The sequence below is a fragment of the Schistocerca americana genome, chromosome 1, assembly GCF_021461395.2.
Source record: "Schistocerca americana isolate TAMUIC-IGC-003095 chromosome 1, iqSchAmer2.1, whole genome shotgun sequence".
NCBI lineage: Eukaryota > Metazoa > Arthropoda > Insecta > Orthoptera > Acrididae > Schistocerca > Schistocerca americana.
In genome coordinates, this window is record NC_060119.1 from 1,113,043,704 (window position 1) to 1,113,287,496 (window position 243,793).

The following is a 243,793-nucleotide window of genomic DNA, read 5'->3' on the forward strand; positions in this document are numbered from 1 at the left end:
AAAACCTTAAATTTGTAATAACAAATCGAAATTTCGCACCATTATCCTGTAAGTTGGTAAGCGTGCTACAAACAGCGTGCACAATGGCCTGTAGGTGGCAGCATAGTGCAGATGCACACATACCGTCGCAGTATCAGTAGAAAAATGGCGGCCCCACTTGCGACTTGCGCCACGGAAGAACATCGTTCTGTTATTCGGTTTTTGCATAATGAAGGTGTGAAACCTATTGAAAATCATCGACGAATGAAGGTTCAGTACGGTGATGCATGTTTGTCACAGCAGCAAGTCTACGAATGGAGTAGGAAGTTCGCAAATCGTGTGACTTCAGTGGAAGATGCTCCTCGTCCAGGTCAGGCGTAACGAGTGGTGACTCCACAGAACATTGCAGCAGTTGAAGCCATAGTGAAGGAAAACCGCCGAGTGACACTGAATGACATTGCAGCATGCATACAGATTAGTCATGGTTCAGCACACCACATTGTGCATGATGTGCTCCAGTTTTACAAAGTGTCTGCAAGATGGGTGCCACGGCAGCTGACTCCTGAAAGTGAGAGAACGACTTGTTGATGCTTGTGAAGAACTTCTTCGGCGCTTTGAACGAGAAGGTGATACTTCCTTGCAAGAATCTTTACTGGGGACGAAACCTGGGTTCACTTCCACCAACTGGAAACGAAGAGAGCGAGCAAGGAATGGCGCCATTCCTCATCGCCAAAACCAAAGAAGTTTCGAACAGAACCATCGGCAGGGAAGGTTATGCTGAATCTCTTTTGGGACGAAAAAGGCGTCATTTTGGAGCATTACATGCCTAGAAGGACCACTGTCAACAGTGTATCATACACAGATCTCCTTAAAAATCATCTGTGGCCTGCAATGAAATCGAAGGGACGTGGATTGCTGTCAGCAGGTGTCCTTTTGCAACATGACAATGGGAGGCCCCACACTGCCCGTACAACAGACCTGCATTTTGAGTGTCTTCCTCATCCACCATACTCACCAGGCCTTGCCCCAAGTGATTTCCATGTTTGGATCACTCAAAGACGCCATGGGAGGAAAGAAGTTCCGTTATGATGAAGAGATACGCCACGCGCTGCATGAGTGGTTGCAGGGACTAGCAAAAAAAAATTTTTCTAAAGGAATTTATGCACTTTGTAAGCGCTGGAGGACTTACATTAAGCGTGGGGGAGATTATGTTGAAAAGTGATACAGCTTTGTACCACTTCTGCACAATAAATAATATTTAAAAAAATATTTAAGGTTTTCACTTGACTCACCCTCGTATTACGCAAATGCGTCCGCTGCCTTCCGAAGACAACTCCTAGCTGCAACGTGAATTTCATGCCAGTTTCATCTCTCAATACCAGATTCCGCAACAAACTCATGGCTCGATAGTATGCACACTTGTCAGAATCTTTCTTTTTTCGAATTACATTATTTTCGAAGTCTGAGGGTATTTCGTCTCTGTCATACATCGTATACACCAAAAGGTGGAATACTTTGGTTATGGCTGGGTCTCCCAGGGATCTTCATAATGGCGAGATAATGCCGTCTACTCAAGAGGCTTTGTATCGACTTAGGTCTTTCAGTGCTCTGTCAAATTCTTCTCGCCTCCCATCTCATCTTAATTTACTTCCTCTTTTCTTCCCATAATAATGGTTTAAAGTTCATTTACTTTGCACCGTCCGTTTGGTGAGTGTAATTCATTCGTCTTTCAGCGTTCTGTTTCTTACTGGCTTTTCGTCTGAGCTCTTGACGTTAATACACCTGCTTCTCTTCTCTCCATAGATCTGTCTAATTTTCCTATAGGCGGCATCTATCTGTCCTCTTATCATGCAGGCTTCTACGACCTTGAATTATTCCTGTAGTCATTCTTGCTTGGTCTATGTGCACTTTCTGTCAATCTCAACGGCGGCCGTCTGTATCGCCTCTCTCCTGCCTCATTTCTTGCATTTTTATATTTTTTTCTTTCGTCTGTTAAATTCAGTACCTCCATTTTTATTCAAAGATTTGTACTCCTGCTCGTCTTTTTGCCTATTCGAATCTCTGTTGTCTTCACAACTTCATCTTTAAAATTATCCAATTGTCTTCTGTTGCTTTCCTACTCCGTGTTTCAGTTGATTGTTATCCACTGTTTCACAACCTTTCGTTCCTTCAATTAATCGAGGTCTCATTTCTTTAATTTCCTAGCTTTGTTGGAGTCTCTTCAGTTGTATTCTATATTTCATAACCAATAAATTATGGCAGAGCCTACATCCGCCTCTGGAAATGAATTGTTTCTAAATCTCTCTCTTACTATTATGTAATCAGAACGAAACATTCCACTTGCCCTAGGTGTCTTTCACGTAAATATCCTTCCTACACGATTGTTAATACAAGTAATGATTGAATTATGTTGCCGGCCTTGTGGCCGAGCGGTTCTAGGGGCTTCAGTCCGGAACCGTGCTGCTGCTACGGTCGCAGGTTCGAATCCTGCCTCGGTCATGGATGTGTGAGTGTCCATAGGTTAGTTAGGCTTCAGCAGTCCTAATTCTATGGGACTGATGACCTCCGATGTTAAGTCCCATAGTACTCAGAGCAATTTGAACCATTTTCTTTAAATTATGTTCATTTTGTAAATAAAACCTCTTTTTCCTTGCTGTAGTGTATTTTATTTGTTGCGGACGTGTTTCGCCCCTTTACTTTAACGCATCTTCAGTGGAACCTAGATTGATACAGTCTTCTTTTGATATGCCATATTTCTTGTATTTTTATAATTCTTTCTTTCCTCTATTAAATTCAATACCTTCATTGTTATCCAAAGATTTGTACTTCTCTTCGTCTTTTTGCCTATTCGAATCTATGTTCGCTTCACAATTTCATCTTTAAAAGTATCCAATCGTTTTCTGTTGTTTTCCTACCCTGTGTTTCAGTTGATTGTTATCCACTGTTTCACTGCCTCTGGTTCCTTCAATTAATCAAGGTCTCATCTCTTTAATTTCCTAACTTTTTTGCAGTCTCTTCAGTTGTTTTCTGCATTTCATAACCAATAAATTATGACAGAGCCCACATCCAACTCTGTAAATGAATTGTTTCTAAATCTCTCTCTTACTATTATGTAATCAGAACGAAACATTCCACTTGCCCTAGGTGTCTTCCACGTAAATATCCTTCCTACACGATTGTTAATACAAGTACTGATTGAATTATGTTGCCGGCCGTTGTGGCCGAGCGGTTGTAGGCGCTTCAGTCCGGAACCGCGCTGTTGCTACTGTCGTAGGTTCGACTCCTGCCTCTGGCATGGATGTGTGTGATGTCCTTAGGTTAGTTAGGTTTAAGTAGTTCTAAGCCTAGGGGACTGATGACCTCAGATGTTAAGTCCCATAGTGCTTAGAGCCATTTGAACCATTTTTTGAACTAGTTTCGGCGACACGTTAGCGCCATCCTCAGGCCCCACATCTGCCAAAAGAGTATTATATTTCCCTGGCGCATTTAGTGGGGAGTCCTTGTTACTAGTACACGTGGGCTAGCTTTCCTCAGGAGTCTCTGCCCATCACCGTGTTGTCTCCAACGCATATGTAAGAACTAGCAGCACCCGGACGAAGTTATTACGATTAACACCAATGCACAGACGGCTGAGTTAGGAGCGGTGCCGAGGACGGGAAGCATGGGCTAGTGATAAATGGCGTCGCATTTTGTTTAGCGATGAATCGCCGTGTTGAACTACATCGGATGACCATTGTCGAAGAGTATGGCGGCGACCAGGTAAAAGATCCCAGTCTTCCAAAACAGTTGTGTTAACCCTGGCGGCATGGTGTCATCCACAACAGATCAGTGAACACATTATCGAAGCCAAGAAAGACACGAAACCGGCAAATTCCCGACTGCCTATGAGATGCCAACTAGCTCCGTAGATGATGAAGGAATTTAAAGAATGTATGGTGAGTTAAAAGAAATTACACAGGTATTTAAGGAAGAAAAATTTAATTGTGATAGTGGATTGGAATTCGACAATAGGCAGAAGAAAAGAAAGAAACGTGGCAGGGGAACATGGACTGGGGGGGGGGGGGGTTGTAGAATTAAAGAGGAAGCCACGTGGTATAATGTTGCACAAAACATTATTTAATCAAGGTTGTTTGCGTGGCAATTATACGCAGCAAGCACAGAAATAATCGTTTTGTAAATAAAATCCGCCTTCTACATGGATACTCCATAAATCACACTTACGAGAGGCGTTTGAAAAGTCCGTGCAAAAATAAAAACTACATACGTGTTTGGGGATAAACCTTTTTTATTTTCGACATAGTCTCCTTTTAGGCTTATACACTTCGTACAACGCTGTTCTAATTTGTTGATCCCTTCCGAATGATAGGAATTGTCCAAGTCTGCAAAATAGCTATTAATTGCTGCAATCACCTCCTCGTTTGAATTAAACCTTTGTACCACCAGTGGGGAACAAATAGTCTGAGTGAGCCAAGCCTGGAGACTATGGGGGATGTGAAACGAGCTGGAATCCTATTTCCATTAATTTTGCGACCACAACTGCTGAGGTGTGTGCTGGTCCATTGTCGTGACGGAAAAGGACTTTTTGCCGTCCTATCGCCGGCGTTTTTCTTGCAGTTCGTTTTTCAAACGGTCCAATAACAATGAATAATATGCACCTGTAATAGTTGTACCCTTTTCCAGATAGTCGATGATGATTATCCCTTGTGAATCCCAAAAGACAGTCGCCATAGCCTTTCCGGCCGAAGGAATGGTCTTCGTCTTTTTTGGTGCAGATTCTCACATACAATTGGAAGGAGAAACAGCATTGGTCGTATTTTTTTTTGTTTTGTTTCGGTCACTTAGTGACCATCCTCAGTGCTATAATATACAATTAAAATTGGTAGGCTCTGGAATCAACAAGCTTAGAGCGATCACATAAAACAGCTGTTATATGTGATCGCTCTAACCTTGTTGATACCAGTGCCTACCAATTTTAATTGTATATTACAGTGCTGAGGATGGTTACTAAGTGACCGAAAATCGATTTTGCGGATACTAAAACCAAAAAAAAAATTACCAATGCTGTTTTTCCTTCCAATTGTATCCATTATCTGGTCGTGGTGCACAGAACACTCCATGGAGTCGCCAATCAATAGATACTCACTTGGTAACCCACTGTATAGATTGTTGTTTGCTCTCAAGAGTATAGTCACGTATCCATTTTTCATTCACAGAGACGAAACGACGCTTTAAGTCCTGCAGAGTCTTCCTAGAGTCTTCCTGAACAGCTGCAAATAATCCTTGCAACACTTCACACGATTCCGTTTTTGGTCAAGCGTGAGCAATCGTGGAACCCATCTTGCGGATAGCTTTCTCATGTCCAAATGTTTCTGCAAAATATTATGTAACCGTTCATTCGAGATACCCAAAGCACTAGAAATCTCACGCACCTTAACTCTTCCGTCATCCATCACCATATCATGGATTTTTATCGATGATTTCTAGAGCCGTAACCTCCACAGGGCGTCCGATACGTTCAGCATCACTTGTGCGCATATGGCCACTACAAAAAATTTGAAACCACTTAGAAACTGTTCTAATCGGAAGTGCAGTCACCGTGATGTTTATCAAGCTCCTCTTTAGTCTCCTGAGGCGTTTTGCCTTTCATAAAGTAATGTTTAATCACCACACTAAATTCTTTTTTGTCCATTTTTTGACAATCACTCGACTTCCTTGATTCACATTATTGCCAAACACAAAGAAACAGACCAATATGGCTGATACTTGGTGTGAGTTCTTTCCAAAGATGCTACTAATTACAAGTGACCTCGATACCCGCTAGTGGTGCCACCTCTCGTACTTTGCACGGACTTTTCAAACGCCCCTCGTAACTATCCGACAGAGGGTTCACAATAATTCTCTATTATTCCAATCTCGAACAGTGCGCTGGAAAAACGAACCCCCATATCTTTCCGTGCGAGCTCTGAGTTCCCTTATTTTATTATTATGATCGTTTCTTCCTATGTAGGTCGGCGTCAACAAACTATTTTCGCATCCAGAGGAGAAAGTTGATGATTGAAATTTCTTGAGAAGATTCTGCCGCAACGAAAAATGATGTCCACTCCAAATCTTGTATCATGTCCGTGACACTCCCTACCCTATTTCGTGTTAACACGAAACATGCTGCTCTTCTTTGTACTCTCTCGATGTACTCTGTTAATCTTATCTGGTAAGGATTCGAGACCGAGCAGCAGTATTCCAGGAGAGGACAGACAGGTAGCCAGTCTCCTTAGTAAATCTGTTACATTAAGTGTCCTGTTACATTTCCTAAACGATCTTCCAATAACACGGTCTTCAGTTTGCCTTCCCTACAACATTTTCTATGTGTTCTTCTCAATTTAAGTTGTTCGTAGTTGTAATTCCGAGTATTTAGTAGAATTTACGGGCTTTATATTTGAATGATTTATCCTGTAACCGAGGTTTAACGGATTCCTTTTAGCACTCGTGTGGATGACCTCACACTTTTCGTTATTTAGGGTCAATTGCCAGTTCTCGCATCATACAGATATATTTACTAAATCGTTTTGAAATTTTTTTTATCTTCTGGTGATTTTACTAGACGATTAACAACAGCATCATCTGCAAACAACCTCAGACGGCTCTCAGATTGTCTCCTAAACCGTTTATATAGATAAGGAACAACAGAGGGCCTATAACAATATGTTGGGGAACGCCAGAAATCACTTCTGTTTTACTCGATGGTTTTACGTCAATTACTACGAACTGTGACCTCTCCGACAGGAAATCACGAATCCAGGCACATAACTGAGACGATATTCCATAAGCAAGCAATTTCCCTACAAGCCACTTGTGTGGTACAATCTCAAAAGGCTTCTTAAAATCTAGAAATATGGAATCAATTTGAAATGCCTTGTCAACAGCAGTCAATACGTCGTGTGTGTAAAGAGCTAGTTGTGTTTCATAACAACGATGTTTTCTAAATCCGTGTTGATTGTGCTTCAATAGACCGTTCTGTTCAAAGTAGTTCATAGTGTTCGGACGCAATATACGCTCTAAAATCCTGCTGCATATCGACGTTTACGAATTTAGCCTGTAATTTAGAGGATTACTCCTACTAACTTTCTTGAATATTGGTGTGACCTGTGCAACTTTCCAGTCTTTGCGTACGGATCTTTTGTCGAACGAGCGGTTCTATATGACTGTCAAGTATGGAGCTATTGCATCAGCATACTATGAAAGGAAATTAATTGGTATACAATCTGGACGGAAACGCTTGCTTTTATTAAGTGATTTAAATTGCTTCACTATTCCGAGGATATCTACTTCTACGTTAGTCATGTTGGCAATTGCTCTTGATTTGAATTCTGGAACATTTATTCCGTCTTCTTTGGTGAAAGATTTTCGGAAGGTTTTGTTTATTAATTTTGCTTTGGCAGCGCTGACGTCGATAGTATTTCATTGCTATCGCGCAGGGTAGGCATCGAGTGCGTCTTGCCGTTAGCATACTTTAAATACGACCAGAAGCCCTTTGGATTTTCTGCCAGGTTTCGAGACAAAGTTGCGTTGTGGAACTGCTATAAGCATCTCGCATTGAAGTCGGCGCTAAATTTCGATCCTCTGTAAAAGATTACCAATATTGGAGATTCGGCGTTCGTTTAAATTTGGCATGTTTTTTTTCGTTGTTTCTGCAATAGTGTTCTGACCCATTTTGTGTACCATGGGAGATCAGTTCAGTCGTTTGTTAATTCATTTGGTATAAACCTCTCAGCTGCTGTCGATCCTACTTCCTTGAATTCAAGTCACATCTGGTCTACACTTATATTATTAATTTGGAACGAATGGAGATTGTCTCTCAGAGAGGCGTCAAGTGAGTTTTTACATGCTTTTTTGAATAGGTATTTTTTCGTTTATTTTTGGAGTATTCGGGGGTTACAATACTCAGTCCGGCTACGACAAGCCTGAGTTCACTAATCCCTGTATCTTTTTTGATGCTCGTTATTAGCTCAGGATTATTTGTTGCTAAGAGGTCAAGTGGGTTGTCACAACCGTTTACTATTGGCTTGGGCTATTGAAACAACTGCTCAAAATTATTTTCAGAGAAGACGTTTAGCACAATTTCGGACGATGTTTCATACGTGCGTCAGGATTTAAACATGTATTTTCGCCAACATATCGAGAATAAATTAAAGTCACCACCAACTGTAACTGTATGAGTCGGGTGCGTATTTGAAATTAAACTCAAATTTTCTTTGAACCTTTCAGCAATTGTATCATCTGAGTTGGGAGGTCTGTAAATGGATCCAATTGCTATTATTTTCTCTGCCAATAGTAACTCACAGGAACTATCCACTTCAATTTCAAATGGCTCTGAGCACTACGGGACTTAACTTCTTAGGTCATCAGTCCCCTAGAACTTAGAACTACTTAAACCGAACCAACCTAAGGACATCACACACATCCATGCCCGAGGCAGGATTCGAACCTGCGACCGTAGCGGTCACGCAGTTCCAGACTGTAGCGCCACTTCAATTTCGCCAAAAGATAAACTACTTCTAACAGCAACAAACACGCCACCACCAAAACACGCCACCACCAACTGTGTTTAGCCCATCCTTTCGGAACACCGTCAGGTACTTCGCAAAAATTTCGTTTGAACGTATCTCCGACTTTAGCCAGTTTCCAGTGCCTATAATGATTTGAGCATCAATGCTATTAGCGCTTGGAGCTCTGGTACTTTCCCAGCGCTCCTTTTTCTTCCTAGAATGTGTTTGATTTGTTCCAGACGCCTTTCGCTTTTTACTTTAAGTCGTCTGCAGTGGAACCTAGAATCACACACACACACACACACAACGTGAAAATTTGATTATATTTCATAACTGAATTTATACTGTGACCTCCAACATATGACCAAATGAGGGGAAATGCAGATGCCAGCCAAAAACTCGAATAACTACAAATAATCGCTTAATTTATGGATGTCCTATTGCATGGACGTGTTTCTTCAGCTGATGATATGTATGAGACAACCACAGCTGTATGTTGAGGTAGACGGAATGTTGCAGGGAGTACATTACTTGTTCCCGGACGGCAGGCACAGACGTGAAGCGGTTGCGATGTGTTTGCTGCGTAATACGGCTATCCATCCTTATAGTTGTTAGAAGTGATCGACCAGAACTTTGATAACGAGTACCCCTGCCGTCACGTTCCCATGCGTTTTAACAGATGGCCACTGGAACATCCGAAGGCCGCTCCCCTCACCCCCCCCCCCCCCCTCCGCACCCCCAAAAAATTTGACTATTTGACTATTGCAAGAGTCGACCACCTGGCCTAATGGAGACCCACCAGACCCCATTCACACTGCCAAAGGCTGATAACGCTACCTTACTCGAGTAAGCGGCATATCTGTGTCCTTCCCATTGGAACTACTGGCGGCCGTGGGAGAGCCAGTCCTGACAAAACTCTACCATCTGGTGAGCAAGATGTATGAAACAGGCGAAATACCCTCAGACTTCAAGAAGAATATAATAATTCCAATCCCAAAGAAAGCAGGTGTTGACAGATGTGAAAATTACCGAACTATCAGCTTAATAAGTCACAGCTGCAAAATACTAACACGAATTCTTTACAGACGAATGGAAAAACTAGTAGCAGCCAACCTCGGGGAAGATCAGTTTGGATTCCGTAGAAACACTGGAACACGTGAGGCAATACTGACCTTACGACTTATCTTAGAAGAAAGATTAAGGAAAGGCAAACCTACGTTTCTAGCATTTGTAGACTTAGAGAAAGCTTTTGACAATGTTGACTGGAATACTCTCTTTCAAATTCTGAAGGTGGCAGGGGTAAAATACAGGGAGCGAAAGGCTATTTACAATTTGTACAGAAACCAGATGGCAGTTGAGTCGAGGGGCATGAAAGGGAAGCAGTGGTTGGGAAGAAAGTGAGACAGGGTTGTAGCCTATCCCTGATGTTGTTCAATCTGTATATTGAGCAAGCAGTAAAGGAAACAAAAGAAAAATTCAGGGTAGGTATTAAAATTCATGGAGAAGAAATAAAAACTTTGAGGTTCGCCGATGACATTGTAATTCTGTCAGAGACAGCAAAGGACTTGGAAGAGCAGTTGAATGGAATGGACAGTGTCTTGAAAGGAAGATATAAGATGAACATCAACAAAAGCAAAACAAGGATAATGGAATGTAGTCTAATTAAGTCGGGTGATGCTGAGGGAATTAGATTAGGAAATGAGGCACTTAAAGTAGTAAAGGAGTTTTGCTATTTGGGGAGCAAAATAACTGATGATGGTCGAAGTAGAGAGGATATAAAATGTAGGCTGGCAATGGCAAGGAAAGCGTTTCTGAAGAAGAGAAATTTGTTAACATCCAGTATTGATTTAAGTGTCAGGAAGTCATCTCTGAAAGCATTCGTATGGAGTGCAGCCATGTATGGAAGTGAAACATGGACGATAAATAGTTTGGACAAGAAGAGAATAGAAGCTTTCGAAATGTGGTGCTACAGAAGAATGCTGAAGATTAGATGGGTAGATCACATAACTAATGAGGAAGTATTGAATAGGATTGGGGAGAAGAGAAGTTTGTGGCACAACTTGACCAGAAGAAGGGATCGGTTGGTAGGACATGTTCTGAGGCATCAAGGGATCACCAATTTAGTATTGGAGGGCAGCGTGGAGGGTAAAAATCGTAGAGGGAGACCAACAGATGAATACACTAAGCAGATTCAGAAGGATGTAGGTTGCAGTAGGTACTGGGAGATGAAAAAGCTTGCACAGGATAGAGTAGCATGGAGAGCTGCATCAAACCAGTCTCAGGACTGAAGACCACAACAACAACAACAACACAGTTATCACGTCTAACAACCCTACCACAACAAAGGTCAAAATTTAACGATTGTGGTGTTGCTCACGCTGCTAAATACTGCATTTTCGGGCAAAAACAAAGTTATTATGTGGCAGGTGTCATTAGAGCACAGTTAATAAAGTCGTTTCATGTAATAATGAATAAACTAGGCACTCATCTTTTCGTGTTTCCCACGCTGGTCTCGTTGTAAAATCATGGCTCAATCGTCGAAAATCTAGGTGGTGATAATTCCAAGCTCGGATGCAAAGAGACCTAGGTTTTATTTTGCTATATTCAAAAGTTTTGTAGATGCGCTTCACAAACCATTCGTGAAGATTAAACCTTTCAAAGTTAGCACAATAGTGATGTAAAAAAAAAATAATCAGCACTCCAATTTAAGTTACACTTCCTTTTAATTGCTTTTATTGCAATATCACGTAACACACAAAACATCACTTCACAATACAAAACATACTTGAAAACATCTTTCTCACAGTCACTGTTAGAGGTCACATTTTATAAGCTGACTACGTTATGCGTCTTTCCAACATGACGTCCAAGACTTGACTTTTTCAAGGTCAGACTCTCTAACAACTAACTAATAATCGCTTACGCGCCCAAAAATCAGAGTTACAAGTACGACAAAGATCATAGTGGCAAAAGAAAGAATACACATAAGAATAATATCATTGCAATATAAACATATCGATGTATCACAAATGAAATCAAATCTGAATGTTGTCTCAGAAATATGTTAAGTAGTTAACTGAAACACAGTAGAATATTACTGGTATCGAGAGGTTCAGGTGAGGTGCCGTAATGGTTACGTAATTCAAGTACCATTACACACGCAACATCTGAATCTGTTCACTCCCATTTATACCTTGCCTGCTAAGATCTCTAGATAGAAACAATGCTCCAGTAATGCATTCTGGTGGCTATTCTACCTGTCGAAAGGAAATGCAACTCTAATTGTTTAGATATACGCCGATGTGTGTGTGTGTGTGTGTGTGTGTGCGCGCGGTGTGTGTGTACTAAGTTTCATTCATATCAAACTATGTCTGCTGGATGTTTCACTTCTTTTTTGTCAGGCAGTGAGGATAAATATTTTTGGGGGGGCTGCGCCACATCACAGCGTTAAATTACTGTCCGGGGCCAGTCAGATGTGATGCTTTCGTGTAGTATGAACACAGTTCAGCTCTTCCGTTATGACCTGCTGAGACTCAGACACACGAGGCCACGCCCTCACGCGTGACGGGCGGTCACGCACTGCCGGCGGCACGCACCATTTCGACACGCACAGGGTTCTCTGGCGCCGTCCGGGTGACTCCCGTTTAGACCTGGCCCGCATTTCCAAAACAGTCGCAAAATCCTCGGCTTTCCCTCTCCGCTCATTACACGGGCAGCCTGCGTGATGCCAGAGAGCTTGCCTCATCCCACGCAGTACGTGCTCTCAATGCTGAACACCCTGGGAAAACTGAATCAGCCGCTCCGGCTTTCGTGAAGTAACGTCTAAATTTATGCGCACTTGTTAGTCACTCTTTATGCGCTGCTCTAGAACAGAATCGCGGTAGGAGCCCTGTGTCCTCCGAGGCATATTTGTTTCGTAAGCTTGTAACCTCCCCCTCACTTATCGACCTTAATGACAGTGAAAAATTAAACCACGTGTACCTAATGGAAATTTGGGAAAAGCAATCGTCACCGAAGTTAATCTGTCGGTAAAGAGGGAGGAAGGGTTACATCTAAATGAAAGGAAAAATGCAAATGAAATTGGTGGAAATTAATTTTGAAAAGGGGTAAAGTTAATAAAGAAAGTAAATGTGAGGTCGTTGCGTTAACAATTAATTGGCGTTAATTAGATATTTGAGATTTGGGGAAAATTACGGTCGCCAGTCCTATGGACAACTACTATAATAACTGAAAATGAAAGATTAATGCACATATAATTACCACTAAAAGCGTGGCAACTGAAGGTTGACACGTGTTGTGTGAAAACTGAACGTTTGTCAGAAGTAATAAATTTCGCTACACTCTGACTTAACCTACCAAAAGAATTAATAAAACCGGAAAATTGAAAGTTAATTTATTGACTGAAACTAATAGTGAACTTTGTTTCTGAAGCACTACGAAATTCGATAAAATAAGGTTAGTCTTGGGCTACCTCAACAATCATTTCAAAAGCTACTTGAATCTACGCAATTTAGAAATAAGAGATTTAACTTTGAACCTGAATTAAATGATTCTGGACAATTAACAATAGCAAAATTTAGTACGTACCAAGCTGAGCTGCAGTCACAGGTAAGCTACAATATGGTAACAAAACTCACACTATTAATTTGTGCTTGTGTAATCTAAATATTGTAGCCAGCTATGAATACTTTAACTGAACTTTGAAATTAAAGCAGTGAAATCGAATGATATTACTTTAATGCTGGCGTTTGAATTTCAACGACACTCGGGTTCATTCCGGAAAAGGAAGGGACCCTGCTTGGTAATGCAATTGGGACAATGAGCAACAAAGGTTCATGCTACGTTGCTGTAATTTAAAGAGGCAAATGGAACAATTTTAAAAGCTGATGTCTGCCATACAGTTCTAAAACTTTACGTGCTTCCAGTTTTCCTTGCTGGTTGATTGAAGTTTTCAAGTCGTCGATCGAGGAGGTAGCGACAGTCACTCATTGTCGGCCGTTGCTGTTGCAGAAGCTGGATGTTGGCGCGCCTTCTTCTCGACACGGTCTCCAGCCGAAACGGGCTCTTGATGTGTGCCAGCCAATGCTTCCCGTCCGCGACACCGTGTCAGAAACTGTCTTAGCAAGTCGAGCGCAATTACATGCTGCCAAACCCCGAAAGCGCGGCAACTCGCGGGAGCGTCACTCAACACACCTGCTCCACCGCCCTACTCCAGCCAGACTCTCCTCTGCACGCGCTCCATCGGCAGAGTTAACACTACCAAAGATCATAAACACTTTGGTTCTCCACATGACCTATCGATGTAGTCGTGCGATAGCATAGTTTTCCCTAGGTCAGACCCAGCGTAAAAATACAAATAATATTTACAAAACAAACCAATTATACATCGACATATATATATATATATATATATATATATATATATATAGTATAACAATTGCAATATATAAAGACACAGAATTATCATTTCTTCAGGTAACAAATAAAGGAAAAGAATTTATGGTACAATAGGTGGAAATAGGAGGATATGCATTTCCGGTGTTACAAGCAGACAGGCAGTCGTTGGCTATTGTAGTGGTTTATCCTCGTGTGCGCGTAGAATTCCACATTGAACAGCACTCGATTCGAAATGGGAGAGTAACGTAGGCGATGTGTAAACCTTGGGAAACTTGGTAAAATCAAGAATATTAGTTACTAATAAATACGAAGGATTTCGTAAGGAGTTGTTAAAAAAATGAGATTCTGATTAAAAGTGTGGGTAGAATTGGCAAACACGTATGAATGTCAATGGTAGTGGTCATTTATAAGGTTTCGATTAAGTTTTCGTAGTTTTTGTGGTTAACAATGGAGAATAATACTAAACATTATGAAACTGGTACTGAAACAGAAGTGAAAATGCGAACCAGGAGGATTCTGAAAACGTCTCTCATGATAACCCGACTTTCGCACTTACCACCTGGCATACTGAAAGCAATGAATCAAGACAGTCACGTATACGGAGTGTTTCTTCAGTTCCAAAAAGCATTTGCCTCGGTAACACACTAGCGATAATTACGGAAAGTACGATCATATGTTGATTTTTATTTGTTTTTGTGGGGGGTGGCGGGAGGAGGGGGGATGTGAATCAATGTTCTGGCTGGTTTGCTGCAAACGTGACACGACGTCCTTCGTACAAAACACTGTGTTCCAGACAGAACTCTCGGAAAATTTTTCCTCACATTAAGGCTAATATTTTATACCAGCAGCCTTCTTTTGCCCATAAATGCCCTCTTTCTCTGAAAAATTTTCCTCACATTAAGGCTAATATTTTATACTAGTAGCCTTCTTTTGCCCATAAATGCCCTCTTTGCTAGTCGTTTTTTGTCCTTCATGCTTTGATATTCACTATTTTTCGTGATCCCTAATTTTCTACTATTTATCATTTTCGTATTTTTCGATTTTCCCTCAATCCTGACACCCTGAACCTTAATCTCATCCTTGAACCTTTCCTTTGTTTCCTTCTAACATCCTTTTAATTTGAGCCCTTCGTACTTAATCTTCCATTCATATTGTATATTACCCGTCTTTCCCTGCACCTTTGTCAGAGAATTTTGAACACCTTGCACCAACTTACATTGTAGAACACGTTCGCAAGATCGATAAATCCTGTGAATGAGTCTTGATTTTTCTTTAGCCTTCCTTTCAAGCAACCTCAGACCTGCTTCTCTAGTGCCTTTACCTTTCCTAAACCAAAACTGAACGTCACGTAAGGGATCCTCAATCTCGTTTCCATTCCTCTGTATATTATTCTTGACAACAATTTCGATGCATGAACTGTTAAGAAGATTGTGCGATAATTCTCGCTATCTTTGTGACTGCGTGGATGATATTTTTCCGAAAGTCTCTTTGCCACATACCCAAGTGATTTATAATGCTGTATTCCCCTCTTTTTGTGAACATTTTGTAATTGATTATTTCGTTGTCCAATTGAAAAATTTCTTCCATTTGCCTATTCCCAGTTACCTTCCTTCTCTCTCTGTCCAATTTCTATGGTTGTTCTTTTTAGAAATGCCCATTCCTCTTCAACTGAACTTCCTAAAGTGATACTCAGTTTCACTGTATCTACAGCCTTAAACAACTCTGAACACTCTTCATTATTCTGAAGAATTTCAGAATCTCAGTTCTCTCTTTCAGTCAGATTTTCATTCCCACCAGGTTGCGACCTGAAGCTGTATTTGTTCCTGGGCACGCTTTACAATCCACTTTCGGAGTTTCTGTCTCATTATGCTGTAATCCATCCCCTTTCCAAGTACATCTTCTCCTCTAGATACGTTTTAACATTACTAACTGAAATCAGCGTTTCTCATTTGTAGTACCGAACCCATATTCTCCCCTAAATGTGTTCTTAAGACCCACTCCTGCTACAGCCTTCCAGTCAACTATAATTATTGGATTTTCTTCTTTATTTACATGCATTATTATCCGCTCAGTGTCCTCATATACTTTATCTCTTCATATTCTGATTGTAGGGCCAGCAAGTATACGTGAACCATTGTTGTTGGCTTTGGTTTGCTATCGATTCTAACGAGAATAATCCTCCTATTGATTGGCGACTCCATGGACAAAGCTTTTATACTTTAAAGAAAACACTATTTCCTTATACCCAAGTTCTGTTTGTATCATTTTTCTATAATTTTGTATTATTTTTCTATAAATAATAGGTGTGATATTGGAGGTATCTACTAAGCTAGCGTATTTCGTACACTTGCCTCTAGCCAACATATAATTAATTCTTTGCAATTTGTAACAGTAGTATTCATTCACGAGTGCGCTAAAAGATCTCTGCATCCAAAATGTGCTTTTAAAACATTCTGCTTTCATAATTACGATGATTTTTGTAATTCAGCCTCAGAAATACGATAAAAAATTATTAGTCTGCACCCTAAAAAACTTTTATAACACGTAATGTGTTCCATGGGATTTTGATCTGTTATATCGTTGACATATATTGCATAATTACCACTATTTATGTATTTGACTTCTTGGTTTCAACGCAATATTTTACTTAAATTAAGAACTTTGTATCTTTGACTTCCTACGCCAGATGGCCGTTACTGTGCTATAACAAATTCTGTTATATTTGATGTCATGTTATTTGTATATTTTTCTTCTTTACTAGTCCTGTAATCTGACATCATATAATTTTACCTGTTGATTTTCATTCTTACATGTTTTTAAGTTGTTTGAAAATAACACGCCAGTGTATGTTGACAAGATGTGCATTTCCGTCTTTTCTTTTTGCTATGCGTTTTTAATGTTACAATTTTAAATTTTAAATATTCAATTAATAATTTGCACGTCCACTTTGGTATTTTGTGGTAATCTCTTGCCAAATAAAGTATTGTTAAGTCTTCATGAGACACACGCCACATAGAGGGCGTTCCAAGATCCTGTCACACCGAGGTCTGCTGTATAGGTGAATGTAAACAGCGGCTTCAGTTATTGTGATCGTTTCTTAGTTTTGGTTACTGATAATAACTTGATACCACCGCCTAAGAGTTTAATTTGTACCCCACAGGTATGTTCTTTCCAACAGTTCGTTTATACTCAGGTGTATTTGTGGTCTTTTGTTTTTTTCACTGATCGCTATGTGAAACTTTTAACTTCCAGCACTGATGATGATCACTATGTGATTGAAAATCGATTTTCCTATCAATAAACCAACAATATTACTGCCAACGCTGACCTTCCTCCTAATTTCGAGAATAATCCTGTCACTGAAGAGCTCGCAATGCGTTACTCTCTGTCATACCTTCCTTTTTACGACAAATCCCACTTTTAGATCACTTTGTTCTGCTGTTGATATTACTCTGTATTTGTCTGACCAGATTCTTTCCATTTCACTTTACTGACCCACTTTATATCTAAACTGAGCCTTTAAATTTCCCTTTTCAATTTTCTACCCTCCCTGAAACATTCAGACTTCTTGGCATTCCAGACTCCGACTCGTATAATGTTACCCATTCACTGGTTATTCATTTTTTTCTCATATTCACCTCACTCTTGGCCTCCTCAGAGATCCGAATGGGGCACTATTTCGGACCTATAGCTATTGGTGGTCATTGGATGTGCGTGTATGAGACTTTTGATATTCAAAAGATGTGCTCAAGATGGGAACCACAAACGTTCAAAACAGACCACAAGATCCAAAGAAAAGCCATTTCATCTGAACGGTTGGAGCAGTTTGGGCCAATGGAAAGGTCTTTCTGTCACGGTTCGCAACAGCTGACGAAACTCAGGTGCACCACTTCGAGCTAGAAACAAACAGTCTCTGTAGTGACCCTACATTATTGGAAATCACCAGAAGAGAAGAAATTGGAGGTAGTTCCCTCTACTGGCACAGTCATGATGACAATCTTTTGAGAGAGTGGCGGTGTCATTCTCGTGGATGTGTAGCCAGAAAGGTCAACCATTAATTCAGAGACATATGCGAAGACTCTGAACAGGCTTAATAATGTGTTTGGTCTGATAAGAATGCAAAAGGAATCTTGCTCCAACATCACAATGCAGGCCGACACACAAGTCCCATTCAGTCCAGAACAGCGTTGCTGCTACGGTCGCAGGTTCGAATCCTGCCTTGGGCATGGATGTGTGTGATGTCCTTAGGTTAGTTAGGTTTAAGTAGTTCTGAGTTCTAGGGGACTGATGACCTAAGATGTTAAGTCCCATAGTGCTCAGAGCAATTTGAACCATTTGATACAGAGAGACAGGGACTGTCGATGACATGCCTCGCTCAGGCCACCGAAGGAATACTACTGCAGTGGATGACTGCTACCTACGGATTATGGCTCAGAGGAACCCTGACAGCAACACCACCATGTTGAATAATACTTTTCGTGCAGCCACAGGACGCCGTGTTACGTCTCAAACTGTGCACAATAGGCTGCATGATGCGCAATTTCACTCCCGACGTCCATGGCGAGGTCCATCTTTGCAGCCACGACACCATGCAGTGCGGTACAGATGGGCCCAACAACATGCCGAATAGACCGCTCAGGATTGGCATCACGTTCTCTTCACCGATGAGTGTCGCATATGCCTTCAACCAGACAATCGTCAGATATACCGTCGAGCGAGTGCCGTTTTGGGGTGCCATTATGTGGGGCGGACGTACGCCGCTGGTGGTCATGGAAGGTGGCGTAACGGCTGTACGATACGTGAATGCCACCCTCCGACTGATAGTGCAACCATATCGGTAGCGTATTGGCGAGGCATTCGTCTTCATGGACGACAATTCGCGCCCCCATCGTGCACATCTTGTGAATGACTTCCTTCAGGATAACCACATGGCTCGACTAGAGTGACCAGCATGTTCTACAGAGATGAACCCTATCGAACATGCCTGGGATAGATTGAAAAAAGCTGTTTATGGACGACGTGACCCACCAACCACCCTGAGGGATCTAGACCGAATCGCCGTTGAGGAGTGGGACAATCTGGACCAACAGTGCCTCGATGAGCTTGTGGATAGTATGCCACGACGAATACAGGCATGCATCAATGCAAGAGGACGTGCCACAGGGTATTAGAGGTACCGATATGTACCACACCACCTCTGAAGGTCTCGCTTATGGTGGTACAACATTCTATTTGTGGTTTTCACGAGCAGTAATAAAAGCGGAAATAATGTCTATGTTGACCTCTATTCCAAATTTCTGTACAGGTTCCGGAACTCTTGGAGCAGAGGTGATGCAAAACTTTTTTTGATGTGTGTAGATGTCGTTAAAAATGCGTTTATATTACACATCTCCTCCTGTCCTCTCTCTGCCTCCACGTCTTATTCCTTCAGTCTCTGTCCACCTCATCCATCTCTGCTGTCCATCTCCTCCTACCCCCTCTCTTTGTCCATCCCCTCCACTACCTGTATCTGACCACATCTTCCTCCTCCCTCATACTGTTCATATCTCCTCCCCTTTCTCTGGTCATCTCCTCCTCACCTCTCTTCCTTTTCCACCTACCTACCACTCCTTTGCTCCTTCCACCTGCCTCTTGCATTTCCCCCCTTTATGCCCATCTCCTCTTCCACTGTCTCTGTCCATCTCCTCCTCCTACCCTCTCTGCCCATCTACTCCTCCTCCCTCTCCCTGTCCATCAATTCCTCTCCCTCCTTCTCTCTCTCTCTCTCTCTCTCTCTCTCTCGCTGCCCTCATTTCCCCTTCCATCTCCTCTTGCCCCCTCTTGCCTATCCATATCCACCTCACCTTTCCCCTCTCTTTATCCCTCCCCTTCTCCCCTCCCCTTTGTCCCTATCCATCCTCTCCTGCCAAGTCTCTCCTTATTCACCGCCTCTCTGTCCATCCACTTCTTTGTCAATATCAGCCTTTCCCCAGCGCACATTTAGCTTCTGCAAAAGGAATTGATAAAGCAGGAATTTCATTTCAACTCAATACGCAACCGGGTTATAGGCATGGTTTTGGCAGAGATGGCAGCTCGGTGTCGTAAATTTCGCAGCCTGCATACTCCCAAATCACCTACTAATTTGATTACTTATGCCTTCCATTATACACACCTCTGTAGCTGATGTCACTAATATACTGCTGTGCAATGGCGCACAGATCGGAGATCAGCTAGTTCGAATCCTTATTGCTGGAAAAATTTTATTGCCAGTGTTTGGCCGGCAAGGGGAGGAGAGGTAGTGGCGTGAAGTTCCTGATCACCACTCTTTGCGCTAACGTCCTGGTTTAAAATCCAACATGCATACAAAGTCCCACGAAGTGACTGCGTGTGACACTGTTGATGGTAATCCGTCCGTGGGTTAGGGCCGTTAAGCTCAGCGGCCACCTTGAAGCTTATCGAGAGGAGTAGTCTTGGTGCCAGGCACTGGGTTTCATCTTCCCCTTCCCTTCATCCATAACAACAAAAACCCAACATTATTCTGTACAAATGGTTCAAATGGCTCTGAGCACTATGGGACTTAACATCTGAGGTCATCAGTCCCCTAGAACTAACCTAAGGACATCACACACATCCATGCCCGAGGCAGGATTTGAACCTGCGACCGTAGCGGTTCCAGACTGAAGCGCCTAGAACCACTCGGCCACACTGGCCAGCTATTCTCTACAAGCATCAATCACAGGCAGCCTCCCCCGACACAGATATAAGAACTTTTTTTTTCCTTCGTTATTTTCCCAAGGTCAGACAGGCCGCGAAATTAAGACCACAGCTAAAATCCGATGAAACTGTTCAAATATATTCCACAGTATTCTCTAGTACGCCCGTCGATCGCGTCACGTCGCCCTTCTCAGTTCTAAGCGCACAGTGAGCATGTGAAGATGCCTGGAATATACTGTCTCCTGCCAGGTGTTAAGACCTGCTGAAGGGTTTGCTGGTTTCATGCGGTCCACGTAATGTACCTGTCATGCGTTTCCTTCTTACAAGGGAACCTCCCCATCGCACCCCCCCCCCCCCACCCCCCCTCAGATTTAGTTATAAGTTGGCACAGTGGATATGCCTTGAAGAACTGAACACAGATCAATCGAGAAAACAGGAAGAAGTTGTGTGGAACTATAAAAAAATTAACAAAATGTACAAACTAAGTAGTCCATCCGCAAGACAGGCAACATCAAGATTAGTGTACGCTTAGGAACGCCGTGGTCCCGTGGTTAGCGTGAGCAGCTCTGGTAGGAAAGGTCGTTGGTTCAAGTCTCCTCTCGAGTGAAAAGTTTAATTTTTTATTTTCCGTCCGATGCGAGGTAACTGCGCCGTAGTATGGGGACGCCACACCTATACGGAAAAATTTGAAAACGTTAAAAACATATGCATTGACAGAGCACAGGAAAACTGAGCGACTGTGAAACTGTTGCAATCATTTGTTGCAGTTTATGTGACAAACCCTTATGTTTTCATCACTTTTTTGGGAGTGATTATCACATCCACAAGAAAACCTAAATCGGGCAAGGTAGAAGAATCCCTTTACCCAAGTGCACAAGTTAGGTGGGTCGACAACATATTCCTGTCATGTGACGCACATGCCATCACCAGTGTCGTATAGAATATGTCAGACGTGTTTTCCGGTGGAGGAATCGGTTGACCTATGACCTTGCGATCAAATGTTTTCGGTTCCCATTGGAGAGGCACATCCTTTCTTCTACTAATCGCACTGTTTTACGGTGCGGTCGCAAAACACAGACACTAAACTTATTACAGTGAACAGAGACGTCAATGAACGAACGGACAGATCATAACTTTGCGAAAATGAAGAAAATAAATTTTTCACTCCAGGGAAGATTTGAACCAAGGACCTTTCGTTTCGCAGTTGCTCGCGCTAACCACGGGACCACGGCGCTGCTGAGCTCAGATGTACCTTAATGTTGCCTGTCTTGCACATGGACAACTCAGTTTGTATATTTTGCTTCTATTTTTTTTCATAGTTACACACAACTTCTTCCTGTTTTCTCGATTGATCTGTGTTCAGTTTTTCAAGGCCTATCCACTGTGCCAACTTATAACTAAATCTGATGGGGGTGCGATGGGGAGGTTCCCTTGTTAGTGGCAACTGTCGGCCGCGCACTGCAGGGGCAACGAAGATTCTCCCGCAGCGTTTTCGGAGTGAAGTGTTTGTTCACCCACCATTCGGCCCGGGCTTGGCTCTGTGAGTTAACGAGCATTGCGCTCTCATTTAAATATATGGCCGAAAGAGTCAGCCTATAGGAATTGTGAAATGAACCCTGTCGTGCAGGACCGCGAGCCTCAAAGGGCGCAGATTCACCACGAGATGGGGAAACTCAGAGGCGTCTATTGTCTATCGAGACCTAAGCGCTGTAGTGTGCGAATGAGACAGACGAGAACGTACGTCATAGGGAAACCGAGTAGAAGGTTTTTGTGCCCAGGAAGACTTAGCAGTGTTAAATACGGCTGACCTAAGATCGGCCATAAAGGGAAACATTTATAGAAACTATTTAATTCTGTAGTAATCCAGCTACAGTAATTTTAATCTCCCATCCTCCATAAATGTTCATGCTGATCCCAATAAAACTTGAATATTGATCATATCTACACTCCTGGAAATGGAAAAAAGAACACATTGACACCGGTGTGTCAGACCCACCATACTTGCTCCGGACACTGCGAGAGGGCTGTACAAGCAATGATCACACGCACGCCACAGCGGACACTCCAGGAACCGCGGTGTTGGCCGTCGAATGGCGCTAGCTGCGCAGCATTTGTGCACCGCCGCCGTCAGTGTCAGCCAGTTTGCCGTGGCATACGGAGCTCCATCGCAGTCTTTAACACTGGTAGCATGCCGCGACAGCGTGGACGTGAACCGTATGTGCAGTTGACGGACTTTGGGCGAGGGCATATAGTGGGCATGCGGGAGGCCGGGTGGACGTACCGCCGAATTGCTCAACACGTGGGGCGTGAGGTCTCCACAGTACATCGATGTTCTCGCCGGTGGTCGGCGGAAGGTGCACGGGCCCGTCGACCTGGGACCGGACCGCAGCGACGCACGGATGCACGCCAAGACCGTAGGATCCTACGCAGTGCCGTAGGGAACCGCACCGTCACTTCCCAGCAAATTAGGGACACTGTTGCTCCTGGGGTATCGGCGAGGACCATTCGCAACCGTCTCCATGAAGCTGGGCTACGGTCCCGCACACCGTTAGGCCGTCTTCCGCTCACGCCCCAACATCGTGCAGCCCGCCTCCAGTGGTGTCGCGACAGGCGTGAATGGAGGGACGAATGGAGACGTGTCGTCTTCAGCGATGAGAGTCGCTTCTGCCTTGGTGCCAATGATGCTCGTATGCGTGTTTGGCGCCGTGCAGGTGAGCGCCACAATCAGGACTGCATACGACCGAGGCACACAGGGCCAACACCCGGCATCATGGTGTGGGGAGCGATCTCCTACACTGGCCGTACACCACTGGTGATCGTCGAGGGGACACTGAATAGTGCACGGTACATCCAAACCGTCATCGAACCCATCGTTCTACCATTCCTAGACCGGCAAGGGAACTTGCTGTTCCAACAGGACAATGCACGTCCGCATGTATCCCGTGCCACCCAACGTGCTCTAGAAGGTGTAAGTCAACTACCCTGGCCAGCAAGATCTCCGGATCTGTCCCCCATTGAGCATGTTTGGGACTGGATGAAGCGTCGTCTCACGCGGTCTGCACGTCCAGCACGAACGCTGGTCCAACTGAGGCGCCAGGTGGAAATGGCATGGCAAGCCGTTCCACAGGACTACATCCAGCATCTCTACGATCGTCTCCATGGGAGAATAGCAGCCTGCATTGCTGCGAAAGGTGGATATACACTGTACTAGTGCCGACATTGTGCATGCTCTGTTGCCTGTGTCTATGTGCCTGTGGTTCTGTCAGTGTGATCATGTGATGTATCTGACCCCAGGAATGTGTCAATAAAGTTTCCCCTTCCTGGGACAATGAATTCACGGTGTTCTTATTTCAATTTCCAGGAGTGTATAATAGTTCAGGATTTACTGTTAAAATGAAATTAACAAGTTTTGTAACAAAGACATGAATGCTAAAATCTGAACGCTTTGCTCGATCATAACGATCGACATTTCACATAGAAGCGCATCATAAAATGACAAATGTTGTAAATATGAGCTCTCTAACTTTATTTGTTTAAAAGATATAGTAAATTTAAATTATCAGGATTTTCACTTAAGCATCAAATCATCATTTCCTCCACAGAAAAAACACTGAACGATGACAGCAGGACACCTTATTGAATCATTGGGTAACAGAATATTTGTTGTAAAGTTTAGTGCAAAATAGTTACTTTTGTTCTTTATTTATTTGTCAGAAAGCACATCGGTGCAAGGCTACTGACCGTGACATTCAAATCTAAGAAGGAAATTGTATTGGTTTTATGTAAAAGAATTTAACGTTTATTATGTAATGGATATTATTGTTACTTTATTTAGAACGTGAAAGTGCTCAAGCTTTGATTATTTAAACATGTTAAAATGTAAAACAATGTAGAATAAGCTGTAGCCAATCAGATGGACGGCTTCAGGATAGGGAACTGCCCTCGTCAGTTGAGCGAGGATATTCGGCACACGGGAAATGCGGCCGCGGACGGGCAGAGGGACAGTGCTGGTGCAGTCGCGAAAGCGACAGTTCTGGTCTAGACACCAAAGGGTACAGTTTGGATTGAGACGCGAAAGCGAACAGTCGGTCTTTAGGCAGCTAGGAAGTGAAACGACTTGGAAAATTTCGCGTTGTGTGGTATCGCGGGACTTAATCTCTGAGCGGTGAGCAGCTGCGCGCCTGGTGTAAAAACTTTTCGTGTAAATATCGAAGTGGAGTATTGGACTTGTGTTTCGCGATGAGACTGTGAATAATCGAACTGTGTCAAATGGATATGCGCTCGAGTGTAATAGTTATTCTAAATACGACCACTTTCGCTTTTAGTTTTCTTTGTGAATAACCATTATTCTAACCAAATAGCAACTGTGTGGCCTACATCATTTATGAGTCGTTACTTTAGTTCCCGATATTATTGTTACTGTTATCATATGTTATATTAGCTTTGTATTTCGCAAACTTGCCACCAGCCAGACAATTTAACTAAAGGGTCACAAGTGTCTAATTTATGGCGCGTAATGCGACACGTGCAGTTCAACCCCTAGACGAGTTTGAGCCGAGACATTTCGACGAAGAGGAACCACATGTGAGCCCGAACATCTTTGGGATGTTAGCTCGCAGCTCCCTCTGATTTTCGTTTCTTTGCTCATATGAACTGCTGCCTGTGGCAGTATTTTGGCGCAGACGACGAACTGCAGACCAGTGTAGGGAATTGACGGAAAACACAGGCGTTTGCCTTCAGTGACGAGGGCATTGGGAACTTCGTACAGCACTATGAGAAATGTCTAAGTCGGACAAGATGAATATGTAGAGAAATAGCCGGAAGGTGTAGCTAACTGAAGCACATAAAACAGCTTTCATTTTTTTCATTTTCACAGTGGTTTCCATTTTGCGACCAATAGGATCTTGATAGAAAGGCAGCCTTCTCACACGATCCACATTTCGTGACAAGTCGCAGGAAGCCAACGGCAAACCATCTCCAATACCACCTCGCCTAGAACGGTGATGTATGATTCCTGCATCCGCTCCCCTACGCTCAGTCCATGAGTGTGAGATTAGGCTTACTTTTTTTAGCTGCCTATGCAGACTTATTTCCCGCTTGTAGCGATCAGCATTAAAGCATTTTTTTCCGTACACTGTTATTCCTAAAGCCGATCTGTCACTGATTACTCGCTATTGTGTTATATTATTATTTATTCTATGGGCATCACTGACATTTATATGATATTTTATCTTCATCGTACCACGTTCCGTTGGTCTTGATCAACCACAATAGGGGCTCTCCTGTAATGTAAAATAATTTTATATGGCCCGATAAGTTAACTGAAACTCATTGTACTAGCTTCTGTATTTACAAAATAGATAGCTGCACAACGGATAACGCTCCTTATGGCAGTGGCATTCCATGTAAATCAGGCCAAAAGTGTGTGTGAGGGGGGGGGGGGGGGGGGGGAGGGGGGGTTGGTTGCGTGATGCCGACGTTCAATTAACTTTGCTTCCGTGCTATCTGTGAGATCATTTATTTTCTTTCTTAATAATTTTTAATTGTTCTATTATTCTTTCCTTACTTTTATTGCTGGACGATAGAGGCTGAGATTTTTCAATTGTGTATACTACTATTGTGAATTCAAACAAAAATTTAATACATTTATTGATACGAGTAATGTTTTCTATGATTTTTGTGACGGATTTCCGTTTATGTTGTGTTTTGGTACCTTTTCACAGAGGCAGAATACATAATAAAGCAAGAAGAAAAGTTGGAGAACCCAAATTTCAGTGCCAACTTGACAAGGGAACAAGACCCACATCACCTCAAAAATGAAAACAACAGAGCAAAATATATCCTTAAAACTAAACAAAAAACTCCAAAAACACAATGCAGTCATCACCAGAGCAGACAAAGGGAATACACTTGTATTTATGAGTGAGGCAGAGAACATAAAGGAAACAGAAGAACTTATAGAACAGAACATCATCAAATTAATCAATGATCCTACCCTGAGGGACCAAAGAAACATACAAAAAATCTAGAAGACTCTCAAAGTGACTGTCACTGAAATTCGAGACAAATACATGACACAAAAGAATCCCAAAGCACCCTGCCTCAAAAGTTTACCAAATATGCATAAAAATAACTGTCCTATCAGGTCCGTAATCAGTTTCAAAAATGCACCATCTTACCACCTAGCTAGACACCTACATACATTACTACAGAAATTATACACTTTCATAAACAACAGCAGCGTAAAAAATACCAGTGAACTGATAGAAAAGATAAAAGACACAAACATACAATCAATAGCAACCCTGGTATCTTTTGACATCACATCCATGTACACAAATGGGCCAGTAGAAAAACAATCAGCATTGTTAAAAAAAGAGCTGCAGTATCAAGGGGACATAATAACTGCACACATGGATGAAATAGAAGCCATCCTACAGATTATAACAGAACAGAACTACATCACTTTCAAGAAGGTGTTCTATCTACAAAAAGATGCCCTACCAATGAGCTCACCCATCTGTGGTCTACTTGCAAACATATTTCTAAATCACAATGAAAACAAAATATTCAATGAAATCATACATCCAAAATAATACAAGATTATGTACTGGTAGCGTTATGTAGATGACATCATTTGTTTGATTGATGAAACAGATATCTGAATAAAACAATTACACAGTGACATAAATACATTCCACCCAAACATAAAATTCATCATTGATACAGAAGAGGAAATGAAAATTAATTTCTTAAACATCACCATATGTAGGCTCAACAACAAACATAATTTTGAAATTTTCAGGAAACCTACAGCCACAAGTACAACCATTCACATTACCTCCAACCATCCAGAAGCACATAAACTCTCAAATTTCAGACACATGCTACACAGGCTCAACATAACTCCACTCGACAAACTCAACTACACACAGGAACTAAACACAATACACCAAATAGCCAAAAAGAATGGGCAGGACACACAAACGATAAACAAACTGAACAACAAAATTAAAAAACAAATTAAAAAAGAACAAACCATGAACAAATCACCAGCCATGATAGAGAACTAAGAACATAAACTACAGACCAACACAGGATAACAGTAGCACCCTACAAAGATTACAGCACTGCACATACTAACATACAGTAACAAAAACGTCCACAGGGTGGGAAACATACTGAAGAAACAAGGGTTACAAATATCATATCGCGCAAATAACACAGTACAGAAAAATCTAAGCACTAAGAGCACCTCAGCAGACAAATTCACCAAAGCCGGAAATATCAGCAAACCTGTAGTTCATGCCAGTTGGTCTACATAGGCCAAACATGCAGAAGTTTCAAAACGAGGTACCTCGAACACCCCAGAGCCCTAAGAAGTGATAGTACACACTCCACTTTTGCAGATAACCTAATACAAGAAAACCACCACACAAATAACATGGAAACTAACCTTAAGACCCTCAGAGAAAGCCACAGTCTCTATCAAACACTGACAATAGAGGAGAACTACTACATACAAAAAGAAACAATACAAGGAAAGAGAGTCCTGAATGAAAATTCAACACTGTGCAACGAAACACTGTCTGGAACACTCACTGAACTATATAAAGGCACCTCCACACATAAAACATAACACTGAAACAGCCTAAAAAAATTACTAAATAAAAAAAGAACTTCTGTTCTCTGGGCTCCCTCCCGAACCCTCTTTCCAGCTCTCTCTCCCTCCCTCTCTCTCTCTCTCTCTCTCTCTCTTATTACACACACACACACACACACACACACACACGCACACACACACACACACACACATACATACATATTACATACATTCGGCCCTCTCCCAGCGGCCACACCATACCTGTTACCAGTTCTGAAATTTTTCCCACAGAAGATGACACATAGGTGACGAAACACGTCTGGGTAAATACGAAAACAACTAATTGTGTGTGCATAAGGCTGATTTTCAAAACTACCCAATATTCAGTATTTGTATTTTTCCCGCAGACCTTATACCCGTTCAGCAGTGGTGAATCAAACTACGATAGATTTGGAAAAATCTGCATCTAACTCACTAGAAATACAACCACTAAACGAAACCATAATTTATGAAGAAAAATCCGAGATGCACAAAAATTTATCACTTTGGATCAAATATTACTTCTGTTCACACTTATTCTGGCAAGATCAGCTTTCCTTCTCCCCACTACGTCAGCCAGAACACACAGGACCATGCACATGGTATCAAAACCTGTGACAAATAAAGTACACTCCTGGAAATGGAAAAAAGAACACATTGACACCGGTGTGTCAGACCCACCACACTTGCTCTGGACACTGCGAGAGGGCTGTACAAGCAATGATCACACGCACGGCACAGCGGACACACCAGGAACCGCGGTGTTGGCCGTCGAATGGCGCTAGCTGCGCAGCATTTGTGCACCGCCGCCGTCAGTGTCAGCCAGTTTGCCGTGGCATACGGAGCTCCATCGCAGTCTTTAACACTGGTAGCATGCCGCGACAGCGTGGACGTGAACCGTATGTGCAGTTGACGGACTTTGAGCGAGGGCGTATAGTGGGCATGCGGGAGGCCGGGTGGACGTACCGCCGAATTGCTCAATACGTGGGGCGTGAGGTCTCCACAGTACATCGATGTTGTCGCCAGTGGTCGGCGGAAGGTGCACGTGCCCGTCGACCTGGGACCGGACCGCAGCGACGCACGGATGCACGCCAAGACCGTAGGATCCTACGCAGTGCCGTAGGGGACCGCACCGCCACTTCCCAGCAAATTAGGGACACTGTTGCTCCTGGGGTATCGGCGAGGACCATTCGCCACCGTCTCCATGAAGCTGGGCTACGGTCCCGCACACCGTTAGGCCATCTTCCGCTCACGCCCCAACATCATGCAGCCCGCCTCCAGTGGTGTCGCGACAGGCGTGAATGGAGGGACGAATGGAGACGTGTCGTCTTCAGCGATGAGAGTCGCTTCTGCCTTGGTGCCAATGATGGTCGTATGCGTGTTTGGCGCCGTGCAGGTGAGCGCCACAATCAGGACTGCATACGACCGAGGCACACAGGGCCAACACCCGGCATCATGGTGTGGGGAGCGATCTCCTACACTGGCCGTACACCACTGGTGATCGTCGAGGGGACACTGAATAGTGCACGGTACATCCAAACCGTCATCGAACCCATCGTTCTACCATTCCTAGACCGGCAAGGGAACTTGCTGTTCCAACAGGACAATGCACGTCCGCATGTATCCCGTGCCACCCAACGTGCTCTAGAAGGTGTAAGTCAACTACCCTGGCCAGCAAGATCTCCGGATCTGTCCCCCATTGAGCATGTTTGGGACTGGATGAAGCGTCGTCTCACGCGGTCTGCACGTCCAGCACGAACGCTGGTCCAACTGAGGCGCCAGGTGGAAATGGCATGGCAAGCCGTTCCACGGACTACATCCAGCATCTCTACGATCGTCTCCATGGGAGAATAGCAGCCTGCATTGCTGCGAAAGGTGGATATACACTGTACGAGTGCCGACATTGTGCATGCTCTGTTGCCTGTGTCTATGTGCCTGTGGTTCTGTCAGTGTGATCATGTAATGTATCTGACCCCAGGAATGTGTCAATAAAGTTTCCCCTTCCTGGGACAATGAATTCACGGTGTTCTTATTTCAATTTCCAGGAGTGTATATCTAAAAACACACAAAATTCCAAAATCACTTTCATTAGGCATCTTCTTCCTGATACACACTACACTGTAGCCAACAATCATTTTATGCGCACCAATTACAGCGAACCGTGTCTACCGCATTTCGAGCGAAATGTACAAGTCTCGCTCCACAAAGAAAACTACCTCTAAATCAAATAAAATTCCGTCAGAATTATTCCACATAACTCTGAGTTCAGATAAACACTTAATATAGCGGGTAATTCAGCTTTCTCTCTAATAATACCAGAGTTCAATGTATGCTACAACCACGTGCTGCGGTACGTTGAACAACTCCACAGTGCAAAAATTTGAAAATTTATCCTGAATCGCTACTTTGACAAAGTTTCTACACGTTTGATGCACATTTGAAGCTGGTAACTAAGAAATTCCACATTTTAAGCCATGAACACAAAAAAAGGGAAAAAAATTATTTCTGTTCGTGCCAAAAACATGTGCAAATACCACAGAAAAAATATTGTTATTTTTCATTTAAAAAAAATAAAACCAATTTACGCCCGCTTTTTCTTATTGACCATTCAGCTTAACTTTACCCATGTACAAAGCTGCCAAGCTGAAGGCCTGCACCACATAAAGTTACAAATCCATAATTACTTAACGATCGAAATTATGAAAATTACTTCTTCTAATATTTCCCTGTCAACGTTTACTTTAATAATCACGTTTCTAGCCTGATCGACGATGAAGTAGCCATTCTGCTACGGAATTGTCTTACAATAACGACATCTGGCGTGGAGACGACTGCACACATCAGCTCCTCCCCACCAAATTACCTCTTGTTCAGAAACTGAGGGCGAAGGATAGCCCTCATTGGCTGACCAGCCTACCTCCCTCTAGACTATCGACACAGCCCAAAGCGTCTGTTAGCCTCTTTACACACCCTCTCTTCTGCTCTACCTTTGAAAACCACCACCTTCTGGAAATCTTTGAGTGGCCGTCTACTAGTTGTCGGCCCACATACTTTCTCTCATTTTGAAACATCCCCTTAGAAAAATTTTAAATAATGACAGTTATTTGATTTTCAAACAGCTGAGCAAAACTGGACGTACTCAGACATCCACTAAACTGATACACAATATTTTTAGCGCAACGCAATCTGACTTCCATAATCCCTACAAAAGCATGGCCCTGACTAACGATAACCTATACCTTTCATGAATCACTTACCTCACAAAAATCTTCGTTACTCAAATTACTGCAATACAGCGAGCGCCAATACTGCCAGCTAAACAAAAGATTCTAACTACTGAAGGCACTAACTACTGATCGGCATAGTTGGTAAATGAAAGATTTTGATAGAGAACAAACAATGTATTTACCTTAATAATATTCAAAAGTCATCATATATATATATATATATATATATATATATATATATATATATATATATATATTATTGGTGTTTTGCCCTTAAAGAGCGCATTTGGACTAAACTACATGGCCAGTTCCTTTTGCTGCCTTCCTTGCTGCCCAAACTTCCCTCATTCGCGCGCTGTGTTTCTGTTTCCGGTCCTCTGTCCATGCTTTTTGTCGGCTTTGTGTCTTCGGCTTCATCTTCATTGCCTTTTTGGTTGCCCATATTTCTTTCATCTTCTGGCTGTGATCTTGCTTGCGTTCTTCGGTCCATTTTATGCCTGTTCGTTTGTCACATTGTATCTCATGTAGTTTACTTTTCTTAATGATGTTTCTGAATTTTATTCTGTCGTTTATTGTGTCTGCTGTTATGTTGAGTTGGTTCAGGTCGTTTTCTACCTCTGCCACCCATTTGTTGTTTCTAGTGGTTACCCAGTCAAAGATCTGTTTGGTCAGCCTGTGTGATGGCATTCTGTATAGGTGTCCATAGAATTGTAGTCTGCGTTTTCTAATCTTTTCTGTGATTGTCTCCGTATGTTTGTACAGTTCCTCTGTAGGTTTCTTTATCCATATTCCATTGTTGTTAGTTGCGCCAAATATTTTCCTAAGTATTTTCCGTTCTACTTTTTCTAATTGTCTGATACGTGTATGCCCTATGATTAGTGTGGTCTCTGCTGCATATAGTGCCTCGGGGTGCACCACCGTGTCGTAATGGCGTAATTTGGCTTTTTGTGAGACAGACTTCTTGATGTAATGATTCCACACTACTTTGTATACCTTGTCCAGTTTAGTCTTTCTTTCTTCGTTTGAGTCTCTGTTATGTCCACTCATTTGTAGTGTTTCACCGAGGTATTTGAAGTTTGCCGTTTTGTAAAGCGTGCCATACTTTGTGTCCAGAGATGAGCGTTTCTTTGTGCTCATAAACTGTGTCTTTTCGTAAGAGATCTGTAGTCCAGTTTTGGAAGCGATTTCGTGCAGTTTTTCAATAGCGTCTTTTGTTTCCTTTATACCTTTCGTGACAATCGCCAAATCGTCTGCAAAAGCCAGGCATTTAATCTGTAGGTTTCCTAAGGTTATCCCCTGTTGTGCTGTTTCCCATTCTTTTATGACCTTATCTAACAACAGATTGAAAGGGAGAGGTGAGAGGCCATCGCCTTGTCGGACACCTGTGCGAATTTCAAAGGGCTCTGATAGTTCCCCAAAGAACTTTACTTTGAAGGTTGTGTTGGTTAAAGTTTGCTCTATGATAGCCCGTGTTCTGTTGTCTACTTTGTATTCTGCTAGAATTTTGAAGAGAGTTTTCCGGTCGATAGAGTCGTACGCCTTTTTGAAGTCAACAAAGGTAATGATCAGGTTCTGTTTGTGTTGTAAAATCATTTTCAGGTTCCAAGTTTGTTCCGCACAAGACCGCCCTTTACGGAAGCCTGCTTGGTATTCCCCAATCAAGTGGTCGGTCTGGCATTCTAGTCTGTTCAGTAAAGCTTTAGAGAGGATCTTGTATGTGGCCGGTAGTAGGGATATTCCTCTGTAGTTGTTCGGGTTAGTCTTGTCACCTTTTTTGTGTAGTGGGTGTATCAGGGCAGTTTTCCAGTCGTCAGGAATTGTCATGGTCTTCCAGATGTCTTCCAAGATCCTGGGGATGTCTTTGGTGAGTTATGGGTCTTGTAACTTCCAGATTTCCGCGATGATGCCATCTTCTCCTGGTGCTCTACGATTCTTGAGTGACTTGATTATTTCTTTAACTTCTTCTAGAGTTGGAGGTTCACCATCTGGATTGTATGTGCTCGTTTCTGTCATCATTTCTTCCATAGGGGGGTCCGTGTTGAGCAGTTTTTCAAAGTACTTTGCCAGAATGTCACAATTGTTTTTGGTATTGGTTTCTAGGGTTCCATCCGGTCTTCTGAAGCACAAGTTTGGTGGTTGATATCCAGTCATATTTTCTCTGAACGTTCTGTAGAAGTTTCTTGTATTGTTCTTCATGAAGTCCGATTCGATCTCTGTCAGTCGCCATTTGTCATACTGTCGTTTTTCACTGCGAATGATTTTGCTTGATTGCTTCTGTGTTTTCAAGAAGTTCATCCAATTCTCCTGGGATTTATGGCTACTAAATTTTTTCCATGCACTGATTCGTTGGTCAATAGCTTGGTCACATGTGTGGTTCCACCAACAGTGTTTCCGTGTGCGTGGTGCTTGTGCTAGTTTCATGGCCTCTCGGATTCTTCATGAAAGTTGTGTCCAGTCTGTCGTTTTCTCCATTTTAATTTTGTGTAATTTTTGTGTCTGGTTTAAAGTAACGTATTCTGGATCTGGTCTAACAATTTTGTTCTTATGGAGATTTTTCTTGGGCAAAAGTCGAATCCTGATCGGTAGGAGGTGGTGGTCTGAGTCGAAGTAGCCTTTACGGCTGTCTATGTTCAAAATTTCTTTTTGTGAGTCTTTCTGGACTATTACGTGGTCGATTTGTAGTTCTTGCTTTCCGCTGGGGAATTTCCATGTGGTAAGTTTTCGTGTTGGTTTCTTGAATTTTGTTGACATAATGGCGAGGTCGTGGCTTTTGCAAAAGTCTATCAGATGTTTTCCGTTTTTGTTGGTGTCCTTGTGTGGAGAATGTTTTCCTGTGATATGTCTGTATATCTTTTCTATTCCGAGTTTAGCGTTGAAGTCTCCCAGTATTATTTTGACTCTACGTGCAGGAATTTTTCTGATAGTTTCTTCCATTGTCGTCCAGAAGTCATCAATTTCGTCCGGGTTTTTCCTGTTGTAGTCATTGTCGGTGCATGTGCGTTGATTATTGTGTAGGATTTATTGGCTGATTTCACTGTGATGGTGCTGATTCTTTCGTTTGGTGACGAAAAGTCGATTATGCTGTCCGTGATGGACCTGTGTACTGCAAATCCTGTGCCAAAAAGCCTTAGGTTTTTCAGTTGTCTCGATGGTTTTCCTTTGTATATTCTGAAATTCTCCGTGTTGAAATGGTCTTCGTCTGTGAATCGTGTTTCTTGCAGTGCACATATTTTGATTTGAAATTTTTCGAGAGTCTCTGTCAGCTGTTTCAGCTTTCCTGTCTTCATCAGTGTGTTCACGTTGAGTGTGCCGATGTAGTGTTTGCGTTTGGTCTTGAGGGAGTTTGAGGAGCTCCGATTCTTCTCATGATGTCCGTGAGCCCCCGGAATCCGATGCTCACGACGATCCCAGTCTATGGACTGGGGCCCGGGGTAATGAGAAGTTTCTCGTTGTACCATCATGATGTTTAGTAGTTGGATGTATGGCATGCTGCCGACTACAACCTGACTTTCCAGATCAGGAGGTTGATTGAGGCCGCCACTGACATGTGGAGCAGACGCCTTTTGTAGCCGCCCACTGTGGGAACAGACGCTACTAGTAGTTTATATATATATATATATATATATATATATATATATATATATATATATATATATATATATATATCCGTTCATGATATCTAGTATTACAAATTTACTGTCTCTGATGGACACACGTCCAGATCATCCGCCCTCAAAACTCCGCCATCTCTCTCCCCACATCCACCACTGCTGGCGGCTCACCTCCAACTGCGCAACGCTACGCGCTGTTCACATCCAACTGCCCAACACTACAATAGCGAATATTCCAACAATGCAAACCAGCCACAGACTGCACACAGCACAGCTAGTAATGTTCATACAGAGCGCTACGTGGCGTTACCAACATAAAAACCTAAACAGCCTACTTACAGTTTATACGCCTGTCATGAAGGGGAGGACGGAATGAAGGAAGTGTGACAATAGAGAAAAAAATAAAACACTGTCTGCAGACATTTTCTCATTTGCCACCCATAGTGTAATGAAGCATTGCTTTGTAGCTTGCCATTATGCTACCAAAATTATTATCATACAAAAGTGCTTGCAGATATCTAAATCGAGCGTAGTTCCAGTACCGCTTCACCTAGTATACTTCAATCGCACAATAAGTTAATTTTCATTGTTCGCTAACCATCCTAGTGTTGGAATATTAATAATCAACAGAGTAGAAACGCATGATGCAACACTTTATTACATCTCCACTTTACCGTACAGCGATCTGCTGAGGACAGATGAAGATGAAGCTTCACGTGTTCAAACACGCGCCGGGTCGTGTGCCATATAGGATTGGCTCTTCGGGTCCGCCGGTGGGCAGAAAGTGAAGGGGAGTTTACCGAGTGGCGGAGGCATAAGAGACGACCCTCGCGACCCCGGGACTTTCTAAGAGATACACGACGGGTGATGTAACGCGCTGCAGATGCGACCGGACACGGCGGTCAGCTTGCGGTGGCCATCCAGCAGCGTGAGGTAACGAGGTCCTGATGATGGGACAGTTAAGCTCTCAAATATCTCAACAGCTCTCGTCTCGTCTAGAGTAAATCGCTAGGCGGCTATCTCTCCTAAAATCCTATAGGGGAACTGTGGGTGTAACTAGCTGACGTCACCCGGCTCTAAAATTATAGAGCATGTTCTACGTTTACGTATTTTGACGTTTTTGGAGAAGTGATGACTCCAACATGGATTTTTTTTTTCACTTGTTGCTCTTATTTTTGACCCACCCTCTGATTTCTTATGGTGGGTCGTTGAAAGCCACTTGGCCGCTGTGACTGGATTCGGGGATCAGAGCGGCTAGTGATACACCATCCCGACTCCCGACCCCACTCACACCGTTGCCCGTATCCCGCCACGTGGAGGCGGGCTCTATTTGTTTTGTTTCTACAAATCGTGTAATGTGCAGCATCTGATAACTTCAGAATGTAATGGTAAGAGGATGATTATACAAAATAAAGTTTTGATATACAGGGTCTATCAGTTTAATAAGTCACAGCTGCAAAATACTAACACGAATTCTTTACAGACGAATGGAAAAACTAGTAGAAGCCAACCTCGGGGAAGATCAGTTTGGATTCCGTAGAAACACTGGAACACGTGAGGCAATACTGACCTTACGACTTATCTTAGAAGAAAGATTAAGGAAAGGCAAACCTACGTTTCTAGCATTTGTAGACTTAGAGAAAGCTTTTGACAATGTTGACTGGAATACTCTCTTTCAAATTCTAAAGGTGGCAGGGGTAAAATACAGGGAGCGAAAGGCTATTTACAATTTGTACAGAAACCAGATGGCAGTTATAAGAGTCGAGGGACATGAAAGGGAAGCAGTGGTTGGGAAGGGAGTAAGACAGGGTTGTAGCCTCTCCCCGATGTTGTTCAATCTGTATATTGAGCAAGCAGTAAAGGAAACAAAAGAAAAATTCGGAGTAGGTATTAAAATTCATGGAGAAGAAATAAAAACTTTGAGGTTCGCCGATGACATTGTAATTCTGTCAGAGACAGCAAAGGACTTGGAAGAGCAGTTGAATGGAATGGACAGTGTCTTGAAAGGAGGATATAAGATGAACATCAACAAAAGCAAAACAAGGATAATGGAATGTAGTCTAATTAAGTCGGGTGATGCTGAGGGAATTAGATTAGGAAATAAGGCACTTAAAGTAGTAAAGGAGATTTGCTATTTAGGGAGCAAAATAACTGATGATGCTCGAAGTAGAGAGGATATAAAATGTAAGCTGGCAATGGCAAGGAAAGCGTTTCTGAAGAAGAGAAATTTGTTAACATCCAGTATTGATTTAAGTGTCAGGAAGTCATTTCTGAAAGTATTCGTATGGAGTGTAGCCATGTATGGAAGTGAAACATGGACGATAAATAGTTTGGACAAGAAGAGAATAGAAGCTTTCGAAATGTGGTGCTACAGAAGAATGCTGAAGATTAGATGGGTAGAACACATAACTAATGAGGAAGTATTGAATAGGATTGGGGAGAAGAGAAGTTTGTGGCACAACTTGACCAGAAGAAGGGATCGGTTGGTAGGACATGTTCTGAGGCATCAAGGGATCACCAATATAGTATTGGAGGGCAGCGTGGAGGGTAAAAATCATAGAGGGAGACTAAGAGATGAATACACTAAACAGATTCAGAAGGATGTAGGTTGCAGTAGGTACTGGGAGATGAAAAAGCTTGCACAGGATAGAGTAGTATGGAGAGCTGTATCAAACCAGTCTCAGGACTGAAGTCCACAACAACAACAACAACATAGAGGGTGTTACAAAAAGGTACGGCCAAACTTTCAGGAAACATTCCTCACACACAAAGAAAGAAAATATGTTATGTGGACATGTGTCTGGAAACGCTTACTTTCCATGCTAGAGCTCATTTTATTACTTCTCTTCAAATCACATTAATCATAGAATGGAAACACACAGCAACAGAACGTACCAGCGTGACTTCAAACACTTTGTTACAGGAAATGTTCAAAATGTCCTCCGTTAGCGAGGATACATGCATCCACCCTCCGTCGTATGGAATCCCTGATGCGCTGATGCAGCCCTGGAGAATGGTGTATTGTATCACAGCCGTCCACAATACGAGCACGAAGAGTCTCTACACTTGGTACCGGGGTTGCGTAGACAAGAGCTTTCAAATGCCCCCATAAATGAAAGTCAAGAGGGTTGAGGTCAGGAGAGCGTGGAGGCCATGGAATTGGTCCGCCTCTACCAATCCATCGGTCACCGAATCTGTTGTTGAGAAGCGTACGAACACTTCGACTGAAATGTGCAGGAGCTCCATCGTGCATGAACCACGTGTTGTGTCGTACTTGTAAAGGCACATGTTCTAGAAGCACAGGTAGAGTATCCCGTATGAGATCATGATAACGTGCTCCATTGAGCGTAGGTGGAAAAACATGGGGCCCAATCAAGACATCACCAACAATGCCTCCCCAAACGTTCAAAGAAAATCTGTGTTGATGATGTGATTGCACATTTGCGGATTCTCGTCAGCCCACACATGTTGATTGTGAAAATTTACAATCTGATCACGTTGGAATGAAGTCTCATCCGTAAAGAGAACATTTGCACTGACATGAGGATTGACATATTGTTAGATGAACCATTCGCAGAAGTGTACCCGTGGAGCCCAATCAGTTGCTGATAGTGCCTGCACACGCTGTACATCGTACGGAAACAACTGGTTCTCCCGTAACACTCTCCATAGAGTGACGTGGTCAACGTTACCTTGTGCAGCAGCAACTTCTCTTACGCTGACATTAGGGTTATCGTCAACTGCACGAAGAATTGCCTCGTCCATTGCAGGTGTCCTCGTCGTTCTAGGTCTTCCCCAGTCATACGTTAGAATGTTCCGTGCTCCCCAAGACGCCGATCACTTGCTTCGAACGTCTTCCTGTCGGGACACCTTCGTTCCGGAAATCTGTCTCTATACAAACGTACCGCGTCACGGCTATTGCCCCGTGCTAATCCATACATCAAATGGGCATCTGCCAACTCCGCATTTGTAAATATTGCACTGACTGCAAAACCACGTTCGTGATGAAGACTAACCTGTTGATGCTACGTACTGATGTGCTTGATGCTAGTACTGTAGAGCAATGAGTCGCATGTCAACACAAGCACCGAAGTCAACATTACCTTCCTTCAATTGGGTCAACTGGCGAAACTAAAATGAGCCGCAACATGGAAATTAAGCGTTTCCGGACACATGTCCACATAACATCTATTCTTTATTTGTGTGTGAGGAATGTTTCCTGAAAGTTTGGCCGTACCTTTTTGTAACACCCTGTATAAGAAGAGTTGAAAAAAGAAGATAGGAAAGAGCATAGGAGGAGAGGTTCCCGTCACCTGATTGTGGGTGGCGGCTAGGGTCTTGGAATGGACTTCAAGCTGCTGGACGCCACTCACAATTCCTTTACTGTATCTACCATTTTAAGCCAACATTAGTATAAAATAAAGAAAGAGAATACAAAATGGCACTTCATGTCTATCCTACGTTTTTGACTTTGGACAACTGATCTGCAAGTGGCACCTCCCGGCTGCACAAACTACCCGGCCTACATCACTGTATTCGTCGGGTTGGGCTCTGGAACGAGGAACCACAATTAATATCCTTCCATCCAGGCCGTGCATCGTTGCTAACCATGAGGCATAGGCACCTTAAAGAGGTACCTGTCTTTAAGCCCCTCCTAGGTCACTAAACGCCGCTCGCTAGACATGATGGTGCCACTACATATGTACGTATTTACAGGTGTGGTGCTTAATGATTTTATACGGGTTTGTTGAGTCATAAGCACCTAGCATCGGCTTTCCTGGCCTGTTTAACGTCACACAGGTTGCCACTATGGGTCATCGACGTCGTTGTTTAGGTCCGAATCTGTGTCTTCTTCTTGTCTAGAGATATCAGTGGTGTCATCCAACCCATGGGCACTCTGCTGTCTTTGTAAACCGACTTGCCTTCTGTATGGTCTGTTGAATAGGTATTCTGTGTATGTAATTTTAGAGATTTCGTCAGTCAGTGTATTTAGTTCTGTCCACTGGTATGGGTCACGCAATATGGCATGTAATTCGGTCTGTGTGTTCTGGTGGTTGACGTGTAGTGTGTGTCTTATGTTTGTGTGCTGCCCGCAGAAAAAGACAATGTGTTCTGGGGAACCTTCTTCCCCGGATGTGCATCTACTAGTCTGTTGCAGACTCACGCGGCTCAGGTGCGTGGGATAAGGGCCATGTCCTGTGAGAAAATGTACCATACCGCGGCTGGGATCGTTATGTTTTAGTCTTTCCCTGATATCAAGGAACAAGTTGTAGACTCGGCGGCCGTTATCACTTGGTCCCGCTCGCTCTGCCAGGTATCCACTCACCATGCTCTGAGTTGGCGTGTTGTCTCAAGTGGTGCACCAGTGATCTGTCGAACCTGGTCTAGTCTCTCCATCCTAAGCCAGTACATTGCCGCGCGATACCTGACGGTTATATCTATTGCGAAGATTCCCATCACGACGCATAGTGCATCAGCTAACGTTGTGCTGAATGTCCACGTCAATCGAAGTAAGACACTTTTTTGTCCATGATGCACAGCAGTTCTCTTTGTAGATAGACTCAGTCTGAAGGCCCACGTAGTTGCAGCAAAGGATAGTACTGACTCGAAGAGAGCACAATGGTATGTCCGTGTGACAGGGGAAGTCTGAATTGTTCCGAGTTTAGCCTTGCCAGTTTATGGAGTATTTTTTCTGCTTTGTCTGTGCACATTCTTATGTGTTCAAGAAAGTTCAATCTCTCGTCTATATATACTCCAAGGGAGCGTGTAACTGCTGATCTTTTTGTGTTTGTGTCCCGAATTTTGATTGTTAGGTTCCTGTGAAGGATGCTCTTTAGCAATGTGTAGGTTGTTTTATTCTCGCCTACCTTCAGTTTGTTATTTGTACACCATTGCGGAATTGTACGTAGTGTTCCATTGGCTCTGTTTTCTAGCTGGGCACGGTTGTTTGTTGACACTGCTACCAGCAGGTCGTCAGCATAGGCGACAACTCCCTCTGTCAAATTGTGCTCCTCTAATCCAACATGAATTCCGCTAACAGTGATCTTCTGAAACTCAGCTAGCTCTTCTCTTCTATGAGACCTAGAGTGACGTAGATAATGGCACTCAGGTTGATGCCGTGGCCCTTGGCCTCAGGGAGGCATTCGATTCAATTCATCGCCCGTGTTTAGATGTTGTTGTTGTTGTGGTCTTCAGTCCTGAGACTGGTTTGATGCAGCTCTCCATGCTACTCTATCCCGAGCAAGCTTCTTCATCTCCCAGTACCTAATGCAACCTACGTCCTTCTGAATCTGCTTAGTGTATTCATCTCTTGCTCTCCCTCTACGGTTTTTACCCTCCACGCTGCCCTACAATACTAAATTGGTGATCCCTTGATGCCTCAGAACATGTCCTACCAACCGATCCCTTCTTCTAGTCAAGTTGTGCCACAAACTTCTATTCTCCCCAATCCTATTCAATACCTCGTCATTAGTTATGTGATCTACCCATCTAATCTTCTGCATTCTTCTGTAGCACCACATTTCGAAAGCTTCTATTCTCTTCTTGTCCAAATTATTTATCGTCCATGTTTCACTTCCATACATGGCTACACTCCATACAAATACTTTCAGAAACGACTTCCTGACACTTAAATCTATACTCGATGTTAACAAATTTCTCTTCAGAAACGCTTTCCTTGGCATTGCCAGCCTACATTTTATATCATCTCTACTTCGACCATCATCAGTTACTTTGCTTCCCAAATAGCAAATCTCCTTTACTACTTTAAGTGTCTCATTTCCTAATCTAATTCCTTCAGCATCGCCCGACTTAATTCGACTACATTCCATTATCCTCGTTTTGCTTTTGTTTATGTTCATCTTATGTCCTCATTTCAAGACTGTCCATTCCGTTCCACTGCTCTTCCAAGTCCTTTGCTGTCTCTGATAGAATTACAATGTCATCGGCGAACCGCAAAGTTTTTATTTCCTCTCCATGGATTTTAATACCTACTCCGAATTTTTCTTTTGTTTCCTTTACTGCTTGCTCAATATACAGATTGAATAACATCGGGGACAGGCTACAACCCTGTCTCACTCCCTTCCCAACTGCTGCTCCCCTTTCATGTCCCTCGACTCTTATAACTGCCATCTGCTTTCTGTACAAATTGTAAATAGCCTTTCGCTCCCTATATTTTACCCCTTCCACTTTTAGAATTTGAAAGAGTGTATGCCAGTCAACATTGTCAAAAGCTTCCTCTAAGTCTAAAAGTGCTAGAAACGCAGATTTGCCTTTCCATAATCTATTTTCTAAGATAAGTCGTAGGGTCAGTATTGCCTCACGTGTTCCAACATTTCTACGGAATCCAAACTGATCTTCCTCGAGGTCGGCTTGTACCAGTTTTTCTATTCGTCTGTAAAGAATTCGTGTTAGTATTTTGCAGCCGTGGCTTATTAAACTGATAGCTCAGTAATTTTCACATCTGTCAACACCTGCTTTCTTTGGGATTGGAATTATTATATTCTTCTTGAAGTCTTCGGGTATTTCGCATGTCTCATACATCTTGCTCACTAGATGGTAGAGTTTTGTTAGGTCTAGCTCTCCCAAGGCTGTCAGTAGTTCTAATGGAATGTTGTCTACTCCCGGGGCCTTGTTTCGACTCAGGTCTTTCAGTGCTCTGTCAAACTCTTCACGTAGTATTGTATCTCCCATTTCATCTTCATCTACATTCTCTTCCATTTCCAGAATATTGTCCTCAAGTACGTCACCCTTGTATAGACCCTCTATATACTCCTTCCACCTTTTTGCTTTCCCTTCTTTGCGTAGAACTGGGTTTCCATCTGAGCTCTAGATATTCATACAAGTGGTTCGCTTTTCTCCAAAGGTCTCTTTCATTTTCCTGTAGGGATTATCTATCGTACCCCTAGTAAGATGAGCCTCTACATCCTTACATTTGTCCTCTAGCCATCCCTGCTTAGCCATTTTGCACTTCCTGTCGATCCCATTTTTGAGACGTTTGTATTCTTTTTTGCCTGCTTCATTTACTGCATTTTTATATTTTCTCCTTTCATCAATTAAATTCAATATTTCTTCTGTTACCCAAGGATTTCTACTAGCCCTCGTCTTTTTACTTACTTGATCCTCTGCTGCCTCACTACTTCATCCCTCAGAGCTACCCATTCTTCATCTACTGTATTTCTTTCCTCCATTTGTGACAATTGTTCCCTTATGATCTCCCTCAAACTCTGTACAACCTCTGGTTTAATCAGTTTGTCCAGATCCCATCTCCTTAAATTCCCACCTTTTTGCAGTTTCTTCAGTTTTAATCTACAGTTCATAACCAATAGATTGTGGTCAGAGTCCACATCTGCCCTTGGAAATGTCTTACAATTTAATACCTGGTTCCTAAATCTCTGTCTCACCATTATATAAGCTATCTGATACCTTCTAGTATTTGCAGGATTCTTCCATGTGTACAACCTTCTTTTATGATTCTTTAACCAAGTGTTAGCTATGATTAAGTTATGCTCTGTGCAAAATTCTACCAGACGGCTTCCTCTTTCGTTTCTTTCCCCCAATCCATATTCACCTACTATGTTTCCTTCTCTCCCTTTTCCTACTGTCGAATTCCAGTCACCCATGACTATTAAATTTTCGTCTCCCTTCACTACCTGAATAATTTCTTTTATCTCATCATACATTTCATCAATTTCTTCATCATCTGCAGAGCTAGTTGGCATGTAAACTTGTACTATTGTAGTAGGTGTGGGCTTTATGTCTATCTTGGCCACAATAATGCGTTCACTATGCTGTTCGTAGTAGCTTACCTGCACTCCTATTTTTTTATTCATTATTAAACCTACTCCTACATTACCCCTATCTGATCTTGTATTTATAACCCTGTATTCACCTGACCAAAAGTCTTGTTCCCCTGCCACCGAGCTTCACTAATTCCCACTATATCTAACTTTAACCTATCCATTTCCCTTTTTAAGTTTTCCATCCTACCTGCCCGATTAAGGAATCTGACATTCCACGCTCCGATCTGCAGAACGCCAGTTTTCTTTCTCCTGATAACAAGGTCCTCTTGAGTAGTCCCTGTGGTGTCACCACCACACACCACACTTGCTAGGTGGTAGCCTTTAAATCGGCCGCGGTCCGTTAGTATACGTCGGACCCGCGTATCGCCACTATCAGTGATTGCAGACCGAGCGCCGCCACACGGCAGGACTAGAGAGACTTCCTAGCACTCGCCCCAGTTGTACAACCGACTTTGCTAGCAATGGTTCACTGACAAAATACGCTCTCATTTTCCGAGACGATAGTTTAACATAGCCTTCAGCCACGTCATTTGCTACGACCTAGCAAGGCGCCATTACCTGTTACCATTGATAGTGTGAATCATGTACCAGCAAGACCGACGTTCTTCATTAATGTATTAAAGTTAAGTGTTCCACCAGCTACGTCCGTTTTTCTAAATTCTAATTCCTTGTCCTGTTCCAGACCTCATGCCAGCCTGAGTGAGCTAAAACGCGTGCCTTTTGGTCTCATTCTAGTAACACGCTGTTGGCTCTCCTGCCAACCAAAACATTGGCGACGAGGCACAACCGCGTTCTCATCGATATTGCCCTGATTTACTTGTGTAATGGCTTCGCCACAATCTCCAGATGTACTGTCCGAATTTTATCGCTTACAGAATCAGCAGACGCAGGCCTTACTGGATGCCCTTGGACAGCTCGTCCAGGGTCAACGGGCAATGCAAAACGATGCGGCAGCCGCCGCTCCACCGCTAACACAGCCACAACACGCTGTTGCACCAACTTTTCGTCCTTTTGATGCTGCACTGGAAAGCTGGACGGAGTGGTCACGCCAATTTGGATTCCATCTCGCCGCCTACAGAATTCAAGGTAACGAGCGGCAGCCTTTTTTATTGTCCTCAGTAGGGGTGAACACATACCATGTGATAATCAAATTATTTCCCCGATGCGACGTAGCAACTCTGTCCTACGACGAAATTTTGTCTGCATTAGATGCATATTTCAAAGAATCAGTCAGTGTAGTTGCGAAAAGGTATACCTTCTTTCGTACAAAACGTACGGCAGGTCAGACTAATCGGGAGTGGGTTGCAACCTTGCAAGGCCTTGCTAGGGATTGTGCTTTAGAGTGTCAATGTGGACTCCCTTATTCAGATTCTATGGTACGTGATGCAATTGCACAGAATGTTTCTGATGTTCGTATACGGGAACAGATTTTGAACTAGTCAATCCCTCCCTTCAACAAGTGATGGACATATTGGATCGGCAGGACACACTTGACTTTGCTCAGGAATCATTTGAAACTTCACCAGCTGTGTGTCAGGTTAACTGGCCCGCCAGGCGAGCTGCACGGAGCAGTAAACACCCCTTGCGCCCGGCCGCGCCGCTGCCGCCAGGCTCTCAGCCACGTGTGCCACGCAGGCAAGCAAATGCAGTGCTAAAATCATGCCCGCGGTGTGCTACTAGACATTCGCGTGAGAATTGCCCGTCACGCCAGGCTATTTGCTTTTTCTGTCATAAAAAAGGACATGTTCAGAGTGTTTTCCAGGAAAAGCTCAGATCGGAAACTCACAACCATTCTAGGCCCTTTGCTTCGCGCCGGATTCGAACAAAGGATACTCATGCTCGTGAAATTCCCCCATGGAAATTCATGTACACTCCTGGAAATTGAAATAAGAACACCGTGAATTCATTGTCCCAGGAAGGGGACACATTCCTGGGGTCAGATACATCACATGATCACACTGACAGAACCACAGGCACATAGACACAGGCAACAGAGCATGCACAATGTCGGCACTAGAACAGTGTATATCCACCTTTCGCAGCAATGCAGGCTGCTATTCTCCCATGGAGACGATCGTAGAGATGCTGGATGTAGTCCTGTGGAACGGCTTGCCATACCATTTCCACCTGGCGCCTCAGTTGGACCAGCATTCGTACTGGACGTGCAGACCGCGTGAGACGACGCTTCATCCAGTCCCAAACATGCTCAATGGGGGACAGATCAGGAGATCTTGCTGGCCAGGGTAGTTGACTTACACCTTCTAGAGCACGTTGGGTGGCACGGGATACATGCGGACGTGCATTGTCCTGTTGGAACAGCAAGTTCCCTTGCCGGTCTAGGAATGGTAGAACGATGGGTTCGATAACGGTTTGGATGTACCGTGCACTATTCAGTGTCCCCTCGACGATCACCAGTGGTGTACGGCCAGTGTAGGAGATCGCTCCCCACACCATGATGCCGGGTGTTGGCCCTGTGTGCCTCGGTCGTATGCAGTCCTGATTGTGGCGCTCACCTGCACGGCGCCAAACACGCATACGACCATCATTGGCACCAAGGCAGAAGCGACTCTCATCGCTGAAGACGACACGTCTCCATTCGTCCCTCCATTCACGCCTGTCGCGACACCACTGGAGGCGGGCTGCACGATGTTGGGGCGTGAGCGGAAGACGGCCTAACGGCGTGTGGGACCGTATCCCAGCTGCATGGAGACGGTTGCGAATGGTCCTCGCCGATACCCCAGGAGCAACAGTGTCCCTAATTTGCTGGGAGGTGGCGGTGCGGTCCCCTACGGCACTGCGTAGGATCCTACGGTCTTGGCGTGCATCCGTGCGTCGCTGCGGTCTGGTCCCATGTAGACGGGCACGTGCACCTTCCGCCGACCACTGGCGACAACATCGATGTACTGTGGAGACCTCACGCCCCACGTGTTGAGCAATTCGGCGGTACGTCCACCTGGCCTCCCGCATGCCCACTATACGCCCCCGCTCAAAGTCCGTCAACTGCACATACGGTTCACGTCCACGCTGTCGCGGCATGCTACCAGTGTTAAAGACTGCGATGGAGCTCCGTATGCCACGGCAAACTGGCTGACACTGACGGTGGCGGTGCACAAATGCTGCGCAGCTAGCGCCATTCGACGGCCAACACCGCGGTTCCTGGTGTGTCCACTGTGCCGTGCGTGTGATCATTGCTTGTACAGCCCTCTCGCAGTGTCCGGAGCAAGTATGGTGGGTCTGACACACCGGTGTCAATGTGTTCTTTTTTCCATTTCCAGGAGTGTAGTTCATTCCACTCCGCCCAGTGCCACTCTCTCTAACAGTGATTGTGTTCGTCCCAGAAATAGTGTGCGTCGACATGGCTGGAAATTCCGTCAAGTCGCAAGTGATTATGTGCCAGTGTCAGTTCACGTTGCAGGAGACAGTCGCCCTTGTTGTCAGCAGGACAATAAACTTTTTGTAGACTCGGACATTAACGGCAAAGTGATACCATTCCAGCTCGATACCAGAGCTGCAGTTTCACTGATCAATCAAGACACGTACAAACAGCCGGGCACACCTCCGTTGTGTGCCGCAAATGTTAAGTTAACTAGTTATTCAGGACAAGATATCCCTGTGTTAGGACAGTGCAGCCTTCTTGCAACATACAAAGGACAAACAAAACTTGTGTCATTTTATGTCCTTCGTTCTTCTTCTGCAGTGAACTTGTTTAGTTTCGATTTATTTCAGTTGTTTAACTTGTCTATAGTAAATCAGGTCCTATCAGTGAACCAGACTGTGCCTTCAGACAGTGTTTCTCGTCTATGTGAAGAATTTGCAGACATTTTTGCACCGGGCCTTGGTTGCACTAAGAAATATAAAGCACATTTGGAACTGAAAGTAACCGCGCAACCGAAATTTTTCAGAGCGCGAAATGTTCCCCACGCATTGCATGATGAGGTCGCAAAAACATTACACGATTTGGAATCACAAGGTGTAATTGAATGTGTGCAGGCTTCTCTCTGGGCATCACCCTTAGTAATTTTGCCAAAACCTTCAGGAAAATTGAGACTTTGTGTGGACTTCAAGGCAACAGTGAATCCACAACTAGTGATTGCAGCTTTTCCTTTACCCTGCCCGGAAGGTCTTTTTGACAAACTGTGCCTGGGTAAATATTTTTCGAAGTTGGACCTAGCAGATGCGTACTTGCAAATACCGGTGGACGAGGAATCCCAGCGCGTTTTGGTGGTTAACACGCATCTTGGTTTGTATCGATTCAAACGACTGCCATTCGGGTGTGCATCCCCCCGTGCTTTGTTTCAGCAATATCTACAAACTGTTTGTGCATCGGTCCCTACTGCAGCAAACTATCTGGACGATATTGTGATCTCCAGAAAGGCGGAAGAAGAACATTTAGCCAATCTCAGAACATTATTTCAGGTCTTGTGACAAAATGGTCTTCGCTTGCGGAAGGACAAGTGTGTGTTTTTTGCTTGTGACTTGCCCTACCTGGGACATGTACTCAATGCCCAAGGCATACATCCTAGTCCCGAGCACCTCCGGGCCATACAAGACTTGCCTTCGCCGCAGAATTTGGAGCAGCTACAGAGTGTACGGGGAAAAATTAATTATTATCACCATTATATCCCACACGCCTCTTCCATTTCAGCTCCGCTTCATTGCTTACGCCGTAAAGGTGTTCCGTTCGTCTGGACGACGGAATGCGAACGCGCCTTTCGCCACTTGAAATCGGCATTGCTTTCCAATACTTGCCTTACGCCATTCAATCCCCAGAAGCTCCTTTTGTTGATGGTGGATGCATCGGATTTCGGGATCGGTGTTGTGCTTGCGCACAGAGATGGATCGCACGATCGCCCTATTGCCTTTGCGTCCAAATTGCTCTCGTCTGCGCAAAGAAATTATTCACAGATCGAGAAAGAAGCATTGGCTCTCGTATTTGGTGTTACAAAGTTTCATGATTTCTTGTATGGTCATCACTTTACCATCATCACAGACCACAAACCTTTGACATCGCTTTTTCATCCGACCAAGCCTGTACCTTCACGTACAGTGCAGGACTTCATTCGCTGGTCTATTTTCCTCTCGCAATACCGCTACGATATCTTGTATCGGTCCACAGCTAAGCACAGAAACGCCGATGCGTTGTCCCGTTTGCCTGTTGCTGCGGATAGCCGAACTTGCATGCATGTTCATTGATGCGGAAACCGATGATGTGGTCGAATCGTTTCCGATTGATTTTCGTCGTGTAGCTACAGCCACAGCTGCCGATCCTGTCCTTGCTACCGTTCTGCATTTTGTTGCTACGCAATGGCCCTTGTCAAAGTCACGGATCGGGGATCCGCTGGTTCGCCGATTTTTTGCTCACAAGGAGAGACTTTTTGTTCGACGTGGTGTTTTGCTGTTGCGTTCTGATGATGATCAGTCCAGGGTCGTGGTCCCACGTTCGTTACAGTCCTCTGTCTTACAGCTTCTCCACCAAGGACATTGGGGTATAGTGAGAACGAAACAACTTGCTCGTCAGCACTGTACTTGGTTCGGAATCGATGCCGCGATTACGAATATGTGCTCTTCTTGCATGTTGTGTGCCGAACAACAATCAGCACCACCACGGAAATTCTTTGCATGGCCAAAAGCCACTTCCCCTTGGCAACGCTTACACATCGATTTTGCTGGTCCATTCTTCATTCAGTAATTTTCCTTTGCTGTCCGGATGTCTTCCACGTCATCATCTGCCACCATCCAAGCGTTATCTGCTATCTTTTGCATTGAAGGTCTTCCACAGACTATTGTTTCCGACAATGGCCCCACAATTCATGTCCGCAGAATTTCAGTCATTCTGCAAGGCCAATGGTATTCAACATCTGACGTCCGCGCCGTTTTCGCCACAGTCAAACGGTGCCGCTGAACGATTGGTCAGGACTTTCAAGTCACAGATGTTGAAGTTAAGAGTCGCATTCTCGGGAGGACGCGTTATTGCTCTTTTTGTCCTCGTATCGCTCTCAGCCCCGAGATGGTCGCTCGCCGGCAGAGTTGCTCCACGGTCGTCATCATCGAACCTTGATGTCTTTTCTTTGCTACATCCGCCACATCAGGTTCCTGTGCAGCGGCAGACACCTGCTTTTGCTCCAGGCGACGTTGTCTACTATCGTCGCTACCGAGGTTCACGCCGTTGTCTCGAAGGGCGCATTCTTCGCTGCCTCGGACGCGCTATGTATCTGGTTTTGGGGGCCTCTGGTGAGGTGCGCCGGCATCTCAGCCAGCTGCGCCTCTGTCGTCGCCTGGGATCTGCCGCTTTCAGCGACGGTGCCGTCCGGTCAGCGCCCTGGGGACCCATCTACTGGCTCGCCTCAGCCCCAGGTGTTACCGACGCTGCCTTCCATTTCGCCCCATGGCGACGCGCCGCCGCCGCCGCCGCCGCCGCCGCCGCCGCCGCCGCCTGTTCTCCCGCCGGCGACGCCCGCAGTGGACGCGTCGCTGCAACCGCCGGGCGCCTCCCTGGGTCACACGCTGCCGATCGCTTCCCGTGACCGGATGTCCTCCGACATGGAACTCTTGCCCGCTCCCGACCATATGTCGTCTTCGCCCGTCGGGTGCCCCGACCCGATGGAGGTCGACCCTTCGGCCCCTCCTGTCTCTCTGCGGGCGCATACACCGCATGTTGGCGTGCACCCTGGAGCAGGTTTTCAGGCGTTTCCTAGCTCCCCGCGGTCCGAATGGCAGGGTGGGGGTGGCACAGCATCGCCTGTTGTTAGGCTTCACACCTCGTCGCATACGTCAACATGGGGTCCTCCCCACGGCGGGCGGAGGCCTTATGCCACAACCATACGCCGATTTGCGGGGGAGGAATGTGGTGTCACCGCCAGACACCACACTTGCTAGGTGGTAGCCTTTAAATCGGCCGCGGTCCGTTAGTATACGTCGGACCCGTGTGTCGCCACTATCAGTGATTGCAGACCGAGCGCCGCCACACGGCAGGTCTAGAGAGACTTCCTAGCACTCGCCCCAGTTGTACAACCGACTTTGCTAGCGATGGTTCACTGACAAAATACGCTCTCATTTGCCGAGACGCTAGTTTAACATAGCCTTCAGCTACATCATTTGCTACGACCTAGCAAGGCGCCATTATCAGTTACCATTGATAGTGTGAATCATGTACCGGCAAGACCGACGTTCTTCATTAACGGATTAAAGTTAAGTGTTCCACCAGCTACGTCCGTTTTTCTAAATTCTAATTTCCTTGTCCTGTTCCAGACCTCACGCCAGCCTGCATGAGCTAAAACGCGTGCCTTTCGGACTCGTTCTAGTAACACGATGTTGGCTCTCCTGCCAACCAAAATAGTCCCCACCCGCAGATCCGAATGGGGGACTATTTTACCTCCGGAATATTTTACCCAAGAGGACGCCATCATCATTTAACCATACAGTAAAGCTGCATGCCCTCGGGAAAAATTACAGCTGTAATTTCCCCTAGCTTTCAGCCGTTTGCATTACCAGCACAACAAGGCCGTTTTGGTTAATGTTACAAGGCCAGATCAGTCAATCATCGAGTCTGTTGCCCCTGCAACTACTGAAAAGGCTGCTGCCCCTCTTCAAGAACCACACGTTTGTCTGGCCTCTCAACAGATACCCCTCCGTTGTGGTTGCGCCTATGGTACGGCCATCTGTGTCACTGAGGCACGCAAGCCTCCCCACCAACGGCAAGGTCCATGGTTCATGGGGGAGGGGGGGGGCGTGTTTAGATAGCGCCCTGTAAGTCCAACAAGTTTTGAGACTGAACAACAAAATATACAGCAAAGATAATACGGTGTTTTTAATGCTTCAGATGTTTTACGTAGTCTCCCCGCACATGATTACAACGCACCGAACATTCATTCATCCATATGAAACTGTCAGAGAAACCCTTCTTTTGGATGTTGTTTAACTCGTGCATTACAATGACTTGAAAGTTCGGTTATGTCGTCAAAGTGTTGACCCTTTACGCGAATTTCTGCACTTCGTCGTTTTGTGGTATGCTCGTATTGAACATCTACAGCTACATCTACATGGTTACTCTGCAATTCACACTTAAGTGCCTGTCAAGAGAGTTCATCGAACCATTTTCATACTACTTTACCATTCCACTTGAAACGTCCCCTTTGAAAAATTATACAGGACTGTGCTTAACCTGACACACAATATTTTTAGCGCAACGCAATCTGACTTTCAAAAATCCCTACAAAAAAATGGCCCTGACTAACATTAACCTATGCATTTCACAAATCGCTTACCTCACCAAAATCTTGGTTACTCGACTGCTGCAATACAGCGAGCGCCACTACTGCCAGCTAAATAAGAGATTCAAACTACGGAAGGCACTAACTACTGATAGGGACAGTTAGCAAATGAAAGATATTAATAGAGAACAAACAATGTATTTACCTTAATAGTCATAATATATATAGCAGTTCATGACAAATTACAATACTCCGCCATCTTTCTCCCCACATCCACCACCGCTGGCGGCTCACCTCCAACTGTGCAACGCTACGCGCTGTTCACATCCAGCTGCCGCTGCCCAACACTACAATGGCCGACAACAATGCAAACTAGCCACAGACTGCACACAGCACACCCAGTGATTTTCATACAGAGCGCTATGCCAATAAGAAAACATAAACAGCCTACTTACATAGCCCCCATGCTCCCCACAAAAAATTTTACAAATTGTTTTGGGCACTGGCCAATAATGATTTGATAAAATTTTTCATGATTACAATAACAAAGATATCAAATGCACACACTTATTGATACAATGTTGGTCAAAAGCTAAAATTTTCTCACAGTCTATAAAGACAGTCCTGATCATTCATCATAATAGTAATTACAGTTGTTTTTCACAAAGTCTCATTAGTAAAAGAAATTGCACACAGAAGTAGTGGATTTCCATGCAGTCTTGAAGAAGTAGTGTTGTCCTTCCAACGGAAAGACCATGCTGACTCTCGACATGCAGACAGGTAATGGGTCACAACAGAGCAAACCCACAACAGAGTCATTCGAAGTTTTGAAGAATATTGGTAGGTAGGTCATCACAGAGCAGACCCACTGTAGTCCTGGTAGAGATTACGGTATTGGTGGGCCACCAGAGGTGCAGACCCGCTGCAGTCCTTGTAGAAATAATGGTACTGGTGAGTCAGCAAAGGTGTAGACCCACTGTAGTCCTTGTAATATGAAACGTCCCCTTTGAAAAATTATACAGGACTGTGCTTAACCTGACACACAATATTTTTAGCGCAACGCAATCTGACTTTCAGAAATCCCTACAAAAGAATGGCCCTGACTAACATTAACCTATGCATTTCACAAACCGCTTACCTCACCAAAATCTTGGTTACTCGAACTGCTGCAATACAGCGAGCGCCACTACTGCCAGCTAAATAAAAGATTCAAACTACGGAAGGCACTAACTACTGACAGGCATAGTTAGCAAATGAAAGATATTAATAGAGAACAAACAATGCATTTACCTTAATAGTCATGATATATATTGCAGTTGATGACAAATTACAAAACTCCGCCATCTCTCTCCCCACATCCACCATCGCTGGCGGCTCACCTCCAACTGCGCAACGCTACGCGCTGTTCACATCCAGCTGCCGCTGTCCAACACTACAATGGCAGACAACAATGCAAACTAGCCACAGACTGCACACAGCACACCCAGTGATTTTCATACAGAGCGCTATGCCAATAAGAAAACATAAACAGCCTACTTACACACTCTCGAATGGCGCGTGGGAAAAGGAACACCTAAATCTTTCCGTTCGAGCTCTGATTTCTCTTATTTTGTTATGATGATCATTTATCCCTACATAGGTGGGTGCCAACAAAATATTTACGGATTCCGAAGAGAAAGTTGGTGATTGAATTTCGTAAACAGATCTCGCCGCAAAGAAAACCGCCTTTGTTTCAGTGACTGCCACCCAACTCGCGTGTCATATCAGTGACACTCTCACCCCTATTGCGCGATAACACGAAACGAGCTGCCCTTCTTTGCATTTTTACGATTTCCTCCGTCAACAACAAGTCTCGTCACCCATGGTGATTTTTCCCAAGAAAAGAATACTTGTCCACGTTTCGCATTTCAAGCAAGTCATCAAGCAGGCGTCCACGCGTCGTTGGTTTTGTTTCGGAGACAAGGTGTACAGGAAAAACTTTGCACACACATTTCTCTTCATCAAAATATTCTGAAGAATGTCTTGAACACTCGATGCAGATGTGTTGCTCCATTGCGATTTGTGGCACATCAACGTTGGCACACTGCAGCCCCACCTACATTATTTAACACTGCCTGCTCACAATTGATTCGTCCAACGCATATCTGTTGTATACAGTTGTTAGTTCACGCTGTCACGGTAGTTACTGCGGGTATATCGCTTGTACGACAGGAACAAAATCAGTTTCAGACTACTCTGGACGGACAGTGTATCTACGACGGCTTGCTGAAAAGTAATGCCTCCGAATTTTTTATATGAAAACTCTTACAGATTTTTAAATAAAACAAGCGTTATTAACATTCTACATCTTCATTGTTCATGTCCACATACGAGGAGAAGTCAATTATTATCCGCAAAGTAGTTATAAAATTTTATTGTAATCAAATAAGAAACCTAAAAGAACATCATTTTTCGACATGGTCTCCTTGCGTTTCAACGCACTTGGTCCATCGTTGTACAAGCTTCCTGATGCTCTCATAAAAGAAGGTTCTCGGTTGAGCTGCGAGCTAGGAATGCACCGCTTCTTTGACTGCTTCGTCCGACGCAATTCGACGGCCCCTTAATGCCTGTTTGAGTGGACCAAACGAGTGATAGAAAGGGCAAGATCGGAACTATATGGAGGATGAACCCGTACTTCAAATTTGAGTTTCTGGAGCGTTTCAGCACTGTAGACAGCAGTACGCGGACGGGCATTTTCGTGCGAGAATACAACACCTTTCGACAGCATTCCTCGGCGTTTGCTTTGAATTGCAGGCTATAGCCTGGCAGTAAGCATTTCAATGTAACGTTCACTGTCTATTGTTGTGCCCCTTTCCCCATAATGTTCCAGTACTGGACCTTGCGCGTCCCAAAAAAAACCGTAAGCATCAGTTTTCCTGCGGACGGTTGGGTCTTGAACTTTTTCTTGCACGACGTATTTGGATGTTTCCATTCCAAACTCTGCCGTTTGCTCTCCGGCTCGTAATGATGGATCCATGTTTCGTCACCAGTAATGATCCTGTCTAGGAAGTTGTCCCCTTCGTTACCATACCGATCCAAATGTTTTTTGCAGATGTTCAAGCGCGTTTGTTTATGCAACTGTGTGAGTTGCTTTTGTATCCACAAACTTTATGAACCCCAAGTCTGTTGTGGATAATTTCGTAGGCAGAACCGTGGCTAATTTGTAGATGATGCCCTACTTCGTCAATAGTCAATCGTTTGTCCAAGAGAATCAGTTCACGTGAACGCTGAATGGTTTCTTCATTTGTGGCGGTAAACGATCGCCCGGCTCCTTCATCGTGCGTAACACTTGTGCGACCATTTCGGAATTTATCAGCCCATTCGTAGACACTCATTTGTGGCAAAACACTGTTCCCGTACTGTACCGAAAGTCTTCGATGAATTTCGGCCCTTGATACACCTTTCGACCACAAAAAACGGATCACTGAACGTTGCTCTTCTTCGGTGCAAATAGACAGCGGAGCAGCCACGATTAACAGCACGGCAGCGATAACGAAACTAACCTAGCAGCTTGAAAATTGCAAAGATACAACAACAAATAAACAAAGCATGCGTCATTAACGTAAAACGACAGTACTACCACAATAAAGAAAAATATAACTACATTGCGGATAATAATTGACTCACACTCGTATTTGCAGCTCCCTGCCGCTAGACGGCTCCGAATTGTAGAGTGTAACATTGCTGTGTGTAACGTAACTATGATGGTGCTTGAGAAATAGCGTGCTGTAATCGAGTACCGAATTCCAAAAGATCGTCTATACACGCAGCGCCCTCTCCTTCAGCATGCTAATGCCAGACCGCGCGACCGATGACGTCGCAGTTTGGTCTCTTCCCACAAACAACCCAACCCAGACCGCGCTGCGACATCTGCAACAACCCGACGCCTTGATTTCGCTCTCATCGATCATCCTCCATACAGTTCTAACTTGGCTCCGTCGGATTTTCATTGGTTTCCGAAACTTAAAGAACACCATCGAGGATTTCACTTTGATAGCGATGAAGCGGTGCAAGCAGGGGCAAGGTTGTGGCTCCGTCCAAAAAAGTCAAACGTTCTACAGTGACGGTACTAACAAACTGATCTCTCATTCAAAGAAATGGGTTCGTCACCAGGGTGACAATGTTTCGAAATATATATGTACACACGAAGAAGAAAGAATGTTAATAAAGTTTGAACAATTTTAATAAACATTTTTGGAACAGTGATTAAAAAAACTTTTTTTTTAATTCAGTCTTAACCACACCACGTATGTTATAAGAACATAGGTGACCGGTTTCGGTCATATCACATGACCATCATCAGACCTGTAATTTAATTTAGAAAGTAATACAAACCTTACTAGATTTACAATAAAATAAGACAAATTTCTTATAAGGATAAAATACAATAAGACGTGTTATACCCATCGCATCCTTCGAAGATGGTAGGTGGATCTCAAATGGTTCAAATGGCTCTGAGCACTATGGGACTTAACATCTATGGTCATCAGTCCACTAGAACTTAGAACTACTTAAACCTAACTAACCTAAGGACATCACAGAACACCCAGTCATCAGGGTGGATCTCAATGAACAGTTAGATTTTCGTCAAAAATATTTTTATGATCTCTTTGACGAAATTCTATGAACACATATGTACTCTTTTGTTCAGAAAATCATAGAACCCAGTTGTATCCATGGCAGAAATGTGCCTTAGGACAGTATGTAAATTTTTATATCACAATTTTAAACTTGCAAATAGAAATATTACGAAATATGACTCCACTTTTAATAAATCAGTTTCATGAAATTTTAATAAAGGACAGACAGACTGAATCTAGCACAGATATATACTTGCAGTCGAGTCACAACTCACATATCGATATGATGCCGCAATGCCAAAGACCTCCACAACATTGTTGACTTTGAACCCATTTTTATACTGATTGGTTGATGTGAAATGGAGGGAGAAGAGATAGGCGCAGAATCTTCGTACTTACGCGTATGCTCGTCGCTAGCTGGCACCAGTTGACATCACAGCAGCTGAGAAGAGTGCTCCACCTACCATCTTCGAAGGATGCCATGGATATAACACGTCTTATTGTATTTTATCCTTATAAGCATTTTGTCTTATTTTATTGTAAATCTAGTTAGGTTTCTATTACTTTCTAAATTAAATTACAGGTCTGATGATGGACATGTGATATGACCGAAACCGGTCACCTATGTTCTTGTTAACATACGTGGTGTGATTAAGACTGAATTTTTAAAACAAAAAGCAAGCAAAAAACTAATAAAGTTTGTTTTCTGGAAAACAGCATGACTCTGCAGGAGACTGTGCGTTAAGGTGAGTCCCTGGCAGATTAAAACATGTGCCGGACCGAGACTCGAACTCGGGACCTTTGCCTTTCGCGGGAAAGTGCTCTTCCAACATATTTTTCCCCCAGGCATTCGCGTTATCGCTTTCTTTCCTAGACCTGTTCCACATCAGGCATTTGCTCTTAACACCCATACAACCCCCAAAAACCTATCTAACCTACAAGCGAAAACAATATCTAGTGCCACTGCCACTTTTACCCTAAACGCTAACTAGGGCGGATGTTTGCTACCACTTTCAGGCTGCGCCGGCAAACAAAAATGAAATGCGCCTCTGATCGTTTTGTAAATAAAGGATAGAGTACAACGCTTTATTTTTTTTTAATCATATTCCTGGGTGTCCACAGCAGCCAGACGGTGGGTTGTCCAGGTCGTCTTCTCATTCAGCGAAGGTTAAACACCCTAAAATTACCCTTGATGCTTCTGCACAGTCCAACCTGTTTTATACACTCCTGGAAATTGAAATAAGAACACCGTGAATTCATTGTCCCAGGAAGAGGAAACTTTATTGACACATTCCTGGGGTCAGATATATCACATGATCACACTGACAGAACCACAGGCACATAGACACAGGCAACAGAGCATGCACAATGTCGGCACTCGTACAGTGTATATCCACCTTTCGCAGCAATGCAGGCTGCTATTCTCCCATGGAGACGATCGTAGAGATGCTGGATGTAGTCCGTGGAACGGCTTGCCATGCCATTTCCACCTGGCACCTCAGTTGGACCAGCGTTCGTGCTGGACGTGCAGACCGCGTGAGACGACGCTTCATCCAGTCCCAAACATGCTCAATGGGGGACAGATCCGGAGATCTTGCTGGCCAGGGTAGTTGACTTACACCTTCTAGAGCACGTTGGGTGGCACGGGATACATGCGGACGTGCATTGTCCTGTTGGAACAGCAAGTTCCCTTGCCGGTCTAGCAATGGTAGAACGATGGGTTCGATGACGGTTTGGATGTACCGTGCACTATTCAGTGTCCCCTCGACGATCACCAGTGGTGTACGGCCAGTGTAGGAGATCGCTCCCCACACCATGATGCCGGGTGTTGGCCCTGTGTGCCTCGGTCGTATGCAGTCCTGATTGTGGCGCTCACCTGCACGGCGCCAAACACGCATACGACCATCATTGGCACCAAGGCAGAAGCGACTCTCATCGCTGAAGACGACACGTCTCCATTCGTCCCTCCATTCACGCCTGTCGCGACACCACTGGAGGCGGGCTGCACGATGTTGGGGCGTGAGCGGAAGACGGCCTAACGGTGTGCGGGACCGTAGCCCAGCTTCATGGAGACGGTTGCGAATGGTCCTCGCCGATACCCCAGGAGCAACAGTGTCCGTAATTTGCTGGGAAGTGGCGGTGCGGTCCCCTACGGCACTGCGTAGGATCCTACGGTCTTGGCGTGCATCCGTGCGTCGCTGCGGTCCGGTCCCAGGTCGACGGGCACGTGCACCTTCCGCCGACCACTGGCGACAACATCGATGTATTGTGGAGACCTCACGCTTCACGTGTTGAGCAATTCGGCGGTACGTCCACCCGGCCTCCCGCATGCCCACTATACGCCCTCGCTCAAAGTCCGTCAACTGCACATACGGTTCACGTCCACGCTGTCGCGGCATGCTACCAGTGTTAAAGACTGCGATGGAGCTCCGTATGCCACGGCAAACTGGCTGACACTGACGGCGGCGGTGCACAAATGCTGCGCAGCTAGCGCCATTCGACGGCCAACACCGCGGTTCCTGGTGTGTCCGCTGTGCCGTGTTTGTAATCATTGCTTGTACAGCCCTCTCGCAGTGTCCGGAGCAAGTATGGTGGGTCTGACACACCGGTGTCAATGTGTTCTTTTTTCCATTTCCAGGAGTGTATCTTCATTCCCTTCTCACACCCGATAAACCCCAATATTCTAGAGGGTGCATAAACAACGATGCCAGGCAGTTCGCAAGGAGCGAACCATACGACGACTTGTGCCGTAGAGCTGTGTAGTTGCTTGTTAAATAGTGGCAAAAATCTAACAATCCTGCAAGATCCTCACTAAAAAAAGTATGACAACGCCATACCTTTAGCCCACACCCTGGCCTTATGACGATTAGCAGAAAAGTAAGTGACTTCAGGATGGATCAGATCGGCGAATTCTGCGGAATGAAGCGTCTGTCGCAGCAACAAAGTCACATGTGACGTGTGGGAGCCGACAGTCGGCAGCAGTATCACATACGAAACCGTGCATGTCGGTGGGCGTCGGCAGCAGCGCATTTGGGGCAAAGAGGGTCCTCGGAAAGATGTATGGTGTATAAAAGTTGTCGGGTGGGGAATTTTTCAGTCGTTATCACATACCATAGCGCACTCACCGCTGTGGGAAGGAAAGGCGAGTTTATGTTACTCCACACCCGCTTCCAGCCAGCCGCCAGATGTCGGGGTTCAATCATATTATCAGGCAGTATCCGTAAAAGTAGCGGCAGAAGTCCTTCGTTCTGGGCACCGGCGTGGTCGTAGGACATCCAACAGATAATTCATGTCGACCAGATAGTTGCGAATGCGACTTAGTGGCGGCGCGATGTGTCCAACACGAATCGACGCCTGGAGTGACTGAGGCACCACGTCTTCAAAAAAAATGGTTCAAATGGCTCTGAGCACTATGGGACTTAACATCTGAGGTCATCAGTCCCCTAGAACTTAGAACTACTTAAATCTAACTAACCGAAGGACATTACACACATCCATGCCCGAGGCAGGATTCGAACCTGCGACCGTAGCGGTCGCGCGGTTCCAGACTGAAGCCCCTAGAACCGCTCGGCCACACCGGCCGGCGCCACGTCCTCAGTCAGTGTACCAGTGAGGGAATCCTTGTCCGAAGCGCGTCTCCAGAAAGAGAGCGCACGCCTTATTTTCCAAGTTGACCATTCCAATGCCATCCACATGTGTAGGTAACGTCAGTGTGTCATACCGGGTCTTGAACACCTTATCATCGCTGAGGAAATTATCAAAGGCCGCCCAGCACTTGGCAGCCACCGTAGTTGGCAGTGGGAGAACGTATGTGTACTGATTAAGTTTCGGGACGAGGTAGACGTTCACAAAATGTAGCCGAATGATCAAGACAAGTGCTCGAAAGGTATGGAGACGAACTTGCGTGCGGATCATACTAAGTAATCTGCGATACGTAGCTGCTACTGTACGCTGCACGTTTCCACGGAAGGTCACTCCCAAGCATTTTATCGCCCGGACCTTGGTAATGGGCACTGACGTATTGATAGTCAGTCCCCTGCCGATATCCATGTAGTGCGATTTCCGCAGGTTGATAAGGCTCCCGGCCACCTCGCCGGCCAGCCTCTGTGACCGAGCGGTTCTAGGCGCTGCAGTCCGGAACCGCGCTGGTGCTGCTGCGGTCGCAGGTTCGATTCCTGCCTCGGGTATGGATGTGTGTGGTGTCCTTAGGTTAGTTAGATTTAAGTACACACCTGGAAATGGAAAAAAGAACACATTGACACCGGTGTGTCAGACCCACCATACTTGCTCCGGACACTGCGAGAGGGCTGTACAAGCAATGATCACACGCACGGCACAGCGGACACACCAGGAACCGCGGTGTTGGCCGTCGAATGGCGCTAGCTGCGCAGCATTTGTGCACCGCCGCCGTCAGTGTCAGCCAGTTTGCCGTGGCATACGGAGCTCCATCGCAGTCTTTAACACTGGTAGCATGCCGCGACAGCGTGGACGTGAACCGTATGTGCAGTTGACGGACTTTGAGCGAGGGCGTATAGTGGGCATGCGGGAGGCCGGGTGGACGTACCGCCGAATTGCTCAACACGTGGGGCGTGAGGTCTCCACAGTACATCGATGTTGTCGCCAGTGGTCGGCGGAAGGTGCACGTGCCCGTTGACCTGGGACCGGACCGCAGCGACGCACGGATGCACGCCAAGACCATAGGATCCTACGCAGTGCCGTAGGGGACCGCACCGCCACTTCCCAGCAAATTACGGACACTGTTGCTCCTGGGGTATCGGCGAGGACCGTTCGCAACCGTCTCCATGAAGCTGGGCTACGGTCCCGCACACCGTTAGGCCATCTTCCGCTCACGCCCCAACATCGTGCAGCCCGCCTCCAGTGGTGTCGCGACAGGCGTGAATGGAGGGACGAATGGAGACGTGTCGTCTTCAGCGATGAGAGTCGCTTCTGCCTTGGTGCCAATGATGGTCGTATGCGTGTTTGGCGCCGTGCAGGTGAGCGCCACAATCAGGACTGCATACGACCGAGGCACACAGGGCCAACACCCGGCATCATGGTGTGGGGAGCGATCTCCTACACTGGCCGTACACCACTGGTGATCGTCGAGGGGACACTGAATAGTGCACGGTACATCCAAACCGTCATCGAACCCATCGTTCTACCATTCCTAGACCGGCAAGGGAACTTGCTGTTCCAACAGGACAATGCACGTCCGCATGTATCCCGTGCCACCCAACGTGCTCTAGAAGGTGTAAGTCAACTACCCTGGCCAGCAAGATCTCCGGATCTGTCCCCCATTGAGCATGTTTGGGACTGGATGAAGCGTCGTCTCACGCGGTCTGCACGTCCAGCACGAACGCTGGTCCAACTGAGGTGCCAGGTGGAAATGGCATGGCAAGCCGTTCCACGGACTACATCCAGCATCTCTACGATCGTCTCCATGGGAGAATAGCAGCCTGCATTGCTGCGAAAGGTGGATATACACTGTACTAGTGCCGACATTGTGCATGCTCTGTTGCCTGTGTCTATGTGCCTGTGGTTCTGTCAGTGTGATCATGTGATGTATCTGACCCCAGGAATGTGTCAATAAAGTTTCCCCTTCCTGGGACAATGAATTCACGGTGTTCTTATTTCAATTTCCAGGAGTGTAGTTCTAATTCTAGGGGACTGATGACCTCGGATAGTGCTTAGAGCCATTTGAAGCATTTGAACCACCTCGCCGTAGCGCTGAATCCACGGATATGTATGTTCTGCCGACCTCGTCTAGAGAACTACATTGTCCGCATAGGCATAACATTTAAAACGCACATTTTGGAGGCGTACGCCCTCTAAACGCTGACGTAGACTATGAAGTGCAGGCTCGAGGGCGACGGCGAACAGTGAACGGTGGCGAGCGGTAGTCATTTATGACTGGGACAGTGGAAAGGGCCCCGTGAATGAGACGGAGAATCACATCAGCCGATACCGGGGACATACTCATCCTCTCTAAGACAGCCTGAAAGAAATCGTGCTCTAGTCGATCAAATGCGTTGTCCAGGTCAACCGCCATGAGCATGCCTTTTAAGCGACGTACCGACATGAGTGCCACCACACATCTGTTGCAAGTACGCTGTTTAGGTTTTTATGTTTGTAACGCCACTATGTAAGTAGGCTGTTCAGGTTTTAATGTTGGTAACGTCACGTAGCGCTCTGTATGAAAATCACTGACTGTGCTGTGTGCAGTCTGCGGCTGGTTGGCATTGTTGGAATATTTGCCAGTGTAGTGTTGGGCAGTTGGATGTGACCAGCGCGTAGCGTCGCGCAGTTGGAGGTGAGCCGCCAGCAGTGGTGGATGTGGGGTGAGAGATGGCAGAATTTTAAGAGCGGACGATCTGGACGTGTGTCCGACAGAAAGAGTAAATTTGTAATACTGGATTTCATAAACTGATATATATATTATGACTTTTGAACGCTATTAAGGTAAATACTGTGGTGTCACCGCCAGACACCACACTTGCTAGGTGGTAGCTTAAATCGGCCGCGGTCCATTTAGTACATGTCGGACCCGCGTGTCGCCACTGTGAGATCGCAGACCTAGCGCCACCACAAGGCAGGTCTCGATATACGATAGAGCACTCGCCCCAGTTGTACGGACGACATTGCTAGCGACAATACGGACGAAGCCTTCCTCTCATTTGCCGAGAGACAGTTAGAATAGCCTTCTGCTAAGTCCATGGCTACGACCTAGCAAGGCGCCAATTGTAACAGTGCATGTATCTTACGAGTCTCATTTGTATAGTCCAGAGAGATGTATCACAAGGAGTAAATAAAGTTAAGTATATTCCAAAGCTACGTATTTTCTTGATAGCAGTCATAACGTATCTTGTTCCAGACTTGACGCCAGTCGGCGTGTGTGTACGCGTGCCTTTCTTTCGGCTACTTCAGCGTGGCGTAACAGTCTTGTTACGTCACAACAGATTGGCGACGCGGATTAACGGATAGAGTTCTTTCTAATTGCTTACATTTACTTGTCATGGCTTCGCCACAATCTCCAGATGTACTGTCCGAATTTTATCGCTTGCAGAATCAGCAGACGCAGGCGTTATTGGATGCCCTTGGACAGCTCGTCCAGGGTCAACGTGCTATTCAAACCGATGCGGCAGCCGCCGCTTCACCGCTCCCGCAGCCACCCCATGCCGTTGCACCGCCGTTTCGCAGTTTTAACGCGGCGCACGGATCGTGGACAGAATGGTCCCGACAGTTCGCCTTCCATCTAGCCGCCTACGGAATTCAAGGTAATGAGCGGCAGCCGTTTTTGCTTTCTTGTGTCGGTGTGTCCACCTACCGTGTGATAGTGAAATTGTTTCCCCGACGCGACGTAGCAACTCTGTCCTACGATGAGATTTTGTCTGCTTTAGATGCCTATTTCAAAGAAACAGTTAATGTGGTTGCAAAAAGGTATACGTTCTTTCGTACAAAACGTACGGCCGGTCAAACTAATAGGGAGTGGGTAGCAACATTGCAAGGACTTACTAGGGAGTGTTCTTTTGACTGTGACTGTGGTCTTTCTTATTCAGATACAATGGTACGTGATGCAATTGCACAGAACGTTTCTGATGTTCGCATACGGGAGCAAATTTTGAAACTAGTAAATCCCTCCCTTCAACAAGTGATAGACATATTGGATAGACAGGACACACTTGACTGTGCTCAGGAATCTTTTGAAACTTCGCCAGCCGTGTGTAACATTAACCGGCCCGCTGAACGCGCTGCGCGGCCCGGTCACCGGGCCTCGCGCAATTCGACTCAGCTGCCGCCGCGCTCTCAGCCAGGTGTGCCGCGCCAGCACACAAATGCAGTGAAATCATGCCCGCGGTGTGCTACTCGACATTCGCGTGAACACTGCCCGTCACGCCAAGCTATTTGCTTTTTCTGCAATAGGAAATGACATGTTCAAAGTGTTTGCCAGAAAAAGCTCAGATCAGACAATCACAATCATTCCAGGCCCTTTGCTTCGCGCCGGAATCGAACCACGGACACTCAGGCTTGTGGACCTTCGCCCATGGACATTCATGTCGTTAATTCCACTTCGTCCGGTGACACTTTCTCTAACAGTGACTGTGTTCGTCCCACAAAAAGTGTGCGTCGACGTCGCCGGAAATCACGTCAATTAGCAAGTGATTCTGTACCAGTGTCTGTTCAAATTGCACGAGACAGTCGCTCTTGTCGTCAGCAGGACAATAAACTTTTTGTAGATTTGGACTTTAATGGCAAGGTCATACCGTTCCAGCTCGATACCGGAGCTGCAGTTTCATTGCTCAATCACGACACGTACAAACAACTGGGCAAACCTCCGTTGCGTGCCGCAAATGTTAAGCTAACCACATATTCAGGACAGAAAATTCCTGTGTTAGGACAGTGCAGCCTTCTTGCAACATACAAGGGACAAACAAAACTTGTGTCATTTTACGTTCTTCGTTCTTCTACTGCAGTGAACTTGTTTGGTTTAGATTTATTTCAGTTGTTTAACATGTCTATTGTAAATCAGGTCCTATCAGTGAATCAAACTGTGCCTTCAGACAGTGTTTCTCGTCTGTGACGAATTTGCAGACATTTTTGCACCGGGCTTAGGTTGCGCTAAAAACTATGAAGCACATTTGGAACTGAAAGTCAACGCGCAACCGAAATTTTTCAGAGCGCGCAATGTTCCTCACGCATTGCGTGTTGCGGTCGCAAGAACATTACACGATTTAGCATCACAAGGTGTGAGTGAATGTGCGCAATGCCTCTTTCATTTCAGCTCCGCTTCATCGCTTACGCCGTAAAGGTGTTCCGTTCGTCTGGATGACGGAATGCGAACGCGCCTTTCGCCAGTTGAAATCGGCGTTGCTTTCTAATACTTGCCTTATGCCATTCGATCCCCAGAAACCCCTTTTGTTGATGGTAGATGCATCGGATTTCGGGATCGGTGCTGTGCTTGCGCACAAAGTTGGCTCCCATGATCGCCCTATTGTCTTTGCGTCCAAATTGCTCTCGTCTGCGCAAAGAAATTATTCCCAGATAGAGAAAGAAGCTTTGGCTCTCGTGTTTGGTGTTACTAAGTTCCATGATTTCTTGTATGGTCGTCACTTCACCATCATCACAGACCACGAACCTTTGACATCGCTTTTTCATCCGACCAAGCCTGTACCTCCACGTACAGCGCAGAAATTCATTCGCTGGTCTATTTTCCTCTCGCAGTACCGCTACGATATCTTGTATCGGTCCACTGCTAAGCACGGAAACGCCGATGCGTTGTCCCGTTTGCCTGTTGCTGAGGATAAAGCATTCGACTCTTCCGAACTTGCTTGCATGTTCATTGATTCGGAAACCGATGAAGTGGTCGAATCGTTTCCGATTGATTTTCGTCGTGTCGCTACAGCCACAGCTGCTGACCCAGTCCTTGCTACCGTTTTGCGTTTTGTTGCTACGCAATGGCCTTTGTCAAAGTCTCGGATCGAGGATCCGTTGGTTCGCCGATTTTTTGCTCACAAGGAGAGACTTTTTGTTCGACGTGGTGTTTTGTTGTTGCGTTCTGATAATGATCAGTCCCGAGTCGTGGTCCCACGCTCGTTACAGTCCTCTGTCTTACGGCTTCTTCACCAAGGACATTGGGGTATAGTGCGAACGAAACAACTTGCTCGTCAGCACTGTACTTGGTTCGGAATAGATGCTGCGATTACGAATATGTGTTCTTCTTGCATGACGTGTGCCGAACAACAATCCGCGCCGCCGCGGAAAGTCTTTGCATGGCCAAAAGCCGCTTCCCCTTGGCAACGCTTGCACATTGATTTTGCTGGTCCATTCTGGAATGCTCGATGGTTGGTTCTGGTCGATGCCTTCAGTAATTTTCCTTTTGTTGTCCGGATGTCTTCCACGACGTCCTCCGCCACCATCCAAGCGTTGTCTGCTATCTTTTGCATTGAAGGTCTTCCGCAGACTATTGTTTCCGACAATGGCCCACAATTCCTGTCCGCAGAATTTCAGTCATTCTGCCAGGCCAATGGTATTCAACATCTGACATCCGCGCCGTTTTCGCCTCAGTCAAACGGTGCCGCTGAACGATTGGTCCGGACTTTCAAGTCACAGATGTTGAAATTGAAAGAGTCGCATTCTCGGGAGGACGCGTTGTTGATCTTTTTGTCTTCGTATCGCTCTCAGCTCCGAGATGGTCGCTCGCCGGCTGAGTTGCTCCACGGTCGTCCTCATCGTACCTTGATGTCTTTGCTGCATCCGCCGCATCAGGTTCCTGTGCAGCGGCAGACTCCTGCTTTTGCTCCAGGCGACGTTGTATTGTATCGCAACTATCGAGGTTCACGGCGTTGGCTCGCAGGGCGCATTCTTCGCTGCCTCGGCCGCGCGATGTATTTGGTTTTGGGGGCCTCTGGTGAGGTGCGTCGGCATCTCAATCAGCTGCGCCTCTGTCGTCGCACGGGTTCTGCCGCTCCCCGTCTGCTTTCAGCGACGGTGCCGTCCGGTCAGCGCCCTGGGGACCCATCTACTGGCTCGCCTCATCCCCAGGTGTTACCGACGATGCCTTCCATTTTGCCCCATGGCGACGCGCCGCCGCCGCCGCCGCCGCCGCCGCCTGTTCTCCCGCCGGCGCCGCCCGCATTCGACGCTTCGCTGCAGCAGCCAAGCGCCTCCCTGGGTCACGCGCCGCCGATCGCTTCCCGTGACCAGCCGTCCTCCGCCATGGAACTCTTGCCCGCTCCGGACCACATGACGTCATCGCGCGTCGGGTACCCCGACGCAATGGAGGTCGACCCTTCGGCCCCTCCTGTCTCATTACGGGCGCATACACCGCATGTTGACGTGCACCCTGGACTAGGTTTTCAGGCGTTTCCTAGATCCCCTCGGACCGAATGGCCGGGTGCGGGTGGCACAGCCTAGCCTGTTGTTAGGCTCCCCACCTCATCGCATACGTCAACATGGGGTCCTCCCCACGGCGGGCGGAAGCCTTATCACACGACCGTTCGCCGATTTGCGGGGGAGGAATGTGGGGTCACCGCCAGACACCACACTTGCTAGGTGGTAGCTTAAATCGGCCGCGGTCCATTTAGTACATGTCGGACCCGCGTGTCGCCACTGTGAGATCGCAGACCTAGCGCCACCACAAGGCAGGTCTCGATATACGATAGAGCACTCGCCCCAGTTGTACGGACGACATTGCTAGCGACAATACGGACGAAGCCTTCCTCTCATTTGCCGAGAGACAGTTAGAATAGCCTTCTGCTAAGTCCATGGCTACGACCTAGCAAGGCGCCAATTGTAACAGTGCATGTATCTTACGAGTCTCATTTGTATAGTCCAGAGAGATGTATCACAAGGAGTAAATAAAGTTAAGTATATTCCAAAGCTACGTATTTTCTTGATAGCAGTCATAACGTATCTTGTTCCAGACTTGACGCCAGTCGGCGTGTGTGTACGCGTGCCTTTCTTTCGGCTACTTCAGTGTGGCGTAACAGTCTTGTTACGTCACAACAAATACATTGTTTGTTCTCTATCAAAATCTTTCATTTGCTAACTATGCCTATCAGTAGTTAGTGACTTCAGTAGTTAGAATCTTTTATTTAGCTCGCAGTATTGGCGCTCGCTGTATTGCAGTAGTTCGAGTAACGAAGATTTTTGTGAGGTAAGTGATTCATGAAAGGTATAAGTTATTGTTAGTCAGGGCCATTCTTTTGTAGGGATTATTGAGTCAGATTGCGTTGCACTAAAAATATTGTATGTCACTTTAGTGTTGATCAGAATAACTAAAGAGAGAAATGTCTGTGCACGTCCAGTTTTGCTCAGCTGTTTGAAAATCAAATAACGTAAGAGGTTTATCAGCGCAGTAATTCATAAATTTTTCTAAGGGGACGTTTCACTGTAACAGCTGAACGCCGTGTGTATATTATTGCCACATCTCAAACATGTTTGGTCGACGTGAGTGGCATCACTGACAGTAGCAAGGAAGCGAGCAAAAAGTATGCGTGCGATCAACTTGTAATCAGAATTCACTAATGTCAGCGGCCGGAAGATTTGAGGTCTGCACCCTCCGTTGGGTTTTGGCACAGGAATTACCTTGGGAAAAAAAAGGGGAGGGGAGCAAGAACGTCTGGATCCAGGGATCCAAGAGCTCGCAGCACATCTGCCACCAAACTTGCCCCATCAGGTTAGAGAAGGTGCATTAAAATTCAGTCCATTAGGCCTTGGAGATTTGTTTCTCGAGCCCATGCGCATTTCTTTCAGCGTGATTTGTGTCGTCTCCTTGTGCCTTACCTGAAGGCGGCAGGCCGTGCAGGACGTCCTCAACGTCATTTTCAGGCATTTAGCCTGCCAGATACAGAGTACGGTAATAATCTATGATGACACTGGAAAATGGTTCAAATGGCTCTGAGCACTATGGGACTTACCATCTGAGGTCATCAGTCCCCTATAACTTAGAATTACTTAAACCTAACTAACCTAAGGACATCACACACATCCAAGCCCGAGGCAGGATTCGAACCTGCGACCGTAGCGGTCGTTCGGCTCCAGACTGTAGCGCCTAGAACCGCACGGCCACTCCGGCCGGCGATGACACTGGAGATGGCTGTGTGTGCCTCTGCACGTTACCCGTCCGCTGCAATAACTGCCGTGATGAGTAGCCTCTTTCGTTGTCTGACGATGTGGTGGAAAGAAACACGTTCTTCTGGGATGGAATCTTGTAGTCTCGCTCGAAGCCGCGTGTCTTCCAATTTGGCAGCCGTGATCTGCAGGAGCCGTGCGCCTGTCCGGTGGACGGTCCTTTGGCGCTCTGGTGAAGCTTGTTGCGACGCTAGTTCCCTCGAGACCATGTGGGAAAACACAGAAGTCAATCGTTGCCAAAGCACCCTGCCTCGTACATACGCCATGAGCGTGCGGCGAATAACTGGTTTAGTGCAGTATATCATAGGTGTGACGTCGTTCACATTTGTGCCAGGTATCAGTGACGGCTGGACGCCAAGTCTCTTTCGCAGGATGTTGACGTTAACGGTCCATAGTCCTCTACTACGGCTCGTCTGTTGCGTGGCAGGGTGACGGCGCAAATGATCTAGGAATCGTTGGAATGAGGTCCACAGCCCGGGCCGCAGAGCGTTTGTCCTCGTCTTCCTGCAACGCGTAACCGTCTTGCGAACCGTTTCCTGCAGACACACTCTTCTTCTTTTGTCATTTGGGAGACTTCTGCTTGCGGGAAAGCGTGTCTTATTCATGATGGGTAACACGACGAACAGCAGCCGCCTCCCGTATCTCCGTGTCCAATCTTGAATCTAAATTCTGGTGATCTCCTTCCTCATGCGGATGAAATGCAGACGGAGTCGCTGTTGTGGAGCACGTCGACGGTTCCGAAGCAGCCCGTGGCGTCGTAGGCGCGGAAACGGCCAGCGGGGGTCAGTAACTGGAACGGAAAAACGTCGGCGTCCGTCATGTTCCTCGCTGCCTCAACGTTTGTAACAAACAGCGTTGTCGCCTGCGACGTAGGCGTCGTGTCTGCACGAGGGATGTGGTCGAGGCGACTCTGCAGGCATTCACAGCGAACATGCCCTTCCTGCCCGCACTCCGACCAAGTCCACCGACCCGGGTGGCCGAGCGGTTCTAGGCGCCACAGTCTGGAACCGTGCGACCGCTACGGTCGCAGGTTCGAATACTGCCTCGGGGATGGATTTCGGATGACCTTAGGTTAGTTAGGTTTAAGTAGTTCTAAGTTCTAGGGGACTGATGACCTCAGAAGTTCAGTCCCATAGTGCTCAGAGCCATTTAAACCATTTGAAACATTTGAACCGACCAAGACCGCGGTTGACCGTCATAAATGAGGATCGCTCTATAGCCACCAACAGTCATGTACGGCGGGATATGTTTGCGCAGTTCGATTCGCACCTGACGCACTCCATTCAGAACAGGACACGTCTCGAACGTGTGCCACTTTTCTCCCACGTGACTTAATACCTTCCCGCAAGGCCGCAGCGCGTCTACGACAAGCGTGGCTGAAGCTTCAAACGGCAGCTCGAAGATTCTACATCTGCATCTACATGGATACTCTGAAAATCACATTTAAGTGCCCGGCAGAGGATTCATAGAACCACCTTCACAATTCTCTATTATTCCAATCTCGTATAGCGGGCGGAAAGGATCAACACCTATATCTTTCCGTACGAGCTCTGATTTACCTTATTTTATCGTGGTGATCGTTCCTCCCTATGTAGGTGGGTGTCAACAAAATATTTTCGCATTCCGAGGAGAAAATTGGTGATTGGAATTTCGTGAGAAGGTTCCGCCTCAACGAAAAACGCCTTTGTTTTAATGATATATATCCCAAATCCTGTATCATTTCAGATAATACAAAACGCGCTGCCTTTCTTTGAACTTTTCCGGTGTACTCCGTCAGTCCTATCTGGTAAGGATCCCACACCACTCAGCAGTATTCTAAAATAGAACGGACAAGCGTAGTGTAGGCAGTCTCCTTAGCAGGTCTGTTACATTTTCTAAGTGTCCTGCCAATAACATGCAGTCTTTGGTTAGCCTTCCCCACTACATTATCTATGTGTTTCTTCGAATTTAAGTTGTTCGTAATTGTAACACTTAGGTATTTAGTTGAATTTACGGCTTTTAGAGTAGACTGATTTATCGTGTAAGCGAAGTTTAACGGGTTCCTTTTAGCACTCATGTGGATGCCTTCGCACTTTTCGTTATTTAGGGTCAACTGCCACTTTTCGCACCATTCAGATATCTTTTCTAAATCGTTTTGCAGTTTGTTTCTATTCTCTGATGACTTTATTAGTCGATAAACGACAGCGTCATCTGCAAACAACCTAAGACGGCTGCTCAGATTTCTCCCAAATCGTTTATATAGATACGGAACAGCAAAGGGCCTATAACACTACCTTGGGGAACGCCAGAAATCACTTCTGTTTTACTCCATGACTTTCCGTCAATTACTACGAACTGTGACCTCTCTGACAGGAAATCACAAATCCAGTCACATAACTGAGACGATATTCCATAAACACGCAATTTCACTACAAGCCGCTTGTGTGGTACAGTGTCGAAACCTTCCGGAAATCCAGAATTACGGAATCGATCTGAAATCTCTTGTCAATAGCACTCAACATTTCATTCGAATAAACAGCTAGTTGTGTTTCACAGGAACGATGTTTTCTAAAGCCATGTTGACTGTGTGTCAATAGACCGCTTTCATCGAGGTAATTCATAATGTTCGAACACAATATATGTTCCAAAATCCTGCTGCATATCGACGTTAACGATATGAGCCTGTAATTTAGTGGATAATTCCTTCTACCTTTCGTGAATATTGGTGTGACCTGTGCAACGTTTCCATCTTTGGGTACGGATCTTTCGTCGAGCGAACGGTTGTATATGATTAAGTATGGAGCTAATGCATCAGTATACTCCGAAAGGAACCTAATTGGTATACAGTCTGGACCTGAAGACTCGTATGTCCGAGTCCCGAGTCCTGCGTGGTCAATAGTTACTATTCCCACATTGCTGTCCGAGAGATGGAAAATAATCCATTCGCCCAACGGCGAATACGCCGGTCGCACGCTGCTTCACCGACAAATTTCACGTAACCCGTGGTGGAGGCGATCGAAAGATGAATACCGAGGAGTGTCTGCGGATCGACGTGCATTACTTCACAAGGGATACGCTCTACTTAGCATGCCTTAGGTCGCGCCGGCCAGAGTGGCCGCACGGTTCTAGGCGCTTCAGTCTGGAACGGCGCGACCACTACGGTCGCAGGTTCGAATCCTGCCTCGGGCATAGACGTGTGTGATGTCCTTAGGTTAGTTAGGTTTAAGTAGTTCTAAGTTCTGGGGCCTGATGATCTCAGAAGTTAAGTCCCATAGCGCTCAGAGCCATTTGAACCATTTGAACCTTAGGTCGCGCGAACTGGGCATAGGCGTTAATGTCTTAGTGGCTTTTCTGTACGAAAGCGCCATCGCCGTTCGAGGTGATCTGCTTACACTACAATGCCACGAACCGCGCCAGTAAACATCGCATCGGCCCGCTCGCAGAGCGCTGCTCCGGACGGACTGGCCCCACTGTTTAGAGGCGCCATGTCACGATTCGCGCGGCCCCTACCGCCGGAGGTTCGAGTCCTCCCTCGGGCATGGGTGTGTGTGTGTGTGTGTGTGTGTGTGTGTGTGTGTGTGTGTGTGTGTGTGTGTGTGTGTGTGTTGTCCTTAGCGTAAGTTAGTTTAAGTAGTGTGTAAGTCTAGGGACCGATGACCTCAGCAGTTTGGTCCCTTAGGAATTCACACACATTTAAACATTTGCAGAGCGCCGCACAGAGCTCCACTCACTTCCGTTTCGCAGCACGGCTGAGAGCTGACTGCCAACTTGAGCTTCACAAGCACAACTCAGGATCAGTCCTCGCAGCTGCGAAAATTGCTGGGCTCCTATCTACCAGGCGTGCTGGTCCCAGAGAAATTCTGTGAAGTGTGGATGGTAGGAGACGAGGCACTGGCGGAAGTAAAACTGAGAGGTAGGGTCGTGAGTCCATCTTGGGTAGTTCAGCTGTTAGAGCACCTGCCCGCGAGAGACAAAGGTCCCGAGTTCGATCCTCTGACCGGCACACAGTTCGAATATGCCACGTTTGAGATGTGCTGCCATAGAAGAATTCGGAGGCATCACTTTTCAGCACGCCCTCGTATAGTCATTAAACAATGGTGAGTGTAAGAACACGTCTCGTGGACATCTGTTTGATTTGATGCAACTGTAAAACTCGTAGAAAGCGTCTTATGCCCAAGCTTACGTTAGATACAAGACGGGGTAGTATAGAGTTTGGTATAACTTGCGGCAAAGTAAGTCAGATCGAAAAGATAATATTCCTTCCAAATTTCAAATAGCATTTGGGGAAGTGGTTTCAAAATGGTTCAAATGACTCGGAGCACTATGGGTTTTAACATATGAGGTCATCAGTGCCCTAGAACTTAGAATTACTTAAACCTAACGAACCAAGGACTTCTCACATGCCCATGCCCGAGGCAGGATTCGAACCTGCGACCATAGCGGTCGCACGGTTTCAGACTTAAGCACCTAGAACCGCTAGGCCACACCGGCCGGCGTGGAAGTGGCAACCAAACGAATATTGAAGTCGGTGTGTAGAATTACGAGACTGGAGATGTACCATCAGACTTCCTGGAAAAATGCCATCCACACAATCGTGATGGCAGCGTATGCAGCTTAACAAATGGATCAGAGTTGCTGACAAGAATAACACACACAAGATTAGGAAATATAGTTGAGGCTCTGTTAGATAACGACCAGTTTGACTTCAGGAAAGGTAAAGGCACAAGCTTTCGCCCCTGCTGTTCAGTCTATATGTCGATGATGGAAATAAAGGAAAAGTTCAAGAGTGGGATTGACATTCAGTTTGAAAGGACATCAGCGGTAAGATTCTCTGATGACGTTACTATCCCCGGAGAAAGGGAAGAAGAGTTACAAGACATTTGAATGCAATGATCTGCTTAAAGGGTACATAATGTGGATTAAGAGTAAACCGATGAAAGACGAAAGTAAAGACGAGCATCAGAAATGAGAGTAATGATAAACTTAACATTAAAATCGTGACTACAAAGTTAAACAATTCTGCTACCTTGGAAGCAAAATAACACATGACGGACGAAAAGGACTCAAAAGGCCGACTTGCACAGACGAAGAGGAAATTCGTAGCCAAAAGAAGTCTACTAGTATCAAACATTGACCTTAATCTGAGAAGGAGATTTCTCAGAAAATGCTTTTGGAGCACAACATTCCATGATAGTGAATCATGGATTGCGAGAAATCCGGAAAAGAGGAGAATCGAAGCGTTTGAGATGTGGCGCTGTGGAAGGATATTCAAAATTAAGCGGACTAGTAAGGGATGCAGAAGTTCTCCGGAGAATCTGCATAGAAAGAAACATATATAGAACACTGAAAAGAAGAAATGACAGGATGGAAGGACACCTGTTAAGACATCTGGGAATTACTTCCATGGTAGTAGAGGGAGATGTAGAGGGCAAAAACTATAGGAGAAGACAGAGATGGAAATATAGCCAACAAATAATTAAGGACGCTCGCTGCGTGCTAGTGCTACTCTGAGATGGAGAGGTCGACGCAGGAATTCGTGACGGGCAGCATCAGGTTAGTCAGAGGACTGAAGACTCAAAAAAACATGGATTGAGGCATGGTTAACATTACGAACGTAGCCTGGCGTAGATTGTGTCATTCCTGTTCTATTTGTACAAAGTAGCGTTTGATATTGGGGCTAAGGGCCGGGAATTAGTAACGGAGTAAGAAATTTACAGATAAAGTCCACTTGTGAAGCTGTCATTTCGAGTAAAGTACTTTGTTAGCTATGGACCTACATATAAAATTCTCGTTATGAAGTAATGAACAAGAACAGGGAAAAGCTAGTGCTTACATGGAATACCAATTTACCCGATATGTCTGCCCTCTAATTATAACATCCTTCGGCTTAGACTGAAGCAGCAAGAGACACGACGACCGGTTTGTCAAGAGGAGTAAGCTGGGAGCGGTGGCGACAAGCAAAAGGGATAACGTTGCATCTCTTCCAATGTCTCGAGGATGCAGCACTTAAAATATTCGGCGGGGCAATACGTGGGCAGCTGAAAAGCCGTTCTTGGTTGATTTGTTACCTCCATATTCTATACAGATCATGCAGTTAGTCAGTTCCCGCATGATTTAGTTGCAGTGTGTCTCAGCTAACTGTAATTAGCGATTTACGGTTACTGTCGCCATATAAAAAAGAAGTAATTTATTTGCATCGGAATAAAGTCGGGGTGATAGGAGTACTGTTATCTTTGCTAATATGACGTAGTAAATCCTGTTCTTATTCGTCGCTGGCTTCTTCGAAGCTGAAAGCATATTTTCCCTTGCGGAGCATTTTCTTGCTATTTAGCGTCAACAATGCCCAAGTGCTCCTGGTCATACTTCTGCATGTAAGCGAGAAGTCGTCGTTTGGGTTCTGAATGAAGCGGTCTATTGCAGTCACTACATGCATAATTGTCTGAAGAATTTGCTAAAGAGTTTACTATGAGTTAGAAAATATTACATCGGTCCGTGGGGTAAAATTACTTTCTTATTCCGTTTATTCGTGGAATGCCACGTTGGCTATTTATGAAATTTTTGAATGAAACAGCATCGTCATTGTTGGTCAATCAGCGGAATATACTCGTATTTGAACAGATACTAAATACCAATCCTGACATTGCGCTCAATAACTAAAGTAACACTGAAGAAAAATCAGAACACCGTCATGGATTTGTAAGCCCGGAAAAAGCGCGCGACAATATAAATTTGTGCAAGATGTTCGATTTATGAGAAAATCAGCAGTAACTAATAGGGGAAAACGAGTAATATACAACTCTTGCAAGAACCAAAAGGGAACGTGAAGACTGGAAAACAAAGACCGAAGCGCTCGAATTAAAAAGGGGTAAGACAGCGATGCAATCTTTCTCCCTTACTGTTCAGGTAAAAAACTGAAGACTAAGTGACGGAAATAAAAGAAATATTCAAGAGTGCGGGCTAAATTTCAGTGTGAAAGGATATTAAAGGTAAGATTCGCTGACGACATTGTTATCCTTAGTGAAGGCGAAGAAGAATTACTTGATCTGTTATCTGTTGAACGGAATGAACAATCTGGTGAGAAGAGAAAGTGGATTGACAGTAAACTGAAGAAAGTAATGAGAAGTAACAGAAATTAGGACAGCGGGAAACTTAAACCAGAACTGATGCTCACGAAGTAGATGAAGTTAAGAAATTCTTCTACCTTGGAAGCAAAGTAACCCATGATGGACAAAGCAAGAACGACAGAAAATGCAGCTTAGCACATGCAAAGAGGGCATTCCCGGCCAAAAGAAGTCTGCTAGTATCAAACATAGACCTAAGTTTGTAGAAGAAAATCCTGAGAAAGTATGTTCGGAGCAGTATGGCAGTAAATGACGGACTGTACGAAAACCGGAACAGAAGAAAATCGAAGTTTTTGAGATGTGGTGTTACAGAAGAATGTTGAAAATTAGGTGAACTGATAAGAAGTGAGAAAGTTCTCCTCAGAACTGGCGAGGAAAGGAACGTGTGAAAGACATTGAAAAGAAGAAGGGACAGGATGATAGAGCACCTGTTAAGATCTCAGGGAACAACTCTCGTGATACTAGAGGGAGCAGTTGAGGGTAAAAACTGTGGCGGAAGACAGAGATTGGACTATATCCAACAAATAATTGAGACTGTGGAGTGTAAGTGTTACTCTGAGATGAAGAGGTTGGCAAATGAGAGGAATTTGTGGCAGGCTGCGTCAAAACAATAAAAAAAAAAAGAAAGAAAACGAAATGGTTCCCATGTACTAAGATAACCTGTTACATCAACGAATAAATGCAATGCAGAAATGGTTGCTTGAGCATGAATGTGAAATGAGCTTAACTATTGTTACAAGAATTGATGAGCCTAAATATTGAAGAGAACAGCATCAAACATCTTTACCAAAGGAAATTGAGTAAAGAGCCAGCAAACTCGCAAACTAAGGGTAAAATAGAAGAAGAATGACAAACATCTAAAGCATGTGATACACAGAGAAGCAGGAGAAGCTCTCGGTAAAAAGAACAAAATAAGAAAAGAGAAGGCCTGAAAATTTGGAATGAGGAGATACTAAAAGCTATTAAAGAAAAACAGGATACATTTATAAAATGCTTAAGCAATCCCACAGGTGAAAACAAGCAGTCCTATGAGGAGGGAAATATATTACTAAATGTGTAGTAAGAAAAACATACCAAGAACGTAGGTACAGATTTATTTCTAATATCGAGAGTGATGTTGAAGGGAGACAGCAAATGGCGTATGAGGTCTTAAAAACATCATAAAACAAGGTTTTCATCGCAACAGTTACGCTTTTTTTTTATTTTTACGGTTAGTCAAGATTTTTATAGATCCCAGGTTCTGCAAACATAAGGTTTAATTTACAGGTAAGTACTTAACTTAGTAACCAAATACTGTTCTACTGTGGTTCTTAGTTGAAGAGCAAGCCCATTATTTTGGACGACACTAACTTTTCATGTATGTAAATAACCGATTCAAGGCCTATGTAGACGAACGAACAAGAGCAGGATGAGAGCAGGACCATCTAGCGGCAGTTTCTGACGCTCATAGGCGATGATGGGGAAAGCGACGTCATGTAAGGAAGTTAAACGACTTTTAAACTTCCGTAACTTACGCGTAAGCTGTCGTGATAGTGTACAAGCAGGCTGTTTCCACATGTAAGTTGACTCTTGTAGTGGAGGGATGCATGTGTAAGGAAATCATTCCTGTAGAACCCTGGCTTACAGTGCCTACCACAGACTAAGGCACATCTTGAAAACCACCCTTTAATTGCTGTGAGTATTTTGTGTGAGTATACTTACGTTGAAGAAGTGTGGAAATGCTAGTAGAAGCCTACCTCGTGGAAGATCCGTTTTATCCCGGAAAAATGTACTAACAAGAGAGGCAGTGCTGGCCTTATAACACAGCTTAGAAGATAATGGAACATGGCTGTTAGACTCTTTTCATCAATCCGATAAAACTGAACCATGCACGCATTTACTAGCAAACGGTATCTGTAAAGCTATGCGCCAAACCCGTTACCTAGTCCACGATGTACACAGATTTCTACGTCGACTCTCAGGCGGGGGACAACAATATCGTCAGAAGTTCTTTCCCCCATCATTGAGAAGGCGCTCGTAGTGAGAGGGAAAAACATGGTTCAGTTGAGAGACTGTTCCGGTGACAACTCGGGTGGGAGAATGTGGACCTTGATGACCTGGCATGCGATATTCCTTTCGGAAACCGATTGACATGGACTTTTATTCACTGACAGCAGCGTTGCCTCTTTTCTTTCTTTCTTTCTTTCCTTCCTTTTCTTTCCTCACTCTTCTGACAGGATTGATACAGCCCGCCACGAATTTCTCTTTTGTCCCAAGCTCTTCATCTCAAAGTATCACTTGCAATCTTTTCTCAGTTATTACAGTCTTTGTCTTCCCCTACAGCTCATTCTAGAACCATGGAAGTCATTTCTTAACATATGTCCTACCATCCCGTCCCTTCTCCTTGTCAGTGTTCTCCACATATTCCTTTCGTCTCCGATTATGTGCAGAACCCTTCATTCCTTTCCCTATCAGTCCATCCAATTTTCAACATTCGTCTGTAGCACTACATCCCAAATGCTTCAATTCTCTTCCGTTCGTCGGCCGGTGTGGCCGAGAGGTTCTAGGCGCTACAGTCTGGAACCGCGCGACCGCTACGGTCGCAGGTTCGAATCCCGCCTCGGGCATGGACGTGTGTGATGTCCTTAGGTTATTTAGGTTTAAGTAGTTCTAAGTTCTAGGGGACTGATGACCTCAGCTGTTAAGTCCCACAGTGCTCACAGCGATTTGAACCATTTTCTCTTCCGTTCCTGTTTTCCCACAGTCCATGTTTCACTACAATACAATGCCGTGCTCGAAACGTACATTCTCAGAAATTTCTTCCTCAAATTAAGGCCTATTTTTTATTCCAATAGCCTTCTCTTGGCCAGGAATGCCCTTCTTGCCAGTGCTAGTCTGCTTTTGATGTCTCCCTTATTCTGTCCGTCATGGGTTATTTTGCTGCCTAGATAGTAGAATTCCTTAAAATCATCTACTTCGTGACCGTCAGTCTTGATGTTAGTTTCTCGCTGTTCTCGTTTCTGCTACTTTTCATTACTTTCGTTTTCTTCGATTTATTCTCAATCCATATTCTTTACTCATTCTCCTGTCGCGTTTGAAACCGAATGCCGTTGAATTAAGCGTGATACTGTTCTTCGGCTGTTGTCGGTTAGGATAGTTTTGCGACCACTGTTGTTATGCATTGTTACGGGAGACTTCAAGCAACAAGTATCTCGTTATTACAACAGGCCGAGTAACTTTCATTGAATGCTGCACTACACTTCGAAGTGACACAGATACATGACTCTATTTTTCAACAGTCACCAATTAGCTGTAAACAACGGCGGGGATGTTGTAATAATCGTTTAATTCATCAACGACAGATATCCACTCCTTGGTCACTGAGTCATTCAAGAACTGCTGCGTGAACGTCATCATACTTGCTATTTCAGTTTGCCGAAAAGCATCGTGCCAAATCTGGACTTGCCGATCAGCATCACACAGTCCCTGCGGCCTTGGTCGAATTGCCGGCACCACTCCAGTACAGCTGGACGTGACATCACATCTAATCATGTGTTGCCAGAATTCACTATTAATCTTTATGGAATATAGACGTTTTGCCCACAAGACTCGTATTACTCCGTTTACTTCGACTTTGGAGTACGCACCATTTAAGTCGCATACTGAGACGCACCTGCTGTCTGTCCCTGCAGAGCACACGGAATATTTATTCTCTTCTGACAATGTGCTACTCTGGTTGCGCAGTGGTTTTAGCGTGGGACGACATGTTTACCTTACTTTCTGGAGTCCTTATGAACATGACTGCGAGTGTTACACTATTCCTTGTAAACTAGTTGGACAGTCTGCACTGATACACGAACAAATCGGATAACTTTACTCACGGTGTGGCCATGAGAACGTTCAAAGACGATAGCTCCTTTCTGCCATTCTGTTTCGACGCCGTATGGACCACTCTTATCGTGCTGATTCCGTACAACCGGCCAACACATCCATCACTGCCGTGATTTACGTCAGCGATGGAGGATCACGTGACGGCCTAGCGCTCTAAAGGCGGTGACTAGCATTCTGTCCTAGGTGCTTATGTTGGATGCGCGAAAGCATGGACGCCTGCTGAGCAGTTTGTGTGCCAGGAGAAAAGAGCTCTTCCGCACGGTACCATCAGTGCCCCTGGAGTGACCTGACGGTTACTCTGCTGACATTTCTCACTGCCAGCGGCGTGACTTGACAAAAGGACGCCGTGCGCTGTTCGTCCTGCAACGGGTGGAGAGCTGACGGTGCAGGTTAACGGTCGCATTTAGTGCCTAACGGCTTATTGGTCTGAATATCTATCCTACTTTCATGGAACGCGTGTTTCACTCAGGTTTTGACCATTTTCCATTGTAAGCATAAAAAAGGAGCATTATGATATAGCTTCGCGGCGACGATACGGTCATTAGACATAGAACACAACTTGAGTTGTGTAGGATGATGGCCGGCCGGGGTGGCCAAGCGGTTCTAGGCGCTACAGTCTAGAGCCGCGCGACCGCTACGGTCGCAGGTTTGAATCCTGCCTCGGGCATGGGTGTGTGTGATGTCCTTAGGTTAGTTAGGTTTGAGTAGTTATAAGTTCTAGGGGACTGATGACCTCAGAAGTTAAGTCCCATAGTGCTCCGAGCCATTTGAACCATTTTGTAGAATGATGAAGGAAATCGGAGGTGTCCTTTGAAACGAACCATCCTGTTATTCGCATCAAGAGACTTAATAAAATCCAAAATCTGCGTGAGTGGATGGGAATTACCATTGCATCACTTCCCTCTGTTTTGCTTATTTATGTTTTTTTTTTTGTTCTTCTAGAAGCAGCAAAACAGTAGCTATTTAAGTGACCCTAACCAGTACGACAGCTTCATCACACAGTTATCAAGAGCAGGTAGATTATTTTACGCATTTGTTGATTACGAAAGACATCTCACCTAAAAAAAAGCTCACGTGCAAACAAATGAAGCATTACCAAATCCAAAACCGGTCGTTTTAGTCAATGTAAGCAAAACTGGTTTGCAATACTTAAGGAAAAACTAGATGAAATGTTATAACGTACTGACTATTCAGTGGAAATGTGGAAATGAGTTAAAGTGGGGAACATGATGCCAGAGGTCTCCCAGTCACGCGCAGAAGGCTGGACATCACATGGCGTGACTACAGGGTGGTCCATTGATCGTGACCGGGCCAAATATCTCACGAAATAAGCGTCAAACGAAAAAACAACAAAGAACCAAACTTGTCTAGCTTGAAGGAGGAAACCAGATGGCGCTATGGTTGGCCCGCTAGATGGCGCTGCCATAGGTCAAACGGATATCAACTACGCTTTTTTAAATACGAACCCCTATTTTTATTACATATTCGTGTAGTACGTAAAGAAATATGAATGTTTTAGTTGGACACTAGCTCAGTCTCAACCTTACCTTCCTATTCATAACGAATCATACTCTCGTTATACCATTTTCTGCTGCTGTTGATATTAACCCTATACTCGTCTGACCATAAATCCTTGTCTTCTTTTCACTTCACTTCACTAGCCGCCACAATATCTAGATTGAGCTTTAGAATTTTTCTTTTCACATTTTCTAACTTCCCTACCACGTTCAAACTTCTGAAATTCCACGCCCCGACTCGTAGAACGTTAACCTGTCGTTGGCTATTCAGTCTTCTCTGGTTTTCACCTCTCCCTTGGTAGGCCCCTCTCGGAGATCCGACTTGGGGACAATTCCGGCATCTTTTGTCAATAGAGAGGTTATCACGACATTTTTTTCAATTACATGCCACATGTCCTATGAATATACATTATGTGTCTTTAATGCAGTGGTTTACATTGCCTTCTGCATCCTCATGCCGTTGACCACTGCTGATTCTTCCACCTTTTACGAGCACTTTACCGTCCCAAGGGCAAGAGAGTGCCCTGAACCTCTTTCCGCTCCTCCACCTAATTTGACAAGGCCGTTGACAGAATAAGGGGACTTCCTATGTCACAGATCTTCGTCCGCTATTACTGATGAGTTTTATTCAAAATTTAAGCAGTGGCGAGGTTCGAACTGGAGACCCACAACGTTCTCATTATCGGTCGAAGATGCTAAGCTTCCTTCTCTCCCTTTTCATTCTGTTCGTCATTGTTCTGGTCATTTGATCTGATTGCATGACACCCCTTCAAGTTCATCGTTAAACATTTCACTCAGTTTTTTATTACAGTGGGTAGCCGGTGCTCTCTAGAATGAAAATGACTAAGACTGGACAATCAGAGAAATTGGAGCTCATGCGGAACATTAGCGACAGCAGTTCTCACACAGCATTCGCGAATAGTAGGGGAAACGGGAGAAGTGACCGTGGTACATGTAGTACCCTCTATCGCTCACTGTAAGCTGACTTGCGGAGTATAGCTGTACATTTAATTTGCACAAGGAAATCACAGAAAACTGTCTATGTATTCTGTTCAGAAGAACACTCAGATATTATCAAAAAGGGAATGAAATAATTCAATTATGTATATAGCATATTGTACCATGTCACTTATAATTGAAACACAGGCTGTAATTCTTATACATATTATACGGACAGTAATTTTTTCCTGCACATCGGCAAGTAATAATGTAATACGTGTTATTATATCCAACACAAGACTGCTTTTCATCACCATAAATATTTCTACTATTGATAAAAATGACACCTACTTCAAAAACTATGTTACCACTATTCAGGGACTAAGAAAATCACAGAAAACTTACGGCCGTACGAGACTTTAAACCAGCGTCCTCCTGAATGTGAGTGCAGTGCCTCATTCACTGCACCATCTCTTACTGTCTTAATATCGAGCGTGATGTCACCTACTTTAAACTTCAACAACTTCAAAAAATACTACATAACAGTAATGCTGGATTAAAAACAGAAAGTTAACTTATTGAACGAAATGTTAAACATTAATGAGACATTAGCCGGTGCAAAAATTTCTTTAAATTTGTCTGCAAGCCACCGTACTAAATGTCTGCTTTCACTGTCACAGCAATTTTACGCGAAGTACCAGGTGATCAAAAAGTCAGTATAAATTTGAAAACAATAAATCATGGAATAATGTAGATAGAGAGGTACAAATTGACACACATGCTTGGAATGACATGGGGTTTTATTAGAACCAAAAAAATACAAAAGTTCAAAAAATGTCCGACAGATGGCGCTTCATCTAATCAGAATAGCAATAATTAGCATAACAAAGTAAGACAAAGCAAAGATGATGTTCTTTACAGGAAATGCTCAATATGTCCACCATCATTCCTCAAAAATAGCTGTAGTCGAGGAATAATGTTGTGAACAGCACTGTAAAGCATGTCCGGAGCTATGGTGAGGCATTGGCGTCGGATGTTGTCTTTCAGCATCCCTAGAGATGTCGGTCGATCACGATACACTTGCAACTTCAGGTAGCCCCAAAGCCAATAATCGCACGGACTGAGGTCTGGGGACCTGGGAGCCCAAGCATGACGAAAGTGGCGGCCGAGCACACGATCATCACCAAACGACGCGCACAAGAAACCTTTCACGCGTCTAGCAATATGGGGTGGAGCGCCATCCTGCATAAACATTGTACGTTCCAGCAGGTGTTTATCAGCCAGGCTGGGGATGATGCGATTCTGTAACATGTCGGCGTACCTCTCAACCGTCACGGTAGCAGTTACCTGCTGTCCAGCGCCATCTGTTGGACATTTTGTGAACTTTGGTTTTTTTTTTTTTTTGTTCTATGAAAACCCCACGTCATTCCAAGCATGTGTGTCAAATTTTACCTCTCTCTCTACATCATTCCGTGGTTTATTAAGTTTTCAAATTTATACTGACTTTTTGAACACCCTGTACGTACGGAAGTAACAGAAAATGTAATATGCAGCTACTGTTTGTATTTATTTTCCAAACAGGATTTAAAGCATTCAGTTCGACACAGAAAGTGTATGAGAATGCGGATTGAAGCAGTGCGTATGTACACAATTTTCTATGCTGATCATCAGGTCGTTGCAGCAAACGTCGAAGAGGATATACCTTACATTCTTAGGAAGCTGCTGGAAGAGAGTAAAAACTAGGGTTTGGAAATTAATTTTGACAAGACAGGATATCTATGTTGCAGAGAGGAGGAAAGTAACTTGGACTTTGGCGGACATCATATTAAAGTGCGTAAAATGTTTAATCATCTGGGTAGTGTCCTATCACGTGATGGGAGAAGGGACAGAGATGTCCAACAACAAATCAGACATGGAAGGGCGGCTATTCAGTAATTAAATCGTGTACTTTGGTTCTCAAAAATTAGTGTAAAGGCCGAGAAGCATTTATATAAATCCACCGTGAAACCAGTAACAAGTGTGGGACTGAGTGCAAGGAACTCACTGAAAGAAATAAAAAGAGACTTGGAGTTTTAGAAATGGACCATTTTAGAAAAGTGTGTAGAATTTCCAAACATGACCACGAAATAAGAAAATGGATGCAGTATCATTATGATATTACGATTAGAATAGAAAAAACAGAGCTAGTATGAGTTAAATGATGATCAGTTTGGCTTTAGGAAAGGTAAAGGCACCAGAGAGGCAATTCTAATATTGCGGTTGATAATGAAAGCAAGACTAAAGAACAATCAAGACACGTTCATAGGATTTGTCGACCTGCAAAAAGCGTCCGACAATGTAAAATGGTGCAAGATGCTCTAAATTCTGAGAAAAATAGTGATAAGCTTTAGGAGAGACGGGTAATATACAATATGCACAAAGTCAAGAGGGAGTAATGAGAGTGGACGACCAAGGAAGAAATGTTCAGATTAAAAACGGTGCAAGACAAGTATTTAGTCTTTCGCCTCTACTGTTCAATCTGTACATTGAAGAAGCAATAACAATACAAAAAAAAGGTGAAAGGATGTCAACGATACAATTCGCTGATGACATTGCTATCCTCAGTGAAAATGAAGAAGAATTACATGATCTGCTGAACGGAATGGACAGTCTAATGAGTACAGAATATGGACTTCAGAGTAAATCGAAGAGTGACGAAAGTAATGAGAAGTAGCAGAAATGAGAACAGCGGGAAACTTAACATCAGGATTGATGGTCACAAAGTAGACGAAGTTAAGGAATTCTACTACCCAGGCAGCAAAATAATCAATAACGGACACAGCCAGGAGGACATCAAAAGCAGACTAGCTCTGGCAGAAAGGGCATTCCTGGCCAAGAGAAGTCTTCTAGTATCAAACATCAGAAAATTCTGATAATGTATATCTGGAGCACAGGATTGTATGGCAGTGAAACATAGACTGTGGGAAAACCGTAACAGAAAAGAATTGAAGCTTTTGAGATGTGGTGCTATAGACAAAAATTATATGGAATGATAAGGTAAAGAATGAGTAGGTTCTGTGCAGAATAGGAGAGGAAAGGAATATATGGATAACACTTACAAAGAGATGGGATAGGATGATAGGACATCTGTTAAGAAATGAGGAAATTAATTCCGTCGTATTAGAGGGAACTGCAGGGGGCAAAAACTGAAGGGGAAGCCGAGATTGGAATCTATACTTCAAATAATTGAGGACGTAGGTTGCAAGTGCTACGACAAGATGAAGAGGTTGGCACAGGAGAGGAATTCGTGGCGGGCCGCATCACACCGGCCAGAAGACTGACTACTTAAAAACAAGAAAAGTGTGGTTGGGGCATGTCAAAAGAATAGAAGAAAACAGATGGCCCAAGATAGAGCTTCCATAGCAACCTTATAGGAGGAGACGAAGAGGAAGACCATGGAAACGTTAGCTAACGGGTATAAAAGAAGTGAAGGACAGAAAAGGAATATAAGAGAATGAGGAAGAAAGGCGACATCGAGGAGTTTGGCGACAGAGATGTGGGTTGTGGTGACAGCTTAGGACCTCCACAAGAAGAAAAAAAATGGTTCAAATGGCTCGGAGCACTATGAAACTCAACTGCTGAGGTCATAAGTCCCCTAGATCTTAGAACTACTTAAACCTAACTAACCTAAGGACATCACACATATCCATGCCCGAGGCAGGATTCGAACCTGCGACCGTAGCGGTCGCGCGGTTCCGGACTGTAGCGCCTAGAACCGCTTGGCCACTACGGTCGGCCACAAGAAGAAGAAGAGAAGTATTCGTTATAGTATTTCCAATAATAATACCTTTTTTTACGTTTCGGAATAGCCTTTCTGTTGGTTTTGAATATCGCTCTTTCGTCGCCTAACGGCGTTGGATATCAATCGACAGGGTAGAGCGTAGCATGTGTCGTTCATAGTTGCTTCGAGTCCAAGCAGCGAGCAAAGAAGTCATTGCTCTGCACGCGAATAAGATAACTGGAGAAGTTAGAAGAAGGGGAAGACAAAATTTGTCAAGAAAGAAAGAAAAATCATTGTCTGCTTCTTTAACAAGAAACAATCATAGTGACGTTCAGCAACAACTACGAAAACACAACAAGGTGTTTCTTCTGCCATTAACGAAATCACAGTTCCGACGATAGAGCAGGCTAGACCAAGTATACAGTCACTGATTATGCAAAGGGCCTATGTAGGGACATCAAGCGCTCCTAAAGCGTTCCTTTCAGCTAGGCGCTGGTCAGTCCACAGATGGCGCCGGGGAAGCAGGCTACACTCCGAGCACGGCTGGTCAGCTGGCAGTGTGCCATTCCGGCGGTAGTTACATTTCATTTAGGAGGACCGAAGTCAAAAAGTAAGAGAAACCTGACCTGTTGTGAGCACCCAGTCATAAGTGACCATCTCTTTAACGCTTGGAAAGTAGTGCTCATTCGAAGAAAGTCTTCGCTCAGTAACAAAGAAATGTCCAGACCATTCAGTATTAGCTGGAGGCGACTTTAACCTGCGAAGTATAGACTGGGACGTCTATGAATTCATTCCAGATAGTACGGACAGACAGTCTTATGAAGTATTTTTGAACACTTTTTCCAGAAAATGGCCTTAACAGCTACTTAGACAATCCACAGGCAATAGAAATATTTTAGACCTTTTAGCTACAAACAGAGTTGACATTTCCGATAGTGTCAGGAAAGTGACAGTACGACTATGTTTACAAAAGTTAATAAATCCATCAAGAACGATTGGAGAGTATTTATGCTAGAAAAAGCAGATGAGCAGTTGTTGGCATCCCCCTTAGACAATGAATGAACATCATTTAGTTCCATTATTATGGACGAAGAGAAATTCTGGGCAAAATTTGTGATTATAGGTTGGGTGGTTGTTTGGGGAAGAGACCAAACAGCGAGGGCATCGGTCTCATTGGATTAGGGAAGGATGAAGAAGGAAGTCGGCCGTGCCCTTTCAAAGGTACCATTCCGGCATTTGCCTGAAGCGATTTAGGCAAATCACGGAAAACCTAAATCAGGATGGCCGGACACGGGACTGAACCGTCGTCCTCCCGAATGCGAGTCCAGTGTGCTAACCACTGTGCCACCTCGCTCCGTTTGTGATTATGAATCGCGCTCTGAAGAAGTAATCGAATTAAAGATGAGAAAGACGCACCGTCGTTTAATAACAAAATTCGGAAAATGCTGAGAAAGCAGAGACTGTTGCACTCTCGGTTCAAAATAGAACACCCCAAAGGTCTACTGACAGAAGTTAATACGAGGGTTGTCCAGAAAGTAAGTTCCGATCGGTCGCGGACACCACAGTGAAAACCGGATCAAGTTTTGCACAGATGTGTTGGGTAGTGTCCCTAGTATGACCGTCGATCGCATGAAGATGCTCTTTTCAGTTGTGAGCGCACTGTGAGCGAGTAAATGTGCCTAGAACAACGATGTCTCCCGCCAAGTAGGAGGGCCCGCCGAGAGACTTCGCCTTGATGAATGCAGCCCACCTAACACAATTGCCACTCACTTCCTTCTTTATGGCCATTCTCAGCCGCACTCTGCAGGGGCAGTGAAGACGCTCCTGCAGCCTTTTCGATGGCAAGTGTTCGATCACCCACAACAAAGCCCTAATTGTCTCGTCCTGAGTGTCATCTCTGTTCACATGAAACGCTGGATACGAAGACAATACTTGGTCGCAGGCTACGCGCTATAGACAAGCATAGAAAATTATCGGAAAGCACAGGCGGCTCCCTTCTATGACGATGGTGTTGGAAATTTGGTACAACGCTCCGACAAATGTCTAAGTCGGAGAGGAGACTATGTAGAGACGTATCTGGAAAGTGTAGCTAACTCTTGCAAATAAAATGTTTCTGATTTTCACTGTGGTTTCTATTTAGCGACCGATCGGAACTTACTTTCTGGACAACCCTCGTAGAAATTCTTGCAACCGTAACAAGATCAGTGCACGAAGCACGCAAGAACTTCTATTGTAATATGTTAACTAAAGCTCTTGCCAACGAGCCTAGAACATTTTGGTCATGCCCAAAATTGTTAAGCGGATCGAAGGCTGCTATCCAGTCAGTCTGGTGTGGCAACAAAAGACAATGGAAGGAAGGCTGACGTTTTAAATTACACGATTTAGAAACAATCCACGCAGAACGATGGTACACACATAGCGTCGCTTCCCGTCGCTCAGACTCCCGCATGGAGGACAAAGACATAGGCGTCCCTGGCGTAGAGAAACAACTGAAAGAGTCGAAAACAAATAAGTCGCCAAGTCCGGGTAGAATCTCTCTTCTGTTTTGCAGAAAGTACTCTGAGGTATTGACCCCTTACTTAGTTTGTCTTTATGGCGAATCTCTCGCCCAGCATAAAGTTCCAGACGACTGGAAAAAAGCGTGGATGTCTCCTGTATATAGGGAAGGTAAAAGAAAGGGGCCCCATAATTACAGACCGATATCGTCAACTTGGGTTCACTGTATAATTCTTGGACATATTCTGAGCTCGAACATTATAAATTTCCTTGAGACAGAAAAGCTTCGGTCCACAAATCGACACGGATTTAGCTGGCATCGCTCGTGCGAAACACAGCATGATCTTTTATCACGGAATATCCTGCAAAGCATGATTGGAAGACAACAGGTAGATTTCATATTCCTAGATTTCCGGAAACTAATTGAACCCAATATGTTGCCGTCGACAGTGAGTGTTCGTAAGAGACAAGAGCCTTGTCGGGAGTGCCCCAAAGAAGTATCATTCCTATTACACTTCTTTCTGCATACGTAAACTACCTGACGGATACGGTGAGCAGCAATTTAGGGCTGTTTGCTTACGACGGTGTGGCATACGTGTAGGTGACGTTGTTGAGTTACTATAGGAAAACGAATGATAACTTAGACAGAATTTCTGACAAGTGCGATGAACTGCAGATTTCTCTGAATATAGGGAAACGTAAGTTAATGCGGACGAGTAAGAAAGACAATCCTGTACCGTTTGCATACAGATTAGTAGTACGCCGCTTGACACAGTCACTTCCATTAAATATCCTGACGTAACGTTGCAGAGTAACATGAAATGTAAAGGGTACATAGTTTTGGTAGCAGGGAAGGTGAATGGTTCACTTCGCTATTAGGAAAATTTTGGGAAAGCGTAGCTCGTCTATAGAGGAGACCGTGTATAGAACGCTAGTGAGACCCATTCTTGAATACTGCTCGAGTGTTTGGAATCCGGACCAGGTCGGATAAAAAGAAGACATCGAAGTAATTCACAGGCGTGCTGCTACATGTGCCACCAGTAGTTTTGATACACACACAAGTATTACGGAGATGCTTCGTGAACACAAGTGTCAATCCCTGGAGGTGAGAAGTCGTTCTGTTCGCGAGGCACTTTTGAATAAATAATCGCCACCATACCTGAGTGGTTATGTAGCTGCTTTCGCTGTGAGAGGGCCTGGGTTCGACTCCCAGTGTATCCTCAGATTTTTTATGAGGTAGGGAGGTCTGGTATAGGGTCCATCCCTTGTGAAGCCAAATGAGGAGCTGCTTGAATAAAGAAGCAGTGGCATCATCAGGATTCATCTACTGGCAACAACGCGTGGAGGGATTGGCGACATGTTGATCACGTGACCCACGACGAAAGGTCGCTCCTCGAACTGCCTTGCAGTCAGCAGTCGGTCAGTCAGAACAGGCCTAATGCCTAATCCGTGAGCAGTGTTTACTTTGCTTTTTCTCCGATTGAGGAAATTTAGAGAACCGGCATTTGAGGCCGGCTGCAGAACGATTCTACTGGCGCCAACGTACATTCACACGAAAACCACGAAGATGAGAGAAATTAGGGCTTGTACGGAGGCTTACAAGCAGTCGTCTTACCGTCGGTCCATTTGTGAGTGGAACAGGAAAGGAAATAACTATTATTGGTGCGAGGTACCCTCCCCAATGCACCATACTATTGTTAGTGGAGTATTTATATATACATATAGATATAGATGTATAAGGGGCGATCAAAGAGTTTCCGTTTGAAGGCCGTAAGTCCAGAATCGATTTACCTCTTAGGCAAATCGCCATGAATATCGAGGCAATCACCCCACCGACGCACCGGGCTGTAGATATCTGTTTGGTAAAACACGGTGCCCTGCTACGTGAAGAAGTCCGCAAGTACCTGCTGCATATCCTCGTCCCACAGAACCCCTTCAAAACCTTTTATAACGGACCGAAGGCGCGATACTCGCATGGGGAGATATCAGGACTATACGGCGGGTACTCGACTGTCTCCCACTTGAGTTAAGGGGAGTTTACTATCTTTTGGTTCAAAAAATCGATTTTTTTAATTGCATTTTTGGATCCATAAAAGTATTTGGAATCCACCCCTGAAACGGTTTTTCCGAATACGGAACGGAAATGTTTGATATTCGCGATTGAACAAAAAAATCCACCTGCCGAAATCGGCCTTTTTCACGCACCAGTTTTCTTTCTTTCGGAGGACGAGTTATTGTATCGGTGCTTGGGAGGAAACACACAAAATTCAAATGGAAGTTTGAACGCGTGTGTTTGGAAGCTAGCCCCCAAGCACTTGCATTCTGTTGCGAAGACTGTGGAGATTGCGACTTTCCTGGCAGTGAGCAGCTTCAACGAAGGGTATTCAGCAGTTCTGAAGACCATGACAACGAGGGACGTCGTCCTGGGACTCTATTCGACGCAGTTCTTCAAGCATTCGGACGACCACCGGATTCAAGCGGCCGAAAACCGCTTGTCACTGGCCGTACGAGCGGCTCTGGAGCGGCGCAGAATGGCCCAGATCGAGCAGAACGCCCTCTGTGAGGAAGAGGAAGGACTAGTTTATGGACCCGGAATAGCAGATTGAACATACGTTGCATAATATTGCATTTATATGTAGTCAAAATTTCAAACGCGTTTTTCTCGAAATGACGTTTTTTTTTATCGCGCACTATGGTAACTTCAAATCTACTAAAACACTTGGCATGATTTTTTGTTTCCGACGAAGCTAACTAATTGTCTAGGAGTTGTACCACTTTTATTCGGATCCATTAACTATAAATATTTTTGCTTGGCCGACGAAGTCGAAAAATCGACGCAAAAACCCTATTGTTTTCAAATGGCCGCCATTTTGTTTCCTATGGTCCAAATAACTTATGCGAGGTAAAACTCCTAAAGAATCTTATATACTTCGCTAGTGTCAACTCAATTTTGATTTCAGATGAACCGGCTGACCTGTGACATACCGCGCATGGAGGTCTACATCGAACTTTTGTTTCGTTCCTACGGCACTTCGACATTTCCGGTCGAAAAAATTCCAGTTTCTGGAGAAAATATCAATAAATATTTTGACCAAATTTGACTTTGATATCTATAACACATCCCGAGGAAAAAGTTCTCAAAGAACATGCTTTTTTCGGGCCAAAGATAGTAAACCTCCCCTTAACAGAACTTCTGCGTTACGACATTTGCTATATGGAGGCGTGCTTTATCATGAAGTAGCAGCACGATTTTCGACAGACATGCTGCTCCATACACATTGTTCATTCTGTGTTTTTAGGTGACGCAACATTTCCTTGTGGTTCTTTCAACATATTTCAGTTTGGCATCTGTCTTCCCTGTGTGTACGATTAAGAGCTCGTTCCAACCTCTACGGCTGTGACTCGATCCTTAGCGAAGCCAGATGATATCGTATTTCTTTTAAGGATTAGCAGATGTTCCTGCTAATCTCTGCACCAGATACTGATTGTTTACATTGTCTTCAATTCGGTACATTTCCTTTCTGTGTCATCTCCCTGTAAATAACTGCGTCATTTGCGAACATATATATTTATTTATTTCGATTGATGGTCCAACACCAAGTAACTAAAGGACTGTTTTTCTACATTACATTTTTAAACAAGTTGTACAAAAACACGTATATGTTATTGTTATTTTTTTAATGTACCTAGTAAATAATTGTGCTTTCGTTCGCTGTCCGCGGACGACCGTTCCTGCAGTGCGTGTTGCTCTTCACGTTTTTCTTTTAATGACTAACTATAAGTTAACTATTACTAATTTGCCCATCAAAACTATTCTCTAAATATTACGAAAGAAAAATTTACTAATAATAATGGAAGTGAGCTAACTTAACATTGCAATCGAAAAATCTACTAGTAATAACGAAAGCGAGCTAATAATAATAAAAAGTGAGAGGGAGGAAATGGAAAGCAACGTAAAAAAGGAAGAAATCTTTCATTACTACAAAAAATCTGTGGAAAAGGTCACGAGGTTTATAACAGTTTTTGACTAATTTAATGTAACCTCAGTGCTTTCTCTAGGACTAGTACTCTACATCAAGTTTCCTTTTCGCAATAGCTTTAGGTTTCTCACAGACCAGAAAGCAAGTATTTCTCGCTTTCAAGCATTTTCAAAGAGCAGTTTGCAGGCAGATGGGTCTATAAAATTTCTTTATCTCCCCTTTTTCTGTAATTATGACTACTGCAGGTATCCGTGTATCTGGAAATTTTCCTTGCTCAAGGCACTCACTGAACAGCCCTCTTACACGAAGCTTCCTGCAGATTGAAACTGCGTGCCGGAACCAAGACTCGAACTCGGGCGGAAGTAAAGCTGGAAGGGGTGGTCGCGTGTAGTGCTTGGGCAGCTCAGTTGGTGGAGTACTTGCCGCGAAACGCAAAGGTTCCGAGTTCGAGCCTCTCTGTCCAGCCTTAAGTTTTAATCTGCCAGTAAGTTACATATCAGCGCAAACTCGTCAGCAGTGTGAAAATTTCATTCTACCTCCCTTAAAATGCGAACAATAACCGTACCTAAGTGTGCCTACTTCAGAATCACGACAGGGAGTACATCTGGACATGCCACCTTACTATTTTTCAATGTGCTGAGGACCTACAGAAATTCTTTGTTCGCCATGACGTTTATATATATATTATCAACAGCAGCGGCCCAAACACACTACCCGTGGAACGTAGACGCTTCCTCTGGTTCTGACGATGCCTTCTCGCTAAGAACGACGTACTGAGATCTATCTCAAAGTAGGTCTCCAATCCAGCCTCATATTTGTCCAGATAATTCGCGTAAAATTTTTGTGTTTACTAAGCTACTGGGCGGAACTGAACGAATACCTGTCTCGAAATCAAGAACGCCGCATCAACCTGGGTTATGCTATCTATGACGTTCTGGATCTCATGAACGAACACAGCAAGACGGGATTCATTCGAAAATGGTTCAAATGGCTCTGAGCACTATGGGACTCAACTGCTGAGGTCATAAGTCCCCTAGAACTTAGAACTACGTAAACCTAACTAACCTAAGGACATCACACACATCCATGCCCGAGGTAGGATTCGAACCTGCGACCGTAGCGGTCGCGCGGTTCCAGACTGTAACGCCTAGAACCGCTCGGCCACTACGGCCGGCGGGATTCATTCGATTGCTGCTTGTAGGATCCGTGTTGCTTTCAGTACAATAATACATGTTAACAGATAAACGTGCCCAGTAATAAATTTGGAGCAGTGGATAAAAAGAATCGTTTAAGCTTGGTGTTATTCACACTCTGCACATAAGATTAGAAAAAGCGAACGTCATTCCCTATTTCAAGAAGGATCATCGAACAAACGCACACAACTATAGGCCCATACAGCTGACATCAATCTGTTGTAGAACTTTGGAACACATATTATCTTTCTGGAGACTGATATTCTTCTCCGTAGAGATAAAAATGGATTCTGCGAGTAACGATCATGTGAGACACAGCCCGTCCTGTTAGTTCACGAGATGTAGAAAGTGGTAGTACTGGGGCAGTGGCCGATACCGTGTTCCATGGCTTCCATAAGGCGTTCTACACAGTTCCACACTGTAGCCTAATAAATAAAATACCTGTGTAGGTAATATCAGACCAGTCTTGTGATTTATCTGAAGAGCTACTAGTGAACTGAACACAGCGTTATTGTTATTGAAGAGAAATCTTAAGACTTAAAATTATGGAGTGCTCTAGGGCCATTACTATGACCTAATGAATAGGCGGAAGTTCCATCAGATTTTTTGCAGATGCCGCTGTTTTATACAGAGAAATCATAGCACTAGAAAATGAGAAAAGTGCGTCGAAGTGCAGGAAGACGTTTAGTGGATCTATGCTTCATGCAGGAATTAGTAGTTGACCCTGTAACCTTACATAAGGTGCAATCGTGGTAAAAGTAAGAAATGCTCCGAAAGTAATTTAACAGCGAAGTTTCGATTCCGAGAAGTGCGTAGTGTCACGTTGGGTTGGTAGAGTAACAGCAAGTGTTAATGCATGACGTCACGCTTAATCGAAATTTTTTGATACATAGAAACGTATTGTATGTACCCCGATAGTAATATTTGTGGTTTTTAATTTGATTATTTATTTGCCGGCCGCGGTGGCCGTGCGGTTCTGGCGCTGCAGTCCGGAACCGCGGGACTGCTACGGTCGCAGGTTCGAATCCTGCCTCGGGCATGGGTGTTTGTGATGTCCTTAGGTTAGTTAGGTTTAAGTAGTTCTAAGTTCTAGGGGACTTATGACCTAAGATGTTGAGTCCCATAGTGCTCAGAGCCATCTGAACCATCTGAACCATTATTTATTTGAAAAGCTCTTGAAATAATTGTGTATGATATGAGTAAAAATCATATGACTATTACATCGTATTCACAGTGATATAATAGTGATCTGACATAGACTTGACAATGAAGAAGTATATTTTTTCTTTGATAAAGGCAGAGATGTTAGCACTCTATCAAGTTACTCTGGTGCGCGGTAAGTGAATTTCGTGTTTAGGTACAAATTGATTGCGTAGAGGACAATTATAATTAATTATTGAGTCCTTTGAGTAGTAAAAGGAAGAGAGAGAGGGAAACAAAAAGGAGTACGCTAGCTGTCCAAATAAAGGTCACATCTTGCGGACTCTATCAGCGAGGCGCGAGACGCGATATCCTCGTATGTTACAAGGGATCACGTTACAGCACCAATGTATACTTCGCTTAAAAAGAACTATTACCGATAATAATTAGATCGGAAGTTGTTTTGAGAAAACATATGATTCTGAACTGACTTTTAATTAACTACTACGAAAGATAATCAATTCGCGAGAGAAAAGACAAATTTCGGGAATTAGATTTGATTGTATGGTTGCATAGCAACGTATCAACAGTCTTGGGTTGCGTGTGGCTGGAACGTAGTTATCATACACACACTGGCAAACACTATATAAACTGGCATTAATTATGATTGAGTACCGAATGAATGTGATTTTTTTAGCCAAATTGAGACCTCAATAAACTACAGTTACATGAAGTTGCGTCTCAGTTCAGTAGACGACCGACTGTAGATACTACAATTTCACATCGATTTCATCACTTTTGTCAAAATAGTGACACTTATTTTTTTTTCGTTTCCTGTCGACTTGAACGAAGGTTATAAATTGGAAGTTCTTAAAGTTTTGTTGTATATCATGATTTCGAAAAGATAATAACATGTTACCCCTCCCCATTTCCTCGAACATACGACCCTGAGGATTTGCCAAGCGTGTAAAGAAGAAAGAAGAGAGAACCAAACATACCACAACCATTATCGACGCCAACGACGAAGGAGACAAGGGGAGGAGAGGATACAAACCTCAATATAAATAAATGTATTGTGCATAAATAGTTGGAAACACATATTACTGTATGATTATTGATGACCGAACAACCACTGAAATCCATTAAACACTGGGTGGTTATAATTAAACTAGCGATATTCGGAGTGCTGCAGTGCGGGCTATATACAGTGCAGGATGGTGAAATAAAGTAGGTATGTTCATTAATCGGTGCGCTTCTAAAGTACGCTGAAAGAATAATAGTTCTATTTTGTGCCATCACGTGACGGTATGGGCTGTAAGCAGTTGAAATGTGGTACGTGTGCAGGAAAACGGGAGGAACAATCGAACACTTGGGAACGGCGCTTCTGGCAAGTATGTTAGGATACGGTCACAAGTTACAGTAGGTGTTCAGAATAGTCTGCGATTCAGCAACGTGCTGCATCCGTAACACGCTATGGTCGACAAGCACTCACAGCATATCGGGTGTAATCAAGGCGATGTGTCGTTATACGCTATACTTCAGATCAGGAAGAATCCATATACCACTCTAATAGACACGATCTTTAAGTTTTCCTAGAGCCAGAAATTACATGAATTTAGGTCCAGGGATCTGGAAGGCCACACATCTGGAAATTGCCTACAGATTATGCGTCCGTTACCAAAAGTTTCTCAAAGCAAATCTTTCACCTGGCAGGCGACATGCGATATCACCCCATCTTGCATGAATATGTGGTGCAGAGACAGTTGCGGTTTTGCAAAGCTGAAATCACGCATTGCACAAGAAAGTCCTTATAGTGTGCAGATGTCACTTTACAAACAGGATACCGAGCTGTCATCTCATCGAACAAAAAGGGACCTAGAATGAAGGATCTTCTGAAACGACACCACACAGTAATATAAGTTGAGTGCAGAAGATGTTTCTGCACAACATGTGGTGGAGTAGAAGCCCATATGCGACAGTTCTACGTATTCACGGCACCGTGCGGAATTCAATGTGCCTCGTCCGTCCCTAGAATATCCCTTGGTCACATGTCATCCATTTCCATGTGTACCGAAAACGAAGGGCAAAGATACGACGTTGGGATTTCAGCTGGTGTCGTGCTGAATATCGTATGGATACAAGTGTAAAATCCACCTCAAAATCTTTTGAACTGTTGATCAGGGGAGAAACATTTCTCTCGATACAGATCGCGCGCGGGCTACAGTACTGGAGGCACGTGCTGCACAGTCGGCTATAGCTACATCAACTCCATCAACAACTGTCATTGGAATGGGTGGCATCCCTCTTTTTGTTGCACCATCTAAGTCACCTGTTTCTTCAAATTTCTTTATCATATTCTTTAGCCCTTATTCTTCACTGACAGGGAACCTCTTCGCATCTGTTTCTGTCGACGATATTCCCGCAATGCAGCGCTGCTATTGCTGCCGTTTTGGTAAACCAATTTTACCAGCAATGCATGGTCTTTCTTCTCAATAGCTATTGCGTTTCGTATGGAAAACTTCAACTTTCTTAACCCTTTACAAATGGCTCTGAGCACTATGGGACTTAACATCTATGGTCATCAGTTTAACCCTTTACACCAACAGTCACTTCACAAAAGCAATTAACACGTATCGCGAGGCGACAAACAGCATACTGACGTCAAAACACGAAACATTTCGCATTATGACTGCTTACACCGCCGTTTTTTCACCCGGTGGCAGAAAATAGAACTATCATTTTTTCTTCATACTCAGCGAGCGCATCGATTAATGAACATACCTACATCTACATCTACATTTATACTCCGCAAGCCACCCAACGGTGTGTGGCGGAGGGCACTTTACGTGCCACTGTCATTACCTCCCTTTCCTGTTCCAGTCGCGTATGGTTCGCGGGAAGAACGACTGTCTGAAAGCCTCCGTGCGCGCTCTAATCTCTCCAATTTTACATTCGTGATCTCCTCGAGAGGTATAAGTAGGGGGAAGCAATATATTCGATACCTCATCCAGAAACGCACCCTCTCGAAACCTGGCGAGCAAGCTACACCGCGATGCAGTGCGCCTCTCTTGCAGAGTCTGCCACTTGAGTTTATTAAACATCTCCGTAACGCTATCACGCTTACCAAATAACCCTGTGACGAAACGCGCCGCTCTTCTTTGGATCTTCTCTATCTCCTCCGTCAAACCGATCTGGTACGGATCCCACACTGATGAGCAATACTCAAGTATAGGTCGAACGAGTGTTTTGTAAGCCACCTCCTTTGTTGATGGACTACATTTTCTAAGCACTCTCCCAATGAATCTCAACCTGGTACCCGCCTTACCAACAATTAATTTTATATGATCATTCCACTTCAAATCGTTCCGCACGCATACTCCCAGATATTTTACAGAAGTAACTGCTACCAGTGTTTGTTCCGCTATCATATAATCATACAATAAAGGATCCTTCTTTCTATGTATTCGCAATACATTACATTTGTCTATGTTAAGGGTCAGTTGCCACTCCCTGCACCAAGTGCCTATCCGCTGCAGATCTTCCTGCATTTCGCTACAATTTTCTAATGCTGCAACTTCTCTGTATACTACAGCATCATCGGCGAAAAGCCGCATGGAACTTCCGACACTATCTACTAGGTCATTTATATATATTGTAAAAAGCAATGGTCCCATAACACTCCCCTGTGGCACGCCAGAGGTTACTTTAACGCCTGTAGACGTCTCTCCATTGATAACAACATGCTGTGTTCTGTTTGCTAAAAACTCTTCAATCCAGCCACACAGCTGGTCTGATATTCCGTAGGCTCTTACTTTGTTTATCAGGCGACAGCGCGGAACTGTATCGAACGCCTTCCGGAAGTCAAGAAAAATAGCATCTACCTGGGAGCCTGTATCTAATATTTTCTGGGTCTCATGTACAAATAAAGCGAGTTGGGTCTCACACGATCGCTGTTTCCGGAATCCATGTTGATTCCTACATAGTAGATTCTGGGTTTCCAAAAACGACATGATACTACGATGTTTCAGCATTTTGCGATGTATTCAGCCTGCACTGGATCACTCGGAACACCGTCAGTTTAATTAAAACCACCCGATACCTTAATTTATGGGTAAGGAGATATTTACAGTTGAACGACCAAACAAAACTAATCGTTAGAAAGGTAGATGCCAGACTGAAATTCATTGTCAGCATCTTCAGTTAGTGTAATGCACCTACGAAGGAAGTGGTTTACAAAAGCCTTGTTCGAACGACATCTGAATATTGTTCATCAGTCTGGCATCCATATCATACAGGATTGACAGAGGAAACAGAGAATATCCAAAGAAGAGTAGCGCATTTCGTGACAGATTCGTATAGTAAAGGCGAAAGCGCCACAGACATACTCAGCCAGTTACCAGTGTCAGACGTTACAAGGAAGGTGTAGTGCATCATGGTGTGCTTTACTGTTACAGTTCTCAGAACTTACGTTCCCAGAAGCGTCAATCAACATATTACTTCCTGCTATGTGTATATCTCGCGAGAAGTTCGTGAAGATTAAATTAGAGCTAACGCGAAAGTTTATCAACAGTCGTTACTCCCCCGGTCCATTCGTGACTAAAACGGAAAGAGGTGCAGTTACAGGGAAATATTTGTGATTCTAGTTGTTCATGTTGTTTATCAATGACCCGCCAAACAACATTAATATTAACGAGTTTCTTGCGGGGGCCATTTTCCTAACAGCTGTAAATAAATTGCAGTAGTTTAAAAGAAAAACGCCTTTGTATGCTTCCCAATAATGTTTTTTATTTAACTTGTACACCCAAATACGTTTCGCCTTATTTACAACGCTCCTCCAGTGGGTGTCAGGTCAGCATCTATTATTTATAAGCCAAAGACCTTTCTCTCATGCGAAGAAGTGGCTGAGAGTTTGCAGTTTTCTTGTGGTCACGGTTTTCGAAATACAGCACTGTAACTGCCATTTTCTGTGTCTTGAGTGTTATTAATAGTTTTCTCTGACTATTTGCAGATGATAAAATAATGTATGATGGAGCTCTGTCTGGAAAAATCATTTTTCAAAGTAGTAAAAAGATTGGCAGCTGTTTTGTTCAAATTATTTGATAGTATTAAAACATGTATATCAACTGGTTCTACAAAGATAATTCAATAACAAAATTAATTTATTGGGAAGCAGTAGTAAACGTCATCAGTTCATTGAACACCGTCAACAGCTTCTATCTCTTTACCATCGTAATTTATACGTACATTAGGGGGAAACCTCTAAATAGTTGTGAACTGCATATAACGTGTTATTTCGTAGTTTAGTCAATAGTAATTTGCTAGAAACCACTTATTAACGTCGCGGACAATGTTACTATCAACTCTTTCCTAAAACATAGCTGATTCGCTATTTATTACATTATTGTTACATCTACAAACAAAAGGCAAAGCGCCTGGTAATGACACTGAAGAAATGTCATCGATTTAAACAAGATAGTAAGGGCACTAAGATGAAACATTGTGTGTCTCCTAGTGTAATTAGCTTCCATTTGGTTGATGATTATGATGATGATGATGTTTGCTTTGTGGGGCGCTCAACTGCGCAGTCATCAGCATCCGTACAAAGTCCCAATTTTTACTATTTTTCTTTTTGTAATTTTTCGTTACTCGTGTAGTGTCTTACAATTTTACACTTGAGCTATTGAGGTCAATTCTAGTTACCCGGAATGAGATTTTCACTCTGCAGAGGAGTGTGCGCTGATATGAAACTTCCTGTCAGATTCAAACTGTGTGCCGGACCGAGACTCGAACTCCGGACCTTTGTCTTTCGCGGGCAAGTGCTCTACCAACTGAGCTACCCAAGCACGACTCACGCCCCATCCTCACGGCTTCACTTCCGCCAGTACCTCGTCTCCTACCTTCCAAACTTTACAGAAGCTCTCCTGCAAACCTTGCAGAACTAGCACTCCTGAAAGGAAGGATATTGCGGAGACATGGCTTAGCCACAGCCTAGGGGATGTTTCCAGAATGAGATTTTCACTCTGCAGCGGAGTGTGCGCTGATATGAAACTTCCTGGCAGATTAAAACTGTGTGCCGGACCGAGACTCGAACTCGGGACCTTTGCCTTTCGCGGGCAAGTGCTCTACCAACTGAGCTACCCAAGCACGACTCACGCCCCGTCCTCACAGCTTTACTTCAGCTTTTTTGAGGTGGTAATGTGCAGTTATTTGTTACAAGACTTCTATTTTTGATGTTGCTTTCAGTACCACTGCAGGAAATAACGAATGTTGGAACTAGTAACTAGAACTGACCTACACAGGGCTCATACGGATGCACATACACAGTATTTTTCCCTCGCTCTATTTGCGGGTGGAACATGTAAGGAAATGGCTAGTAGTTGTACAGGGTACCGTCGGCCACGAGTCGTACTGTGGCTTGCAGAGAATCTATGTACATGTACATGAATTACAGTCGTCGATTCCAATATTTGTTATTTCTCACGATACTATAGTAAATCCTTAACGAAATAGCTGTCCACACCTCATGAAAACGACATTATAAAGGGACTGGAAGCGGCAGTTAGAGCAATACCATATATGGAAAATGTAAAAGAATGCGCATTACACATCTACTGCAATAAAGCGAAAAATAATAAACCTTGGAATCGGTAATTACAATTGACCTACAAAGGTAACTTCTAGATGTCGATTCGAAGGTCATTATTTTTAGCGTTTCTGCTGTACTAGTGTGCAGTGGTAGTCGTAGGATTTCTATTTTTGCTGTTGCTAAAATAATGAACCCTGGAATCAGTAACTAGAATTATATTTCTCGTTTTCACAATAGGTGTGTGCAGTGGTTTGTTATAGGATTTCTGTTTGTGATGTTGATTTCTATACGGCTGTTATTACAGTGGGTGTGTACTGTTTATTCCTTTACAATTTTTGTATACGGCATCATTTTCTTTAGGTGGCGATTATAAATTCGTTAAAGATTTAATTATATGCTATCAATCCTCTGCACTACGGCAGAAATGCAATAAATAACAACCTTGGAATCGACAAGTAGACTTGAGCTACGTAGCTGAAGAACAAAGACTGGAACCAAGAAAATAAATTTTAAAAGAAATAATAATACATACTTAATGAAAAATCACGAAAAAGAAAATCCTGGCTCGCAGAACAAGAACTGACCTACATAGCAGTCCTCTTAGGTTCCTGCCTAACATCGCCCCCGGAAATAGTGACATATTCGGAATAAACAGCATAGATTAAGCCAGCTACAAAGACAGCCACAAATCACGTTTAAAAACAGACCACTGAAATGCTTCGCATGGTGAACTCATGACGACACTAGTCATGCCCGACGGCGAAAACGAACACTAGAAATTGACTAGACTTTGTTTTGTGTTTTTCAGTCGCCTCGTCTACACTGTGTACCCCAAAAACGAGTTCATGACTTTCTGTAATTTCCTAAGGCAATCAATTTTTGGCTTATTGAAAAAACTCTAGTTCTTAGTAGATTTTACATCTTGCACAGTATTAACATTTGGCATAAGCAATTGCAAGTCATGGTCAGAGAGGCCATTGACAACTGGTTCCCTAAAATAATTTTGTTCATTACACATGTGTCATTGGCTATTTTGAAGCAATTACCTATCCCAGTTTTAAAGTTTACAGTAGGATTTAAGATGAATGATAATCTTACAGACTTCAGTTAAATCTCATTATATAAATTTTTAACGACATCTACACACGTCAAAAAAAGTTTTGCATCACCAAGGTTCCGAAAGTTCGGGAACCTGTACAGAAAATTGGAATAGAGATCAACATAAACATCATTTCCGGCCCTTTTTATTGCTCATGACAACCACACATTGCATGTTGTACCACCATACAGCGAGACCTTCAGAGCTGGTGGTCCAGATTGCTATACACACCTCTAATATCCAGTAGCACGTCCTCTTGCATTGATGCATGACTGTATTCGTCGTGGCATACTAACCACGAGTTCATCAAGGCACTGTTGGTCCAGATTGCCACATTCCTCAACGGCGATTCGGCGTAAATCCCTCAGAGTGGTTGATGGTTCACATCGTCCATAAACTTTTCAATCCATCCTAGGCATGTTCGATAGGATTCATCGCTGGAGAACATGCTGGTCACTCTAGTCGAGCATGTCGTTATCCTGAAGGAAATCATTCACAAGATGTGCACGATGCGGGTGCGAATTGTCGTCCACGAAGACGAATGCCTAACCAATATGCTGCCGATATGGTTGCACTATCGGTCGGAGGATGGCATTCACGTATCGTACAGCCGTTACGGCACCTTCCATGACCACCAGCGGCGTACGTCGGCCCCACATAATGCCACCCCAAAACATAAGGGAACCTCCACTTTGCTGCACTCGCTAGATAGTGTGTCTAAGGCGTTGAGCCTGGCTAGGTTGCCTCCAAACACGTCTCCGACGATTTTCTGGTTGAAGTCATATGCGACACTCATCGGTGAAGAGAACGTGATGCCAATCCTGAGCGGTCCATTCGGCATGTTGTTGGGCCCATCTGTACCGCGCTGCATGATTTCGTGGTTGCAAAGATGGACCTCGCCCTGAACGTCGGGAGTGAAGTTGTCGATCATGCACCCTATTGCGCACAGTTTGATCCGTAACACGACGCCCTGAGGCTGCACGAAAAGCATTATTCGACATGGTGGCGTTGCTGTCTGGGTTCCTCCGAGCCATAATCCGTAGGTAGCGGTCATCCACTGCAGTAGTATCCCTTGGGCGGCCTGAGCGAGGCATGTCATCGACATTTCCTGTCTCACTGTATCTCCTCCATGTCCGAACAACATTACTTTGGTTCACTCAGAGACGCCTGGACACTTCTCTTGGTGAGAACCCTTCCTGGCACAAAGTAACAATACGGACGCGGTTGAACCGCAATATTGACCATGCTTGAACTACAGACAACACGAGCCGTGTACCTCCTTCCTGGAGACTTCGGACCCCCTCCGTCTAATAAGCGCTGCTCACGCATGGTTTTTTACGTCTTTGCGCGGGTTTAGTGACATCTCTGATCAGTCAAAGGGACTGTGTCTGTGATACAATATCTACAGTCAGGAGTTCTGGGAACCGGGATGATGTAAAACTGCCGCGCGGGATTAGCCAAGCGGTCTTAGGCACTGCAGTCATGGACTGTGAGGCTGGTCCCGGCGGAGGTTCGAGTCCTCCCTCGGGCATGAGTATGTGTGTTTGTCCTTAGGATAATTTAGGTTAAGTAGTGCGTAAGCTTAGGGGCTGATGACCTTAGCAATTAAGTCCCATAAGATTTCACAAACATTCGAACATTTTTTATGTAAAACTTTTTTTGATGCGTGTATACTTAAAGCACTAAAAACCATAACTTATTTGCTTTTACCGTTATCAGGAGAGCAGTGCTTTAAGATGCTTTATAGAGAGATTAAAAGTTCCTGTTTGTGCCCAGTACGCTCGACTCAGATGATTTTACAACATAATGAATGTCGCTCTTTATTGACGTAGAGGCTCTGGTATACACTGACAGAAAAAAAAATCGCAACACCAAGAAGGAGCTGTGCAACGTAAACGGGCGTGTTTCTATATCTGAGAGATGATGTCTATCAAAATTTCGTGCCAGTCGCATAAGAGTGGCGCTAGTTCGCTTTAAATACATGCTTCAACAGTCGTGAACTGTTCTCGGGACGCAGGCCCTCCAGCGCCTGCAGAACAAGGCGCGTCGGGGGAGCCTACATGCCCCTCCACTCACGAGGATTGTAGGATACTACACGAGAAGACCAACATGGTCCCTCTCAAGACGTCTATTCGAGAGAAGAATAGGCGACTCTACGACAAAGTGGACGCCGTGCGTGGCACGGTCAATGGATTGCCGCGCTGGCACCATGGCTCCCCGGCGCTGACACCGCCACCCTTTTCTTCTTACCATTCTCGAGGACTCGGTTTCGGACCACGGCTAACGAAAGCCCTGGTGCGGCCACTAATAATTTTGTCCAGTCATTATGTGAAATCCTTGGTACTGCCACAACTACAACTACCTACGTAGTTGTATCACTTCTTACCGGCAACCTTGAACTCCCAACGTCGGAAGATGGTACTTCAAGTACTACCGCCACACCTCCAACGTGCAATACGGTGATGCCATTGCAAAAATGTCATTGTAAGATAGGGAGATTTTATCCCTACACCAAGACAGTTAGACCGTTCTAAACCGGTGAAACTGTACCACAACCTAAAAGAAAAAAAAAGTCTCAAGCATTAGTTACTTTACTTACAAAGACGTTTATCAACAACTCACTGAGTTTGAACGAGATCGTGTTACAGGGCTACTAGAAGCTAGGTGCGACTTCTACGATATTGCAGACAAAATTGGGCGGATTGTAGTCACTGTACACGATTGCTGGTACCGGTGGACACGGGAATGTTGGCACCACCTTGACACAACGAACTGTTACAAATCGGTTACTTCATGGACAGCTCCGAACCAAACGCCCTGTAGCGTGCATTCCACCTACGTCCAACCACCGCCATTTGCGACTTCAGTGGTGTCATGCGAGAGCTAATTGGAGGGCAAGGTGGAGGTTGTTTGAGATTTCTGATGAAAGCTAGTTCTGAAACTTCCTGGCAGATTAAAACTGTGTGCCCGACCGAGACTCGAACTCGGGACCTTTGCCTTTCGCGGGCAAGTGCTCTACCATCTGAGCTACCGAAGCACGACTCACGCCCGGTACTCACCGCTTTACTTCTGCCAGTACCTCGTCTCCTACCTTCCAAACTTTACAGAAGCTCTCCTGCGAACCTTGCAGAACTGGCAGATGTAAAGCTGTGAGTACCGGGCGTGAGTCGTGCTTCGGTAGCTCAGATGGTAGAGCACTTACCCGCGAAAGGCAAAGGTTCCGAGTTCGAGTCTCGGTCGGGCACACAGTTTTAATCTGCCAGGAAGTTTCATATCAGCGCACACTCCGCTGCAGAGTGAAAATCTCATTCTGGAAAGCTAGTTATGTCTCAGTGCCTGTGATAGGCGTGCGTTGGTTAGAAGGAGGACAGTTGAGAGCCTGCAACCAACCTGTCTGCGTTCTAGACACACTGTACCTACATCTAGGGTTATGATCTGGGGTACGATTTTGTATGACAGTAGGAGCACTCTCGTGGTTATCTCGCATACCTGACTGCAAATTTGTAAGTCAGTCTGGTGATTTGATCTGTTGTGGTGCCATTCACGAACAGCATTCGAGGGAGTGTTTTCCAACAGGATAAAGCTCGCCCACATACCGCTGTTCTAACACATTACGCACTACAAAGTGTCTACATGTCGCATTGGCCTGCTCGATCACCACATCTGTCTCCAGTCGAACAAATATGTGACAACATCGAACGACAACTCCAGAATCATCCACAAACACCATTAACCGTTCCTGTATCGACCGACCAGTTGCAACATGCGTGGAACTCCGTCCCACAAATTGACAACCGGCACCTGTACAATACAATGCATGCACATTCGCATACTTGCATATAACTTTCTGGCGGTTATGCCGGTTATTAATTTACCAGCGTTCCACATATTCAATGGCTTATCTCGCGCTTAGATTGATCTGTGATCTTGCAATATTAATCACTTAAATATGTTATCTAGATAAATGTATCCCCGAAATTCCATTATTCTACATTAATTATTATTTGATGTTGCGATTTTTTCCGTCAGTTGCCATACAAGCAGCATTAACACGCAGCTAATCCTGTCGGCAGACACACTCCAGTCATCCGGCACTGTATTATGTCCTAAATAAATATAATGATGTGTCACTTTTATGTAGGAGACGTTGATGAAAATGAGTTATCTGAATATCTGTACATTCTGAATTAATCTCCAAGCTTTTAGTCTGTACGAATAAACTTTGATCATAAATAATTTCGCATTAACCTCCTTATTGACTGATTCATAACTTTGAGAGACCACAATGAAAGAAGGAATGCTTATTTTATCATCGACGCTTCATTTACAGTTTACGGAAATGTCACATGAAGCATTGAAGTTTACAACACAGTCATGTAATTCCGAAATGATTAAAATTACAGTGCAGATTACATAGTGACCGAGCGGGGTGGCGCAGTGGTTAGACACTGGACTCGCATTCGGGAGGACGACGGTTCAATCCCGCGTCCGGCCATCCTGATTTAGGTTTTCCGTGATTTCCCTAAATCACTCCAGACAAATGCCGGGATGGTTACTCTGAAAGGGCACGGCCGACTTCCTTCCCAATCCTTCCCTAATCCGATGAGACCGATGACCACGCTGTCTGGTCTCCTTCCCCAAACCAACCAACCAACCATTACATAGTGTATAATAAAAATTTATGGCCAACTTTAAGGACGCTTTCACCACACGCACCTAGAAGTAGGAAATACATGGAGGTAGCGCTGGAAACATTTTATTTTCAGGTTACAATTTATTTTCTCCAATTGATCGTGCAGGGCTGAATAAAGTGACTTCCAACATGCAAATAAAATGTTTATTGTCCCATGTTTATGCAACATCTTTTGTTCTTCTATGTGTCCTAAATGTTTTCTCGCGACGTTTTGTTAAATGCTGTGTACCTTGACTATTACTTCTACAGTCGTGCTCTATTTTGTAATACTAGTGATCTGAACGTCGACAGAAAGTAATAACTCAACACTCAGTGGTCGAGTCAGTCCAGATCTGTTGGGTAATTCTTCGGCAAAAATCTTGTCAGGGTGCACAATAATGTTCAGTCGGCTGCATTCGAAAAGCGACGGCCACAAGGGTGGTAGAATGGGGGAGCGGCGGAAGAGAGCGGAAAACCACGCCGGAGAAAAAACCGAACACGTGGAACCCCTGAGGGGATGGAGTTATTTATAAACGAGCAGCAACAGAACCGCAGGCGCCCTGTTCCGCTTTTAGCCGTCAAGCTTCCTGCTACGAACTAACGGGAATAGATACCGGTAGCTGTACGATCTGCCATGTCTCTCTCTCTCTCTCTCTTTCCTCGCAGCATAACGTAGTGAGCAAAGATCTATGTCTACATTTAAATCTGCACTTTGCATACCGCTGTGAAATGTACGGCAGAGTCTATGGTCTCACTCTACAATGCGTTAGGGTTTCTTTTCGTTATATTCACGTATGGAGTGCGGCAACAATAACTTCTCAATGCCCGCGTGAATGCTGCAATAAGTCTAATCTTTTCTTTACGGTCCCTACGGGAGAAATACATGGGAGATGAAGAAAACAGATCCCTCACTCACAAAGGGAGTTTTAAAAGTAAGTTACACATTATTGTGGCAGGCCTAGTATGCTTTATTCAAATAGTTCAAATGGCTCTGAGCACTATGGGACTTAACTTCTGAGGTCATCAGTCCCCTACAACTTAGGACTTCTTAAACCTAACTAACCTAAGGTCATCACACACATCCATGCCCGAGGCAGGATTCGAACCTGCGACCGTAGCGGTCGCGCGGTTCCAGACTGTAGCGCCTAGAACCGCTCGGCCACCCCGGCCGGCGGCAATGTTTTATTGACTGCTGTACTACGTTCAGTGGGTCACAAATACATGACACTATTTTTCAACATAGTCGCCAAGTCTCTGTAAACAACAGTTGGAAACTTTTACCAGTTGTTCAGTTCCTCTACATCTACGTCTAGATATCTACCTCTCAGTTCACAATTAGGTTCCTGGCAGAGGATTCAGAGAACCACCTTCAACATTTCTCTATACCTTCCCACTCTCGAATAGCAGTCGAAAGAAATGAACACGTAAATATTTCCCTGTGAGCTCTGATTTCTCTTAATTTATTACAATGGCCATTTCTTCCAACGTAGGTGGGAGTCAAAAAAATATTTTCCCATTCGGAGGAGAAAGTTCGTTGAAATTTTGTAAAAAGGTCTCGCCGCAACTAAAAACACCTGTCTTTCAATTACTACAGCCCCAATGCGCTCTCTCCACTATTCGCGATAGTACAAAACGAGCTGACCTTATTTGAACTTTGTCAATGCCTTCTGTTAACGCCGGCCGCGGTGGCTAAGCGGTTCTGGGCGCTTCAGTCCGGAACCGCGTGACTGCTACGGTCGAAAGTTCGAATCCTGCCTCGGGCATGGATGTGTGTGATATCCTTAGGTCAGTTAGGTTTAGGTAGTTCTAAGTTCTAGGGGATTGATGACCTCAGATGTTAAGTCCCATAGTGCTCAGAGCCATTTCAACCATTTTGAACCTCCGCCAACCCCGTCTGGTAAGCCTCACAAACAGCACAGCAATATTCCACCAGAGAACGGATAAGCATAGTGTAAGCAGTCTCTTCAGTAGACTTGTTGCATCTTCTAAGCAATCTCCCAATACAACACAGTGTTTCATTTGCCTTCCCAACAGCATTTTCTATGTGACGATTGCAGTTGAAGTTGTTCGTAATTGTATCCTCTTGGTGTTAAGTAGAACCGACAATATTTAAATGTGTGGGATTTATCGTATAACCGTGCTGTCTTATGGCAGGATCAGATGCGAAGGTTTTTTTATATGCTTGGTGCACAATTCAGTGACGTTCCCTCTTGATGGTCAGAAATGGCCAACCAGAATCTCGACGTCGAGAATGGCTGCCTCACGTTCCTCTGCGGTCCAACGTCGAATCCCTGTTACATCCCAATGCCTCACAAATCTAGATGTTGCACGTCCATGACGGACGAAGCAAGCACAAACAAAGAGGGCATTCCTGGTTAAGAGAAGTCTTTTGGTATCAAACATAGGCCTTAATTTGAGGAAGAAATTTCTTATAATGTACATTTGGAACACAACATTACAAGACTTGAATCATGGATATTGGGGCAACCTGTACAGAAGAAAGTCGAAGCGTTTGATACATGTTGCTGCAAAAGAATGTTGAAAATTAGGAGGACTGGTAAGGAAAGAGGGGGCCGCAGAATAGATGAAGGAAAGAACATACCGGAAACACTGACAGGAATTGGGGACAGGATGGTAGGGCATCTGTTAAGGCATCAATATTTAACCTACACTGTAATAAAGGGTGTTGTAGAGGTCAAAACTTGTAGTGGGACGCGAAATTGAAGCGTCACCCATCCACCAGTGTCAGCCCAGTTTGCAGGTGAATAAAAGTTTAATTTAGTTTTGTTTATGTATTTTTTGTAATATTTGTAATGGTTGTGAATTGTCTAAAGTTTGTATTTATTTTTTATGTTTCATGTACGGAGAGGGCGGCGCAACGAACAGGGACAGCATCTTCACTGCCGGGACCAGAGAGAAAATTGGCTCTGAGCACTATGGGACTCAACTGCTGAGGTCATTAGTCCCCTAGAACTTAGAACTAGTTAAACCTAACTAACCTAAGGACATCACAAACATCCATGCCCGAGGCAGGATTCGAACCTGCGACCGTAGCGGTCTTGCGGTTCCAGACTGCAGCGCCTTTAACCGCACGGCCACTTCGGCCGGCGAGAGAAAATTGCTGGCCACTATACGTCGCGGGTCGACAGCCAGAGAGCAGCAGAACATCCTGAAACCGATTTGTTGCGTCGGGCTTCTAAAAACTGAAAAAATAATAATTTGTAATGTTTCTACAACAATGACGTCATAGAACGTTTAATCACGTTGTAAATGTTCAGTCCTATCTTGTCAAGGCTCAGGTTCACGTCTATATGTAGGAAGATAATGAACTAGTGGATGCTACTAAAGTTTAAATACGTGTTCCGAGAATTTATTTATGAAGAATTATGTGAATGAATTAATAATTTATTTGTCAAGATTATTAATTTTGACAACGTTCATCGCGAGTTTGAGTCTTGAAAGTTTATTCAATGTGGTCCTAATAGTTATTAAAGCAGATAACTTGCATTAATATAATTTCCGAGAAGAAACAAACGACATCTAAATTGAAAAAAGTTTGCGCAAACCAATTGGACCGAGTGACGTAATTCTGCGCATACGACTCAAATGATGATGTTTTACAGTTTCGTTCAAGGATCATTCAGAGACAATTTAAAAAGAATTTAAATAATTTTGAAGTGCGTTGTAACTGACGTAGGTGATGAAGTCCGCACATAGTCATATGTTAAAAGAAAATCATTTATACAAAACTTACGTCGTTACACTACAAACTGTAGCGAAAGACAGAGATTGGTATACATCCAGAAAATAATTAAGATGAAGAGGATGGCGAAGTAGTGCAATTCGAGGAGGGCCGCATCAAATCAGTCAAAAGACTCACGACTCAAAAAAAAAAAGTCTAGTCGGCATGGAGGAGGTCTTTCTGTTGGAGGCACTTCATTGCGTTTGAGCTCAGAATATGTTCTAATATTCTGCAACAGGATTACCAGGTGGTTATAACTGAAGTGCAGCTACTCACAGAGGTTCAGTATGGGCAGTAATTATAGTACGACAGCGAAAATTGGTAAATACTCGTATACTATTGCGAAGTCTGGTCGGCATGGAGGAGGTCTTTCTGTTGGAGGCACTTCATTGCGTTTCAGCTCAGAATATGTTCTAATATTCTGCAACGGATTACCAGGTGGTTATAATTGAAGTGCAGCTACTCACAGAGGTTCAGTATGGGCAGTAATTATAGTACGACAGCGAAAATTAGTAAATACTCGTATACTATTGCGATGCTGCAAAACCGATTAAGCCGGGAAAAAAAATTGGTTCCAAACTTCCTGGCAGATTAGAACTGGGTGCCAGGCTGAGACTCGAACTCGGGAACTTTGCCTTCCGCGGGCAAGTGCTCTACCAACTGAGCTACCTAAGCACGACTCACGACGCGTCCTCAAGCTTCAGTTCTGTCAGTACCTCTTCTCCTAGCTTCCAAAATTCACGGAAGCCCTTCTGCGAGTTGTGAGTCGTGCTAGGATAGCTCAAATGATAGAGCACTCGCCCGCGAAAGGCAAAAGTCCCGAGTTAGAGTCTCGGTCCGGCACACAGTTTTAATCTGCCAAGAAGTTTCATATCAGCGAACACTCCGCTGCAGAGTGAAAATCTCATTCTGTAAATTAGTTCCAGTTTTAGACACTAAGTGCAAATCTGGCACTGTACAGCATCTCGTCGACGTCTCCAGTGATCATATGAACAAATTGTGTGGTTAGTAATAAAATCAACATTATGCCTATCTCACTTGTTTGACCTTCTCTGCTCACATCTCGCTCCCAATCCATTACATACAGAAATATTTCTATATATCTCTCTTGCAGATTTGTACCTGGTGGCCAAAATTGGAATTAAATTTTTGTAGCGTAAATCAGTTCTGCATTAATGTATTAGAATATGTACAAGTTTCACTGCTATACGATAGTTATAGTCCACAATGGACCTCTGTGAGTAGCTGCACTCTAATTACACAGAAGCGCCAAAGAAACTGCTAGAGGAATGCACATTCAAATACAGAGTTGTGTAAACAGGCAGAATACGGCGCTGCGGTCAGCAACGCCTGTATAAGACTACATGTGCCTGGTGCAGTTGTTAGATCGGTTACTGCTGCTATAATGGGACATTATCAAGATTTAAGTGAGTTTGAACGTGGTTCAAATGGATCAAATGGCTCTGAGCACTATGGGACTCAACTTCTGAGGTCATAAGTCCCTAGAACTTAGAACTACTTAAACCTAACTAACCTAAGGACAACACACACATCCATGCACGAGGCAGGATTCGAACCTGCGACCGTAGCGGTCGCGTGGTTCCAGACTGTTTGAACGTGGTGGTAGAGTCGGCGCACGAGCGATGGGACACAGCATCTCCGAGGTAGCGATGAAGTGGGGATTTTCCCGCACGACATTTTACGAGTGTACCAGGAATCCGATAAAACATCAAAACTCAGACATTGCTGCGGCCGGAAAAACATCCTTCAAGAATGGGACCAGCGACGACTGAAGAGAATCATTCGACGTGACAGACGTGCAACCCTTTCGCAAATTACTGCAGATTTCAATGCTGGGGCATCAACAAGTATCAGCGTGCGAACCATTTAACGAAATATCATCGGTATGGACTTTCGGAGCCGAAGGTGCACTCGTGTACCCTTGATGACTGCATGACACAAAGCTTTTCACATCGCCTGGGCTCTTCAACTCCGACATTAGACTGTTGATGACTGGAAACATGTTGCCTGGTCGGGCGAGTCTCGTTTCAAATTCTATCGAGTCGACGGATGTGGACTGGTATGGAGACAACCTCATGAACCCACTGAGCCTGCATGTCAGCAGGGGACTGCTCAAACTGGTGGAGGCCCTGTAATGGTGTGGGGCGTGTGCAGTTTTAGTGATACGTGCAGATATGACTCTGACTGGTGACACGTACATAAGCATCCTGTCTGATCACCTGCATCCATTCATGTCCATGTGCATTCCGACGGACTTGGGTAATTCCAGCAGGAAAATGCGACACCCCACACGTCCAGAATTTCTACACAGTGGCTCTAGGAACACTCTTCTGAGTTTAAATACTTCCGCTGGCCACCTCACATGAACATTATTGAGCATACCTGGGATGCCTGTGCTGTTCAGAAGGGACCTCCACCCCTCGCACTCTAGTGGATTTATGGACAGCCCTGCAGGATTCATGGGGTCAGTTCCCTCCAGCACTACTTTAGACATTAGTCGAGTCCATGCCACGTCGTGTTGCAGCAATTCTCCGCGCTAGGCGATATGAGGCAGGTGTACCAGTTTTTTTGGCTCTTCAGTTTATAACCACCCAGTATGTCAAAGATACTGGACTGTAGTTTTATGGATCACTTCCGTTACCGTTCTTGTAGACGGGAGTTACCTACGCTTCTTTCCAACTACTCGTCAGTTTTTTGTTCGAGGTGTCTGACATCTTCTACGGTTTAAAGAGGGGCTAACTCTGTCGCAAATTCTGTATAGAATGTGACAGCGATTCCATCGGGTCCAAGAGCTTTGTTCAATTTTAGCTAATTCAGCTGTTTCCCAATGCCGCTACAACTGATTTGTACGTCAGTCATAACACTTGAAAAAAGGGTTCCGCATTTTTGTAATCCATGAGTGAGTGGACACTAACTTTAGTACCACAGATGGCCTTTAGTTACGACCAGAATTTCTTTGAGTTTAGTGAGAGTTCTTTCGATAATATTCTGCTGCGGTAGTCACTGAAGGCTTCGCGCGTTGCCCTTAGTACTACCAAACGCCAGTGATTCAAAAATGGTTCAAATGGCTCTAAGCACTATGGGACTTAACATCTGAGGTCATCAGTCCCCTAGACTTAGAACTACTTAAACCTAACTAATCTAAGGACATCACACACATCCATTCCCGAGGCAGGATTCGAACCTGCGACCGTAGCAGCAGCGCAGTTTGAGACTGAAGCGCCTAGAACCGCTCGGCCAAAATGGCCGGCGAGAGTGATTCAGAATCTCTCTATACATCATGGAGGTTCCTTCCCAACGCGACCTGCTCTACTAGGCACTTAATTATATATTTAGTGCTTGGTCAACCATCAAGCATATTAGGTATGCTAGTAATCAGGTAGTTGTTGTCTCGTACGCCCCAATACGTATGACGTTTGTTGCTTTTGTTGTAAATAAGAAATCAAAGTCAAAGAAAAATGTAACCACTCTTTACATCATAGGTTTCGTACATGGTGGAAATATACATACAAATACGGAAAAATACATTTGCCGTCGATCACAAGAGACTTAAAAATTGATTCAGTATCAAAAGACAACAAATTACCAAACACGTTTTTCCATTGTAAATTAATTATTATCCCGCGTGACTAGATTACCAAAAGTACATTTACAATGAGGAGTGAAAACTAATGTTTCACGGAATACATGTTTATTCTAGTTTCAGATTGCTGCAAACAAAACGTCAAAGTCTCCTCAGAAAGAGCGTCAGTGTTTGTCCTTTTAAATTCAAAAAAATTACAGATAATGTTTGATCGCTACCTTATGCAAGGCAAAGAAACGACACGAAATATATTAAACCTCAGCAACTAATGACAACTTTTCGCTAGCGAAGGCCTTCAGGTTCTCTCTCGACCTTTCGTTGTAATACTGACGCTCTGCGAATAATGAAATGCCGCCGAAATGCCAAGACGTGCCTAAGCAGCGATCGCTTTCCCTCTCCAAAAGAGACGAAATTGCTCACCACAGAGGCAGCACCTATGATGGCATTTGCAACGCGGTCCATCCCTTTAAACTGCATCCCAACATGAGTTATTAGTTATCGTGAGTCAAAGCAATGATCATTTTTATTGATATTTCAGTTCCCCACGGAATACGCGGGCTGGCAGTGGACAAAACCGAATTTCAGCAAAAAGATTGCATAAATTCAAAAGGTGTCTTAAAATAAATTTTAAAATGACGTAAATGGATAACAATATTATGTAAATTGAAGGGGGAGTGAGGGGAAAGGAAAAGGAAGGAACTAATGGTGTCAGCTGCATAAGGACTTCATGCAGAAATCATCAGCGACGAGTGAAAATTTGTGCTGGACTGGGATCTTCTGCTTACTAAACAGTTGCATCGATCACTGCGCTGGCGGACACAGTATTTGCCGCACTTGCGCGAACTATCTGGGTAGAATAATGAGAATGCCCATGGGGCTCTGTAGACATGCAACTAACGACTAAAAGATGGTGAAATGGAGCCGAAGGAGGGAGGAAAATGGAAAGATGGTTTTATTTATTTATTTACTCGTCAAGTTCCCTAGCACCAAATCAAAGAGCAAATCACCAAGGTCACGGAACATGTCAGTAGATGAAATCACAACATAAAAGTAATAACAGATAAAAATAAAATGCTTATGAACCCGAAAAAAGTCAATCCATAAGTTTAAGTAAACGCAATCAACAATACAGCAAGAATCAGCTTAATCTTTCAAGGAACTCCTGCACAGAATAGAAGGAGTGACCCATGAGGAAACACTTCAGTTTCGATTTGAAAGCGCATGGATTACTGCTAAGATTTTTGAATTCGAGTCGTAGCTTATTGAAACTGGATGCTGCAGCATACTGCACACCTTTCTGCACAAGAGTTAAGGAAGTCCGATCGAAATGCAGGTTTGATTTCTGCCGACTTATTAACTGAGTGAAAGCTGCTTATTCTTGAAAATAAGCTAATATTGTTAACAAGAAATGTCAGAAAGGAATATATGTATTGAGAAGCCAATGTCAAAATACCCAGACTCGTGAACAGGGGTCGACAAGACATTCGTGAACTTACGAGTACACCACTTATTGCCCGAAACACCCGTTTCTGAGCCAAAAATATCCTTTTAGACTGGGAAGAGTTACGCCAAAATATAATACCAAACGACATAAGCGAATGAAAATAAGTAAAGTAGACTAATCATCGTGTCAAACGATCACTCACTTCAGATATTATTCGTGTAGTAAAAACGGCAGCATTAAGTCTTTGAACAAGATCCTGAACGTCGGCTTTCCACGACAGTTTTCTATCTATCTGAAAACCTAGAGGCGCTCAGTTTCACTAATCATATGGCCATTCTGTGTAAGTAAAACGTCAGATTTTGTTGAATTGTGTTTTAGAAACTATAAAAACTGACTCTTACTATGATTTAGCGTTAGATTATCTACAAGCCGTGAACTTAGGTTATGAACTGCACTACGTGAAACTGACCCAGTGTTGCACACAACATCCTTTACTACTAGGTTAGTGACATCAGCAAACAGAAATATTTTTGTGTCACCCATAATACTAGAGGGCATATCATTTATATAAATAAGGAACAGGAGCGGCCCCAACACTGATCCCTGGGGCAACCCCCACTTGACCGTACCCCACTCAGACCCCACATCACAGCCATTGTCAAGAAGATTTTGCTGTCTGTTGCTAAAGTAAGAGGTGAACCATTTGTGAGTTACTCCCCATATTCTGTAATGGTCCAACTCCTGGAGCAATATTTTGTGATCAACAGAATCAAACGCCTTAGTTACTCAAAAAACATGCCTAGCGTTGTAAACCTTTCATTTAACCCATCCAGTACCTCACAGAGAAAAGAGAATATAGCATTTTCAGTTATGAAACGACTTCCAAAGCCGAACTGTACATTTGATAGCAAATCGTGTGATACAAAATGATCAATTATCCTTACATACACAGACTTTTCAGTAACATTAACAAACACTGATGGCACAGAAATAAGTCTAAAATTGTCCACATTATCCCTTTCTCCCTTTTTATAAAGCGGCTTTGATACTGAGTACTTTAACCGTTCAGGAAACTGGCGATTCCTAAAGTAAAACTTACAAATACAGGGCTGACATGTGTAGCACAGTAATATTCTGCTAGGCACTCCACCGTATCCATGAGAGTCCTTAGTCTTCAGTGATTTAATTATTGACTCAGTCTCCCCCTTGTCTGTATCACAGAGGAGTATTTCCGACATCAATCTCGGATAGGCATTTTCCAAAAGAGTTATATGATTCCCTGTAGAAAATAATTTTTTTTATTCACCAGCAATGTTCAGAAAATGATTGTTAAATACTGTACATATATCTGATTTATCAGTAACAGAAATATTTTTACTACGAACTGATTTTATATCGTCGGCCTTGTGCTGCTTACCAGAAACTTCCTTCAAGACTGACCATATGGTTTTAATTTTATCATGCGAATTAGCTATTCTATTTGCATACCACATACTCTTTGCCTTCCTAATAACATTTTAAGCACCTTACAATACTGTTTGTAATGGGCTACTGTAGCCTGATTGTGACTACTTCTAACATTTTGATATAGTTCCCGCTTTGTTCTACATGATATCCTTATCCCATTTTTCAGCCACACGGGGCTGCCTATTATTGCTAGTACCCCGTTTAGAACGTTCTAATGGAAAGCAACTCTGGTGAAAAGGATTGGAAAGAAGTGTATACCTCGGGACAGATTCCGTCATTGGGGAGTAGCAACTGGTTGAAACTCAGGCATACGAGGAAGGATAAGGCATGAAGGTGCATGGAAGGCGGAATATGGATGTAGTGGCACGGCAGGATATATGGAATGGTAATTACTGGTTGTGGTATTGGGTGTCAGGAGTGGATTTAGCGATTAATGTATTGGATCCGAAGATGCTTGCGGAAGAGAGAAAGTTGTGAAAAGTGGATAATTGTTAGCGTGCAAGTCGGGGAGAGTAAACCGATACGAAAGGCGAGGAGGAGTGGCATGCCTTTCCAGGATTTTAATGGACTTGTTCAATAGGGGAAGGGGAGATCCAGGCAACACTTTTGCAAATTAGAATCGTATGGACGAGGGATTTATAGGTAAGGATTTAGTCGGTTTCGGGCTTTGTGTTGGATGGTACTGAGGTGTGCATTCAAATTTACCGTTCTTCCCAAGGATAGTCCTAAATATTTTACTGTATTAGAGGGGTGAGTTGATTGCAGATGGATATAGGTTCCGCCTTTTATGCAAAACATTCTTTTTTCTTTTTGTCTAAACACGTTCGCACCTCTGTGCCATCATCTGTGGGTTTTGCTTACTGAACTGTAAAAAATGAGCATATCTTAGATTGAAACTGATCTAACAAAATGAGGTTTATTTTTCGTTTTTGTTCTTACCCAGATTTTATATTGTACCGTTTTGCAGGACTACCTGTACGGTGTCCTGCGCTGATAGCTTGTCATGCGCAAACCGAACGATGCAAATGTGAATTTTATCAACGAATTGACATTTCCCTTGATTTTTAAAAACATGATTTTATGTGTGCAAAAGGTTTTGCGTATATATTTCTTATTACTCACGGTTTTTTGTGACAGGACTTCCTTCTTTTGCGTTCTGAGAGCACCGCACAAATATATTAAACGTACTTTGTATAATTTTGCTTCAACAAATTCCTTTTCACTTCGCAAAACGCGGTGAAAAATATGTTTTTCTGTATCTTACCCCCGCCAGTTTGTTCCCCAGTGAGTTTGGCGGCGAATTTGATTTTATTTATGTCTCTTTTTCTGTATATATATATATATATATATATATATATATATATATATATATATATATGTGTGTGTGTGTGTGTGTGTGTGTGTGTGTGTGTGTGTGTGTGTAAGCTCCTTTAGCTGTTTGTGTTGCCTTTTCTGTAAAGTTCCTTTAATGTGTCAATTATGTGCCTTTGCAGAGTGCAGGGTATTCATTTAAGACTTGTTTGCCTTCTGCTGTTGCCTTCTATATGTGGAAGTTTTCTTCTATTGTTGGTTTGTGGTATAGGCAGTGGCTGGTTACAGTATTTTTAAATCTGTTGCTGTTAAAGTTGTGTGGTGAATATGGAATATTAAATGGTCAGAAAATATGCTGTAGTTGCTGTTACTTTTTAGGGTTCTGAGGTGTTCTGAGTACCATGTTTCAAAATTCCTGTATGCTTGTCCTATGTATACTGATTGGCAAGTGTTGCATGTGAGTTCATATATTCCTGAGCTGTTGACTTTAACTGTGGGTGTTTCCTGTGTTCTGAGTATTTTTTGTGTCGTGTTGTCTGTCCTGTATCCTGCCTGAAGTCCCTGTTTCTTCAGTATGTTGCCTATTCTGTGGACAGTTTCGTTATTGTAGGTGAGTATGTACCATTTTGTTTTGTGTGTGTGTTGTTCCACTGTTGTGTCCTGCATGTGGTCATAGTTTGTGTGTTGTGTTGTGTAAGGTTTTGTGTGTGGTGTGTTCGTTCCTTATTTACAAATTTGTTGGTGTAATTTCTCTGCCACATGGGTCCAATAACAAGCTATCAATACAGGACACAATAAACATGGTCCTACAAAACCGTATAACGTAAAATCTAGGTAAGAACAAAGACTGTCTTTGGATCTCGTTTTGTTAGTTCAGTTACAGCCTAAAATATGCTCACTTTTTACAGTTAAATAAACAACACCCAATGATGATAGCACAGAGGTGTCGAAACATGTTCGGGTAACAAGAAAAGACAGTGTTTTGCATAAACTGCGAACACGGAAAAAATACAAAAGCTGCAACTGCAAAAGATGGATTTGGAAAAATGGAAATATGGATGACGAAAACGCCGTTTGGTGCAACCAAAGATGGTGGCTCAGCTTTTACGTGGATTCACCACTTGAAGTTTCCACCTATTACATAGGCGTAGTGACGTTCGTTATTAGCCTGGTCAGTCTTGGTTTTTAGTGCAGTCTGGGTAATGTTCCGGGATTGCAAAAATGTCTGGGGTTTGGGAGTTTTACACTGGTGACGAATTTCTTTATAATTTTAGACCCACATATTCGACATCGTGATTTTAAACATTTTCTTGTGGTCGTTTCTTTCTCAGCCGATGGGTACGAGTGGCTACCGTTTCCGGCACAATTTTTCACTTAGTCATTGGGCAACATAACAGGGGCATGTTTGTGTTGCTTTCATGAGTGAAGCAACTCATCTACATGTTCTTCATCATTTTATCTCTCTTCCTTTTTTGGAGGAGGAGATCAGTGTTTAACGTCCCGTCGACAACGAGGTCATTAGAGACGGAGCACAAGCTCGGATTAGGGAAGGGAATCGGCCACGCCCTTTCAAAGGAACCATCCCGGCAATTGCCTGAAACGATTTAGGGAAATCACGGAAGACCTAAATCAGAATGGCCGGAGACGGGTTTGAACCGTCGTCCTCCAGAATGCGAGTCCAGTGTGCTAGCCACTGCGCCACCTCGCTTGGTATTTTTTAAGCAACGGGCAAAAGAAAGTGTGTCTTTAATGTCAACCTGCAACAGGAATACAAATTTTTGAAATTGTGTAATGACAGTAATAATCAAGATTTTTATTGCACATTGCGTACTGGAGAATTTTCTGTTGTACATGCAGGAAAAGACAGTGTTAAAGACCATGTGAAAACAGTTAAGCATAGGAGTGTTATTAATACTATGACTTCACCTAATATAAGAGACTTTTTTAAATCCATAGATGGAAATAGAAGTGATCTGGAGTGTGCTGCTAAAGACGGAGGAAGGTGGCAAAAGAATCATACATCATACTGCAATGTTTCTGAAATGGTTGACTTTGCGATGTCTTTGCCTGGGACATCTACTCTAGTTAAGAGTTTTTTTTCGATTACCTGGAGTATCTGGTATTCAGAAAACAGCACTTTTAGTATGTACTGTTTAACATCTGCTAAATGTTCAAAATAATTCATAATTTTCTTGTCATGAATTATAATTTGTAATTAAAACAAACACACCAATTCTGAAAGAAGTCATATCTAGTGAAAAATGCAACTGAAAAAAATAAAGTTTAATGTTTCAGTGCGCTGTTAAGACTTCTTAAGTAATTTTAAAAATATGTCCTGTGTTGGACACAAGAAATATGCTCGTATCTCCTGGGTTGGACCCGATAAAGTATGATAAGCCTACTATTACACCACTCGACCAGGGGAATCAAGTGACGTTGGAAGGAGGCGTGTGAGAGTTGGATGGTGCGGTGCATAGCTAGGTGGGCGAGGTCGTCAGCAAATTGCAGGAGGTAAGTGGACTGGGAAAGCGCCACAAACTCGGAAAAGTGAATTTATATGACTGGCATAAGAAAACTGAAACTCATCTCCAGACGCGTCAGTATCAACAAGGCAAAACAGTTAATGAACTCAGAATGATTTATATATTTACAGGTAACGTGGTTAACTTCAAACTCACATTCGCATCGCTAGACAACCTCTCCAGAAATGGAACAACTGAGAACCAATCCAAACAAAATTTATTGTTGTGCAATCAGCAGCGAGAGTCATCTAGGGCGCGCGTAAGGTAACCATTGATCGGTGGCGCCGCCCTGGTGGGCAAGAGCTCGCGCTTCCCGCTTGGCGGCAGCACCCATCCCTCCTCCTGTTTGCCCCACCAGACGGCGTGTCCGGCACATCCGTGACGTCACGACGTCTGCGGCGAGAAGAGAGAGTGATCACAGAGTAGTAGTCATAGCGGGTAGGGCGTGTAGCTTCCAACGCCGTTTCTCACCGGAGTTCGCACGCGAGGTACGTGACTTTTTATGTTGACCGCTGTCACAGGTGGAGGGGGCGACCGATCTAAACAAAAGTGTTTAGTGGTGGGGCTGGATGCATGCTCCCCGCCAGTTTCACAGTGTGCCGATGGTATTTAAAGACCTGGCGGATAGCTGGAGAAAGTCTCTATTCTTCCAACATCTGTTGCCGCTACATTTGGTGGATAGCTGTGGACTTCGAATTCTTTCTTGTCTTGTTCACGTGCAGTACACCAGCGCATTAATTTTTTTTTTTATGCTACGCAATTTTGCATATTAGCGATCACACGTTGCCGTACTGAATGCAGTGTTTGAGAAACATAGCCTCAATATAATGGAACATAATTCAAGCGTAAGCATTTTCTTCAGTGTACTGACAGCAGATTACCTAATTTTTCTCGCAGAAGTTCTAAATTGATATAGGAATTTGTGCATCGAAAACATACTTTCTATGGCAATTAAATAGTGTAGAGATCGAAAACGTCAGATGATACTTTTGGTGCCGGAAAATTGGAAAGCGTAAAGTCTGAAAGAAAGACTGGTTCACGTGACTTGTTACATCGTAAAAGTTGCATAGCGTATTCCCCTTGCGCTTTTAAAATGTACGTATGGTATAAGCATCAAAATACTTGCCGAAGACTTGTCCATTACCTAATGTAGGTTTTCAGAATTTGCTGCAGTTTTTCTACGACGAAAGGTGCGTTAGCCCTATTACACTAACGGGGGATGGGAGAGAGGAATATTACATTGGTACTAAACCATCTTAAAGTTTACTATCACACTTCTTATTCAAGGGAAGTCGTAATTTATAAGTGATGCATGAGTTAATTACGCAGGTATCCAGTGGTATATTACATAACACATTTACAGAATGTTCAGTTTCATACCCTACTGCAGTCGTAAGTTTGAGGGTGTGGTAGACTAAGATTATATGACGCGAACGTAAACATTAGGTTATTCTAAACTTAAGTCTTTTACCACAAACTTTATCTGGAATTTAATCCAAAAACATAATTATCTTCCAGTTTGACCAAGGCCTCGGGCAAACGCTACAGATCAGCTTGTTGCCACAACCAAAATTTCAGGCAGGGTCCAATATCACAGTCTAGTCCATTAAATTAAAACGTGGTCTTCATAATGTATATCACTGAAGGGTGCATCTTCAGACGAAGGCGCAAATTTTTTTGCTAAAGGTCTACGTTCCTGTAGGCATGGTTAGAAAAGGAATTTTCTGCAGTTAATTTTGGAAATTCTGACATGTTCGAATAATTAAATGTGATGGTTTCCGCTCATTTGAAGCGTTAAAGTCTGGCAGTCTTGATGTCATGGGCAGCGTGTCACGATGAAAGCCACGCCCACCAATGGCGAAGTAGTTTCTCTAGTCTCTTACGGATGTCTCATTGTCAGTGAGAACTGGGGTTATGCCACGTCACAAGAAAAAAGTTAAAAGCTCTTAAGATTTACAGCAAATTTCGCGTACCATCATTTTCTTTGGGAATTTTGGTTTTTGGTATTAGTTCACAGAATTTTTCTATTGGTTGCTTTGAAATGTTTCGTGACAGGAGCAACACGTTGTACAGTGCCAGCATATCCATAACAAGTTTTTTGTAGTAGTGAGTTAACATGGTCGAGCCTATGATGCTTAAACGCATTTCGTGATGTTTTGTTTTGTAGCCTACGATGCCAAATATCAATCGTAAAAGTTAGAGATCCGTGGTAACGAAAGCACAAGCGTGAAAAATGTAGTATTCTGTTAACTTTTAGACATTTCACCGGCGAAGTAGGCAGCGAGTCATGGCTACAGTATGCCCGTGGTTCGGCAGTTTGTACCAATGTATTTCTACCAGAATAGTGTGTGTGTGATTTTTTTTAGACAGTGTGGTGCCAGCGCGTAGTAAGCACTGATTCATAATCTGGGCTTTCGTCACATGACGTTATACGCTAAATGATTGTGTACGTAACACCTACCATAGGTGCTCGGCACTATTTTTCCTTCTTAAAAAAATAAAAAGCAACCAGACACTGCTAATAACGCTATTTATTAAAACCAGTAAAGGCACTACAAATTTCTAGCAAACAGGTTCATCCTCAGGCTGTTATTACATATACCTTAGGCTGTACACGTGATGTCTGGTTTATGCTGTAGCGAAAGTTCTTTGGGGAGGGGGAGCCCTACAGCAAAAAGGATGCAAGGTGTATCATCTTCCCTGTAACTGGGTATAACAATAGACTATGATGTAAGCAACTTTCTAAGATAACTTACTTAAACCGAAATGATTTGTTTTATTGCATACTTTTGAGGAAACCCCATATTTCACATAGCAGTAACAGAGCTTCAACAGCTAAATACGTAGCATTAAGTAGCTGGTTGCTGTTTCACTTTTTGTGAGGATCAGCCTGAATTTCTACTCAGGCACTCACACGATGCATTTGACAACATTTTTCCTTGTTAGGAGAAAACTAGACAGGTCTTTTAACACTGTTAAAGGAAAAAAGCAGTGGTTGGGAAGGGAGTAAGACAGGGTTGTAGCCTCTCCCCGATGTTATTCAATCTCTATATTGAGCAAGCAGTAAAGGAAACAAAAGAAAAATTTGGAGTAGGTATTAAAATCCATGGAGAAGAAATAAAAACTTTGAGGTTCGCTGATGACATTGTAATTCTGTCAGACAGCAAAGGACATGGAAGAGCAGTTCAACGGAATACATAACTAATGAGGAAGTATTCAATAGGATTGGGGAGAAGAGAAGTTTGTGGCACAACTTGGCCAGAAGAAGGGATCGGTTGGTAGGACATGTTCTGAGGGATCAAGGGATCACCAATTTAGTATTTGAGGGCAGCGTGGAGGGTAAAAATCATAGGGGGAGACCAAGAGATGAATACACTAAGCAGATTCAGAAGGATGTAGGTTGCAGTAGGTACTGGGAGATGAAGAAGCTTGCACAGGATAGAGTAGCATGGAGAGCTGCATCAAACCAGTCTCAGGACTGAAGACCACAACAACAAAGGAAAAAATTGTATTTGTAGTTATTGTGTGTGCTATGGCCCAGTTTGCCGGCCAACGAATGTAAAATATACCTTCTGGACCGTAACATTGTCACTAATACAAGATCCGGAAGAATGAATGGAAGGCTAAGAACGGCGTCGTTTTAGCGTGATGTGCTTATTTTGTAAATGTTAACTGTTGAAGAGGTGCCGTACAAAATTTCATTAAACGCGATTACTCACATGAATCAGGAAAGAATTCAGTGAAAAATGTGGCTACATGATCATGTACATGATTTGCTCAAGCTACTTCAGCAGTGATTTATGGTTAAAATGTCAAGTGATAAGACTTCGGATTGTTTGAAGCTGGCTCTTCTGACCAACCTGTCAAGGAGATGGGCTACATACTTGGCGCTTAAATTACTAAGATGTTTAGGACTATAGTAACACTGATTATCATTCAGCTTGTAATCTCAAACGAAAGCCCAAAATGTCATGACACGAATCATCAGTGGACACTTTTACGTAATAGGACATATTCCGTTTACGGGATTGAACGAGTAAAAACCAGTCTTGGTACTAAACGCAGTACGAATTCCTAGCCGCAGAGAAAAGGTGCTTAAATGACGTAGACCCCAAAGTCATGTTCCTGCTAAAGGCATAGACCATGTCGTCATACACTATGCGAAGTGTGCTGACAGTTTCCCCCCTTGTGCCTGAACTCAACTGATTTTATTAGTTGAGCGATTTATTAATTACACACGTATCGTTAAAATTAGCCTAATTGATACAACAGTTAAATTTTAACATTTGGCCAGGTAAAAGTGTAACGAACAGTTTGAAACTGTTCAGTTCTTTCTGTATACACTTTTTACAAGCACCAATAAGTAGATTTTCTACAGCGAATGCCCGTTTTCTAACAGTTTGTATCATCTCGTTTATACTTCACATTTAGGACTGCCAGGTAACGTATCACTGTAGTAAAACAATTTATTCTCAAATCATTACTCAAAAATACATGTTACATGAGTTTTATGCTTTCAGAAATGATACCGCACCTTGTACACAAAGCCCCGTTTTTACACAACAGGCCTTTAGTTCTTCTAGTTAATAAATCCTATACAGATAGTGAGAAGATATCAAGACGAGAACAACACATTCGAAGACGTTGATTCTTTTAAGAAAACTGTTCTAGTCCGTTAGATAGGTATTTTTTCGCCTCAAAATCTTAGACATGTATCAGATTATTGGTATGATATAGAATATAAATCATGTTTCACTTCCTGTAATGCATGGAAATTTTGTATTATCACTGAGAAAATTGTTGGCAGCTTTGAAATCAAAGGATGCTACGAAGTTCGTATGACACGCAAGAATCAATGTAATTAGTGTAGCATAAACGTTCGTGCGTACTTTTGAGACTAATATGATGACCTTGATTGATAAATTTGTAACATTCATACACAAATACTTTATACTCCCATCCGTACGTTTTGCTATGCAACCAAATACTGCACAAGACCTCAGCATTAAAATAAAAATTTCGACAGGAACCTACCATGTACTCCGTAAGTCATAAACGACACACCAGCAGTGTCCACCCTTCAGCCCTTCGGAGATGTTAATATCCGTTTAATAACGCTATAGACTGTCTCGTCAGTTGTCTAAACCCCCAGCTCATTCTATTTCCAATTTCTAAAGTGTTAGGTCCAACAATAACTTCCTAGGAAGTTTTAAAACTTTTGAAGGAACGTGGTATGTCGATTTCTTAAGATAAAATAATCCAATCAATTTAATGCTTAATCTCTTACGAGGCTTATTAGTTTCGCTTTCTCCTTAATTTATTTATTAGGCATAAGAGATACACAAGGCTATTGGAATTACACATAGTACTATTAATCACCATGACAGTATCAGTCATTCGTAAATAGAAGAAATTTACATGCTGCACATGTTTTAATTCTCAAAACTAAAATTAAACTTACGAAGAAAGCATTGAGCCGATACTTAGTCAAAAGCGATATGACTTCCCCAAATTCTAAAATAGTTGCAAATTCGTTTGGATGACGCTCTGTCATACGCCTTTCACCACAACTCGTCACTCAAAAAGAAAACTGATCCGTGACAACTGTCAGAACGTCTAGAAGAGATTGGCATGTCCATTGGTTCGTGTCGTCGGGCTTTAATTTAAAATATGAATATGAATAAAGTTACAGCGATCTTTTCTTGTTTCGTGAATCAAGAAAGAAGTAACATACGAAAGTAGCAAAGGACCTATGGTCAGACATGTTCATAACAGGAAACGTCTGTTTAATGGGCTACGGTATTGAGACAAGAATGCAGTCATAACAATGAGCTGCTAAAATTTTCCCACCGCAATCAGGTGTCGGTGCTCCATTATTTTCGATGTCAATAGAACTGAGAACTTAGAATTTTTTCCCCTGGATCAAACCTCAGTTGTCACAATCACGCAAATGTTTACGAAAAAGTTGCCCTGGAAAATTCGCAGAAAGATCTCGTCCGTTCATTGTTCCTTCACGATGACGATGCGCCTACACATCCAGCTTTGATGAATTTTGTACAAAACAAAAGCTAACCTATTCATTTATCATACCTTGTAAGTTTAAAATCTGTGTTAAACTGACGATAATCCAACACCCTTAATGCCATTGAGATTTCGCCGCAGGTGCAGACACATTCAAAAAGTGTTGTGAAATGGGAACGGCGTAGAAACACTTTCACATTGACAGTCAAAAGAACTTAAGAATAGATTCTTCTCAATCACTGGGAAAGAAAGCATCTTTCAGATATATTTTGGCTTGGTCTGACGTTTGTTTACCAGGTTTAGATGCTGTCAAAAGGACATTTGAGGCTTCAAAAAGATTTTCTCGATCTCTTGGTCCGAACTCAATTTCAGACTACAAAATGACTGGTCGCAGTGAGAATAAACAGTCATACTCGGGAACAAGGAACTTGTTCATCAGGTGACCCCAAAGGGTGACTCCAGAGGGCTCGGCGCCACGGGTACTGTCGTGAGATGTAAACAGCTTTCGTTGCTGGAAGAACTTCTTGTGGTTTTTCAGGTCTATTTCTGTTGAATTATTGCCAGTCTCCACTTGAGAAACAATATAATCAAACTGCAGTCACTACATAATCGTCGCTGAGGCTTCCCAATATACTGAAATACTCCCGATACAAATCACGTTCACAAGCTGCGACCATAGACGGATAATAAAGGAAACAAATCAGTATCGTAGTGATTTTGTCATAACGAGTTACTTATTTTCAATTAACAAAATACACATAAGAGAAACAGTTAACTAAAAAAAATGTAAAACAGCTATTTTTAAACACAAAACAAAAACAAGTAAGAATAGACCAATAATGAATTTTCAGATACTTTAATCAGGTATGTGTACACCATTTTTTTCAGAAAATGGTATTTCAGTAAACACTTTTATTATACATGGATGTACGTAACTTTAAAGCTTTTTTATGTAACAGGTTTTCATTTTTTAAATTAATGGTGTGGTGTCGCGCAAAAATTCAAACGGTTACAAAATTCGACTATATAGTTTTCAAGAACGTATATTACATACAAATTTTTATGAGAAACGTTTTTATACATTCTTAAAATATACCCTCCAAACCTAATATTCCAACTTATCTTTCAGCATGTTTGACTCCTTAAAAGTGAAACTGGGCACAAACAAAAATACATATTGCATTATTTTGCCCCCTCTACACACCCAAGCTTAGCATTTGGAATGATCCCTTGTGAGAAAATGGTGAAATAAGACATGTAGTATGCATTGTGTATTACCTAATCTGAGGTTACAGGGAGCAATGAAAAGGTATCGTTTGGACGCCAGATGCTTACGGTTTAGTCAGTAAGCAGAGTAATCCGTCAAAAGCAAGCAACGTCCCTTGCACTATAGTATTTTGCTGTTTCTTAATAGTTTCCTTTGTGGCGCTCGGACACGGGAAATGATTGCTTAACAGAACATACTTTGTACGATAACAGACCGTGCCACAGTGACATTTGATTTCCCTGTCCACGCTCATTCCCGAAAACAATCTTTCTTAATCATTTGAGGAAAAGCATATCTTACTGTAGAGTAGATGGTAAGATATGCGAATGCAATTTTGCTATTTGATGCCACGTGCATCAAAATCCAACTTTTGATATGCATGTTTATATAATTTTTCATCGCAGAGTAACGGAATTGAGATGGGCGGCCGCCATGTTTGTACTGAAGCTCACGTGGAACGGCCGTGGGACACGCGAGGCCGTTAACGTGGGAGGACACTGTCTCGGAGAGGGGCAAAATGGGAGGCGCCTCGAATGTTCTAAAAGTTTAGCGTGGTGGTACTTCAATGTAAATTGAAAAGACAGTTTGAAGAGACATTAGAATAGGGTGTCCATTCGTCCCGTTTTTATCAAAATGTCCCGCTGTCCCGAAAGTTTTTTTGGGGACTCTCAAATGCCCCGTTTTTTATAATTCCGCCTTGCTAGAGTATTTTACGCTACTGGTTGTTTGACTTGCTATTAACTGCGCAATTATTTACGCTAGGAAGCATGTGATGACTTTCAGCGTACCCCAAACACGTACCGAATTATCAAAAATCGCAATTAATCTTAAACGCACTATAGGTTACGAATAACGAAAATTCTTCTCATCTAAATCGATCTACTGAATCCGTCCTTTCGGTCCAGAGATACTCTACACCACAGATACTTGTTCTCTGGCTTTCGTCACCACACTGCTAATGTTTTGCACTGTGCAATCACTGTTTCATTATGCCAAAACGAAAGTGTAACTTTAGCAGCAATATAAAAAGCGCGTTTTTATACATTCTTATCACTGGTAGTGGAGAAACTGTAGAATGTACGTTGTGCAGATCAAAATTTTCTATTGCTCATGGTGGAAGGTCTGACATTGTGAAACACATTAAGACGAAGAAACATCGCATGAGTGATCAAACGAAAAGAGCAAATAAAAGCGTGAGTGACTACTATGTAAACTTAAAATCGGTAACAGAAATGGATAGGCAGTTGGCAGCACAAGAAGCTACGTTTGCATACCATAATGCAATGCGTAACCATAGCTTTAAGTCAATGGACTGTACTACAGCAGTTGTTATACTTTTCAATCCTAAATTCACATGTGGACACACAAAATGTAATGCGATCATTTCAAAAGTTATTGCACCGTATGCAGCTCAGCAGGTTTTAAATGAACTGAAAAGTGCTAGATTCATTTCTGTAATGATTGATACATCGAATCATCTGGATTTGAAGTTGGTTCCTCTCCTTATCAGGTATTTTCATCCTGAAAATGGCATCACGGTGAAAGTGCTCGAATTGGTTAATTTAGCTGGAGAAACTTCAGAATTATGTGCTGGAGGTTTTAAAGAAATATGATCTTGAGGAAAAGATGATTGCAGTTTCTGCAGACAACTCTAATACCAATTTTGGTGGCAAGCAGAGGAAAGGAAAAAACAAGTTGTTCTATAAACTGCAACAGAACACAGTGAATAATGTTGTAGGTGTTCGCTGTCCAGCACAGGTGGTGCGCAGTTCCTTACAAACTGGCTCAGATTGCCTACCCATCGACTACCGATTAATTGTAAACAAAATCTACCAGCATGTCCACATATATACAGTAAGGGCTGAATCCCTGAAGTCATTCTGTAAGTTTATTGAAACTGAACACAAAAGTGTACTTGGGCACAGCGAGACAAGGTGGCTATCTCTGCTACCAGCATTGGAAAGAATTGTAGGGATATTTCCTGCTTTGAAATCATTTCATTTCCCTTGATAAGTGTCCTGTTATCCTTAAACAATTCTTTGATAACCCTGTGTCTATTCTTCTACATTTTCTTGTTAGCCAGCTAAAACCTTTCTCCACAACAATTAAATGTATTGAGAAACAAGAAATCACAGTAGTGGAGGTTTATCAAGAAGTAAACAAATTATTGGGCAAATTACAATGTAGAAAATCTGGAAGATTTCTCACATCCTTTGTACATGAGACTCTAAGAAAGCTGGAAGATGAGGGTGAAATTACTGTAGAACAATTTGATATTTATGCTGTCATCTTCTATGACTCTTGCATTGAGTATATTAAAGAATGTTTACCATTTCTCACAAGTTTTAAAGCATTTGACTGGGGTAATACTGAAAAGGAGCAGCTACAGTGGAAGGATATTCAGGACTGTTGAGTTTTTTTTTGAAAGTATTGTACCAAATTTTCCTGTTGAAGACGCTGTTCGATGAATTTTCATGTGCACAGAACTTCATAAAAAGTGAAGGAGACAAAGTGTTAGTGCAATGTGGTGTAAAATATTTGCTTATTTCAAAAGTAAAAACATTAACATGAAAAACATGATTAATTTGGTGGAGTTTTGTCTGGCAATTCCTGGGTCAAATACTGCTGTGGAACGTGGTTTTCGTTAGTGAACTCTTTGTGGTCAGATGAAAAAAACAGAATGAAAGTTGAAACAGTGAGGGCCTTGCTCATTGTCAAAACACACCTTAATGGTGTATCGTGTACTGACTTCTATGATACAATTTCAGACGAAAATGCGCTTCTTGATAAAGTATATAAAAGTGAAAAGTATGGTGATAGCGTGGCAGAATAATTGTAAAAGGTGATTTGGGATCATCTTAGTGCACGTTGTAAAGGTAAACTTGTATGTGTATTAAATTTAGTCAATGCAATATTTATGTCCCGTTTTTTTCTTCATTGTCCCAGGTTTTTCTCTTATTTTGAATGTCCCATTTTTCAATGAAAATGAAATGGACACCCTACATTAGAACACTCGTCTGCCTCTCCAGTATAGAAGAAATAATCGGTCCATTAAAATATGGTTTACTTGGCACATCAGCCCTAAAATTATTGAACGAGAGGCTGCGAAGGCGCGTATACGAGCTTTACCGTTGACGCTAGGGCTGCCAACTGTTCCGTATATCCCGGGAAATCTGGTATTATCATTTAATCTGGACGAAATCCTGGGTCCTGTATTTTCGGAATGCCCACCATTCATTCTTTTAAAATAGATGATTATTGCTTTGATGCTGTTTGTCACTTCCTTTCGATGAATTTAGGCACGCCAATATGACTTCCGTTCGGTGTTGCGTCGGCCCGATATATCTCGATGTGTGCGAGGTAATCCTCTTTCACTATCGCTCAGTCGGAAAGGACGTGTTCTACAGGTAGTTACGCATTGCCTGGATCCAATGCGGTTCCAGGTACAGAGATAATTTTGTCGTTGATGAATAATAAATGGTGACCAATGAAACAATAGTATAGAGCTAATAAAAGCAGAACTTCAGGTTAGTGTAAGTTTTGAATATACTTGTAAGAAATTACTCTCTGTAAAAAGTGACACAGAAAGAGGCACGATCCGTTGCTAAACACTACAAAGCCATCAATAAATAAAAGGTAAAGTTTTAAATCACTGTAAATGTAATCCGTCAAGTGTTGAACCTCTGTTCTGGTGCTTCTTTTTTGTATTTTCAGAAATGTAATTTGTTACAATTTAATTTTTTTATAGAGGAGAGTAATAATACAATAAGATTTACCATTAATTATTCTGTATGAGTAGTAAACTTTAAGTCCCTTACTTGTGCGTTTATCCTTTTTACTTCTGTTACACTATTACACCTATCTCCACTTTCAAGAATTAGCAACTCCAGTTGGCGTTAGTAAAAGTTGTTTAACTGTGAATATTATGAAGACGTGTCAGACGACAAAGGGGAGGAAAGGTTAAAAGTACTGGTAGTGTCCCTTGGTTAGAGGCAGATCATGATTAGGAGGTGCTGCGAGCAGACAATGTAAATGGAGGTGGTCCAGTCAACAGTACACTAAACAGTAGTGCGTAGGAGGTTGCAAAGAAAACCATGTACATTCGCATGGGAAGCGACTTTGATTAGCACCCAGAATTTGTCACGGCAATAATACTTGAAAATGGTTTGATCAAATAAGCAACTTAGAATGTGCGACTGCACCTTGTCTCTAACCGTTACTGATACCTATGCTCACTGTCTTGAATTATAGTTATGTATATGCAGCTTTGATTTGAATATGGTACTAACGTATACAAACTCTATTGGACACAGGTCTTAAATTTTATCAGCACGCAGGGCACGTTCATCTGGCCAACCGACCTCTTTGCAGACCTACTTTCATTCACTGAAGACCGCGCATGTGTCGCAGGCAGGAACGCAACGTCAGAACTTATTAGATTAAGGTAAGACAGGTGAGTGTTTGTAGACGGTAGCCTCGCCGATCCGGGAGATAGGCAGAAACAGATGGCTGGGCGCTAGCGTGAGGTTGGTGCGCGAATAGAACTCAACCAGCCGCCATTGTTGATTTCTTGTGGGTAGAGATGTCGTGTGCGGTGCACTTCCCACCTAACTTCAAGGAATCTATCCATAAAACTGAGTTAAAACTGTAACCTAAAACGAAAACGTCTTTTCTTCGTGAATATTAAATGTCTTAAATTTTTAGTAAATTTGTGTTGAAAGGATATTTCGCGCAGGTTACTAAGTTTGAGGTCAGACGTAAAAAGCTTTCAGTGGCTAAAACCGACCATGCTGCTATCAGCAGTAATTTAATTCCACTTTACAATTAAATTTACCGTTTTCTGAGTTAATTTTCCCAATTAAACTGTCACTTTATAACAGTTCTCGGTAGCCGTAATAATGTAGCTCACCAATGGATGCTACTGACTAAGAATAACGTTAATCGTGGGTCCACTGACTTCGTAATTATGCGCACCCTCCATATGAAAACAGATTAATCACGGTTTCCTCGCCACTCGACTGTTAACTCCTAAACTCGCACTTCATCACCACATGCAAACTGTTACATACGAGTAGCATTAAATATTGATTTACTTCCCCCATCATTCATGATGCGCCATTTGACTCATTAGAACTGGAAGTTTATGTACTTCGGTCTAACCTTAGGTGGCAGGACTGTTACTAAAAGTGTAATCCCTGCACAGTTCAGCCCATTTTGCCCAACTGCCGTCATTACGTGACGCGGACAACGTGGAGTGAAATCATAATGGACAGCGCTGGGCGACATGGTTTCCGTGGAAGGAGGGCGCAAACACTGCGGATATTCACAGGCGATAACGTCGTTACCAAACAGTTTCCTGCTGCGTAGTTGCTCTCTAACAATCATAAGAGCAAACCAATTGCAACTTTACCTGTGGTTACTCGTACGTTCGGTAACTGGGCTATGCGCCGCTCTTTAAGAGGAATAGCTCGACGCAGTCATAGGTCGAGCCGCGAATGTCTTTCATGCCCAGAAGCTAAATCACTGTAAATAATAATCTTAGCTCTGATCCTGCACTCGATGTAACGGCTAGAACTGTGAATTAATATACACAGAAATGTAAAATAAAAGATAAAAGTATTACTTAGTAAAAGGGTTCTATTATAACGTCTGTAATTGATGTAGAAGATAGAGAATTATGCTGAATGTTTATTCAAGAAAGTACATCACAGATGGAAAGTAGACCTAAGATATCAAATTAAAATACAAGAAAAATAACCTTACCAGATGGAGTACAGTTGCGTGGAGAGCATTGCAAGAATGGTAGCAGAATCTAACTAAAGTCACCAAAGACACGCGGAAACTAAAACCATTTCGTGATCACAATACAGAGAATAATCAATAGATCTAAAAACACAAATGTAAAAATGTTTTGCATCACCTCCGTTCCGAGAGTTCCGGAACCTGTAAAGAAAATTGGAATAATCATATCATTTCCGCCCTTTTTATTGCTCATGGAAACAACACATTGCATATTGTACCACCATACAGTGAGACCTTGACAGGTGGTGGTCCAGATTGCTATACGCACCATTACCTCTAATACACAGTAGTACATCACCTTGCATTGATGCATGCCTGTATTATGCATGCCTGTATTCGTCGTGGCATACTATCCACAAGTTCATCAAGGCACTGTTGGTCCAGATCGTCCCACTCCTCAATGACGATTAGGCGTAAATCGCTGAGTTGTTAGTGGGCCACGACCATAAACAGCAGTTTCAAATCCATCCCAGGCATGTGCGATAGGGTTCATGTATGGAGAACACGCTGACCACTCTAGTCGAGCGATGTCGTGATCCTGAAAGAAGTCATTCACAAGATGTGAACGATGGGGGCGCGAATTGTCCACGAAGACGAATGCCTCCCCAATATGCTGCCGATATGGTTGCACTGTCGGTCGGAGGACGGCATTCACGTATCGTACAGCCGTTACGGCACCTTCCATGACCACCAGCGGCGTACGTTGGCCCCACGTAATGCCACCCCAAAACAGCAGGGAACCTCCACTTTGCTCCACTCGCTGGACAGTGTGTCCAAGGTGTTCAGCCTGACCGGATTGCCTCCAAACAAGTCTCCGACGACTGTCTGGTTGAAGCGACACTCATGAGTGAAGAGAACGTGATGCCAATCCTGAGCGGTGCATTTGGCATGTTGTTGGGCTCATCTGTACCGCGCAGCTTGGTGTCGTGGTTACACAGATGGACCTCGCCATATCAGGAGTGAAGTTGCGCATCATGCAGCCTATTGCGCACAGTTTGACTCGTAACACGTCCTGTGGCTGCACGAAAATTATTCAACATGGTGGTGCTGCTGTCAGGGTTCCTCCGAGCCATACCCGTAGGTAGCGGTCATCCAATGCAGTAGTAGCCGTCGGGCAGCCTGAGCGAGGTGTGTCATCGATATTTCCTGTCTCTGTACCTCCTCCATGTTCGAACAACATCGCTTCGGTTCATTCAGACGCCTTGACACTTCACTTGAGAGCCCTTCCTGGCACAAAGTAACAATGGGGACGCGATCGAACCGCGGTATTGACCGTCTAGGCATGGTTGAACTACAAACACGAGCTGTGTACCTCCTTTCTGGTGGAGTGACTGGAACTGGTCGGATCCCGGACCCCCTCCGTCTAATAGGCGCTCCTGATGTATAGTTTTTTACATCTTTGGGCGGGCTTAGTGACATCTGTGATCAAAGGGACTGTCTACAATAAAATATCCAGTCAACGCCTATCTTCCAGAGTTCTAGAAACTGGGGTGATGAAAAAATTTCTTTTGATGTATGTAGTTCAGATTTCCACATGATGGTTTACAAATTGACAAACGCGAGATAACTAGTACAAACACATTTATTCTCAGTTTCGTAGTTCACTCAGAAAAGAGTATTGTAGCAACCGTTGACCACCCAGAATCAATGACATGCACGATCGAATAACTAGCCACCTCTGGTAGGTATACTTTCTTCCCAAATGACCATCAAAATTTCCCAAAAGTTAGCCTTACAACGTCTGTTGATTGTCCAGAGTATACTACCCACTTGATCAAAATACCACGCTATATCATAGGCAGGTCTGCCGTCTTCAAGAACTCGGCAGTGTCCTCCTGAGAAATCTAACATAAGGGCCTTGAAACGCATCCTTTAGCGCTCCACCCCAGAAGTGTTGGTCTCCACCTGAGCATTTTTCCGCCACTGTCTGCGTCTCCTTTGGTTGAAGGCCCTCCCTACCAAAATACATCGTTCTCACGTTCTATAGACTTGATTCGACTCAGCTTGACCACTACCTGGACGAAACTAACTTGCTGCAATATTTAAATAAAAGAATTTTAAACATTCGGTCACTCTTACAAGGGGAGGCCACGACATTGGTATCATGGATTTTGTCCACCTTTAGAAGGCCATTGAAATTGTCGTATGCGATTGTTGACAGGGATGTCCCATTCGGGTTCGGCCGCCAAATGCAAGTCTTATTTCAGTCGGCGCCACATTGAACGACTCGCGGCTGATTGAGGATGAAATAACACACACCCAGTCCACGAGCGGGAAAATCTCTGACTCGGCCGGGAATAGAACCTGGGTGCAGTGCATGGGAGGCGAGCACGTTACTACCGAACTAAGCAGGCGGACAGTGGGCCATTAAGACATATTAAAGTATTAAGGTGCACTACTCTGGCAATTCCGAGAAAATCGCAAGAGAAGTTTTACGGGTCTATTATATAAGTGCTGTATCTGCGTATGTGTCGGTCGTAAGAAGTGCGCTCAAGTTCGCGCTTTGCAAGGTGGTCGTGGAAGAGACGACGGTTCGAATCTGCGGTACTCAAAGAACAGGTACTCACCTTAATTTTTTAGTACATATGTAATCCTGTGATGATAAAAAAAACTTGCACCTACCCCATTCGTTCTTAAATTAGCTACGCAGGTTGACTGCCAAATAGGGCCTGCCTATGTGTCTGCAGCTTGGAGCGTCGAGATGAAAAGTAGTTCCGGGAACCTTTGCAGATTACATGTATAAAGGTTTTCGCAAGTCACGACATGCATCCATTTTCAGGAAAACTGTATGCATTTCTTAGTTGACTTATCGGTAGTTACAAATATTTGTTCTAATAATTAAATTCAATTAAAACAGTGAGTAGTCAAATAACATGAAATTCACTAAAACTTCATGCAAATAAACGTTTTTAATTATATAACCTCTAAAATACCGTATAAGGTAAATATTACCAGTGATGAAAAGGAATATAGGTTACAAACTGTTTCAGCGCGAGTCAAGCCGTCCCATCATACGCACTTTCAACGGAGCTCGTTACATTTGGTCGTGGCTGACGACACCCGCTGAAGTTCATCGTCGATCCCCTCACTTAGTTTTTTATTACAAAGAGCAGCCAGCTCTGACCCAACACGCTAATGAGCTTCTGTGCCAGCAAAACAGGGTACGAGGGAATGTAAAACCGTCACCACATAAGATACCACGAACTCTGACGTTCAGCACCTACGCACAGATACATAAGCGACGTAATAGACGCGTAATACTCCTCGCGATTTTCTCGGAATTTACAAAGTAGTGCGCCTTACTACTTGTGTATTACGTTGCTTTAACGGCCTACTAAAGATGTACAAAGTCTGAAGTAGATTTGTGATCCCAACGTCGTTGCCTCCCCTTGTCAGATGATTTACAATAAATACATATAGGTTTGTTCGTAAATAAATAAACCAGTACTCTCACGCTAATGCGTATATGGTAAATAATAAATTGTCGTTAAATATTATTTAAACAATTCTCCTTGATATTAGCGTCTTTTGGCACTTTATGCAATAATGGTGTCAGCTAACAAGTGATTGACCACTTCTTAAATTATGATTTTGTGTTAGCAGTTGTAATCAATAGTCAATATCTGGCAAAAATAAATATTCCTTAAATAACTACTAAAGAATGCCATTATATAAGGTATTCGTATTGGATTCATTTGATGTGTTGCTGAGAATAGTGTTCTGACACACATTTCTGCAATGAAAACAGGTAAATCAGTCAGTAAAACAGATACTATATGTAGTGTTTTGCTATGACATAGCGCAATGCTGTGTTCTGAGATCTTTTGCTGAAATTGCATGAAGCATTTCAAAGTAGTTAACTGAAATGTTCACTTTGAGAATATTTGAGTAAAATATTAACTTCTGCAGTTTAAAAGGTAATAAAATATTGTAATAGGTCGAGCCTCTTTTTTCTGAAATCCCAGAAATATTCAGAAATGCTATATTATTTATTTTCGAATTTACAAGCTCTGTAAGAATCCATCTTTCAGCCTGTCAGGCATTCCACCGTTGCTGGCGCAACCGCTGTCAAAATTCCCCGTACCGGAGTTTATGCACACCCGACCCTAAGCTGACGGCTTTGCATCTGGCCTAGCTTCAGGCGAGCGGTCGCTACGGCAACGCGTCCGTAGCCCTGAGCGCACTAGCATTCAACCGTACAAACAAATTCACCTTAGTTAATAAAAATTTTAGGTGACCACATAGCTCCACTACACATGTGTAACGTTACTGTACTTATGGCAGTGTTTGGAAAAGTATTCTTGCGACGCAACGTTCCTCCCCATACGAGACGCAAAACCGCAGCTGTCATCGCTGATATGAGGTTCCAGAGACTGCTACATCCACCGCATTGTCCTAACCTCACCTCGTCTGATGCCACGTATTTGGGCCTTTGAACATCATTTCCCAGACTTCCAGGAAGAGCGAGCAGCTGTTCTTCTGTGGGTACGACACTCTAGAACAGCTATTCGAGGAGCGCTTACAGAACTTACAGGCTGTCAGAACAACACGGTGGATGCGGCAGTACCTGCAATCCCATTTCAGCGATGAGCCGTGGTTTTCCGACTAGTACGGGGAAGAGTACTGTCGTGTGCAAAGGCCACTTTTCGTGACGGTGCACGTTGGCCACGCACTGCCACCGAACCGCTGTGAATATCCGCAATTACATCTTCCTTCCACAGATTCGTCGTCCACTGCCGTCCTACACAATCGACTTCATGTTGTCAGCTTACTGAGCACAGCAGTCGGGAAATGGGGCCGAACTGTATAGGAATTAAAATTCTAGCGGTTGTGCTGCCGCTCACGGTTAGACCAGAGTACAACATGCTTCAAACTGTGGTGCTAAGCCAAATGTCGCACCACGAATGAGAGCAAAAGATAATCTATATGGAACGCCTACTCGTATTGTCGTTGCAACTAGACGGCATACGACCGTTCCGCGCAAATACTGACAATAATTGCCCTCGCCTCAGTTTAGGCACGTGGTCGGTAGCGCTCGGGCATTGTTGAACGGGACTGTGACAGAAAAGGTGCGCTCTGCTCCGAAATGTTCTAAAGAATCAGAGATAAGTAAGGGGTTCTGGTGACAATACCACTGTCGATACTAGTACCCATTAACCTAAAACTCTAAATGGGGGCGGGGGATGGGAATGTTAAATTGTTACTAAAAAATTGTAAAATGTACTACTGCAAATTTATTCAAAGACTGTCTTAATTGTCCGCAGCTCGTGGTCGTGCGGTAGCGTTCTCGCTTCCCGCGCCCGGGTTTCCGGGTTCGATTCCCGGCGGGGTGAGGGATTTTCTCTACCTCGTGATGACTGCGTGTTGTGTGGTGTCCTTAGGTTGGTTAGGTTTAAGTAGTTCTAAGTTCTAGGGGACTGATGACCATAGATGTTAAATCCCATAGTGCTCAGAGCCATTTGAACTGTCTTAATTTACAGGTTATGCAGCAGTTAATTATGTAGGCCTCCAGTGATGTTACATATCAAAATTAAGTACAGACTATCTTGTCTTATAGCCTACTGCAGTCGTAAATTTTGCGAGGATTTGTTAATCAAGGGTTAACAGCATGAGAATGGAAAAAGTTCATAATAGAATATATATGTCATTACATTGACGGCCGTGGTGGCCGAGCGGTTTTAGGCCCTTCAGTCTGGAACTGCGCGACCACTACGGTCGCAGGTTCGAATCCTGCCTCGGGCATGGATGTCTGATGTCCTTAGGTTAGTTAAGCTTAAGTAGCTCTAAGTTATAGGGGGACTGATGATCTCAGATGTTAAGCCCCATAGTGCTCAGTCATCATAATTACATTCATTGCAAGGCCACAACAATGTTTGTGCTGTGTCCTTCACGTTTCAGTGCATCATATCTACATCTGTACTTCGCAGCCACGTCAGGGTGTGTGGCAGAGGGTACTTTGGGTATCCACCGGCCCACAGTCTACCGACTAAACTTAGTTTTTCGTGGTCTCCCTGCCCCGTGGCCCTCTGGGGGCGGATTTGCAGCTTTATATCAAATCCCTTTTTGCTCAATCGTGGGCTGACTCTTGGGAGACTAACCCCTTTCTAATAAACTTCGCGCCATCAAAGAGATTCATCATGTGGCGTTCTCCCTCAGCTTCTCCCGGCGGCAATCTACCATGCTCTGCCGTCCTCGCATCGGCCATGTTAGTTTGCCCACGATTTTCCACTCCGCAATGAGCCGCCCGTGTTCCCGACCCCCGCCCCCCCCCCCCTTTTAGCTTTCAGTTGAGGAGCTCCGCTCAGTGATCCATATTTTATATAATTTGGCCCTTGGCACTAATACGCCCTCCGACCTTCCTCGTCTCGGGTGTTGGCGGACGACCGTCGCATGGTTGCGTCTGTCCTGTTTTCTTCCCGAAAGTGGTTTGTACTCTTGAATTTTCCTCTGGAATTTGAGTCCCTCAGCGCAGGTGTTGGTTGAGCCTTGACCTTGCCTCCATCGGTCAGATTCTCCCCGCCGTTTTCATACATGTAGTTTGATCTGTTGTGCTGTTTTATTTCCCCCTTGTCTTTTTTTCTTGTCCCCGTTGTATCGTAATGGTATGGTGTGGATGTAGGGATGGGGCGGGTCAGTGGCGGTGATGGCGCCCCACTATGTGCACAGTTTGTGATTTCTGCCATCCTACATCATGAGCCTGATGACCTCGACGTTTGATTCCCTCTCGGAAATCAACCAACCATCGTGGTCTCCGTAAATAAAAGCATGTCAAGATGTTTGGACACCGCAGAATTACTTCCCTATCCAAGACTGTACTCTCTCCAATGACTCTTTGATTGGACGTTAAACTCCACAATTTTTCTATCTGGGACGTTATGCTCTTAACAATAAAAATCTGTGATGTGCAACGCCTCTTGCAGCGGTGGCCTCTTATATTTCTTTTCCCTTATATGAACAGCAGATAACGATGAAGCTCTTGTTCTGCCGGAAAATTAGTGTAATCCATAGAAGACGCGAATGCGCTTTGAGCTACGTAATAGAGGTCTGTTCGATCTTCTGTATGGTAAGGGGGCTTTGATATGGCAGGTTGCGTGTGCTACAGCGGGCCCAATCTCTCTCCTTGTTAAAGGTCAGCTCGTGGAACCAGTAGTCGGCCTCCCTTGTGATAAAAATTTCATTGCACGCCATCAGGCGCGATGCTTTGGGCGCCGAGCGAGCTACATCTCTGTACTGTGTGCTAGGCAGCCCGCACACTGTTGGATTCGTTGATGTCGGTCCCATTTCAGAAAGGTCGTGAGTCATAAAAGAATTAACTGAAGCGCATTGTGCCTCATTCTTCCCAAAATATCTGAAACAGTTTCCACTGCAGACTGGACGCTCGAACCACACGCTTAGCCGAATAACGCTAAAAGGATGTAAATAACTTCTCCCCGTCATTGGACTAAATCTGCGTAACAAAATATCATACGGTGGTGGCTGCCACGAGCGGTTGTCTTTGCTGCTGAGGAGTTCTTCAGGGTTGTTTGGTCGTTATCCGTGAATTATTTTTCTTTTCTATCTATTCGTCCAGTGTTGCGTAGAACACCCTCACAAGTACTGAGAGTACTATTGAGTTTTACTGACTGAAGAGTCGAACGTCGGACAGCGACATAAACGCAGTGAAAAAGTGTGATCGGCAGAGACGATACTTTTCAAAGACAAAACTTATCCATTGAGTCTGTTTTACTGTTAACACGTCTTGAAGTTCCATGGCCTCTTATTACCTGTTAAAATTTTCAGTTTCTAATTATTTCCATGGCTTCTCTATAGCCTGGATGATAATTCCGTCAGCGTAAATAAAATTTTGGTTTCGGAAACTTGACATCCTGGTTTTCTGACCGAAGAACATGTTCTGCTACTGCTCATTTTTCTACTTTCTATAGTCGACAAAGATTTCAGTGTTCCTTCTGCCTTGTCTTCACACTTACCTCGGTAGTTCCAATGCAGGCCTTACCATATGTGCATGGCTTCTTCCATTAGGTCGCTCTGGAACACACTTTCTTGGAAAGTCATGCACGTGCTCTCACACGCACGTACTGTGTGATCAAAAAGTCAGTATAAATTTGAAAACTGAATAAATCACGGAATAATGTAGATAGAGAGGTACAAATTGACACACATGATTGGAATGACATGGGGGTTTTATTAGAACCAAAACAATAAAAAAGTTCAAAAAATGTCCGACAAATGGCGCTTCATCTGATCAGAATAGCAATATTAGCATAACAAAGTAAGACAAAGCAAAGATGATCTTTACAGTAGATGCTCAATATGTCCATGATCATTCCTCAACAATAGCTGTAGTCGAAGAATAATGTTGTGAACAGCACTGTAAAGTATGTCCGCAGTTATGGTGAGGCATTGGCGTCGGATGTTGTCTTTCAGTATCCCTAGAGATGTCGGTCGTTCACGAAACACTTGCGACTTCAGGTAACCCCAAAGCCAATAATCGCACGGACTGAGTTCTGGGGGACCTGGGACGCCAGGCATGACAAAAGTGGCGGCTGGGCACACGATCATCACCAAACGACGCGCGCAAGAGATCTTTCACGCGCCGTCTGTCGGACATTTTGTGAACTTAGTTTTTTTGTTCTAATAAAACCCCATGTCATTCCAAGCATGTATGTCAATTTGTACCTCTCTATCTACATTATTCTGTAGTTTATTAAGTTTTCAAACTTATACTGACTTTTTGATCACCCTGTATTTGCATAGGAATTCAAATTATGATCCACAGCAAACAAGAAGCATTGTTAAGTCTTGTCCACAAAGCCACAAATCTACATGTATAATTAACATATGAAGCAGGCTTTCCAGAAAAATGGCTATTCAGGAGTGGAGTACGATTTTGCGACCAGATAATAGGCCGAAGATCAAGGATGAAAAATAACTATGAAAGAATACACTTCCTCCTCCTTTATTAAAAACTTGAAATATAACATCAGATCAGGTTTTAGACTGACAAAGAAAATTTCAGGCCCTGAGATACGGAGAAGTTAAACACCGTCATTCAGCTTGAGGGTCATAAGATTTCATGTGCAAATGATGGACAAAAAAGTGACACACTACCTCACGCTTCCTGATACGGTGTTGGACACCCGTTGGCATTGAAAACAGCTTCCAGTCGTCTCTGAATGGATAATGCAGGTCCTTCATGGTTTTAAAGGGAACGTTATACCGCTCTTCCTGCAAAATTGTGGCAAGTTCAGGTAACGATGATGGAGGTGGATAGCGATCACACATCTGCCTCTCCAAAGCAGACCGCTCAGTCTCAGTATTGGTGAGCTCTGGTGACTCTGGTGGGCAGGGAAGATGCGACAATTCTTCCCCGTCTTCACAAGACGAATCGTGGATGCTGCGAACTGTGTAAACAGGAGACCCCCCCTTCTTGGAACACACTGGATGATGAACGTTGTTCCATGGGATGGAATTGGTCAGCCAAAATGGTCACATAAACCTCGGCATTTACATGATCTTGCGGAGTAACCACGGGGCCCATTTAATACCACGATATGGGTGCTGAAATCACCACCGAACCCCCGGCATGTTTTACTCTTGGGACGTACACTCGGCCAGAAGTTGGGAGCAGTGTGTCACGTAGCTCATCCGACCAAATGACTTTCTTCCAGTGCTCCTTAGCCTAGATTTTATGGCTCCGGTACCACGTTTTCCTGTCACGGGTATTTGCATCACTGAGGAGTGTTTTTGGAATTTCAGCTCGCTATGCAGTTCCCTGCTTATGGAGCTCCCTTCGTGGTTCGGTGATAACAGGGTTCGCAAGTGCGACATTCGGTTCTGAAGTGACTTTTGCAGCTGCCGCCCTATTATTTTTCGTCAGTTATCTTCAATGGTGGTCACGATTGAGTTTTGCTGTCCCTGCATGCGCATAAATATCCGATACGACACCCCTTCAAACACCGAATACCGGATCAGTTGGGTATGGAAGCGCACACCATACGAGCGCCAACGATTTGCTTACTTTCGAATTGTTAGATTAGACACGCTTTTTTGGACCACGAATAATAAATGCAGAGAGTACGGAGGACATTGCGTAGGTGCCATTCGTGGTCAAATGCAAGAGTGTAATACGCAGGCTTGGCTAGCGACTGCATTTATTTTCAAGCATGCATTTCTCGCGGTGTTACCATATCTTCGTCCAATCCGTGTATGTGTGGTAATGTCTGCATTGCAACAAGAAAGAGTACACGTCTAGGGAAAATAAAAATCAACAGAACATGTTGTTCACTCAGGAAACCACGAAATGAAGTTTCCCCAAACTAAAACTTTACCTGCCCGCAACTCGTGGTCGTGCGGTAGCGTTGTCGCTTCCCACGCCCGGGATCCCGGGTTAGATTCCCGTTAGTTATGTTTAGGTAGTTCTAAGTTCTAGGGGACTGATGACCTAAGATGTTAAGTCCCATAGTGCTCAGAGCCATTTGAACCATAAAACTTTACCGTCAACGACGCCTTATTATCCGCGGCTACATATAAGCCATCCAAATACATAAACTTCGGGCAATTTTAACGTAGAACAACCCATGAAAGATAATAATACACTACTGGCCGTTAAAACTGCTACACCACGAAGATCACGTGCTGCAGACGCGAAACTTAACCGACAGGAAGATGATGCTGTGATATGCAGATGATTAGCTTTTCAGAGCATTCACACAAAGTTGGCACCGGTGGCGACACCTACAATGTGCTGACATGAGGAAAGAATCCAACCGATTTCTCACACAAACAGCAGTTGACCGGCGTTGCCTGGTGAAACGTTGTTGTGATGTCTCGTGTAAGGAGGAGAACTGCGTACCACCACGTTTCTGACTTTGATAAAGGTTTGATTGTAGCCTATCGCGATTGCGGTTTATCGTATCGCGACAGTGCTGCTCCCGTTGGTCGAGATCCGATGACTGTTAGCAGAATATGGAATCGGTGGGTTCAGGAGGGTAATACGGAACGCCGTGCTGGATCCCAACGGCCTCGCATCACTAGCAGTCGAGATGACAGGCATCTTATCCGCATGGCTGTAACGGATCGTGCAGCCGATCCTTGAGTCAACAGATGGGGACGTTTGCAAGACAACAACCACCGGCACGAACAGTTCGACGACGTTTGAAGCAGCATGGACTATCAGCTCGGAGACCATGGTTGCGGTTACCCTTGACGCTGCATCACAGACAGGAGCGCCTGCGATGGTGTACTCAACGACGAACCTGGCTGCACGAATGGCAAAACGTCATTTTTTCGAATGAATTCAGGATCTGTTTACAGCATCATGATTGTCGCACCGTGTTTGGCGACATCGCGGTGAACGCACGTTGGAAGCGTATATTCGTCATCGTCATATTGGCGTGTCACCCGGCGTGATGGTGTGGGGTGCCAAGGGTTACACGTCTCGGTCACCTCTTGTCCGCATTGACGGCACTTTGCTTTGAGCAGTGGACGTTACATTTCAGATGTTACAACCCGTGGCTCTACCCTTCATTCGATCCCTGCGAAACCCTGCATTTCAGCAGGATAATGCACGACCGCATGTTACAGGTCCTGTACGGGCCTTTCTGGATACAGAAAATGTTTGACTGCTGCCCTGGCTAGCACGTTCTCCAGATCTACCAATTGAAAAAGTCTGGTCAATGGTGGCCGAGCAACTGGCTCGTCACAATACGCCAGTCGCTACTCTTGATGAACTGTGGTATCGTGTTGAAGCTGCATGGGCATCTGTACCTGTAAACGCCATCCAAGCTGTATTTGACTCAATGCCCAGGCGTATAAAGGCCGTTATTACGGCCAGAGGTGGTTGTTCTGGGTACTGATTTCTCAGGATCTATGCACCCAAATTGCGTGGAAGTGTAATCACATGTCAGTTCTAGTATAATATATTTGTCCAATGAATACCCGTTTATCATCTGCGTTTCTTCTTGGTGTAGCAGTTTTAATGGCCGGTAGTGTAGATCGTTCTACAGAAAAGACAGAAAAGTTTAATTTTTGACAGAAAACTGTTAGATAGTAGAGTTTTACGTTTCACAAATCTTCTCTCTGCCGATCACGCCCCCAGTTTCATGGTCCCACGTCAGATTAGTCAGCAAGTCTCAACGGAACCAAGAGCCTCTGAAGATGTTCAGCGCAACTCTGGACGGGGCATTAGGAACAAAAAATGTTCCGTGGACCACGACCGTACAACCTGGACGAGTGACCAGCAGCTAAAATATCAAATTACTTCCACTTCGGGGCGTTTATCTAAGGTCTACAATGATTTTCCAACGAAGAGACACTTCTCAAAATAGTTTCATGAAACACTCAAGAATGGCACATTCAGCAGGTGGTCGCCCCTGAATTTTTGACGCAAATTACCTTCAGCGTGGTGCTGCGTAACCGTGGAGCACAGCATCGAAATTACCTCGTTTAGTTTACAGGGTAACATTTTCATTAATGAGGGACCAATATTTTTCAGTTTCCTTTCTACATGTATAATCAAGAAGACACCTTATGGTATCTGATGGAGGGTAACTTTTGCACCACTATAAAAATGTTTGGACGCGCTGGCCAGAGTAATTCCTCACTCATTTGTCACAGCTGCCAATCGTATCACAATACTATTCCGTTGATGGATTATCTCACTGCAGATGCATTTCTAGTACCATCTGTTATTAGGACCTCACTCTTTGGCGTCATTTGTTAGTTACTGCAGCTTCACGTGAGATGTGAAACGTGGGGATAAACGTTATGGCTACTTGAGCCATAAATCTGACTCTTGTGGTCAGATGTTTCGAAAACAGAGGCTGCGATCACGAGTGGTGTATAGAAATACTGACTCGAATTACTAACTGAAGAGTGGATAAAAACTGGTAAGGGCCGGCCTGGTTGAGAGATCGCTTCCACACTGGAAAGTGCTGAGCTGATTGCGTTGCTTAGAGAGCGGCTGAGCCACAAACGCAGTCGGTACAGAATGTTTGGCAGCATGACGTAATGACGATGTACGCAGACAGTCTCATGCCGTCGGGGTCACAATAGCAGCAGGTACGACAGTCCATTGTTCCAGACGAAGATAATGCAGGACTGTGTCGAATGCTCGAAGTTTTTGCTTCTGTATGACTCGGCCAAAAGTGTTCTTTTATATAAGGATGTCGTCGCGAGAAACTTAGCTCTCGTATTGAGGCGTAGCGGCGATCCTGCCTTGGAGGCGGTTAAGTGGGAGATGTGTCTCAGAGCTGGACAGCGACAGATGGTGACGCGAGACTGGACGCGCACGTAGTTTATGTATCAGCCGATAGAAGACGGTATTGGATAGGGGGCTGATTTAGTTTAGATTGTGCCCAGTAGAGAGCACTAAAATAATAGAATGTTTTTCATGAACTGTTCTTGTATTTTCATAAAGTGTTACTTCGTTTTGTGTATGTAAAATGTTATAAATGTGTTTTAGCAGTATGAATGATGCGTGAGTGTGGTTTAAGGTTAATATGAAGCAATATGAAGATAATTGTTTAACGAGTTATGTAGTAGGATTTAGTGTGGGAACATTTCGAAGAAGTATGGATATGAACAAAGGGTATTTTTGTAGAATAGATTTATAAAGTGAGTTTATGGTAAAGGGAAAGTTAATTCAGGTATAAATAACAATAGTAAATAACTTTATGCATTAACAAAACTTCAGAATATTACATAACTACGTTGGTAAAAAGTGCAGTCATTAGTTTTACTATTTTGCAATTGGTTATGGATGAAAACCGCGGACTGACGCGGGAGAATGTTGTTTTGCTATTGGCTGTTGAGTAAACTGACCAATGGTAAAGCAATATTCTTCGCGCGCCTTTCTCTGCAGGTAGAGAAGACTTAGAGTATTCTAGAGAGGAGTCGAAGCCCAGCCATGAAAGAGATCGGACGTGTGTAGTAGTAGTTCCGATGGAAACGATAAGTTGCCGGATCTAGCAGTGTTTTATACATCAAAAGTGTTGGAAAGTGACGGCATAATTATTCCGATGTGTGTGTAGAAATTTCGGAATTAAGTGAATTTTGTGACTAGAAAAAACATTTCGCGTCGCGTATTGAGCAGGTCGGTGGCTAAAAACTGTGACTGCATTTGGTACCGACAGACTTAATATTTGGCGAACGTTCTCAATCAAAAACAATCAGTATTCTTGTAGCTATTACGTTTTCGGGAAATGCAACACCATAAACTTGCTAACGTGAGTGAAAGGGATAGTGAGTGACTGTGTTAAGACTAGCAAGGGCTTGGCAGTGATACTTGTTCACCTAAGTTTCAGAATATATTAACTGATATGAATTGAGGACAAAATTTCCAACCTTTCATTTCGTGTTTCTCCCGAAACGTAGATTAGTGACTTTAATTGCAGTCTGGTTCACGTCGAAGTACAGTAGGTTTCACTCGGGTTTCCTACTGATCTGCTGAGACAATGTTCACAGGCAGGTGCAGGTCCGTCGTAAAGGGACAGAAAGAACCGCACCGCCGCAGTATCACTTGGAATTGTTTTCTTGTAACAGTTTGCAACTTGCAGTGCAGTGCTCGCAGACTGTGGACACGCGTGGTCCTTGGTAAATGTTAGCCGTTGTTCCAGCGACCTCTAGCAAGCACAGCAGCAGGACGCAAAACATGTTTGTTGCTTGGCCGCTGGCTGCAGCAGAATTACGTAAGGCGGCGTCCGCTTGAAACTTAGCAGTGTGTGCTGGCTGAAGCCGTACGCCGCCGAAGTCGGTAAAACCGCCACTGCCACCTCGTGCTGTGGTAAGTGTGCGCATGGCGAGAGAGAATCTGTAGTCAGTGGCAAATGCGTTGGACTAAACATTTCCATGATCACCGTTATCCGCTAGCAGTTATCAGCAAATCAGTTTCTAAACTGGTAGGAAAGTAAATATTTTAACAAATGCGTATAAACATGTATTTCCATAGCAGCGAAACTTAAATGATAAAGCAAGATATTAGAAACAATGGAGACGTGGGTATTAAAACGCGACCCGCCGTTTTGGGGTTCAAATGGGCCTGAGCACTATGGGACTCAATTGCTGAGGTCATTAGTCCCCTAGAACTTAGAACTAGTTAAACCTAACTAACTTAAGGACATCACAAACATCCATGCCCGAGGCAGGATTCGAACCTGCGACCGTAGCGGTCTTGCGGTTCCAGACTGCAGCGCCTTTAACCGCACGGCCACTTCGGCCGGCTGCCGTTTTGGTGTCTTGGAGATGGAAGGACACATATTGTAAGTACTTTATTACAATGATGTTCACTGGTAAATATCCTCGGAGTTGTGAAGCAACTCAAATCATTTAATAAATGCAAGTCTTCTGGTCCAGACTGTATACCAATTAGGTTCCTTTCCGAGTATGCTGATGTATTAGCTCCATACTTGTATACAAACCGTTCGCTCGACGAAAGATCCGTACCCAAAGACTGAAAAGTTGCACAGGTCATAACAATATTCAAGAAAGGTGGTAGGAGTAATCAACTAAATTACAGGCCCATATCGTTAACGTCGATACGCAGCAGGATTTTAGAACATATATTGTGTTCGAACGTTATGAATTACCTCGAAGGAAACTGTCTATTGACACAAAGTCAACATGGGTTTAGAAAACATCGTTCCTGTGAAACACAACTAGCTCTTTATTCACATGAAGTGCTGAGTCCTATTGACAAGGGATTTCAGATCGATTCCGTATTTCTGGATTTCCGGAAGGCTTTCGACAATGTACCACACAAGCGGCTCGCAGTGAAATTGCTTACTTATGGAATACAGTCCGTTATGTGACTGGATTTGCGATTTCCTGTCAGAGGCCACAGTTCGTAGCAATTGACGGAAATTCAGTAAGTAAAACAGAAGTGGTTTCAGGCGTTCCCAAAGGTAGTGTTACAGGCTCTTTGCTGTTCCTTATCTATATAAACGATTTGGGAGACAATGTGAGCAGCCGTCTTCGGTTGTTTGCAGATGACGCTGTCGTTTACCGACTGTTATCAGAAGATCAAAACAAACTGCAAAACAGATTTAGAAAAATATCTGAATTGTGCGAAAAGTGGCAGTTGACCCTAAATAACGAAAAGTGAGAAGTCATCCACATGAGTGCTAAAAAGGAAGTCGTTAAACTTCGTTTACATGATAAATCAGTTTAATCTAAAAGCCGTCAATTAAACTAAATACCTAGGTATCACAATTACGAACAACTTGAATTTGAAAGACCACAAAGAAAATGTTGTGGGGAAGGCTAACCAAAGGCTGCGTTTCATTAGCAGTAAACTTAGAAAATGTAACAGACCTACTAAGGAGACTGCCTACACTACGCTTGTCCGTCCTCTTTAGAATACAGCTACGCGGTGTGGGACCCTCACCAGATAGGACTGACGGAGTACATCGAAAAAGTTCAAAGAAAGGCAGCACGTTTTGCATTATAAGTTTGTAACCGGAATCTCTGAACACCCTTCGTAGACTGTGACAACCCGTGCTGTTCCTCGTGGTGCCATAGAGCGTGTGTCGTTCAAAGCATTATCTTGGAAACTGTAATTGAGGCTAAATTCGCAACTGTTGATGTGAAACGTTCAATACACAGTGGTTTCATTATCACAGTGCATTAATAGCTGGATCTTGGAAGTAGCACCGGTATGATTAAACTCAGTTAAAATAATGCGAGGTTTGAACCAATGTGTGACCTGATATTTTTCAGGATGCACTGCCAGAAAATTAAAATTATTAATCTTCAGAATTTGCCAATTCACTGTGATAATTATGCGTAATAAGTGATTACAGATTTTCACTCAGAGCATCGATTTTAATAAGAACCTTAAATGAAGATGATCATCGTTTTTCACTCTGGCACAAACATCCATAACACATTTACACACAGCAGAACGAGCCCTTAACAGTTCTAGTTTTTACCCCCGTACCTACCGTCGGTCTTCAAAGCAAAAATGCATCGAAAGGCACAGCCTTTGAAACGCCATCACGGAGCACTACTAATTAATGAGTACAAAACTATGCCAAGCTGTGCAGTGAACCCGGGCATGTCACGATACCTTGAATTATTCAGCGTTCGCTCCGGCGTAGAGAGATAACATCCTTATTGTTTACACACAACTGTCCCAACTAGTTTTCGTTCCACAGAGTTCCTGAAGAGCTTATTAAATAATTAATAGCTGAGTAAATAGTAACTGTTTGAGACAGCTAAAATTGTTTACTGTTCCACTGACGTAATGAAGTGATACTTTAGTTGTATCCTACACTAAACATAAACATTACAGTGCACGGCAGTGCTTCCTGTCAATACTAACCAGCCTCTATTCGATACGCTTATGGAACGAAGGAATATGAACTCCTGATTTTTTTCTTACTCCATATTTCGAAGGAGAGTCCTACTTGCGCTTTCTTAGTGGACAGTATTTGTTTTCGAAACAGTTCCGTAGCTACTGTCTCATCTCATTTCCTGATCTTAAGATTATGTCCAGTCCGCCTCGATAGTTGTGTGGTCAGCGCGACGGAATGCCATGCTAAGGGGCCCGGGTTCGATTCCCGGATGGGGATTTTCTAGTCTCACAATTCACTTAATTCCGAAATTTCTACACACACACACACACACACACACACACACACACACACACACACACCGGAATAATTATGCCGTCACTTTCCAACACTTTTGATGTATAAAACACTGCTAGATCCGGCAACTTACGGTTTCCATCTGAACTACTACTGCGTGTTGTCTTCATCTCATCCCCATAGACGCGCAAGTAGCGGAAGTGGTGTCAACTAAAGACGGACACCAATGGACCGGTGTACCCGACGGGAGGCTCTAGCCACACGACATATTTCATCGTACTATGATGCTCTTGATCTACGAGTCTAGTTTTATGATGTAATTTTCAAACAGTTCCGGTCACATGATCAAACTGGAACGTGCGATCTCTTTGCTCTGATCACTCATTGGTTAGAACGTTAGCTGAAATACGTGTAAAATATGCGATATAGACATTTGTGAATAAAGGCTTGTTTTGTCGATCGACATACTAGTTTTCCATTTTTAAACGTAGGTGCTCCCGATACAACGGCATCAGAGCCGCACAGTCGTGTCGTATAAGCATATTTCTGTTGCATAAAATGTTTTACAGGAAAAACGGAATCGTTAAGTTTCTTCATTCACCCAACATTGTCAAGAGACATATCTTATTTCCGAAAGTTCCTACAGTATAAGATAATGTCCTGTATCACTAGTTTCCCCCTCTAGCTTTGAAGATTGTATCGTTCATTTTTACCGTGTTTCCTCATCATTTCACACTGAATAATTTGACGGTAACTTTAACCGTGGAAAGGGATTTCCCGTGCTCAAATTCCAACGGAATGCAAAATACTGATTGCGTTGCATACAACACTTGTACAAATTTTACGAGGGCAGTTCAATAAGTAATGCAACACATTTTTTTTCTCGGCCAATTTTGGTTGAAAAAACCGGAAATTTCTTGTGGAATATTTTCAGACATTCCCGCTTCGTCTCGTATAGTTTCATTGACTTCAGACAGGTGGCAGCGCTGTACGGAGCTGTTAAAATGGCGTCTGTAACGGATGTGCGTTGCAAACAACGGGCAGTGATAGAGTTTCTTTTGGCGGAAAACCAGGGCATATCAGATATTCATAGGCGCTTGCAGAATGTCTACGGTGATCCGGCAGTGGACAAAAGCACGGTGAGTCGTTGGGCAAAGCGTGTGTCATCATCGCCGCAAGGTCAAGCAAGACTGTCTGATCTCCCGCGTGCGAGCCGGCCGTGCACAGCTGTGACTCCTGCAATGGCGGAGCGTGCGAACACACTCGTTCGAGATGATCGACGGATCACCATCAAACAACTCAGTGCTCAACTTGACATCTCTGTTGGTAGTGCTGTCACGATGGTTCACCAGTTGGGATATTCAAAGGTTTGTTCCCGCTGGGTCCCTCGTTGTCTAACCGAATACCATAAAGAGCAAAGGAGAACCATCTGTGCGGAATTGCTTGCTCGTCATGTGGCTGAGGGTGACAATTTCTTGTCAAAGATTGTTACAGGCGATGAAACATGGGTTCATCACTTCGAACCTGAAACAAAACGGCAATCAATGGAGTGGCGCCACACCCACTCCCCCACCAAGAAAAAGTTTAAAGCCATACCCTCAGCCGGTAAAGTCATGGTTACAGTCTTCTGGGACGCTGAAGGGGTTATTCTGTTCGATGTCCTTCCCCATGGTCAAACGATAAACTCTGAAGTGTATTGTTACTCTTCAGAAATTGAAGAAACGACTTCAGCGTGTTCGTAGGCACAAAAATCTGAACGAACTTCTCCTTCATGACAACGCAAGACCTCACACAAGTCTTCGCACCCGAGAGGAGCTCACAAAACTGCAGTGGACTGTTCTTCGTCATGCATCCTACAGCCCCGATCTCGCACCGTCGGATTTCCATATGTTTGGCCCAATGAAGGACGCAATCCGTGGGAGGCACTACGCGGATGATGAAGTTACTGATGCAGTACGACGTTGGCTCCGACATCGACCAGTGGAATGGTACCGTGCAGGCATACAGGCCCTCATTTCAAGGTGGCGTAAGGCCGTAGCATTGAATGGAGATTACGTTGAAAAATAGTGTTGTGTAGCTAAAAGATTGGGGAATAACCTGGTGTATTTCAATGCTGAATAAAACAACCCCTGTTTCAGAAAAAAAAGTTGCATTACTTATTGAACTGCCCTCGTACTTTCTCTTTGAAAATACGTGCCACGTCTCACTTGGTCTCTGTTCACCCATAGTCAAGAAAGACCATCTTCAACATCCCAGTTCTGAAAGCAACCAAGTACGCTGGAGCAGACATAACTCGATTCGATGTTTTTTTCTGTCAAAAGAAACCATTGTCAGGCATATAATGGTATTACACGAATATATACTTCAAAGAAGCTCTTCCTTGCCTTGGCTGATATTCTGAGGCTAGATTAAATTTATTATTTTTATTAAAAGTAGCCTACCATTTGATTTACCAACTCGCCTTTTTCTTCTGCTGTCGCCTGTGCTGTGTTGAGCAAAAATAACCGGTGATGTGCATTCTAGTCACTCCGCTTCAGACCTCTTGTTCCATAAAAACAGCAGCCTAGTTTGTGGAGGTTATGTTTTAGGCTTCTAGTCAGCTGCTACTGCTGTTTCTCAGCATTTTAATTTTTTGTAAATCACGTTATCGTAAAGTTCAGTAAACATGTAACACTGCACTGCTGTGGAAGTTATACATCTTAATTCGTTTCTCTGTAAGTAATTTGACAGCTAATACTGGACTTGTGGTTCCTCGATTATTTCGGAAGCGAAACTGTTTCCTTCTAACGTGTGCCGGCGACTTTCATTTGATGCGAAAGTTGTAGCACACCTGTAAATAAAGCGTATGTTGAGTAGTTCAGAAGATAAAAAAACTGACAACGTGTAAGCCATTTATAACGCTTAGTTCGCAGCTTCCACGAACAGGAACGCCTGAATCTGTAGACATAATGAGCTGTTCTGTTCAGATATTTTCCACAGCCCGGCCAGAGTTCGTCACAGGCCAAACACCAGTGTTAGTGGGTCAGGCAGCCGCACGTGAGTTTCCGTCAGCACGCAAGCGGAGAGCTACCATTGCGCCACAGCTGACGTGACGTCACAAGGCTGACTATGCCGCCGTGCATGGATGACGCGGCGCGCAAGTTCACATCCAGATACCGGAAGAACGTATCTCGCTTCCGCAACAGGTGGCTCAGCAGCCTTCAGCCAGGCAGGCGTGGGAAAAGTCAGAGGTTGCCAAAGCAGGGTGCTGGCAGTGGACCAGAAACCATATACATTGTGATGGAGATAACATACGGGATTGCCCAACATAAAACAAGCTTGGTGACGTTCAACGTTTTGTAGTAAATATAAACGAAAAAGTCGTTCATAACAGGGGCAAAATGTCTTACTTTCTTTACCGTTTCTTTATGCTTGCGGTTGCCACTGTTGCACACTGTGAAAAGTCATCGGATACCGCCTTTTGCCCGGCGTAGTGCAGTAACTCGACATGGCAATAACTCAATAAGTTGCTGGCAGTCCCCTGCAGAAATAGTCATGCTGCCACTACAGGGTGAAAAGCATTTAAACCGACAAACTCTGAGAGGTTGTAGGGGGACATCAAAACAAATATTTTTCTGTCATTTTTTCCTATGTGGAGTATTTAAACCGATTGAGGCCGTATTGCGCTCTTCAGTTGTAGGCAACTGCTGTCCACCAGTGTAGTAGTGCATAGTCTCTTTACTAATGGAGCGATACACCTGGAGTGAGTACACTGACATGCTTGGTGCTTACTGCGTAGCGCACCACAAGGGACGAGCTGCACAGCGGGTTTAACCACAACATCCTAATCGCCGTATCCATCATACGACCTTTGCTGCTGTGTACAAACGTCTGCGTGAGACTGGGCCATTTAGCAGATTACCTGGACAGGGACGCCGTCGCACGGTAAGAACGTTGCAACTTGAGGAAGCTGTCTTGCAGCATGTGGAGCGGGATCCTTCAATCAGCACTCGTGCAATTACACGTAACATGGCCACGAATCAGACGAATGTAAGAACAGTCCTTCGAGAGCAATTGTTACGTCCATTTCACTTACAGCGTGTCCACAGTTTCGCAGTGGTACCTGGGACACTGCGAAATGCATCCTACATTTCCATCCTCTGTGTTTACCGATGAAGCAACGTTCGGATGTGATGGAGTCTTGAACATGCACAATTCGCATGTTTGGAGTGAGCATAACCCACATGCCACAGTTACTAGCGCTCAAGTGCGGTTCTTCGTTAATGTGTGGGTCGATGTTGTTTAGGACTGTTTAACTGGGCCGTATCTGCTACCTAGGCCATGAAATAGCAGGCACTATTACAATTCTCTCGCCAGAGCATTGCCAGAATTGCTGGAAAACGGCCCGCTCCCTACAAGACAACGCATGTGGTTCCATCATGACAGGGCGCCGGCACATTTCAGTCATCGTGTGCGTCGATTCCTGGACAGACGGTTCCCAGAGACGTGGACTGGCAGAGGTGGTCCTGTACCATGGCCTGATCGATCCCCAGATATGTCCTCTCTGGACTTTCTTGTTGGTTTAATTTGTCGCCAGAGAAATCTTCCTCTACCGGTTTAAATACTCCTCATAGGAAAAAATGATATTAGGGAAAAAAATATTTGTTTTGATGTCCCTCTACAACCTCCCACAGTTTGTCGGTTTAAATACTTTTCACCCTCTATAGACGTCCATAACGGCGAAAGTGTTGCCAGTGCAGAATTCTGTGCCGGAACTGACCTCTCGATTATGTCCCAATGTTCGATAGAACTCACGTCGGTCGATCTGGGTGGCCAAATCATTGGCTCGAATGGTCCAGAATGTTCTCCAAATGAATCGTGAAGAATTGTGGCCCAGTGACACATCCGTAAAAATTCCATCGTTGTTTGGCAACAAGACGTCCATGGATGTCTGAAAATGATATCAAAGTAGCCGAACATAACCATTTCCAGTCAATGACCAATTCCCTGCAAACACAGCCCACACCATTATGGACCCACCATCAGTTTGCGCGTGCTTTGTTGACAACTTAGACCAATGGCTTCGTGGGGTCTGCACCACACTCGAACCATCCATCAACTCTTACCAACTGAAATAGGGACTCATCTGACCAGGCCACGCTCTTTGTCGTCCAAGGTCCAACCGATATGGTCACGAGCCCAGGAGAGGCGCTGCAGGCGATCCCGTACGGTTAGCAAAGGCACTATAGTCAGTCGTCTGGTGCCATGGCCCATGAACGCCAAATTTCGTCGCACTGTCCTAACACATACGTTAGTAACTGGAAGGAAAACAAAGAATTTAAAGTGTGCGTACAAAGTAAAGTAGGAAGAATGCACGATTAAATCTGTCAATGACATTAGAATATGCAGAGCTGCTCCCTCTAGCAGCAGTGACTGTAAACCAGTTGGACAGGAGCTGAACAGAGCTTGGATGATTATTACTGCTGTTTCAACTGTCAGAAATCGTCTGCAGTGGCTGTTGATGGCCAATGGCTCGGCAACCCACGGCCAGGTGTTTAGAGTGGGTGAGAGATGTGAAGCTGCTCACTAGGGCAACAGTCGAAAATCATAAATACCGACATACGTCAGGACACATCATGTGGTCTTGCGTTATATTGTTGGAAGATGTCGCGGGGCCTCAAAACTAGTTTAGCGCCTAGGCGATGATGCCGTTGTGCAGTGTCCTTCACAGTATGTATTAGCCTCTACTATTGCTCGGCATCCAAACACATTTGTGTTAAAAGCAAGTGAAAACGTGTAATTTGTCTATGGTATAGTAGACGATGTGTAGTAACATTGCTCTAGACGCATGTTACTTGCCCAGGGGGCGGAAGACTGACGCATGTTGTAGCTGCGAAGCGGCCTTTGGCCATCGCAGAAGTGAGTGCTGGTACTACGATCGCGCTGCGAAGCAAACGGTCGCCGCTATATTTTACCGATTGCCGCTGCCGATAATGCGTTAATAATTGTTGGTTGGTTGATTTGGGGGAGGAGACAAAGCAGCGAGGTCATCGGGCCCATGCACTAATTGTCAAATGTCGAGGTGGCGTTACGTGTTTGTTAGTCTTTAAGGGTTCCCACAAGATTTTCATGACAGTTCACGTAAAGCCCTCAGTCGAGATGTAGGTCTTTGCCTACGTATTATACTGTAATGGCATTTCTCCCATTTACAGCTGCCATCAGTTAGCACGCAGAATGTCAACTTTGTTTGCGCTGTTAATACAGACATCGCGAGTTGGATCGTTGCAAGGCGATGGAGTTTAGCAAGGTTTGGGCGTGGGTGGATTGTCTGGTGTGACAAGATTCTGTACAGCAAGCTTACGTGTGTGGTAAATCAATTATTGAAGAGACTACCGTGAATCGCCAAAGCTGCAGTTGTCTTCCCGCTTATCTTGGAATATTTAGGTTCATATGAGTTTTCAAAGTAAATTAAGCGAAAAACTGGCAGGAATGATCATTCCCTAAGTTTTTAGTGCTGTAGGTGAATATAGTGAATCGTGGATAGTTCAGGCTATGGAAGGCACAGCTGGAGAAAAATGTTGATGCGATAGTAACTGAATTTTATGAGGATATCGGAGGTACTGAATTTTTTGGTCCGCGACGTATAAATAGTTCACAGCTCGCCTATAGGTGATTAGGTTTTTTGCTGGTCTCTGTGCTGGCTTGTTAGTTTGAAGTGGATCGAGCGAGATAACGACTTGAGTGAGTTCTGGTGGAATTTTGGGCCCAAATATATACGGCGGACATCATTTGGCTTGTTAGTTTGAATTGGCTCACAAGCAGTTAAATAGGTCATACCTTAGCCGATGTTTAGTGTGGGAACCACTAACGCACAGCACCTAACTAAACTGAAGCTTGCAGAGTTAAGTGACGAGTGCCCTATGTTCAAACAGGTCGTGTAACGCCAACGCCGAAAGAGGCAGAGCTTTGCTTTGTCAGTCAAAGAAGCGGTGGAATTCAGGATTCTTGTTTTACTTTTGTTGTTACAGATCTGTGGGGTATTAGTTTGTTGCTGGCACTTCACCACTTACGTCGAGGAAATTGTATTCAAATACATTAAAAGGTTCAAATAGAGTGATACTACGTGACTGAAATATAAAAGAAAGATTGTTTAAGTTTTTAGACATAAGTGGTAGAATTTGCGTTAAATGTGCTAGATTGACGTAGATAATCTCCGAGGAAGAGATTTAATATTTGTAGGATGTACTTAAATCGGATGTAGTAATCAGAATCAGTAATTGAATTTGCTGAAAGATAAAGCTTCCTGTAAACACAGTAATCGGCAAGTGCTAAAGATAGCAGAGTTAAGGATTTCACATTGAACGTAAAATAACAATTGCTGGTTGGTAGTAAATTCGGAGTTTCGTGAAACTAAATACTTAATTTGATATTCTCGGCTAGTCAACGTGAAAGTCAGGCAAAAAGATAACAAGGTAAACCAGATTGGTATTTCATAAGTTTCTTGAGTAAATAAGTTGCTAACGAAGTTAAGTAGTAATTACGCATTACTGCTGACATTCAAAGAATGCATTACCTTTCCTATACATTGCGACCAACTGACAAGCTATCTAAAGTTCTGATTACGACGTAGAGTTTACGTGGGAAAGAAATAAGAAAGCAAAATATATTCATATATATCCACTACGTTTATGTAGTTCACAGAAAAGAAATGGACTGATAATTGATAATTATTGCCACTTAATTTTAGGCAAGTGGCAGCATCCAAAGATATTGCTATTTGACGCGAGAAAATTTATCAGTTTAACAAATTACACCGATTTATTACGATCTATCAGAAGAATTCTTCACTTTAATATAAGCTAATGCGAGGTTAAGATTTTTACGGGTTTATAAGAATTTTTCAGGGCTCGTATTCATAGAGTGTAGGATTTTTGTCAGGTGAGATACCAATACGATTTAATGTCTTGCTGAGTGATGTAAGATTGAGTCTTTCAAAGTCTATTTCTTGTTATATACTTCGCAGAAATGACACTTAGCCTTCCAGAATGAAATTAGAGGTACTGGCCGGAGTAAAGCTGTGAGGACGGGGCGTGAGTCGTGTTTGGGTAGCTCAGACGGCAGAGCACTTGCTCGCGTAAGGCAGAGGTCCTGAGTTAGTCTCTGTCCGGTACACAGTTTTAATCTGCCAGGAAGTTTACACTTCGACTTGTTGTTCGTGAAGTACAAAATATTTGTCGTTGTGTAGATTGGTGTCGGACCTTGTTCCAATGATTCGACCCGGAATGATAATTAAGCTTAAAACTCCCCCTGGAACTTTCTGATACTAGTTCTGCGTAACGAGTAAATAATATTTATTTCAATATAAACATGTACGTTTAGTCATGTCTGGTGTGCTGGACGGCAAATGTACTCTGGCGATAGCGCACCGGAAAGTCCAGAAGAAGGCATTGTGACGTTAATACAGTGATTCACTGTCTCTTTGCTATCCAAAAGTACAGTGTACTCGGGTTAACACGCCGCTAAGAGACACCGCGACGTTATGCTGCGCCAGCACGTTAAGGCAAGTAACACTTACGACAAAGAGCCCTCTTGCCATTGACTCGAGCAGTTCCAGTATCATAATAGCTCTAACGTCCTCAGTGTACATAAGATAAATCAGATAGTATCAGCATACCTACAAGATCCTTAACTGTTCTTCGTAGGGAAGAAATGCCAAAGACTGAGACACAATTTCCATTCGTTACAATGAATGCCAGCTCTTTAAATATGAATAGAAGCAAGATAATGCCTGTAAAGAAGAGAGAATTCGACAGCACGCGATTCCAAGATTAGTGGTAAACATTCTGATCACATTACATTTAGGGGTGATACTAAGAAGCTATACGAAATGGCTCGATCGCGTATAATCAGTAGTGAAGAATGCGAATGGAAGACACATTTTGTGGAAGGGCTCTCGGAAAGTGTTGTGCGTCTACAAAGGAAATCTGACTAGATGCTTCTGTCACCAATGCCGTTATTCCAGCATTTGGAGTTCTTACGAAGTAGACTTGACGATATGTAGCGAACAAACATGAAAGGCGCGCTATTAGGATCGTAACTGATGAGTATAGCCTCTGACGAAAACGCAACACAAATGCGCGGGAATATGAATGCGAATCTTGGTAGTCATAGACAAAACCCTGTTTGGTAAATCAGAGGACCTACATTCGAATAGACTGACAATTCTGGTGCCATAGTCATATGTATCATAAGGAGTCATTAGGTGCTCTTCTTGTGGACCGTCTTTACTCGTGGAGTATCGACAACAGCTTCCATTTTTCCACTGAAAAAATTGTCTGAACTTGTGACGGCGTAGTATTTCTTCCACCGTCCTTATCTCGGTCCTGTTGCTCTTCCATTTGTCGAAACCACGAAAGCCGCCCGGAGTGGCCGAGCGGTTCTAGGCGCTACAGTCTGGAACCGCACGACCGCTACGGTCGCAGGTTCGAATCCTGCCACGGGCATGGATGTGTGTGATGTCCTTAGGTTAGTTAGGTTTAAGTAGTTCTAAGTTCTAGGGGACTGATGACCTTAGAAGTTAAGTCCCATAGTGCTCAGAGCCATTTGAACCATTTGAAACCACGAAATTCTTGGACTCAGGCTCGATAGGAAACTGTTGGTCCTCCCACATATCTAGCACCACGCTGTACACGATCTCTAAATATCCTACCTGTCTTAAGCAGTACTTTATTGGGAATCGATGGAAAAATCTTCCTCCACTTAAAACAGTCCCTTTCCCGATCAAAAATGGACTACAGGTGTCTCGTTTACTCACCTGTACGACCGTTTCTGGCGTTCTACGGATCGAAGCGTGGAATGTCAGATCCTTTAATCGGGCAGGTAGGTTAGAAAATTTAAAAAGGGAAATGGATAGGTTAAAGTTGGATATAGTGGGAATTAGTGAAGTTCGGTGGAAGGAGGAACAAGTCTTTTGGTCAGGTGAATACAGGGTTATAAATACAAAATCAAATAGGGGTAATGCAGGAGTAGGTTTAATAATGAATAAAAAATAGGAGTACGGGTAAGCTACTACAAACAGCATGGTGAACGTACTATTGTGGCCAAGACAGACATGAAGCCCACGCCTACTACAGTAGTAAAAGTTTATATGCCAACTAGCTCTGCAGATGACGAAGAAATTGATGAAATGTATGATGAGATAAAAGAAATTATTCAGGTAGTGAAGGGAGACGAAAATTCAATAGTCATGGGTGACTGGAATTAAAGATTAGGAAAAGGGAGAGAAGGAAACACAGTAGGTGAATATGGATTGGGGCTAAGAAATGAAAGAGGAAGCCGCATGGTAGAATTTTGCGTAAAGCATAACTTAATAATAGCTAACACTTGGTTTAAGAATCATGAAAGAAGGTTGTATAAAGGGAAGAAGCCGGGAGATACTGACATGTTTCAGATAGATTATATAATGGTAAGACAGAGATTTAGGAAGCAGGTTTTAAATCGTAAGACATTTCCAGGGGCAGATGTGGACTCTGACCACAATCTATTGGTAATGACCTCTAGATTAAAACTGAAGAAACTGCAAAAAGGTGGGAATTTAAGGAGATGGGACCTGGATAAACTGAAAGAACCAGAGGTTGTACAGTGTTTCAGGGAGAGCATAAGGGAACAATTGACAAGAATGAGGGAAAGAAACACAGTAGAAGAAGAATGGGTAGCTTTGAGGGATGAAGTAGTGAATGCAGCAGAGGATCAAGTAGGTAAAAAGACGAGGGCTAGTAGAAATCCTTGGGTGACAGAAAAAACATTGAATTTAATTGATGAAAGGAGAAAATATAAAAACGCAGTAAATGAAGCAGGCAAAAAGGAATACAAACGTCTCAAAAATGAGATGGACAGGAAGTGCAAAATGGCTAAGCATGGATGGCTAGAGGACAAATGTAAGGATGTAGAGGCTTATCTCACTAAGGGTAAAATACTGCCTATAGTAAAATTAGAGACCTTTGGAGAAAAGAGAACCACTTGTATGAATATCAAGAGCTCAGATGGAAACCCAGTTCTAAGCAAAGAAGGGAAAGCAGAAAGGTGGAAGGAGTATATAGACGGTCTATACAAGGGCGATTTACTTGAGGGCAATGTTTTAGAAATTGAAGAGGATGTAGATGATGAAATAGGAGATATGATACTGCGTGAAGAGTTTGACAGAGCACTGAAAGAACTGAGTCGAAACAAGGCCCCGGGAGTAGACAACATTCCATTACAACTACTGACGGCCTTGTGAGAGCCAGTCATGACAAAACTCTACCATCTGGTGAGCAAGATGTATGAGACAGGTGAAATACCCTCAGACTTCAAGAAGAATATAATAATTCCAATCCCAAAGAAAGCAGGTGTTGACAGATGTAAAAATTACCGAACTATCGGTTTAATAAGTCACAGCTGCAAAATACTAACGCGAATTCTTTACAGACGATTGGAAAAACTGGTAGGAGCCGACCTTGGAGAAGATCAGTTTGGATTCCGTAGAAATGCTGGAACACGTGAGGCGATACTGACCCTACGACTAAGCAAAATGATCAAGGAAAGGCAAACCTACGTTTCTAGCATTCGTAGACTTAGAGAAAGCTTTTGACAATGTTGACTGGAATACTCTTTCAAATTCTAAAGGCGGCAGGGGTAAAATACAGAGAGCGAAAGGTTATTTACAATTTGTACAGAAACCAGATGGCAGTTACGAGAGTCGAGGGGCATGAAAGGGAAGCAGTGGTTGGGAAGGGAGTGAGACAGGGTTGTAGCTTCTCCCCGATGTTGTTCAATCTGTATATTGAGCAAGCAGTAAAGGAAACAAAAGAAAAATTTAGAGTAGGTATTAAAATCCATGGAGAAGAAATAAAAACTTTGAGGTTCGCCGATGACATTGTAATTCTGTCGGAGGCAGCAAAGGACTTGGAAGAGCAGTTGAACAGAATGAACAATGTCTTGAAAGGATATAAGATGAACATCAACAAAAGCAAAACGAGGATAATGGAATGTAGTCGAATTAAGTCGGGTGATGCTGAGGGAATTAGATTAGGAAATGAGACACTTAAAGTAGTAAAGGAGTTTTGCTATTTGGGGAGCAAAATAACTGATGATGGTCGAAGTAGAGAGGACATAAAATGTAGACTGGCAATGGCAAGGAAAGCGTTTCTGAAGAAGAGAAATTTGTTAACATCGAGTATAGTTTTAAGTGTCAGGAAGTCTTTTCTGAAAGTATTTGTATGGAGTGTAGCCATGTATGGAAGTGAAACATGGACGATAAATAGTTTGGACAAGAGGAGAATAGAAGCTTTCGAAATGTGGTGCTACAGAAGAATGGCTGAAGATTAGATGGGTAGAACACACAACTAATGAGGTGTTGAATAGGATTGGGGAGAAGAGAAGTTTGTGGCACAACTTGACTAGAAGAAGGGATCGGTTGGTAGGACATGTTCTGAGGCATCAAGGGATCACCAAGTTAGTATTGGAGGGCAGCGTGTAGGGTAAAAATCGTAGAGGGAGACCAAGAGATGAATACACTAAGCAGATTCAGAAGGATGTAGGCTGCAGTGGGTACTGGGAGATGAAGAAGCTTGCTCAGGATAGAGTAGCATGGAGAGCTGCATCAAATCAGTCTCAGGACTGAAGACGACGACAACAACAACAACAACAACATGTATTTAGAGCTTGGTGACTGAATCTAATTAGTACCTCGCATGCGATTTGTTATATTTGTTGTCCAAGTGAAACCTCTGAATGACTAATAAATTTTGTTGTGAGAAAGAGAGATTTATAGTGTTGAAGTTCAGCAGGACAGTGCAGTTGGCTGTCACCAATAACTGACACTCACATGGAATCCCATTTCATAGTACTGCACCAGAAACCACACATCAAATAGTATGAGCTACGTAGAAACTTTCCTTTCAGCCAATGATCATTTCTTCTGCAAAGGAGAAGAAACATAGCTTAAGTGGTACGTATGCTACAACGACCAGACTAACGCCAGCTCAGGTTTCAGGAGAAGTGCGTACTTCACCCACTCAGGAACTCAATTTGCGACCTGTCCGCCAGATTATTCCTACGATGGCTTCAGCATAGTCTATGGGTAAAATAATGGGCTGATTCTTACCCGCCAACGAAGGTAGCCTTTGGAAGTAACTATGATCAAATCCATGTCTCGCTGTTAAGAACTAGATTCCCATGATTTCTCAAAATCGGTTAAGGCGAATAGCTCGTCATCCTGGGCCTATCAAAGCCTGTGCTTAGTCTCCACTCATCTTGTCTTCGACCGAACTTCAAACCCCAAACTTCCTTCTCTGCCTATACCGATAAAATCAGGTCTCGCAGAACACACGCAACTGGCCGCCAAGACCACGAAAATTTCCTAGTCCAGATGTTCAGTTCCCTTGTATTGTTAAATTTATGAATGACTTGAGTGCGGTCTTTTGCTTTTGGTTTGACACTGCGTTGACTTCAGACAGGAGCCTGAACCGCTTTCGGACCAGTAGCTAAGGCGCTGGCGTCACCAGAATCCCCACTTAAGTCTATTAGAGCAAATTGCTTGTCGTACAATGAGTCCTCAGAGCTCAACGATGCCCCCCTCCATTGTGGCACACTGACGTATCGTTGAACATAATTGCTGCAGTTCTTGAAGGTTATAGAGCTTCACTGACTGAAACAGATCCTTAGAGACATCCATATGAAGCTTCGTGCAGAGAAATAATACCCATGCTGTCTTAGATAATGATGCTGAGCTGAATGTAGTAGACTGCATCCTGTTCGGGCAGTGTGTTAACAGGAAGTTTGCGGGTCTTGGCCCCGTCTACAGGACCAAGTTCAGACTTTCGTATTAGGTCTTTCTCAGTTCAGTGCCATGTCACCTCTAGCAGTTGAAGAACGCTGACAAACATTTTTAGGACATTCAAATGATTTTAATCATCTACATCTACACTCCGCTTCGTCTTACAGTGAATGGCGAGGGTACTTCTGGTAACATATCATTTCCCTGCATTCCTGTTACATTTGCGAATGTGGGGGAGGGGGGGGGGGGGGGGGGTAGGACGACGTAGGTAAGCCCACGTATCAGATGAAATGTGCCTGATTTTTCCCGTCGTAGTTCCGCTCCGTCTGTGCAGGATGAAGTAATGCTCTACCTGAGCAAAAGTATGCGGACACTTATTAGTGGACATTAATATGGAATGTCTCCATCGTTTGCCTTTGACGGCTTGAATGCTGCTGGGGTCACTTGCAAATGAGGTATCTTAATATCTGGAGAAATGGCAGTCCATTCTTCGTTAAGGGGCCGAAACCAGAAAAAGTAGGGATTCCGAAAGCTAGGGTTTAGACAGAAGCCGACATTCTAACTCAGATGTTCCGTTGGGTTCAGGTCGGGACTCTAAACAGGCCAGTAAATTTCAGGAACGTTATTGTCCATAAAAAATTGGCTCAAAGGGGCTGCTTTACGACTGGAAGCAATGTCATGTTGCTACCATCAACCAGTTTCCGAACTGTTCCTTAGCGTTGGTTTAAACGGAGTGAGGGGACCATACCGCAATCCCACCACAGAAATGCATGGCTTATGAGCAGCTGATCGACCATTGTATATTAATCTGACTTCCCACGCACAGTCATTGCGCTAGCTGTACTGTAGATAGCAATTTGGAACTCAAGAATGATTCCTTCCGCTGATTTCCTGATATTTCTTAGAACCAGCTTCTGCGGTGCTCGATAGTCTTTGTCCGTCACTACACGAGGTCTACATGGTCTCGTATCAGCTGCAGCTGTTACTTCTCGTTTCTACTGCACAGTCAAATCAGCAGCAGTCAACTCTGGCAGTATTGAAAGGGTTGAAATGTCCCTGATGGATTTGTTATTCAGGTGACGTCCAATAAGTCGACATTGGAAGTCACTGAGGTTTCCTGACCCATCCACTCCACTGTTGCTGCTTCTTTACTGACAATACAATGCTCCCTGCCTGGTTTTACACTAGCGGATTCGCCCCTCGTGACGTGTAGTGGTCAGTCTCGCATTACATACGGGTGTCTAGATACTTATGATCAGATAGTGTTGACTGTTCTCGGGATGTAGGCTCTCAGAATTGTAACAGTATATCTGTAACTATCACTTGCAGCGTCTGATCTAGAATTCAATGAGCGTGTCCGTACTGCTCGCGTATTTGCTAAATGAACCCATGACGAAACGCATCGGTCTTCCTTGGATTTCTCCTGCCTCTTCTATTAATCCTACCTCGCAATGGTCTCAAACCGACAAGCAGTACTTAAGAATCGGTCGAAAGAGGCTGCTGTTGTGGTCTTCAGTCCGAAGACTGGTTTGATGCAGCTCTCCATGCTACTGTATCCTGTGCAAGCCTCTTCATCTCCGAATAACTTAGATAACTTACACCCTTCTGAATCTTACTGAATTCATTTCGTAGTCTCCATCTAAAATGCTCCCACCCACATTTCGCTCCAATATTAAATTGGTAGATAGAGTAAAACCCTGTCTCACCCCACCTCGACCACCGCTTTCATGCCCTTCTTATAACTGCCCTCTAATTTCTGTACTAGTCGTAAATAGCCTTTCCCTCCCTGTATTTAACCCTGTTACCGTCAGAATTTAAAATGGAGTATTCCGGTCAACTGTTAAAAACTTCCTGTAAGTCTACAAATACAATAAACGTGGGTTTGCCTTTCCTTAACCTATTTTCTAAAGAAAGTTGCAGGGTCAGTATTGCCATGCGTGGTTCATTTCCCTGGAATCCAAACTCTTTGCCAAGTTAGACTTCTATCAGTTTTCCATTCTTCTGTAAATAATTCGTGTTAGTATTTTGCAACAATGACTTAGTTAGGTGATATTTACACATATCGGCATCTGCTTTCTTTAGAATTGGAATTACTAAATGCTTATTGAAGTCGGAGGGTAAGAAATTTCATTTGTGAATGACCTACACTACCTTCGAATTCTTCCAGTGAATTTTCGTTCCCTACGGTTTTCTTTGTGGTCATTAAGCTTTAGGTCGCCCCGTACGGTTACCCCCAGATATTTTAAGATTATTGCTGTGTCCAACTATTTACTGCCATTGTGCAGTCGAACAGTAGTGAGTGTGTCTGCTTATTTTACCCTGTACTTTATTCATTGACGTTCAGCGTAGTTCCCTGCAGGTCTACCCGCGTTTTGAGTCTCATGGCTCGTCAAGTTTCCAATTGACATCTTCCACAAACAGCCTAAAAAAGCTTCATACGTTATCTGCTTGATTATTTTTTAGGTACAATGATTCGTAAATGTCATATAACACTCCTTGGGTACTCTAGAAAGTATTTTACATTTAAGGATTTCTTTACTTACGAATGTGTTCAGTTTTGTATGGTATTAAGTCATAAATCTAGTCTCAAAAGTGGGCCGATATTTTGTAAGAGCAGATTTCGGAATGACAGTGTGGGACTGCGTTTGAATGCCTTCCGGAAGTAAAGGAACGTGACATCAACCTTGGCGCCGTTTGTCAACGACACTGGATTTCATGGACGAAAATGTTTTATCATTGTTGATTGATAGTAGCTTTTCTTTTTCCATGCTAAAATTAATATTGTAACATTTCCTTCAAAAAATTCTCTTTATGGGGAAATTAATTAAAAATCTTAACTTTGCGCCTGTCCTTTCTGAATGTTGCACTTTCCAGAACACACGTCAGCGGTACCGTTACTAATAGTGTGTGCTGCCAGCCTATAAGTGGATGGAGGTTGTTCCCTACACTGTACTAATGTGTGGCCCTCGATATTGAGGAAATAGAGATGATGTACTCGGAAAAAGCTTGCCTCGAGTCAGTTTTTAAAATCAGCCGTACAAGATACACGTAAGCTATTTCGCCTGATTTATCGGGGGGAGGGGCGAGAGGCTTTTTAATATTAGCAATGTTTATACAACTGAGTCGAGGCATTTACAGACTCACGAAGAACAAAATTTTACGCAAGACACAGGAATTATTACAGCAACAAAAATCTGTCGTCAGCTGCACAAGAAAACCTTTACTTTGTTCACTTTACCGGTTTCCACAGTTTAAACTATCATCTTCAGAAGTAAAATAGGCTCAAATCACTGTTAAGCCAACGCCAAAATAGGAATCAAACGGCAGTGTCCTACAAAAGATCGGCAAAAAAAATTCTTATATAAAGCAAGAGTGTTAAAAACAGAACAGATCGAACAGCAGAAGTAAAACAGGTTTGTTCAAACAGAAATAAAGTAATTAAGCTTAAGAGCCACAACATACTTTGCTACATATTCAATAAACCAGACATCACTCAATGCCCTTCATGTCATTGGTGTGGTGGTTGACTTTCATCGCACATATCATATTTTGCGATGTTTTATTGGTTTTGTAGCAAACGTATGTTTCGGCTCGCAAGCTTAACTATTTTACATCTGTTGTGATAAAACTGTTTTACTTCTGCTGTTCAATCTTTGTACGTTTGTTTTTAACGTTCTTGCTTTATACATTCTTTTGCCAATACTTTGTAGGATATTACCGTCCGATTATTATTTTGACGTTGGCTTACCAATGAGCCTATTTAACTTTCGAAGATAAGGTTAATCTGTTGTAACCAGTAAAATGAACCAAATACAGTTCTTGCGCAGCTGGCGACTGATCCTTTATTTTTGTTGAAAAATTCTGCACCCGCTGAACTAAAACTGATTAAAATCGTGAACTTGTAATAGCCTGGAGAATTGATTGTTTTTCGTCTTCAGTCCGAAGACATCAAACCACATCTACTCAAACATGTGCAACAATCTGTCTACGCGTACCTGCTGCGCCCTGCGTTCACTTTTGCCTTCGCCCTGTAATCCAGCCTTGTCTTTGCACTAGAATTTTTATCACTTCACTTCCCTCCCCTCCATTACCAGTCTAGCTGTCCCTTGATGTCTAAGGATATCCTGTCAACCTATCCCTTCTCTTTTAGCCAAGTTGGTCCATACATTTCTTTCCTCCATAATTCAGTTCAGTAAATCATTTATCCGAGCTAAATATTTTCTGTAGCCTAATACATTTCAAAAGCTTCTGTTACTATTGGTCACGTACACAATTTTTTTTGTAGGTAGATTAGCTTGTACACGTAGAAGGTAATAAAGATTTTCGGAGTAAATGATAAGAAAATTGTTTTTTATATTACCAAAATGGTCGTAGACGGCAACAGTTACTTATTCGTGTGAAATATCACGAAATGAAGATTGCAAAGAAATAGAAAATCGCACAGACACGAAATAAATTGACGAAAGATAAGAACAAAAATAATTAATGGGAAGACAATTAATGAGAATTGTGCAAAGGTGTTGGCCAAAAGTACAGAGATGGAAAAAGGCCGTGGACATCTCAAAAATAGGTAAAAAGGAACAGATGATGCATTGCAGAAGAGTATTAAAGGATAGCGATTGGGAGAATTCGAGAAGTAGTAAGAAATATGCAAAGCGATTAGCACTGTAAAACCTCGGAAAAAATTAGATTGATACTTAAGATATAAAATAAAGTCACAATATTTGCCATCGTGCTGGGCCACGTAATTACAGAACAAGCTAAACTTAAGACTGAGCAGTCAGCCATTTCTTAAAGTCCATAAAAACTGAAAGTCAGTACCTCATATTTCAGTAGAGTTGGAGGGTGAAGAGCAATTTTTTACCCCAATCACCACTTTTCTCGTACTTCTATGCATTATGATTCTTATACCTTGCCCCCAATGGACTGCTAATTAGTGAAAACTCTGGTTATATAACCCCGATTTTGTTTGGTGGAGGGGGGGGGGGGGGGGGGGCGTAGTTCTGCAGGTGCTGAACACCGACCATAATACAGTTGTACATTAGGGAACAATGGTTAGAGAAAAGACTACAAAGAATGTTGAGGTTTGTAGTATGAATTATTTTGAAAATCCGAACGACCTTGTGCTGCAGAACGTGTCAGTACTCGCTTTACCCAACAAGGTAGATTGAGTCATAGGCCTGTAACATAACAGCGTTGGTGGCTGTGATGGTAGTAAATGGCGAGTAAACTTTACGTGGTGAGGCCGTGTGTCGTGAAAGAGCGTTTCGGCCACGTGTTAAGTTAGCCTTCAACAGGATAACGATGTACGAATCTGTTTGTGATCATTTGATGGTTCTCCATCTTTCGTCAGATTTCAGGAACGTTTAACCTGCGAGAAGAGTTTGCACGGATTCGTGTTCTTTGGGAACTGGTTGTATACGAAGTGTAGAGTGGTGAAGAGGCAGCTTGACTGTAAATTTGAGGGATAGGAATCTGAATCGAAAGCGGACGGCCGCCTAGTAAAGCTTCCTGGCACCACAAGGACGCTGTCGCCCAGGAGGCGCGCATTGATCTGTTTTGGAGCCAGACGAGGCGACAGCTCGGCGCCAACGGGTGTGCCCGTCTCTCCTCCAGGCCAATGGCGGCGAAGCAGTAGAGCAAACTCGCTACCATCATCTGCGAGCAATACTGGTTCTGCTGCTAACAAGTGGTGTGTTAAATCACTTACAGAAATAAACAACGGAGAACCTAACACACAGCCTAACGTTCTATACACATAGCTAACTTTGTCTGAAAAGTAAGTTTGCATCTGTTCGCCTCTATTTCCGATAAACTAATCACAACGATGCAAGACATCAATACAGTAGGCCGGAAGTAAATTACTATAGGACTGAAATAATACATTACGAAGACATCGAAAAAGAGATTGTGCTCTTGTGGCCTTGAGTCTGAAAACTGGTGTGACGCAGGTCTCCATGCTACTCTATCCCGTGCAAGGCTCTTATTCTCTCTACGATTTTTACCCCCCCCCCTTTCCACACACACACACACACACACACACACACACACACACACGTGATCCCTTGATGTTTCACAACCCTGCCAACCGATCCCTTCTTCCAGTCAGCTGGTGCCACAAATTCTCCCAATTCTGTTCAGTACCTCAGTACTTACCTGATATGCCTATCTTGTTTTCAGCATCCTTCTGCAGCACTACATTTCAAAAGCGTCTATTCTCTTCTTGGCCTAGCTGCGTCTCGTCCACGTATGTCTTCTGTACGAAAGTACACTGTAGACATGTATCCCCAGAAAAGACTTCCTAACATTTAAATTTATATTCAGTGTTAACAGATTTCTCTTTCTGAAACGCTCTTTGTGCTATTGCCAATTTACATTTCATATCTACATCTACATAATTACTCCACATTTCACAATTAAATGCCTGGCAGATGGTTTATCGAACCAATGTAATTCTCTACCGTTGCACTGTCGAAAGCACGCAGGAAAAATGAAAACTTAAATCTTCCCGTGCGATCTCTGATTTCTCTTATTTTATTGTGATGATTATTTTTCCTTGTGTAGATGGGCGCTAACGAAATATTTTCACGCATTAAGGAGAAAGTTGGTAACTGATATTTCATGAGAACGTCTTGCAGCGAACAACGCCTTGTGTTAATGACTGCCACCCCCATTCGGGTGTCATATCCACAGCGCGCTCTCCCAAATTTCGCGATAACGCGTGAAACATCCCCTTAGAAAAATTATACATGACTGTGCTTAAACTGACACACAGTACTTTCAGCGCAACGCAATCTGACTTTCAATAATCCCTACAAAAGAGTGGCCCTGAGTAACAATAACCTATACCTTTCATGAATCACTTACCTCACAAAAATCTTAGTTACTCAAACTACTGCAATACAGCGAGCGCCACTACTGCCAGCTAAATAAAAGATTCAAACTACTGAAGGCACTAACTACTGACGGGCATAGTTAGCAAATGGAAGATTTGATAGAGAACAATGTATTTACCTTAATAGTGTTCAAAAGTCATTATATAGCAGTTCATGACATACAGTCTTACAAATTTACTGTCTCTGATGGACACACGTCCAGATCATCCGCTCTCAAAACTCCGCTATTTCTCTTCCCACATCCACCACTGCTGGCAGCTCACCTCCAACTGCGCAACGCTACGCGCTGTTAACAGCCAACTGCCCAACACTACAATAGCATATACTCCAACAATGCAAACCAACCACAGCCTTCACACAGCGTAGTCAGTGATTTTCATACAGAGGGCTACGTAGCGTTACCAACAAGAACCTAAACAGCCTACTTACACACAAAACGAGCTGCCCTTTGAACTTTTTCGACGTTCCCCATCAATCCTGTCTGATGCGGATCCCACATCGCCCAGCAATAATCCAGAAGATGGCGGACAAGCATAGTGTTAGTGTCTCTTTAATAGGGTTGTTATATTTAAGTATTCTGCCAATAAATCAGTCTTTGGTTTGCTTTCTCCACAAAACGATATATGTGGTCGTTCCAATTTAAGTTATTCGTAATTGTAATCCCTAAGTATTTAGTTCAGTTTAAAGCCTTTAGAGTTGTCTGATTTGTCGTGTAATTGAAATTTAGCAGATTCTTTTTAGTGCTCACGTGGATGACTTTTACACTTTGAGTCAATTCCCAGTTGTTGCAGCATACAGATATCTCGTCTTAATCATTTTGTAATTCGTTTTGATCATCTGATGACATTTCTACTCCAGCCACCCTCCACTATTTTGCTGCCCAGAAAGTAACTCATTTACTACTGCTCACTTCCTTAGCATTACCTGATTTAATTAGACAACATTCCATTCCCTTGTTTAACGTCTCATTGATCTTAATCTTATCAAGACAATATCCTTTCCGTTAAAATGATCTTAGAGTTCTGCGCTGTCTGTGACAGAATTAGAACTTCATCGGCAAACCGTTTTCATTTCTCCTCCCTAAACTTGAATTTCCTTTACTACTTCCTACTCTTTACTGCACTGCTTATTCAACTTTTTGGTTGAGTAACATGAGAGAAAGGGTTCAACCCTGACTCACTCCCTTCACAACTCCTTCCTTTTCACATCCTTCGCATCTAATTACCATATTCTGGTTTCTGTACAAGCTACAGAAGACATTGTCCTACCTATATCCTATCCCTGCTATCTTAAAGATTTCAAAGAGTATATTTCAGTTAACATTGTCAAGTAGTTTTTTTTCTTAATCTGCAAATGCTATAAATATAGGTGTGCCTTTCTGTGACCTATCTTGCAAAATAAGCCATAGGATCACTATTGCCTCGCGTGTTCCTAATTTATCATAAACACACTGATCTTTAAATCTTTAACATAGTGCAGCGCTTCAGCAAAGGCGAATTGTTCAGAACTGAAGGCTGAATTTCTTAATTTCTGAACACTGATCTTCCCTCAGGTCGAATTCCCGCAATTACATTCTTCTGTAAATAATTCGTGTCAGTAATTTGGAAGTACAACTTACTAAACTGATAGTTCGGAAATATGTTCATCCGTCACCAACTGCCTTACTTGAAATAAGAATTACTACGTCGTCTTAGTCTTTCACCTGTCTCGTATCTCTAGTATACCAGGTGGAATAGTTTTGTCGTGACGTCCTCGAGTCTAAATATACGTTGCAGTCCGGCATAATAGTGATACCTCTTTTATATTTGAAAATTAGGTATCGATATTTCTTTTTTGGATTAGCACATCCACTTAGATACATAACGAAAGTAGAAAATAAAGAGGTCGCAGAAAGAGAAGCTTCTTATAGTATTTGCAACTCTGCAGTTACCACGACTTACTGATTATGGTGTCCTTGATCTTCTCATGATTTTTCGCCAAAGACTCTGACTGTTAAGATATGTCTTTACAGAAATACTGCAGCCTGACTTTGACGATCATTCATTCTCTAATGGGTTGTCATATCTGACTTGCCTAAGACTACCCAAAAATGTATTGGCAGGAACTATTTCTCGATCTAGAAACGTTGACGTTTTAAATGAATAAAATGAAATGTATAAGGTAAAATAAAAACGCACGTTCAGTAGTTACGTAGAAGTATTTGAAATACTTCATGTAATTATCCAGCAACTACGGACTTCATGGCACCAAAACGAAGAATTTAGTTGCAACATTGTTAAAGTTGTGAGGTATTGTCTTCCTCCACAGACAATCTGGCCTGCAAGTGCCTATTCTATTATCTAGCATAATCCCATGCACTACTCGCGCAAACAAAGTTGACACTCGGTGGCAACTGAAAATGGGAAATGACTTTACGGTCGCTCCCATCAGCCACCGCGCCGAGTTTCAACTTTGTTTGCGCGTGTAATAGACGTAAGACCTGCGCAGATGACAATGGGACTCGTTACTTAAGACTGAAGTTACGTAACGTAATTTACATTTCGCTCGCAGTGTTAAATTCAGACGTATCTTCTCGAGAGTTCCGCAGCTCGTTATTAGCGTAGCTTCCTCTAGTCTGTACCCAGGGCTCTCGGGTTCGATTCTCTGCCAAGTTTGCAGCTTTCTCCGATCGGGAAGTGTGTTCCACGCGCAACTCGCTGAAGTGGTTTGAAATATACCCTCCCAATTACCTCTGGCGGGGTCTCCCGGCCAGTGCCATACGATCATTCATTTCTCTCGTCGGTCTGCCATGCAAAACCGCCAGCTGCTCCCCTATATTTAGATTGCCATGGATGCTTGTGGTTCCTAGTGGACTGAAAACGAGAATTAGCGTCAAGAGTTTGTGAAGGAAAAGTGAGAAGCCAGTTAGTGAACGCATCTAAGGTCTTTCCTAAAAAGAACTTTAAGCGTGCAGACTCCAGTGAGAGATTTTACGACAGTCGTGCATCATAAGAAAATACTGAAAGATGAGGTTTATAGGTTCATTATTTTAGATATTTCTTTCGAAATCAGTTAAAATATATCGATAAGGTTAAAGGTACCGGGGTTGGAAACACCAAAATCATATCACTATGTGCATAATACGGTGTAGGAAACTCTTGACATTCAAAACAACTTCCAGTCGCCTCGAAATGGATAAATACGGCTTCTGTATGGTTTCAGAGAGTCTTACACCATTCTCCCTGCAACACAATGGTAGGTTCATGTAATGATGGAAGTAGATAGCGATCTCTCACAATTTTCTCCTAAGTGGACCAAAATAATACTGAAGTCAGCCTTGTACGATAAGAGCTTGTGAGCAGGCGCCTGTCTTGGCACACTGCATCACCATTGGGGAACAAATATTGTACCATGGGATGTACCTGACCACCCAAAACAGTCGCGTAATCCTTGACAGTAATGAGAACACGCAGTGGCAATGGTGGGTGTCCATGGATCGCAACGATATGGTTTGCCAAATCATAGAACCCTTGCCACGTTTCGTTCTTAGTTCGTAAACTCGGCCAGAGCTTGGCAACAGTGCGCAACAAGACCAACCAAATGACTCTTCCGTTGCTTCAGTCAAGACTTTCATGGCTTCCGCACATTTTTCCTGTAACAGGCATTTGTGTCACTGATGAGTGGCCGTGGGATTCCAGCTCGCCTTCCAATTCTCAGCTTATGACGTTCACTTAGTCTTTCGGTGCAGTCAGTGGCGTTCGTCCTCATATTTTTCGTCGCAGTCCTCTTCAGTGACCGCCCGACACGATTACTCGACGCACACTTACATCCACTTTGTGACTTTGCCCGAAGACGTTTTTCCGCTGTCCCTATTTGGGATATAAATTTTCGATACGTTGCCGCTTGAAACACGAAACACTTCGGCTCCCTTGGTTACGAAACCGCCCACCATACGAGCACCAACAGTTTTCCCACGTTCGAATCCATATAGCTTCAACACAATGCTCCCACAACTACACAGAACACCGTTTTGATCATGACTGATACTTGCAACGTATTGACGACATTGCACAGGTGCCGTTCTCGGTCAAATAAAACAGCACAACCTACAGGCTTGGCTGGCATCTGTATTTGTGTTCAAGCATGCGTTCTCGTGGTGTTACCATTTTTTTATTCAACCCTTGTATTATAACCAGACAAAATATTTGATTTCGAATCGTAAAACATTAATTTTCTGAAGATAAGTTTTGATTCACTAGTGTCATCTTAATGTATACAAAGTCCTTATATATGATGTATGTAGATTAAGTTGATTAACGCTATAGTTGACTGATTTTCCTATTATCGACGTTACATACTACTTGGAACTGTGAAAGTAGAGGGATGCTATCATAATAGGATCATTACACTAAGTATCCACTAAAATCATTATGAATGATACATAAGCGGGATTGACGAAGCATACAGATAAGGTTGCAGATGAATGTATATACCTTGTAATTACCATTTTTCTAATATTCATAGCACAGAAATCTAAAACAGCGTTTAAATTTTTAAATAGGTGATATTTATCACAAAGCAATTGGGAGGTATTTCTCGAGATCCATAAAAGATCAAATCAGACTTGAGTAATTTTGCTAAAATGCTCACGGAAGTAAAGCGGTGTAGCAACCTGCGAATAACCGGTCAATAGCTGCAAGGTCTCGACGTAGTCGCTCAATCGACCTGGCGAGCGGGCAGAAACCTAAACGTAGCGTTCCACTATGAACTTAGGCCCTGTTTAATTATTTGTGAGGTTTAGATTGCCGTTAAGTACAGTCACATACAAAGTCTAAATGCACGAAAATTACATAACTTCCGGCGCCAGTATTGTTTTTTACTGGTTGTAGTTAAAAGAAAATTGTTTGCACAGTAATCTAGATCAAATGTAAAAAGTTGATTAGAGAGTCTAAGTATAACGAAAAGATCTAGATGAGATAGTATCTTCATCTACACTCAGCAAGTCATTAAATTACGTGGCATATGTTTACGGATACAGCTTGGGAAGAATGAATGCTTGTTGACTACTGTGCGATCTGTTGTAAGCCTGATTCCCCCTCTCGCGAACATCGCTTATCTCTAAACGTTAAGTACATGGAGCTAAAAAATATTTTCTATCCTAAAAAACGGCTCTTGCAACTTTCCTAGTAGGTGGTCCTGAGATGTACGATGCCTATCTTAAAGCGTCTGCCGATCGCCAGTCAAGGAGTCAAACCAGCCTGCGACTATTCTCTCTGTCCTCATACACGTTCACTGTACTCTGCTAATCTGACTTCGTATGGGTCCCTCAGACTTTTGCAGTACTGGTGTGGGAGTACAAATGGTTTGAATACCATCTCACTTTCGAGGAAAAACTGCAGTTTCGCAACATACTACCAACGAATCGTAGCCTGCCATTTGCAGGTAGGCCTATACGGTCGTTCCACTTCACAATTCAATGTAGCTATCTGTTCATCCCAGTATAATACTTTTATTCCAACAAATGAAGCCATTTCGAAGGAGACCGATAACGTCCGCAGGTACAAGATAAAAATTCGAAAATTATTTAATAAATTGACCTCGAAAGCAACAAATTATGCTGCTCAAAGGAATCTTTCATTTAACAAATACAAAATATTTTTGACACGGAGCTGTTTCTTTAACACGGTTACTTCATGGCCGAATTTCTAAGTTTACATTAAGTCTCTTGAAAAACTTGGAAAATTGAAGTAACACATTGCGTAAATTTCTTCTGGCGCAGAACCTGGAGGAGGCTTGAGCAGTTTGCGTATCGTGTATACTAACTGTAAACCCGTCGCTGGAACTCCTGCATATTGCTAGACTAGTCTAGTCTGATTTTCTGACACTCCTCGGACATTCCTTTTTTTTCTGGAGGAGAAAAGTTGTCCAAACGCTTAATTAACGGAGACAGTTGCTCGCCTAATAACCTGTGAATGTTTAACCAGGACCGTTTGTTCTCCAAACAGTTTCTGCGCTCAAGACCTATAACCACATCTTTTAGTACGAAAGAAAAGTGAACATCACAGTGAATTTACTAAATTCACATGTAGTACATCGCTCATGTAACATCACTGACTGAGGAACAGATGCCAACGATTCTATTTTTTCTCCGCCTTAACGTTTTGTCAAACGACGTGCAAAGCCTGCAGTCGTCCTCGTAATTTTACAGAACAGCGAGGCAGTTTATGGCAAGCATTAATCCAGACTATTCCCAGTTTAATTTCCGTGTAATGTTATATTGCCGCTGTCTACGTTAAAGACTGCGCTCTTATTTTAAGAATTTCCCATTATTCACACAGATGCTATCATGGCGATAAAAGAAGATACAGCCTTTAATATTACGGTTGTACTGGTAGTAGCTAGAAATGCAGCCGTTGCCACATATTGAATATACTCTGAGTACGGATCTCTGCTGAATTTTGAACACAATACCAATTAAAACCAGCGTGTAAATCCGCGTTAATATTCGTGTCTGTGTAATGCTTCGTCGTTTCGCCACGTAATACATTTTGCAAATTATTAAACTGATCCGCTTATACAGTAGCAACCTCTTACCCTTCTTCCAGTTCCATATTTGACTTCCATGTACTGCTGTACCCCAAGGATAAAACGGTAAGCTCTGTTTTCATATTTCGTCTTTCCACATACATTACTCCCGAAATACTTGATTCATTCTAGAGCGAAGGTAGCAATCTATCAATCATGGAAGTATTTGAGATTCCCAGTAGTTCAGGGATTGAGGCAACAATACTATAGTTATTTCTATTTTATGTCTACGACCCTGGCAAAAAGCTTAGGCGCCGACCGAAAGTTCATTTCGATGGCTATTAGACCACGTGTGCTTTTTCATAAAAAATATAAAGACCAAGCACTGTTCCAATCCAACGACATCCTAAAATGTGAAGTCGTTTATGAGTACTTTGTTTTTTAAATAATATAATTTGAATTGTCTAACAGTTTAGTTACGAACAAAAAGACGAGGTTAGCGATCCATTCAGAGGAACGACCACGGCATTCGATTTTTGAAACCTCCTGAACGAAGAATTCTGTATGGCAGAATAGAACTGCAGTCTGCTCATCTTGAATGTGTGTAGCGCCTTCCTTATGCATTGCGCCATATCACTGTCAGATATCGGCTTCATACTCCCTCTAGATTCTCACATGTGGAAACGCAGCTGACTGAATCGTATGATTTGTGTATTACAATCAATAGCTAAAGCTGATTTAGTCAGATCGAAGCAACTGGAGAAGAGCTTTCATTATGCGCCGCTGCTTCCACCATATGCGTATCAATTAAAACAGTAAATTATTCCACAAAGCATTGTCTAGGTTGTCTGTGTTTTTTTCTGGATAGTGGGGAGCGATGGCTTGCAATAAGCCGATCGGCGGCAGTGTAAAATTGTTGACAACGGGGAAGTTCCTTCTGTTATAAGAACGTCAAACAGAGCCGCGTCAGAGCAAAGCAATGCGGCCTTGAAGTTACGTTAGTCAGCTCGGTTGGTTTCACTTGTGTTGCAGGTCACTGGAGCTTTCGCCTTTCAGTCGTTCCGACGGAGAAGTGGTGTGTGGAGCGTGAAGGACTTGACTGAGCAATAATGGGTGACTACGTGGTAAGTTTTTGTGCTAAAATAGGGTACTACATCAAATAGCATAATACATAGCACATTTATCGGTGTAGCATGGGAAGCTATTTACTTGTGTTTTCGGATTTCGTATATAAGTTCGCACAAATTCCTTTTAAAGCTTTATTAGAATTTTGGCGATAGAGAACCAAACTTTGTCCAATACGTTAAACAGCGTTAAGTCTGCAAATAAGATTGCGAATGTAGGATTTCTTTTACTGTGTCAAAAATATTACGAATTGTGTTGGTACTGCCCGCGTGAAACCTACAGTAAAATTGTTATGGGAGCCAGGTAATTACTAAATATCCATTTATCCTTTATGCGCATCGCGTCGCAATAAGTAAAATGTTTTGTACATGCCCTAACAGGGCGCAGTGAGCTGCGGTTGGAGTAAAAGACATAAAAATTGTAGGTGGTGGTGGTGGTGGTGGTGGTGGTAATTCCGTTGTTCAGCTGTTGCAAAAATCGTTGATCGTGGGAAGCAAGGTTATTTAAAAGGGGTGGGAAGTTTGGTGATATATGGTTGCCAATGAGAATCGATGAATCTGATGAAATTATTGATCTGCTTGTTACAGTTACTAAGCTTGATTTTTGTATTTAAAAATTTTATCGTATCATTTTCCAAAATAATTTCTTGTGATGTTTAGTATTCAAATGTATCGCTTCAATTTGCAGAGCGAAGTCGTAAAATGATTTATAGAATAAGGTTCATTGCCGTCTCAGAGCTAGTACCTGTGTTAACAATTAATTGCCAATTTTGGCGGAAGAAAGATTTCTTTGCGGACTGCTCTTTTTGACGCGGCAAATATGAAGTGTAATTAAATTCTTACGTGTTACGTTAGGAATTGTAATCATAAATTGCAATAGACCTGTTTATCAACATCTGTTTCTTCGGTGTGTTAGCCGGAACCAACGGTGAGACCAGCGGCAGACTTCAACGCAGCAGAAGATGGAGCAACACTGAGGGCTGCTATGAAGGGTCTGGGCACAGACGAGCAGGCGATCATAGACATTCTCACACAGCGCTCGAATGACCAGCGACAGCAGATTGCAAAGTTCTTCACAGAGGAATATGGCAGGGTGAGGCAATAGTAATCAGTTTAGTAATGCCATTACTTCCACTAAACTACTCTCACTACGTGACAGACGGCAGGAATACAATAATAGAATGGACATAATGGTATTCAAATTACAACACACACACACACACACATATATATATATTGTTGGTTGTCAACATGCTGTACAGAGTTTATAAAGTGGATGTTGTCACTCAACATTTTTTTGCTTTAAACTACTGTTGATATGAAATGAAAATGATTTGATAGTACGCTAATCATTTCTATTGGCACAGTTTGGATGGCAACTAGTGTCTTGGTCAGTTGATATTTTGGCCATCTAGACTGTCTTGATTTCAGGTGTTATAGTGAATTCAATGTCTTGTTGTGTGTTGTGGTTACCGCTTCACATGAATGAGGCCATTGAACACACATTTGCCACAATCAGTCCTAACACCTGGTTTGTTGAAGGTGTGTTTACAGTAGTCTTTCTTTTCCCTAAAAGTAGTGCTACTTGCTGCTTTCCTCTGTAGCAGCAATGCAGTCCTGCAGAGGGCCCCGTGACTGCAGCCAATGTCCGATGTGTCTTAAAATAAATGACGGCATTGTTAGTAAAGTAGTTCAAAACTGGTTTAGAGGATCTAAACAAGTAAATTGGATAGTAACCAATATAGTAACTTCCCCTTCCCCAACTCTCTCAAAATGGCACTCATAGAAAGGAATATCATCTATGTGGAAGACTCTTCATTCCCATCTCTTTTTCAGTCTTTTGTGTGCCAGCAACGTAACTTGTTGGAGTGGTGATATTGCAGTAAATTTTGTTACTTTTTGCATAGAACCGTGTGGAAGCTGGAATTTGAAATGTCCCAGGTATGGAAATGAAGCACACACCATCACAGAACAGGAAGAATTGGTGGAACTACTAGGGTTTTTAACAGGAGATAAACAAAATTAAAAACATTAGGTTAGGAATACAGACAGTCAACTGCTCCAGCCAGGAGGTTAGAAAAAATGCATGCAGTTTTCTTGCTGCAAGTATGGCTTCTCTTAGGAGTATTGATATGTTGTTTCACTTTGCACTCAACTTTATGGATCGTAAATTCCTGAGGTATCTAAAAAGCACATTAGATGTTCTATTTGACCAGTCCATTTCCTCTTATGCAGATTTTTAATCTCTTCATCCACCTCTCATGAGAAGCCTGGCTGCAAGACGTTGATTCACCCACACTCTGAGTGATAAGTTAGAGCTCCACTGCGAGGGAGACTACACCACCAACTTAGCAGTGTGAGTGACCATATGCTCCACAGCTTGATTTACTTAAGCAAAGCTACTGAATCGCCACCACTTAAGACTAAATTACTCTCCTACCATGAGCAAGTGTTTTGGGAAAGTAACCAATGAACAATACTGCAGTAATGACAAAACTTTTTTGATGACGGCAAAGATTTTGGAAGCTCTTAAATTTTTGTACTGTGCTCCACAACCATCACTAAAGTAATGAATATGCTTAATTTCTTTAAAAATGCAATTAAGGGATTTGATAAAGTATGTTAAAAACACATGCGCTGCAACTGTTATGTCAGAGGCAATCACTGATTATGCAGTAGCTGATGTTCTTTAAGTCTACATTATCTTTGCAGTAAATGACAAATGGATGTATTCTAGCTTGACTATTTTCCCAATGGAATCCCTGCACTGTCTTGGACAGTAAAGGAGTAATTTTCTGTGAAATCCGTTAATATAATCAATTATCCCGGTTTGAGACCTCTTTTAGTGACCTGCAAATGCTTGCTCTGATGCTTTGCAATGTAGTGGTGTGTAGAAAGGGCCAACAGTTTTGTAACTAATAGTTCAGGGAATTCAACTGTCATTTCTCTGGTTTCAAGTGTATCTCTATCAGGTGGGAATTTAAGGAGATGGGACCTGGATAAACTGAAAGAACCAGAGGTTGTACTGAGTTTCAGGGAGAGCATAAGGGAACAATTGACAGGAATGGGGGAAAGAAATACAGTAGAAGAAGAATGGGTAGCTTTGAGGTATAAAATAGTGAAGGCAGATTAGATTAGATTAGAGGATCAAATACGTAAAAAGACGAGGACTAGTAGAAACCCTTGGTTAACAGAAGAAATATTGAATTTAAATGATGAAAGGAGAAAATATAAAAATGCAGTAAATGAAGCAGGCAAAAAGGAATACAAACGTCTCAAAAATGAGATCGACAGGATGTACAAAATGGCTAAGCAGGAATGGCTAGAGAACAAATGTAAGGATGTAGAGTCTTATCTCACTAGGGGTAAAATAGATACTGCTTACAGGAAATTAGAGACCTTTGGAGAAAAGCGAACCACTTGCATGAATATAAAGAGCTTAAATAGATATCCAGTTCTAACCAAAGAAGGGAAAGCAGAAAGGTGGAAGGAGTATATAGAGGGTCTATACAAGGGTGACGTACTTGAGGACAATATTATGGAAATGGAAGAGGATGTAGATGAAGATGAAATGGGAGATAAGATACTGCATAAAGAGTTTGACAGAGCACTGAAAGACCCGAGTCGAAACAAGCCCCTGGAGTAGACAACATTCCATTAGAACTACTGACAGCCTTTGGAGAGCCAGTCCTGACAAAACTCTACCATCTGGTGAGCAAAATGTAAGAGACAGGCAAAATACCCTCAGATTTCAAGAATATAATAATTCCAATCCCAAAGAAAGGAGGTGTTGACAAATGTGAAAATTACCGAACTATCAGTTTAATAAGCCACAGCTGCAAAATACTAACACGAATTCTTTACAGACGAATGCAAAAACTGATGTAAGCCGACCTCGGGGAAGATCAGTTTGGATTCCATAGAAATGTTGGAACACGTGAGGCAATACTGACCCTATGACTTATCTTAGAAGAAAGATTAAGGAAAGGCAAACCTACGTTTCTAGCATTTGTAGACTTAAGAAAGCTTTTGACAATGTTGAGTGGAATACTCTCTTTCAAATTCTAAAGGTGGCAGGGCTAAAATACAGGGAGTGAAAGGCTGTTTACAGTTTGTACAGAAAGCAGATGGCAGTTATAAGAGTCGAGGGACATGGAAGGGAAGCAGCGGTTGGGAAAGGAGTGAGACAGGGTTGTAGCCTATCCTCGATGTTATTCAATCTGTATATTGAGCAATAAAGGAAACAAAAGAAGAGTTTGGAGTAGGTATTAAAATCCATGGAGAAGAAGTAAAAACTTTGAGGTTCGCCGATGACATTGTAATGCTGTCAAGAGACAGCAAGGGACTTGGAAGAGCAGTTGAATGGAATGGACAGTGTCTTGAAAGGAGGATGTAAGATTAACATCAACAAAAGCAAAACGAGGATAATGGAATGTAGTCGAAGTCGGGTGATGCTGAGGGAATTAGATTAGGAAATGAGACACTTAAAGTAGTAAAGGAGTTTTGCTATTTAGGGAGTAAAATAACTGATGATGGTTGAAGTAGAGAGGATATAAAATGTAGACTGGCAATGGCAAGGAAAGTGTTTCTGAAGAAGAGAAATTTGTTAACATCGAGTATTGATTTAAATGTCAGGAAGTAGTTTCTGAAAGTATTTGTGTGGAGTGTAGCCATGTATGGAAGTGAAATGTGGATGATAAATAGTTTGGACGAGAAGAGAAGCTTTCGAAACGTGATGCTACAGAAGAATGCTGAAGATTAGACGGGTAGATCACATAACTAATGAGGAGGTACTGAATAGAATTGGGGAGAAGAGGAGCTTGTGGCGCAACTTGACTAGAAGAAGGGATAGGTTGGTAGGACATGTTCTGAGACATCGAGGGATCACCAATATAGTATTGGAGGGCAGTGTGGAGGGTAGAAATTGTAGAGGGAGACCAAGAGATGAATACACTAAGCAGATTCAGAAGAATGTAGGCTGCAGTAGGTACTGGGAGATGGAGAAGCTTGCACACGGTAGAGTAGCATGGAGAGCTCCATCAAACCAGTCTCAGGACTGATGACCACAACAACTCTATCAGTTAGAGTACATTGTTTGAACTGAATTGTATCCTCAGGATCAATATCTGCAAAGTGATTTCCAAAGATTCATTTAGAGCTTCTGTTCTTGGACATACTTCACAGTGATGAAGCATGCAATCTTTTGTTTCCAAATTCGACTATTTTGCTCAGTAAAATTTTGTAATGTTCTTTTATTGGGCTATGTGCCAACATTAGTTTCACATTTTGATATATTGTGCAGACACAAACTGTACGTGAACCAGCTGTGCCTAGTCACACACCACTTTGGCCTTAATTCACAAAATTTGGAAAATCCTATTTCTGGTCCATTTTTATTGTGTTAGGCAACAAAAATTTCTTTAAAGTTGCTGACTAATAAGTACTCACTAATAAGTATTTGTTTGTTAACCTTTTCTCCATCTATCCGAACAGTATTACGGTCCTTTTTTTTCCTGGACAAATCAGACTAAACTCATCATAAAATTGTTCTATGACTCTTGCCTTCACACCTCAAAGCTTTTCGCCACATTTACCTTTGAGCTGTGCCAATATTCCCTGTTCAGCTTTTAACTTTCTAGCCTTCCTTAACCATTCATTCTGAAACAAAAATTGTTCCGTGGTCTTTTTGATAGACCAGCTTTGGGGAGCTAAGGTCAAAATTTGAATTTTCTGATTATTGTTTGACATATGTAATTTTTCTTTCAGTTCTTGGATTGGCTCAATGTAATCTGAACAAATCAAGCATTGCTTGCTTGTAGATGGTTGCTCCAATTCACTGGGATAAAGTCCTCCAACTTCTGCAATTTTCTTAATTGCACCTTCAACTTGATGTATTTTGCACTTTGCGTATCCTTTTGCATCCCTTGCACCATTTTGTTGAAATTTTAATGGTATTCCAAAAGATGTTAAGCTTGTATACAAATTGTGACCAACATTAGTCTCATCTTCATCTGACTGATATGTAACGTCCATTTGTGAATATTTCAGTGTATCAAATCCTTTTCTACATGGACACATTTTTTGGCCTGGTTTAATATCAGACATGGTTATCGTTTTTAGTAGGTCAGCTATTTCTATGTTAATTGAGCGCAAGCTTTTTCGTGTAATGTGTTTTTTTTTTTTTTTTGCCAAATAGATTGCAGCATGATCTTCGGAAAAATTCAAATCGCCTTGGGAGTAAAGCTTTATGATGGAAGCACAGTTGAGTATTTTCAGTAGAGTGTGAACCACTCCATCTAGTAAGTAATTCTTGTTCTTCTAAGGAAAGTTGCTTTACAACTTTCATTCCTTTTAAGGCAGTGTGTTGTTAAATGGCATGGGGAATCAGTATTTCCAGAAACTGCATACATTAACTTGATCTTGTTCTTCCATTTTAGCAACAACTTGATATGTTTCAGGCACTAAAATCAAATTGTAGAGTCCTAAATAAAGAAAAGAAATAAAATGAGCATTAAACTTCCCAAAAGTTATGTAGCAGTCTCTAGTACAGTTAAATGGTTAAATTTAGCAATGGACCTGCCACAAACAGGTTTAAAATCACCAAATAAACAGCAAAATTAATACTTAAACAATGAAGGCAAAATCAACAAAATTCCAAATTTTAGGCGACATTTTTACACCTTATCTAAAGATACACCAAGATGAAAATAAGTTTTTCTTTTAGAATGAATGTACTCTGTGGAATGGTGTTAATGAATGTAATGTGGTAGGTGTCGATTTTGAGTTACATGACTTTGAACACAGGCATTTTTTGATAGTCATGTCTTTTAGCAAATTTACTGGATGGTAGCACAGTAATTAAACACGCAAACCAGACCAAAATTTGTGATCTACTAAACATCCAGACAGTAGTTTAGCAAAAGATGAGGTCCAGAGTGCACTTTCTCCTTTACTAATGCCTCGTTAAACTGTGGGGCAAATTTCTCAAGACATGATTTGTTGCCCACTTTAAACTGAGATTATGCCAAATACATTGCTTTCTGGACTGTACTAGCAACATTTGTGTGTAGAGCATACAAACTTGTACCACTCTACCTAGAAGCAAGAGTGTAGCTCTTTTACATTAGGAACAGTGGAATGGCAAACTTGACAATTTCTTCACGGCTTTAAATGGCTCTAGCACCTCAACCAAGTTACAGGTGACCCTGAAACATTGCATAAGTTCATGTAGGGCCCCTCAGGTTCATCCTGTATAAATTTCATCAAAATTGAAGATGTTAGAGCTGGGAGCCCTAAGACACTTCACGTGGAATGATCCAAATACTTATTTACAGAAGTAGCACGAATCTGCAGTTTTCTTCCTCAGCAAATTTAAAAAGTCTTTGCTATTATAGTCAAAATTAACTTCAATCAAAAGCTCTGGCTTAATAAGTTCTAAGCCACAGCTGTTTCTTTGACCTGTCCACTTACTGTTCATTAGAGAAACTTTGCAATTTATTTATTTATTTATTTATTTATTGTTCATTAGAGAAACTTTGCAATTTATTTATTTTTTGTGTGAGCATTTGATCCTGGAATGCTTAATACAAAGCCTATGATTTTACTAAGGTTTGGGACATCAATTTTTTTGAATTTTAAATCTTTAAAAAAAAATTTACCCAACTTTCTGTTCCTGTTTTCACCATACTGACAGCACTTTTTACAGTAGAAAACTCCTCATACAGAGCATCTTCATTTGCAAAATAGAGAAAATTCTTTAACTATGGCTTTTAACACTCTGAAAGAAACTTAAGTTTCCAACTTTAGTGGTAAAAGACAGTGAACTGGATTTGTATTTGATACATCAAAATTTTTTGTTATGTAATTATTTAAGCAATGATAGAAGTTAATAAAATCACCTGACACATTTTTCTATGATGGACTTAAACTGTTCAATAATTGTTCAGTGGTAGTACCAAAAAAAACTGTTTAATCCTTTGCTGAATCTTACGACACACATCTTTCATCAAATACAATACAATACTTCATAGCACTCCATGATGCAGAAATTTGAAGTTTCAAGGATTTTTCCAGACTGAAAAAGTAAAGCACCTGTTTGAAATTAAATTTAGATATGACTTCATAACACATTCCTTTTCTGGATCTTCTTCACAAAAAAATTTAATATTTTTGGACAGTAATCCACACTCTTGATATAACTCTTAATTGGAAACCAATTCTGGATTAGTCTGTCCACAGCAGATGTTAGCAAAAGCCAATGGGTAGAAACATGAAAAATTGAACGTTGGCAACTCTTTCCTCTTTTCAGATACAGAGAAATGGCCATATATTTTCATAACAAGCATATCAATATCTACATCTAAAGCATCACAAACATGTTTTGTGGCATTATGTAGAAAGTGATTTGAGCAATTTGCTTTCACCAAATGCTTGTTGTTCTCTCGAAGCAATTTAAATACAGAACTGTGCTTCCCTTAATTAACATTTGCGTTATCAATACAGTATGCAGTCATGTTCTTTACATCTAAATCATGTAAACTCAATGAAGAATTGATCAGACTGTGAACAGCATTAGCTGTCTCATTAGCCTGTTCAATGAAGTCCAGAAGTCTATTTTTTAATCTGTTTTCAGGATCAAAATATCGTAAAACAATAGGAAACATTTCGCTGTTTTTGTTTCGAAGCATCAGTTGCAGTATAAAAAAGTTAAGTGGTTTTGCTGAATTTTTTAAGACCATTGAAGCTTTGAATACTTCTTGGTGCCAAAACGTTTTTCACAATTGCTTCTACCTTAGTTCGATCACAGGGTGACATTGGCCAAATTAGTCATGGAAAAATGTCCTTAGATAATTTATTTGCACAGTCCATACTTCTGTAGCTGATATTATGCTTTACTGTATAAAAAATTGTTGCTAGCTCACATGCGACGTTTTTCATGTCCTTGCTGGTGTTGCCAAAATATTTAAATAAATTTGAATTCACCGTTGTCTCTTTCATTCCAATTGTGTAGTTCTATAGAAGAATGTTAGCTGCAGCCAGCTTTACCACCATGAGCGATGTTGACGTCACGCTTACATAGCACACAGGAAGCTCAATTTACATTCTTGGCCATGGGCTTTAACCATGAATATTGTTCCATATCTTCAAGTAAACGCACAAGTACTTCATCTTCTTGTTTCGTGGAGTTTTCACATCTTCATTTTTATGGCGAGAGCACATAATGAAAACCTATTCACTTAAAAACCTAATGAAAATACTGTACACACACCTACTTCTCAGTAGGTATTACGGAAAAACTAAGAAGTTAACACAAATCGAAACATTTGGTGCTAATATTCGTCTGTTTCGATTGCTGACATCAACAGTAATAGAGAATAGTATCAATTACTTGCTATAAAAGTTTGAGATCTCGATGAAAGAATTTCAACTATCGATAGTATCTCACGGGTTATAACTGTGATCACTAAACAAAATACATGGGAGAAACAGGTGGACAGTAAGGGAGATGGGAGAATTTTAAAAAAAGTGCTAAAATACGGGAGAGTTGGTTGCCTTACGTGCAGGCCACACCACTGTTCCACCATGCCCTATCCAATGCTCTCCAGAGGTTTCATTTAAATGCATTCACACAGCATGTACAAAGTGCACAGGTGCACCATTTTGTTGGTACCACATTTGCTGTCGCACGGTGAGTGGAACATGTTGTAATGACTCTGGCACAGTTTCTTGTAAAAATATTATAAATGTGTTTGTGTTTAGTTGCTGGGAAAACGTATGGACCAACCAGATGGTGGCAGTGAAGTGATCTTGGTGACGACAAACAAAGGTGGTGTCAATTTTTCCGTACCCACATGTTTATTGTAGGTGTTAAAAATACCCTCTTGTGTAAAGCATGCCTCATCTGTTAAAAGTATGCAGTTCAGAAAGTCTGCTTGAATGGCACACCTTTTCAAAAACCACTGACAAAATTCAATTAGACATGGAAAATCTTCTGGGTTAGGGGCCCGAACTTCCTGAAGGTGGTAGGGGCACAAATCATCTTCATGCCACAGATGCCAAATTGTAGAAAGGCTTACACTCAATTCCCATTCAGCATATCACGAGCTTGGTGAGGGTACGTGTTCCAGCTGTGTTAACGCCACCTTTTCAAGCCTGGTGTAAGCACTACACTAACATAGATGTCCATAAAGCCTTTGCACTTGCAACAAACAATCTTTACATTGGGTTTTGAAGTAGGCAATAAATGCAGATGTACCATCACGAGAATGTGCAAGTGGAAAATGTATTTAAAGTTGACTTGGCTTCGTAGTGACCTTCGGATGGCAGTAAATGTGCACGGATCTGGCACTTGACAAATTGGAAACCTCCAAACATTCAAATGTTGGGCAGCATCTGCCCCTCATAAGCACAGTGCATGTCTGCCCTCTTCTCACAAGAGTAGTGCTCAATTTCCTGTCTGTTCTACATAGTAACAGTAACATAAGTGTGTCCTGTTTGATGACAGACGCAGGCAAACCAGACTTTGCAGTGTGCACATGTGCTGCCCTCTACGCAGCACCTATCAGACATGTTAGCACAACCAAAAGCAGCATGTGCATGTTCCAGTAATAGGCAGAAAACCCATAGTTTTGTACCACCTGAAATATCTGCAGCTGCGTCTACTACAGCATTTGCAAATAAGGGCCGTAAAACGTCTGTTTCACCTGCATGTCACAAATACATTGAAATTAATTGCCCTGCACACCTGTTAGCATAACAGTTCAGATGCCAGGTTGCATGCCTACCCTTTGGATGGCACTTGGAACTGTTGGCACCTAGTGCCATATGCGAAGGGGTGAAGACATGCGTTGCTATGTGAAATACGCTTGTTACAGCCCACTCTGCCAGCCCCCCTCATTTTCTACATTCATTGCAGATATGCCCTTTACACAGGCGCACACAAACCTCATGTTCATCCAGGGTCTGCTCCCCAGAGCACACATGCACGCACACCTGAGACTGTGCCAGATCCATGATTTGAAATCCAAACACATCAAGAAAGAACACTGGACAAGGAACTGGAATTGAACTGACAAACTGTTGTGGCAGTTTGGCAACAGCAAACTTTTCGGGGTGTGACATTGAAGCTCTTATTGAAGGAAATGCATAGTCAACTATCAGGTAATTTTAATCATTCTATAGTACGTATGGTTTGCACACATCCGAAGGAGGACATAACACAACTATATACTGCCTTGTTGAGGGTAGCTGGATGGGGTTTGGCATGCCAAGCAATATGTAACTGTCTCCACACTGATTCTGGGTACTAGATGTATATTATTAAAAACAATAGAACACTGCCAGCACTGTGGTATGCAAAGAAGGTGGCAAGGAAAATGTTATGGCATAAAGTCTTCTTCACAGACAAATGCTGGATTTTTCTCAGGTATGATAAAAATTGAATGTAGAAGTGCCAGGTAACAATCAATACACATTGCACAGTCACTCAGGTCTACAGGAAAGTTTGTCGGTCATCTTGTGGGCCATTACTACATTTGGATATGGTATGCAGTCTTCAGTATTGAGGGTGATTTGAAGGCAGTTCAGTATGGATGGGTAATATCCTGAAAAGATATTTTAAGATGAATGTCATCAAATGCAAAATAGGTAATCAAATGTACTCCAATTAAATCATGATGCTGAGAGAATTAGATTAGGAAGGGAGCCCAAGTAGTGAAGTATTTTGATCTTTGGGCAGCAAGAAACTGACAATGGCCGGAGTACAGATGATACAAAAATTGGATTGGTAGTACTAAAAAGTTTCAGAAAAAGAATGTAAATATCTAACATCAATTCAGATGTTAGGATATCTTTTCTGAAGAGACTTTCCTGGAGTGTAGCTTCGTAAGGAAGCGAAATGTGGGTAGTAAACAGCACAGACAAGAAAAGTCTATGAAATGTATAATAAATGAATAATACTGAAAATTAGGTGAACAGATCAACTGAGTATAGAGGAGACAGACTCAGTTACAGCATGCAGTTGCAAATGATTGTACATTGCAATAGTTATGCAGAATTTAAGAAGCTTGCACAGGATAGACTAGTTACATCAGAACCGTCTTCAGAATGATAATATTAGTGGAAATAATTTCACCGATGTGTTCATGTTGAAAGATAGTAACAAACCACACCCACCTAGGAATACCATCTGTCAGGAAGCAGGACTCAACTGAATGGAATGCCCTGCACTATCTACAGAAAAGAATCAGACCAAGAATGAATGAAATCAGTGGAAACTTCAGTGCATCTCTGCAGGAATCTTCCTTGCACATTAGATGACCTTAGGAGGTCCACCTTAGAATAATGAGAAGGGCTTGATAAGTAGTATCAACCATCTTGTGGGCAGCATGCGGATAGGATCCAAGCAAATTACAATGCAAGGGGTGAAGCAAGGTGGTACTGAATGTTACTCATTAGCAGATTTTGAGTTCTTTGCACTTCTGAACTGACTGCCATTTTTAGGTTTTGTTTTGCGTTTATTTCACAGTAAAGCTAATTTTTAGTTCTGTAAGGCTTCTTTCATTCCCTTCTCCTCTTGAAGCCAAGCCCATGTACATTCATGGTTATGAAAGTGGTGCAAGACTTTCCTTTCATTTAGTTGCACAATGTGTACTTAAGAAGTTTTGGTTGAAGGCTCAGTAAGTAACGAAGAGCAACAGCATTTTGTTCAAAGTAACTGTCTAAAGTCCTATTTTCACTTGAAAAATTGAGCACAATTTTTACCAATATGGTAGAAAGCAATTAGGAGTAATTTGTGCCTTACATCTTTTCAAATTTCTTTACTTTATTTAATAGCTTGTGGGGTACCATTGCACATTATAGCATTCCTGAAATAGTGTAACATCTTGAAAATTGGTACCATTGTTGTGTTCAACCTTTTCAGACCTGATTTTTTAAGGAAAGAAATTTTTCTTTATGTGGTAATGCTCTTAGGTGATCTTTCATAATTGTAGATGAAGAGTTACATAAAAAGATGTACCTGTTTTCAAAACATGCTCTCAACACTGTTTTGTAGACTAAAGTAACTAATTACAAAATATTCTCCATTGCAATAAATAGTAAAGCTAGCATTCAATAATTACCATGCAAGATAACAATAACAATATTAGATTATACAGTGAAATATAGTGAACCAACCACATCTGTGTATTCTGGCTGTCAAGAGCTGTTGCACACTGTTACATTGACTTGCTGATATTTTTGTAGTGATGTCAGATAGTTGGCAGCAATTCACGCACCCAGATTTTATGGGCACTTTGTTATTTAAACTAATGGATTACTTCCAACATGCTAGCAATCAGCAAATGTAGTGTTGCAGTCATGAATAGCATTCATATGGCTGAATATAGGTGTTATATTTCAATCCCTGTAACCCCCCTGCGGGTCTGGGGTAAGAATAGGCCCGAGGTATTCCTGCCTGTCGTAAGAGGCGACTAAAAGGAGTTTCAACCGCTTCGGCCTCCTAGTAGTAGGTCCCCCTTGGGGTTTGACCTCCATTTTTCAAAATTCTACAGAAGTACAAGCCTTTTGGGGAAGGACGCCTCACGTGGTGTATCACTGGTCCTCAGTGCACTCAGCATTGTAACGGTGTTGTAACCACACCCACTATTCCTCAAATTGGGCCTAAATGCCTGATCGGTTGCACAAGTTCCGCCCATAGTGCGTCCCCATCTGCACCTACGATCATGATGGACTTTCCATGGCACCCAAAATCCAGCACGGTAGCCAGCCCGTTGTGGTGGGGTCGTCATGTACCCTCTAGGTTGTAGCCCCCTGACAACACAGGGATCGTACTGCCGATACCTGAGCTGCACCCTCCCCACATCGGCCAAGGAGTAGATGCCCGTCTCCTTGGGGCATCAGGACTCCCGGCAACGGTCGCATCGACACCGGGGCATTTATCCTCACATTCGAGGGGGACGTTGTCTCGGAGCTGGTAAAGGTGATGTGCTACCGGTGCGACGTGCGACCTTATTTCCCGCCTCCTATGCGCTGCTTTCGGTGTTTGCGCTTTGGGCACATGTCGTCACGGTGTGAGGCTGAGCCCCTTTGTGGCGATTGTGGACGTCCTCTTCGTGAGGAACATACATGCACCCCACCACCTCGGTGCGTCAATTGTCCTGGCATCCACTCGCCTAGATCTTTAGACTGCCCTGCGTATCAGATGGAGAAGAAGATTCAAGAATTAAAAACTTTGGATCGTCTCTCTTATTCTGAGGCCAGGAAGAAGTATGACCGCCTCCATCTCGTGACGTTGACAACTTCGTTTGCCTCAGTCGTGTCCACTCCTTCCACAGTATCTTCACCCCTATCCTGTCCCCCCTCCCCCTCCTCACCCTATCCGGGGTCTATGCCTCTGCCTCCCAAATCCCTCCCTTCCAAATCATCCTCCCTCACGGCCCCTGCTCCTCCTCCCCCTCCGCCGCCTGAGAAGCGATCCGCTTCTCAGGCGTCCATCGGGGAAACGTTCCGGACCCCGGCTTCAGATGTCCGGCGTTCCAAAATGGACACCGCGCGTGAGGACCTTCTTCGGGTACAGCCCACCATCCCCGTGCCTCATCGGACATCCAAGAAGGCCTCCAAGAAGAAATCTTTATCCCGCTCTCCACCCCGGCGCGTTTCGTCTGACGCTCCATCCACGAGTCGCTGCTCACGGCCGTCCTCAGTTTCGCCGGGACACTCTGCTGCCAGGCGCTCAGCTGGCCTCTCGTCGGCGAATGATGCTGCCCATCCTACGCAACCCGGGAACGTGACGGCAGCTGGCGACGACTCGATGGAACAGGATCCGCCTCCTGCCGGTTGTAGCGTTGTTCCCTTGAAACCTGGCTCTCCGCGGCCGTCAAGGTGACCAGCTCTTCACCCGTTTCGTTCCATTTTTTTCTGACTAGCGATGGCTTTGTTACATTCGAACATCAGAGGTATTCGATCTAATCGGGAGGAATTAAAACTGCTCCTCCGCCTGCACTGTCCGCTCATCCTTGGTCTCCAGGAAACCAAGTTGCGCCCAACTCACCGTATTGCTTTTACCCGCTATACCTCCGAGCGGTCTGACCTCACCCCTGTGGACGGTATACCAGCTCATGGTGGGGTCATGTTGCTCGTTCAGGATGATGTCTATTACCATCCCATCCCATTGACCACCCCACTCCAAGCAATAGCTGTCTGTATTACTCTTTCTGCCTTTAATTTTTCTGTTTGTACCGTCTACACTCCATCGTCATCCGCAGTTAGTCGGGCTGACGTGATGCACCTGATTGTTCAGCTTCCTTCGCCATTTTTATTGTTTGGCGACTTCAATGCCCATCATCCCCTTTGGGGCTCTCCTGCATCCTGTCAGAGAGGCTCCTTCTTGGCGGATGTCTTCAACCATCTCAATCTTGTCTGCCTCAATACTGACGCCCCGACTTTCCTTTCGGACTCCACTCATACCTACTCCCACTTGGACCTCTCGATCTGTTCTACCACTCTTGCCCGTCGGTTTGAGTGGTATGTCCTTTCTGACACCTATTCAAGCGACCACTTCCCCTGTGTCGTTCGTCTGCTACACCACACCCCATCCCCACGTCCTTCGAGCTGGAACATACCGAAAGCTGACTGGGGACTTTACTTCTCCCTGGCAACCTTTCTGGACCACGATTTTCCCAGTTGTGACAGTCAGGTCGAATACCTCATGGCTGTTATCATCAATGCTGCTGAACGTTCCATTCCTTGTACAGCCTCTTCTTCACATCGCGTTTCCGTCCCCTGGTGGAATGAGGCTTGTAGAGACACTATACGTGCTCGACGATGTGCTTTACGCACCTTTCGCCGCCATCCTATGTTGGCGAATTGTATTTGATAAAAACGACTCTAGAGCGCAATGCCGTAGAGTCATCAAAGACAGCAAAAAAGTTTGTTGGGCCTCTTTCACCAGCTCCTTTAACAGTTTTACTCCCTCTTCTGTCTGGGGTGGCCTGCGCCGGCTGTCGGGCATTAAGGCCCACTCCTCGGTACCTGGCCTGACTTCAGGTAATGAGGTCCTTGTTGATCCTGTGGATGTCTCCAACGCCTTCGGCCGGTTTTTCGCGGAGGTTTCAAGCTCCGCCCATTACCACCCTGCCTTCCTTCCCAGGAAAGAGGCAGAAGAGGCTCGGCGACCTTCCTTCCACTCTCTGAATCTGGAACTTTATAATGCCCCCTTTACTATGCGGGAACTCGAACGTGCACTTGCACTGTCCCGGTCCTCTGCTCCGGGGCCAGATGCCATTCACGTTCAGATGCTGGCCCACCTTTCTCCGGCAGGCAAAAGCTTCCTTCTTCGTACCTACAATCGCGTCTGGACCGAAGGTCAAGTCCCCATGCGTTGGCGTGATGCCGTCGTTGTTCCTATACCCAAACCCGGGAAGGATAGACACCTTCCTTCTAGTTACCACCCCATTTCTCTTACAAGCTGTGTCTGTAAGGTGATGGAGCACATGGTTAACGCTCGGTTAGTTTGGATTCTTGAATCTCGACGGCTACTTACCAATGTTGAATGCGGCTTTCGTCACCGCCGCTCCGCTGTTGACCACCTTGTGACCTTGTCGACATTCATCATGAACAACTTTTTGCGAAAGCGCCAAACGGTAGCTGTGTTCTTCGATTTGGAGAAGGCTCCTGTTGGAGAGGAGGTATCCTCCGCACTATGCACAGGTGGGGTCTATGCGGTCGCTTGCCCCTTTTTATTGATTCCTTTTTAACAGACTGAAAGTTTAGGGTACGTGTGGGTTCTGCCTTGTCCGACGTCTTCCTCCAGGAGAACGGAGTGCCTCAGGGCTCCGTCTTGAGCGTAGCCCTTTTTGCCATAGTGATCAATCCTATTATGGATTGTATTCCACCTAATGTCTCAGGCTCTCTTTTTGTCGATGACTTCGCAATCTACTGCAGTGTCCAGAGAACATGCCTCCCGGAGCGCTGCCTTCAGTGTTGTCTAGACAGCCTATACTCATGGAGTGTGGCAAATGGCTTCTGGTTCTCTGAAGAGAAGACGGTTTGCATCAACTTTTGGCGATATAAATCGTTCCTTCCGCCATCGTTACATCTCGGTCCCGTTTTTGTCCCATTCGTGGAAACAACTAAGTTTCTAGGGCTCACACTGGACAGGAAACTTTGTTGGTCTCCGCACGTCTCTTATTTGGCTGCCCGTTGTACACGTTCCCTTAATGTCCTCAGAGTTCTTAGTGGTTCATCTTGTGGAGCGGATCGCACTGTCCTGCTTCGCTTGTATCGGTCTGTAGTCCGATCGAAGCTGGATTATGGGAGCCTCATCTATTCGTCTGCTCGGCCATCCCTCTTACGCCGTCTCAACTCCATCCACCATAGGGGGGTTACGTCTTGCGACCGGAGCCTTCTACACTAGTCCCGTCGAGAGTCTTCATGCTGAAGCTGCCGAATTACCATTGACCTACTGGCGCGACGTACTGCTTTGTCGGTATGCCTGCCGGCTGTTGTCAATGCCCGACCACCCCTCTTATCAGTCCTTCTTCGCCGATTCTCTCGACCATCAGTATGGGTTGTGTGTGTCTGCCCTGCTGCCCCCTGGAGTCCGCTTTAGTCGCCTGCTTCGACAATTGGATTTTGCCCTCCCTACCACCTTCAGAGAGGGTGAGAGCCCGACTCCATCTTGGCTCCAGGCTCCGGTTCATATTTATCTCGACCTCAGCTTGCTCCCGAAGGAGGGTACTCCGGCTGCAGTGTATTGCTTACGGTTTGTCGAACTTCGTGCGTGACTTGCCAGTCACACCTTTATTTACACTGATGGCTCCAAAACTGACGATGGTGTCGGCTGTGCCTTTGTCGTTGGGGCCGTCACCTTTAAATACCGGCTTCTCGACAAATGTTCCAGCTTTACGGCTGAGCTTTTTGCTCTCCATCAGGCCGTTCAGTATGCCCGCCACCACCGCCATTCATCGTATGTACTCTGCTCTGATTCACTCAGTGCCCTTCAGAGCCTTGGAGCTCCTTATCCGGTCCATCCCTTGGTGCAACGGATCCAGCAGTCCGTACATTCTTTTGCTGATGGTGGCTCTCCTGTCAGCTTTCTGTGGGTTCCCGGCCGTGTAGGAGTGCCTGGGAATGAGGCTGCTGATGCTGCAGTCAAGGCTGCAGTCCTCCTGCCTCGGCCCGCCTCCCATTGTGTCCCGTCATCTGGTGTTAGTGGGGTTGTTTGTAAGAGGCTTGTATCGTTGTGGTGGGATGCTTGGTCCTCAATTCAAGGAAACAAGCTCCGGGAAGTAAAACCGTTCCCAACTGCTTGGACAACCTCCTCCATCTCGGCGAGAAGAGGTCCTTCTGACCAGGTTGCGGATTGGGCATTGGTGGTTTAGCCACCGCTACCTGCTCTCCGGTGACCCAGCCCCGCAGTGCCCCTGTGGTCATGTATAAACAGTGTGCCATGTTTTATTGTCGTGTCCCCGTTTTAGTCAATCTCGTGTTGTCCTGTCTCTGCCATCTACTTTACAGGATATTTTAGCTGATGACACTCGAGCAGCTGCTCGTGTTCTTTGTTTTACTACTTTGACTGACTTATCCAAAGACATCTAACTCTTTCACTTATTTTATCTGCATCTTTGTAAGAACTTTCTGGTGTCGTCCCCCCCCCCCCCCCCCCCCCACCCACCCCCGCTCCCCCTTGAGTTTTACTAGATACTATGTGCTCTAACAATTGTGACTGGGTGCTAATGACCTCAGTAGTTGAGCACCCTTAAACCAAAAAAAAAATCCCTGTATGAACCTGGTGGTTTTTCTTATATACAACACATTAAACACTGGCAGTACTGGTAGAAAAATTTTACCATTCGTCAAATTCTGTTTGAACTGGAAATATTCATCACTATCAGCTGGGTATTTGATACTTAAGTTAGAAAATACATAGGAAAATAAATGTTCCTTTCAGTAGCATAAGCATAGTGCAATCTAAAGTTGTCTTTATTGAACAAAATTAGAGGGAAGTGAGGCAGTAGGAGAACTGATTTTAAGATTTGTAAGTTTTCTTCAGTCTCTCTAAATGTCATTGTGGTTCTGGAATTGTACCTTCAGAAAGAACACTGCAAAGTTTGTATTGTAAGGTTAAAATAAGTTACTGCTGAGACTCAAACTTTGTGGGGAATGAACTGAAAGTTACTGTGATTTGAGACTTTCTCGGCATATTCCATTCGTGAAATCTTCTCGGGTGATCAGCCGAGTAAAGGCGTCGTCTTCTCGCAACATTTCGAAGGGTTTCGTACCCATCATCTTCAAGCGAAGTGTCGAGATGCTGTGTTGCGCGGTCCTATAAAGGCTCCTGGACCAGTGACTGATTCCGGGCGCCGACCAATCAGGTACCTGCGGAATCGGCCGCCGCGCCAGTGGTGGAGGGTTCACGGCGCGGACCGGGCGTCGAGTCCCTGCCGGTTCCTAATACGTCTGTGGCCGCTACCGTCTTCGTGCCGGAGCGTTCTCTTCTAATTTTAGTTATTGCGGGATTCCAAGCTGTACTAAGTTGGAAACCACATTCACATTCAATACTGTATACGCCCGGAGTCTGCAGTCCTAGGTGGTCTTTGACTGAGCCAAGTATGTCCTTAATTTTACTTGGGGCATGAAAAATTGTCTTGATGTTGTGTTTCTCCAGAATGCGGGCAATCTTGGCTGTTGGCGGTCCCGCGTATGGTAGAAATGCCAGGCATCTGGTCTCATCTTCTTCTTCTGGTGTGTCTACCTTCCTGCTCTTGTGTAGGGCGCGCGAGATTTGCGTCTCATTATAACCGTTGCTGCGGAAGGTCTTCCTTAGGTGTTGTAACTCTGCAGGTAGGCTGTCATCATCACAGATAGACTTGGCCCTGTGCACAAGTGTGTTAAGCACTGAGTTGCGTTGTGCTGGGTGGTGGCAACTCTGTGCATGAAGGTATAAATCCGTATGTGTCTTCTTCCTATACACAGCGTGACCCAAGGTGCCATCAGGGTGCCTCTTGATTAGAATGTCAAGGAAGGGCAAGCTTCCGTTTTCTTCCACCTCCATGGTGAATTGTATGTTGCTGTGTATGCTGTTGAGATGTCGCAGGAAGTCTTGCAGGTTCTCTCTGCCATGTGGCCACACGACAAAAGTGTCATCCACATATCTGTAAAAGGCTTTAGGTTTCAATGGGGCGGTGTCCAGGGCTATGTCTTCAAAGTGCTCCATGTAAAGATTAGCGATGCCTGGAGCTAAGGGGGACTCCATGGCTGCACCATCCACTTGTTCATAAAATTTGCCTCCACACTTGAAGTAGGTGTTTGTTAACACATGCCGGAACAGCTTTATTGTGTCCTCACTAAAGCGTGTTTCGAGCAGCGCTAGGGAGTCTTCCAGCGGTACTCGTGTGAAGAGTGAGGTGACGTCAAAGCTGACAAGAAGATCTTCTTTATCCAGGCGAAAGCCTTGTAGTACCTTCACAAACTCCGCCGAGTTCTTGACATGGTGCTCACAGTGACCCACGATCGGTTTGAGCAGTTGTGCTAGGTACTTGGCTAAACCATATGTCGGTGAGTTGATGGTGCTCACTATGGGTCGCAATGGAACTCCGTCTTTGTGGATCTTAGGGAGCCCATATAGCCGTGGTGGTGCCGGTGCTCTGGGGTACAGCTTCCTGATGACGTCCTTTTCCAGTCCAGAGTCATTGAGCAAGGCGATGGTCTTGCGAGTCACGGAAGCTGTCGTGTCCTTGTCCAGTTGCTTGTAGGCAGTATCTTGTAGCAGTGAGTTTATCTTCTGCCAATAATCTTCTTTCCTCAGTATCACCGTGGCATTGCCTTTGTCAGCAGCTAGAACGACAGTGTCCTCATCCTCACGTAGGGCCTTAAGAGCCTTCCATTCAGCAGACGTTATGTTGTTCTTGGGCATTTTTGCCTTCTCCAGGACCCTGCACGTCTCTCTCCTAACTTCCTCAGCTGCCTCCGTAGGGAGGCCGCGCACGGCTTGCTCGATGCTGCTGATAATGTCTCGCTTAGGTAGTGTCCTGGGTACTGGAGCAAAATTAAGTCCTCTCGACAGCACTGATATTGTGGTCTCGTCCAGTTCTTTGCCTGCCAGATTGATGACAGTCTTGGCATTGGTTGTGTGGTCGGCATGTTGCCGGGCTCCAGACAGTCTGGTGAACTTGCCACATGGTTTTTCCGTGGCTTTTCTCTTGTGGATCTCACTGCTTGCATATGTGTTTCCGTCGATCCACTCCCATGTGTGTGGTGGGAGATAGGATGCCAATCGAAGGTGTTGAGTAAGCAGCATCCTTGCGTTCTTATCTAACTCCTGCCTGGTGACCCGTATGTGTTCGCGCACCAGGGCCGCACCGGCTCGTTGTAGTATGCGTCTGGATCTTGTCGTGCTAACAGGGTGTCGCAAGTTGGCAAATTTCGGCAACACTTCTTTATCTCAACACCGTTGTAAGAAGGCCAGTCTGCTAAGCAGCTTGCCCCTCTTGAGTCGTAGGAAGCAGGAAGGTAGACACACCAGAAGAAGAAGATGAGACCAGATGCCTGGCATTTCTACCATACGCGGGACCGCCAACAGCCAAGATTGCCCGCATTCTGGAGAAACACATCATCAAGACAATTTTTCATGCCCCAAGTAAAATTAAGGACATACTTGGCTCAGTCAAAGACCACCTAGGACTGCAGACTCCGGGCGTATACAGTATTGAATGTGAATGTGGTACGAAATACATCGGACAAACACAGCGCTGCATCACGCAGAGGCGCTCGGAACACATTAGAAATGTACGCCTTGGTCAGACAGAAAAATCGGCGGCAGCGGAACATAGCATTAACGAAGGACACACCTTCCTCTTTGAGGGTACGAAGAAGCTGTGTAACGCTAAAGGATTTTGGGATTCAGTTTTCAAAGAGGCTGTAGAAATTCGGTTGAACAGCAACCTGATCAATCGAGACACTGGTTTCCAACTTAGTACAGCTTGGAATCCCGCAATAACTAAAATTAGAAGAGAACACTCCGGCACGAAGACGGTAGCGGCCACAGACGTATTAGGAACCGGCAGGGACTCGACGCCCGGTCCGCGCCGCGAACCCTCCACCACTGGCGCGGCGGCCGATTCCGCAGGTACCTGATTGGTCGGCGCCCGGAATCAGTCACTGGTCCAGGAGCCTTTATAGGACCGCGCAACACAGCATCTCGACACTTCGCTTGAAGATGATGGGTACGAAACCCTTCGAAACGTTGCGAGAAGACGACGCCTTTACTCGGCTGATCACCCGAGAAGATTTCACGACTGAAAGTTACTTTTACTCAAAAGGTTTAATTTGAACAGTGTCATGAGATCTGTGATGTGAGGAGGAAATAGTAGATCCAACAGTTTCCAAAATTTGAATGATCTTGTGAATAATGGAAGGTATGTGCATAGTTTGGTTTAACTGGATGTTAGTTAAGTCACATTTACTTGCAGTACAAAATAAGGATTCCACCAAGTCCACGTTCAAAGACAATTTAAATTTATGAGGAGACTTGATCAATCAATCCATTCATTGAGTAGTCTTAACTAGAAACTGCATTACAGCTTCTGCACTTATATAATTTGGTATTACGTTCTGGACCATAACTCTCATTAAATAACTGTTGAACCATCTGAAAAAGAAACACTGATGTCTTAAGGTAAATTGTCTCAAATGTTCTACAGGACTTACTAGAAGACCTAAAGAGTGAGCTCGGTGGTCACTTTGAGGATGTTATAGTGGCACTGGTTGTGCCTCATTTTGATTACCTCGCAAAACAGCTCCACAAAGCTATGGCAGGCCTGGGCACAGATGAAGAAACACTTGTGGAAATTCTCTGCAGCAAGACCAATGAGGAAGTAAAGAAGATTGTTGAAGCTTATGAAAGATGTAAGTGAATTATCCTTGAAGAAAATGTGACTTAGGTAAATTTAGTAATGCAGGAAGTGGATTCACAGTATTTGTGCTAATTATTAGAATTCACTTTGAAGTAGGAAAAAAGATGTCTGGGACCCGACACTTTTTTAAACTCCCAGACTTTTGTTTTGTTTAATAAGTCTTTGGGCTGTTTGTAGTGTGCAATGAATACTTTGCTTTAATATCTAAAGCAGAGCCATTCCTGTCAAAAGTGGAACAAAAACTTGCCAGAGCATTTTGTTGATTATTGTAGGTGAATTTGCTGTGATTTGAAAGTTTAGTACTGTGTGTAAAACACGCATGGAAACTCTGTAATTTCTTTGTTATTGAGAATGCAAAGCTAGGCACCTGCCAGTAACAAAGCAAGCTCATAAAAACAGTTTGAGGCAAGTTTTTACATTATGTTCTGATAAACTTTCTGTATTTTTGCTTTTAAAAGGTCTTAAGTATTTCTATTACTGAAATGAATTTGGGTGCTGTAATGCAAACAAGCCTTTCTTAACACAGTCAGGAAGTACAAATTGTGTCCCATTTGGACACAGTAATACAAATGTTTCTATCATTTAAACATATTATTAATAGTTCCAATGCAAGTGTGTTTCATAAGAAGGATAATTTAGGAGAGAAAATTGTACATGCAAATAATTAGAAACTTTAATCTGCGAATTATATCTTTGTAACGTGTTCTGTTTTGTCAGAGCTTACAGTTCAAAAACACAGATACAGATAAATTATTTACTACTTATAAGTAGTTTTCCTCCCCCATAAACCATGGACCTTGCCGTTGGTGGGGAGGCTTGCGTGCCTCAGCGATACAGATGGCTGTACCGTAGGTGCTACCACAACGGAGGGATATCTGTTGAGAGGCCAGACAAACATGTGATTCCTGAAGAGGGGCAGCAGCCTTTTCAGTAGTTGCAGGGGCAACAGTCTGGATGATTGACTGATCTGGCCCTGTAACACTAACCAAAACGGCCTTGCTATTTTGGTACTGCGAACGGCTGAAAGCAAGGGGAAATTACAGCTGTAATTTTTCCTGAGGGCATGCAGCTTTACGGTATGATTAAATGATGATGGCGTCCTCTTGGGTAAAATATTCCGGAGGTAAAATAGTCCCCCATTTGGATCTACGGGCAGAGACTACTCAAGAGGACGTCGTTATCAGGAGAAAGAAAACTGGCGTTCTACGGATCGGAGCGTGGAATGTCAGATCCCTTAATTGGGCAGGTAGGATAGAAAATTTAAAAAGGGAAATGGATAGGTTAAAGTTAGATATAGTGGGAATTAGTGAAGTTCGGTGGCAGGAGGAACAAGACTTTTGGTCAGGTGATTACAGGGTTATAAATACAAAATCAAATAGGGGTAATGCAGGAGTAGGTTTAATAATGAATAAAAAAATAGGAGTGCGGGTTAGCTACTACAAACAGCATAGTGAACGCATTATTGTGGCCAAGATAGACACAAAGCCCATGCCTACTACAGTAGTACAAGTTTATATGCCAACTAACTCTGCAGATGATGAAGGAATTGATGAAATGTATGACGAGATAAAAGAAATTATTCAGGTAGTGAAGGGAGACGAAAATTTAAGTCATGGGTGACTGGAATTCGTCAGTAGGAAAAGGGAGAGAAGGAAACATAGTAGGTGAATATGGATTGGGGGAGGAAATGAAAGAGGAAGCCGCCTTGTAGAATTTTGCACAGAGCATAACTTAATCATAGCTAACACTTGGTTCAAGAATCATAAAAGAAGGTTGTATACCTGGAAGAATCCTGGAGATACTAAAAGGTATCAGATAGATTATATAATGGTAAGACAGAGATTTAGGAACCAGGTTTTAAACTGTAAGACATATCCAGGGGTAGATGTGGATTCTGACCACAATCTATTGGTTATGAACTGCAGATTGAAACTGAAGAAACTGCAAAAAGGTGGGAATTTAAGGAGATGGGACCTGGATAAACTGAAAGAACCAGAGGTTGTAGAGTGTTTCAGGGAGAGCATAAGGGAACAATTGACAGGAATGGGGGAAAGAAATACAGTAGAAGAAGAATGGGTAGCTCTGAGGGATGAAGTAGTGAAGGCAGCAGAGGATCAAGTAGGTAAAAAGGCGAGGGCTAGTAGAAATCCTTGGGTAACAGAAGAAATATTGAATTTAATTGATGAAAGGAGAAAATATAAAAATGCAGTAAATGAAGCAGGCAAAAGGAATACAAACGTCTCAAAAATGAGATCGACAGGAAGTGCAAAATGGCTAAGCAGGCATGGCTAGAGGACAAATGTAAGGATGTAGAGGCTTGTCTCACTAGGGATAAGATAGATACTGCCTACAGGAAAATTAAAGAGACCTTTGGAGAGAAGAGAACCACTTGTATGAATATCAAGAGCTCAGATGGCAACCCAGTTCTAAGCAAAGAAGGGAAGGCAGAAAGGTGGAAGGAGTATATAGAAGGTTTATACAAGGGCGATGTACTTGAGGACAATATTATGGAAATGGAAGAGGATGTAGATGAAGATGAAATGGGAGGTAAGACACTGCGTGAAGAGTTTGACAGAGCACTGAAAGACCTGAGTCGAAACATGGCCCCGGGAGTAGACAACATTCCATTAGAACTACTGATGGCCTTGCGAGAGCCAGTCATGACAAAACTCTACCATCTGGTGAGCAAGATGTATGAGACAGGCGAAATACCCACAGACTTCAAGAAGAATATAATAATTCCAATCCCAAAGAAAGCAGGTGTTGACAGATGTGAAAATTACCGAACTATCAGTTTAATAAGTCACAGCTGCAAAATACTAACGCGAATTCTTTACAGACGAATGGAAAAACTGGTAGAAGCGAACCTCGGGGCAGATCAGTTTGGATTCCGTAGAAATGTTGGAACACGTGAGGCAATACTAACCCTACGACGTATCTTAGAAGAAAGATTAAGAAAAGGCAAACCTACGTTCCTAGCATTTGTAGACTTAGAGAAAGCTTTTGACAACGTTAACTGGAATACTCTTTCAAATTCCAAAGGTGGCAGGGGTAAAATACAGGGAGCGAAAGGCTATTTACAATTTGTACAGAAACTAGATGGCAGTTATAAGAATCGAGGGGCATGAAAGGGAAGCAGTGGTTGGGAAGGGAGTGAGACAGGGTTGTAGCTTCTCCCCGATGTTATTCAATCTGTATATTGAGCAAGCAGTAAAGGAAACAAAAGAAAAATTCGGAGTAGGTATTAAAATTCATGGAGAAGAAGTAAAAACTTTGAGGTTCGCCGATGACATTGTAATTCTGTCAGAGACAGCAAAGGACTTGGAAGAGCAGTTGAACGGAATGGACAGTGTCTTGAAAGGAGGATATAAGATGAACATCAACAAAACCAAAACGAGGATAATGGAATGTAGTCAAATTAAATCGGGTGATGCTGAGGGAATTAGATTAGGAACTGAGACACTTAGAGTAGTAAAGGAGTTTTGCTATTTGGGGAGTAAAATAACTGATGATGGTCGAAGTAGAGAGGATATAAAATGTAGACTGGCAATGGCAAGGAAAGCGTTTCTGAAGAAGAGAAATTTGTAAACATCGAGTATAGATTTAAGTGTCAGGAAGTCATTTCTTAAAGTATTTGTATGGAGTGTAGCAATGTATGGAAGTGAAACATGGACGGTAAATAGTTTGGACAAGAAGAGAATAGAAGCTTTCGAAATGTGGTGCTACAGAAGAATGTTGAAGCTTAGGTGGGTAGATCACATAACTAATGAGGAGGTATTGAATAGGATTGGGGAGAAGAGGAGTTTGTGGCACAACTTGACCAGAAGAAGGGATCGGTTGGTAGGACATGTTGTGAGACATCAAGGGATCACCAATTTAGTATTGGAGGGCAGCGTGGAGGGTAAAAATCGTAGGGGGAGACCAAGAGATGAATACACTAAGCAGATTCAGAAGGACGTAGGTTGCAGTAGGTACTGGGAGATGAAGAAGCTTGCACAGGATAGAGTAGCATGGAGAGCTGCATCAAACCAGTCTCAGGACTGAAGACCACAACAACAACTAGTAGTTTTATGTTAGTAATTGGAATAAACTTAACAATACTATCATAAGAGATACTAAATTTTTCTTACGTAGCATTTGAGTTTTTCAAATATTTTCTTAGTTTGGAATAAACCTAATATGGTTAAAGTGACGACATTCAGGCATTATTGAATGTGGTGGTGATCTTGAATTGGATTTGTAGCAGAGAAGGTTGACACCCACACCCTTGTACATGTAGTTTCAACAAAGCTCACTGTGTAAATCATTGTCCATGGAACTGATCATAGCCCACTGCTTCAGAGTGAAATGGGAGGCCTGAGCCAGAGACTTCGAAGATTCAGTGACAAGCTAGGCTGCCAAAGGGTAGAGAACTGTATGGTCCTACTGAATGAGTCAGTTGTGCACTGCACAGGTAGCCAGTAGTGTGGGGTGTACACAAGGTTACTTAGACTGGGTGACTCCATCCAGTCCAAATAATGCTAGCTGTAGGAAACCCAGAAGTGTCAGTGGAAGATCAAAAGGAATGACACCCACAGGTGAGAGTATTAAAATCCTAGTGGTTCGCTGCTGAAGTATTTGCAGCAGTGTCAGAGTTTGAAATGCTGATGAAAAGCAGGGAAGCTCACAATTTAAGTGCAGAAAGCTGATTGAAACCAGTAATTGATAATAGTGAGACTGTGGGGATAATTTAAGAGCATATCAAATAGATAGGCTGTACAGAAATGGAGGTGGTGTATTTGCACAGTGCACATGAAACTCAAACCCACTGAGATAGAAATTGAAGCTGTATGTGAGATTATCTGGGCAAGACTCTGTATCAGGGGTGGGCACAAAATGGTAATGGAATCTTTCTATCTCCCACCAGACTTGTCTCCTGATCTAACCGAAAACTTAAAGAACCTAAATTCACTTTTACTTAAGTTCCCCAGTCATACTGTAATCATTGGTGGAGACTTTACTCAACCAACAGTCAGTTGGGAAAATTAATATTTCTACATCATTGGTACGATGAGACGTCCTGTGAAATAGCACAACGCACGTTCTCTGAAAACTACCTATAACAGATGAAGAGCACAGGGAAAGAATGTGGTTTGTGAACACTGTCAACTTGTTCAGGAGAGCAATTTTAGAGTTTGAAACAAAATTTCATGGATACTAATGAATACAAAAGTCATTTGGAAGGACATGTTATATACATTAAATTTAAACTGATTCCTAAAATATTTAAACTGTGATTTTATTGGCATAATATTTAAAGTAATGTAATATGTTAAAACAGGGAAAATGTGCTACTTGGCTACAGTGGAATAGAATATAATGCAAGTTAAGCTATATGTTTTGTTAAACATTCTCAGATTATTTTGTAATGGAAAAGAATATTTGGAACAATAAAGATGCTAGAGAGAAACTTCCTGGCTGATTAAAAATGTGTAGAGCATTTGCCCATGAAAGGCAGAGGACCAGAGTTAGTCTGTCTGTCACACAGTTTAAATTTACCAGGAAGTTTCATATGAGTGCATCTTCCACTGCAGAGTGAAAATATCGTTCTGGAGTACAGATACTTCTTGATGGGCAGTCTGTTGTTTTAACTTCATGTGATTAAGTAGTAATAAGAGTAAAATATAATATCACTTTGTCCCAACATGGACTTCTCAGTACAGTGTAAAAGCTTTTGAGTAAAACACTAAAGTTTCTTTTCTGCAGTACTCCTTCAAAACCTGGAGGTCTGATAATTTTCTTTTGATGTAGCCAAAGGACCTGCAAAGAAATAATCAGCATTATATAAAATTATTATAAAACACTATTTTTATATTTTTTATTTTACCTCTCTGAGCAGGAGATGGGTATTTTAATGACTGCTTCTCTTGATTTTGCTGTGAAGCTCTTGCCACCAATAAAATGCCAGCTCAATTACCGTATTTACTCGAATCCAACCCGCACCTGAAAAATGAGACTGAAATCAAGGAAAAAAAATTTTCCCGAATCTAAGCCGCACCTAAAATTTGAGACTCGAAATTAAAGGGGGGAGAAAAGTTTTAGGCCGCACCTTCAAATCGAAGCAATGTTGGTCCATTGTAATATGAGACACAATTTAGGTCAAATGAATGATGATACAGCTACAGTAGTTTGGTTCGAGTCGTAAGCTTAGCAGCTAAGCATTCCCAGGTAGCCACTGCTATGTGTCAGGCGCTCCGTCCGTATTTATACGGGTACCCTTCCTTTTTCACGTGCTTTGTCTGGTTTGAATTGATTGCTTATTTTTCTTTGATCTGATAAGTGCCGTTCTCTTTGTTATAGGTGTTGACGTCACTCTAAGCTGAAGATGCTTTGTCGCATTCTGATAATGTTTACGGCCTGTCGCCGCTCGCGTCATGGCTTGCTTTTGCTGCATATGATAGATAGAAGATCTGAACGAGAGTTTAGTGAAAATTCTCCGTTTGAAAATCTTTGCAGATGCCTCTTTAGTACATTACATTCTGCACAGAAATTAGTCATCTTAGATTTAAAAATCTAGTCAATTGCCGTGCTTCATTTCTGACTGTATCACTATTACACATAAGAATAATACGAATATAAACATGACATGTATATTCTTCCGCGTTTGCTGTTGTCTCACTCTAGTTTCGTAGTTTATTAGGCAGACAGAATTTAAATGAGATAGCAGCAAACACGAAAGAATACATGGCAAAATGTTTATATTCGTATTATTTTTATGGTGAAGAGAATACTGCATGTGATTCAAAATTCTTAAAAGTTCCTATTGGCAACCATCTCTTCTCACAGGTAGGAAAAAATTCAGAACGTAGAGTTGGCCATATTGACAAACATCCCTAACAGTCTTGCCAGTCGGATTTTCGTAGTACATTGAAACATTGCAACATTCGAAGATGAACAATACAGAATTTGTATTTACTTCGATGGATAATGTATGAAAATGCAGTGGTCGAAACTCGGGGCGGAGGAAACAAAGCTTGTCTTCCACTTCTTTTTTATTTATTTATTGATGCAGAAGTTTTGATGCCAGTATTTATCTTTGTGCCTGCAAAGCATGCCTGTATAGCGCTACATATATTCGACGGCAAGTTGTGGCGGCACGTACCAACATTTTTCAGAACTTCCGCTTACTTTGCACTCGATTCTAAGCCACAGGCGGTTTTTTGGATTACAAAAACCGGAAAAAAGTGCGGCTTCGATTCGAGTAAATACGGTATAAGTTTTTAAGTGTTGAATGAGGGAGGGATATTTTTTGTTAGCACAAACTACTTGAGAAGTCTTGTTATGAAAGGACATTTTCTTGAATATTTATTCTTTGGAATGACCCCGAGTTTATCTTATATTGATTGAGAACCACATCAAAAGGCTTAGGTTTACATACAGCATGATCTGCACCCAATCTGTTGGAACTTCTGCTACTGCTTATAATGTTAATCACTCCCATATTATTGTGGGTGGTTACTTCCATTATCTCAAAGTTTTTCTTTCACATGATGATAAAGATACTTTAGTACAGTGTCATCCTTGTTCTGACCTGAACATGAATCACAAAAACTTCAAGGAGTTTGATTTTCTTGTGCAATAATTCTGTCTGTGACTTACACAGGAATCAACTTCACTGGCCCCTTTTCTTCCAATATCTTCAGTGTAAGTGTAGAGTACTGAAGTTGAATTTCAAAGATAATACTGAAAGAGTAAACAGACAACTGCCTTGTGTAATAGAAATCAGTAGTACTAAAGTTTGGTTAGCATACATTTTTTGGTTGTCTAAGCAGGTTGCTTCTGTTTCATTACATTTTATTTAAACTTCTCACACATTTCATTCTGTACTTTCATCTCACAAGGGAACCTCCCCATCGCACCCCCCTCAGATTGTTATAAGTTGGCACAGTGGATAGGCCTTGAAAAACTGAACACAGATCAATCGAGAAAACAGGAAGGAGTTGTGTGAAACTATGAAAAAATAAGCAAAATATACAAACTGAGTAGTCCATGTGCATGATACGCAACATCAAGGACAATGTGAGCTCAGGAGAGCCGTGGTCCCATGTTTAGCGCAAGCAGCTGCGGAAAGAGAGGTCCTTGGTTCAATTCTTCCCTCGAGTGAAAAGTGTAATTTTTCATTTTCAGTTTGTGACAAACTTATGTTTTCATAACTTTTTTGGGAGTGATTATCACATTCACAAGAAAACCTAAATCGGGCAACGTAGAAGAATCTTTTTACCCATTCGCCAAGTGTACAAGTTAGGTGGGTCAACAACATATTCCTGTCATGTGACGCACATGCCGTCACCAGTGTCGTATAGAATATATCAGACGTGTTTTCCTGTGAAGGAATCGTTTGACCTATGACCTTGCAATCAAATGTTTTTGGTTCCCATTGGAGAGGCACATCCTTTGTCTACTAATCGCACGGTTTTGCGATGCGGTTGCAAAACACAGACACTAAACTTATTACAGTGAACACACGTCAATGAACGAACGGACAGATCATAACTTTGCGAAAATAAAGTAACTGAATTTTTCACTCGAGGGAAGACTTGAACCAAGGACCTCTCGTTCAGCAGCTGCTCACGCTAACAGGACACGGCGCTCCTGAGCTCACTTTATCCTTGATGTTGCCTATCTTCCCCATGGACTACTCAGTTTGTATATTTTGCTTATTTTTTTTTTCATAGTTCCACACAACTTCTTCCTGTTTTCTCGATTGATCTGTGTTTAGTTTTTCAAGGCCTATCCACGTGCCAACTTATAACTAAATCTGAGGGGGTTGCGATGGGGAGGTTCCCTTGGAAGTAGTATGTCCCAAACTAAAGTAATGATTTTCAGTTGTAACAACAATGCAAATAAACGAAAATTGTTTCTTGCTTAAACATTGTTTGCCAATCAACAAGGAATCAGAATTTAATACCCAACATTGGGCAAAGTACCTTTAGCCCCTGTAGCAAGACACACAAGCATGTTCTTTCCCTGCATGCCTAATCTAAAATGGGTTATAGAATGTAGGCTATTCATATCATCACATTGGTCAGTTAACGATGTTAAACAACACATCTCGTTGCATATATTTCATTTTTTGAAAAAGTGGAGAAAACATGTTCTTTTCCTGTACTCTTCAGATAGTTCGGAGAACCACTCATGATCGAAATACTTCGGGTGTAGTGACATCAAATAGACATGACCTCTTTGAGGATGTCCACTTCGAAACTGGTATCGGTGACCATTATGTGGTCATGGCAGTAATGATTACCAAAGTACAAAGGACAACTAAAACAAGAAAGATACATATGTTCAGTAAAGTAAATAAAAAAATTAGTAATGTCATATCTCAATGAGGAACTTGAAACTTTCAGTGTAGGACAGGAGCATCTAGAGGAACTATGGTTTTAAGTTTAAAAGGATAATTGACCATACTCTGAATAGATAAGTAATTAGTAGAACAGTTCATAATGCGAAGGACCCTCCATGGTATAGTCACAGAAAAGAAACTTGCAAGGAAATAGACTACTGCAAAATAGGTGTAGGACAAAGCATAGAACTGTGTAGAGATGCTGAATGCTCTCCTCGCAGCCAAACATGTTTCAATGTGTGAAGCCTTCAATGACTGCCAAAGCACGCTACATCAAATGATCTTCCACAGAACCCAAAGAAATTCTTATCATAACTGTAGGCTGTCATTGGCACAAAAATTAGTGTACAGTCCCTATTGAATGACACAGGAACTGAAATCACAGTAGCAAAATGAAGGCTGGAATGCTTAACTCTTGTTTCCAAATGTTTGTGTAAAAAGGAAAAACCCAAGAGAACTGCCCCAATTTAATCTTTGTACTACTGTAGAGATTCCTGAAATCAGTATTAGTGTCAGTGGTGTTGAGAAACAATTGGAATCATTAAAATTGAACAAAGCCCCAGGGTCCGAAGGAATTCTGGTCATATTCTATGATGAATTTTCATCTGAGTTAACCCCTCTTCTAACTGTAACCTATCATTGATACCTCAAACCAAAACTATGCATTCTGTAGAGTTGTAGATCATATTTTGACCTCAAACATAATGAGATTTGTTTCACAAAATGACCTCCAAGCCAACCAGCATAGGTTCCGAAAACATTGATCATGTGAATCCCGACTCGCACTTCTAACATATTGTGATGAAGGCTTTGGAGCAAGGCAGTCGGGTAGGAGGACTATGTCTTGACATTAAGTGTATGTGTGGTACTGAATCAAATGCTTTTCAAAAATCAAAAGTTTGATCATATGGGTTACCAAGTGAAATTTGAGACTGGATTGAGGACATTTTAGTAGGGTGCATGCAGCATGTTATCTCTGACAGGGAATCATTATCAGATGTAGAAGTAAATTAAAGTGTGACTGATAAGTGTGTTGGGGTTGTTGCCGTTGATGTTGCGTATCAATTACCTTCTGGGCAATATTTATAGTAATCTCAGACTTTTTGCAGATAATGCTCTTATCTGTAATGAAGTACTGCCTGAAAGAAGCTGCATAAATATCGAGTCAGATGTTAAGATTTGAGTGTGGTGCAAAGATAGACAACATTGTTATAAATGTTCAAAGATGTAAAATTTTGAACTTCACAAAACAAAATATGTACCTTATAACTGTCAGTGAGCCATAGTTGGAATCAACTGTCTCTCACAAATACCTGGGTGTGTCAACAACGTAGGAAAAGATGTTATTTACCATAAACAAGAAACATTAAGTTGCAGACAGGCACAGTTAAGACACCTACACGAAGCTTTTGGCCACATCCTTCACCAGCAAAACAAAAACGCACACCATTCATTCACACAAGCAAGCACACCTCACACATATGACTGAACTCCAGCAGCTCAGGCCAGAATGAAATTATAATGTGGGATGGAAGCAGCAATCTGGTGGGGAAGGGGGAAGGGACATTACTGTAGGTTGAGACCAGGATAATTATGGGAGCAGAGCATGTGTTGTAAGGATAACTCCTGTGCACACACTTCAGAAAAACTGTTGGTGGAAGGGAGGATCCACATGGCTTCAGTAGTGAAGCTGCCATTGAAATAAAGCATGTTACGTTCAGTTGCATGTTGTGCCAAAGGATCGTCTACTTCGCTCTTGGCCACAATTTAGTGGTGGCCATTCATTCTGGACAGTTGGTACACATCCCGATATAAAAATTTGTGCAATGATTGAGACAGAGCTGGTAAATAACATAGCTGCTTTCATAGGTGGCCTGTCTGCTTCTGGAGTAGAATAAACCTGTGAAAGCACTGGAATAGGAAGTGCTGGGTGGGTGGATTGGGCAGGTCTTGTACTTGGGTCTTAAGGTTGTTGTTGTTGTTGTTGTTGTTGTTGTTGTTGTTGTTGTTATCTTCTGCCCAAAGACGTGTTTCATGCAGCTATCTATGCTACTCTATCCCATGCAAGCATGTAACTTTCCAAATAACTACTGCAACCTAAATCCTTTTGAACCTGCTTACTGTATTCATCTCTTGGTCTCCCTCTGATTTTTTTACTTCACACTTCCCTCCAATGCTAAATTCATGGTCTCTTGATGTCTCAGAATGAGACCAATCCATTCTTTTAGTAAGGTTGTCCCAAAAATTTTTCTCATTAGTTCTATTCAGTACCTCCTCATTAGTTATGCTATCTGCTACACTAGTTTTCAGCATTCTTCTGTAGCACCAAACTTAAAAAGCTTCTATTTCACTCTTGTCTAAATTGTTTTGGAAAGTTTCACTTCCACACAGGGCTACATTGCATACAAATACCTTCGGAAAAGACTCCCTAACACTTAAATCTATATTGTCAAATTTATTTTCTTCAGAAATGCTCATCTTGCCATTGCCAGTTGTCATTTTTTATGCCCTCTACTTTGTCTCGTTTCCTAATCTAACTTGTCAGCATCAACTTATTTAATTAGACTACATTCCATTATCCTTGTTTTGCTTTTGTTATTGTTTATCTAATATCATCTTTCCAAGAGAATGTTCATTCCGTTAAACTGCTCTTGCTGTCTGACAGAATTACAATATCATCAGAAACCTTGCAACCCTGTCTCACTCCATTCTCAACCACTGCTTCCATTTCATGCCCCCTCTACTTGTAACTGCTGTCTGGTTTCTGTACAAGTTGTAAGTAGCCTTTCAGTCCCTTCAGGATTTCAAAGAGATTATTAGTCAGAATTGTCAAAAGCTTTCTATAATTCTACAAATGTATAGGTTTGTGTTTCTTTAACCTATCCTCTAAAGTAAGTTGTAGGGTCAGGATCACTTCGCTTTTTCCTTCATTTCTCCAAAATCCAAACTGATCTTCCCGGAGGTAAGCTGCTACCAGCTTTTCTATTTTCGTGTAAAGAATTCGTATTTGTCTTTGGCAACCCTGATTTATTGACTTGATAGGTAGTTTCCACACCTTTCAGCAGGTGCTTTTATTTGAATCACAATTACATTCTTTCTGAAGTCTGAGGGTATGTCGCCTGTCTCTTACATCTTCTGCACCATAATTATTTCGCAGCTGACTCTCCCAGTGCTATCAGTAGTTCTGACAATGTCATCTACTCCCAGGGCCTTGTTTAGACTTCGGTCTTACAGTACTCTGTCAAATTCTTCTCACAGTATCGTACCTCCCATTTCATCCCCAATTACTTCATCTCCCTTGTATGGACTCTCTACATACTCCTTCCACATTTCAGCTATATCTGCTTTGGTTAGGACTGGTTTCCCATATATTCATACAGTGCTTCTCTTTTCTCCTTTCCAAAGGTCCCGAGTTCGAGTCTGTCGGGTACACAGTTTTAATCTGCCAGGAAGTTTCATATCAGCCCACACTCCGCTGCAGAGTGAAAATCTCATTCTGGCTACAATACTGTTGTCTGTATTGCTGAGGCATGCAAGCAACCCCACTGATAGCACGGTCCATGGTTCATGGAAAGAGAATGTGATGCCAGAACTGCGAATAAATGTTCGTGAACACGATGGGAAATATGCAGAATGTTGTATTCTAAAAATTTGTTCATGTCTGTTTACAACTGGCAAAATGTTCAAAGTGGCATGGGTAATACATGAGGCTCAGCAGGAGGGAGTTTGTGAAAATAATGGAAATAGTTGACAAAATCAGTTGTATAGCTCAGTTTTGCAAAATTTATCTGAATGTTCCCTAAGTAAAATATCAGCAGAATTGGATTATATTCACGCACAAGGAAGGTGCCATTTTATTGCACATCTGTGCTAATGCCAGCACTTTTATATATATTGCTGCTGCTTTTGTTTCTGCTGCTATTTTAAATTGTTCATAAGCATAAAGTAAGTTTAATCTTTGATACTGAATCTGCACCAATTCTAGTTTATTCATCAAAACAGTTCAGAGATTGGCAGTTTCATTTGGTTTTTACAAATTAGGGAAGATATTGGTATGAATATGGTGAGTTGGGATATGTCAGCTATTAAGAATTTTTCAAAGTATCAAAATCTTTTCACTGAATTTTGTTCAATTTTCTGGCCTGAAGACCAAAACACTTTATATGGACTGTTGTGATAAAATAAGGAAACGTGTTCCTTGTTTCATCAGACTGTGTAATAGTTATGGTTTGAACATGTTTGCATCTTCTGCCAAGCAGTTAACCTTTCAGGAGAAATGTTTGACAGAAACTAACCATTAGCCATTTTAACACTAAAATTTAAGGCTTGTAGCTGGATCATAAATACATTTTTATATTATATTTGCACCTGTTCTTTCTCTATTGATACTGCAGGGATATTGATCATGCAGATAAGAATAAATTTTATCCATCATTTGCAATTGATTTTTTTATTGTTTGATAAAAATGTTTCACCTAATCATATCAAACACCTTAATGTTTTGTTGAGGTTCAGTGTCTCCTCACCGCATATATAGGTTAACTTAAATCTGTTTTATAGAACCAGGAAACGTGATTGGCACAAGTAGGTGAAATATTTTTGTGAAAGCAAATTATATATAATCATAATTATAGTTTTAAAGTTTTAAATACTTTTGCACAGTTAGATTCTTTTGTTCCATAGTGTATGACAGACCCCTTGCTGAGCACTTGTGCAGTGAAACATCTGGGGATTTCCGCCGTCTGCTGACACTGATAATTACTGTAAGTACTTATTTCACCATTTATACAATATCTCAAATGTGCTAAAGTATAGAAAAACTGTTTGTAGACAAAACACATTCCCATTACATAACCACGAAGTTGTTCTCAAACCGCTCTAGCTGCCCCATCCCCAACCTCCCCTCTTGCCAAAGTTGACTATGAATCTTGAACAGACAAATTTATAGTAAACAAATTAGTATCTCTACAGGAGGGTTGTGATAATTTTCTGTGCTACCTAAATTACGGAGTTTACACACTTGCATTTTTGGTTATCACTGTAAAACCCACAAAAACTGGATTTTGTGGGAAACCTGCTTTGCCATTTGTACAATGTCACTTTGAGTGGATAGGAATTCTAAGTAAGAAATTTCCTTGTTCTCCCCCAGCATGGAGAAGTGGCATGTGGTCCTCATTGTTGTAGGTTAAATTCCAAAACTATGGCTGCAATGCCTCATGAAATGAAGATATGTTCTGTAATGATTTTTGTCTGCTGGATGATGACATTAAACTATTAGTTACCTCATCGTTAAAATATATTCCACACACATTCGTCATCCAGAGGACAGATGAACACTTAACACCCAAAGAGGTGGGGACGTTGCCCAGGACAACAGTATATGATCTTGTTGCTCACTAAGAGTAAGACTAAATTTAACTTTTGATACGGTAAGAGCCTTAGAACTGCACAGACTGTTTGCAACATATGTAGTCAGTGGACATATGTCCATAAAAAAAATCCTTGTTCCTGATGCTTTCCAGTAGTTATCATTGAAGCTCCAGTACTTCAAATAGTATGCCCTATGCTACCTACAACTTGAAGGCAATTTTGTGCAGGAAATAATCATCCTCTTGTTCAGGACCAGGGTTTTAAATAAATTTTACTACATTGCATTGAAAGGAAGGTTGTCTTAAATGACTTGATTTTCAGATAAATCTTTCTAGAATGGTTTCAGAACTTACATACCTTTGAAATGTTGACAGCTATATAAGCAAGCAGTTTTGACCTAGTGAGGCAGTGCCACAGTAGTGATTTGCCTTACTATGAGAAGAAAGTTTTGAAATTAGTGTAATAACACTACCACTACCACTACTATTACTACACACAAGTCTTGTCACTTCATGTTGTGTCATAAAGATTAAAATGGAAAAATATGTGGAATTGTAGCTGTGAAGTAGTGTAATGCTATTATCTGATTCTTGTAGTAAAGTTAAGTGTTAACTTACCTTCATTGTGTAGAAAACTAAATTCATTCTTGTACATGTAAAGAGTTACTATGTGTTAATAAAATTTACTTGTGCATGCTTTTCTCTGATGTAGCGGATGATTACAGATGTGAGTTTCCTTCAAATACTTATCACTAAGAGTTTGTAAGAGCACTTCATATGTCACTGAGTGGACTAACATGTTAATAGCATGCATGTCAGTAACGAAGGAAAATTGTAACCGATCATTGATAGAATTCCACATTTAAAACTGCAGATAACATAATTCCAAGGTGATTACTGAAAAAGGATAGTGAAATCATGGGGATCCACTTGTTATGTGGAAGAAGGGAGACAGATTGACATATTTATTCATATAATGTAAACTATATTTCATGAATTCACTGAAATGCAAGATGACTTCTATGCTAAGCTGAGTGAGATAGTACAGTAGTTGTGATGATCTGCTAACTTTCTGGAGAAATGTCTTTTAAATCCTTGTCTTCCATCCTGACTCAGGATTTCTCTAGTTTCCAGGAGTTGTTTAGGGAAATTGCAAGATTTCCATCCATTGTTTAATGCATTTGATATAGCACTTTCTGCTTATTTGGATGAGAGTGAAAAGTTAAACTCCAGTAACAAGAGCCATTGATATAATATTGTACTCTTCTTACAATAGTCTATCATCCTTAACGTACTATTCATGAAGGCAATGGAAGCAATACTGTGTTTATCATGAGAATAAACTTGATGTAAACATTGCACCATATGTTATTTTTAATTTGCTGGAATCTCATTGGATTTTCTCGCATGGAGTGGAAGCAAGCTTACATGAGTATTCAGGTATGATAAGGAGGATAAGTTTTTTGCTGTGTTGTGTGCAAATCATCTGAGATGTAATATGGGCAAACATTTTTACCAGTACACTTACCTTGGACAGCTCTGGGTTGCCAGTTAGTCACAGTATCTTGCTAAGATTTGAGAAGTTGAAATGTAAAGAGATGAACAAAGAAACAATATAGCTTTCAATTTTTAAAGGGAATGAAGTAGTATTGAGCAAAACTTCAGAAGTACCATATGCTTCTTGAGGAACAAATGGAAATTATATCATTTGCTCGTTCTTAACTAACATAGTACTGTAATTAAAAAAATTGATATAAATTCCTAACGTGGACACACGCTAATTGTTCCGCAGAAGATAGGTGTGATGCAAAAGTGTATTGCAGGGATTTCACTATATAGGTAAATAATGATTCTCCTAAAGATATTACTTATTCATTTGGTATTATCTCAATTCCTTCTGTAAACAAATTTGAGAAAGGTTTCAGTACTGTAACATTTACCTCTACATTGATAAAGAAGTCCTCAACAACAGGCTCCATGAAGCCAACCAAGCACCACATTTTCTTCTCTTTTTATGATGTGCTGTCTGTGTCCTGCCACTGTTTAGCAGTGATGTGTAAAAAACCTTTGGGCATTTGTTTCTTTGTTTGTCGGCTTAAATATATTACTTTCCTCAACAAACCTTGTAACTTTGCACCAGATTAGTTGTTGGGTTCATACTGCAGTGGTATGGTGGCAACTATAGAAAGGCAGCATTGGAATGGTGTGCTCAATGTTGTGAAAATTGTTACTGTCCATGTTTCCACAAGGCTTGTCACTCTTGACTTTTGTGGGACCACATCTGTGGTATAAAATGCTGGAAGTAGTCCAAATAGTGTGTTTAATTTTCTGTCTTAAAAATTTGATTTTTTTATGGTTTACTAATTAAAACAACCTTTGTTAACAATCTTGTATGAAATATCAATAATGAAGAATTTGTTTGCAATGAAAGCTTGTGTTGTGCATGCAGTATGTAATTAGAAACAGTGTGTGTTTCAGTTAAAATGATGATTAGATATATTTATCAGTATATGTTTGATGAATTCTACATTTAAAAGATGTAAGTATTGCAACATTAATTTAAAAAAAAAGAATGATTCAAGAGAGACTGTAGCTCTTGATCAATGGATTGTTTTGGATTACCAGTCTACAACACTGCCATTTCAGCTATGCAACCTGTATGTTAAATGTCCTTATCTCCAGTGAACACAGTTCTGGGAAAAGTTCTAAAGGATTTTTTTTACTGAAAGTGCCCTATCAACATCAAGAATGCTGTATTTGATTGGTCCTCTGGCATTGCTTCAAACTGCTGGTAACCATTAAAAAAAATAGTGTTGTGAAGTACCAACACTGACCCAAGTTGTCAAACGTCTGTTATATTAGGCATAAGGGTATGCATCAGACAGTTTTCTGGGTGAGGAATTGGTACTCACAACAGAAATAATATGCTCTACCACCATCTGTTTCTTTTTTCCTTCCTCTCTGTTGTTGATCTGGACTTGAGAGGCATATCCTGCAAAAATATCCAGCCAACTATGACTTACCAGGTTCATTAAAACTTGATAAAATTTTGCCACTTTGGATAAAGTCACAACTGTAAATGTAATTCAGGCGAATACTAAATGCTGCCTCGCCAAATCCATTAAAGTAAGTCTTTGGACTTTCTATCAAAAGAATTCATATAGCCTTTACTGAAAGAGTTTGCTAAAAAACCCACAGTTTGTGATCTGTTTTTCTTTTCTATAGTCTTGATGTACACAATCAGAAATTTTTGTCATGTATTGTATCTTATTTCAACAAAGATAAAACATCAGTTGTTAGCTGCACAAAAAAAACCTTTTGTTTGGTTCCCTCTGCCAGTTTCACCCATTTAAATTTTCATCTTTAGAAGTAAAATAGGCTCAAATCATTGGTAAGCCAACATCAGATGGTAGTTTCCTTTTCTACAGAATCAATGAATAGTTAAATTGCAAAAAATAAGATACATGTGATGAGTAGCTAACTGTCAAATTGCAAGTCATACTTAGTATATGTGACAAGTCAAATTTAAACTGTTGAAACCAGTAAAGGGAACAAATACAGGGTCTTTGTTGTGCAGCTGATGACTGACATTTTACCTTCATTGCAGGTGAATTGCATTTATCTACAAAATCGTATTGCATTTGTGCACATTAATATTACTGAATCTTGGTCTTTTCCTTCAGAATGGACCAGTTTTACGAATGAAGTGTTAATGACTTCAAGGTCAGATGAGTGGAAAAATGCATTAATCACCAAATACTTACTGCAGTTGTATAGTGTTCATTGCCTCTGTTTTCTGTGTCTGTAGCAAGTCTATTTTCTGTGTAGCTATTAACATAAGTTCTATGCAGTTTACTACTGTTTGCATGATATGCATTGTATATAGCTTCATTTGCTTTAGTCATGCTTTCAAATAAACTGATTATAAAGCATGAAGGCTTTGGGAAAAGGCTTGTGACTCTTAAACTTCTTTCAATGTAGGGAGTGCGTGATGATGAATCTCTTGACCCTGAAAAGGCAAAAGATGAGGCTCGGCAACTCTATGAAGCAGGTAAGAAAAATTTCCTCAGTCTGTCTGGGTTTAGCTTCTTGAGTTAATTACCCATTAATTTGTTTTCCAAAACCTATTTGTATTTATGAATGCTTTGACTGAGACTTTGCAAAAATTGGTATGCAACAGCAGTAGAAAGTAATGTGATGTCCAAACACAGCAAAAACTTTCTGAATCAGTGTAATATGGTTGGATTCAAACTGAATAGGATTTCTGAACATTTATTGCTTGGCTCAATAACTTGAAGCATGACATACAAAACTGGACTGTCAGAAATTTTCAGAATGTCTAGGCTGACAGGAGAATGACTCCTAAAAGCAGAAACTTGAATACTTGCTTGACTCATTCTAACCAAAAGGCATTAATTATTGGTTCAGTGTTCCGAAAGATGAAAGTAAAAATAAAATCTTAGATGAAAATCGGAGCCCCACACAATTTTTTTCCTTAAAACAGATGGGGAACAATGCATGTATAATTATAATGCAAACTCTATGGGCCATTGTAAAACTTCTAATTAATCTGTAGCAAGTAACATGTAACTGCTTTCTGCACAATGCTGGCTGTGTACAGTGTTCGCTTCAGTAACAAATTTGAAAGCTGGGATGCAGTTGTCAAGCTCTTTAACCGTGCTGACACAACATACATCGAAGAACTGGACATGGTTGTTGTGTTAACAAAAATTGATTTCAGGATACAAGGGATGAGAGCTATCCACCAAGTAGGGATTTTGCAGTTACCATGGCTAAACAACTCATTGCTGCAGGTACAACCTTTTTATATTTCTTTAAACTTTTATAAGTTTAAATTATGGTAAATTGAGTATATGTTAAGCATTCATAATTTAAAAGTCGTAGAACTACAAGTTATCCCTGAAAAATCCACTTACATTAAATTCTAGATACCCAAATTTTTGTGCATAGTGAGTAAAGGTGGAAGGGGCTTCCCTCTTCTGGAACAAGAGAAATTTAGGAAAAATGCATTGGTGACAGTTTGAATGGTCATAAAAATAATTGTCTCAATCCTATAACTGGTCAGCAACGAAGCATAAGAGTGTGGGATTTGTCTCTGTGTTGAGACGCCACGATCGGCCTCATTTGAACTCTTCCGTCAGGAGGGTGAACTTGGAGTGACTGCTTAGGATGGATGTAGGGTCCCATATTGGTTTGATTCCTGTGGATGCTATCGATAAGTGGGACTACACTAGGCATGTCCTTCACCTCAATAGGAAAGGGAAGGGAAAACTGTCTCTGTTGATTGCAGAAAACGTAAAGGGGGGGAAGGGGGGGGGCACTGTCACAAGTGGTAAAATACCAGTGGTCACACGTGTCAGAGGAATGCCTCTTTTAGGATAGGGAAGGGGGAAAGAAAACGAATTTTAAGAGAGATTGGCAGACACGCTCAGTTTGAGAAAACAGATGAACAGGAGTCAGATTTTAGCATACAGATTCCATTTAAACAATGTTCAACTGAAAGTAATTAGAAACTGCCAGTTAATCTTCACCAAAGCAGTTATAATCCCATTAGTATGCAGTATGTTATCTTTATTACACCAGAACATTCCGGGACTCGGAAATAATTGATGAACTACTCATTTGTATTGATGAAATGAATTCATCTAACCAAATTGACATAATCTGTCTCTTTGAACATAAAGTGACCACTGGCATAGATGTTAGACATTTCAGGATTTAAGTTAGCTTCCTACTTCTGCAGAGTAGATATGGATGGAGGAGGAGTTGCCACATTTATTAAAAACTGCCATAAATTCAAGAACATTCACATTAATAAATTCTGTTTGGACCAGCATCTAGAAGCATGTGCAACAGAAGTAGAGTTCCATAACAGATCCTATATAATAGTAACTATTTACTGAGCACCTGCAGGAAATTATAATAGATTCATAAATCATCTAGAAGCTCTTTTAGGTTATTTAACAGGAAGAAACAAAGAAATTTTGATTGCTGGTGACTTTAATACAGATTTTCTAATGCAATCTTCCAGTAAACATTTACTGCAGTTAGTAATGTTGTCTTTCAATCTAACTCGCACTGTAAACTTTCCAACTAGAATCACTAAATCCTCAAGGACAGCCATTGATAACATTTTTATAGACAAATCAAAGGAACAAAATCATATCATAAAACCTGTAATGGACTATCAGATCATGACATGCAGCTCCTTGTTTTAGATGTAAATTCTGAGGAGATTATCAAGACTGCTAATTCTGAGTACATGAGAGTAGTCAGTCAACCAAAAATTGAGTGTTTTAGAAAACTGCTCAAAGATATGAACTGGAAAGATGTTTATAGTGCCCATGACATGAATGAAAAATATAATACATTCATGAACAATGTCAGTACCATGTTTGAAAACTGTTTTCCTCTAAAAGTTAATCAAATTAAACCGAAGTCTATAATAAAACCATGGATTACACAAGGAATAAAGATTTCCTGTAAGACAAAAAGGAAAATGTATCTGTCGACCAAGAATAGCTCCAATACTGATGATTTAGCTAAATACAAGGAATACTGTAAAATATTAAAAAAAGTAATTCAGACATCTAAACAAATGCACTACGAGAAGACGATAGCAATGTCAGGGAGCAAAATAAAAACAATATGGGATATAGTGAAAGAGGAGACTGGTAGAACCAGAAAGGAACAGGAGCAAATAGCATTAAGGGTAGATGACACATTTGTAACCGATGGGCATAGTGTGGCAAATCTATTTAACAAGTACTTTATATCTGTTACTGATAGAATGGGATTGTCAGGATCAGTAAATAATGCCCTTGAATATCTGAAACTAGCCTTTACAAATAGCTTCAGCTACATTGTCACTTACTTCACCAAAAGAAATAACTTCCATAATAAAATCTTTGAAAACAAAGCTTTCTAGTTGCTACAATGAAATATCAACAAAGTTAATTAAGGCATGTTCTTGTGAGTTTAGTACAATTCTAAGTTACTTGTGTAACCAGTCAATTATTGCTGGGACATTTCCTGACTGGCTAAAATATGCAGATGTTAAGCCTCTATTCAAGAAAGGGATAAAGAGATACCATCAAACTACAGACCGATTTCACTTTTGCCAGCATTGTCAAAAATTTTAGAAAAAATAATGTACAGGCAGCTTCTCAACCATCTGATCACAAATAAAATATTATCAAGAACACAGTTTGGATTTCTGAAAGGTTCTGGTATCGAGAAGGTTATTTACACCTACAGTGAAAATGTACTTAATTCATTAAATAAGAAATTACAAGCAGCAGGTATTTTCTGTGATTTGTCAAAGGCATTTGATTGTGTGAACCACACCATCCTTTTAAATAAATTAGAATTCTATGGTGTCACGGGCAGTGCTGCAAAATGGTTAAAGTCATACCTAGCTAACAGGAAACAAAATGTGTCCGTACAAGGGACTAGTGAATTAAGTCATCAGTCATCATCAGAATGGGAAGAAATTACATGTGGTGTCCCACAAGGATCCATCCTAGGGCCCATTGCTTCTTCTTGTGTACATTAATGATCTCTCATCAGTTACACTGCCAGAAGCAGAGTTCGTTTTGTTTGCAGATGACACAAGTATTGCAATAAATAGTATGTCGAGTGTAGTTCTAGAAAGATCTGCTAATGAGAGTTTCATGGATATTAATAAATGGTTTAAAGCCAACTCATTCACATTAAACTTTGAAAAGACTCACCACATGCAATTCAGAACCTGTAAGAGGTTTCACCCAGCATATGCATAAAGTATGAAGAAGAGCAGATAGAAGAGGTTGACAGTCTTAAATTCCTGGGATTACAACTTGATAATAAATTCAGTTGGGAGGAGCACACCACAGAACTGCAGAAACGCCTTAACAAATCTGTATTTGCAGTTCGAGTGTTAGCAGACATAGGCGACATAAAAATGAAAAAGCTTGCATACTTTGCCTACTTTCATTCCATAATGTCATATGGTATAATATTTTGGGGTAACTCTTAAAGTCAAACAAATGTTTTCAGAGTCCAAAAGCGTGCAATACGTATTATTTGTGGAGTAAATTCACGGACGTCCTGTAGAAACCTCTTCAAAGAATTGGGTATACTAACTACTGCCTCTCAGTATATTTACTCCCTAATGAAATTTGTCCTAAATATTATCTCTTTTTCCAACAAACAGCTCAGTTCATACATACAATACCAGGAACAAAAATGATCTGCACAAGGACTTACAAGCACTTACTTTAGTTCAAAAAGGGGTCCACTACTCAGGAACACTCATCTTCAATAATTTGCCAGCAAACATAAAAAATTTAGTTACAAATAAAGATCAATTTAAAAGGAGCCTGAAAGCCTTACTAGTGGCCAACTCCTTCTACTCCATAGATCTATTTTTTAATAGAAACAAATGATGTATATATTCATACTATTAGTATTATTTCAGCTTTAAAAAAAAATTAAAAAATTGACATGTTCCACATCCACGAGGATCTCCTCAGCATGGATCTATGGAACGAAAAGCTAATCTAACCTAGTCTTACATTGAGGTGACAAGTTGTGAGGTGGTGATATGCACATACATAGATTGCTGTAGTATCACGTACATACAGTATAAAAGTGCAGTGCATTGGCAGAGCTGTCATTTGTACCTGATTGAGTCATGTGAAAAGGTTTCAGATGTGACTGGCCATATGACGGGGATTCAGACTTACAATGCAGAATGGTACTTAGATCTAGATGCATGGGACATTCTATTTCTGAAGTTGATAGGGAATACCATTTCAGGCATTACCTTGGTCAATGGCCGTCACTTAACTACAGAGCGGTGATGTTTGTGTAGAGTTGTCAGTGCTAACAGACAAGCAACACTGTGTAAAATAGAGGCAGAAATCGGTGTGGGACACGCAACAAGCGTATCCTTTAGGACAGTGCAGTGATATTTGTCGTTAATGGGCTGTGGCACAAGACAGACTGAAAGGTCTATGCTAAAAGCACAAAATTGCCTGCAGCACCTCTCCTGGGCCCGTGACCATATCAGTTGGGCTACTGGAAAACTGGCTTTGTCAGATGAGTCCACATTGCAGCTGGTAAGAGCTGATGCTAGGGTTAGTGTCCCATAGAAACCATGAAGCCATTGACCAAAGTTGTCTTAAAGGCAGTGTGCAAGCTGGTGGTTGCTCTGTAATGGTGCCGACTGTGTTTACATAGAATGGACTGGGTCCTCTGCTCAAATTGAACCTCTTGGAGACCACTTGCAGCCATTCATGGACTTAATGTGCCTAAAAAATGATGGTATTTTTATCTCTGACACTGTGCCATGTCACTGGGCTACTGTGTTCGAAATTATTTTGAAGAGCATTCTGGACGATTTGAGTGATTTGGCGACCCAGACTGCCTGACGTGAATCCCATCAACCATTTGTGACTTAACCGAGAGGTCATTTATGTACAAAATCTCGGCAATACTTTTGCAATTTGAGATGGCTATAGAGGCAGCATGGCTCAATATTTCTGCAGGAGACTTAACACTTGTTCAGTCCATACCTTGTTGAGTTGCAGCACTGTGCTAAGCAAAAGGAGGTCCAATACAATATTAGGTAGTGTCCCATGACTTGTCACTTTAGGTTATGTTTATGGTGGCTTTCAAACAAGAAACTAAGGTTATTTGTTCTCACTTATTTCAGTATTTATGTTAATTGGTGTACTAATAGTGTTTTTGGCTTAGTTTTACTAGTCTCTCCCATGGAGCTCTTTATCTTGTGAAGAGAGGGACCTATCTTTCTGCAGTTCACATGGCAGTGGTGATGCCGTGTTTGTGAATAGCAGTATCAACTGTGTGTGTGTGTGTGTGTGTGTGTGTGTGTGTGTGTGTGTTTCAAGGGGTAGGCAGGTGAGAGACAACATACTTTGCTGTCATCTTTAGGTGATACATGGAGAATGAATGTCTTTGTTGCATCATGCCTTCTTCATACTCTTGTCACTCCCCACCTCTTTCCTCACTATCTGGCAACAAACCTTAAGAGTTAGTGATCAGGGGATATTATGGCTGAATACTGGGTGCACACACCACTCCTCATTGCTTTCTGGCATTTCCATCTAGTGCAAAAATATTTCTTGACTGATATTGTGACTTTTCAGTTGGCTGAGCACAGATTCTCTCACTGAGAGTTAAGCCATTACATTGAACAAACTGTTAGTCACTCGTATTTCAACAGAGCAGTGATAAATCATCATAAATCGACAAGCTGGTATCAACAACATAGCGATACCAGCTCTAGGAAAGAGCCCCAATTTTGACCTGCATCTACTGCTATAAATGTTGCAGATTTCATCAGCGGTGTAAAACAAGTAATTGCCACCCTCCCCAGTGATGTTGCAGGGGAGACATTTACTGTGCACTCACTAAAACTGTTTCACCGAATACAAAGGTCCTGAAAATGGAAAGAGCAGAAATAGTGCTTTCACTATTTCCACTGTCAAAGTAAAATTGCAAAATGTAAAACTTACATGAAGATCATAGTGCTTCTATACCAGTTGATGCCAAGAGAAATCACCAAAACCTTTCACTACTTGTTGCTGCACTGCCAAAGGCCTAAAGGCAACTCGGACTTACTGTAAGCAACATTTTTGCACCCTCATACCAGCTGGCTAAACAGCTAACAGCTGTATAAACCCCTATGTCAGTAAATAGCTCTTCAAGAACCTGTCAGAGGTTCCCTCTTGGCTGACTTTCTCAGGCAACTTAACCTCATCTGTCTTAACAGTGGAGCATCCACTTTCCTTTCAGACTCCATGCACATTGATTCCCATTTGGACCTCTCATTCTGAACTGCCCAGCTCACCTGTCGTCTCAACTGTACTGTTTTCTCTGACCCGACCCAAGTGACCATTTCCTGTGCACATCCACTTGCTGACCCCTACCCAGTTGACAGCTTTCTAAGGCTGACTGGAGGCTTTACTCCTCCCTGGTGACATTCAATAAATGTTATTTCCCCATTTGTTATGATCTAATACCTTATGAATGTAATCCTTACTGCTGCAGAATGTTCCATATCTCACATTTTTTCCTACACTGTGCTATGTCCTGGCCCTGTAGTGGACTGAGGCATGCCAGGACATTATTCACACAGAGATGTGCTCTGTGCGTTTTTGTGATCTTATGATGGTGAACAGTATTAGTTATAAACATTTGCATGTGCAGTGTCATATTCTTTGGGATAGCAAAAATCTAGCTGGAATTTCTTTACTAGTTCTTTCGACAGTTTCACTTCCTCTTGTCATGTGAGGAAATGTCAACCAGCTATCTGGTACAAAGGTTCATTCCCAGATTTCCAACCTGGTCATAACAGATGTCTTTGTGGACCCTATTGCTATCTCCAATGCTTTGGGCAGCTATTTTGTGGAGATTTTGAGCTCCACTCACTGCCATTCTGCCTTCTTCCCTCAGAAACGAGTGGAGGCAGCTCAGGTGATATCCTTCTCTCAGAAATGTGTATGCTTCAGTGTGTCTTTATTATGAAGGAGCTTGATGATCCTCTCACTTCATCCCCGCCTCTTGCCCCAGGGCCAGATGATGATCGGATATTTCTCTTGCGGACACATTCTTTCTCCTTGATACATACAATTGCATTTGGGCAAATTACATGTTTCCCAGATGCTGGCATAAAGCCATTGTCATACCGATCCCCAAGCCTGGTAAGGGCAAACATCTTCCTTCCAGCTACCTCCCCATTTCTCTCACCAGCTACAAGCTGTGTTTGCAAAGTGATGGAATGTACGATACATGGCTAGTTGGTATGGTGATAAGTCTCCCAGTCTACTAACCACTGTAAAACTTTGATTTCATGCATACTGTTCTGCAGTTGACCACCTCTTCACTTTGTCAACCCTTATCATAAACAGTTTTCTGTGGAAATACCAGACACCGGCCATGTTTTTGATTTGAAGAAGCCTAAAACGTGCTGGAGGATTTGTATCCCCTGTTCTCTATAAACATGGGGCTTCTGAGACTGCCTGCCCCCATCATTTCCCTCAGGAATTTTTAAAGACAGTTTTCAGGGTGTGTCGGTTCAGCCTTGTCAGACACCTTTATATAGGAGAACAGGGGGCCTTAAGGCTGCGTCCTGAGTGTTGTCCTCTTTGCTATAGCCATCAACAGTAGTTTTTGCTTTTCCACTGGTAAAACTGTTTGTGTGAATAACATAATTATCAAAGTTGATCATGTGGCAGTGCAAATGAATCAATGCTATTTTTGCCAGTTCAGAAAACAAACATGGGAAAAGTATCTTTAGTCACACTGTGGAAGAAATTAAAATTTGTGCTGCCACATGTAGTACATTCTTACCACCAAGCGAAGTAGCACAGTGAACTCACATTCGAGAGTACAAATTTCCCTACAAATCACTCTAGGCAATTGATGCATGTTCCTTTGAAAGGACACAGCTGATTTCCTTCCCCCTCCTTGAAACCGAGATTCTGCTCCATTCTAGTGACCTCATTGTCAACAGAGCATTAAATGTGAATCTACCTTCCTTCCTTCACATTGGTTGTTCATTTTGTGTGTTCAACATGTTTATCTAAGTTATTAACAATTTCATTGTTTATCTTTATACCAACAATGAGTATATTAGACAAGTTTCCCGGTATCCATCAACCAATCAATAAGTCATGCTGGGAAGACTTCAGAAATCATATCATTTCAAATTTTGGTCATTATTTGATCTATCTTGTTGATAGTTGCACATTATAAGATGCAACTGAACTCGGGCTCGTTTAATACCTATTTTTCACGTGGCTCATCTGTAAAGGGGGTTGGTAGTAAACAGTTGCATTTGTGCGCCTATTATTGAGTCTGATATTGGCTGGCTTTTGAAGAGCAGTGAATTGAACTATACACGTTCAGATTGAAACTTATTTATTCAAAAGAAACACTTTAACGTTGTGGCCATGCATTTTTAAGTTCACAAATAATAATCGGTGCAATTCGTACACTGTTTGTCTCACACACACTTTCACTTTGTTCCTTCGCATACCCTGGCGTCCATGCTTGCACTCGCGGCACTTTGCCGCTCCAAACTCACCACAACAACGGCCAACGACAAAAGACCACGATTTTCCCGCTCATATCCACAGTCCTGAGTCGGGTCATATAACACTACAGTAGTCAAAATAATCGCTAAACATGGCCACAATTCGTTTACAATATTTTATAATATTTAAATACTTAAATCTAAATGCATTATATAATTTTACAAATTATCACCACACTTATATAATTCGTTGCAATTAAAAGAAAACCAAAACACTATCCAATGGAACTACAACGTCCATCAAAACACAAAACAAGTATTTTCTGGTCTATTTTGCCCAGCATATTATCTCTGCTGCTGTGCTTTAAATTTTAAATTACTTGAAAGAGTGCCATATTATCCCCTGTTACCTTAAAAGATTATGTAATTTCAAGTGAGTTTGTCTGTTTGCTAGATGGTGTCAGAAAAAGCATGATGCAACATGCCAACAAGTGTGTAAACATAGGAGTTTCTCAGAACTTTGTCACACAGCTAATGTGCCACATATATACTGCTCATTAACTGGGTGTGAAGTTGTTTAAAGAGTTGAATATCTATTTTACTTTCCCCTCTCGCAGACTGTTGTGAAACCAAATCGTCAATGTTCATAAAGTTTGACAAATAACAGATATGGCACATAGAACATGGAGTGCTCCACATTCATCTGAAAGTGGCGTGGCATGCCATATGTGATATTGTCGTGTCAGTCCAGTAAGCAGTGCCACATTAAATTGTGTGTTCCTTCGGAAGTTGCAAGCTAGATGCATGCTTAATGTTCCAACATACCATGTCACTCTGGTGGACATCCTGCCGAAAGGAGTCATGATGCAGCAAAGATGTTCATCCTACTGGTATCACCTGATGACAATTGTGTTTTGAAAATTACTGCACTCGGGTGGTCTCCTGAAAGCAATGCAAACTTTAATCTACTACAGTTACAAAATTTTGTAATCATGTATCAGTTGAATTAGCGTAACAAAATACCAACATCCATAAGTACTACTTCCTCTACCTATTACGTAGTTTGAGTGTGTGCCATTACCTTCACAATTTCTCATTGTCATGTAGTCAGACAGCAGATGCCCAACAAAATGCATTTCCTATAGGTGGTCTTTTGTGAGTTTGTGTTGTAGACAATTCTATTGACACATGAAGTAAGACTATGTTAAAATAATTTTTCCCTTGATGTAGGAGAGCTAAAGCTTGGGACAGATGAAGAGGTCTTCAATCGGATTATGGCCCATGAGAGCTTTGCCCAACTACGGCTAATATTTGAAGAGTACAAAAACATTTCCGGCCGCACAATTGAACAGGCTCTGGAGTCTGAGCTTTCAGGAGAATTGCTGCTTGCTATGATGGCTTTAGGTAATTTATATTATATTTTGTCAAATGTGTAACTTGATTATATTTTGTAACTAATTTTGGATCCTGACTTTCTAGTGGAATGCGTGCAAAGTCCTGCTGCATATTTTGCAAAACGCTTGCACAATGCTCTTGCTGGAGCAGGCACGGACGATAAAACATTGATAAGAATTATTGTCTCTCGTAGTGAAATTGATCTTGGAACCATAAAGAAAGAATATGAAAGAATTTATGATAAAACACTGGAAAGTGCAGTGAAGGTATGATTTCTGTATTGTTTAAACATTTTTTGTCTCAAACTATTGGAGGCAGCCAACAACTTGGTTACAAACTAGTTCTGTGAAAAATATTTGGTGTTATGGATTTCCAGATTTCATCGTATTTGTAATTTACAGAAATTTTTCTCTTAATTTTTGAATTGCTGCTGACTTAGATGTTGATCTTCTTTATTACAGAGTGACACTTCTGGTGATTACAAGAGGGCTCTTGTGGCTTTGATTGGGGGACCATGAAGATAATATAGTGTAAGCAACATGTTTTGTAAAAAATTTTGAACTTCTCATGATCTGTGTGTTCATTATTAGTTGTAGTTGCCAAGAGTGAGGCTGTCTTGCACTGTGTGCAGTTTACTATGCTTTTTTGTGGTAAATCTCTGAATGTGTACCAAAGAAATGTATCAGATGAACTGTTAAATGAAAAAATGTTTTAAAAGTTCTTGTTTCCAGTCAAAGGCAAAATAAATTTTTCATTTTGCTTAAATGGGCTTTCATTATAATGAATACCCAGTTTCAGATCTTTATCACGACGAAATACTACATTACAACGGGAGAGTTAGAAAATTACTTCACTTTTGCATGTACATTTTGTAAAAGAGTGTAATTTTATTATTTTGTAATATGTATTAATCATCATAAATGTGAACTTGAATCTCTTGGTGAACAAACAGGAAATTCCTTCTAATGAGTTTCTTCAGAACACTTTTGAAACTGACTGCATGTTCAACATTATAGACTCCAAATATTCAAAGATTTTTCTGATGTGATGTATCATCCGATGCCAGTGGCCTTTCTAAATGTGATACTGGAACACAGGTTAATCAGAATAACTTACGGATTTTTGTTTTCTGTGTTTGTGACGTAGAATATGCAGCAGTGTTCTGCGACTGCAGTAAAGTGACAGAGTCTTTACTATGGTAGTAAATCATCGGAGACTTCATGAAATGGGAGGTCACACACAACCTGCTTACTTGGGTTCAATGTGTGAAGAGTGCAACTAAAAATACGACAATATTTTCAGATAATTTGGGTCACCCTGTAGATGGAAAAGTGTTGGGGTGATAGTCTCTTGGACAAATCAGTATATTGACACTGTAAAAATGCATTTTATTTGTGCAAGAGGTGCAAGGCTGAGTTAGCTAATTGAATTAAAGCCCTTTGTCAAATTATGACATTTGGGTGGACTGTATAAAGCAAAGCAAAATTGCCTCTGAAATATGGGATTTGAAATGCTTTGAAATTGATGTATATAAATGACCATGGGACTTCAGGTTTTTTTTTTAATGTTGGCTGCCATAAGACTCGTGGGAAAGAAAACCAATTGCCTTACAGCATTTGGAAATTTTACTGAACATTTTGTAACCAACTGTAAAACATGCTGCTCGTTTGGAGATAATGTTAGCATTAACTGGTGCAAATTTGCGTAAAATTTTCTGTATCTCCAAAGAATGGGATAAAAAACATGCTTTAATTGACCGGAAACTTTCATACCAGAAACTTGTAAATTTATTCAAGTAGAGCCCGAAGGGCCTTACAAAGCAAGCAATAAAAGACTAACGTTGAAGGAATGATATTACCAGTTAGACAACATAATGGTATAGCTAATAATTCGTTTAACAAAGCCTCTCCTCTCAAAACTGACTAAAATCCATAAGTTGAACTTTATGGTGATTAGTTACTTATCATGTAGTTTGTATCTGAAATATGTGAAGTCTAGAGTCTTACCGCTCCAGAAAAAGAATTAGTTTTTGACGACATGCAGGAGAGAATTCCAGATTGAAGTTCTCCTTTTTATCTGTCATTTACACTACAGTGAAATTCTAAGAATCAATGAGGGTAAGATGGAGACACACATGAAACCAAATGAAGTACTGCAACACACAGAAGTGAGGTAGGCAATGTTGCAAGGAAAGGAATTAATGAAACTTCCTGGTAGATTAAAACTGTGTGCTGGACCAAGACTCGAACTTGGGACCTATGCCTTTCGCGGGCAAGTGCTCTACCAGCTGAGCTACTCAAGCACGACTCGCGCCCCATCCTCACAGCATTACTTCTGCCAGTACCTTGTCTCCTACCTTCCAAACTTTACAGAAGCTCTCCTGCAAACCTAGCAGAATTAGCACAACTGAAAGAAAGCCTATTGCTGAGACATGGCTTAGCCACAGCCTGAGTGATGTTTCCAGAGTGAGATTTTCACTCTGCAGTGGAGTGTGCGCTGATATGAAACTTCATGGCAGCCCAGGCTGTGGCTGTGGCATAATATCCTTTCTTTCAGGAGTGCTAGTTCTGCTAGGTTTGCAGGAGAGCTTCTGTAAAGTTTGGAAGGTAGGAGATGAGGTACTGGCAGAAGTAATGCTGTGAGGATGGGGCGCGAGTCGTGCTTGAGTAGCTCAGCTGGTAGAGCACTTGCCCGCGAAAGGCAAAGGTCCCGAGTTCAAGTCTCGGTCCTGCACACAGTTTTAATCTGCCAGGAAGTTTCATATCAGTGCACACTCCGGTGTAGAGTGAAAATCTCATTCTGGAAAGGAATTAATGATACAATACAAAAGTGATTCATGTGGTGCCCATGTTTCCAACGTACTTAGACCAGCGAGACACTTCAGTGCTAAAACGACTGGTTCAGAGAATATGTAGGGCTTTTTACTGAATAATTAAGAGCTCATTTGACAACTGCTGTGATTATCAATTACTGTTAGTTATACTCTTCATCACGCATTTTGTAAAGTAAGGGGAGTGATGGAGTTTGTTAGCATAACATGTTTCCCCAACAATGACATTTCATTTAAAATTTGATGTTGTTTATTCAGAAACATTGAATGCATATCAAGGGCTTGGCGGGAACTGCTCCTACATGTTAGGCAATGAAAAAAGGTAGGTTAGTTTAAAGCACAAGGTAAGTAGGAAAAGATGAAGACTGAAATCAGCTGTCTCCTTTAAGAAACCGTACCAATGTTTCACTTCACTGCATTAGGAGAAACACAGAAAATATAAAATTTTCATGGCCAAAATAAAATTAAAATTCACTGTCTTGAATGCAAATGCTTTAATCACTTCCCAACTCATTCAGTATAAAATGCATTATAGGATACTGATAGTCATAGTCCATGAATCAGTTTCAGTGGAGAAGATGAAAATATAACAAAAAATTACACAATTTTTCAAAACATACTGAAAGTTCTGTGCAGACAGCATGGTATATTTTACTGCCCTACCATGCACAGGGAGTTGGCAAACATTTTTGCTGAAGAGCCAACACTGGCATTGTGAGCAGCACCTTGGGCCGCAAATGTACCAGTCTCATAAAACACACAACTTATGAGCCCCCCCCCCTCCCTTCCCCTCCCCCCCCCCCCCCCAAAATAGACTAGCTATGGTTAAGGTTGTCTTAAGTTGGCCCCCTGGCCACCAAGTAGTGATTAGAAATTCACATCATTTGGAACTCTCTTCCCTGTTTAATTGCTGCCATCCTCAGCAACCCCAAAGTTCTGACACTGTAATTGCCTGACTGTGTTATGTTGTCTGTGCAAGTGGGGATAATTCATTAACAGTAGTAATTGTGCTTGTATTTAAATGCATTATGCGAAGTGACAATCGCAGATGTTTACTAAATGTTTACAATGTCATTTTTCTTCTACTTGCTGTGATGTACAAGGGTGTGCCGAAAAGTAATGATTCTAAATTTATGTGAAAACTCTCCTAGCTTTTCTAAATAAAACCAACTTTATTAATATTCTGCATTTTTATTCTTGTTATCTACAGATTTATTTCTCAAAAATTATTGTGCTAACCAACACATTTCTCCCAACAAAAGATCAATATGTTGATAACTGTCAGTGTAAAATGTTTGACTTTGTTGATAGTGCCACAATCTCACCTGTGCTTCACAACTATCAAAGTTAAGTCCATGAAGATGTTCTTTGTTTTGAATGGTGCCAAGGCAGGACTGTATGGAGGATGATCAATTACAGTGAACTGGAGGCATTGGACTGTTGCAGTATTTGTGTGCGGTCTGGCATTGTAATGCTGACATAGATCATGCTTAATGTGTAGACTAAATCTTCAAATTCATGCTTCGTATTCTGAGGGTTTCTCAGTATCTGCAGTGATTGCTTATACATGCTCTCATAGTATGCTAGAGTTGTGTTAATGTTAGCTGATTATCTGAGGGTTTCGTCAACCTGGTTCCAATGCATCTTCTCACTTGTTATATGGGATTTTCCATTCAGAGGTTCATCACATAAATCGATGTTAGTGCCACCATTTCCTTAATTACAAGCACAATCAATCCGTAACATATTACTGATGTCGATACAATCACCATTGTACACAAATACCATTGTTCTGTCAATTAGAGGCTACAGTTTTCTGTAGTTAGAAACTGTTACAGCAAGCTGTTTCTCACACACTAGCATACTTGTTACACACTACAAATTGGAGCCATTTAGTGGAAGAAGGTTGCAATTTGCGTCAGTGAAGTGGGAGAGTTGACCAAGTAATATTGTTGCAAAAGAGGCTGAGTAGTGTGGTCACTATGGTGTGGTGGCTGTGATGCTGGACTGTTGCTTGGAGGATCGTGAGTTCAAAACTCACATTGACTGTAAAATTTTAATTTCTATATTCGATTACAGTACATTCTAGTATCTACAAATGTCAAGAATACTATACTGGAATATTCTGTAACTGTATGTACACTGTGTGTTCTGGCTGGAGGCAGTTCGCTCCACACTCTTGTATGTGCGAGTGCTGAATAAACCTTTGTTACATGAAGTTAGTGTTGGTCATTCATCGAATTACACCTTCCTCTATGTGACGATATGCATGTAAAACCTCAACTGATACTGAAAACAGAATAATGGTTCAGAGGCATTTCTTTCCTGCATGCCCTCGTGGTAATTGATGCACCGTTAAGCCTGTTCCTGAACTTTTTAATTGCAGTATAATAAAAAAATCTTGGTTCAGACAAATATGTAATGGTGACTGGAGCTAAAACAATAACTACTTGTTTGATAAACTTAAATTTTTCTTATAAATCTGCCCAGAAACTACATAATGGTTGATCTTCATGCTTTTGCTTGGAATCAGTCCTTCTTTAATTCACTTTGTTCATCAGTCCATCCGTCTCTTGCTTTGAAGCCTGCTGGTTTAGCAGCAAATCGACATTGACACCAGGAATTGTCCTCACTAATGTTAGAAAAATGTTGCAGAAGAGCTTTCACAAAGTTATGGAAGTGCTATGTAAATAGCTTAGATGCTTCATCTATTTTAAAATATTCAGCCAAACTATCATGTAAAGTGCGAAAGCAATTGTTTCGTTGGACTGAAGGAATCCAAAATTTCTATTTTCAGTCAAAAGATGCAATTTCATATCGTAAGACTCTTCCCTTGCAGTGACAAGTTAACTTGCTGCACTTCGTAAAAATACCTTCCAGTTATGCCAAGTTTTATCAGCCATAAAGGCTTTCTTAAAAACTCAATTAAATGTTGAACAGAACAGTTTTGCGTATTAAAGCACCGCAGTAACTCATTATGAAATTCATGAAACCCCAATAGCACTTTCCATCTGGATAACCATCTCACTTCCATATGTAGTAAAAGTGCAATGTGTTTGCTACCAGTTTCATCACAGTTTGCAACAATCTGGATTGCAGTCATTGATAGTCTATGGCTACTAATTTTTCTTCTCCAATAGAATAAGGTTCACCATTAAGTAAAATACAGGTAAGATTCTTTGGCTTCATTTTCAATTTTTGCAGAAGTAATTATTTGATGTTGAGATTTTTCAGTTGAATCTTACTGTCCCTTAAAAAAAAAGAATATATTTCCCTTTGTGATCAAGAATGTTGAAAATGTCAGTGTTAAGACAGTTTTGAAGCTAGACCTACAAAAATTGGTATCTGATTTCTCACTCAGAAGTAAAAAATAATTGTTTCAGCGTTTTTGCAAGTTCAATCATTAAGGGAGTAAAGCAATGGGCGAAAATTTTTTTGAAGATAAATCATTATTAAAGAACTACTGAAGCATGTTTAAAGCTACATCTATGAAAAATGGTATTTGACTTCTGAGTTAGAAATAATAAAATATCTGAAACTTGCTGACATTAAAACCGTGTGCTAGACAGAGACTCGAACTCGGGACCTTTGGCTTTCACGGGCAACTGCTGAGCTACGCAGCTGCAAGTTTCTGTGAAGTACTGTCAGAATTGAAGCTGTGATGATGGATCGTGAGTCATGCTTGGGTAGCTCAGTTGGTAGAGCACTTGCCCGCGAATGGCAAAGGTCCTGAGTTCGAGTTTCGGTCCAGCAAACAGTTTTAATCAGCCAGGAAGTTTCATATCAGCACACACTCCACTGCAGAGTAAAAATCTCATTCTGGACTAGAATATGTTTCATTGTTTTCGGAAATTCTATCCATAAAGGGGTGAAATAGGGGTTGAAAATTTTTAAGAAAAGTTTCGCTATATTAAAATTTTTTAAATCTAAATATATGAAAATTGGAGTTTGTCACCAATTAGATATAAAGAAATATGTATTAGGGGATGCAAGTTTAGATAGAAATCTCACCAGAAGCATGCAAAATGCAACCTTGGATTCCTGCTAAAAGTATCACATTTTGGTCAAAAGTGCACTCTGAAAAGACCATGCATCTTTGGCCTTCATTGATATGAAAAGTTTAGTATGTGTTGCAACTTGTAAACATCATAAAAAGTTGATCAAGTAAAACAAAAAATCTTGTACACCATACAGTTTACGTGAAGGAAGCAGCGGCCGCTAAGCTAGTGTTCTATAAGCAGTGAAATGACTTATAGTTTCGTTGTCTGCCGACGACACAATTGTGCTACACATACCAGCTGGATTGGTTTCTTGAAAGTTACCATAGCTATGTCATTTGCCAGTGAAGACTGGATAGACAACACCACTGTTAAAAGTTTAAGATTATACGAGCATTACAATACAAGAACAAATTAGTATAAGTGTGTCTAATAACACAGAACAAATTTGCATTAGTATAGTATACTACTTAATGACATACAGAATGAGAAATTAACGAGTACATGGTAACTACATTTCATATGACAGAACATTATTTAGAGTGTTCAGTTTGCTGTTTCACTGACCAAGAACTCATTTAAACTTTAAAATGGCTCTAGCATAGGTTGCATTGCAGAGACATTCTTGTTGAAATGTGATGCTTATCCGCAATAATGATTATGAAATGAGTTATGTGCCAGCTGTTGTCACTCAACTATTCAATGAGTAGAAAATGGATGACGTCTTTAAGATCAGTTTCATGCATAGGCACCCATACCTAGGGGCAAGGGGGGCAGTGCCACCCCCCCCCCCTCCCACCCCTCCCCTCAGACCCCCTCTACCCCTTCCTAGTTTTCAGTGAAAGGAAATAAATATACTGTAGTCAGGTTTTTTCATGCAAGAAATTGATTTAAAAGCTGGTATTACCTACAGGTGGCTAAATGCAAAATATTTTTGTGTAGCATTATTTATGTACTTCCTTTTTTGAGTTCGTGTTCTAAAGTGCGCACAGATGCAGCGCTCTTGATGGGTCATTCCTTTTCCCCTGCCATTTCCAAGGCCCTGCAGCAACATGATGCATGCGTTCATTGTTTGGCAAAACAGCCTTTCCATTATAGGGCTATAGTTCCCAATGTCTGATCTGGACTTAGTTTAGTGTATTCCCTCAGTGCAAATAACTTTTAAATTATTGTAAATAAATCGATGAAAAGTGTAAGCATTAAAGCATTATTGTTATTCTGTAGTGGTGCTCAGTTTTACTGTTTCGTTGGATTGGCTCTAAGTATTTAGTTTTTCAGGTGAGTGGACCATAACACGTGTTCCTGATAAAGACACAAAATTCTTAAGGCAGTTTACGTCCTCAGGTTAGAGATCACCTGAAATGGATTACTATTACTTAAGTGTGAAGTTAAGTTCCGTTGTACTTATTTCAGAGATTGATATGAGGAATTTCTTTGGACGGAAAGTTGTTTCTACTAAACAGACGGGATATGCATGAGTCATTAAAAGTTGCAGGTCCAGTACCTTTGTAATTGCATCCCACAACTACTTCTAGTTTATCAACAACCCAAGTTAGCTTCACGTTATCTGTCAAAGAATCTCTCCCATTACCAGTTGTCAGAAGTGTCTTTGCCACAATGTTCTTGCAGCATTAGTATTAAATCTTCTGGTGTCGCTACTCTTGACATTACTGAGTGGGATGACGTCAACTCATTAACTTAAGTTTTTGTCAACAAGCCAAGGGAGCTACATTCAGTAGCAGTTAACCAGTTTTGATTTAGGCAAATCCATAAACCATTCACTGCCAGACAGTCAAGTATCAGTTGCCAACAAACTTGTGTGCTCTAAATTCGTCTCATGATTTCAAAGGACATGGATGATAGACTAAAAATGCCTTTTCAAAGAAACTTGGCTAGAAAGGTACTCATGGCTACTATGCTCACCCAAGTCGAATGGAGGACTTTTAAGTTTTGTACTTGTTTTCCCTCCAAGCCAGCTTTGGAAAGAATAATATTGCTTTTATAACAAAGGCTCGCCAATATTGCACACTCTTTCATGATGCTAGAGACCATGAAAAGAGCGGTTGGAGTCTCGAATGTGCAAATAAGACTGTAGGCTTTTGCGTCTGTACAAAATGAGAGAGAAAAATGTGATTCAACAGTTAGTGGGATCTCAGAGCTTGTAAATACCAACAGAAAAGAACTGAAATCAATTCTTGCTGCTTTAATACTTTGTTGTACTCAAGGCATATCCATTAGAGGAAGGAGTTCAACTGAAGGAAATTTTTTTATATTTACTTTTGTTACAGCATGGGTGACAGCAGAAATTGCCTGTTCAGAACTGTTGTCTTTTCTCGAAATGTGTCCCAACCACCTGCAGAAGTCTTATAAAATCGTCGGGAGTCATTGGCAGGAAATTTCTGGATCCCATTCCATACTCAAGATCATTGGTGTTTCCTTGTTGAAGAAACTCAGATACACGCTTATGTAAAATTTCAAGGTGTCCTAAAAGAAAACGCATCCAAACGCTCGGCGTCATTTGTTGTGCCGACATGTGAACAGTGATCAGCATCGCACTGTCAGGGCCGATAGAGCCCTGTCGCATTGCATGGAGCTGCTGTTCCAGATAGGTCTACCAGAGGGCAATGGCATCATTTTCACAGCTTGTTGGACAGTAACGCATCGTCTACACGAAATACGTACAAATTAATCTGCACAAACCTTCCTCATTTATCATTCAAACTATTAAAGAAAACCCTACAGTAGTTCCTGAGACTAGCCTGTACAGACAGGCAGAACCGAAAAATATATAAAGCAAGAGACATGTATACTCTATGCCACCACTCCTCTACTACCACTACTACCACCACCACCACCACCACAACCACAAATTATCATATGGGCGCCCTTGATTTCACGTGCAGGCAGGCAGCATGTAACGCTGTTTGATTGTACAGGTTCAAGGATGTCGTCATGATTTTGTCGGGGGGAGAGTTATTTAGCAGAATCTTAAAAGGGTTCCTGTTTCTCATTTGCTCTGAAAAAAATTTTTTAAAGTTTTATGTATATAATTTGCTTAAGAGGGTCTTTATACAAATAGTATTTGGTCTATAAAACATACACAAGTGCAGAAGAAACATGTGCAAACTAAATTATAAACAAAAGTGCATGTATGAATTTAAGGAGAAAGATAGGAAACAAGTCTTTTGTAAACATACACTCTGATCATCTTGAATGTGGATTAGTGAAAATATTACATGAAGATCAGAGTGTAAATGCTTGTAGGTAAGTGAAACTAGGAGCACCTATGTTAGAAATAAAATAAAAAAGGAAAAGCTGGGACAACATCAAATGCAAATACATGTATATAGTTATAGTGGGAGATGTCAACGATGTTTATAGGAATGATTTGTCTGGTGCTGTTCAAAACATGATGATAGTATTACAGTCTAATAAGAGCAAAAGTACAATTTTCATTGGAATACCACATAGATAGGACCTCACACATGACTCCTGTGTAAGTAAAGGAATTAATAAGGGCAACACACAGATTGAGATGTGCAAAACATATAAAAAGTTTCTACCTGTTGACTACCTGCAGAGACTGTTTCACAAGGCATGGACTGCACCTAAATGGAAATGGTAAGAAACTTCTCACCTATAAGATTCTGGAAATATTGACTGCAGCTAGCAGAAGAAGAAATAGTGTCTAAAACAGCAGAACCAACTCTTGCAGAATGCCAACCAGAAACAATAACACAGCAGTCATCACCAATTACAGCTGCAGAACCATCACCAGTGGCAGTGAAGTCAGCATCAATTGAAGCAAAACTATTATCATCAAAAGCAGCAGCAACAACAGAAAAATCACCATCCCAATCAACAGCAGAACCACAGCTGCCATTGGTAACAGCAGCAGATCCACATTCACGTGTGACAGCAGCTACCCCAGAATCATTATCAGCAACACTGGCAGAAGTAATAGCAGCCACTTGTCCCCTTAACAAAAGAAGAATTTCACCACCATGCCATCTGAAAGATATTTTTAATAGAAACTGGTATGACGAAAA

The 243,793-nt window shown here is 42.6% G+C and overlaps 1 protein-coding gene across 3 annotated transcripts; it reads left to right on the plus strand.

Moving 5' to 3' along the window:
- Positions 1-122,152: 122,152 nt before the first annotated feature.
- LOC124618611 (annexin B10) lies at positions 122,153-233,681 on the plus strand. Of its 3 annotated transcripts, XM_047145363.1 has the most exons (10): positions 122,153-122,282; positions 180,697-180,788; positions 181,705-181,881; positions 203,492-203,696; positions 217,773-217,852; positions 219,171-219,185; positions 222,440-222,509; positions 232,752-232,925; positions 233,001-233,182; positions 233,378-233,681. In XM_047145363.1, the coding sequence occupies exons 2-10, from the start codon at positions 180,774-180,776 to the stop codon at positions 233,432-233,434; spliced, it is 975 nt and encodes a 324-aa protein (XP_047001319.1). In that variant the 5' UTR covers positions 122,153-122,282; positions 180,697-180,773; the 3' UTR covers positions 233,435-233,681. The 3 variants fall into 3 exon arrangements, with proteins under 3 accessions (XP_047001319.1, XP_047001322.1, XP_047001321.1); XM_047145366.1 differs by lacking the exon at positions 219,171-219,185; XM_047145365.1 differs by lacking the exons at positions 219,171-219,185; positions 222,440-222,509 and adding an exon at positions 223,200-223,272.
- Positions 233,682-243,793: the final 10,112 nt, after the last annotated feature.

Excerpts from the sequence above, each read along its gene's own strand:
- LOC124618611 (XM_047145363.1), top strand. Across the intron at positions 222,510-232,751 it reads TCGGCAACTCTATGAAGCAG|GAGAGCTAAAGCTTGGGACA; the intron begins GTAAGAAAAATT and ends CCCTTGATGTAG. Across the intron at positions 232,926-233,000 it reads GCTTGCTATGATGGCTTTAG|TGGAATGCGTGCAAAGTCCT; the intron begins GTAATTTATATT and ends CTGACTTTCTAG.